Source organism: Nycticebus coucang, chromosome X (assembly GCF_027406575.1).
Source record: "Nycticebus coucang isolate mNycCou1 chromosome X, mNycCou1.pri, whole genome shotgun sequence".
Lineage (NCBI taxonomy): Eukaryota > Metazoa > Chordata > Mammalia > Primates > Lorisidae > Nycticebus > Nycticebus coucang.
Window position 1 is genome coordinate 130,044,271 of NC_069804.1, and position 288,358 is coordinate 130,332,628.

The 288,358-nt window shown below is 38.4% G+C and overlaps 1 protein-coding gene and 1 non-coding gene across 5 annotated transcripts; both read left to right on the plus strand.

Moving 5' to 3' along the window:
* The first annotated feature begins 11,344 nt into the window (after nt 1–11,344).
* On the plus strand, nt 11,345–155,408 carry CHRDL1 (chordin like 1). 4 transcript variants are annotated; one of them, XM_053580764.1, is made up of 12 exons: nt 11,345–11,769; nt 15,252–15,397; nt 41,016–41,128; nt 44,095–44,188; nt 99,438–99,583; nt 100,994–101,087; nt 129,975–130,042; nt 136,546–136,714; nt 141,341–141,550; nt 147,482–147,649; nt 149,932–150,021; nt 153,029–155,408. In XM_053580764.1, the coding sequence occupies exons 1-12, from the start codon at nt 11,618–11,620 to the stop codon at nt 153,157–153,159; spliced, it is 1,581 nt and encodes a 526-aa protein (XP_053436739.1). In that variant the 5' UTR covers nt 11,345–11,617; the 3' UTR covers nt 153,160–155,408. The 4 variants fall into 4 exon arrangements, with proteins under 4 accessions (XP_053436739.1, XP_053436741.1, XP_053436740.1 ...); XM_053580766.1 differs by having other exon boundaries at nt 141,341–141,535; XM_053580765.1 differs by having other exon boundaries at nt 99,441–99,583.
* A 75,282-nt stretch (nt 155,409–230,690) lies between these two features.
* On the plus strand, nt 230,691–230,825 carry LOC128578853 (U11 spliceosomal RNA). Its single transcript, XR_008377956.1, has one exon. It is a non-coding gene; the product is annotated as a U11 spliceosomal RNA (small nuclear RNA).
* The last annotated feature ends 57,533 nt before the right edge of the window (nt 230,826–288,358 follow it).

Below are 288,358 nucleotides of genomic sequence, written 5' to 3' on the forward strand. Positions count from 1 at the left end.
GATATGATTTTTTGAGGGTTTTTTCTTTTCTTTTCCTTTTTCGTCCTTTTTTTTTTTTTTCTTACAATTTCAGGTGGCTTTTATAACTTGAGAAGTTACCAGAAAAAATTTAAAGACAGAGAGTGGAAGGATCCCTGACAAAAACAGAAATTTGAGGCTGCCTGTACAAATGAGCTGCTGTGGAGAACGACCCCCAACTACTAAGTCCTGCAGGCTTTTAGATTAGGCACAACAGCTATGTCTCTGGGACTTGGATTCCAGAATATTCTGTTGCCAGAGAGACACAGGTTGGAAGGGGCCAATGAGTTGAGAGAATGGACACTTGGAATACAGTTTTAAGATCAAAAATTATGAGTGCTTGAAGAAATCTTCTTACATTTTATAGATATGGAAACCGAGTCCCAAAGAGAGCAGGAGATTGGGCTATGATCCATCCAAGGCAGAGATGGGACTAGAGCCCGCAGTTCAAGAATACTCCAAGGTTCTGATGCAGCTTCTTTGGTGGCAAGAATATTATATTTTCTCTAATATGAAAAAGGAGAAAAAAGATTTGGACACTTGGTTATAGGACCAATGTGAGAGTGACTGTTTAGATTTTCAGATTTTCTTGGCAAAACTCCCTGGACGTGCAGACTCTCTGCTAGGTTTTTAAACCATCCAAACACAGAGAAAACTGGAGATGAGTGTTTGACTGTGTCTACATGATGCCTAAACAGACAGCTGATTCAGTCAAAAAATATTATTCATGTTGCTGGTTTGGCAACAAGACCAGTTGGTGGACTGAATCTTTCACTTTTTAACTCTTTGAGAGGTAGTGTGGGATAGAAGAAAAAGCTCCAGACTGGCTGTCAGAAAACCTGGCTTCCAGACCTGGCTGTGCCACTTATCCTCCCTCTCTGGGCCCCAGGTTCTTCCTCTGTAAGTTAATCAGATCTGTATTAAGTTGTTGCTAAGGTTCTTCAGAGTTTTCACCTTCTAGGGTACTATTCTACTCATACTTGGTCATTTTTCCAGTGTAGGATGGGAGAGGATCATGTCCCTGCTTGTGATCTTTGCCATCTGCATATGAGGTCAGCAGTCCCACAGTTCTAGTGTGAGAAGAGATTTTCTGGAAGTGATTCATAGCTTATTTCCATTTCACTCTAACTTGGCTTCCAAATAGGAAGCTCCCTGCTTTCCCCAGTCCCCTCCCTTAGTCTCCTTCTCATAGAGGAGAAAGGGAGTCTGGGATTCAGTTGACAGGAAGAACTCAGCAGAAGTGTCAGGGATCCTGTACTTTGTCTTCAGACCTCATCAAGCTAGTGCCAACCCTTCATCAGCCTACACCTCCCTCCAAGGTCACCTTTGCCTAGGGGCTGGTTAATTGGCCTGTAGGATTTTTAAAAAGAGAGAGCAAGAAAGTAGTGTTAATCGAATGGTGAGTTCCATGTCAGGTGTTGAATCTGACTCTTTCTGGTTGGTTTTGGACTCTCAACCTGTAAATAAGATCTCCTGGCTCATGCTCCTGACCAACGCATTAACTTGATGAAGCTTTTTGAGCAGATTCAAGCCACTGGTGTTCTGGAGCCAACTTTCACCAGTGTGTGAGATACAACTGTACACAGCTTTTCCCAACTTCACACTATGTGACAACACAGTGTTAGTTTGAAATTGGCCATGCTGGAAATATTTACACAAAAGAAGTTGAAAATTGCTACAAATCAGTGTTGTTTTATCTCCCTAGAGTGTCAGTTCTTAAATAGTTATCACTGTATACCTGGGTTCAAACTCAAATGACTCTAGGGAATAGGAAGGTAATGTGAATGAGTAAAACAGGCCTGAAGGTAACAAAAGTGACACAATGAGGGGTTGGGGACTGTGGAAGTTAGCAAGCATATATGATGTCCAAAAGCAGCAGCCCCTACTGCGTTCTAGCCTATGTTACCAGGCAGAGATGTCAGCTCAATGTTGCCAGCAATTCCATTTTTTTCAGAGGTACTATAATCAAAATTTCTTAAATTTTAGATTAATATGAAGGTATAAATGATTAGGTTACATTATTTGCATTTTTAGGTAAAGTTCAAGTTATAGTTGAGCCCTTCACCCAGGGAGTGGGTTGTATACCCTTCCATTGTGCCCATTAGGTGAGAGCTTATCAATCCCCCTCCCTTCTTCCCTCTCCCTTTTTTCTCCTCTACCCTCCCCTTCACTTGAACATACATGTGTTTTTCTCTTGTTGTTTTTCTATTGGTTTCATATTAGTATTGAGTACATTGGATACTTGTTTTTCCATTCTTGTGATACTTTACTAAGAATAATGTGTTTCACTTCCATCCAGGTTTATGCAAAAGATGTAAAGTCTCCATCTTTTTATGGCTGAATAGTATTCCATGGTGTACATATACTACAATTTATGAATCCATTTATGAGTTGATAGGCACTTGGGTTGATTCAACTTCTTGGCAATTGTGAATTGACCCGTGATGAACATTCTAATCAGATGAACCCAGCCACGTATTGCCATCTGATCTTCAAAAAACCAAATAACAGCATACACTGGGGAAAAGAATCCTTATTTAATCAATGGTGTGGGGAGAACTGGTTAGCAATATGTAGAAGACAGAAACAGGACCCACACATCTCACCACCTACAAAAATTAACTCTTGCTGGATAAAAGATTTAAATTTAAGACATGAAACAATAATTTTTTTTTTGCAGTTTTTGGCCAGGGCCGGGTTTGAACCTGCCACCTCTGGTATATGGGGCCGGTGCCCTACTCCTTGAGCCACAGACACCACACGAAACAATAAAAATTTTAAGAAAGTGTGGGAAAAATCTTGACAATATTAGGCTGGCAAAAGATTTTATGAAGAAGACGCCCTTGTCAATTGCTGCAACACCAAACATAAATAAATGGGACATGATCAAGCTCAAAAGCTTCTTCATAGCTAAGGGTACAACAACTAAAGCTAACAGACAATCTTCAGAATGGGAGAAGATATTTGCATGCTATGAATCTGACAAAGGGCTGATAACTACAATCTATAGAGAATTCAAACTAATCAACAAGAAAAGAGCAAACAATCCCATTTATAAGTAGGCAAAAGACATGAACAGAATCTTGTCTGAAGAAGACAGATGAATGGCCAACAAACACATGAAAAAATGCTCATCATCCCTAATCATCAGAGAAATGCACCCTCAGATATCACCCAACCCCAGTGAAAATAGCCCACATCACAAAATCCCAAAGCTCAGATGGTGGTGTGAATGTGGAGAGAAGGGAATACTTTGTACAATGTTGGTGGGATTGCTAACTAATACAGTCTCCATGGAAAGACATATTGAGACCCCTCAAAGAGCCAAAAGTAGACCTTCCATTTGATCCTGCAATCTCATTATTAGGTATCTACCCAGAAGAAAAAAGAATCATTTTACTGTAATCAAGGTTTTTATGTGAAATCTAACAATAATAAAAATTAAAGATCGCTTAGAACCAACTCAAATTTTGGAAAAAAAAAGAAGTTCCTTTTTAGTCCAGGCAAAATATGTGGGCAGGCTCTTCCTGGCTCTTGGGTTAGCAGTTTGCCACCTTTGCTTTATGAAATATCTGGTTTCTGCTCTTCTTCTCTGAGTTATAGCTCTGATGTTGAGCTGCCAGCATCTTTCCTAATCAGAAACAAGTTTTCTTTCCTTGAGAACTAAAAGAACTGGCAATTTGAATCTGAGACTATCCAGGTGGCTTCTTATTATTCTACTCTGGCTTGTGTCTTGTTTTTTAATACATGTGCTGTGAAGCTGGAGAAGACTATCCTAGTCTTAAATCTGCATCTAAGATTTTAAGATAGTCTCCAGGCACCAGGGCAATAGCTAGTTCTTATGCACTGTGTGCGAGGAGAAAGTGATTTTCATCTTGGCATCAGTCTCTTTACTGTTCCTCTTGAAGGCATGTTGGCACTCTACTCTCCAACTTACTCCCTACCTTGAAGAAGAGGGTGGGAAATTGGGCTAATTATTGGTTTTCTCTTCCTGTTTTTATCCCCACTCTCTTCTAAAGACAGGAAAACTGAAGCTTGAACAGAATAAAGGACTTTACTGAATGTAAAATGGCTTTCACATTTGGACTAAATGGATCGAGGCAGGGAGGGGAGAGTGAAGATGAAAACAGTTATTGTGCACCTACTATACACCACTCACTCCATAAACCATAGGCTGTCGAATCTTTCCAGTGACATTATTATCATCTGCTTCTTACATACTATAAGGAAACAGACTCATAATGATTATATGACTTTTCTGTATTCCGACTTAAATATACTCAATTTCAAAGCTTTGTTTGTTTGTATATTACTTCCCTAAGTAATATAATGAGCCAATCATGACTGATAGCCCCAGTATAAGCTAAAAAACAATGGATTGATTTGCTACCTAGCTCTGGGAATAAAGGTGAGTTTATTGGAAGTTCATGGTTGTTCCAGGGAACTATGAGTACTTTGGGTTCCTATATCAAACTATGTATGCAAATACAATTTGGTAAAGCAATTAAATGTTCTCTAGCAATAGCACTTCTAGGAGGCAATTTTTATTTCACCATATTGCATTGTTCTTTTTTGCAATTTTTGGCCCGGACTGTGTTTGAACCCACCACCTCCAGCATATGGGGCTGGTGCCCTACTCCTTTGAGCCACAGGCACTGCCCAATATTGCATTGTTCTATGCATAGCATAACACTTGGAAATGTTACATCTCCAGTTTGTTTTTATGACATCCTTGGTTAACAAGTTTTGTACACTTTTGTAAAACTGCTCAAAAATGTAGTTAAACTATGTGAAACAAATCTTCAGTCAGAAGTGGTTCATTTAATACTCTGCTCATGTGACCTATTAATGGTAATGGTGGGTGAGGCATAGTGTAATTTGGGATAAAGGAGGTCAGCCCCTTTCATATTTTAGAATTTACTATAATCCTGTATATGATGATAAGATATTGATTTTAAAAATAAATATGTTCCCCAAATTTTCTGTAAACCAAATCTTGCTTTTTTAATGGCATTTATTATAAATCTGGAGATATGTGCCATTGGGAAAAGAATCACTTAAAATGCTTAAACAAATATCTCAAAATCACTTAAAAAGAAAATCATTTCAATATAAATACTATTCAGAGATAACACAAAGCACAAATAAAAAATGCCTTGGGCTATTTTTGTTTGCTACAATAATTGAAAGGCGTAAATAGGAAATGACATCTTAACTAAAAATAATATACTGAACAGAAAAGGACCTGTTTTTCTTAACTCCATTTCTAAGAATCTATAACTTGGCTGGGTATGGTGGCTCACACCTGCAATCCTAGCACTCTTGGAGGCTAAGGTGGGAGGATTCCTTGAGCTCAGGAGCTGAAGACCAGCCTAAGCAAGAGCGAGACCTTGTCTCTACTAAAAGTAGAAAAATTAGATGGGCATTGTGGCAGGTGCCTGTAATCCCAGCTACTTGAGAGGCTCAGGCAGGAGGATCGTTTGAACTCAGGAGTTAGAAGTTGCCGTGACCTAAGCTGAGGCCACATCTCTCTAGCCTGGGGCAACAAAGTGAGACTCTGTCTCAAAAAAAAAAAAAAAAAAAAGAATCTTTAACCTATACTATTTCTCTGATTTTCATAAAATTCTAGGACACAGAATTATTTTCACTGGTGTTATCAGTCATGATTGGCAAGGTTATGCTGCAAAAATAAGCAACCTCCAAGTCTCAGAAGCTTAACACACAAAAGTTCATTTATTACTCACAACGGATACCCAAAATGAGTCAGTTCGGGGCTTTGCTCATCTTGGTCACTTAGGAGTTCAGGCTTCATTTCAATACATGCATCTGTTATGCCTGTGGTAGGAGGGAAGAGAAGGGGACAAATCATGCACCCATAGGTGACGCATCACTTTTGTTAAGATTTTATTAACTGAAGCAAATTAGATGACCATGCTCAACTTCAAAAAGAGGGGTAAAATCTTATCTTGAGCCCAAAAGAAGGAAAACTGGAAATATTAGATGACCCACACTAGCGACAACCAAGTCTGTTTTCTAGCAGTTTTTAGAAATGGCTCTCAGGAAGAAAATACATCAAAGGGACAAAAATTCTGTAACAAACAAGAATACATGCAAATAACAATGAGGTTCATCAGAGTATAGCTTAATAGTTCTAAAATGTCTTTAGAACCTTACCTAACAAAAGCAAACATTGTAACCTAGTTGTCTGTACCCTTAAATTAATCTGAAATAAAAATATATATTACTAAACAAATACACATTTAAAAATGAAAAAAATAAAAGGTCTTTAGAGAAAACTGTCAACTTCTATATATTAAACTCCAGATTGGTCTGATTTTCTGTATAAAGAGGTAAATCTGTACTGCAATATATAGAGTGTCCCAAAGTTGCCCCTAATGTCTCCATACATAAGGAAAATGAGAAATTTTAGCTAAAGGTATTTATAAAATAGTCACACAAAATTTTACAAAATATTTACAAAATATAGTAGAATCTCAGCAAGTTGACCAGCCAAGGGACTGTAACAAACTGGTCAACATACAGAGGTGGTCAACATAAGTAAATAGGCCTACTGTACTGATGTGAACATCTGGTGCATGTCCGGTCTATAAGAATTCAGTCAACTTAAGGAGGCCCTCAATGTAGGGAGGTGGTCAACTAAGGAGGTTCTACATGTTTGGCCACCTCATTGTAAAGTTTTATACTGAATATTTTGTAAATAAATGTACATTTAGCTATAATTTCTCATTTTCCCTATGTGTGGTGCCTTTAGGAGCAACTTTTGAGACACCCTATACTTATCAATCATTATGTATGCAGCCATGTTTTGGAAAGTTAATTCAATAACCTGAATTTTCCATGTTCCAGTGGGATAAGAAGCATTTACATTTTGAAAGACTAAAATACATTGCTTTGTATTAACCATTTATAATACTCCCATTTTCACATTTTTAAAAATAAGTATAAATTACTTGCATTTATATTTACTAGCAATGAACACATGGAAACGGAAATGAAACACACAATAACATTTACAATTACTCCAAAGAAAATGAAATGCATAAGTATAAATCTAACAAAATATGTGTAGAAATTATATGCTTAAAACTACAAAATACTGATGAATGAAATCAAGGAAGACCTAAATAAGTGGAGAGACATACTGTTTTCATGGATCAGAAGACTCAACACATTAAAGTTGTCAATTCTCCCCAATTTGGTCTATAGGTTTAATGCAATTTCTATCCAAATCCCAGCAGGATGTTTTTGTAGACATAGACAAATTTATTCTAAAGATTACATGGAAAGGTATGGGACGTAGACCAGCTAAAACAATCTTTAAAAAGAAAAAGAAAATAGGAATAACCACTCCACTTGATATTAATGTCTACTATATGTCTACAATAGTCCATACTGTGTGGTATTGGTGGTGGGAAAGACACATAGATCACTGGGATGGAGAAGCGAGAAATATATACACACAAATATGCCCAACCAATGATTAACCAAGTAGTAAAATCAATTCAGTGGAGGAAGACAGATTTTCCAACAAATAATTCTGGAGTAACTGGACATCTATAGCCAAAAAAGTGAACATCAACTTAAACCCCATATCTTATATAAAAATTCACTGCAATAGATTGTAATTTAAATGTAAAATTATAATACAACACTTATAAAACAAAAGCATAGGAGAAAATGCTCCAGACCTAGAGCTTTGGAAAAGAGATAATGCCAAAACATTATATCTAAAAGGGAAATTTGACAAATTAGACCTCACCAACATTAAAAACTTTTGTTCTGTGAACATTCTTTTTTTTATTATTTTATTTTTTTTAATTAAATCATAGCTGTGTACATTGATATAATCATGGGGCATCATTCACTAGCTTCACAGACCCTTTACCAAGTTTCTGTTCTGTGAACATTCATGGGAAGAGGATGAAAAGACAAGCTATGTTCTGGGATAAAATATTTGTGAAGAAGATATACAGATGTCAAATAAACACATGAAAAGATGGTATATATCATTAATTATTAGGAAAATGCCGATTAAAAACACAATGAGATACCACTATACAACTATTGGAATGGTTAAAATAAAAAATAATGATGTCAACAATGCTAGAAAGGATGTAGAGAAACAATCTCCCATTTCTGGTTAGGAATTTATTCCAGAGAAATGAAAACAAAGAAACCTGTGGACAAATGTTCAAAGCATCTGTATTTGTAATAGCCAAAATCTGGAATCAACCCTTCAATAGATGAATGGTTAAACAAATTGTTATACATCCATACCACGCATATGTGTACTACTCAGCAATAAAAAGGAACGAACTGTTCAGACCTAGAGCAACTTGAATGGGTCACCCGAGAATTATGTGCGTGTGGAGGGAGTGTGGTGGAGCAAATCTCAGAAGGTCCACGCTGTATGAGTCCATGTAACATTCTTAAGTGGCAAAATTATAGAAATGGGGAACAGGTTAGGGGTTTCCAGGGAGTAGGGAGGCAAGGAAGGGAAAAGAGGGGTGTGACTATCAAAGAGTAACAAAGTGAATTTTTGTAGTGACGGCCCTGTTCTGTATCTTGACTGATGGTGGTCCCATGAACCTACACATCAGAAAAAACCACATAGAGGTATACACACAGGCAAATGAGTGCATGTAAAACTTGGTGAAATGAGAGTAAGGTGAATAGATTATATCGATGTCACTATCCTGGTTTTGATATTATACCATAGTTATGCATAATGTTATTAATATTTACCACTGGGAAAAACTGGGTAAAGGATAGTCCAGATCCCTCTGAATAATTTCTTAAAATTGCATGTGAATCTACAATTATTTCAAAATAAAAACTTTTTAAATGCCTCTGAGCAGCAGGGTCATGACTAGGGAAAGGAAATGTTTTCTATATAGTAGTATTTTATTTTTTAAAACTGTATATACACTAACTTGGTAAAAATTAAAATTAAAGAAATTTTAAGATAAAAACTTTTTAAAAAGTGAGTATGAGGTGATGTATGCTCTCATCCTCATTTAATAAAACAGAGAAAATAAGGCATGGAGATAATCATCAGTTAAGTTTGCATAAGAGTTGGGAGAAGTCTAGATTAGGACTCACCCAAATTTGAGTTGCCAATTCAGAAATCAAGACTGGAACTAATATAAGCATTAATGTAAATACTGACATTTACGTTAATGAAGAACCTGTCAGAAAATTCCAGCGCCCCCATATAGAGTTTAAGGCAATATCTCTGCATCAAAGATCCTCAGCAAGTTCAAAGTTCAATAGAATCAATTCAGCAGAACCAATTGACAATAATTTGTTTTAAGTCACTAAGTTTTGTGATGGTTAGGTATGCAGTAATCGAACTACTACTACATCAAGCAAGGGGAGCCAGTGGTTGTAGCCAAATACATGAGCTTTTAAACCAGGCGAATTCATTTATCATAAATGCTAGGATCCATGTTTGCCTTATACTATTCCTTGAAGCCTATTTTCTTGAATCTCTTAAGAGTGTTGAAAGTGATGATGGGGGTTGGGGGAATACACACACAAAGGAAATTGAACAACCAGTCCTTGCACTTGAAGAACTCACAGTCAAGTGAGACAAAACATTGGTGCGTTAAATGGTATGAGAACAGTTATAAGGCAACAAATCAGCAAGTTCAAACCAATATACTACAGCACAAATTGAATGCACGTGGCAGTGTAGGGCTACCCAAGCAGCAGGATGGAGCTACACATTTTGGGCCCTGAAGGCAACATTTCAGTAAGGGCCCCCTTTCCTTTGTTAGCAGTGAAATAAACATCTCCAGCAATGCAGAGGCCAGTTGAATGATATTAACACTACTGAAGAAAAAAAAAAGGACCTTATTTCCAAGGACAATTATTCTTGTTTTAATTTTCTTTTGTTCTCAGTTCCTGATAAGTGGTTTTTTTTGGCAAGCTATAATTTCCCTGAGCATCCATTTCCTTATCAATAGACTGGAGACAGCAACCAGAGGGCAGTGGGTTTAAAGACAGGAGATCTGATTTGGAATCTCAAATTTGTCATTGACTAGTTGTGTGACCTTGGATACATCAATGCTCCCACCCCCACCTCAATTTCCTCCGAGGTGGGGTGGTTAAGCAGAATGTTTCAGAAGGTCCCACCAACTCTGACACTAGAGGCCACAGATAGTTCAGGTTGTTGTGAGGATTTAAAAAGTAATATTAGCCCAGTGCTGGTAGCTCAGCTGCTAGGGTGCCAGCCACTTCCACCTGAGCTGGCTGGTTCGAATCCAGCTGGGGCCTGCCAAACAACAATGACAACTACAACCAAAAAATAGCCGGACATTGTGGCAGGGGCCTGTAGTCCCAGCTACTTGGGAGGCTGAGGCAAAAGAATTGCTTAAGCTCAAGAGTTGGAGGTTGCTGTGAGCTTTGACGCCACAGCACTCTACCCAGGGTGACAGCTTGAGACTCTGTCTCCAAAATAAAATAAAATAAAATAAAGGCAATATTGTTGTATATGAAAGTACTCAGTAAGCCATAAAGTGCTATACAGATGTTCGGAATATCGATATTATCCAGTTCATGTAGAAAAAAACCCTGCAGTTCTCCAAATTTAGGCGCTTAAAATATTGTCTGTCAAGGAAGCCCTTTCCTGGATCTCAGAAGATTCTGATAATCCTTTGTAACTATTGCTCATGGAATAAAAACAAATTTGGAGTACTCTGTCTCAGGCTCACCATGGCATCAGCAGTGCTATTGTGATTTCAAGGTTGGGCTTTTGGCTCATAGTAAGGACTTCGTAAAAACAGTGGCTTTGATGGATCACCCCAAGTTCCCTTCAAGATACTTAACAGTGAGTAGAGGCCCTTTCCATGGGGCTTAGGAAATCTCTTTGTGGGAGAAAGCAGATTTCTAAGCCCCCGCTCCCAGAAACTCCCTCACACACACCACCACCTTCACCTCATCCTTACAGACACCAAAAGCTTTGTCACTTTACTAGCCCCAGTGTGGATCTGGGAACCGACCTGAAATGGTAAGGAACGTGGTAGGGCATAAGTCGCGAGGCCAGCCCAACCTGCATTCCGGGACCAGCTCAGGACTAGACCAGGTGCACCCTCCAGAAAGGCGGTAGCACCAGAGGAGAGGGGTGCGAGCTTCCAGGCAGGGGAGTCGGAGGGTAGCCAGGGTCTCCAGCGCGCGCGCGAGTCTTAGGTGCATCCAGTGTGGAGGGGAGGAGGGGCCGGAGGAGATGTGCGGTCCCTTTAAGACCCCAACGCTGGCCTAGCCAAAGGAGGGGGGTGAAGTGGGGGCGCAGCGTGATGGGAAAGTCGCCGGCAGAGCCTCACACTTTCTCCTGATTTTTAAACTTTCGGGTCGGGGGAGCAGGAATAAAGCCGTTGTGCCGAGGCAGAGAAGGGGTGCGTGCCTGCAGCGGCTGCGTGCTTGCAGACTTCCCGCCAGCGCCGAGCGGCCGGCCTTTCGGGCCAAGTGGGGAGCAGGCAGGCGGGCGGGCAGGTGGCCCCGGGCCGCCGCGCCCGCGCCTTGGCTCTGCCCCCGGGAGCCGAGCGAGCCGCTGTTCCCTCGTGGTCTGAGGGCGGTGATGTTTTTCCTCCCACCCACTTTTGAATCCCCCCCTCCCCCTCGCGCGCACTCTAGCTCTCGCCACAACCTGCGAGCCCCAGACCTTAGAGGAGCGCCCCAGGGAGCTCGGAGCGCGTGCACGCGTGGCAGACGGAGGAGGCCAGTGCCCAGGTCAGTGAGCGGTGCCCGGCGCCCGCTTTCCCCACCTCCCTTTCCAGCCTTTGCACAGGTGGGGTGCTTTCTGTTGGCCGGAGCCACCCACGGAAGACCCCCAAGGCTCCCCAAACGAACTCCTCCTAGACCTGCCAACTCAAAAACTGTTTTGTGGTCCAGCTGCTCGTGGTGGGGATGGAGATGGGGCCCAAGGCGCCTCACCGAGGCAGGCTGGGGGCCTTGGATTCGAACACACGACTCGTCACACCCGCTTGGACTGCGTTTCCCTATGTTCTGGAGCTTGGAGAGGTCACTTGGGTACTCCACGCTGAGGTCCCTCAGGGACTCTGCAGTCCCCTTAATCACTGCATGTGTCTCTGAGCCTGTTTTCTCATTTGCTGAAGTGCCCTAGACCGGTGGCTGATTAAACTGTGCTAAAATTAACGAAACAGGGTGGATGGGTGAGCAGCTTCTCTGTCCTCTGAACATCCCCCTCATTTTCTGGCCCAGACCACTGGGGTCAGAGTTTGAGACGCCAGGCTCAGGAAACAGCGTGGTATTGCCGGAGTACAGGGCCTGGAAAGCCTTTCTTCTAGTCCCTCCTGCCCCTGCCACTAACTCAAGTCATTTGAGTTCTCTGGGCCCCCTGGGTGCCTATTTTGATGGTGGAGTTGTGTGGAATAAAACGGAATGAGAGATAGGAAGGTGTTTTGCAAGCCAAATGCAAGGCATTATTGGTCACTCGAAAGCAGCAATGAGACATTGCCTCTGACAAGAGATACCCTGGGCTAAAAATTGCTATTTTCAGTGGCAACCCGCGACTAGTTAACTGAGCTTTTCTTGTTGGATGGTAGAGTGGGGCCAGGAGTTCAGCTGATAAACAAGGGCCTTAGACTCCAGTGTCTTTCTTATTGTTTGTCAGAAAGAAAATTGCTACCCTAGGGGCTGTCCCACACAATGATAGTGAATGTGAGATTACAAGGTCAGTCAAGCCTCTCTGGAGGATTAAAGAGACACTGTGGGGCGTGAAGAACTGGCTGACATGTGCTCATCCCTTAACTTTCCTTTGGGGCTGTCTCTGGTTCTGTTCAACCTAAGGGACCTGTTCTGAGTGGGCTCCTGACACTTGATGGTTCAGATTGCCTCGCAGTTATAGTTGGGCAAGGAACAGTTGGTTCCTTTGCTGATTCTATAGAGGCACCTTAATAAATACCTTTCTTTTAGTGTCTGATGTATTTCTTGTTTGCTTGTAAGCCTAGTTTACCCTCTTAGTTCACCCCGCTCCCAGTGTTAGATGCAGGGTTTTGTTTGTTGCTTTCTTGGGTTCTGGATCCCCCAAACAAGTCAATGGCAACATTTCTAAGTAACTTGTAAAAGAGCCAGTGCAAGTTCAATGGCACAACAGCTTGTGTGAAGCAGACAGAGAGTTAATGCAGAAATAACTCCAGTTAACTGGGTCAAAGTATAATTTGAAAAATTAAGGACAGTTTGGCTCTTTGCAAGAATAAAAGTCGGCATGTTTGCTGAGCAATGCTTGCTTGTGATTACTGCTGCAGTCCCAACAAATGTTTTGAACCATCTTCTCCTAAAGAAAAAAAAAAAAAAAAGATAAATTGAATGGTGGGGAGACCTGGGGAGGGAACTCTTCTCGGTTCCTAATTCTACACAGAATACAAAGGCAGGACTTCAGGATCTTGTAAATCAAAAGTGAATATTTATAAAGCGATTCGTTTTCTGATGTTCTCCATCACAGCGTGGGAGGCCGCACAGATGACAGGAACACCGAAAGAGATTAATTGCTCTCTAGTCACCAACTTTTCTATTTGCTCATAGCGTTAGTTGAGACCCAAGAAAAGCAAAAAATTCTAAGAGCCATTTTCTTGCCAGCTTGAGTTATGAAGCAATGCTACTGTTCAACAAATCGCCCAACCATTGTAAAAGAAAAACAGCCCTGTTGATTCTTGCATGGGGAGACCTGAAAACGATGGTTTAGAATCACACGTATATGATTGTGATAAATTAGACTTCAGTGGTTAAAAATATTTCTCTTTTGGAGGCTTGGGGGATAAAGTTATTAAAGCAGGCTCAGGAAGAACCTTGCTGAAGTGTGCAGCTGTGTTAAACTATTAATGAAAATGATTTGCTGCAAGGGAACCTGGTAGCCCTTAGGGGACAGCAATGATCTGAGCAATTGAAAGTGGGCCATAAACTCACAAAGGGGACCAAGGCATCAGAACCCAGGTCTAGGAACGTAGTACTAGGAGAGTTTGATAGGTCTTTAAAGAGGAAGAAGGAGATAAGGCAAAGGGTGCTGCAAATCCTGCTTCGCAGCAGAAATTATTCTCTATGATCACTTCTTCTCATTTATATATTCATAATTTGAATCTGTATTTTGAATGATCTGAGCAACTTCATAGCAGTTAAAGAGGAGCTATAGCATCTACTTCAGAGCCCAAAGACATTCAGTTCTCCAAAATGGTCATTTTTGCATCCCCTCAAGTTCTTTTTATACTCAATATTTAAGTTGGACTCTCAGGAAAAAATCGATGAGTTCCTATCCAGGGTTAAACCCAGGCTGAATTTAGTGTTTCTAGAACATTTAAATATTTCTAACTTACCCACTGAAAGAATCTTGCAAACTCTAAAGTCTGTGCCTGGATATGAGCTACAGCAAACTTTCTGTGTTCCAAGGCTCAAAAGACTTAAGATTTCTACCCCTTAGATTGGAAATGCCAATCTCATATTTTAAAGAATTATAGTTGCTTTAATGATCTTTTGCATGGTGGTACAAGGTGAACAAATTGGCTATTTAAATTTGCCTAATTTCCTTTTAAAATGGCCCATTTAAAATTTCCATTTCACAGTGGACTTCAAGGGGAAGATTATGTCTGAACCATTCTAAGCAATACAACCTTTCAGGTGTTTAATTGCATCTGTTTTGCTAATTATATCTTTTCCAACATATGTAAGCAAACTGCACATCTTTATAGATCTTACAGAGGACACAGGAGAAATTCTGATCAATTTGTTCTTCATCCCTGAAGGATTAATGATAATAGTAGTTTTGAAGCTAAGATTAGTTAACTTTCATTTCAGAAATTGCTTAGGTCTCATGCCTATTACTTTTACCTTGTTTTCCAAAATAGCCATTTTGCAAACTCCGTTTCCTTTTTCTTCCAAAGTAAATCTCTTGAGAAATCAACTTTAATTCCCTTAGAAAGGAGGATTTCAAAATTTATTTTTATTTTCCTATGACTTGCCTGTAAGGATTTAACATCAGCATTGGATAGGAATGCGTGCTCATTCACTTGAATTTGCTCCCACAGTCTTTGTAAGACAGGAGAGGCGAGTCCTTTATCTTATGCAGGAAAACAATACTTGCACTCATGTAAATTCCCCTCATTTTTTTTTTCTAGCAAATTAGAAGCCTAAGTATCAATGCTCTTTATTAGTTGTAAAGGATCTTGTGTTAAGACTTTTTTCTGCTTTCTTCCTAACAGCTTGAGTACATCGGGCCTTGAAGGTTTTCAGTTGCCTTTTGCAGTGGCCCACATGAGAAAAAAGTGGAAAATGGGAGGCATGAAATACACTTTTTCCTTGTTGTTCTTTCTTTTCCTAGAAGGAAGCAAAACAGAGCAAGTAAAACGTAAGTGTCTTGTGTTTAAAAAATAATGTACTTTCTTATAACTTCTTTGAAGATGTGGTTATAATCTGTTATAGATCATGATGTAGCCCAAATGTGGCTGTGCCATTATTCTAAGAGAAGAAAGTGAATGTTACTGTTTATGCATGAGTTGATAAAAGAATGAGCGCTCTCAATCGGGCCAACTAAATTTGGGGCTGTTTTTCTGATTATCATATAATTTTCATCTCATAGAATACATGACACATCAGCCTATTTTTTTCCCTTTCCTGTTCTGAACTATGCAAATCTAATTCCATTTTATGAAACTCTAGAAATACCTGACAGATGAGCTGGATTTTTTTCCCCAAATTTCATCAAAGGTTTTTAGTTTATGAAAAGAATGATGTAGAAGAGAAAAAACAAAGAAAAATCAAGGCAGGCTCTGCCTATTCCCTTATGCTGAAAAAGGAAGAAGGAACCTTCACATGAACTGGATTCAGATGAAAAATCCTTTGAGGAAATTGAGATTCCAGGGACTGTTAGCAAATTGGATGCCACTTATTGAAAAGAACATCCCCGCAAAGCCAGGGAATACTTCTAGAAAGTCAGCGATCCGTGTGATGGGCTAACACATTGGAGAAAGCCGGAGAGTGGCAGGAAAGCGGGGGGAGATAATTAACCCTCCTTGCTGCCACATTTGGGAGATTTATGAGTAACCATCAACATCTCTGTTCTTGTTAAGAGATTTTTATAGCCTTTGCACAGGGTAGACCTTACCTTCTTTGAACCACTTTCAACCATCTCTGAGATGGACACTTGCTCTAAAAATGAAGGAAAAGCCCGAGCTCTAGTCCCCCTTTTTGACTGCATCAAAAGAAGCACAAAGTGGAATTGGTCCAAAAGGGGCATTCTCTGCTCCACTGAACTTATTCATGAGAAGGAGCTTTGAAAATATTCTCGGTAGGAGCTGAAGCAGCATCTGAAGCCCCTCACTTAAACATTTATCTCCTTTATCAGTGTAAGTTAAATAAGCCTTGCTGACAAGGAGAACAGCGCCAAGCCTATTCCATCCTTAAGTGTGTTTCTGTCCCACTATGATTTTCATAGTAAACTTAGTCTTCTTCCTGTGACAAATAGTGCTTTTGATTAAGCTTTTAAGCATGAGCGATCTATGGTTATATCTGGTATGATTGGGACACAAAAGACAGGGGATGATCTCAATGAGGAAGCTGGGATCAGCCTCTTCTCTTATATTCCTAAGTGCCTCCTCTTTCCAGTATGTATAATCATCTCTGAACCCTCCTTTTCCAGAAGCCCGCCTTGATTTAAGATTATGTGACGAAAATGTTCATCTGTTCTCAGTTCAGCTCACAAACATCTGGGGTTAAAAGTCCTCCTCTCTCAGAAAGATACTGCCCTTATGGCCTGTTACATGGGGGAAGCTTATAACTCTCAGAAGACCATCTCCACTGAGAAGTCTTCTGCGTTTATAAAGAATGGAAGGATATTGTTTCTGAAACTTAGAGATTAATTGGTAAACCAAACAAAGATGCAACTTAAAAAATATTTATAGGGCCAAAACTACTACTTCCTAAAATTTCCTCTTCACTGTGAATTTGTCCCAAGCCCTTTTGGTATTTAGTTGGTGCCAAAATTATTGTGCAACAGACAGCCTAGGGCCCCAGTTCTGGTCAAGTGTTTCAGGAATATTGTTAGACAATGAGGCTAAACCATGATAATTTTCTGAATGAGCCACTGAGCATCATTCTGTATGGCTCTGCTCAAGCTAAATGTCTTGAAGATGTTTGAAGATGTGTAAAGTCATTTTCACTAGTGGGGAATCCTCAAACCATATGTCCTATGCATGTTGCCTTGGTACATAGGCACACGTGTGCACTCAAACACACTATATGCATGCACAGAGATTTATATTGCAGCTCTTAAGAGTGAGAAGTTAGAAACAGTGGAAATTTCAATCTATGGGGAAATTGTTACATAAATTATCCAAGTAATATAATATCACGCTGCCATTAAAAATACTGTTTATTAGAAATTTGGTAGCCCTGGAAAATGCTTATTTTAACTTTTTAAAATTTTAAAGTTAATATATATACTTGTTACACAAAATAATATGAGAACATCTGAGCTTCAATAAAGAACATGTGCCCCTTGACTCCCATTCCACTTTCCAGGAATAACCATTATCATTGGTTTGCTATGTATTCTTCAAAACTCTTCTTTTTTGTGTTATAATCATACATACATGTCTGTATGGTTTTTTTTTTCTTTTGCAGAAATGGGACATTATATACATTTTTCTGAAACTTGCTTTTTACTCAACAGTGTGTGTAGGACATCCTTCCATGTCAGAACATTGCAATATACCAGTGCCATATTCTTTCTAATCAAATTGCATAAGTGTGTCATGGTTTATTTAACTAATCTCTATTTGTAAACATTCAGGTTACTTTTGGTTTTTGTTATTACAAGTAAGGCATTAATGCCCACCTTTAGGCACTTAAGCAATTATTTGTAAGGAATTGTTAAAGTATATGTTCAGTTTTAATATTGATTAAGTACTGCCAAATTGCCCTTCAAATAAATTATATTAATTTTTACTCCTGCTATCTGTGTATAAGTGCATGTGTAATTCCTTCACCAAGAGCATTATTAATCTTTGTACTTTGGGGCCAGTTTATTTGGGGAATCATCATTCAGTTTTTGTTTTCATTTTTTTTTTTTTTTATTCCTGGAATATCTGTTCCATTACTTTTTAGTTCAGTTGTATTTCTTCAGTGAACTGCCTATTTTTTCATTTCAATTGCTGGTCTTAGTAGTTGGTAAAAGCTTATTTGTTAACCTTCTGTATTTCAAATATTTCTGTTTGCTATTTGTTTTAAAGCTTAAGTTATAGTTCCCATATAGATGTTTTAAAATTTTATGTAATACAATCTGTCATTCATTTCCTATATGGCTTCTGGATTTCTTATTCCTAGAAAGGTCTTTCCCACCCAAATTCTATATTTTCTTCTGGTGCTATCATAATTTGGGCTTTTGCCCAAGGTTCCCTATACCATCTGAAATTTATACTAATGTATGGTATGCCATAGGGAGATAATTTTTTAAATCTCTGGATGGTAGGTTTATAAAATGTCATTTTTATTCACCTTCGTGCTTCTTTCTGTTCCAAGTATTAGCAAGTATTACTTTCACAGTAGGAGAAAAGCTCTTTAAAAGAAAAGGACATATCATTTCCCATATTTTTACTATCTAGTTCTAGAAATTTGGAAAGGTATGGGAGTAGATGAAGAAAAAAGAGAGTTTTGTTTTTAAGAAAGCAACCACTGGGAAAACTTTTAAGTGTACGTGTAATAAATTTTCATATCTCTCCCTGTTGCCTAACACCATTTTACCAAAGGAAGCCAAAGCGTTTGATCTTTTGGGGCTTGTTAGAATATAAACCTCTAAGAGGGTGCTCTGTAGCTTATTTGCTCTTCTATTTGGGACATCAGGGTGGAATTAGGAGGGATGCTATTATGGTCAAAAATGCTCATTCACTTGGTGTAGAAATCTGAAGAGGTCTGGACGAAATACTTCATTCGTGGAAAGTTTTTTTGCAAGGAATGGTTAAGGTGGGTGTTGTCACTTGTTGGTAGTTAATTAGCCATAGTTACAGTTGCTAGCACAAGATGGAAGACAGGCTCAGGAAGCCAGAAAATACTGATACTGCATTGCCGTGGATGAATGAGCCATTTGTTGCTTATATAAAAGTTTGTTACCATCCAGCATCAGCAAGGTTTGAGGTCTTTAGCTGGGAAAAGATCTTTCTGTAACTCCATTATGCTCTGTTGTTAAAGTTGTAGTCAATGGAGCTAGGAAGCTCTTTTGAAGTTCAAAGGAGCGTAACATTCACAGCATAATATTCATGCAAATATGGGACAAATGGGCTGAAGAGTTTGCCCCTTTTGGCAGATCTGACTTAGGTAATGAACTATTGATCAAAGTGAGGTTGAAGAATTGCGTTGTTAAGAATATTCAATTATGTATTTCTAATGGACTGGCCTGTGCCAAGTCTGGCAGAGATTCTGAGAGAGAAAATGTTCATGCATTTCAGGGAGTTCTTTCCTGTTTTATAAGGTGAGTTAACTGGATCTTCAAGGGACTACATTTGCACTCATTTTTCTTCCCAGGACAAATGCTTTCACTATTCAAAAGTGCTTAAGATGGGTCTCTGGACTTCTTAGGAAAGGAACACCACCAAGAAGATTGAAGGGAAGGGGAGATACTTAGAAAGTTTGAGACAAGTGAAGCATGGGCTGTGGAGCCTACCCAGAACCTTTCTGTCTATTGTGAAAATCAGCCAGGAAGGCATTAGTTTTTTTCCCCTAGGGTCTCACTTGGACATTTGAGGTGATTATTGAACAATAGAAAGAAGCGAGCAAAAGAGTACATCTGTTTGTGTCTTACAAGTTTAAGTAGGTAGAAGTAGAAGAAAGGAACAACACCTTAAAATTAGATAGCTTATTTGGGGGAGAGGACAGTGGGTTTTGGGATGGAGGCTCTGGAGGTAGCCTAGGTCCAACTCCCAACTCCGTGACTTAACTTACATACCTTGAAAATGTTACTTAACCCCTCCAGCTTTAGTTTTCTTATTAGTACAATCGGGAAAAATGAGCATTAACATGAAGAATAAATGAGATTGTGTACATCAAGTGCTTTGCATGATGACTGGCACATAGTAAACTTTAAATAACTATTAGTGCAACTCTCTTACAAACCAAATGGTATTATCCCCTTAATTTAATTACATTTAATTAATTAATTTATATTTTTTAAGACGGAGTCTTATTATCTTGCCCTCTGTAGAGTACGGTGGCATCACAGCTCACAGCAACCTCAAACTCTTGGGCTGAAGCGATTCTCTTGCCTCAGCCTCCCAAGTAGCTGGGACTACAGGTGCCTGCCACAATGCCCAGCTATTTTGTTGTTGTTGTTGTTGTTGTCACTGTTTAGCAGGCCTGGGCCAGGTTCGAACCTGTCCTGCCTTGGTGTATGTGGCCGGTGCCCTAACCACTGAGCTAGGGGTGCCGAGACCTATCCCCTTAATTTTAGATGAGAAACTTGAAATCCAATGAGGTCCAGAACTTTGTGCAAAGATAGCAGTCCCAACTAGAGCTTAAACTAAAATCCAGATCTCCAAATTCAGTGTTCTGTTCTCTATACCCATTTACCTCCAGAAATTCTCTGAGGAAGCCAGTTCATTCTCTCTTGAATAGAAGCCCAACTATCATAGCCACTTAATACATCAGAGATGATCCAAGTGAATAAAGAACTTTGTAACCAGAATTCCTAAGAAAGGCAGTATGCTATTTGGGAATTAAAAGACTAAGACTAGGAATAAATTATTCAGTAACCCGAATTAGCTAAGATGAAGTAAAGCAGTGAGAAAGGTTTAAAATATGTGCCTTTATGTCCATGTTTCTTAGATTTCCTTGACTTCTCAGTAGGATTGGAATGTCCTCATAGTTTAATGGAGAGAGGACTATGCTTAAAGCCAAAAGACCTAGTTTTTGGTCAGTTGTTTGCTGTGTGGTATTGGTTGAGTTATTCATGTTCTTTGAAGTAAAAGATTCTCTACTTACAAATTGAAAAGAATTCTTCTTTTCTGGACAGAAAACTAAAGAAAGGACTTAAGAGGTAGGCCAAGGGGAACCAAGGCCCTGCCTGTGTGTATTTGGAGCAAACCACCTGGACTTTACCACTATCACAAGATCTTTGCAAAGATTATTTTATTCATTTAAGATTTATAGCTTATCTGTTTCTAGAAAGATTACAGACTGGAGATGAAAGTATAATGTAAAGATGTTTTTAAAGATGAAATAAAATAGAGGCCATCTGAAGAAAGTAGAAAGAGTAGATGTCTTTCACATCTGGTTTGGTAGATTATAGCATTTTCACTTTAAGTTGGGTTTATGCTTCCTGAAAGGATAAAAAAGAGAAACAATTTTTTTTTTTCTGGTAAGAGAAAATTTGCAGTTTCACCCACAAAGATTATTCCCACCTCTTCCTCACTCAAACAATATTGATCATGAAAGAATGGAATAAAGTACATTCTGGGCAATATAAGGAGACCATCTGTAACTTTGGTTTCATAGAAGAAAGAAGCATTGTCTGTTTGGCATTTCTTTACTGACCCTCTGTAAAGGAAGAGGGCAAACATTAAATTATAATTCAATGAAGTTCTTTCTGTAAGTGCTAAGGAAATGTGGTCCAGGAACTTTATCTTTGAATGATTGAAGTTAATTGGAAGATAGAACATGGAAATGTTAAATAGATATTTAATATGTCTACTAGACTGGGTAGTCAACTATCAAATACCCTAAATAAGCTTTATATTCACATTATTTGTTTATAATTTTAAAATAGAAATTTAAAAGCCTAAATAACACAAAAATCAGCGGTAATCTCAGCATGTATAAATAACCATAGTTAATTTACTTCTACCCTTTTTTCCTAAGATCAATTATAAAAACAGTATTTTACAAAAATAAAACACTGTCTTGTAACTAATGGGATTGGGATTTATTATGTCAGTTCACAATCGGAGTCTCTAAAATGCACCTGTAGTCAAGATATATCCCATGGTGTCTGAAGTGAAAGCTGGGTGGTTGAGATATCAGTTGTAAGGAATGCAAATTTGATTCTGTTCATGAGCCCAACTTGTGTTCTTGACCAAATAGAAAATATTCCTGACCAAACAGGAGGTCTCCTTTAACAAAGACTTGCAGAGTTGAAGTGCTGATTATTTTCTTGAACAATCAAGAAAACAATTTCCTTTTTTGATTTTTGCCCAAAGTCATGTGCCATATGACATGGAAGAGATGATTTTAGTGACAGAAATTATTCAGGTCAGGTGTCACCAGCTTGAAGTCTTTTTGTAAAAGGATCTCCCCATGGCCTTATAGTAAGGACTAATGAGAATACCGTTAACTTCCAGTTATCCATGGTAATGGGAGATAGAAGGATATAATAAAATGAAATTAATGGAAAATCTCCAGTTCTTAGCCAATGGTGTCACCTTTTTGACTGTCAAACCTCGTTGAGCTATGAACGCTTTTCTTCTCATTGAGTTTGCCCACCTGCAGGTAGAAAAGTGGAATTAGCTACAAGGCAAGTAGTGAGAGGGCCATGATATGACTAGAACACTCAATATATATTCAGTTGAATTAATTTGGGACAAATTATCCAGCTAGTAAGAACGAGATAATTAAGTCCTGGATGAAGGAATAAGCTGTATACACAGGATGGAAAATTTGGTGTCTTCCTGACTTTCCTTTTTTGCTTCATTTCCACAGCCTGGAAATGAAGTCTTAAACTCCTGAGGAAATCTGACAGTCTTCAATTCTAGAAACTCAATTTCCAGAGAAATAAGAAATTTTCTACTCCTTAACTATTATCTCTTACCCTTCCTACATTCTGCTTCAAGTTTGATAAATGACAGAAGTCTTTATGTCTTATATTTTTTTTCCACTGTTCTAGTAGCCTTTTTAAGAAATAAACAATGAAAAATGAATTTGTTTACTTGATGTGTCCACTCATATGATGAACAGCAAAGATTCTTCTCTCCCTTTCCACTCACCATATGTGTTATAATAGAATAAATAGTATTTTAATACTGACATGATGATGTCTCTATAGTAATAGCTCTTATCAAAAACAGTTTATAGGAATGTTTTCTTGATTTTGGACCAATGATGAAGTTATTAACCTTTTGACCTAATCTTGGGAGCTGAGTGGTAATGATTGGGCAGAACCTTGATGGCATAGTGGCACATCTCTGTTGTTGCTTATTTATTGTCATCATTGTTCCTGTTAACAAAGGCCCCTAAAGTAGCAAGGGTGCCACCTCTACTTAGGGCCAGCAGAACCATTTGAATAAGAGCTATGATGATGCAGGTTGAAGGTCCATCTCTCCTGTTAGGTGGAATCCCTTTGAGACGAAGGCAGAATTCTGTTAAGGTTACAGTCTTCAGTTCCAAAGTTAGACTACAGAGGTTTGAATCCCAGCTCATGCCTTAATTAGTCATGTCAACTTGGACAAGTTACCAAAGCTCTCTATGCCTTAGATTCTTCATTTGTAAAATAGAGCTGATAATGGGACCTATTTCAGGATGTTGTGAGAAATTAGTGAATTTGTGCGTATGAAACCCTCAGAACAGAGCCGGGCTCACAGAAAGTGCTCCATAAATCTTAGTTGCTGTTGTTATTGTTGTTGCTATTGCTGTTACCACCATTGTCACCTGGCTCATGTTTTTTCAGGACCTGGTTTCCTATCTGCTTCTTACACTTAGCACCTACCTCCTAGCCTTTGAGCCAAATTTGGGGAAGGAAAATTCAGATCACTCAGCTTTTACACTAACAATATTCTTTAGAGGTTGACTGTGGGGGCAATGGAATCTGTTAGTTGAGATCAGTTATTTGGGTTATCTGTGGTTTTCAGGAATAACTGTGAGCTCAGATAAATTGAAGTATCCCATTTAACAGTTTCAGGGAAATAATTTATCTTAAAATATTTTAAAGAAAATATAGTAACTGGTTTAAAAGTGATATGGAAAGAATACCTTCTTTTTGCATAAATATGAACTATCCTTTTGGAAACAGACTTTCCTACAAGTTAGTACTTTTAACAGTTTGGATGAGAGTTTCTTTTATTGTTGTCATTTTTCTTTTCTGTTTGTTTGTTTTTGTTTTTTGAGACAGAGTCTCACTACATGCCCCTGGGTAGAGCGCCATGGCCTCACAGCTCACAGCAACCTCAAACTCTGGGGCTCAAGCGATTCTCTTGCCTCAGCCTCCCAAGTAGCTGAGACTAAAGGCATCTGCTACAATGCCCAGCTATTTTTGTTGTTGTTGTCTATTGTTTAGGAGGCCTGGGCCGGGTTCGAACCTACCAGCCCTAGTGCTTGTGGCCGGCGCCCTAACCACTGAACTATGGGTACCAAGCCTTGGATGAGAGTTTTAAAAATGTGTAAATGCACTTAAAATCCACATTTTTATAGCTTGTTTTATTTTAGTGCTTTTTTTAATCTTTGAGAGGTCCGTATTTTTTATCATCCCATTTCTACTTCACCAAGTAAGAAGGGTTAAGTCATTCAACCATGAAGAACACATAGATGATGACAAAAGCTCATTAGAGTTCATATTTAAAATAGGTAAATATGATGTCAATATCTGTTGAGCTAATCCAAGCAAGAGAAATAACCCAGAACCAAATGCATAATACACAGGTTTTATCTTACTTTGCCATGTGAATTTAAATCTACAAAATAACATCTAGCTTACTTCTATTCTATAATTAATGGCTCCAGTCCCTTATGACTATTTCTTCCAGTTTAATAATGCCATTTGAAGGAGCCAGCTTCATGGATTTTCTTCCAAGTATGTACTCACATTCTTTCTGAAATGTTGAAATAGTTGTATATGTGAAATGTAAATCACTTAAGTGTTTGTCAGTGAAACTATCAGTTGATTATACAGAAATGTTCACTCTCTTTCCAACATAAGGTAGGGAAAGGTAGAGAAGATAGAGAAAGACACATCATTTAGATGCTAGTCTTGAGAAATTCATGAATCTCTTACCAGTTAAAGATGATAGGATTGTTAAAATATTGGAAACATTTCTAACCCTATCCTTGAATATTGTGGAGCAGAAGTTTAATTTGTGTCTGTAACAAGAAAATTGTATTGCTAAGACTTGGCTGAAAAACACAAAGTCTGCCCAAAAAGTATTTTTTATGTTCTTTCGATTGATAAATGGTTTTGAGCACCTACTCTTAGTCTAGAAATATAGATTAATATAACAATCTTAACAATAATGACAATATTATAAAAAGGGAAATAAAATGGTTACTAAAAATGAAGATATATTCAACCTTCTAGGTATAAAAGAAATAAATAATGCTTCCATTTCTCCCACCAAACTGGCAAAGTTTTAAATAATTAAAATATCCCTTTCTAGGCAATAAGACCTACTGTTATCGCTTCAGCCTTTCTTGAAGGCAATTTGGCAGCATAGATCAAGCATTTGAAACATTTGACCTGAGAATTCTGCTTACAAGAATTTATATTGAGAACATAACTAGTGTTACACACAGAGGTTTATATACAAGGACATTTGTCACAGAATTTCTTTTAAATGGAAATAAATGAAAATAACCTAGTATCCCCAAATAGTTCATGGTTATTAAATTATGGTTCAACTGTGTATAGGTATAGAATCATGTCACTAGGCATGAGGTATGGGAAAAGTATTTAATGATACAGCAATGTTCTAATATGTTAATTTTATAATGTAGTTTATAAAATGTATACAATATATGTTGTTAACTTTGTTATAAAACCTTTATACACATAATACATGGAAAAAATATTGGGAAGAGCATTCAGTTTCTAAACTGATACATAAAATTCTTGGAGGCTGATGCTCCCATTGTCACAAGAAAAAAGCTAAATGAATTAAAAATCAGCAATAGATGAGGTAAGATGAGAAATGGAAAAAAAAAGTATACAGATTCAGAAGGAAGAAATAAAACTACCTTTGTTCTTAGACAAGATTGTCTGTATAGAAAACCCCCAAAGAATCATAACAATGGCAAGAAGCAAGGTTGAATGAAATAAGGTTAGTTTACAAAAGACTAATGATTTCCTATATACCAGTAATAAGCAAGTGGAATTTGAAGTAAATAATATAACCTGCAGTGCATCTTACAAGGGTATATGTGAAACTTAGTAAATGTAGAATATAAATGTCTTAACACGATAACTAAGAAAATGCCAGGAAGGCTATGTTAACCAGTGTGATGAAAATGTGTCAAACGGTCTATAAAACCCGTGCATGGTGCCCCATGATCACATTAATGCTATGATTTAATAATAAAATAAATAAATAATATAATACCATTCACATCAGTATTTCCAATAACAAAACACTTAAGTATAAATTTAACAAAATATGTACAAGATCCATATGATGAAAACAATAGAACGCTGATGAAAATAAGATGGAGAGACACACATATTCCATATTCATGGATAGGAATTCAATATTGTCAAGAAGTCGGTTTCCCCCAACTTGATTACTTTAATACAATACCAGAAATAAAATAGCAACTTATTGTGTGGATGTCAACAAATTGACTCTAACATTTACATGGAAAGGCAAAAGACAAAGAATAGACACACAATAATAAGATCGAAGTCAGAGGACTGATACTTCCTAACTTCAAAACTGACAATTAAGCTACAGTAATTAAGACTATGTGATATTGGCAAAATAATAGATACACAGGTCATTAGTATATAATAGAGAGCCCAGAAATAGACCCATACAGACATCATCAACTGGTCTCTGACAAAGGAGCAAAGCAGTCTGATGGAGAAGAGATAGTCTTTTTAACAAATGGTGCCAGAACAAGTGGACATCCACATCCAAAATAAATGAATGAATGAATGAATGAATCTAGGAATAGACATTACACCCTTTACTAAAAGCTGTCCAAAATGGATCACACACCTAAATGTTAAGTATAAAACGGAAACTTTTAGAAGATAATATATGAGAAAATCTAGGTGACCTTGGGTTTGGCATTGATTTTTAATTTTTGTTTTCACGTGATGTTTTGATACAGGTGTGTGATGTAGATTAATCAAGATTAATCCTTTTAATAAAGGGATTTGGGATTTGTTCTTTGAAGTTTGGAATCAGTTGAGGGCCTGCACTTAGGAATCTGGAGGGCACATGTGGTCTTGAGGCTGCAGGTTCCTCACTCCATTTCTTTGTGTCAGAAACATATCAGTTGCACTATTTTAGTTATTTTAAAGTATGCCCTAACTTATTGATTATAGTCACTATGTTGTGCTGTCAAATATCTTTCATTCTGTCTAGTTAACTATATATTTTCACTCATTAACCATCCTCACTTTAGTCCCCATCCCCACTACCCTTCTCAGCCTCTGGTAACCATCATTTTCTGTCTCCATGAGATCAATTATTTTTAATATTTACCTCCCGTATATGAGTGATAACGTGAGATTTGTCTTTTCTGTGCTTGGTTTATTTCACTTAACATAATGTTCTACATTTTGTTGCAAACTTTTCATTTCTTTTTGTGGATATATAATATTCCATTGTATATATGTACTATAATTTCTGTCTCTGTTAATTTATTGACGGACACTTAGGTTGATTTCCAATCTTGGCTATTGTGAATAGTGCTACAATATACATGAGAGTGCAGATATCTTTTTGTTATACTGAATTCCCCTCTTTTGGATATACTCAGCAGTGGGATTGCTGGGTCATATGGTAGTTCTATTTTTAGTTTTTCAAGGAACCTTCATACAGTTCTTCATAGTAGTTGCACTAATTTACATTCCTACCAACAGTGTACAAGGGTTCCTCTTTCTCCACATCCTTGCCAGCATTCAGTATTGGCAATGACTATTTAGATACAACACCAAAGGTGTTATCCATGAAACAAATAATTGATAAACTAGACTACATTAAAATTAAACATTTCTGCTGTGCAAAAGACACTGTCAAAAAAATGAAAGCAACGGACTAGAAAAAATATTTGCAAAGTACATATCTGATAAAGGTCTGTTATCCAGATTATACAAAGAACTCTTAAAACTCAACAATAAGAACAAAACAACCCAATTAAAAATGGGCCAAAGGCATTAACAGACACCTCACCAATGGTAAATAAACATATGAAAAGATGCCATGCATCATATGTCATTGGGAACATTCAAAGTAAAACAATTAGATACTACTACACACCTGTTAGAATCTGTAACACTAACAATACCAAATGCTGGTAAGAATGCCCAAATCTGTAACACTAACAACACCAAATGCTGGTAAGAATGTGGAGCAACAGGAACTCAACTGCTCATTGCTTACAGGAATGCAAAATGGTATAGTCCTTTGGATGACTGGTTATCTGTTACAAAACTAGACATACTTTTATCGTATGAGCCAGCAGTTGCACCCCTTGGTATTAACCCTAAAAAGTTGAAAACTTATGTTCACACTAAAACCTGCACATGGATGTTTATAGCAGCTTTATTTGTAACTTCTAAAATTGGGAAGCAACTAAGATGTCCGTCAGTAGGTGAATAGATAGATAAACTTTGGGTAATCCAGGACACAGAATCTTCTTCAGCACTAAAAAAAATAAGCTATCAAGCCATGAGAAGACATGGAGGAAAAGTGAAATACGTATTACTAAGTGAAAGAGGCTAGGCGTGGTGGCTCATGCCTGTAATCCTAGCACTCTGGGAGGCTGAGGGTGAAGGATCCCTTGGGCTCAGGATTTTGGACAAGACTATGCAAGAACGAGACCCCATCTCTGCTAAAAATAGAAAAATTAGCTGGACATTGTGGCAGGTGCCTGTAGTCCCAGTTGCTCAAGGCTGAGGCAGGAGGATCACTTGAATCCAGGAGTTTAAATTAAGTTTGCTGTGAGCTAGGCTGACACCATGCCATTCTAGCCTGGGTGGCAGAGTGAGACTCTGTCTTAAAAAAAAATAAAAGAAAAGGAAAGGAGGGAGGCAGGCGATCTGAAAAGGCTGCATGCTGTATGATTCCAACTATATGACAGTCTGGAAACAGCAAAACTGTGAAGACAGTAAAAAGATCTGGCAGGGGTTAGGAAAGAGAGAGGAATGACTAGGCAGAACACAAAGGATGTTTAGGGCAGTAGAAGTACTCTTTATGGTACTATAATGGTAGATACATGTCATATATATTTGTCTAAAGCCATAAAATGTACAATACCAAGAACAAGCTCTAATGTAAACTATGGACTTGGCATGATAATGATGTGTCAGTGCAGGTTCTTAAGTGGAAAAAAAGCATGTCTAGTTTTTAACAAATAGCACTCTGGTGGGGGATTTTGATAACTGGGGACACCATGCATTTGTGGTAGCAGAAGGTATATGGGAATCTCTGTACCTTCTTCTCAATATTACTGTGAACCCAAAACAGCTCTAAAAAGCTGTCTTAATAAAGATGGAGAGCTAATTATACAATTATAGAATAATCCCACTACCCCTACAGTTTATGACTGCATCAGATGTCTCTTCAGAAACTATACAAGCAAAGAAAGGATGAAGTAAAATACTTAAGTTGTTGGAAGTTAAAAAAAAAAAAAAAAAAAACTACCAAACTAGATTTCTGTATTCAGGGAATTTATCTTTCAAAAGTACATGAGAAATAGAGACTTTCTCAGACAAACAAAAAGTGAGACAATTTGCCCACCAGTGGACCTACCTTACAGGGTATGTTAACAAAAATTATTTGGGAAGAAGGAAAATGACATAGGTGAGAAATTTGGATCTACAGAAGAGTATTAGAGAAGTAATAAGTCAAGGTAAAATAAAACCTTTTCTTCCTTAATTGATATAATAAAGAACAGTTTATTCAAAATAATAATAGTAATGATATATTAGGTAGTTATAACTTATGGAAAAGTGAGATAAGTGACAACAATGTAATAAGGAGTGGGAGACAGGAATTGGAAACATAATATTAGAAGATACTTATGCTACATATGAAGTGATATAGTGTTATTTAAAAGTGGCCTTAGGACTGGGTATGGTGCCTCATGCCTGTAATCCTAACACTCTGAGAAACTGAGGCAGACTTGTAGTCCCAGCTATTTGGGAGGCTAAGTCTGGAGGATTTCTTGAGCCCAAGACTTTGAGGTTGCCGTGAATTATGACTTCATGGCCAATCTACTCACAGTGACAGAGTGAGACTCTGTCTCTAAATAAATAAATAAATAAATAAATAAATAAAAGTGGACTTAAAGTAGTTATGTTTATTGAAGAATCTAGGGTAGCCATGAAAAAGTTCATTAAAAGAAGTATAATTGATATGCTAAGAGAAGAGCAAAAATGGAATAATACAAAATGTGAAGTTAAAACCAGAGAAGATGAAAAAAGAGTGGAAGACCAAAAATCTAATAAAAAAGGTCAATGAATAGGAAATAGTTGCAAAGTCAATGTTAATTTAACTAATCAATGATCACTTTAAAGGTGAATTCTGTATATAAACCAACTAAAAGAGACTCAGATTGGATTAAAAAAAAAAAACTATAGGTTGTCTACAAGAAATCCATGATATTTTAAAAAATATATATTTTTTAATAAATCTGGTCATGTATATTTAAGGTATACAACATGATGTTAATGAGATACATATATACTAAAATGGTTACTATAGTGAAACAAATTAACGTATCTATTATCTTACCTAGTTACGTACAAGAGCAGCTATAACCAGATTGGTTGAATAATTTGCCCCTGTGAGTCAAATTCCTCAATTGTACTGGATAATATTCTTCAATTGTGATCAACTTCTGCAGGTCAAATTATAAATGAAAAAAATTTTTCAATGATTTTATTTTTGAGAAAATTTTCTTTTCACTTCTAATAGATAAATGTTTAATTAAAGGTACACTCCAGCCTATTATTGTCAGTGCTTCAAACCTACCAGCCATTGACATTTCAGGGCATGATTTGCTATTTATGACTCCTGAATGTTCCTCATATCACCATTCCTTATAATGAATGGTATGAGACCAGGGCAAAGACAGCTATTTGTTAAAATATGTTCACTGCAATTGCCAATTGTCATGGGTCTCCTTTTGAAAGGAATTATTTCCATTAAATTCAGTGTCTCCCTGAAATTGTGAGTTTGTCTTCCATTTTTATGGTCTATAGAAGCCACAAACACTGAAATTTCAGCCCCTTCTATGGTCAATGTCTGCAATTTCTGTCACATTGTATGCCAGCATTACTTTGAACTGTATCAATGTAGGTTGTTGGTCTAGGTCATTGCTTACAAATCAATGAGTTGTATTTTGGAAATAGTGCTTTCAATTCCCTTTTACTGCATATATAGGAACAATATCTTGTTAACTAGCTAGATGTTTTGACTTTTGGTTTTAGTATGGTTTACTTTAAATATCCAGGGACAATTGAATACACATAGAAGACAAATTGTTAAATTGATCTGCTATAATCTACTCATTTAGTAAAAAGTGTGAATAAAATACACTATTATTAATTAGAGTTCTCATGTGATGCATTTGATCTTTAGACTTGTTCATCCTGCACATCTGCTACATTGTATCTTTTGACCTACACCTCTCCATTTCCTCCCCCCCCCAAACCCTTACTCTGGTAACCAGTGTACTATTCTCTATCTCTGTGTATTTTTTTTTTTTTTTTTAGGATATGAAGTCCAAGTTTATTTTATATTACAGAGAGGGAAGAGAATGAGGGTAAGAGAGGAGGAGGAGGAGAGAGAAGAAAGCAGAGAGCAGGGATTGAGAGAGGGGAAGATGAATGGGGAAAGAGAGAAAAGGAGCGAGAGAATGGCATGGAATCCCAAAGAAAGAAAGAAGAATGTCTGCCTGTCTCTGTGTATTTGACCCTTTTTTTAATGCCACATATACGTAGGATCATGTAATATTTTTCTTTCTGTGTCTGGATTATTTTACTTAGCATAATATATACAATGAAATATTTTTCAGCCTTTAAAAAAAGAGGAGTTCCTACCATTTGCTACAGTATGGATGGACTTAGAGGACATTATGCTAAGTGGTAGTTAAATATAAAGACACAGATTAAAAGTAAAAGACAGTAAGAAGATATATTGTCCTAGCACTATTCTAGAGAAAGCTGGAGTTGCTATATTGGTTCTGGACAAAGAAGGATTCAGGGCAAGGAAACTTATCAGGGATAAAGGGGGAATTACATAGTAATAAAGGGATCCATTTTCTAAGAAGACATAACACTCTTTAACGAGTATGTGCCTAGCAAAGCATCAAAATACATGAGGCAAAAACTGATAGAAATGCCAGGAGAGGCTGGGCTTGGTGGATCAGGCCTGTAATCCTAGCACTCTAGGAGGCTGAGGTAGTTGGATTGCTTGAGTTCGTAAGTTCAAGACCAGGCTGAGCAAGAGAAAGACCCTGTCTCAACTAAAAATACAAAAAAAACTAGCCTGGCATTGTGGCGGGCTCCTGTAGTCCCAAGGATCACTTGAACCCAAGAGTTTGAGGTTGCTGTAAGCTAGGCTGACACCATGGTACTCTAGCCTGGGCAATAGAAAGAGACTGAGTCTGGAAAAAAAAACAAGAAAAGGAAAAAAGAAAAGAGAAAAAGTGGAATGCAAGGAGAAACAGACAAACTACTATAGTTGGAGACTTTTATACCCCTCTATTAGTAATTAATAGATCCAGCAGGCAGAAAATCAATAAGGACATAGTTTAGTTTAATTATCAGTCAACTGAGGGACAGAGAGAGGGGGGTGGGGCCTTGTTGTGTGTCACACTTTATGGGGGCAAGACATGATTGCAAGAGAGACTTTACCTAACAATTGCAATCAGTGTAACCTGGCTTATTGTACCCTCAATGAATCCCCAACAATAAAAAGAAATAAAATTAAAAAATAATAATAATTATCAGTCAACTGGATATAATTGACATTTATAGAATACTCTAGTTCTCTGCAACAGAATAAACATTCTTCTAAAGCTCTCAAGGAACAGTTACCAAAATAAACTATATTCTGGGTCATAAAACATACTGTAACAAATGTAAAAGATTGTAAATCATACAAAGTGTGCTCTCATACCATACTAGACTTAAACTAGGCATCAATAACAGAAAGATAGATGTGCAATTCCAAAATATTTGTAAGTATCACGAGTCAAAGAAGCAGTCTCAAGAGAAACTTTAAAATATTTTGCACTACATGAAGATGAAAATACTACTTATCAAACTTTGTGGGATGCAGCAAAAGTGTTGCTCAGAGAGAAATTTATGGCATTGGAATTCATATATATTTTTTCTTTTTTTGCAGTTTTTGGCCAGGCCTGGCTTTGAACCCACCACCTCTGGCATATGGGGCTGGCGCCCTACCCCTTTGAGCCACAGGCACCTCCCAGAATTCATATATTTTTAAAAGAAACATTTAAAATCAATAATCTAGAAGAGCAAATCAAATCCAAAATAAGCAATACAAAGTCAATGTTTTAAAATGAGAGCAGAAATCAGTGAAAGTGAAGCCAGGAAAACAATAGAAAAAAAAAATCCGTGAAACCAGTAAATTGAAAAGTTCAGTAAATTGAAAAGTTCAATAAATTGATAAACTTCTTACTGGGTAAACTAAGAAAAAAGAGAAAGGATGCAAATAAAAACAGAAAGAAAAGCTATCACTACTGATCTCATTGACTTTAAAAGAATAATAAAGTAATGTTACGAACAAGTCTACATCCACAATTTTGAAAACTTAGATGATAAAATGGCCCAACTCCTTGAAAAACACAACTGAACAAAACTCACAAGAATAGATAATCTGAAGAGGCCTATATCTATTAAAGAAATTGTGTCCATAAATAATACTTTCCCAAATACAAAGCACCAGCCCCAGATGGGTTCACTGGTGGATTCTAATAAACATTTAATGAAGAAATTATGCCAATTCTCTACAATCTGTTCTAGGAAATAGAAACATAAGGAATACAGCCTATCTTATTCTATGAAGCCAGTATTACCCTAATACCAAAACCTAACAAAGACATTACATAAGAAAACTACAGACTGTTACGTCTCATGAACATAAATGCAAAAATCTTTAAGGTAATAATAACAAATTGAATCAAACAATTTATGGAAAGAATTATGCACCACAACCAAGTGGAATTTATCCTAGGTATGCAAATCTGTTTCAATTAAGGTAATCCATCGCATCAATAGCCTAAAGAAAGAAGAATTACATGATCATATCAATATATGCAGAAAAGGCATTTGATAAAAGCCAACACTATCCGGAAAATGAGAATAGAGGGGAAATTTCTCAATTTGATAAAGGACATTTGCAAAAAAAAAAAAAAAAAAAACCCTACAAGCTAACTTCATTACTTAAGAGTGAGAAATAGGATACTTTCCCACTAAATCAGGAACAAAGTGCTGTTATTCTGACCAATCCTATTTAATATTGAAAATTTTAACTAATGCAGTAAGATGGGAAATGGAAATAACAGATCTATAAATTAGGAAGGAAAATATAAAACTACTTTTGTTTGCAGATGACATGATTGCCCATGTAGGAAATCTCAATCAACAATGATGACAAAAGACTTCTGATATTAATAAACAATTATTACAAGGTCGAAGGATACAAGGTTAATATACAAAAGTCAATTGCTTTCCTATATACCATCAATGAATGATTAGATTTTTTTAATACTTTTTAATAATTAGATTTTAAATTAACACAATATAATTTACCTTAGCACCAATAAATGAAGCACTTAGATATAAATCTAACAAAATGTGTACAAGATCCACATGAGGAAAACTACAAAACTCTTATGAAAGAAATAAAATGAATAGAAAGATACTTCATGTTTGTGGACAAGAAGATTCAATATTGTCCAGACGTCAATTCTTCACAATTGGATTCAGTGCAGTGACAGTCATAATTCCAGCAAGTTACTTTGTTGAAATCAGCAAACTGACTGTAAAGTTTATGTAAATGGAAAACCAGAATAGCCACCACAATATTGAAGAAGATCAAGGAAGTTGGAGTACTGTTATTACTCAACTTGAAGGCTTGTTGTAAAGCTAAAGTAATGAGGACACTATGGCTTGGTGACAGATTAGACAAATGGATCAATAAAGACCCTAGAAATAGACCAACACAAATATAGTCAATTCATCTTTGACAAAAGGAGCAAAGATAATTAATTGGGAAAAAGATAGTCTTCTCCACAATGATGCTGGAACAATTGGACATCCACATGCAAACAAACAAAAATAGTCTAGATGCTCCCTTAAACCTTTCAAAAAAATAATTCAAAAATAGATTCAAAAGGCTGGAAAGGGTAGTGGTGGGGATGGTTAATGAGTGAAAAACTATAGTTAGCTAGATGAATAATATTAGATAGCACGACAAAGTGACTATGATCCACAGTAAGTGAGGGTACACTTTAAAGTAATTAAAACAGTGGACTTGGAATGTTCCTAACACAAATGATAAATGCCTGAGATGAAAGATACCCCAATAACCCTGAATTAAGTAATTCACATTATATGCTTATATCAAAACATCACATATACCCTATAAAGATATGCAACTATTATGTACCCATAACAATTAAAAATTAAAATTTTAAAATGAAAAAAACCCCAAATGGATCAAAGACCTAACTGTAAAATGCAAAACTATAAAACTTCTATAAGACTACATCGGAGAAAATCTAGGTAACCTTACGTTTTGCAATGAGTTTTTAAAAGCATATTCCATTAAAGCATATTCCATTAAAGAAAAAAATCAATAAATTAGACTTTATTAAAAGTAAAATATTCTGCTCCATGAAAGACACTGTTAAGAAAATGAAAATACAAGCCAAGGATTGTGCATTTGCAATGTACTTACATGATAAAGGATTGTATGCAAAATATATAAAGAACTCTTAAAAATCAACAATAAGAAAATGAACAACCCAGTTAATAAAAAGGCAAAATATTTAAGATACTGCTTGGGAAAGAACATATACATATAGAAAATAAATATTTGAAGAGATGTTCAACATTATACTTCATTAAGAAATAACAAATTAAAATAACCATGTGATACCATCATACACCCCACCCCAACTCCTGGCAGCTACTGATCATTTTACTGTCTCTATAGTTCTGTCTTTTCCAGGATGTCACATTCTTGGCATCATGGGATATACAGCCTTTTAAAACTAGCTTCCTTCACTTAGTAATAGGCATTTAAAGTTCCTCCAAGGCTGGGTGCAGTGGCTTCCGCCTGTAATCCCAGCACTCTGGGAGGCCGAGGCAGGCAGATCCCGTGAGCTCACGAGTTCAAGACCAGCCTGAGCTAGAGCCAAACCCGTCTCTAAAAATAGCTAGGCGTTGTGGCGGGCACCTGTAGTCCCATGTACTTGGGAGGCTGAGGCAAGAGAATCGCTTGAGCCCAAGAGTCTGAGGTTGCTCTGAGCTGTGACGCTACAGCACTCTAACAGGGGTGACAAAGTGAGACTGTCTCAAAATAAATAAATAAATAAATAAATAAATAAGGTTCCTCCAAGACTTTTCATGACTTGACAGTTCATTTATTTTTATCATTGATGTCTGGATGTATAAAACCTTGTTTATTCATTCCCCAATTGAAGAATATCTTGGTAGCTTCCTATTTTCAGCAACTGTGAATAAGGCTTCTATAAATATTTGCGCATGGGTTTTGATGTGGACATAAGCTTTCAACTCATTTGGATAATACCTATGGGTATAGTCCCTATGTGTTATTTAAAGCTATGTTTAATTTTGTAAGAAACTGCCAGACTGCCTTCCAAAGTGACTTTATTATTTTGCATTATCCTAGAAATGAATGAGAATTCCTGTTGGGGTTCTCATCCTTACCAGCATTTAGTGTTGTGAGTGATTTTGGATTTGGGCCATTCTAATTCGTGTATGATGGTATCACATTGTTATTTTGACATCTCTATATCTTCTTTGGTGAAGTGTGTATCCAAACTGTATTCCCATTTTTTTTTTTTTTGAGACAGAGTCTCACTATGCCACCTTGGGTAGAGTGCCATGGGGTCACAGCTCAAAGCAACCTCAAAGTCTTGGGCTTAAACGATTCTCTTGACTCAGCCTCCCAAGTAGCTGGGACTACAGGCACCTGCCACAACACCTGCCTATGTTGCAGTTGTTGTTTAGCAGACACGGGCTGGGCTCGAACCCACCAGCCCCAGTGTATGTGGCCAGCGTCCTAACCATTGAGCAACAGGCGCTGAGCCTGTATTCCCATTTTTTAAATTGAGTTGTTTATTTTCTTATTCTTATGTTTGATTTCTTCACATATTTTAGATAAAAATCTCATATCGAAAATGTAATTCACATTATTGTCTCTCAATCTGTGGCTTTCTTTTTCATTCTCTTGACATTGTCACTCAATGAGAAGTTTTTAATTTCAATGAAGTCCTATTTTACAAAAAATATCCGTATTTCTTTTATGGATTGTGGCATTGGAGTCATATCTAACAATGCCTTGCCTACTAGGTTTTATATTAGAGTATATGATCCATCTTGAGTTGATTTTTATATATAATATAAGATGTGGGTTAAGATTCATTTATTTCACGTTTTACATATGATTGTCCAATTATTTTTGCAGCATTTGTTGAAAATACTATCCTTTCTTTATTGAGGTAAAAATAAAAATCTGTGTTGAAAATCAATTGATCGCATGTGTGGGTCTACTTTTTTTTTATTCTATTGATCTTTTTTGTTTAATATTTTGCCAATACCACATTGTCCTAAAAATTATGGTTTTATATTAAGCGTTCATCGTCTTTTTCAAAATTGTTTTGGCTATTCTAGTTCCTCTGTCTTTCCATATACATTTTTTATTTTGCATTACCAATTTTTATAAAGTATCCTTCTGGCAAATGTATTTGGATTGCACAAAATTTATAAATAACTTTGGGAAGAGTTGGTATCTTAACAATATTGTGTTTTCCAATTCATAAACAAGGTATAAGTCTATTTTTTGTGGCTTGCATTGATTTCTTTAATCAGTGTTTTTATAGTTTTCTGGGCTTAGATCTTGCACATGCTTTGCTTTATACCTTGGTAATTTCATGTTTGGGGCTTATTGTACCCTCAATGAATCCCCAACAATAAAAAAAAAAAAGAAATTTCATGTTTGGGGTATAGCTATTGCAAATGGTATGCTTTCAACTTCCAATTTCCAGTTGTTCATTATATTACAGAATACATAACTGTGATTGTTTTTTTGTGTGTGTTGCTGGCTTATATCCTGCAATCTTGCTGAATTCCCTTACTATTTATAGTAACTTTTTAGCAGATTCTTTGAGATTTTCTATGTAAAATAAAAATAAATATTTATGTATGATTGTCCAAATAAATAAATAAAAAGTTAATAGGGCTTTCATTTATTTTTCTTACCTTATTTCACTGGCTAAGATCTCCAAGAGTGGTGGAGCAGACGTCCTTGCACAGCTCCTGATCTTAGGGGGAAAACATTCAGTTTTTTGCCATTAAGTGATATAGGCTTTTTGTAGATGCCTTTTATCAGATTGAGGGAGTCCTCTTCCCATTTGCTCAGAGTTTTTGTCATGAATAAATGCAGGATGTTTTCACATAATTTTTCTGCACGTGTTGCAATGATTACTTGGTCATTCTCCTCCAGTTTTGTGACATGGTGAATTATATTGATTGAATTATGAATGTGAAATAGCTTTGAATTTTCAGAATAATTCCCATTTGCTCCTAAAAGTATTATCCTTTCTATCCATTGTTGGATTTAATTTGCTAAAATTGTGTTCAGAATTTTTGCATCTATATTAGTTAGAGATATTGGTCTATAGTTTTTTTCTTTCTTTTTTAATTTTTTGTTTTAATTTCAGGTTAATATGAGGGTACAAACAACCAATTCACAGTATTTGAATTTTATAGATAGTCCCTCTTGTAGTTGTGTCCTGTGCCCAAAAGGTGTGCCATACACTCCTATATTGTGCTCATGTAGTTTCTTTTCTTGTAATATCTTTATCTGGTTTTGGTCTCAGTATAATACTTGCATCAAAGAATCAGTTGAGAAGCATTCCTTCCTCTTTAGTTTTCTTGGAAAGGTTTGGTAGAATGTTTGATAGAATATATCAACTCCCTCCTAAGTGCTTCTTGCTGAATCCTACAATGATGTGCTACATTTTCGTTTTCATTTGGTATAAAATACTTTTAATAATTTCCCTTTCGATTTCTTCTTCAACTCACAGACTACTTATATGTTATAAACTTGTTAAAAGTGGTGATCTTATGCTAGGATTGTATATGATGTTTTTTTCTTCCATATAGTTTTAGGTTTTTATTACTGTTTCTTTTGTGTGTTTCTGTATGTTTTTCAGTTTTCTACATTGAGTACACATTACCTTCCTAATAAAATAATCAACAAATACAAAATAATACTCTGTGTTTTATAGCACTTTATAATTTACAAAATGCCTCATTTAATATTCTAATATCTGCTTGAGAAACATAATCCATATATTACAGATGTTGAAAACTCAAGTTGACAGAGTTTGACTTGCTCAGTGTCACATCTAGAGCTAGTTACAACTGAAGCCCAGATTTTTTGTCACCCACTTGACTGCTCTGCAGAAATTGGAAATATTTGAAATGTGAATCGGAATTCACGTTGTGGGTAGTTGGAAAGATTCATAGAGCGTCTGTAAAGAAATAAGTGACATGAGGCTTTTATCTGAATGTAGTTTTCATTTTAATCTCTGGTTACTAGTGAGGCTAAATGTCTTTTCATGTTTATTCTCTGTTCTCATTTCTTCTCTGAATTGCCTCTTCCTGGTCTTAGATTATTTTTTCTATTGGATTGGTTGGTCCTTTACTTACTGATTTGAATGATTAAAAAGTTTCCAGTGTCAATACTTTGTTTATTATATGTTGGAAGTATCATCTTCTGGTCTTTATTCTTTCAGTTTTGATTATCAGGGAAATGTATACTACTGAACTGAGGAAAATTAATGTATTTGCTACAAGAAGAGTATTGATTTATTTTGACCTTATATGATGGCACTCAGTAGATAGAATATATTGGGATTAAAATATAAACTGCTTGGTTTGGAAATTCAATTTACCAGTCATTTGTCAATTGCTTTTTTTTTTTTTTTTTTTTGGCCACATTGTACTAGGGTGACAGATAAGAGAGTAAAGAATAGATGTTGCCTGATTTTGAAGACCCTGATGGAGAAATAAGATATGTACATTAAGTCAGGTAACATGGTGTGTGTTCAAGTGAACTAGGATATAAGATAAGTTGTCACTACCAAAATTTCTATTCCATTAAAGGGGAGTGAATAGTTTAAGTGAATTAGGAGGTGTCCATGCAAGAGGAAGTCTATAAGTTGAGTGGAACAGAGACTTGGTGTAAAAATTTCTTCATATCATTTTATCTCCAACACTTAGTATAGTACCTGACAATCAACGCTCAAATATTTGTTTAATGATTGAATGATTTTTAGCACATGTAGGCAAAGCTATTTGTAGACACCTAATACAATATGTGCAGTCTGTTGCTTCTCAGTCACCATCAAATGCTCGACATTAGTTTGCATTTCCAAAGAAAGGGAACACACACTTATGGGGGGGGGAAGTATACATGTTATGCTCCTTTATCTTACAATTGTAACAGAGTAATAATACTTAAGATTTTGTGCTTCACTGTCAGCCACACCTGGGTTTGAGTCCCATATCAGCTGGTTATGTGACCCTTGATTTTCCTCATCTATAAATTGAGACTAATAGTTGCACCTACTTTATGGGTCATTGTGAGGATTCCGTGAGCAAAGTATGTTAAACACTGCACCCATAGTGGGAGCTCTATAAATAACTCGCTCTGCCTTTTCCATTGATAAGTACTAAAATGGATGAAACATGTGATTACCTTTGAATTTTGTTACTTGGTCCATGTTTTAAAACAGGCATTTTTTTTCCATTTTGTTCCCTACAGACTCAGAGACATATTGTTTGTTTCAAGACAAGAAGTACAGAGTGGGTGAGAGATGGCATCCTTACCTGGAACCTTATGGGTTGGTTTACTGCGTGAACTGCATCTGCTCAGAGGTACAATCTCCCATGGTGTGTGGTCTCCCAGTTTGTTGCTGAGCACGCAGAGGGGCTTTTAGTATCCAGATGGCCAGGGAGCATGGGTGATAAAAGCCTAAAAGAAACTAAGAAGTAGACTGTATGGAAAAATAAACGTCTCCTATCTTTTCTCCTCTGTTGCTTTTTGGCTTGAATTTTATGGGCTGTCTGAGTATTTGCTACACATAGATACTTAGGATAGCCTTAGGCTAATAGATCATAAGTATCTGGAAGATAGCAGAAGAGCTTTCTAGTGGGAGTGAGGGCAGAAGCCAAATACAATACTTCAATTTTAAGACAAAATAGTTCTTGAAAACTATTTTCAAGGCTGATGTTTAGAGAGGAGATTAGGACAGATTATAAACTGGTTCATTGGTAGAGTAGATTTTATACTATCTCAGCCAGTAACTGTAATTAAGACTGAGTTTGTGAAACCTTGGCCTGTACCTGGTGGGGATTAAAGTTCTTCTGGCTTGGCCTTGGCTCCTGTCCAGCCACTTAAAGAAGCTTTGGGGCAAGTTAAACATTATCTTTGCAATAGCTAAAGTCAGTAGTTCCATCTTCTTTTCATGGCGTTGACCCAGGACCTCATCTGGGTATGTGATCCATTTTTCCAAACAAGCCTCTAGCATTATATATTAGCCAGGGTTTCTCAACCTCTGTACTATTGACATTTGGAGGGCAGATAATTTCTTGTGGTGGGGGCTGACCTGTGCCTTGTAGAGTATTTAGCATCATTTCTGGCCTCTACCTGCTGGACAGCAACTCTAGCTGTGACAATCAAAAATGTCTCCAGACATGGCCAAGTTGTCTGGGGAGCAAAATCACCCCTGGTAGAGAAACATTGCACTAGGTCAATTGGGAAGAAAGGCTTTGTATGATGGCTTGAGAATTGAGAATGCTGAACATATCCAAAGAATAGGAGCCTAGCTAGAATAGGAGCAGTCACTTTCAGGCTTCATGCTTTTACCATGTGAACAGAATTTTGGACTTTCAGAATTTTGAGCATGTGCAAATCTAACTAACTTTCAGGATACATCAGTCAGCACTGAGAGGCTATGGAGAATAAGAACAGACCAAATTTCCAGCCCTGCTCTGCCACCTATGAGATTGTACATTGGACAAGTTAACCTCCCTGAGATCATTGAGTTTCTTCTCCTCTTGGGGACAGGTTACAATTATCAGAGGGACTCTACCTAACAAATGCAAACATTGTAACCTAATTCTTTGTACTGTCAAATAAACCTGAAACAGGTTCGGCACCTGTAGCTCAGAGGTTAGGGCGCTGGCCACATACACCGGGGCTAGCGGGTTCGAACCTGGCCCAGGCCTGCCAAACAACAATGACAACTCCAACAAAAAAATAGCCGGGCACTGTGGCAGGTGCCTATCATCCCAGCTACTTGGGAGGCTGAGAGGCAAAAGAATCACTTAAGCTCAAGAGTTTGAGGTTGCTGTGAGCTGTGACACCACGGCATTCTACCAAGGGCGACATAGTGAGACTCTATATGATCCAGTAATCCCACTCTTAAAAAATAAGATAAAATGGGATAATATTATAATATTGCCTATTTCATTGGGTTGTAGTAATGATTAAACTTATAAATTGATTTATACCACTTAAAACAGTACTTGGTCATGTAAACATTCAAGAAATGTTTACTGCTGTTGTTACCATCACCATTGTCTTGATCATTGCAGTTATCATTATCATTATTATTTTTAATCTATTAACTCTAGACCAGAATTTAGTATATAGCATTAAGAAGGATTCAGTTTAAACCACAGCTAGGTGGTTTCTAATGTGCTTCAGTGATCTCACCTCAAGGTGTTACTACCTGGCTCTGAGGAGTGTGACACATAAGGGGCTTCAATGGCATTTCCAAATGCAATACTCCAAAAAGTTACTGTAGAAAGTACATGAGAAAAAAAAAAGGTTGTGATAAGGGGATTCTGATTTAGGTCAAATAAGACTGACTCTTTTAAATGACTAGAACATGTATTAAATAGAGAATTTGGGACTGATCAACTGCCTGCTATGGCCTGATTTTGTCAGATTCTTGACCTGACACGTTGGAGACTGACAGCTAACCATTGTGTGTATGTGTGAGATGAGGCTTTTTGATGTCTGCAGGGCAGTGGAAATGTTAATATGATCCCAATGCCAATAGCTCAAGCAGTAGACGTCTTTTTCTTCATCCTCTTCACTACCCTCTTCCCCTACAACAGCTGACAGATACAAGCAGTTTTTGTTTCAAATGAATTATGGATGAAAAATGTGAATGGAAAATTGATTTCCAGAGTCTTCCTTTGTTCTAGCAATGGTTGTGAGCTGTCAGAGCTAGAGATCTTGTAAATGAGGCAGGGACCCAGTCGCCCCACCCAGGCATACTACCTAATCAGCTCAATTCCAAACTCTAGCCTGGTCTCAGAAGAATTTTGGCTGAAAAAGGAAAGGAGGAGAAGAGTCAATCAGTCTGTGCCAAGGCAGAGTTATATGGAATTCAGAATCCACGTGCTAGAGATGCCTCTTTGCCCAGGGCCGGGCAGCAGCTCAGGGGACCCATGGGCATAATCTCTTCCCTTCATGGCATTGGGGCAGGTGATTATGAAATCAGAGCAAGTTCTTGGAAAAGATATGCAGTTAGAGCTGGGGAATGGTTGAAACACCACAGAACCAGGCCAGAGGAAACCTCCCACAGTTAATGGGAAGCTTTAAAAACTGTAGCAGTAGTGATCCTAGCCTTAGGAAAATATTCCACTAAGCTATCAACCGACCTAGCAGAGGTGCTAGTGATGACAAAAAGAAAGAAATTGTTGATTGCATTCAACTCCTTGAGAATGCATTATTCACTGTCTGGGTGAGTCGCTGCCTGACTGTTTCCTAAACTGCCCTGATCTAGCAACCTTTTAAAGCCTTTTGTTGTTGCCTTTTTGTCTTTTAGAACGGGAATGTGCTTTGCAGCCGAGTCAGATGTCCAAACCTTCATTGTCTCTCTCCCGTGCATATTCCTCATCTGTGCTGTCCTCGCTGTCCAGGTAAACCAGTTCACCTCTTTCTTTCCCAGCTCTGGTTCTCCTTGCTCCCTCTATACTCAACCCAATCCATCTCCTTAATTCCTCCAAAGGGAAACATGTCCAGACGGAGACAACAATAGGACACTTACAGACAGCTCAAACTGCCCCCTAAATACTTTTTATAGCCCAAGAAGGGCACATTCTAGGCTCTAATAAGTTATTGGGTACCCAGTAACAGTTTTTCTTTTTTTTTTTTTTTTTTTTTAATTTGGCCGGGGCTGGGTTTGAACCCACCACCTCCGGCATATGGGACCGGCACCCTACCCGCTGAGCCACAGGCGCCGCCCTAGTAACAGTTTTTCATTGGGCTTTTAATCACTTGAAGGTGGGTGTCAATTGGGGGATGGGACTTGTGGCCCAGAGATTTTCTGCCATAAATAGCCTCTTCCTGCCATGAGCAGCAGGCACCAGGGGAGTTGTAGCATGGCGGCACGTGTCTTATGCAATTAGTGCTGGAATTGCATCCAAGCATAGCGTCTAAATTATGAGGGGCTGTTCGTAAATCAAAGGAGCTGAACCAGTGAGGTTTATGACAGTATAAAGCTGCCTGCCTGCTGAATAGTCACCTCCTCCAGACTGCGCAATTATTATGTACACATTGTTAAGAGCAACTCTAAGGGGTAGCCAGGCAGAGACTTTTTCACAAGGCTGTTAGGACGTCTACTTTCGTGATTTGCAGATAGGGCATTTGTCTGAGGCAGATGACACTTTGTTCACATCTGAATGGGTCAGGTTCCTACACCAAAAGTATGTAAGTGGAGTGATTCAGAGAATGCCTGTGGGCCAGGTAGCAGTCCTAGGAAAAACTACTTGACAGTTTTGGGGCTGCAAAGTTGAATCCTTGTCATCCTATAAGTTTATTCTGTTTCCCTTTAAGATGGAAATTCTTGATCTGGGTTCCTGGTGGGCTTTTAGGTGGTCAGATAGCCCTTTAAAATTGTTTGCAGTTTTCGATGTGACTATGTATATGCGTAAATTCCTTTAGAGAGGATCTTTAGCTTTAATGATATTCCTAAATGGGTATACATGAGCCCTAAAACATGAAGAACAGCCACTCTAGCTGGGGTATAGATGGTGCTTTTTAAATATTTAGGAATTCAGGTGGGCGTGGTGGCTCATGTCTGTAATCCCAGCACTCTGGGAGGCTGAGGCGGGTGGACTGCCTAAGTTCAGGAGTTTAAGACCAACCTGACCAAGAGCAAGACCCCATCTCTAAAAATAGCAAGGTGTGGCGGCAGGTACCTGTACTCTCACCTACTTGGGAGGCTGAGGCAGGAGGATCACTTGAGCCCAAGAGTTTTAGGTTGCTGTGAGCTGTGATGCAATGGCTCTGTACCCCAGGCAACAAAGTGAGACTGTTTAAAAAAAAAAAATATTTAGGAACCTTCTGGAACTGATAAGAGAGAAGTAAAAAGTATCAGGTAAAAAGTGATAGGGATAAGGCTAGTAATGAAGTTCAATGAAAACTCAGTTAAGGCTCAGCGCCCGTAGCTCAGTGGTTAGGGTGCCAGCCACATGTACTAGGGCTGGTGGGTTCGAACCCGGCTTGGGCCTGCTGAACAACAATAACAACAACAAAAATATCTGGGTTTATGGTGGGCACCTGTAGTCCCAGCTACTTGGGAGGCTGAGGCAAGAGAATCGCTTGAACCTTAGAGTTTGAGGTTGCTGTGAGCTGTGACGCTACAGCACTCTACCAAGGGTGACATAGTGAGACTCTGTCTCAAAAAAAAAGAAGAAGAAGAAGGAAAGAAAAGAAAAGAAAAAAAGAGACAAAAACATGGAATGGGCCGGGGCTGGGTGCCAGTAGCCTAGTGGTTAGGGCGCTGGTCATATGCTGCAGGGCTGATGGGTTCGAACCCAGCCTGGGCCTGCTAAACAGCAGTGACAACTACAACCAAAAAATAGCTGGGCATTGTGGCGGGCACCTGTAGTCCCAGCTACTTGGGAGGCTGAGGCAAGAGAATCGCTTGAGCCCAGGAGTTGGAGGTTGCTATGAGCTGTGACACCATAGCACTCTACCGAGGATGACATAGTAAGAAGGCACTGTCTAAAAAAAAAAAGAAAAGAAAACTCAGTTAACTGAAATGTTGTAAGAGTGCAGTGTTGGTTTAGTGGAGAAGAAACCCCCAAAGCTTTTCTGCTACCACCTTTACAATGTGTCCTTCCCTGCATCAGTAAATACACTCTAATGAACACGGTAGATTCTTTTCCAGATAACAAAGGATTGTGCCATCATCACAGGTTTCTAATTCCTAGTATTGGTGCTGGTAATATATATGTCAAGAAGTGACAGATTGACTTGGCATATGACCAAACTAAAACTTGTTTTTTCATTAACAAGTGAAACTTAACTATTTTTGTGTCTGTTGGCTTCTTCTACTTGAACTAGATTGTAAGTTTAAGATTGTATGGTACGGGAGGTGCTCTGGTAAATGGGAGTAACTTTCTTGAGAATAAGCTACTCTATAGATGCTTTTTAAAAACCTGCCAAGTATCCTGTCAGCCTTATAAAGGCTTTTTCTTCCATAAAAATTTGCAGAATTGTTCTAATATCATAGGAACTTATTAAAACTACGACGTAGCAATTATTCTTCTCTGGGAAAGAGGTTGAGGTGTGACCAGACACAGATCATAAGGTAGAAGATCATAGAGTCTGAATGTCACCTACCCCAGCTGCCTAACAAGACACAAATATTGAGAAAAAGGGAAAGTATAAACTAGCAGGTATTTTGATAGCAAAAGAAAGCATTAAAAGAACTGGGGTCATTGGGCAGTGCCTGTGGCTCAAAGGAGTAGGGCACCAGACCCATATACCAGAGATGGTGGGTTCAAACCTGGCCCTGGCCAAAAACTGCCAAAAAAAAAAAAAAAAGAAAAGAATTGGAGTCATAAATACCAGAGGAGAAAAAGTGGAAAGAAATAAATACCACTGTCCTTAAAACTTAAAAAGTTCATTTTTATAGAGTTTGGAAACAAACTAATATTTTCTTTTCCTTCTTGCATTTATAGCTCATTTCTTTGTGAGTTCATTTTTCTTTTTATTAACTATAAAATTTGACAATCTTTTCTGTGGATAGTAGTACTAAATTTCACTAATTTATATATATGAAAATGTCTTTATTTTGCCCTTATTCTTGAGTGAAAGTATGGCTGGGTATAAAATTATAGGTCCACGTTCCTTTTCCCTCAGTAATTTGAAAATTATTACTAAATGGTTTGTTGGCTATTTTTGTTTGTGGTAATGGTTGTAGTTCTCTTTAGGCTCTTTTATTTTTTCCTTTTTCTAGCTTTTAAGATTCTTTTCCTTTTTTGATATACACAATCTTATGTATAGTATGTAATTTATTTTTCTTTAGCCTGTGCGTGATTTTTCATCTGAAGGTCTCAAATTTCTCTTCAAATTTTAGTCATTATTTTTGTGAAAATTACCTCTTCCCTTTCTAACATTTTTCTCATTCTCAAAGATGTCTTTGGCATATGTTATTGCAGCTAATTTATCTTCTATGTATCCTAATGTTGCCTTTCTTTTTCTTTCCTGATGGACACCCCATAATGGTATATTGTTTCTTTCCTTTTTTCTGTTTTTTTTTTTTTCTTTTTGAGACAGAATCTCACTGTTGCCCTCAGTAGAGTGCTGTAGCATCACAGCTCACAGCAACTCCAAACTGATGGGCTTAAGCAATTCTCTTGCCTCAGCCTCCCAAGTAGCTGGGACTACAGGCGCCCACCACAATGCCCAGCTATTTTTTTGTTGCAGTTGTCATTGTTGTTTAGCAGGCCCGGGCTGGGTTCAAACCTGTCAGCCTTCGTGTATGTGGCTGGTGCTGTAACCACTGTGCTACAGGCACAGAGCCAATATTATTTCAATTATGTCTCACAGTTCATGAACTCTTGTCATGCATACTATTTAAGTCATATGTTTAGTTTTGTTTATTTTCAATAACTATATTTTCCCTCTGGTTTTCAAGTTATTTTTTTAAAATATCTACGTGTTGCTAATTTATAATCTCCTATTATTTGGGGGGAATCTTATTTTCTTTTTTACTTCTTTAAAGTATTTAACATTTTATTTAAAGACCATTTGGTATTCTTTATATATATATATTTTTTTTCAGATGCGAACTTTTACCTTCTTTTTTAAAAATTAAATCATAGCTGCAATCATGGGGTACAATGTGCTGGCCTTATGTACAATCTGAACTAGTTTCATCAAACTGGTTAACATAGCCTTCACTGCACCTTCTTAGTTATTGTGTTAAGACATTTATATTCTACACTTAGTAAATTTAACGTGTACCCTTGTAAAATGCACCGTAGGTGTGTTCCCACCAATTACCCTCCCTCTACCCATCCTCCCTCCTCCCCTCCCTCTCCTCTTTCCTGTTTTTCTTGGGCTATAGTTGGTTTATAGCTTGAAAGCTATAAATTGGTTTCATAGTAGGGCTGAGTACATTGGATACTTTTTCTGAACTTTTACCTTCATTGGGTTCGTTGATAGATTTTCTTAGTTCTGAATTTCCTTGGTTTTCTAGCTTTTGATTAAAACTTTGTCATTTATGGGGGTTTCCCCTTTCATGAGCCCTTTTCTTCTGGTGGGATGGTTGTTTTGAGCCTCATAATTCATTTAGCTCTAAACCAGGTCATGTATTAGTGACTCAGTGTGTGCTCCCTCTTGCCTGGATGATCTATTTCTACTTTTGTTTTCTTGTGCAGTACTAGTCCCTGATAATGGTTTTGAACTGGACCTCAGCCACGATTGCCTACCTTAGGCAATCAGTGCATTTTAGTGAAAACACCTGGGTGGGGAGATTTATGTCAGACCCTCTTTTCACACGAGGAGTGTGACCCTAGTCCCCAACACCACACAGGAAACCACTTGCAGGCTATAGTTTCTCCTCAGCTATCTGTTCCCAAACTACCCTGTTTCCCCGAAAATAAGACAGTGTCTTATTTTAAGGTGTGCTCCCAAAGATGCGCTAGGTCTTATTTTCAGAGGACGACTTATCTTTCCTGTAAGTAGGTCTTATTTTCGGAGGATGTCTTATTTTCGGGGAAACAGGGTATCTGTATCTATTCCCAACTTCTGATGGACCATATGGCCTTGGCCTTTATTTTATTTTTTTTTTATTGTTGGGGATTCATTGAGGGTACAATAAGCCAGGTTACATTGATTGCAATTGTTAGGTAAAGTCCCTCTTGCAATCATGTCTTGACCCCATAAGGTGTGACACACACCAAGGCCCCACCCCCCTCCCTCCTTCCCTCTTTCTGCTTCCCCCCCAATAACCATAATTGTCATTAATTGTCCTCAAATCAAAATTGAGTACATAGGATTCATGCTTTTCCATTCTTGTGATGCTTCACTAAGAATAATGTCTTCCACATCCATCCAGGTTAATACGAAGGATGTAAAGTCTCCATTTTTTTTTTTTTTTATTGTTGGGGATTCATTGAGGGTACAATAAGCCAGGGGCCTTGGCCTTTATTTAGTGTTATACCTTCTTCCTCATGTATTCTATTCCACAGAATTTCCTTTTGTTTCTGAGTATGGTTTTGCAGTTTTAACGTTTTATTTATTTTTCTACTTTCACATTACATCTCTTCTTTGTTTGGAAAAGAACAGTGAGTTTTCTCATGTGCTTTCTTTGCCATATTGAGCAAGAATCCAACCACCTATTCTTTCTTTCTGTTAAAGATAAAAGAAGAATAAATGAATTTGACTCATAACAGAGGAAAATGGAGTTTGACAAAAGGAAGAACTTTGGGACACACTGCCAAAAATCCTAGAATAAGTGACTAAGGGGAATTTTAGTCTCTTTACTAAATATTTCTAGAAATAAAAAGGTACTCACCCATCTGAGACAGAGTTGGCACAGTCCTGCTATGATATAAGGCAATGGATGTGATGACTCCTCTGTATTTCTTTCACCCGAATGATTATTAGGCATGAGGAAACTCATGCCTTCAGGGCCACAGTGATGTTTGGTTAAAGGAAGGGGTTGTGGTTTTCTGTCTTAACCCAATGGAAGGCACTGTGATACAAATGTCCTCATTTATAAAGAAAAGATTTAAAGCCAAGATGATGAACGAGCTCAATATCAAAAGGAGAAGATAAGCAAACCATATACCCAAGGTATTGGCTTTACATACTGTCCTATAGAAGTATTGACTTTGGGAAGCGCTCACCTAGGTTGTGATAAACTCAATGGGAGGGTCCTACCAGCCAGGCGTAGTGCTCAGTTTCCACTGAAGGCAACAGAGGAACCATCTCTTCCCATTTGTTTTTGTGTTTCCCACGGCTCTTGCTTTCTAAACTTCTTACCCCTGAAAATCCCACCTGTATTTGAGCTTGTTTTCTGCAGCTCTTGGTAAACCATGGAAATCAGAATACGCAGACCGCTTCTCCAGAATCACGGAGAGAAATCTATACTAATTCTAACACCAAGAGAAAATGAAAATTTTTCATCTGCACTGGCCCAAGTCTTCACAGCAGAGATCAAGGCTGGACGACATACCTTGAAAGAGGCTGGTGCTACATGGAGGCTGAAACGTTCTTAATAGAAAAGTCAAGACGGCAAGGGAGTCATGAAGGTCACTGAATCCTGGTATCTAAGCAGGATTCTGTTGAGTTCCTGACAATTAGAGATTTGTAGGAAAAAAAATCCCCTATCTTCTTTTTTGGGGTATATATTGGTAAGGGGGAGAGAGGGAGAAAAACAATATGACCTCTTTCCTTTTTCTTTGTATATAATTTTGACTTCTTTCCTACACACACACACACACATAATTTTACCACTAAAAGAAGACTTTTAGGAGCCTATGATATTATCTAAGAGTTTTTTTAATGGTCATCCCACTAAGAATTTGTTACTTGGAATTAATAAAATTGGGTTCCTTGGAGGTATTCTAGCATTCCTGGGTTATTAAAGAGCTGTTATAAAATTGCCAAAATAACTGATTTTCTCTGGTTACCAGAGACCTAATCCACAGTGTTTCCTTTCAGCTAGGTGTGAAAAAGTTTGGCTGTGTGATACAGTTTTAATAGGGATGATGACAGTGTGGTTCTGCCAAGGGAGACACCCCACACCCCATTTTTTAAAATTCAAGGTAGATTAAAGAAATGACATTTCCAGTAATGCACTATAATCTGTGTTCCCCTAAGAAGAATGCTGGAAGCACTCTGTCACTTCTCTTGCAACAGTAGTTGGGCTGTGAGTACGCTAGAAAACACAGGCATTTTTGTCATGATACAATATGTACATTCTGAAAGTCCTCACATTCTGCAAAATCATACGTTGTAAAATAGCAGGGCTTAAGAAAAAAAAAAGACAGGATTGGAAAAAATTACTCAAACCATGTGCAGCTTTGTAACCAGTATACTAACAAAACAACTGTACTAACAAAATACCAGCAAAATTTAGAAAGATATCTTACATGTCTAATAAATAAAAGAATATTATAGTAAATATAGATTTAATCTTTTTCAATGGTGACAATTGCTTGCAAAAACATAATGTCAAGAAGGGTTGGGCAACACCTGTGGCTCAAAGGAGTAGGGCGCTGGCCCCATATGCTGGAGGTGGCAGGTTCAAACCGAGCCCCAGCCAAAAAAAAAATGTTGAGGCTTCTGAGTTATAAAAACAACAGAAGATGCACAAAGATTAGGGAAAATCATGTAATAAGCTCTTATAAGACAGAGGATATGGGCAAACTGAGCCAAGAGGAAGAATGCGGGGTGAAAGGGAAGAGGGTAGAGTACTGTATCCTTTCATGGCTTGCTGCTTTTAGTTGAATTAGTGTACTTGGCTTTCAGCTATTGTACTGTAAAATATTAATTTGCTAGGGAAAATCATACATAAACTAATTCAACTTCTGTTTTACACCAAATTCATTTCCTTATTTAGCACTTGCATATAAACAGTTTATTTTTTCTTTTTTTTAGACAGAGTCTCACTTGTTGCCCTGGGTAGAGTGCTGTGGCATCATAGCCCACAGTAACCTTAAACTCTTGGGCTCAAGCGATTCTCTTGCCTCGGCCTCCCCAGTAGCTGGGACTACAGGTACCTGTCACAGTTCCCAGCTATTTTAAGAGACAGTGTCTCGCTCTTGCCCAGGCTAGTCTCGAGCCCATGAGCTCAGGCAATCCACCCGACTCAGCCTCCCAAAGTGCTAGGATGACAGGTGTGAGCCACCGCGTCCAGCCCATATGAACAATTTTGCATTACATAAATCTATACTATGGCAGAAACAGACTGTAAGATAAGGTAGGTATATGGCATTTGGCTTTTGAGGGTTTAGGTAAGCTAAGGGTTGGAAGTCACTTGATCACTCTGAATCTGCTTGTTTAGTTTTTAATCACTGACCTATCGATCTGTACCATTTTTTATTTGTACAAATTTAGGGGGTATGTGTGCAATTTTACCATATGTATTACCTGGAAGTCAAGGCTTTTAGGGCATCCATTGCCCAAATAACATACATTGTACCCATTAAGTAATATCTCGTCATCCTCATCCTCCCCCTATCTCCTCACCCTTTCCAGTCTCCATTTTCCAGCATTCTACTGTCTACATCTATATGTACAAATTCTAGCACTCGCTTAGGAGTGAGAACATGTGACATTAGACTTTTTGTGGCTGGTTTATTTCACTTAAGATAATGACCTCTAGTTCCATCCATGTTGCCACAAAAGATGTGATTTCCTTCTTTTCTTGTGGCTGAGTAGTATTTCCTTGTGTGTGTATATACATATATCTCTCACATTGTCTTTATTCATCTGTTGATGGGCATTTAGGTTGATTCCATACCTTGGCTATTGGGAATAGCGCTGCAACAAGCATCTAAGTGCAGGTATCTTTCTTATATACTGAGTTCCTTTCCTTTGGGTAAGTACTTAGTAGTGAGATTGATGGATTATTTGATAGTTCTGTTTTTAGTTTTTTGAGAAATAGCCATACTGTTTTCCACAGTGACTCTACTAATTTACATCCCCTTTCACAGCATATATGAGTCCCCTTTTTTCCACATCCTTGCCAGCATCTGTTATTTTTTGTCTTTTTAATAATAGCCTTCTGACCGGGGAAAGATAATATCTCATTGTAGTTTTGATTTGCATTTCTCTGATGATTAGTGATGTCGAGCATTTTTCATATACTTGTTCTCCATTTGTATGTCTTCATATAAAAAAAGTATATTCATGTCTTTTGCCCACTTCTTAATGGGGTTATTTGGAGTGTTTTGTCTATTTGATTGGTTTCCTTGTCTGTTCAGGATATTAGTACTCTGTCAGGTGAACAGTTTACAGAGATATCCTCTCCTTCTGCAGGTTGGCTCTTCACTCTGTTGATTATTTCTTTAGCTAAAATAATTGATTTTTGCTGGTTACCAGAGCCCTAATCCACAGAGGGTTTTTTTGGGGGGGTTGTTTTGGGGAGGGGTTAGGTGTAAAGAAGTTTGGCTGTATGATGTGGTTTTAATAGGATAGTGGCAGTATGGTTTTGGCAAGAGAGATAACCCTCTTGCTCCAACCTTATAAATATAAGCAGAAACTTTTTAGCTTAATTAAGTCCCATTCGTCCATTCTTGTTTTTGCTGACTGAGCTTTTATTTTTTTACTTTTACTTTTTATTCATTTTTCTTTTAGACACAGAGTCTCATTTTATCGCCCTCGGTAGAGTGCCATGGCGTCACACAGCTCACAGTAACCTCCAACTTCTGGGCTTAGGTGATTCTCTTGCCTCAGCCTCCTGAGTAGCTGGGACTACTGGTGCCCACCACAACACCCAGCTATTTTTTTGTTGCAGTTTGGCCGGGACCGAGTTTGAACCCGCCACCCTGGGTATATGGGGCCGGCGCCCTACTCACTGAGCCACAGGCGCCACCCTGCTGTCAGAGCTTTTAAAGTCTTAGTTATAAATTCTTTGTCTAGAATTTTCCCAAGGTTTCTTCTAATATTTTTATATTTCCAGACATTACATTTAAGTCTTCAATCCATCTTGAGTTGGTTTTTGTGTATTATGTGAGTTAGGAGTCCAGTTATAGTCTTCTGCATACAGCAATCCAATTTTCCTAGCACCATTTATTGAAGAGAAATGTCCTTTCCCTAATGTATGTTCTTATCAGCTTCCTCAAAGATAGGTTGCCTATAAATATGTGGCATTATTCTGGGTTCTCTATTCTGTTCCATGGATTTATGTGTTTTTTTATACTAATACTGTTTGGGTTACTCTAGGTTTATAATATTATCTTAAGTCAGATAGTCTGATGCCTACCTGAGCTCTTTTTTTGTTCCATGTGAATTTAGGACTATGTTTTCTAATTCTGTGAAAAATAGAGTTGTTATTTTGACAGAGATTGCATTGCATCTGTAGATTGCTTTAAGCCATATGGTCATTTTAATGATATTAATTCTTCTTTTCCATGAACATCGGATGTACTCTCTTTTGTTTAGGCCATCTAAAATTTCTTTCATAGGTGTTTTATAGTTTTCCTTATAGAGATCTTTTACCGTCTTGGCTAAACTTATTCCTGGGGATTTTTTCTGTATAGCTATGGTAAATGGGATTCCCTTCTTGACTTCTCTCTCTGCTATATCATTACTAATGTATAGAAACACTACTGAGTTTGATAGGTTGATTTTTTTTTTTTTTTTTTTGCAGTTTTTGGCCGGGGCTGGGTTTGAACCTGCCACCTCCAGCATATGGGGCTAGCACCCTACTCCTTTGAGCCACAGGTGCCACACAAAATGTTGATTTTTTATTATGCTGAATAGGAGTGGTGTCAGTGGACATCCTTGTCCCAGGCTTTGAACTTTTCCTTATTAAGCATAATGTTAGCTGTGGCTTACCTGCATATTATATTCTCCTTTTACCCAATCACATACTTTTATTAAAAAATGGGGAAGAGGTCTAGGTCTAGGTCCATGGTTGTGTCTGTGTGCCTGCGTCTGTGTCTATGACTTCCACTGTTAAAGTAATAAAGTAGTTAGGCCTTTTATGCTCGCTCCAGTTTTTCCTAGGGCAGAAGTTCAAGAGAGGGATTTATTTATTTTTTATTGTGGTAAAGTGCATATAACACACAATTTATCATTTTTTTATGAGACAGAGTCTGACTTTGTCACCCTTGGTAGAGTGCTCTGGCGTCACAGCTCACAGCAACGTCAAACTCTTGGGCTCTAGTGATTCTCTTGGCTTAGCCTCCCAAGTAGCTAGGGCTACAGATGCCGGCCGCAATGCCGAGCTAGTTTTAGAGATGGGGGTTAGCTCTTGCTCAAGCTAGTCTTGAATTCCTGAGCTCAGGAAATCTACCCGCCTCAGCTTTCCAGAGTGCTAGGATTACAGGTGTAAGCCACCATGCCCAAACCTAAAATTTATCATTTTAAAGTATGCAATTCAGTTGCATTAAGAACTGCAACCAAAAAAAAAAAAAATAGCCGGGCGTTGTGGCAGGCGCCTGTAGTCCCAGCTACTCCGGAGGCTGAGGCAAGAGAATCGCTTAAGCCCAGGAGTTGGAGGTTGCTGTGAGCTGTGTGATGCCATGGCACTCTACCCAGGGCCATAAAGTGAGACTCTGTCTCTACAAAAAAAAAAAAAAAAAGAACATTTATAATATTGGGCAACCATCACCCCTAATGTAGGTTCTGAAAAGGAAATCCTGTACATATACAAAGTCATTCCCTATTTTCCTTTCCCCTCAGCTTCTGATAACTAATGTAATTTATGTCTCTATAGATTCTCCCAATCTGGACATTTTATATAAATGGAATCATACAATTTGTGGCCTTTTGAATCTGATTGTATTCACTTAGCATAAAGTTTTCAAAGGTCATCCATATCGTAACATGTATTAATGCTTCATTCATTTTATGGCTGAATAAACATTTCATCGGGTGGATACACTACTTTTATTTATACATTCATCTGTTGGTGGTCATCTGGGTTATTTTTTGCTTTTGGCTATTGTGAATAATACTGCTATGGACATTAATGTAGAAGTCTTTGTATGACATGTTTTCTTTTAATGTGTATATAATTTTTATTTCAAAATATTAGGGGAGTACAAGTGTTCTGTTACATACACTAATTGTATAATGCTGAAGTCAGTTTAGTGTGTTCATCACCAGAATAGTGTACATTATACACAATAGGTAAGCTTTTATCCCTCACCCACCCTCCCACCTTCTCCCTTTCTTTGTTTCCAATGTCCTTTACCTCAGTTTATGACCATGTGTATACATTGTTTAGCTTCCACTTATTATTGAGAATATATGGTATGTGGTGTTTGTTTTTCCATTCTTGAGATACTTCACTTACAATAATGTTCTCCAGTTCCATCCAAGTTGCTACAAATGACATTAACTAATTTGTTTTTTTATGGCTAAGTAGTAGCCATGGTGTGAGTGTGTACACCATTTTTTCTTTATCCACTCACAATTGATGGGCACTTAGATTGATTCTAGGTCTTGCAATTGTGAATTTTGATGCAATAAACATTTGAGTACAGGTGTCTTTTTGCTATAACGACTTTTTCTCCTTTGGGTGGATACCCAGTAGTGGGATTGCCAGATCAAATGGTAGATCTACTTTTAGTTTTTTGAGGAATCTTCATACTATTTTACATAGAGATTATGTGCACTATCTTACAGGCCTACCAACAGTGTATAAGTGTTCCTTTTTTAACAAATTCATGCCAACATCTCTTGTTTTTCAATTTTAAATAATGCCTATTCCAAAAGGGGTAAGCCGGTATCATATTGTGGTTTTAATTTGCATTTCCCTGATGATTAATGGTATGGAACATTTTTTTTTCATATATCTGTTGGTCATTTGTATATCTTCTTTTGAAAAATCTCTGTTCATGTCTTTTGCTCACTTTTTAACGGGACTGTTTGTTTTTTTCTTGCTGATTTGAGTTCTTTGTAGATTCTGGATATTATTCCTTTGTTGGACACATACTTTGTGAATATTTTCTCCCATTCTCTATGTTGGCTGTTTACTCTGTTTATTATTTCCTTTGCTATGAAGCAACTTTTTAATTTAATTTAGTCCCATTTATTTATTTTTCTTATTGCGATATTTGCCTTTGGGGTCTGAGTTATGAATTCTTTGCCTATGTCTAGCCCAATGTCTAGAAGAGTTTTTCCTACAATTTCTTTCAGAATTTTCATGGTTTTAGATCTTATATTTAGATCTTTAATCCATCTTGAGTTAATTTTTGTATACAGAGAGAGAAAGAGATTCTGTTTCATTCTTCTGCATGTGGCTATCCAATTTTCCCAGCACCATTTATTGAACAGGATATACTTTCCCCAGTGTATATTTCTGTCTACTTTGTCAAACATCAGTTAGTCCTAGTTATATGGCTTCATTTATGAGTTCTTTCCGTGGGGGAAACTTGTGACTTTCTGATTTCAAGATTGTTCATTTTTAAGCACTAAAGGAGGCAAGTGAAGCTTCTCTCTTTGCTGTACCCCTTTTAATAAAAGGGTTTGTTATGTAAAAGTTGTGGTCAGTCAAAAGGCTGCACTTAAGGCCAGGAAGTTCACAAGTATCCTTAGGCCGCAGGCTCCCTACCTCTGTATGATGTTGGTATTTTGATGGGAATTATACTGAATCTGTAAGTCATTTGGGGCAGCATGGACATTTTAATGATATTAATTCTTAAAGTCCACAGGCATAGGATGTTTTTCCATTTGCTTGCGTCATCTATGATTTCTTTCATCAGTGTTTTGTAGTCCTCTTTATAGATATCTTTCACCTCCTTGGTTAAGTATATTCATGAATATTTGATTTTCTTTGCAGTTCTTATGAATGCTGTTGAGCCTCTGTTTTGACTCTCAGCTTGGCTGTTATTGTTATATAAAAATGCTACTGATTTATGTACATTGATTTTGTAACTTGAGAATTTGCTGAATTTATTTATCAATTCCAGGGGTCTCTTGGTGGAGTTGTTGAGGCTTTCTCGATGTTAAGATCATATCATTGGCAAAGAAGGATAATTTGACCCCCTCTTTCCCAATTTGGATACCCTTCATTTCTTTCTCTTGCCTGATTGCTATGACTGGGAATTGCTGTATTATATTGAATAGAAATGTGGGTGACAGTGTACACCCCTATCTTGTTCCAGTTCTTAAGGGGAATGCTTTTACCTTTTCCCATTCAGTATGACTTTGGCTGTGGGTTTGTCATATATAGCTTTTATTATTTTGAGGTATGTTCCTTCTATGCCTGGTTTGTTGAAGGATTCTTTTTTTTTTATCATGAAAGGGTTCTGGATTTTATGGAATGCTTCTTCTTCATCTGTTGAGATGCTCATACAGTCTTTGTTTTTACTTCTGTTTATGTGGGGAATCACGTTTCTTGTTTAACCATCTTTATATCCCTTGGTTGAAACCCCTTTGATCATAGTGAATTATCTCTTTTTTTAGTTTAGCTTTTTTTTTCTTACTTCAGATTAATGTGCGCGTACAAACAATTAGGTTACAATGTTTTCATTTGTTAGGTAGAGTCCCTGTTGTATTCTGCACCCAAGAGGTGTGCCATATCCCCTTACATTGTGCCAATTAAGTGGGAGCACCAATCCCCCTTCCTCCACCCTTGCACTCCCCTTACCCATCCCTCAACTGGAGTAATTGAGTTTTTCCTTTAAGTGCACATGTATTAGATCATCTACTGACTTCATATTAGTATTGAGTACATCAGATACTTGCTTTTCTATTCTTGTGATACTTTACTAAGAAGAATGTGTTTCAGCTCCATCAATGTTAATACAAAAGAACAGTTTGTTAATTCATTCCTGGGTTGATGTGCATTTAGATTGTTTCTACATCTTCATAGTTGTAAACTGAGCTACGATTAAACAGTCTAGTACAAATGTCTTTACAATAAAATGAATTTTTTTCTTCTGGCTAGATGCCTGGTAATGGGATTGTGGGATCAAATGGAAGGTCTATTTTGAGTTCTTTGAGGATTCTCCATACTTCTTTCCATAGAGGCTTTATGAGTTTGCAATCCCTTCTCTCCACAACCACAATCCCTTCTCTCCAAAGCATCTGCAGCTTTGGGACTTTGTGATGTGGGCTATTCTTACTGGGGTTAGGTGATATCTCAGGGTAGTTTTGATTTGTATTTCTCTGATGATTAGGGATGATGAATGTTTTTTCATATCTTTGTTAGCTATTTGTCTGTCTTCCTCAGAGAAGGTTCTATTCATGTCTCTTGCCCAGTGATAGATGGGATTGTTTGCTCTTTTTGTTGCTGTTGTTGATATTTGAGTTCTCCATAGATTCTAGTTATCAACCCTTGTCCGGTTCAGAACATGGAACTATATTTTCCCAATCTGAAGATTGTCTGTTTGCTTTAATTGTTGTCTACTTAGCTGTTCAGAAGATTTTCGGTTTAATTAAGTCCCATTTGTTTAGTTTTGTTATTATTGCAATTGCCACTGAAGTCTTCTTCATAAAATCTTTCCCCAGGCCAACAACTAAAGAGATTTTCCCATGCTTTCTTCTAGGATTTTTGTAGTTTCATCTCTTAGATTTAAATCTTTTATCCATCTAGAGTCAATTTTTGTAAGTGATGAAAGATGCAGGTGTAGTTTCAGTCCTTTACATGTGGTTATCTAGTTCTCTCAGCACCATTTATTGAATAGGGATTATTTTCCCTGCTGGATGCTTCTGTTTGGTTTGCCAAAGATCAGACTATAAGAGACTGGCAGTCAGAGACTGGTTTCATCTCTTGGTTTTATATCCTGTTCCCTATGTCTATGGCTCTATTTTTGTGAATGCCATGCTGTTTTGATTACTGTGGACTAGTAATATGTATAACCTGAAGTGGAGTGATGCCTCTGGCTTTGTTTCTATTCCTAAGAATTGCCACGACTGTAAGGGGTTTTCTCTGGTTCCATACAAAATGAACTATTTTTGCCAGTTCTTCAAAGTATGAAGTTGGTATTTTAATGGAGATTGCATTAAATCTATAGATTTCTTTGGGTAGTACAGACATTTTGACAATGTCGATTCTTCCTAGCCAAGAGGATGGTATGTTCTTCCATTTGTTAATGTTTTCTGCTATTTCTTTTCTGAGAAATGTAACTCTCTTTGTAGACATCCTTCACCTCTTTTGTTAGGTATATTCCTAAGTATTTCATTTTCTTTGAAGCTACTGGGAAGGGTATTATGTCCTTGATGTTCTTCTCAACTTGTCTGTTATTGGTGTATACAAAGGCTATTGATGTGTGGACATTGATTTTATACCCTGAGATGTTACTGTATTTTTTATCACTTCCATGAGTCTTGCAGTTGAGTCTCTGGGGTTTTCTAAGTATAAGATCATCAGCAAAGAGTGAGAGTTTGACCTCCTCTACTCCAGCTTAATATTTTTCTCTTGCCTGATTGCATTGGCTAGAACATCCAGAATCATAGTAGTGGTGATCATGGACATCCTTGTCTGGTTCCAGTTCTAAGTGGAAAAGCTTTTAGTTTTACTTCAGTATGTTATTGGCTTTGGGTTTGTCATAGATAGCTTCAATCAGTTTAAGAAATGTGCCATTGAAGAAATATGCCTATTAAATATTTTTGTTAGAAAAGGATGCTAAATTTTGTCAAATTCTTTTTTTCATCTATTGCGAGGACCATATGGTCTTTGTTTGTGCTTCTATTGATATGGTAAATTACATTTATGAATATGAATTATCTTTCTGATGTGCTGTTATATTTGTTTTGCTAGTATTTTGTTGAGGATTTTATAACTATGTTCATAAGGGATATTGGTCTCTAGTTTTAATTTTTTTGTTGCATCCTTTCCTGGCTTTAGTATCAAGGAGATAATTTTTTCATAGAATATGTTCAAGGCAGGGTTCCCTCCTTCTCAATGTTACGGAACAGTTTCAGTAGAATGGGTGCCAGTTCTTTGTAGGTTTGGTAGAATTTGGCTCTCAATCCATCTGTGCTAGGGCTCATTTTCAATTGTTTTATGTAGATACTTAGAAGTGGAATTTCTGGGTCTCATGCTAATTCTATGTCTAACTTATTAAGGAATCTCTCCCAAATTTTAAGGCTGCCCCATTTTTTTTTGTTGTTGTTTCATTTCTTTGAATATCTGCTGCCTTCCATTCTCAGGGCTACTGCTGATTTGCTGCTATTGCCACTATCCATGTCTGATCTCCATTTATTCTATCATCTCTTCTTTTTTCCCCTGATTTCTTTTTTCACATGTCTCTTGGATTTTATTGAAAAAAGATGAATTTCTTTGAAATAATAACAGCCAATTAGCATATTGTTTTCCTTTAGTAAGGTGACAATAGCTATAGTATTCAAGATGATTAATCAGGGGTCATTTTTTTTTTTTTTTTGCCTACCAAGGATTGGCATATATATATATATATATATATATATATATGCTTCTAGCAGACTAACAAGAACTCACATCCTTTTTAAAAAGCAATTTAAGTTCCCAGAGTTTAACAGAGACAAAGATCACCTTACCTAGAAAGAGGTAAGTTGGGTGACTCTTGCTTGAAGAAGGTTTTAACCCTACATACTCTACAAAGTGTCCAAGGACCAAGGATATGAGAAAATAATGGAAATAAAGCATGGAGGACAGTTAAAGGGGTCTGAAAGAGCAGTCAGCGTGGACATTGCAGTTTTTGGCTAGGGCTGGGTTTGAACCCGCCACCTCTGGCATATGGGGCCAGCGCCCTACTCCTTTGAGCCACAGGCGCCGTCCAGATTGGCATATTTTTTTCAATAACTCTTTCTGGGTCCAAAAGCCTAAAGATTCTGGGATGTAGATCTCTGGATAGCAGAGGTTTTATTATTATTGTTCTTATACTGAGTATTTTGAGGTGTTGTCAAAGGAAATGTTTACTACTGATCACTAACCCCTCCATGTCCATACTGACTGCTCTTTCAGACCTCTTTAACTGTCTTCCATGCTTTATTTCCATTATTTTCTTATATCCTTGGTCCTTGGACACTTTGTAGAGTATGTAGGGTTAAAACCTTCTTCAAGAAAGCGTCACCCAACTTAGCTCTTTGTAGGCAAGGTGATCTTTGTCTCTGTTAAACTCTGGGAACTTAAATTGTTTTTTAAAAAGGATGTGAGTTCTTGTTAGTCTGCTAGAAGCCCTTATGTCATCTAAGAACCAGGCTTTTAGGAACAATATGGATTTCTATCACAGTAGAGCAGAACTCTTAATTTCTATTTCTTTCAATGGACATTAGCCAAATCTAGCTAGTTTCACACAAAGATAAAGAATGTGGATCTTCATTGAGGGATACCTAGAGCCCCCATTTCTCTCAAATAAATCTTCCATTTGCTTTCTCTAGTCAAGAAACTTGCATTATTATAATCACTCTTATGGGTTCAGAGAGTGTTTCCTAACATTTTCCCCAAGGAACAGAATGTTATGAGATGGTAGTAGGGTTTACCAGGGAAAACATTTATACGGTCAAATAAATTTGAATTTCTGAATTAGAGAAAGCTAAACAGGTTTACTTTCAATGCAGGACTTCTCAGAGCCATGTAAGTTTAGAAGGAGTACATTTAAATGTTTTTTTTAATTAACATAATAACTGTACAAACTGATAGGGTACATAATGACATTTTTATACATACAGTGTGCAGAGAGTAATTAGCAAATCTATTACCTCAAACATTTATTATTTCTTTGTGTTGGAAACTTGAAAAATCCTCTTCTCTAACTTTCTGAAACTGTATAATAAATTATTGTGAAGTACAGTCACCCTATAGTGCTACAGTACACTAGAACTTAGTCTTCCCATTTACCTATCCTTTAAACAAGGTCTCCCTGTCCCTCTTCTCTGCTACCCACCCCAGCCTCTACTATCCACTATTCTACTCTCTGCTTCTGTGATATCTACTATTTTAGATCCTACATGAGTGAGAATATGTGGTATTTCTCTCTCTGTGTCTGACTTACTTTGCTTAACATAATATCCTCAAGGCACATCCATGTTGCTGCAAATGAGGGGATTTCATTTGTTTTTACAGGTGAATAGTATTCCATTGTGTATGTGTATGAATGTGTATGTACTATGTATGTATATATACACATATATACAGAAGATGCTGAAAAATGTATACAAGTTTTCAGAAAGGAAAAAAATGGTATTAAAATTGTAATAGTCAAGTCACATTTGACTTCTGCAATTACAGGAGATACAAGATATAATATACAAGATAACAAAGGTTGTTATCGGTATACATTGAGTACTACAATTATTATTGTTTTTTTTGAGACAAAGTCTCACTCTGTTGCCCTGGGTAGAGTGCTGTGGCATCATAGTTCACAACAACCTCAAACTTTTGGGCTTGAGCAATCCTCTTGCCTTAACCTCCCAGGTAGCTGGGACTAAAGGTGTGAGCCACCATGCCTGGCTAGGTTTTCTATTTTTTTAGTAGAGATAGGATCTCACTCTTGCTCAGGCTGCTCTTGAACTCCTGAGCTCAAGCAATCTACCCGCTTTGGCCTCCCAGAGTGCTAGGATTACAGCCATGAGCCACTGTGTCTGGCCAGGTATTATAATTTTAATACAGTTTTTCCTTTTATAATAAAACCATATTTTCCCTTTATAATAAAAACAGCATTTAAATCGTAATACTCAATACATACTGATAACAAAAGATGAATACAAATCACGTTTGAGCACCTCTTGTAATTGCAGAAGTCAAATGTGACTTGACCATTACAATTTTAAGATAATTTTTTCCTTTCTTAAAGCATGTATACAGTTTTTGGCACCCTCTTTGTGTGTATATATACCATATTTTCTCTATCCATTTATCTGTTGATATACACTTGGTTGATGATGTATCTTGGCTAATAGTGCTGCATTAAATGTAGGGATGTAAATATCTCTTCCATATACTTATTTCATTCTTTTGGTATATATATTTAAGAGTGGGATTGCTGGATCATATTGTAGTTCAGTTTGTAGTGTTTTGAGGAACCTCTGTGGTGTTCTTCATAATTGCTATGTTAATTTACATTCTCAGCAACAGTATATAAGAGTTCCCTTTTGCCTGCACCCTTGCTCGCATTTGTTATTTTTGTCATTTTGATAATAGCCATTCTAACTTGAGGGAGATGATGCTTTATCATGGCTTTTATTTGCATTTTCACCATGATTAGTGATGTTGGACATTAGTCATACACTTCTTGGCCATTTGTGTAACAGAGCCATTAATATATTAATGCACCTCATGAATCTACCAGAGAGGTACGTGAGATACACAGTGCCTCTAATTATATGCAGTATAATTACAGTATCTTCTAATTATATGCAGCCATAGGACCCATTTTTTGCAGGCACTTTGCCTGATTAGCATTCCTTGTTACATGTTTTAAGAAGTGTTGCATTTTGCCATTCAATTTCTAGAACTTATTTCTGTTATAGGAATAATTTATTGGTACACGAGTATCTGAGTTGAAGAAATTCATTAGAATAGGATCAGAATAGTGGACCATTTTAGCACAAGACCCTAAACTATTGCTACTCAAACTTTAATGTGTTTAAGGATAACCTTGGGGGATTAGATAAAATGCAGGCTCCCAAGCCCCACACTAAAAAGTTTCATTTAGGTGGGCTGCAGTAGGTATCCTGCATTTTAAGCAGGCAACCCAGTTATTTCTGATGCAGTTGGCCTGAGGACTTCACTACATTAATAGGGCCCAGGGAAGATTTTGAGAAAGGAGGTTAACAGAACTGCCCACAGAGAGCAGTCCTGGGTAAGATCTTGCAGTAGGGGCCTGTGCATCTGCAGCAGGCTGTGGGCAACATGACAACATTGTGTCTCTGATAATGGAGTGCATAGGCACCCTGGAAACATATTTTGCCTGTGTGACATTTCCCCAGGACCAGCCCTGTAGTAACGTGCACAGTGTGCCATCTGGCCTGCCTCCCCAGCTTTCCCAGAACTCCCACCCAAAGCCTCTCTCTTCTGCCATCGTCCACATTCAGAGCCCCTGGCCATCATGTCCAGAAAGCAAGACCCTCCATGGGGAGCTCCCCCCACTACCCCACCCATTGTTCTTGACTTGTTGTTGGCAAGAAATGAATGGCATTTCTCGGAATTAGCCCAGGAATTTCTGCTGATAAACAAATGAAACTCTCAAAGGGAAAAGCAATCAACATAGTTTGAAATAAAATCAGTGTTTTCAGCTTAGTCTGTTTTCAACTTAGTTTGAAATAAGAGTCACATCTAGGGTATTTTAAGCAAAGGATTAGCAAAATGGCCTTTGGTAGGCTTTCATCCTAGTTGCAAGAGTGACCCTTGAACCAGGACCTGCTTTCTACTTAAGTAAGCAGAGGAGGCAATTATTACCTTGATTTTCTGTGACCTGCGATTCTCAGACCTGTCCAGCCATCTGATCAGCCTTGCACACCCACCCCCACTTCCTTACCAAGTTTCCTGACGCCTGAAATTGTCATTACAGCTTCATATTTTTAATAAGTTTTGATTCCTGATAAATTCGTGTACCTTTGAAAGTGGTAACTTAACTCTTACTAATCATTTTAAATTTAATCTGAAGACCAATCATTTTAAATTTAATCAGAATTTGATTGTAGAGAGAAGGGGTGGGGAGGTTGTGTAAGGGGTGGGGCAACCTTGAGGCCTTTAGCTCAGCTGGGTACCTGGAAGAGTTATGGAAGGGGAGGGGAGTTGCAGGAGGAGCCTAGAAAGTCAGGCTTTACCTCCTCCATAGTCCTGCAGAGCACCAATAATATTAAGGATAAGTTCTTTTTTTCATGGCAGAGGACACAGTGGTTTGTAGGACAAGTTGCCAGCTCTCAAGTTTTTCACTTTAGGGTTGTTAATTTAAAATCAGTATGTTCTCAAAGTAACCAAATATCTTTGCTATCTGTTGCCTAGAGCCAAAGGGTTTCACTTCAGGGTTTTGGATGCAAAATAGCTATAACCCCAAAAGTTCGCCAGATTATTTGCAGCCACCAATATAAATAACAGTCTTTATTAGAATAATTTTTGTCTTTTTTATTATTTTTTCTTTTTTTTATTATTAAATCATAGCTGTGTGTCTGATTTTTTCTTTAGAAATTTACACTGTCAGCTATTCCCTAAATGTGATTTTAGAAACTGGCAGACTTAGGGTGTCAGTTATTTAAATCTGTTCCAAAATCCACCTCCTCACAGGACTCTGGTTTTGGCCATCAAAGCAGTCTATTTTATAAATGTCTTGATGTGTTGTCTCTTGTCTTTGCCACATAGTCTCTAAGACCCAGAGAGTGGGAAGTGGTTCAGCAATGTATGTGTGGCTGCTTAAAAAGTGTTTTCTATGGAACGCTTCACAAATTTGCGTGTTACCAAAAGCCCTGACTTAAGCATTATTCAAGACATCCGTGTAACACAAACACTTGTACCCCCTTAATATTTTGAAATTTTAAAAAATTTCTGGAGGGCAATAGGGTGAACAAAAAAAGTGTAAAATGTTTTCCAGGGTTATACTCCCCAAATTGGATTGACATTGAGAAATAGATGTACTGTATCTTTTAAGAAAGGGTTAAATCAAAGTTGTCTGCAGGGGAGGAGGAAGAGGTTGGTTGAATTTTATTTTAGTTGGGGAGAAAGGAAAGATACCAAACTTGGGAGATGATGTTATTTAAAAAAAAGATGAAGATAAATGTCCCTGAAAGCTCCATTTTCTTTTTTTTAACAAATTCATGAAGCTTTGATTTCTCCTTATTCACAAGATTGTGCCCTCTGGGATCAAAGGCCAAATCAGAGTCTATACTCACCATCATACCTTTTACATAGTGAGTGTATTTATTAATTTATTATTTTAATAGGAGAGAAATGGAGGTTGAAAAGGCGAGGGCAAAAAAATGTGGCTTGCTCTCTTCCTTGTTTTCTTTCTTGTTTCTCTTTTCCTTTCTTTTTCCTTCTTTCCTATTTATTCTCTTTTAATTTTTTTTTTTTGAGACAGAGTCTCACTACATTGCCCTCAGTAGAGTGCTGTGCTGTCACAGCTCACAGCAACCTCAAACTCTTAGGCTTAAGCGATTCTCTTGCCTCAGACTCCCAAGCAGCTGGGACTACAGGCACCCACCACATGCCTGGCTATTTTTTGTTACAGTTGTCATTGTTGTTTAGCTGGCCCAGGCTGGGTTCGAAACTGCCAGCCTTAGCGTATGTGGCTGATGCCATAACCACTGTGCTACAGGCGCCGAGCCTCTTAAATTTTTAATTATTTTATCAGGGAAAAATATTCATAATATAAAATTTACCACTTTAACAATTTTGAAGTGTAGATTTCAGTACCGTTAAGTATATTTGCATTGTTGTACAACCATCACTACCATCCATCTCCAGAACATTTTCACCTGCCCCATCTAAAACTCTGTACCCACTAAACGCTAACTCCCCATACCTCCCTCCTTCTCCCCAGCTTCTGGCACCCACCTTTCCACTTTCCTTCTCTATGAGTTTGACTCCCCTAGGTACCTCGTATGAATAGAATCATATAATATTTGTCCTTTTGTGATGGGCTTATTTTGCCTAGCATGAAGTCTTCAAAGTTTATCCATGGCATGGGATGTCTCTTTTTCTTTTAAATGGAAAGAGAGAGGATAAGAAGTTTGAGAAGAGGCTGGTGGTAGAGATGAAGTGAAGTCATGACAGACCAAGTGATCTTAGAAGAATCAAGCACAAATATTAGTTTTAAGAGCACATTTTTCAGAGGATGAGTAATAATAATAGACGTGTCAAACAGTAACTAGCATTAGCTATTGTGTGAGATGCTTGGTTTTGGAAGACATATTCCTTATTAATGTTCCCCAGGAAACTTCGGAGAGTGTCATCTATTAGGCGCTGACTATCCGCAGGTTTTATCATCTGCTTTTGGAGAAAACCATAGGGGTAGAACAGTACCCCTTTTTCCCTTTATCTGGAGAAGTACATTTCCAAAAGGACTTCTGTGATTGCTATCTGAGGGAAATCATCCTGGAAAATATTCAATATAGTTTTATTAGAAAGATTATTAAACAACCTGTGGGTCGTGACCCCTTTGGACTGTATTAAAGGTTCACGGCATTAGGAAGGTTGTGAACCACTGGATTAGAGTATGAAATCTATGAGGCAATGTTGAAGGAAAACTGTAATTACTGAGCCTGGTGGAAGAAAGACCGGGGGGACTTCACCAAGCTTCAAAAACATAAATGGGTCTCAAGCCTAATGTTGAGTAAAAGCTAGACACACACAAATGCACAAACACATGCAACGTGATTCAATGAAAATCAAGTACAAAACTGGCACAAGTAAACAATATTATTTAGGGATGTACATAACTGTGATGACACTATAATGGAAAGCAAGAAAATGATTATCACAATAGTCATCATGGTAGTGATCTGCCATGGACAGGGGAGAGGACTTCTAGTGTGCCGGCAATGCACTCTTCCTTGATCTGCATGGTAGTCACATGTGTGTTTGCTTTGTAATCATCAGTCCAACTGTCTGTTTAATGTATGTTAAGTTACATTTCTCAGTGTAAAAAGTTTTTAAATAGTGTTACATTTTCATTTGGTTGGGGTGATAATGATTGGAGACAAAGGTGACCAGAAGACTTGGAAAGGTTGCAAGTAAGTATAAGATTCTCTATGTGCACATCGTGGTTTGGGGGATATTATTTTTGTCTAGTTGTCTGCATGGTTTTGGTCTTTTGGTGTTTGGTTTGGTTTGGTCTTTTAGGGGGTGGGGAGACAATGCGGAACATTACCAAAACCCGGAGAAGGGTCTGCTCCGTGTCCTCCAGGTGGATCTTCAGAATTAGTTTAAAGGCATTTGGGGCACTTTGGGGCTTTGGTCTCCAAGCTGCAGAGTGCACAGTATCTTGGCATCTGGATGAAGCCATCTGGCTTTAGGCTTATATCGATGACAAGAGGGCCTGTTTGGTTTCCAGAAAGTTATTCAGGACCACCTATGGGAGGAGAGAAGGCTTCAGTCTTATGAGGTATGCATGCCTTCCCCCCAGGTGAGGCTATGTCTTGCTGTCATGGGTGAAGAAGACATGGGGCCAGGAAACTGATAGGATCTAGCCGTGCTCTCCCTCAGTTTGCCACATGGTACTTTCACAGAGCTGATGAACCTCTTTTTAAAATGAAGGTGATAATTCCTATCTTCTCCTAAGGTTTGCATTGACAGTGAACAAGAACGTTGATGTGGGAACTTGTGTTGAAAAATATAGGGAGGTGTGTATAAGCAAAGCAGTACTTAGCAGTGGAAAGAAGAGATTTAAATCTGGGTCCCCAGATTATATCTGTGCATATTGACAATATGGACAAAACCTGACAGTTTGGCATTTTGGTACTTGTTCTCATAGATCCCAATGACAGCAGCCCTCTAACCAGGCGCTGACCATGTGTCTCAGCCTCAGGAAAAAGATATGGGGAGTTTAATGACTGTCACATAGAGAGGCATAAAATAAATGGCATCATCTAAGCCTTTCTATTTCCTTCTGATCAATTTTTCAGAGATTCCATGAGTTAGTGCACTGTATGATAATGCTTACATTCTTAAAGTCAAACGAGCCCTTAGCAGAAACATGGGGTGATGTTCAGAAACAAGGGAAAAAAATCTCTGGACTGCCTTGGAAACTTTAAGGGGATTTTGGAAGGATGGAACCTAGGCCTAACTCCTCTTCCCTTCTAAATGATAAAAACAGAGAGCAGAGTTCTCTGCTCATTCCCGTTGTGTGCTGATCAGGCTGCCTAATTCTTGTTAGCTGGCCTGTACTGCTTTGGTTCCTACTTTCTTACTAACTCATGTTCTGCCTAGAGCCTGTCATCCAGCACCTGTGGCAGGATCACACCCTGACCCTAATGCAGGGGGCCTCTCAGACCGCAGGATCAATGAAAAGAGCCATTGCTGTAGTGCTAATTCCAAACAAGGGATGATCAGCCCCCACCACCAGCCACATTTCTCCTAGGGCTTGGAAATGCCTGGGAACTATTTTAGTTGTTACAGTGATCTGATCAGGTAATGTCATTGGCATTCAGTGGGCAGGAACTAGAGATGCTAAACGTTCCACAATGAGTAAGGAACACAATTCAGTGAAGAAGTGTCCCACAAAAAATTTCAGTGGTGACCCTATTGAGAAACACTGGACAGTGGCCTTACCCAGAAAAGGCTAAGGAAAGGAGTCTCCTAACCAGGAGGTGGTGGTACAAGTCCACTCATTCATTCACTCGCTCACTCATTCATTTTGCAAACATTTAAAAACGTGGGGCTAGGGTCCATGTTGTGGTGATGAGATTTCAGAGTCCCTGTCTCAAGGAGCTCACAGTCTAATGGGGAAGAAAACAGGAATAATGATACCACTAAAATGTGACATGATGAGTACTCTGGTAGAGATGTGGACTGTGCAGGCAGAGAGAAGAGAGAGATAATTACTCTACAAGTGCCAGGAGCCAGGCACAGCCTCAGAGAAGAGTGGATATTTGAGCTTGGTTCTGATAGATAAATGGCATTTTGTTGGATGGGGAAGGGGGATGTGGGAAGGCAAATGCAAAGGCATGTGTGGGACCCATGACCCATCACTACAGTCAGGTGTGGTCTGTGCAAGAGGGAGGAGGCTGGAAAGCTCAGGTAGATGGAGGCCCAGTCTCAAAGGACCTTGTACATCCTGTGGTTAGACATTATTTTTTAGCGCCGAGCCACTGTAAATGTAGGTAGTAGGTAAAGTTTGTCTTTCGTGCTTTGGGGCATCTTTTTGCATCTCTTTATCTCTCCTACAGTCACTCATATCCTCACCTCTCCTCTGGCTGCTCAGCTCTCACATAGGCACTAACAGCTGATGGGACTTTTTCCAGCAGAAAGGTCAATGCTTAGCTTAAGTGCAAGAATTCACTAAAGATAGAATTCCAGATGACAGTGGGAGAGACTCTGGGCAGGGGGCCTGGAAGTACTGAGCACTAAGGAGACAGAGCAGAGGGGCTATGTTCAGTGTGCACACACTAAATGTGAATGGGAGTGTGTGTGAGCATTTGTATGACAGGGTATGTTAGAGTGAGTGCCATTGGGTGTATGAGAGAGAGAGACAGACAGACAGACAGAGAGAGATGGGACAGTAATTGTTCCTACCTCACAGGACTGTTAGGAGGATCAGCTGAATTAAGGTATGTAAGAACTTTAGCACAGTGCCCAGCTAATAGTATGCCCGCAAGCTATTTTGGTATTATTTAACAATCAAAGGCCAGAATTCAGTCTAGGGATAGAGACGAAGATTTTATACTAAGACTTAGCAGCTTTGTCTGGCTAGTTTCAAATGTGTGCCTAGGCCACCTTCTAACATTGAGATAATATAATTTTTCAGCACATTGGTTTATCAGAACGTAGATGTTCCCAAGTGAAGCCATTATTGTCACCATCTCCATTCAGAATACGTGGCAGCTCAAAAGCTGTTGTTTTACAAATGGTGTGGCCTTGCCTTGAGGCCCAGGTCAGCAGGTCTGTCCTCATGTATGGGAACACAAAATAAAAGAATCAGGCACTAGGGCCAGAGCCAGGGAGATGCATTAGAAAGGAATTAACTTGGGAGGGGCTGGATTAAGGAACAAAAGTCTTAGCCGGAGAAGGAAGGAAGGAGCAAAAAAGGGAGGAAAAAAAACTGGGAAGGACAGGATACATAAGATCATCCAAGTGCCCCCAAACTGAACTTACAATGTTTTCTGTGTTCTCTTTGGAAGAGGAGTTGGCTTGTCCAGCATTCAATGGAAACTTGTTGATTGACACTGAGTTGGGCACAAGTTCAATGTGAGTGTGCCTTCAGCTATTTATTTGATTTTTAAAAATTGCACCCTTTGCAGTAAGACTGTTTAGTTTCTACTGGCGCCCTGGGGCAGTGAGTTTAGATTGTTAAAATAGCAGCCATTAGCACTCTCTATGTTATGACACTGTCCTCCCTGACTCCCCCCCCCCTTACAGGAATTGGGCATAAGGTTGTTTGACAGAAGTTTAATTCTTCTCTCCCCACCAAAGGAAAATGAGATTCCTCCTCTGAGTCAGAAGCAGATTTGCCTAGCCCTAATCCTGGAAGCCTCCAAGTCTGCCTACTCCCCTCCCCACGATCCCCACAAACACACACATGTGACTCCCAAGCACACTCACTCTCACATACACTCTCACAAGCTCACACCCACACCCACACCCATCCCACAAGCTGGAGGAACCCTGGGGAGCCCTTGTGCTTGCCTTGCTGTTCTTTGGTTTTGTTTTCCTTTATTTGCTTTGTTTTGATTTGCAATCAGTCTTTGGGATTACATTGGATAATTTTTTCATGTTATTAATAGTGCTGTGGAGGGAGCATGTAAGGACTTTCTCCTCAGTCCTGGCCATGCTTACCTCTCCAAACTAGTAAATACAATGCTGACTTTCTGATCAATCAAACAGGTCTTTGTTAGACTTTGTATACAATACCTTTTGGGCAACTAGCCCAGGAAGTTCTAAAAAATGCATGAATTCTTAGATTATCTAGATTATTCCTAAATCTGCTTAAAAGGGAATTATGGCTTTCCCAAAGGCCCTGGGGAAAGATCAAAGGAACAGAGACAATGGTGAAAGTGTGGAGCCGCTCAGCTCCCTGAACAAGGCAATAATTGTGACCGGAAGCAGAGCCACCCTAGGTCAACACTGGTCACAGCTGAACAGCCACCCTAAGCTCAGGCCTAGGAGGCATGGAAGAGAAGTTCTGTGTTCTCTAGACATTTTTGGTACATGTTGTTTATAAAAGCACTTTCTAATAGAATTTTTTGCAGTGATAGAAAAATTCTGTATCTATGCTCTTCGATATGGTAGCCACTATATAGTTGTTGGACACTTGAAATATGACCCAAGAACTTCATTTTAAAATGTATTGAATTTTTTTTTTTTTTTGAGACAGAGTCTCACTGTGTCACCCTTGGTAGAGTACCATAGCATCACAGCTCACATCAACCTCAAACTCTTAGTCTTAAGCGATTCTCTTGCCTCAGCCTCTAGAGTAGTTGGAACTACAGGCGCCTGTCTCAACACCCAGCTATATTTTTTGTTGTTATTGTTGTCATTGTTGTTTAGCATACCCGGGCTGGGTTTGAACCCACCAGCCCCAGTGTAATGTGGCCAGCGCCCTAACCACTGAGCTATGGGCGCTGAGCCTAAATAATGTATTTCATGTTAGTTTCAGTGCAAATAGACACATGCGCCTAGATCAGCAGTTCTCAACCTGTGGGTCACAGCCCACAGGAACTGTATTAAAGGGCTGGAGCATTAGGAAGGTTGAGAACCACTGGCCTAGAGGCTACTTTCCCATTCCTTGGATACTTTTGTGCTATGTTGAATTTAATTTTGTACCTCTGTCTGTAAGAAATCTGTTCAGTATCCTACAACTAGATCATAAACTTTTTTTTTTTTATTGTTGGGGATTCATTGAGGGTACAAGAAACCAGGTTACACTGATTGCATTTGTTAGGCAAAATCCCTCTTGCAATCCTGTCTTGCCCCCAAAAGGTGTGGCACACACCAAGGCCCCACCTTGCTCCCTCCTTCTTTCTCTCTCTGCTCTCCACTTCCCCCACCCCCACCATGTCCTTAATTGTCATTAATTGTCCTCATATCAAAATTGAAACTTTTTGAGGGAAGGAATTATATATTCTACAAATGCAGAAATTGTACCTTGGAAAGATATTTTGTCTAGTTGCTTCTCCCTACATTTGACAAATAGCAAAACTGAGAAACACTCTGAAACTTCCTGGAAGCCACAGTGTTCACTACCCTGTTTTCCCCGAAAATAAGACAGTGTCTTATTTTAAGGTGTGCTCCCAAAGATGCGCTAGGTCTTATTTTCAGGGGACGTCTTATCTTTCCTGTAAGTAGGTCTTATTTTCGGGGAAACAGGGTAAGTAACATTAGCTGAGCCTGGAACTCAGGTCTCCCTGCTTCCTGGATTGTGCTTCTACCATATCTCCCTTGAAGGTAAGTTCCAAAATAGTAATAAACACCTACTTCCTCTCTAATCTCTTAACTGCTTGTAACTGATACTCATCCCCTGATATTTGGAAATAATTTGGATCCCAAGTCTATATTTATCTTCTCCTGTGCCAAAGCACAAAGTAAGCTCTGGACAAGTGTTTCTGGAGTAGGGTAATTCTATAAGGACTTCCTGTTGTCTGTTATCCTTTAAATATTACTTTTTTAAAATCTTTTTCTGTATCACTGCATTTGAGTCAGCCAGTGTTCATGCTGTCCCAGCCCAGGGAGACAGGGCATTTGTATGTAGCCTGGCCAGGTGTTAGGTATTGACTAGAGCAGTGGTTCTCAACCTTCCTAATGCCGCGTACCTTTAATACAGTCCAAAGGGGTCTTGACCCACAGGTTGAGAACCTCTGGACTAGAGAATCCTGAGTAGCTGCCTGGCAAGCTGATGAAAAGGCTGTAGCACTTTGGGATCTGGGCTCGTCTGTATTCCGATTTCTCTAGACTTGATGCTAACCAAGGACATCAGGCATAACTCCCTCCCTTCTCTACCTTATCACACTAACCTAGAGCTAAACATATCACAGGGAGGACTTGAGGGTGGGGCACACTTTACTGGTCACCTTAGAAAATGAGATAAAACACGCAGTACAAACTAACCTCAGAATCAACTTCTGAAAGGAAAGATAGTTCAACTGGTCAGTTCAGGTAAAGTATCTTTTTGTATCCCCTTCTCCTCTCTCTATTTCCCACTCCAGGCCTTTAACCACAACACAGAGCCACAACACAGAGCCAAACAAAAGTAACTCAGCAATAGCTGAATTGAAGCAAAACCTGTTAACAGCCACCAAATGCTGAGTTTCAGCCAAGCAGCTGGCTTCTCCAGGCAACCCTGCCAAGAACCAGGCAGAGACAAGGAAGGAAATAGCCCGTGTCCCATCTGCAGTGGAATGCCCAGCACGATTGCTGGTACCACCTAATGAAGGAGTGATCTGTACTGAGATAGAAGGCTTCCAGGGACCCGCCCAGGCCTAAAAATCTTAAGCCCAAGTATAGTCATTGGATGCCAAGGACACTGAAGAAAGTCTTTGGAGCATGTAGAACACCAAGCCAATTGGAGTGCCTGCTGGGCCAGCCCAGGATTCCTTGCATTCCAGCCACACCATATACACCCCCATCTCCAAAGGGCAGCCAGTGGCCACAGCAGAGGCCTCACAGGCTGAGACCCTCATCAGAACCTCTAAGAGTCTGCTTCCTCACTTAGGGCCTCCTTCTTGTCCTGCACTGAGGTCAGGGAGGTGGATGAACTGTACCCTCCCAGTTTAGCCTAAGAATCTGACTTGCCATGGACTCTCAGGCAGTGAATCATTTTGAGCAAGCACTTAAGCAACTTTCCACTGAGTCATCCTGAGGACTGTCAGGTTTACTAAGCCTGACGTATATTGTGTGTATCCTTTGTTCAGATCCTGTCCTCATCCTGATACTGGGGAAGAGGGGTTATAAACAATAGAACTTTAACGATGTGCTTGTTGGAAGTTGTCTGTATCAGGGCTCCCTTTGACTCTCTGTTTCCAAAAAAGCCTGAAGCACTAAGAGAAATCTTGCTGGGACCTACACTTGATCTGTGTATGCTTTTGACTACATAGATACCAAGAATATGTATTCTTTAAGTGGCAATATATGTTTGGGGTTTTTTTCCAGACCCTTCATGGGTCTGTTTTCATTTGGCTTCCTCTAGACCAGAGGCCAGCAATATTTTTTCTGTAAAGGGCCCGATAGTAAATATTTGAGCATTTGCAGGTCATGCAGTCTCTGCTGAAATACCTCTTCTGTTGTAATATGAAGGCAGCCATAGACAATATGTACACGAATGGTCACGGCCGTATTCCATTAAAACTTTATTTACAAAAACGAGTCACAGGTCATATTTGGCCTGTTTCTAGATAAAATGGACTAAATCAAATTAGCGGGTGAGATCTAGTTTCAGCTGCTAGAGTGCCTGTGAGCACATTGCAGGAGGGGACCGTTCTCATCCTCAGTTCTCTCTGTATCTCAGAGATACAGAAATTGTAGAAATATTTTTCATCTTTCCCATGTAGAATATCAAAGTTCATTCTTCATCGAATATTGGATACTCTGTAGTAATCAGAATTGGCTAAATTATGATGCAATAATAATTAACAAAGCTCAGGGATTAAAACAGCACAGGTCTGTTGCTTACATTTCATGTCCATCTCAGGTTGCTGCATGTCATTCTCACTAGGGACCCTGGCTGACAGAGCCTTCCTGTTTAGAATTTAGTTCCAGAAGTATGGGAAGTAACCTGTGCCCTATCTCTCAAAGAATTCTGGCCAGAAATGACACAAATTACTTCTGCTCATATATCATTGGCCAGAGCAGGTCACGTGACCATAACTGGACTTCTACGGGACATGCAACACTACCGTGTACCTGCAAGGAGGGGGATTGGAATATCAATGAACAGCATTAAAGGCAACCACACATTCCAAGAACTCCTTTCCAGGTTTATTTTTTGTGTTCTCCCTTGCCAAGCCTTTAGGTTATCTGGTCTAATGATCTCTTTTGCCCAAGTTCCTGCCTGGCTTTCTTCAGCCATGCTGGTCATTGACAACAACACTCAGGGAGGGAGGATTGCTTAGAAACTAAAGCATGGAGACAGCAAACATTCCTTAAAATGCTATGTAGACCAGCCATGAACATGAAGTCAGGCCTCTGAGCCAGGGCCTACATGCCATTGGATCCAAACATTGATTGCCATTGGGCAGCAAGCCTGAGAACAATTGGACCTCCCATGCCTCTGGTTTTCATTTCACTTTGGTTTACTTCTAATGGGAATTTGAATCAGAGAGGGAGTTCTAAGCACATTGACTCTAGGCAGTTCCTGCCCATAGTGCTGGGGACAACACTTGTCAAGATGAAAGAGGAATATAGAAAGTGAAACATAGAAAGTGTAGGTGATATTAATGGACTATTATGGGCTAAAGTGAACCTTTAGCTGATGATTTTGAAAGGGGGGTATATTGCAAATAAATCAGTCAGGATAAGCCAATTGTTTTAACCAATGGGAAAGGATATTTGCATATTTTCAATCAGACAAAAGCTTGATAACTAGGATCTATAGAGAACTCAAATCAATCCACATGAAAAAAGCCAACAATCCCATATATCAATGGGCAAGAGACATGAATAGAACTTTCTCAAATAGTCCATAAGCCAATTTGTGATGTGGGCCAAAATCTCAGTGGTTTAACCTAATGAAGGTGAGGATGGAGGGGCTGTGGAGAGGAAGGGCTCTGTTCCATGCAGTCATTCAGGAACCTAAGACTCTTTTACTTTAGTGGCCACACCTTCCTCTAGGGCTCCGAGTTTGTCACTGGATCCTCCGCATGTGGCCCTTATTTTAGGGAAAAGACAGCAAGAAGGAGAGTTATGCAGGCAGTTTCAAAGGTCAGGTATGCGCATCATTTCTTTTTTTTTTTATTGTTGGGGCTTCATTGAGGGTACAATAAGCCAGGTTACACTGATTGCAATTGTTAGATAAAGTCCCTCTTGCAATCATGTCTTGCCCCCATAAAGTATGACACACACCAAGGCCCCACCCCCTCGCTCCGTCCCTCTTTCTGCTTTTCCTCCCCCCCATAACATTAATTGTCCTCATATCAAAATTGAGTACATAGGATTAATGCTTCTCCATTCTTGTGATGCTTTACTAAGAATAATGTCTTCCACTTCCATCCAGGTTAATACGAAGGATGTAAAGTCTCCATTTTTTTTTTTTTTTTTTTTGTGGAGACAGAGTTTCACTTTATGGCCCTCAGTAGAGTGCTGTGGCGTCACACAGCTCACAGCAACCTCCAACTCCTGGGCTTAGGCTATTCTCCTGCCTCAGCCTCCCGAGTAGCTGGGACTACAGGCGCCCGCCACAACGCCCAGCTATTTTTTTGTTGCAGTTTGGCCGGGGCTGGGTTTGAACCCGGCACCCTCGGCATATGGGGCCGGCGCCCTACTCACTGAGCCACAGGCGCTGCCCCGTCTCCATTTTTTATAATAGCTGAATAGTATTCCATGGTATACATATACCACAGCTTGTTAATCCATTCCTCGGTTGGTGGGCATTTAGGCTGTTTCCACATTTTGGCGATTGTAAATTGAGCTGCAGTAAACAGTCTAGTACAAGTGTCCTTATGATAGAAGGATTTTTTTCCTTCTGGGTAGATGCCCAGTAATGGGATTGCAGGATAAAATGGGAGGTCTAGCTTGAGTGCTTTGAGGTTTCTCCATACTTCCTTCCAGAAAGGTTGTACTAGTTTGCAGTCCCACCAGCAGTGTAAAAGTGTTCTCTTCTCTCCACATCCACGCCAGCATCTGCAGTTTTGAGATTTTGTGATGTGGGCCATTCTCACTGGAGTTAGATGATATCTCAGGGTTGTTTTGATTTGCATTTCTCTAATATATAGAGATGATGACCGTTTTTTCATGTGTTTGTTAGCCATTCGTCTGTCGTCTTTAGAGAAAGTTCTATTCATGTCTCTTGCCCATTGATATATGGGATTGTTGGCTTTTTTCATGTGGATTAATTTGAGTTCTCTATAGGTCCTAGTTATCAAGCTTTTTGTCTGATTGAAAATATGCAAATATCCTTTCCCATTGTGTAGGTTGTCTCTTTGCTTTGGTTATTGTCTCCTTAGCTGTACAGAAGCCACTGCATTCAGTTGACTAGAACTCATTGACATGGCCCCACTCACTTTCAGGTGAGCTCGTGAAATGTAGGATAGCTGGGTAACAGGATGGAGGATAAAGAGGGGTTCGATGAGTGCACAACATTGTGTATACTTTTTAAATAAGCCACTCACCCAGGGAGTGTGCTGCATACCCTTACATTGTGCCATTAGGTGAGAGATTGCCAATCACCCTCTCTCCTTCCATCTATCCTCTCTTTTCTTTCCCCTCCCCCACTTGAATTTAATTGTTTTTTTCTCTCATGGGAGCATATACTTTTTTATCTGTTGGTTTAATATTAGTATTGCATACATTGGATGCTTGCTTTTCCATTCTTGTGATACTTTACTAAGAAGAATGTTCTTCATTTCCATCCAGTTAATACAAAAGATGTAAAGTCTCCATGTTTTATGGCTGAATAGTATCTATGGTATACCTATACCACAGTTTATTAATCCAATCATGAATTGATGGGCATTTGGGTTGATTCCATGTCTTGGCAATTGTGAATTGAGCTGCGATGAACATTCTAGTGCAAATGTCCTTATGAGAAAATGATTTTGTCTCTTCTGGATAGATACCTAGCAATGGGATTCCAGAATCAAATGGAAGGTTTACTTTTGGCTCTTTGAGGATTCTCTATATTTCTTTCCAAAGAGGTTGTATTAGTTTGCAATTCCAGCAGCATTGTAAAAGTGTTCCCTTCTCTTCACATCCATGCCAGCACATGCAGCTTTGAGACTTTTTGATGTGGGCTATTCTTGCTGGGGTTAGGTGATATATCAGGGTGGTTTAGATTTGCATTTCTCTGATGATTAGCGATGATGAGCATTTTATCACGTGTTTGTTGGCCATTCATCTGTCTTCTTCAGACAAGATTCTGTTCATGTCTCTTGCCCACTTATAACTGGGATTGTTTGCTCTTTTCTTATTGATTAATTTGAGTTCTCTGTAGATTGTAGTTATCAGCCCTTTGTCAGATTCGTAACATGCAAATATCTTCTCCCATTATGAAGGTTGTCTGTTTGCTTTAGTTGTTGTGCCCTTAGCTGTGCAGAAGCTTTTGAGCTTGATCATGTCCCATTTATTTATTTTTGGTGTTGCTGCAGTTGTCAAGGGGGTCTTCGTCATAGAATCTTTTCTGAGGCTGATATTGTCAAGAGCTTTTCCCATACTTATTCTTGAATTTTTATCATTTCATGTCTTCCTTTTTTTTTTTTTTTTTCTTTTAGTCAAAGTCTCATTATGTCACCCTTGGTAAAGTGATGTGGTGTCAAAACTCAACAGCAACCTCAAACTCTTGGGCTTAAGCGATTCTCTTGCCTCAGCCTCCCAAGTAGCTGGGACTACAGGCACCTGTCACACTGCCTGGCTACTTTTTGTTGTAGTTATCATTGTTGTTTAGCTGGCCCAGGCTGGGTGTGAACCCACCAGCCTCAGTGTATGTGGCTGGAGCCGTAACCACTGTGCTACGGGCACCAAACTATAGAATTTTTACCATTTCATGTCTTAAATTTAAATCTTTTATTCAAGGAGGTGCCTGTGGCTCAAAGGAGTAGGGCGCCAGCCCCATATACTGGAGATGGTGGGTTCAAACCCGGCTCTGGTCAAAAACTGCAAAAAAAAAAAAAACCAATATTTTATTCAGCTAGAGTCAATTTTTGTAAGTGGTGAGATGTGTGGGTCCAGTTCCAGTCTTCTACATGTGGTTAACCAGTTCTACCAGAACCATTCTTTTCCCCGGTGTATACTTTTGTTTGGTTTATCGAAGTTCAGATGTGGCTGATTTCATCTCTAGGTTCTTTATTCTGTTCCATGGATCTATATATTGGAAATAGATATGTCTATTTTGTACCAGTACCATGCCACTATAGACTTGTAATGTAACCTGAAGTCTGGTAATGAGATGCCTCCAGATTTATTTTTGTTTCTTAGTATTGCATTGGCTATGTAGGGTTCTTTTTTCTGGTTCTTTATGAAATGAAGTACTTTTTTTTTTCAAGTTCTTCAGAGCATGACATTGGTACTTTGATGGGGCTTGCATTAAATCTGTAGGTAACTTTGAGTAGTATGGACGTTTTAACAAGGTTGATTCTTCCCAGCTATGAGCATGGTATGTTCTTCCATTTTTTAACATCTTCTTCTATTTCTTTTCTCAGAGTTTCATAGTTCTCTCTCTAGAGATCCTTCAGGTCTTTTGTTAAGTATATTGTGAAGGGTATTGTGTCTTTTATTTCATTCTCAGCTTGACATTAGTCCTATTGGTTGGTATTTCATATAGCTTGTCCCCAGCTATTTATGGTTAATATCATTGAGGCAGTCAAGGATTTCCTTTTGATCAGTTACCTTATATCAACTCTTTTGTAGTTGGGGCTTTTTGTATTTTTATTTTTAATTACGTCATAATGTCAATATATGACATTTGTTGCGGAAAGAAAAATCTGTGTATGGCTTCTTATTTTATTTAATGCTAGGTTTGAAGATGTATATTTGTCAGAAAGATTTTTCTGTATGTATTATGACTTTCTGAGCAGTTCATTTTACATAGTGTGGTTTTAGAGAACTTTAGGTCAAAGGAAAGCTCAACTCTGGAGGTTTAATCTAAAGCCAAAGGAGTACATCACCCTTCAAGGTCAATTAGTGCTTTGGTATCTAACTCAAAGTTGTTTGTGAGAATGGAGTAAGCCTTTTCAGGTTCCCTTTTTCCCTAGCTGTGTTTTGAATATTTAGGGATAAAGTGGTTTTTGTCCATTATTTCCTCTAGTCCAGAGTTTCTCAGCTATTATAGGGCAAGATAATTATTTGTTACGAGGAGTCATCTTGTGCATTGTAGATGTTTAGGACCTTTCCCGTCCTCTACCCACTAGATGCCAGTAGTACCCTCCTCCATTTGATGACAATACAAAATTTCTCTAGATACTGCCAAATGTCACCTGGGGAAAAATTGCCCCCAGTTGACAACCACCACTATAATTGTATTTTTTTAATTGAATAGATAAACTCAGTCAAAGCTATAGGTGGCAGGAAGCTCAGTTCTAAGATTGCCTGCATTTACACCTCAGTTGGGTGTAGATTAAAGCAGAAAGGAATAAACACTACATGTGTATGTCCAGTACTGGGAGTAAAAAGGCATCTGTATACTAATTAAGCTTTAACAAGCTGACTCATTTCTAGGCTATTATTTTTATTTTATTTTATTTTATTTTTTGTAGAGACAGAGTCCCACTTTATGGCCCTCGGTAGAGTGCCGTGGCCTCACACAGCTCACAGCAACCTCCAATTCCTGGGCTTAAGTGATTCTCTTGCCTCAGCCTCCCGAGTAGCTGGGACTACTCTAGGCTATTATTGAAGAATCTGATTAAGATGAACTCTAGAACCAGAAGCACAAAATTAGCACTTCTCTGACTTGAGTGTGCATGTGAATCACAGGGGATCTTATTGAAGTGAAGACAATGATTCAGTAGGTCTGAGGCTGGGAAGTGAAATTCTGCATTTCCAACTGTCTTTCATTGTCAACTAGCGACATTAATGCTGCTGGTTCCCATACCATGCTTTTTTTTTTAATGATAGTGCAAGTGGCTTTATTCTGAAACATCACATCAGTGCGAAAGTCCATCTTGAAAGTGACAGAGAGATACTTAGTACCTCCAATTAAGTTAAAAGCAGAGCAGAGGGGTTACATTTGATGTGTATTTCTTTTTCTTTCTTTCTTTTTTTTTTTTTTTTTTTTGCGGTTTTTCGCCAGAGCTGGGTTTGAACCCGCCACCTCTGGCATATGGGGCCGGTGCCCCACCCCTTTGAGCCACAGGCCCCACCCTGATGTGTATTTCTTAAATACAGTAGAACTCCATAGTTGACCACCACCCTACCATGCTTTGACTCAAGGGTTGATGTTTCTGAGAAGACACCTAAAAACGTTCTGCAAAGAGAAATGGTAATTTCAACATTATTCCATTGGCCCAGTAACTAGTAAGGTAATCTGCAGTTCTTAAACATTCCCTCCTCCTACTCTCTACAACCTAAGGTGATAGATAGCCTCCCTCCTTTCTGCCCTCATTCCCCACAGCAATTTGAGGCTAATATGAGGTAAGGTAGTCAAGTACTTCCTTTCAATCAGCTAGTTTACATTTTATTTACTTATTTATTTTTGAGACAGAATCTCACTCTATTGCCCTGGGTAGCATGCTGTGCCATCGTAGCTCACAGCAACATCAAAGTCATGGGCTCAAGCAATCCTCTTGCCTCAGTCTCCCAAGTAGCTGGGACTACAGGCACCTGCCTCAAGCCTGGCTAGATTTTCCGTTTTTAGTAGAGATGGGGTCTCACTCTTGCTCAGGCTGGTCTCCCACTCCTGAGCTCAAGTAATTCACCCACCTCGACCTTCTAGAGTGGTAGGATTACAGGTGTGAGCCACTGTGCCCAGCATTACTTTATATTTTTTAAACCTTCTATGTGCTTCTGTGTGTGAGAGAGTTATTTGCTTTTCAGTGGAAATAGATAAATTTAAGAAAATCTATTAGAATGACAGAAACGATTCCATGTAGGTGGCTACTTTATCTTAGCTGGAGTTTCAGATAATGTAACATCCACTTCTCGACCAATTTATTACATTATGTAGCTCCACTTCTGGGGCCACAGATACTGCTTCCAATGCTGGTTTGAGCAGTTCCTAACCTTAGTGTCCTCGTCTGTGATGGGAGATAATGGCAATACCCACCTCAGAGGGTGACTGTAGAGAGAAAGGACCTAAGGAAGGTTAACCTGAAATCCTGAGCACAAAGCCTGTTCAATATAAGTGTGAGTCAGGAAATATTAGTTGTTAATATTATTGATGTGATTACTATAATATTGGTACTGTGACCCTCAAACTCTTTCTGCCTCTAAATTATATGCATATGTCGCTCTCCCATCAGTGACACTTCTCATTATGTGTAGTGATTCTCTATCAGGGACGCAGTGGTGGGTGGAGCTTGAAAGCAGTCCCACTAGAGACTGGTTTGCTTGCTTCCTTTTTGAGAATTACTAGCCTAAAGCAGTAATTGCACCTCATATTGTTCTTCCAGACTTGGTAAATCCAAAGATAGTGATATATTTTATTTACTTGCTTAATCTCTGACCCTTACAATCACCTTTTCCCCTAATAACTTTATTTATTTTTTTTTTTTTTACTTAAAGGGCAATATTTTTATTTATTTATTTATTTTTATTAAATCATAGCTGTGTACATTAATGCGATCATGGGGCATCATACACTGGTTTTATACACAGTTTGACACATTTTCATCACACTGGTTGACAAAGCCTTCCTAGCATTTTCTTAGTTACTGTGTTAAGACAATTATATTCTACATTTACTGAGTTTCACATGTATCCTTGTAAGATGCCCGCAGGTGTAATCCCACCAATCATCCTCCCTCCGCCCATCCTTCCCCCTTCCTCCCCTCCCTCTCCCCTTTCCTCATATTCTTAGGTTATAACTGGGTTATAGCTTTCATACGAAAGCCATAAATCAGTTTCATAGCAGGGCTGAGTACACTGGATACTTTTTCTTTCATTCTTGAGATACTTTACTAAGAAGAATAGTTTCCAGCTCCATCCATGTAAACATGAAAGAGGTAAAGTCTCCATCTTTCTTTAAGGCTGCATAATATTCCATGGTGTACATATACCACAATTTATTAATCCATTCGTGGATCTATGGGCACTTGGGCTTTTTCCATGACTTAGCAATTATGAATTGGGCTGCATCTAGCTGACAGAGGAACCATAGTTTCAAACTGGAAATTTTCATTAATCTTCGACATTTCTTTATGCCTCACACCTCTGTTTTCTGAGGAATTGACACTATCTTATGGTAATCAGTGGTGGAGTTTTTTAGAATTTAGATTTCCTAACACCTTTTCTTCTTCTGTATTGTGTTCTCCGACCTAAATGACTCTCCCTGCAGCGCAGACTTTGGCTTTAGTTCTTAAATGATTTTCCTAGGAGGAGCAACATGATACTTTCTCTTTTCCTCTACTAGTTCCCTGACATGGCAGATGAGCTGCCTCTCTTGGTCTCCAGGAAGAAAGAAGTGGACTGCATTTTCTAACAGCATTCCCGCTGCTCCAGCAGCCTGAAGCCTGGTCTGCCACCACCTTTCCTGCAGCCTCTGCCAGTGGCCTCCAGGGACCAATTTCTGAAGCCTGCTGCTAACAGTTTTCCAAACACTACAAATGTTGGGGGTTAAGTTTTTTCAATTAATCCTCAAGTACAAAATGCCTCTTTTCTTCCATGTAATATGATAGCAGTGGCCTCTTTCCATCACCTCTTGACATGTCCTGCCTCCAACCTTATTGTCTCTCCTCCAGCCATCCCAGAGCAGCCTTTCAAAAATGTAAATTTCATCAAATCACTTCACTGGCTTCTCATCATATGTAGAAAAAATACAAACTCCTGGGCTTGACTTCTTTTATCCACAGGTGTCTGATGTCATTGGGCTTTTGTTGCAAGTGCGGAGCTCTGTGGTTCCAGTTATTAGCACTACACAGTTTTTCATAGGGGAGTGTTTTCTCTTGATTTATGCAGCTTGCTAATGGGGGAGGGGAGAGGATATATATAGAGAGAGAATAGGAGGGGAGGGGAAGGGAGTACAGGAAGTACAATGCAGCCACCTAGGAGAAACATGTGAGTTCCTAGCTGAAGGTTCATTGTGACTAAGGGTAGGAGCAGGATCCCGCATTCAGCACTTACAGTGTCCATGAGATGGCAAATATCCAGATCCTCAAAATATCTAGGTATTAGACGTAGTGCAGGGCAGCACTTCCCAGGAGGTGTTCCTAGGATGTTTATAGATGGTTACTAGGTGAAAATTATTTTAAAAAAATAGTCCAGTAGTTCAGTAAAATCAGAGAAAATTCTGAGTTATCAACAAACAGGTTTCTTTACTATGGAACTTTTGAGATGTTTTAACATGTTGAAAAGGATATTGTGAGCCTTGAACATGATGTTTTCCCAACTTTATTTGAAGCACAGAATTTTGTTTTCATAGAGCATCTTGGGGACTAGTAGTGCTCTGCAGAGCAGACTTGGGAAATGCTGGAGTAGGCAATACAAAGGAATGCTTGACTGAACTCCCCACTGTCTCATCCAGATGCCTTGCATTGTTTCTGTAAATGCTGCTTGAGGGTAGTGACTAATTTGTCTATTTCAAAGGGTCATTGACCTTGAAAAAAAAAAAGCCTGGTTCCTGAAGGATTAGAACTAACCAAGTATTAGTAGAACTCATTCTTAATTTATTTAGGGAGAAAAGGAAGGCGGTGAGTGACACATGTTACCACAAAACCTGTCATTAACAGTTAGGCATCACACACAGTAATTGATATAACATTTTCATTACAACTGCAAGCCCATTTATTACACCTTTTGGTAATTAGAAATTGTTTAAAACATACAGTATGGTAGCCAAGGAATAATGGAGTCCTATGAGATCCACCACAAAAGGGATTCTTTTTATTGGGCTGTATAATCCAAGTTCAGATGAAGGTTTGAGAGTGAGGAATTAGCCTCTGAACATAGGATTTGTGCTTTTTTTCCTTCTTCAATTATTGGACTGGATTTTAGTGGGCTTTTCTAGCCCTCATTTTTTGTGGCTGTAGGTAAAATTAAGAAACTTAAAATTCGAATCCTTGCTTTGGCACGGAATAACAGTGTCCCCTTGGCATCCCTGGGCCTCATTTCCATCTGTCCAAAGTGAAAGCCATTTCCAGTTACCTCTTGGAGATATACTTGGGAATCCCTAGGAGGCTTATGTAATGAGATTGAAATGGTCCATGAGCTGAATAATGGAGCTGATAATAAAGCTGTTCAATAAAGTGGAAGAAGAAATTTTGACAGGAAAGAACATAGAGGCTCCCTCTGAAGATTGGATTATGAGAAGCTTCCACCAGTAAGCACTGTCAGCACACAAAAAGCTGAAAATGAATATGCATAACCCTAGAATCTGGACAGAGGTGCCTGCAGAGATCCAATACTACTTAAGTGAAACCCACAAGTCCCTCACTTTGTATTATAATAGTGACATCACCTCTTTTGGGTCATGGTACACTGAAAATCTGATAGAACCCATGGACCCTTAAACACTCAAAATTGTATAACTCCAGATCACTTTCTAGAGTCATACTTATTACTTTCCAGCTATCTGTGCCTTAAATAAAGAAACGCCTTGCCCCCTGGATGTGCACATTTGTTTTAATATTTTATGGAATTAATAGTAGACTCTCAACGTTGAAGCATATGTCACTATTTGAATATTTGTTCTCCCATTCCATGCTCTGTTACAGTGCTAGAGCCAGCAGGACCCAGAGACATACAAGGCACAGGCCCCCTCTCCTTTGTACTTACAGATCCTTAGAAAGCAGGATCCCTGCTATCAGATGTTAGCCAGTGGGGTACAGACAGACCATTATAGTTGGTGCAAAAAATCGGAGTGTATTTGATGTACCCTGGTGGCTGGGTTGGACATGAGTAAGGAAAGGACAGGCTATGGGCATAGTTGGTTCTAGCATGAGTCAAGGCAGAGTTGGTAAGGAGCACAGTGGGGACAGGGACCAGACTGTCTGAAGTAGAGCATTCCTTAGCCAGGGGATACATCTTTGAGATGTACTCCTTGACCCTGGTTGGGCCATGTTTTGGTGCTGCTCCATACATGGGGCTTCAGCCCTTAGGTCCCCACCCACAGGCAAGTTAGCAATACCATAAGGCTGGAATTGCTACCTAAGAGGCAGCAAATCACAAACTATGGGGAATTTTCTGAGTTGGCAGGACCTGTATGGGATGTAGTAAGCTCTGGACACCGGACTGCCAGAGCAGGCACAATCATAAATCTGTTTTTGCCTTCAGATGGAATTCACTTGATAAATAGGAAATAATCGTAATCAATTGGCTGTGTTGCATATAGCTTCTTTACTCTCTGAGCCTTTTCAAAAAATAGAATTATGTTTGTTCTTACCATGTCCCTATGAAAGCAGATGAAACAATTACCCCCAACTAACACACACATATTCACAAACACAGAAAGTTCTTTAGAAGCTGAAGCCAGACGTGGCAAAGTGACAGCCGTCCTATCATACAGCAAGCCAATAGCACAATCTAGCCAAGAACACATGTGCTCCCCCCTGAAAAAAACAACAACAAATCTATGCCCAGTCTGCCAGCACCCCCTGCTTCACAGAGACATAGCTCCTCCTTGCCCAAACCCTCTCCTCTAGCCATTCTTCTCAGCCATCTGCCTGACAAGATGGCACATTCAGATAGGGTCAGCTACTGACTGATAGCAGCTGAAACATTAATGGAAGTGGGATGAAAAACAGCCCGCAGATGGAGTCCGGATGAGGAGGGGGAGAGCTGGGATTAGACCAGGGTGCGAGCTTTCAGCGCCCTCTTCCACTCTCTTCTTGCCAGCTGGAGCAGCAGATGACTGTTTCCTCTCACTCGGCACCTTATTGGTTGGGACAGAGTGTTGTGTCTGTCTGTTTAGCTGCAGAGTGATTTGCTGAATCTGCTACAAGAATTTCCTGGCCTGGACTTCACTGGGGGTTGGGCCTAAGGTAAGAGTACAGAGGTCACTAGTCTTGCTGAAGATGTGGGCCCACAGAGAGTCTCCAGGAAGATTCCAAGCAGGAAAATCTTCACTCTCATCAGCCCCCTCTTTTTGCTCAGCTGTCTCCCAAGGTGGCTATTCCATGGCAGAGGGGAACTGGGCAAGATTATGACTTGGGATTGCCCCCCTCTACCCAGTTGTGGTTCTCCCTTTCTTTTTCCTTTATCTTTCCCTTTGTTGCCTATGTCCCTGTCACCAGGGTGCAAAGCACCTTGGTTTTGTCTAGGCCTACCCCACTCTGATACTCAGCCATTGTGCCTGCACTGGAGGATGGTTAGCAGTTTTCTTTTGCGGGATTCTTTTTTTTGGTAACAGCTTTATTAATGTGTAATTGATATACTATAAAATCCACCCATTTGAAGTGTACAACTTAGTTGGTTTTAGCGTATTTGCGACCATCACCACTATCTAATTCCAGAATATTTTCATCACCCCCAAAGAAGCCCCATACCTACTAGCCATTCTCCTGTCCTTCCAGCTCCTGGCATTCACCATTCGACTTTCTGTGTCTATGAATTTGCCTATCCTAAACATTTCATATGAGTGGAATCCTGCTGTATGTGGTGTTTTATGAGTGTCTTTTTCCACTTAACAGTGTTTTCAAGGTTTATCCTTGTAACTGAATTATATTTTATTATACGGATATATCAAATTTTGTTTATCCGTTCATCTGTTGATGGGCATTTGGGTTGTTTCTACCTTTTGACTGTTGTGAGTAATGCTACTATAAGGTTTCATGTGCAAGTATCTATTTCAGTCCCTGCTTTCAATACTTTTGGGTATATATCCAGAAGTGGAGTTGTTGGTTAGATGGTAACTCTACAGGATGTCCGAGAGGTCCCCCCTAAAGTCACCATACATAGGGGACATAGAAAATTCTAGCTAAATGTACCTTTGTTTACCAAATATTCATTATGAAATTTTATGAAGAGGTGGCCAGTACATAGAGAATATTTTGTAAATAGTTTGTAATGAATATTAAGAAGCAAAGGTAAATTTATTTATAATTTCCCATTTTCCCTAAGTATGGCAACTTTAGGACACCCTCTATTTAACTGTTTGAGGAATTGCTAGACTGCTTTCCAAAGCAGCTGTAACATTTTACATTTTTACATTTTCACCTGTAATGTTCCAATTTATCCACATGTTATTGCAACGCATGTTATTATTGTCTTTTTATTATAGCCAGCCTTGTGGGTATAAAGTGGTTGAATGAGTTCTGGGTTGTTGCCTCCCACCCCTGAGCCTATCTCTCTATTGGGGGTCTGTCCCAGTCTTCTATACTCATTACTGTGAACATATTAAATCTCTAGGTCCTTTTCTAACTAATGGTTGAACTCAGGGTAACACCAGACATTCTGGCAGAGCAAAGAGCAAGAGAGCTTAGGAAAATGCTGAGCTTGCCACTGTTGGAAACCCCATAAGCAGGGGCAGTCTGGTCTACTGATGGATTTTCCTTCCCTGAAGGAGACCATCAAGTGAAGAAGTAGTTAGATGAGATTTCCTTGAAGAGGTGAGACAAGAGCTGGACCATGAATGGCAGGAGGAAAGAGGATGAGTGAAGGGAGAAATGAAGAGGCATCCTAAACTGAAAAATATAAAATCTTTTCTGAAAAGCAATTCAGATACTAACCCAAAACAAAAATGAAACTCAAACCCATCAGCCATTAATATTGTTTAGAAATTCTGGAAAACATGTTGCAGAAGAGGACACTAGAAATGATGGCTGGAATACAATGGGAGAGTTGACAGAGGAGTTCAATCTTTCCTTCTTTTCTGTGCCCTTAAGAGCCACTCAGAATCACAAATACACTTGTGACCCTTCTTACCCATAAATTCACCTATCTGGGACCCTCCAAACATACAAAGCAGAGTCTATGGTTTTGGTAAATGGCTCTGTCTAGAAAGTGTCTGCTTGGCTAAAGAAATCATACCTCGTGGGCTCCTCACTCCCATTGAGATGGAGGGATAATTGGGCAAAGGATGTTAGCCCAGAGCTGGGGCATAAAAGGATTCTCAGTGAATGTAATGGGTCAGAAGTGACTCTGTAGTTACCACTCAGGATCTAGCAATTTTTGAAAAGTTCTGCAAGCAGTGAAAGACAGTGTTATATTGCATAGGGGTTGAAACACACCTTGTCACTATGTTGCAGATACTGGGAATTCTAAACAGTTCTAGCACATATACTGACCGAAAAGTAAGTGTCCCTGCTACTTTGGAGTTTAGCATGGGCCTTATACAGAGACAGGGTCTGCCAGTGAGGGAGAAGGATGGCCAATGTGAGGACAAGGTAGTCCCACATCTTTTCCCTTACCAGCTTTTTTTCTGTCCTCAATATACCCTATCATTTATATTTATTAGTTACAGAATAAATAGCATTTATTGAGCATTAATATGTACCCAGTACTATGCTGAGCAGATTCTATGTCTTAATTCATTTGATGATCACAATCTGTGAGGAAGGTCCTGTTATCATCCCCATTTTATAGATGGGGAGCTGAGGATCACAGATGCTAAAGATTTGCCCAGTTACTAAGCAATAAATAAAAATAGTGGAGCTTTCATTTGAACCCAAATGGGACACTCTGAAATAAGGCCTTTCCTCCCATAAGGAAACGAGGGCAAAGAGTATTTGAAACTCCCACAAGGAAAAGAGGGCAGAGAGTATTTGTAACTGTTCAGAACTTAGGAATCACATGAAGAAGCTTGAGATGGGGGGATGATGGGGCAAAGGATGTCAGCCCAGAGCTGGAGCATAAAAGGATTCTCAGTGAATATAATGGGTCATTACATTCTCAGTGAGCTTCTTCATGTGAGTCCTAAGTTCTGAAAAGTTTCAAATACTCTTTTCCCTGTACTCTACAGCCTCATTCTGGATAAAACATCAAAGGGTCATGTCACAATGTAAATATCTAGAAGGGGATCCCGTTTTAAAGCATTGACTTCCATTGGCACTTCAATTAATGACTTAGTTAATGGGATTAGTGTGAGGCCTGCTAGCAGGACCTCAGCGTGATGGGTCATAGAAGAGTTAAGCTTTTACAGAAGAGGAGAGTTTAAGGAAGATCTGGAAATCATTGGACTCTGCCCAAGGAAAGCAGATCAAGTCAGGAGGCCCAGGGTAAAAGGAAGTGATGGTGGTTGGAGTGTTGAAAGGAAGAAATCTAAATGGTAGACATCGCTGGCTCAGCCGAGTGACCCATTTGAAGCACTACCTCTGATCTCAGTGAACATTCCAAAGAAAAACTCATTTGAACCCACATGGCCTCAGAGAGTGGACAGTGTTACTTTTTGGAGGGGGCTACAGAATGCAAGATGTGTGGCATCCTTGCTGTCATGCTGTCACTTAGCCTGAGCCAGATACAGCCCCAAGCTGCCCCTCTCTCCATAATAACAGTGCTCTCTCTGTTAGATGGCCACAGTTGGTCTCCCACAAGCACCCTTATTTGTCTGCTTTCTTTTCAGTTGGACCAAGGCCTAAAAGCCAGCGCAAATGTATACAGTTACTTTAAAACTGCTTAAGAAAGCAACGCAACAGCCCCAGTTTGCCCAGATGGAGGTGCTGAATGGTGTCCATAGTAGAAAACACCCCTATTGAAATAAGATTGGGAACACAAAATCATAGCTAGAGTCTGTCCTACTAGTAGGAATAGAGCTGGACTTCTGATGATCAGTATCATGAGATTGATTTTCTATGCTTCAAAGGACCCAAAATGGTTACCTAGTCTAGCCCTTGGCCTTCAAGTAGAATATTTTTCAAACATAATCATCAAATTTAATTTTTGAATGAGAAATACATTTGCATCATTCAAGAATGTGAATGCATATGTGTATGTACATATATGTATGATTGTATGTGTACATATATCTTACCTATGTATATAATAAAAAGGTATGCAGTAGAATTTCAGATTCACCCCTGTCCCACACTCACCCAATTCTTGTCTTCCTCCCACAACGTGTAGTTTCCATTATAACTTTTAGTATTTCTTATGTATCTTTCTAGATTTTCCTTATGAAAATACAAGCAAGCAAATATGAGTATACTCTTTTAGAAATATATTCTCTCTTGCATAAAAAATAGTATATTATGGGCTCAGCACCTATGCACAATGGTTATGGCACCAGCCACATACAATGAGGCTGGTGGGTTCGAGCCCAACCCGGCCAGCTAAAACAACGATGACAACTGTAACAAAAAGATAGCCAGGTGTTGTGGCGGGTGCCTGTAGTACCAGCTACTTGGGAGGCTGAGGCAAGAGAATGGCTTGAGCCCAGGAGTTTGAGGTTGCTGTGAGCTGTGACGCCATGGCACTCTACCGAGGGTGATATAGTGAGACTCTGTCTCAAAAAAAAAAAAAAAGTATATTATGCACATTATTTTATACCTTTTTTATTGTACTCATTTAATATAATATCTTTCCGTATTAGCATGTGGTGAGCTTACACATTCTTTTATATTACTGTATAACATTTCATTATATTACTGAGCCATAACATATTTGGCCAGAGGTCTATTGATAGATGTAGAAATTATTTCCAGTCTTTGGCCATTACAAATAATGCTACAATGAATAACTTTTATATGTTTCACATACGTGCAAGTATATCTATAGAAGTAAATCTTAAAAATAGGACTGCTAGGGTCAATATATGTACATTTTTAAATTGGAAGATAGTGCTGAATTTATCTTCGTAGTGTTTTTTTTTTTTTTTTATATAAGTCCTTCACAACCCTACCAAGAGAGTGTTGTTACTCAAACTTTTGGGTTTTTGCAAATCTGATAAGAAAAAAAAATGGCATCTCAGTGCAGTTTTAATATATATTTCTCTTATGAATAAGAATGAATTATCTTCCTTTGTTGTCTAAGTGCCATTTTTATTTCCATGTCTGCCAATTGTCTATTTATATTCTTTGCCCATTTTTACAGTAGGGTTATTAGTTTTTTCTTTTTCTATATTATGGGCACATAGAATTTTAATCCCCAAATAAATCCCTGAAGGAATTCTATTCCAGTGTTTTAGAATGTCTGTTAGTAGCAAACCCTTTCTTCAAATGAAATCATAAAAACACATTCGCTAATAAAATTGGAGATATTCTGCTGAAGTGGAAATGGGGATGAGATTTCTTTATTCACATCCCTCAGACACATCAAAAAATCCTAAGGCAACACAAACGTAGTTTGAAAATGGCTGCCCTACGTGGCTGGTTGGCCTGTAATTTCAGTCTCTAATAATCCTTTTAGCTAGGATTCCTTTCTAATACCTAACCTGAGTCTTTACTGATATAATTGATACTCCTTCCCACTTGACATTGATTTGTGATGATTTGGCCTGCCTTCCATTATGAACACATGACGTGTTATTTAAATATATCATCATTTAATACCTTTGTGTGCCTACTGCCACAATGACAGCAGGATTCTCCTTGAAGTCAAGGAAATGTCTTATTTACTTCTGTTGCTTTAACCTAGCATCGTGCCAGGTATTGTCAAGGTAGAGTCAAGGACTTAATTAGTACCAGGTATAGTCAAAGCTTCCACAAGTGCTTGTTAAATGAAGAAGGAAACAGTGTCTTAACTCGTGTCTCCACAGCACCTACTGTACACATAACTGCAAAACACATGCCTTTTATTTATTTATTTATTTTTCTTTTAAGAATATTTTCTTTTTTTTTTATTAAATCATAGCTATGTACATTAATGTGATCACGGGGCACCATATACTGGTTTTATAGACCGTTTGACACATTTTCATCACACTGGTTAACATAGCACATGCCTTTTATTTTTTTATTTTTATTTTTTTTGTAGAGACAGAGTCTCACTGTACCACCCTCGGGTAGAGTGCTGTGGCGTCACACGGCTCACAGCAACCTCTAACTCTTGGGCTTACACCATTCTGTTGCCTCAGCCTCCCGAGCAGCTGGGACTACAGGCGCCCACCACAATGCCTGGCTATTTTTTTTTGTTGTTGCAGTTTGGCTGGGTCTGGGCTTGAACCTACCACCCTCGGCATATGGGCGGCGCCTGTGGCTCAAGGAGTAGGGCGCCGGCTCCATATGCTGGAGGTGGTGGGTTCAAACCCAGCCCTGGCCAAAAACTGCAAAAAAAAAAGAGAGCACATGCCTTTTAAATAGTTGTCATCATCCATGGAAATTAGGAAAATCCCTTCAATTGCTTTCTTCTCTGTACCATCTTTCTAGACCAGCATCATCTACTGTTTATTGTGAATGTTGTTATGTACAAAATACTTTGGGCTTTTAAAACTGAATTATCTCTAAACTTCACAGCCATGTAAGGTAGATGGCATATTCATTTTGAAGGTGAGGAAACTGAAGTGCAAAGATACCGAAGTGGCCTTCCCAAGATCACAGAGCAAAGATATGCCAGAGCTGGTGTTCTAATCTCTTTGGGCTGCTTTAACAAAATACCATAAACTGTGTGGCTTATAAACAACAGAAATTTATTTCTCATAGTTCTGGAGGCTGGGAAGTCCAATATCAAGGTACTCCCAGATTTTTTTCTCTGGTGAAAGTCTGCTTTCAGATTTATAGATGACGCCTTCTTACTGTGTCCTCCTAAGGTTGAAGGGGCAAACAAGCTCCCTTAGGCCTCTTCTAACAAGGGCACTAATCCCATTCATGAGGGTTCTGTCCTCATGACATAATCACCTCCGAAAAGCCCCACCTCATAATATCATTGACTTGGGAATTAGGATTTTAATTTATGCATTTTGATGGGATACAAACATTCAGACCCTAGTAAGTGGGCCCCCAGAGAACAATGCTCACCAACCCAGAGACCAAGGTCAATGCTTTTCTCTTGTATTGCTGTGAGATACAGAGCTGAAAAACACTATGTGAAATAGCACTCTTGCCATTCTCTCCTCCCTGGTATTTTTGAGACCTTGGGTAGAGCCCTTTGGACTGTAGTTCTACTTTTTCGGAAGCGTGTGAGTCTCTCTCATCTTACAGGCAATTAACGAGCACATAACTTCTTCTCTCTATCTTTTGTTTTTATCTCCGTATCCTCCATATTCTCCCTCCAACCCAACCCCCATATGGGCTGCAAATGTGCTGGGATTATACCAGTAACATGATAGAGAACCAAAGAAACATTAGAATCAGTCTGAGCCATCAAAATTCAAGTAGGAACCAGAGTAACAGCAGCAATGGCAAAAGAAGCAATGTATGACTGTCTCCTGACATACAAACTAACTTTATGACTAGCCAAGAACTGCCCCACTAAGAAAATGAAAGTTTGAGCTGGGGAGAGTAGGGAAGAGAGTAACCAGTATGAGGACTTGTTCCAAGAGTGGGAAGAAGGGGAGTTTCAGGAGGGAGAAAAGGTATACCAGAGGAGGCAGGATAGGACTGCTTAGTAAGTTAGCCAGTTGTTCTGGAGGGTGAGAAAAAGCCTGTGCTGAAGTTATTCGCACTGAGATGTTAGTAACAGCATGTAGCCTCTTGCAGAAGTCTTGGGATTATAAAATCTGATTGAAAAAAGGCAATTCTTTAACAGAAAGGAATGGACTTTTAATCGTGACATCTCAGTCATCAAAGAGAGAAAAGGTGGTAAGAGATATTTAGGATAAAGGAGTGTTTTCTGAGAACCTCAGAAATCATAGTTCTGCGTACATACTTTTTTTTTTTTATTTTGTAGAGACAGAGTCTCACTTTATCGCCCTCGGTAGAGTGTCGTGGCGTCACACTGCTCACAGCAACCTCCAACTCTGGGGCTTAGGCAATTCTCTTGCCTCAGCCTCCCAAGTAGCTGGGACTACAAGGCGCCCACCACAATGCTCAGCTATTTTTTTGTTGCAATTTGGCCGGGGCCGAGTTTGAACCTGCCACCCTCGGTATATGGGGCCGGCGCCCTACCCACTGAGCCACAGGCGCCACCCCTCCCTACATGCTTTTATAACACCATCCCTCTCCTGGGAAGAAGAAACCATTTCTTTCCCAACAAATAGGTAGTCATATGGCCTAGTGCTTGTCTGTTTACCTATGATGTCCTCCCTCCACTTCTCTTCATAGTGCTGTGTGAGGATTTAACTGGAAACAGGAGAGATAGGGGTGGGGAGGCTAGAAGCCTTGCAGCCAGGTCATTCGTGTTATAGCATACCCCAAGGGGTCCTGGAGCCAGCTTTGCTTTGGATTGATTTTCTGCCAGTACTCAGTCAGAAACACTGAATGTACTCCAAGGATAGTTGGTTAGAAGCCTAGCCACCTTGGAAAATCTGGGAAGGGAAAGGTTAGAGTAGGAGGTGTCTTTTCTTGCTTCTGTGGTTGGGAAGCATGCTGTGTTGGCTCTCCAAAGACTCAAGGGGAAATGTGAGTCTCATAATCCATTCTTAGATAGAAACATGAGGCCCAAAGGGGTAAAGTGCCTTGTACAAGATCAAGGGGAGTCAGTACCTGAGTTGGGATTATGACTCAAGAATCCTGTCCCGAAGTTTTAACACCCACCTGTGACAAAGCACAAATTTGAAGGCAGGAAAACCATCTTGCTGAGTTTGGCTCACCTATTAAATAGTTATGTGAAAGGACTCAAATCTTTGGGGCTATTTATTTTCATAATTCTCTCCCCTATACCATTAGGGATGTAACAAGAATTAAATAAGAATAAATGAGAAGATGTTAAGATAATTTTATTGCGTAAAACTAGTCTTAAGCATGACTATAATTAGTTTCTTTTTCTTTGATTCTATTGTGTCTTTCTTTCTTTCCCTTCCACCCCGTCTCCTGTTGAGTAGAATAATAGACTCCAGTGCCAGGTTACTCAGAAGACTATTATGAGGAAGATTCTCAAGATCTTGCTTGCACTGGAAAATCTCACCCTGCAGTTGCCTTGCTGTTGATCTCTTGGTGGAAGGCCTGGTTCAAAAATCAATCCACATTCCTTACAGGCAAAATAATTCCATTTTTTTTTTTTTTTTGTATTCCAAAGATCTGCCAGGTTCTGTAAGAGCCACGGCAAATATTATTTTGTAGGTCACTGTAGTTTTCCTTCACCATGAAATGCTGAGATTTGGATTAATTAGAGCCCAGGGGGCAAATGGCCCTGCTTCTGTCCTTTCTCTGATGGGTTTTACTCATGTCTGCCAGCTGCAGCTGTCTGGTTGTACACACTTGTGAGCAGGGGCAGGGCCTCTTAGTCCAGACAGAGTCAATTAGTCCGAGGTAAACTCTTTCTAGGAGCAAAGTCATCTTCTTTTTAAAGCAAAATTGAGGGGTCATTAGCAAGTAGTTAACACTCAAGGAATGAGTTACTCAGAAATTGAGGCTAGATCAACTTATATAGTAAACTATAGAATTGGGTTAATTACCTAAATCATCAAAGCTAAAGAAAGTGTGGCATCTATTTCCTAAGTATTTTAGTCCACACATTCTAGAGGGACAATATGAACTTATGTTCTGTTAATATGGGTTTGGGTTTTCAACTCAATGCTCCCTTCCTTATTAGATAGGTTTGAAATGACTGGCACTCTTTTTAATAGTGGCAAGGAGGGAAAATTCTAGACCTCAATTTATATTCTGGTGCTGCTACTTACAAGTTGTATGACCTTGAATGAGTCAATTTCTTAAGTGTTTCTTCATCTGCATAATGGGCATAACCATAATGTCTACCTCAGCATGTTATTAGTAGGAGCCAATGAGATGATGTATATTGTACCTGGCATATAGTTAGGACTCAATAAATGTTATCTATTTTTAGTTACTATGATTATGTGTATTATTGTTAGCCTTCATCATTTTCACTATATCCATGGAATAATTTCATTCTGTTTATTTAAATAATTGTATTGAGATACAATTACCATAAAAATCGATTCATTATAATTTTGACTGATGGAAGGAAAGGGTCATCCAATTCTCTAAGCCTCTTCCTGATGAAACATGTAACTTCCATAATTTCTCTTCTTCCACTATTTCATGGCAGGTACTTTCTAAGCCTTGCTAATATCTACTGTTGATTTTTATTCCCCTTTTCACCAGTTCTCTAACTTTGTGACTTCAGATAAGTCACTTAACCCCAGTGACTTGTTTTCCTCCAATAAAAAATGAAGGTGAATCTACCATACTTGATTCACAGTGTGGCTTTGAGGCTCCACTGTAATATATATGAATCTCCATATAAATGGTTTGCTAGGTTACTATAATTCACAAATATGAGTTCCAATAATATTCAAGTGCCAAACTGTATGTTTCAGGCGTAAGATGCCATGAGAGGTTCAGATCATGGGCTGGAGTTATTAGGGAATGCTTTGTGGAAGAAAGGGGATGTGAACTAAACCTTCAAAATCTGGTAGAACTTTACTTGGTGGGAAAGAGTGGGTGAAGTGGGCAATCTTGGTGGAGGGATTAAAAACAAGCAAAAACTACAGAGGCTGGAACAAGTATACAGGCATACATCAAATGATATAAAATGTGGGAGGGGATAAAGTTACTAGGCTTTTCTGAAGGAGCAGTGGGAAAAGATTAAATAGAAAGAATGTGGACTCTCTCCTTTCAGGCGAGTTAGTATCTTATTTATCCAGGACTATTAGCTCCATGTAGGCAGAGATGTTATCTGTGTTCTCTGATTTCTCTGTAATGCTTACTTAAAGTGCTTGGCACATAGTAGGTGCTCAATGAATGCTCAACCCATGAAAGAATGGATGGATGAGAATATCATTTGCTGTTCTTGTCTGGCCACTTTAATATTATCTAAAATCACTAGCCACCAGAGCAAGGACTTCTACTCCCTCTATGTAGTACAGCCCCATCTGCTGTTGAGATTTATGAAATTCTTTGCAATGATGCCAATACTCAAGGTGGTTTTTCTCCACTCTGTTCCAGAAGACTCCTTACCCCCAGTGAACAATAAGGTGATGAGCAAGTCGTGTGAGTACAATGGGACCACTTACCAACACGGAGAGCTTTTTGTGGCTGAAGGGCTTTTTCAGAACCGGCAACCCAATCAGTGTACCCAATGCAGTTGTTCGGTAAGACCTTACTATCTCCTACCCGAATATGAGAATTTCTCCTGTGCTTGTACTTTTTATTGCACTTAACACTACAAGGTATTTGAGTGAAAGATGAGTTGCATTTAAATCCTAAGCCTCCCTGCCAATCCAAACTCCTTAACCTTCATCAACACAGGGTAGTTGTGTCGAAGAGCTCCGACTCAGTTGTATCCAGTCTTAAAGTTGAAGGATTGCTGAGATGGACAAAGATGAGTGGTTTATCTTGATCTGAACTCATTTTCCTAATAGTTATACCACCAAACCCTTTATCTAAAGGACTCAGCATTAATTGAAGCCTTGTGCAATAGGTGGAAAATCATTGTCACCATCAAGGGCCACTGAATCCAATTCACAGGAAAATGGGGGTATTTGTTGGTTGCCATCTCTGATGTATTCTACTAACCAGTTAGTTCCCAGTGCCTTGTAATGAGAAAACTCTATGAATGCTTGATCATGATGATTTTCAGGGCATTACTTGTCAAAATAACTGTGCTTACCTCATGAATAACATACCAATGATATCTTTACCTAATTGTGCATTCTAGCAAATACATAGAACTAGAAATTAAAATGGATGTTTAAACTCAATCATAAAAGAGTGAAATTAGATGTAGAAACAACTTTTCTGCCTATAAGAGGCACTGAACATTGGATTGCCAAGTTATATAGAATCTTTTCCCTTTGATATTTTTAGCAAAGATGTAATTCTGAGTAGTTGGAGAGCATTTAATCTTGGCCTTGCTTTCCTAATGACCTTTTAGGAACCCTTGTAGGCCCAGAAGATGTACATCTGAGAAGTAAGAAAAAGGTTTAAGGAATAACGTTTGAAAGATATAATTTTAGGAAATGAAGATTATTGGAAAGACAGATATAACCAGCAAGTAAATTTGATCTTCTTCCTTGCCTTGTGCTGGACTGAGGTGTGAAATGCAGATCATCTTGCATAGTTTTAATTACCCTCAGCTAGCTTGTCTCTTTGGTCTGAAAGGGAGACCCTAGTGAATGTTACAGGTTGCAAGTATGACACAAATCCTCATTCCTTTCAACTTTCAACACCCATCTAGGGTGTTATGGGGACCAAGGGGTATAGGGAACAGAGAAGAGAGGAACAAAACTATATTGGGTGATTTGGAGGCCCATGGCACCTTCATGGACGCTTTGAGCTACCTTAGACCAAGATGCCTGACTAGGATTGCCTTAGTCTCTGGTATGGAAGAATTATAAATAGATAAAATGCATAATAAAATGTAGGCAGTACCTAGAACCAACTATGGGAGAGCAGTAGGGAAGGATATGCTGTGTTTTGAGCCCCTGCTCTGCTCAGGTACTGAGAAAAGGCTTTACACTTACCCTGATCCTTCTGACCTTAATTCTATTTCTCCTTGGCAGGAGGGAAATGTGTATTGTGGTCTCAAGACTTGCCCCAAGTTAACCTGTGCATTCCCAGTCTCCGTTCCAGATTCCTGTTGCCGGGTGTGCAGAGGTAGGTGTCCCATATCCTGAGACTCGGGGTGCTGCCATCCTGAGCAACAGAACTTAGAAAAGAGGAAAATACCTGTCCAATGTCCTAGAGAAAGGAGAATTTTTTTGTAGTAGTCCTAGTTTTCAAAGACTCTTTAATCCACAGAAGGAAAAAAAAATAAATACACTGATTTTAAGGGCCACAGCCTAAAAGAAACTGTGCTGGAACACAGCAGGGGAGTAGGGGGAGATGCATGTAATGTGAAAGTGAACGTCTTTATCTCTCCTTCCTTAATCCCTTCTAGCTTGGTCCCTAAATTATTGTATCATAAAACACAGACCATTTTCTTGCATAGCCTTAAAAGGAAGAGTAGACCTTGCAAAACTTTGATCTGACCATTCTGAATACTGTGCAGGGCAAATTTAGGTATTTTTCTTTTTTTTGTCTTTTTTTCTTTATTAAATCATAACTGTATACATTGATATGATCATGGGGCATCATACACTCGCTTCATAAACCATTTGACACATTTTTATCACAGTGGTTAACATAGTCTTTCTGGCGTTATCTCAGTTACTGTGCCAAAACATTTACATTCTACATTTACCAAGTTTCGCAAATACCCCTGTAAGATGCACCACAGGTGTGATCCCACCGATCCCCCTCCCTCTACCCACCCCCCCCTTCCCACTTCCCCCTATTGTTAAGTTGTAGCTGGGTTATAGCTTTCATGTGAGAGTCCCAAATTAGTTTCATAGTAGGGCTGTGTACATTGGGTACTTTTTCTTCCATTCTTGGGATACTTTACTAAGAAGAATATGTTCCAGCTCCACCCATGTAAACATGAAAGAGGTAAAGTCTCCATCTTTCTTTAAGGCTGCATAGTATTCCATGGTGTACATATACCACAATTTATTAATCCATTCGTGGATCGATGGGCACTTGGGCTTTTTCCATGACTTAGCTATTATGAATTGGGCTGCAATAAACATTCTGGTACAAATATCTTTGTTATGTTGTGATTTTTGGTCTTCTGGGTATATGCCCAGCAGAGGAATTACAGGATTGAATGGCAGATCTATTTTTAGATCTCTGAGTGTTCTCCATATATCTTTCCAAAAGGAATGTATTAATTTGCATTCCCACCAGCAGTGCAGAAGTGTTCCCTTTTCTCCGCATCCACGCCAACATCTCTGGTCTTGAGATTTTGTGATATAGGCTAGTCTCATTGGAGTTAGATGATATCTCAAAGTAGTTTTGATTTGCATTTCTCTGATGATTAAAGATGATGAGCATTTTTTCATATGTCTGAAGGCCTTGCGCCTGTCTTCTTCAGAGAAGTTTCTCTTCAAATCCCTTGCCCAGCCTGCGATGGGATCCCTTGTTTTTTTCTTGCTGATGCGTTTGAGTTCTCTGTGGATTCTGGTTATTAAACCTTTGTCAGAGATATACCCTGCAAATATCTTCTCCCATTCTGAGGGCTGTCTGCTTGCTCTGCTTACTGTGTTCTTAGCTGTGCAGAAGCTTTTTAGTTTGATCAAGTCCCAGTAGTGTATTTTTGAAGCTGCTTCAGTTGCCCGGGGGGTTCTCTTCATGAAATACTCACCCAGACCAATTTCTTCAAGGGTTTTCCCTGCATTCTCCTCTAGTATTTTTATAGTTTCATGTTTTAAGTTTAAATCTTTAATCCAATGAGAGTCTATCTTAGTTAATGGTGAAAGGTGTGGGTCCAATTTCAGTCTTCTGCAGGTTGCCAGCCAGTTCACCCAGAACCATTTGTTAAATAGGGAATCTTTTCCCCACTGAATGTTTTTAATTGGTTTGTCAAAAATCAAATAGCGGTAAGTAGCTGGATTCATCTCTTGGTTCTCTATTCTGTTCCATATATCTACTTCTCTGTTTTTGTGCCAATACCATGCTGTTTTGATCACTATCGATTTGTAGTAAAGTCTGAGGTCTGGTAGTGTGATTCCTCCTGTTTTGTTTTTATTTCTGAGTAATGTCTTGGCTATTCGACGTTTTTTCTGATTCCATATAAAACGAAGTAATGTTTTTTCAAGATCTTTAAAATATGACAGTGGAGCTTTAATAGGGAGTGCGTTGAAATTATATATTGCTTTGGGTAGTATGGACATTTTGATAATGTTGATTCTTCCTAGCCATGAGCATGGTATGTTTTTCCATTTGTTAACATTTTCAGCTATTTCTTTTCTTAGAGTTTCATAGTTCTCTTTATAGAGATCTTTCACGTCTTTTGTTAGGTAAATTCCCAAATATTTCATCTTCTTTGGCACTACTGTGAATGGGATAGAGTCCTTAACTGCTTTTTCAATTTGACTGTTGTTGGTGTATATAAAGGCTACCGATTTATGAATGTTGATTTTGTAACCTGAGACGCTGCTGTATTCCTTGATCACTTCTAGGAGTTTTGTAGTAGAGTCCCTAGTATTTTCCAGATACACAATCATATCATCTGCGAAGAGCGAGAGTTTGATCTCTTCTGACCCTATATGGATACCCTTGATCGCCTTTTCTTCCCTAATTGCGGTGGCTAAAACTTCCATTACAATGTTGAAAAGCAATGGAGACAATGGGCAGCCTTGTCTGGTTCCTGATCTGAGTGGAAATGATTCCAATTTAACTCCATTCACTATGATATTGGCTGTGGGTTTGCTGTAGATAGCCTCTATCAGTTTAAGAAAAGTCCCTTCTAGACCAATTTTCTTGAGTGTTCTGATCATGAAGGGATGCTGGATATTATCAAAAGCTTTTTCTGCATCAATTGAGAGAATCATATGGTCTTTGTTTTTTAATTTGTTTATGTGCTGAATTACATTTATAGATTTACGTATATTGAACCAGCCTTGAGACCCTGGGATAAAACCAACTTGGTCATGATGTATAATTTGTTTGATGTGTTGCTGGATTCTGTTTGTTAGGATCTTGTTGAATATTTTTGCATCTATATTCATTAGTGATATTGGTCTATAATTTTCTTTTCTTGTTGGGTCTTTTCCTGGTTTGGGGATCAGGGTGATGTTTGCCTCATAGAACGTGTTGGGTAGTCTTCCTTCTTTTTCTACATTTTGGAACAGGTTGAGTAATATAGGTACTAATTCCTCTTTAAAGGTTTGGTAGAATTCTGACGTGAAACCATCTGGTCCCGGGCTTTTCTTTTTAGGGAGGTTTTGTATAGTTGATGCTATTTCTGAACTTGATATGGGTCTATTCAACATTTCCACTTGATTCTGGTTAAGTCTTGGAAGGTGGCGCGCTTCCAAGTATCGGTCTATTTCCTTCAGATTTTCATATTTCTGAGAATAAAGTTTCTTGTAATATTCATTAAGGATTTTTTGGATTTCTGATGAGTCTGTGGTTATTTCGTCTTTGTTGTTTCTGATTGATGATATTAGAGATTTTACTCTTTTTTTCCTGATTAGGTTGGCCAGAGGTTTATCTATTTTATTGACCTTTTCAAAAAACCAGCTTTTTGATTTATTGATCTGTTGTATTATTCTTTTGTTTTCAATTTCATTTAATTCTGCTCTAATTTTGGTTATTTCTTTTCTTCTACTGGGTTTGGGGTTGGAATGTTCTTCCTTTTCCAGTTGCGTGAGATGTCCCATTAAGTTGTTAACTTCCTCTCTTTCCGTTCTCTTGAGGAAGGCTTGCAGTGCTATAAATTTCCCTCTTAGAACTGCCTTTGCAGTGTCCCAGAGGTTCTGATAGTTTGTGTCTTCATTGTCGTTTTGTTCCAAAAAATTGGCGATTTCTTTCTTAATCTCATCTCTGACCCAGCTATCATTCATCATAAGGTTATTTAACTTCCATGTTTTTGTATGGGTATGCAGATTCCTGTTGTTACTCAATTCAAGTTTTATTCCATGATGGTCCGAGAAGATGCATGGAATAATTTCTATTCCTTTAAATTTACTGAGGTTAGACTTGTGACCTAAAATGTGGTCAATTTTGGAGTAAGTTCCGTGGGCTGATGAGAAGTGTGTGTATTCAGTTTTGTTGGGATGAAATGTTCTGTAGATGTCTGCTAAATCTAAATTTTGGATGGTTAGGTTTAAATCTAAGATATCTTTGCTCAGCTTCTTTCTGGAGGATCGATCCAACACTGCCAAGGGAGTGTTGAAATCTCCGACGATTATGGAGCTGGAGGAAATCAAGTTACTCATGTCTGTTAGAGTTTCTCTTATAAATTGAGGTGCATTCTGGTTGGGTGCATAGATATTAATAATTGAGATCTCATCATATTGAGTATTACCCTTAACAAATATGAAGTGACCATTCTTGTCCTTCCTTACTTTTGATGGTTTAAAGCCTACTGTATCTGCAAATAAAATTGCAACACCTGCTTTTTTCTGATTACCATTTGCCTGAAATATGGATGACCATCCTTTCACCCTGAGTCTGTATTTGTCTTTTAAGTTGAGATGTGACTCTTGTATGCAACAAATATCTGGCTTGAGTTTTTGTATCCAGTCAGCTAACCTATGTCTCTTTAGAGGACAGTTTAAGCCATTCACATTGATTGAGAGTATTGATAAGTCTGGTGGAATTTTGGGTATCGAGTTTTTCAAAGGTCCAGTGGACATTTTTAATCCTTTCGCCAGTGTGGAAGTTGGAGTTTGACCCGAAGTTTCTCAGTGAGTTTACTTTTGTGGTATAGGATTGGGTTGGTCATTGTGGAGGATAGGTCTGAGAACATCCTGAAGAGCTGGTTTACTTATGGCAAATTTTTTCAACATATGAATGTCATTGAAGTATTTAATTTCTCCACCATAGATGAAACTCAGTTTAGCTGGATACAAGATCCTGGGTTGAAAGTTTTTTTGCTTTAGGAGATTAAAAGTTGATGACCAGCCTCTTCTGGCTTGAAAAGTTTCAGCAGAGAGATCTGCAGTTATTCTAATATTCTTACCTTTGTACGTTATAGTTCTTTTGCCGGGCTGCTTTGAGAATCTTCTCTTTCTTGTTAACTTTAGTGAAGCTAATTATGATATGTCTGGGGGATGACTTATTGGGGTTGAATCGTGCTGGGGTTCTGAAGCTGTCTGCTATCTGAATTTCAGATTCTCTAGACATGTCTGGAAAATTTTCTTTCATAATTTCATGCAGAAGGGCCTCTGTGCCCTTGGAGGCGACTTCATCATTCTCAGAAATTCCTATAATCCTTATGTTGCTTTTTTTCGAATTATCTGAGAGTTCTCTGAGTGAGTGATCCGTTTTTGCTCTCCATTTCTCTTCCTCTTTGAGAGATTGGGAGCGTTCGAAGACTTTATCTTCAATGTCAGAAATCCTTTCTTCTGCTTGCTCCATTCTGTTACTGAGGGATTCTACTGTATTTTTCATATCTTTGAGGGCTGTAAGTTCTTGCTTCAGTGTGTCTAAGTCTTTGGTGGTTTTGTCTTTAAATTCGTTAAATTCTTGAGACAATTTTTGAATTTTTCCTCGAATTCCTAATTCCATTTTATTAATCTTGTCTGCAATCCAAATTCTGAATTCTATTTCTGACATCTCAGCCAGTTGTTTATAAATGGGATCTTCAATCACATCTGCCGTATCTTTTCTTGGGGGGGTTGATCTATTCTGGTTATTCATGTTATCAGAGTTTTTCCGCTGATTCCGCCCCATGGTTATTTTACTCCCTTTGGTTTTTCCCCTGGGGTTTTATCGAGGCCCCGTACAGTGTTGTGGCCTGAGAAACTGGGGCCCTGTCTGGTGTGGTGGAGCAAAGTGGTTCTGTCTTGCTTTCAGCTGGTTTCTGTTCGATCCTATTGCAACTTCTACTCTGGCTTGAAGTCTCAGCTTTTGTTTGCGTCCTTGTGATCACAGCTTGCCTCAGCGGTGTTGATGTGCGTTCTTCAACCTTCTCTCTTGGTGAGGCTCAAGTCCACCAGGACACCAACTAAATTCCTGTCCCTTAACTCTCCTTCTGGACGGGAGCCTCTGTTGAAAGCTGGCTTCAGTCTGCCATCTTGTCTCCCTCCAAATTTAGGTATTTTTAAAAACACCACAGTACAATGGTGACAGACTCTCTAAAAGCAAAACAGAGAGCATCGTCTTTTCAAATTATATCCAAAATGGAATCGCCATCTTCTCAAACAGTCTTCATCTTTGGATTGCTTTTCTCCCTGCCTCTAGGTTCCTGGGATCAGACTTAATTGCTTTTAATTCCTCCTTTGTTGCCTTTGCTCAAATTACCAAATCTGTCAGCAGTCTTCCATGTGTCTCCCTTCTCCCACTTACCCACTGGCAGTATCTTAATGTTGTCTTCTTTTCTTCCATTGAGTCAACATATTAGTTGAGCGTCTACTGTATGGTCAGCATTGTGCTAGAAGTTGCACATATATTGGTACATACAGGACATTTTTAGACCACATGACATCTTTATGTGAATTACAAAATGATTCCCTAACTTAAGATACTTCATTGCCATTTTCCAGAAAATTGTTGTGAATGCACCCCTTAGATCTGGCATCCTTGTGTAATATACAACTGACACGACCATATATATGGCAGCAAATACATGTTCTTTGCTATTAAAGAACTCACATTCTACTGAAAAAGACAGTAATCAATGAACAAACAGATGCTGAAATACAAACACTGTAATTCCGAAGCAGAAAATATACAAAAGACTGAGATAGAACATAAGTGGTTTATATAGGTTGAGTAGCCAGGAAGGCCTCTCTAAGGAGGTAACATGTAAGGTCAGCCTTGAAAGATGAAATTGTGCCATCCGTGTAATGACACTGGGGAAGAGTGTGTTTTCTAGGCAGAGAGAAGAGAAAGTTCAAAAGGCTCTAGGCAGGGAAGGATGGGGAACCTGTACACTTCTGAATTAAAGACTGTTCCTTTTTAAGTACCAAAAGAGGCAAGAAAAGATTCACCTTTCCCTTCTGCACCAATAAAAGGATTTGTTCCATGAAATTTGGATTTAGTCAAGAATCCAGAAGGCCACATATGGCCCCCAAGCTTCAGGTTCCCCACCCTTGAAAGTATTCAAGGAGCCTAAAGACCAGTGTGTCTGAAATACAATGATTGTGGTTGAAACGGTCATGAGATAACACTGGAGAGGTGAATGGAAGTAAGACCACCATGCCAGCAATGAAGGCCGTGGGTAGAAGTGTGGATTTCAGTTTGTATTGAGAGGCCATTAGAGCATTGTGAACAAGAACAAGACATGGTCCAATTAATGTCTTATAAGATCTCACTGGCCCTTGTTTCCCAACTAGTCTGGAGGGAGGTGGTAGGGTGATTGGAGAGAAGACCAGAAAGAGGCTTGATATAGCAGCCTCCCTAGTGTGAGAGGACAGGTGCTTGGGCTGGGGACAGTGCAGAAGAGTGTTTCAAATTGGTCTTTGGAGTCAAACTGCCTTGGTTCTAATCTCACCCCTGCTAATTTATGGCTGCCTGACCTTACTCAACCGTTGTAATAATCTTTAAAGTGAGGATAATGTTAGCTCCTGCCTCCAGAATGGTTGTGAGGCTTAAATGAGAAAAAGACCTAGCACAATGTCTTACATATATTGGGGGCTCAATAATGAAAAGTGGACAAATTTGAAATTCAAGCCCAAATTCAAATGTGAGAGGCGGAGCAAGATGGCAGCCGAGTAACAGCTTCCTTGCATCTGGGCACCGTGAGTCTGGGGATATAAGACTCCAGGCATCTCTGGCTGGTGGGATCTGCCTATCATCACCCCTGAGAGGATACAGGGAGTCAGCAAGAGACTTCTGGACCCCAAGAGGAGGACTAAAACAGTGGAAAACCGGCAAGTGGTCGCATGTGTTCAATCCGTCTAAACCCGCCCGCAACTGTAAGTTCAGTAGCAGCGAGACTGCAAACCAGAAAGGCCTTACCTGTGAACTGTTTTGGTGTCTTTGGACTTGGCACTCAGCTGAACTGCCTTGGGGAGAGCCTGAGTGGGAGTGCGGAGAACTTTAGCCTTTGTCTAGGGCCCCAGTCTGAGCTGCTGAGCCAGACGGAGCTAATAGTGTTTGGCTCTGGGTCACAGGCAGACATTGTGAGCGATCTGCCCCGGTAAGCTCCGCCCTCAGGGTCGCAGAGCTGGAATTGGGTGGGAGCTGGTAACCCAGCAACCAAGTAGCCTAAGGGCGGGGTCTGAGCCGCCTTGCAGCCCTAACCCTGGGGGGGCAGAGGGAGACACAGGGTAAGTGGATAGCCACTTCAGCAGTGATTCCAGTGACAAGCACTTCCCTGAGAAAGCTTCTGCTCAGTAAGTGAACAAGTTAAAAGTGCCTTTTAAGTGGGCTGAAGAGAGATTTAGGGTGTCTACCTGCTGGGGTTTGAGAAACTAGCAGCCTCCAGTCGTATCAGAACTGTGATTAACATCTCATACCCCAGAAGACCACGTGTTGCCCAGACAATATTCAATAACATATACATACTGCTTTGTTTTTGGTTGTGTTTTTTTTTTTTTTTTTTTTTTTGGTTTGGTTGTTTTTTTTGTTTATTTGGATGTTGTGGATTGTTGTTTTGTTTTTTAAGTTCAACCTTTTCCATACAGATCCTTTTTCTTTCTCAATTTTTCTAGTTTAATTATAATTTCCCATTGCTGCCTATTTCAATAATTAGAACTTCATTTTTGTTAGCGTTTCTACCGCTATTATTTGGTTTTTCCAGCAAATTTTATCCCGTAAAGTTTTCTGTTTGCTTGTTTTGGTTTGATTTATAGCATTTTTGTCTTTCCTCTCTACTTGGTGGAGGTGGGGTACTGTGTCTGATCAGGTTAGCAAAGAGCTGCTGACCTCAAGGGAACCACCCAACTGGGCACCCCCAGAAGGTGGTTTTTTTTTTTAAGGTTGTATCAAAGTACCCTACTGTACACCTATATTGCTCTGTCTCCCTCTTTCTGCGCCTCTCTTCTTTTTGTCAATATTCCCTTTACCCACCCCCTCTCCTTTCTCTATTTTTCTTTTTTTTTTCCTTATCACTCGGTCCTCCTTTCTTTCATCCCTTTTTTGCTCTTAAACCTTCTCACCCTTCTGGTCCTGTAACCCTTAGTCCACACGCACGAGAACTTAAAGAGAAAGAGGAAGTGAAAGGAAAATTAGGGCAAGGAAACAGATAAAAGAAATCACCCATGAGGAAGAATCAGCAGAAAACTCCAGGCACCATGAAGAACCAGTCCAGAACAACACCGCCAAGGGACCATGAGGTAGCTACTGCAGAGGATTCCACCTATACAGAAATGTTAGGAATGACAGAAAGGGAATTTAGAATACATATGTTGAAAACAATGAAAGAAATGATGGAAACAATGAAGGAAACTGCTAATAAAGTGGAAAATAACCAAAAGGAAATCCAAACACAGAATCAAATCAGAGATGAACAATATGAAGAATATAAAAAGGATATAGCAGAGCTGAAGGAAATGAAACAGTCAATCAGGGAACTTAAAGATGCAATGGAAAGTATCAGCAACAGGTTAGACCATGCAGAAGAAAGAATTTCAGAGGTAGAAGACAAAGTTCTTGAGATAACTCAGATAGTAAAAGAGGCAGAAAAGAAGAGAGAGAAAGCAGAACGTTCACTGTCAGAATTATGGGACTTTATGAAGCGTTCCAACATACGAGTTATAGGAATTCCAGAAGGGGAAGAAGAATGCCCCAGAGGAATGGAAGCCATACTAGAGAATATTATAAAAGAAAATTTCCCAAATATCACCAAAGATTCTGACACACTGCTTTCAGAGGGCTATTGGACCACAGGTCGCCTCAACTCTAACCGAGCTTCTCCAAGACACATTGTGATGAACCTGTCCAAAGTCAAGACAAAAGAAAAGATTCTGCTAGCTGCCAGGAGTAAGCGCCAGTTGACCTACAGGGGCAAATCCATCAGAATGACTGCAGACTTCTCTAATGAAACTTTCCAAGCAAGAAGACAATGGTCATCTACCTTTAATCTACTTAAACAGAACAATTTCCAGCCCAGAATTCTGTACCCTGCTAAGCTAAGCTTAAAAATTGATGGAGAAATCAAATCATTTACGGATATACAAACATTGAGGAAATTCACCACAACAAGACCAGCTCTACAGGAAATACTTCAACCTGTTCTGCACACTGAGCACGACAATGGATCAGCACCAAAGTAAGAACTCAGAAATTAAAGGACAGAACCAAACCTCCCCACTGATGCAAAAGATAAAACTAAGCAATGGACTCTCACAAAATAAGACGAATAGAATACTACCACACTTATCAATTATCTCAATAAATGTTAATGGCTTGAATTCCCCACTGAAGAGACATAGATTGGTTGACTGGATTAAAAAACACAAGCCATCCATTTGCTGTCTGCAAGAAACACACCTGGCTTCAAAAGACAAATTAAAGCTCCGAGTCCAGGGTTGGAAGACAATTTTTCAGGCAAATGGAATTCAGAAGAAAAGAGGAGTTGCAATCTTATTTTCAGATACATGTGGATTTAAAGCAACTAAAGTCAAAAAAGACAAAGATGGTCACTTTATATTGGTCACGGGAAAAATACAACAAGAAGACATTTCAATTCTAAATATCTATGCACCCAATTTAAATGCTCCCAGATTCTTGAAACAGACCTTACTCAGTCTGAGCAATATGATATCTGATAATACCGTAATAACAGGGGATCTTAACACTCCTCTTACAGAGCTGGACAGATCCTCTAAACAGAAATTAAACAAGGATATAAGAGACTTAAATGAGACCCTAGAACAACTGTTCTTGATAGACGCATATAGAATACTCCATCCCAAAGATAAAGAATATACATTCTTCTCATCACCCCATGGAACATTCTCCAAAATTGATCATATCCTGGGACACAAAACAAATATCAACAGAATCAAAAGAATTGAAATTTTACCTTGTATCTTCTCAGACCATAAGGCACTAAAGGTGGAACTCAACTCTAACAAAAATGCTCGAGTCCACCCAAAGGCATGGAAACTAAACAATCTTCTGTTGAATAACAGATGGGTGCAGGAAGAAATAAAACAGGAAATCATTAACTTCCTTGAGCATAACAACAATGAAGACACAAGCTACCAAAACCTGTGGGATACTGCAAAAGCAGTTTTGAGAGGAAAATTCATCGCTTTAGATGCCTACATTCGAAAAACAGAAAGAGAGCACATCGACAATCTCACAAGAGATCTTATGGAATTGGAAAAAGAAGAACAATCTAAGCCTAAACTCAGTAGAAGAAAAGAAATATCCAAAATCAAATCAGAGATCAATGAAATTGAAAACAAAAGAATCATTCAGAAAATTAATGAAACAAGGAGTTGGTTTTTTGAAAAAATAAATAAAATAGATACACCATTGGCCAGACTAACGAGGAATAGAAAAGTAAAATCTCTAGTAACCTCAATCAGAAATGATAAAGGGGAAATAACAACTGATCCCACAGAGATACAAGAGATCATCTCTGAATACTACCAGAAACTCTATGCCCAGAAATTTGACAATGTGAAAGAAATGGATCAATATTTGGAATCACACCCTCTCCCTAGACTCAGCCAGGAAGAAATAGAGCTCCTGAACAGACCAATTTCAAGCACTGAGATCAAAGAAACAATAAAAAATCTTCCAACCAAAAAATGCCCTGGTCCAGATGGCTTCACTCCAGAATTCTATCAAACCTTCAAGGAAGAGCTTATTCCTGTACTGCAGAAATTATTCCAAAAAATTGAGGAAGAAGGAATCTTCCCCAACATATTCCATGAAGCAAACATCACCCTGATACCAAAACCAGGAAAAGACCCAAACAAAAAGGAGAATTTCAGACCAATCTCAGTCATGAACATAGACGCGAAAATTCTCAACAAAATCCTAGCCAATAGATTACAGCTTATCATCAAAAAAGTCATTCATCATGGTCAAGTAGGCTTCATCCCAGGGATGCAAGGCTGGTTTAACATACGCAAGTCTATAAACGTTATCCACCATATTAACAGAGGCAAAAATAAAGATCACATGATCCTCTCAATAGATGCAGAAAAAGCATTTGATAAAATCCAGCATCCTTTTCTAATTAGAACACTGAAGAGTATAGGCATAGGTGGCACATTTCTAAAACTGATTGAAGCTATCTATGACAAACCCACAGCCAATATTTTACTGAATGGAGTAAAACTGAAAGCTTTTCCTCTTAGAACTGGAACCACACAAGGTTGTCCTCTGTCACCTTTACTATTCAACGTAGTGCTGGAAGTTGTAGCCAATACAATTAGGCAAGACAAGGAAATAAAGGGAATCCAAATGGGAGCAGAGGAGGTCAAACTCTCCCTCTTTGCTGACGACATGATCTTATACTTAGAGAATCCCAAAGACTCAACCACAAGACTCCTAGAAGTCATCAAAAAATACAGTAACGTTTCAGGATATAAAATCAATGTCCACAAGTCAGTAGCCTTTGTGTACACCAATAACAGTCAAGATGAGAAGCTAATTAAGGACACAACTCCCTTCACCATAGTCTCAAGAAAATGAAGTACGTAGGAATATACCTAACTATAGAGGTGAAGGACCTCTATAAAGAAAACTATGAAATCCTCAGAAAGGAAATAGCAGAGGATATTAACAAATGGAAGAACATACCATGCTCATGGATGGGAAGAATCAACATTGTTAAAATGTCTATACTTCCCAAAGCAATCTACCTATTCAATGCCATTCCTATCAAAATACCAACATCGTACTTTCAAGATTTGGAAAAAATGATTCTGCGTTTTGTATGGAACCAGAAAAAACCCCGTATAGCTAAGGCAGTTCTCTGTAACAAAAATAAAGCTGGGGGCATCAGCATACCAGATTTTAGTCTGTACTACAAAGCCATAGTGCTCAAGACAGCATGGTACTGGCACAAAAACAGAGACATAGACACTTGGAATCGAATTCAAAACCTGGAAATGAAACTAACATTTTACAACCACCTAATCTTTGATAAACCAAACAAGAACATACCTTGGGGGAAAGACTCCCTATTCAATAAATGGTGTTGGGAGAACTGGATGTCTACATGTAAAAGACTGAAACTGGACCCACACCTTTCCCCACTCACAAAAATTGATTCAAGATGGATAAAGGACTTAAACTTAAGGCATGAAACAATAAAAATCCTCCAAGAAAGCATAGGAAAAACACTGGAAGATATTGGCCTGGGGAATGACTTCATGAAGAAGACTGCCATGGCAATTGCAACAACAACAAAAATAAACAAATGGGACTTCATTAAACTGAAAAGCTTCTGTACAGCTAAGGAGACAATAACCAAAGCAAAGAGACAACCTACACAATGGGAAAGGATATTTGCATATTTTCAATCAGACAAAAAGCTTGATAACTAGGATCTATAGAGAACTCAAATTAATCCACATGAAAAAAGCCAACAATCCTTTATATCAATGGGCAAGAGACATGAATAGAACTTTCTCTAAAGAGGACAGACGAATGGCTAACAAACACATGAAAAAATGTTCATCATCTCTATATATTAGAGAAATGCAAATCAAAACAACCCTGAGATATCATCTAACCCCAGTGAGAATGGCCCACATCACAAAATCTCAAAACTGCAGATGCTGGCGTGGATGTGGAGAGAAGGGAACACTTTTACACTGCTGGTGGGACTGCAAACTAGTACAACCTTTCTGGAAGGAAGTATGGAGAAACCTCAAAGCACTCAACCTAGACCTCCCATTTGATCCTGCAATCCCATTACTGGGCATCTACCCAGAAGGAAAGAAATCCTTTTATCATAAGGACACTTGTACTAGACTGTTTATTGCAGCTCAATTTACAATCGCCAAAATGTGGAAACAGCCTAAATGCCCACCAACCCAGGAATGGATTAACAAGCTGTGGTATATGTATACCATGGAATAGTATTCAGCCATTAAAAAAAATGGAGACTTTACATCCTTTGTATTAACCTGGATGGATGTGGAAGACATTATTCTTAGTAAAGCATCACAAGAATGGAGAAGCATGAATCCTATGTACTCAATTTTGATATGAGGACAATTAATGACAAGTATTGTTATGGGGGAGAACAGAAAGAGGGAGGGAGGGAGGTGGGTGGGGCCTTGGTGTATGTCACACTTTATGGGGGCAAGACATGATTGCAAGAGGGACTTTACCTAACAATTGCAATCAGTGTAACCTGGCTTATTGTACCCTCAATGAATCCCCAACAATAAAAAAAAAAAAACTGGAAAAAAAAATTCAAATGTGAATTTCTGTCCGAAATATTTTCACAGACACACACAAAAATAATATTTAATACTTTAATAATATTTAGCTACCTGGCATCCCTTGACCAAGTCAAGTTGACACACAAAATTAACCATCACAGAAGACATTTGTTCAGCATCTGAAGAAATTAAAAAAAAAAAAAAGATATTCATGCCCATATCACAACATCCGAAGACCAGAGATGTTGGCGCGGATGTGGAGAACAGGGAACAATTCTACACTACTGATGGGAATGCAAATTAATACATTCCTTTTGGAAAGATGTTTGGAGAACACTTAGAGATCTAAAAACAGATCTGCCATTCAATCCTATAATTCCTCTACTAGGTATATACCCAGAAGACCAAAAATCACATCATAACAAAGATATCTGTACCAGAATGTTTATTGCAGCCCAATTCATAATTGCTAAGTCATGGAAAAAGCCCAAGTGCCCATAGATCCACGAATGGATTAATAAATTGTGGTATATGTACACCATGGAATATTATGCAGCCTTAAAGAAAGATGGAGACTTTACCTCTTTCATGTTTACATGGATGGAGCTGGAACATATTCTTCTTAGTAAAGTATCTCAAGAATGGAAGAAAAAGTATCCAATATACTCAGCCCTACTATGAAACTAATTTATGGTTTTCATATGAAAGCTATAACCCAGTTATAACCTAAGAATATGGGAAAGGGGGAGAGGGAGGGGAAGGAGGTGGGGTGATGGGCAGAGGGAGGGTGATTGGTGGGACCACACTACGGTGCATCTTACAAGGGTACATGTGAAACTTAGTAAATGTAGAATATAAATGTCTTAACACAATAACTAAGAAAATGCCAGGAAGGCTATGTTAACCAGTGTGATGAAAATATGTCAAATGGTCTATAAAACCAGTGTTTGGTGCCCCATGATCGCATTAATGTACACAGCTATGATTTAATAATAAATAATTTTTTTAAAAAAAAGAATTTTTTTCTAAGGTCAGGTAGCTAGTGAGTTGAGGAGCTAAGATTTAAGTCCTGTCTGCCTACCTCTAGACTACAGACTCTTAACATTGACACTCTGCCACTAGAAGGGGTGACTTCCTGCTGCCAAGAGAATACATGTCAACCCCCTGACTCTAACAGGGAAGCTTTCCATGCTCTAGCCTCAATTTACCTTTGTGTGCCTACATTCTCCCATTCATACACCTCAGGTTCCGTTTACATTTTTCCTGTGCTCTCTTACCTTTGTACCTTTGTTCTCTCTTCTCCCTCTCAGTGTTTCTCAGACTTTAATATGCTTCAGTATCACCTAAAGAACATGTTGAAATATCCAGATCCCTGGACCACACCTGCAGGAGTTCTGATTTAGCAGCTTTGGGATGGGGCTGAGAAATCTGCATGTAAACAGAGCACGTCTCTTATTCTGATGCAGAATAGTGGTCTATGGACCACCACCTCTAGAAACCATTCTCGAGACCATGCAGATGACTGGGGACAACCTGGAGTGATGTTTTTACATCTGAGTTTAGTGTGCACTTCAATTGAACCTGTTGAAAATGTCTGAAACCCAAGGGAACCAGTAGAAAAGTCACCAATTTCAGTTTCTGATTGGTCAGACTATCTAATTCCAACCAGATGGCACCCAAGTTTGAGGTACATTAATAGGAGATATTTTATAAGGAACTGGGAGGAAAAGGAGACAACGTGGCTACCTAAACTGTACTGGACAATCCTTTTCCTCCATCTCTGCCTGTGGAAGTCCTACCAGTCCTTCAAGGTCTAGCTCAAATGCAGCTGCCTCAGATGCTAACTAACACCGGCCATCCTCAGCTTATATTTTGATAAATACTAGCTTAAAGCCCCTTTGTCTCCTCTCTACCTTCTTTACCTCCATCCCTAATTTCTCCACCCCTAAATCCTGCTTATCTCTCAAAGGCCAGCCTAAATGCCACCTCCTCTATGAAATGTTTTTTGATCTGCCAAGCTGGAAGTAAACTTGCCTCCCCTCTAGGACCCCTTGGCATTTAACCTGTGATTCTCCAGGAGCATCTATCACCTTGCCGCTTTTTGTTTTTTATTATTTAGATCCATGTCTTATTGCCCCTACCAATGCATAAGCTCCTTAAGGCAGAAACTCCTTCTGGTTTGTCTTTATTTCCCCCACTGTGCTAGGCACAGAGTGGATGCTGTTTGAATGAATGCATGCTAGATTGGAAGGATTATTAGAAACTTAGTCATGATTTGAATTAGATGCTATTAAAATAGGATATGATGGCTGCATTTTTCTCCCTTGAATTACTGATTGACTGGGGTGGATGTTACTGACTGTACCTTGATTCACGGTGGCTAGGAAGTTACTTGGTGTCATACCTTATCTCCAAGTTGTTTTTGCCCTTGTGTCCCAGTTTAGCATATTATAATTAATACTGCCTTTTGAAGGACTGACCTTATGCTTCCTACCAGCATATGTTCATCCCTTTTAATATGCTATTTGTATCAGCTCTTGTAGCTCAATATGGATTTAGTTACAGCTTAATTTAATTTATGCTTCAATAGGACCCTGGATCTTCCCATACGTCCTTCTAACAGTGTATGTGTAAATATCTATACCACAGTGTAGCTATTATGTTTCATTCAGGGAAGATGGATATTCTGTTTCTCACCTCCTTTCATATATTTACCCCAATTAATTGGAGTCTGCCCAAAAGGAAGAAGGTCCATACTGAGCAGAGGTGTACACATGTGGTTGCTAATATAACCAGCTGGTCAATATACTCCAGATGTTAGGCTGAGATTATTTTGTTTGGGGAAAAGGACATGTTAAATCTAAATCGAAGAACAATTGATGAAAGAAAGGAAAGGAATCCACAAAAAACACATAACTGCAACCAAGAGCAATACAGTATAGTGCAAAGTAGATAGGCTCTGAAGCCAGAAGGTCATAGATTTGACATTGCAGGACTACCACTTGCTAGTGCTGTTACCATGAACAAGCTTCCTGACCACTCAGAACCTTAGTTTTCTCAGCTGTCAAAATGGATATTATAATGTCTACCACCCATGAAATGGTCATAAAGGTTAACTGAGATGGCATATAGTATGTGGAGAGGGCATAATACATAATTATTTCCTAATAAATGATAATTTTTATATTTTATATAATAATTACTATGTTACCCTGGAGTTGAGTTGCATCTTCTCCTCTATCTCTGATAGCTTTTCCTTTGTATTTATTTATTTGTATTTGTATCATTTTTATCTCCATAGACAGAACTTTATTTTTATCCCAGGTAACAGAACCTGGAACTATTTTCTCTACAGTTCTCTTGTCACAAATTAAATTTTTCTTTTTTCATGTCCTCAGAAGCAAAAGAGAAAAGCAAATTAATACTCATCATATCTTGTCCCTTCAAATACTTGACAATTCATTAATTCTTTCTTTGCAATGTCTTCTCTGTCCTAAATACACCATTTTCTTTCATCTTTCCTTATAAAGACTAAATTCTATGCTTTTATAAAAATTGTTGCTTTTTCTGTACCCCCAATTTCTTTATATATTTTAGTCATATATAATGTGGTTGAAATTCCTTTGAAGTTCTAATTTTTAAAGCATCTAGTTTTAAATCTGTGGAAATTATATTTTAAGAAATGTGTATGTATTCTATGAGCTTATTATTCATACAGCAGGGACCCCAGATGTTTCTCCCCTATCCTAGCCACCCTAACTTCAGGCCAAATACTGAAAAAGAAATAACCTTTTGAGTGATGAATGTGCAAACCTTTATGTAAAGAGCCTCACTACACTGTCACCAGACACTAATGTGTGCCTTTCTTCCTGGGTCAGACAACAATCCTAGTTAGGGACTGAATCTCAGCACCCCGCACCCCTCAGTTGTTTAGACATTTCTTTGAGGCTAGGACAGTCGGGAGAGTATTGGCTTGATGTGTATCATTGCTGGCACTTCACCAAATCTCATCAAAACCTGGAAGGATATTACAACCACTGGAACCTTAAGGGAAACTTTATCAGAAGAAAAAAATCTCTTCAGAGATTGTGCCACTGCTACACTGGGCAGATAGGCCTCAAACCCAGACCCACACTCAGCTTCCCTCCACCACTTATCATTTCTGCTTCCTGTCTCCTTCCTATCTTGCCAAAGCAAGAAAGAAGGCTATGTACTTGGACTCTAGACAAGGGAGAGGTATTTGGGGATAGATTATTGGCTGTATTGAAAGCCAAGTATGTTTTTGGTAGATGGTGTATATATGTAGCACTTACTATGTGCCAGGCAATATTCTAAGCACTTAGGTGTGCAATAGTTCATTTGATCTTCTACATATGAATACTCCATTATACAGATGAGGAAACTGAGGCAGAGAAGTTACATGACTTGACAGAGAATAGTAGGTAGTAAGTGGCAGAGCTAGAATTTGAACCTAATCAGTCTGGCTCCATAGTCTTAAGTTCTTAACCCCCATACTACCTATTGGGATCCATTCATATGAGTGTGACAAGAGCCTCTTATAATGCAAGGGAATAAAGGGTGATAGGTGACATGGATGGCACATCAGGATAGGCAGATACTCCCTAAGAGAGTCACCACATTGCCCGTCTTTCCTCGTCAAGGCCTGAACTTATTCACTCCCACCCAAAGGGGACCCCCTTCATTCCATCCTTCTTTCTCTCTAAGCTGAAAGAGTTATTTCATTCAGCAGACATTCCTTAAGCAATCACTAAGTACCTGGCACTATGCTAGTGCTGGAGACACAATGGTGAACCAAACAAACAGGGAATCGCCTGCATGGAGTGTTAGTGGGGAAGACAGATGTTTACCATATAATGATTTAAAAAAAATACAAAATTGCAACCGTGCCACATGTCCCAAAGGAAAGGTGTTATAAAAGCCAGTAAGTGGGGGCGGGGGGGTTTGACCTAGTCAGGGAGGTAAAGGAACACTTCCCAGGACTGTCTCTGCAGCCACAACTCACATCCCATTCTTCCTTGCTTTCTGCACTCTAGGTGAGGGAAGATTGGCTCAAAAGATAGGGAGATAACTCGTGGTTGTCCTATAGTCCCAGGGTCCTCAACTTCTGATCTCACCATGAAACCAGCCTCTCCCCAAGGCTGCAGGAATCTCTATAATGTTCTTTGTACATTGAGTATGCTGCATATTACCCTAATCTAGTTTTCTTCTTCAGAAACTACTTTATCATCTTTGCCAGTAGCTACCACTCCTTACCATATTACCTGATCTAAATTCTTCAGCTTGTTTTTGAAGTCCTTCTGCAAAACAATGTGATCCTTCCTTATTCTACTACCCAGCTTCATTTCTCTGACACCAGTAGACATACATTTTCCTTTAGGGTGGTTGATCTAGTCATCTTACAACATGCCATGTTTCTTTCTACCTTCTCTCCTGTTATGTGCCTTTCTTAATCCCTTACTCCATACAAGCTTAGAATAGCTCCCCTCCTTTTTTCTACCTGTTAGGGTCCTATGCATCTTTCAAGAGCTCAGCTGAAGTTGCACCTCTGCTAAAAGTTTTGCCTCATTGCGCTAATCCTCTTTGATCTCCTTCCTTGACCACCTTAAGGGCTTAGTCTTACTCATAGAGTTTAGCATTTAAAAATATTTTCTCATATCATTCATTATTTTGTGTGTCTTGGCTTCCCAAGTGAGAAACTGTGTAATAAAAGGAATATCTTTTCTTCTTCCCTTGATTCCCCTAGCATAGTATGAAGTGTATGTCATGCTGATAGATTTATCGAAAACAAAGAGACCCACAGTCCTAAAAAACTCTTGACAGTGTTCCAAGTGTAGACCTGGTAGGAGGCAGGAGAATTGATGCAGCTCACAATTTGTTCAACCCAAGCCCATCCATCCAACACATCCTGATGAGAAAACTGAAAGTCTCTTTTTATGAAATTAAGATATTTGGAGGAGGGAGGGTATTTGGCGAGATCCAACCTAATGGGCATAATGCAATGATACACTTCTAAACTTTTAAGAATAGAATATAAATTTTTTTACCACAACAAATAAGTAAGCAAGGAGATGGTTATGCCAATCAGTTAGATGTAAGCATTCCACATTGTATAGCAAACCAGCACATTGTACCCCATAAATGCATTAATGTACACAGTTATGATTTAATGAAGAATTAAAAAAAAAAAGAAATTGAGATATTTCTCTCCTAACTCCTTCAAGGTAACTAAACCTGGAAGTAACTGTTTAAAAAGTACTTTTTCAGTGTTTGAGACATTTTATTAAAAACTCTTGATATCTCTTTCCAAAAAAAGCAGCAAAATTGTACCTCAGATGCCATCTTGGCTGGAATCCAGAGATGTTAGGGGAAGTCGTTTGTGAGATGCTTCATTTTTTTTTTAAACATTACAAAAATTCTACCCAATTTTTTTAGTTTTTGAAATCAAAGAAAACTGGAGAGAAAATAACAGCAACTCCAAATATAGATCCTCACAAATCAGTCGCAAGTTGTTTTTGTTTTGGCCCACATTTTCTGCGGAAACACCACCATCTCCTGGTCATGATGATAGGAAGGAAACATTGTTAATGAGAAACACTACTTAAAAAAGTAAAAATTCATCTTGCATAACTGAAACCTTATGCCCATTGATTAGCAACTCCCTGTTTCCCTCTCTGAGGTGAATAATTCTAGGGATCAGCTGTACAACATTGTGCCTATAACTAACAATGCAGTATTGTACACTTAAAGTTTGTTAAGAGGGTAAATCTCATGTTAAGTATTCTTACCACAATAAAATAAAATTGTAAAGAACTAATGCAATAATTTTTGAGTTAGTTTGTTCCCACCTGAACTTCACATTATAATCAGCCCTCCATATTTGTGGGTTCTCCATTCATGGATTAAACCAACCACAGATCAAAAATAATCATGAAAAAATTAAAAATAACAATACACAAAAATACAGATTTTAAAAGCCAATATAGTATAATGACTATATCGTACAGTGTTTATACCAGATTAGGTATTATAAGTAATCTAGAGGTGATTTTTAAAGTATATGGGAGGATGTATGTAGATTATATGCAAATACTATGCCATTTTATAACAGAGACTTAAGCACTCATGGATTTTGGTATCCAGAGGGGGTCCTGAACTCAATGCCCCATGGATACTGAGGGATGACGGTATATTGAAATACTCTGATCTTGGGCGGCGCCTGTGGCTCAGTGAGTAGGGCGCCGGCCCCATATACCGAGGGTGGCGGGTTCAAACCCAGCCCCGGCCAAACTGCAACCAAAAAATAGCCGGGCGTTGTGGCGGGCGCCTGTAGTCCCAGCTGCTCGGGAAGCTGAGGCAAGAGAATCGCGTAAGCCCAAGACTTAGAGGTTGCTGTGAGCTGTGTGACGCCACGGCACTCTACCAAGGGCGGTACAGTGAGACTCTGTCTCTACAAAAAAATTAAAAAAAAAAAAAAAGAAATACTCTGATCTTTATAGACTGACCACTATTAATAATCTTTTTCAAAAGTAAATCATTTATGTTCATGAGCATGTGACCATTTTTCATACCTGCCTACCTCTCCTCTTCATCTAAATCCCGACTGGAACCTTTCCCCCTTTGTGGAAACTTTCCAGGTTGTTTTTGCTCTCTCTGTATCCTTTACGCTCAGAATTCATCTCCACATGCTTGCTGACTGTCCCAGGACCCCACCCCTCTGAGGTCATCATGTTTCTTCTTGGCATGTTTTTTATGTCTAGAATATTTCTTCCTGGACAGAAAGTTCTTCAGACAGTGAATGGGAGAGCATTGACTTTCATATTGAGCTTAACAAATTAATAGCAATGATTCCTAATTGGCCATCTGGGATATCCTGTCAAGGTCAATAATGCCCCATTCTGTTTGTGGGCTTGCAGGTCTTTGTGTGTGTATATATATGAGTCTGGTTCTACAATAAAAATAAGGAATTCCCAGTGAAGCATTTCAGAGCAATTATTTCTTCATGGGTGGTTAAAGCCACTCTTCCATCAGCCTTATTCTTTCTAATTTCTTCAAGGAATGCCATTGCTGCCTAGAAACACCATTGGATGTGCCCATTGCTCACATTAAAATAGTATTTATGAGCTTAGACTCTAGCATTTATAGAAATCAATCTGGTTTGTTGACTAATTATGCAAACAGAGGAAAAACATGAGAAAGGGGAGCAATGTCAAGCAGAGGAATCATATTTGAATATTTACTGTATAAGAACTTACAAAGTCCGTGTCTCTAAGCCCAGGCATAGTGAACAGACACAATCATTCAGTTGAATCAAGCAAAGACCTAGTATGACTACATCCACTTTCCACTTGGCTTTATCTATTAAAACCATATTCATGTCCCCCAATCCCACCATGTAACCCAGTGCCCTTTGGATAGTCCAGGAAACCAAAGCGGTATTCATGGAAAGAAGAAGGACCTTACAACTGTAGGCTTCTCATTTCTAGGTTGACCAGACAGTAAACATGAGTAGATCACTGGCTTTCCCTTCTCTGTCCTGCTTTTTATTTTTAGTTCATGGATGTGGTAGCACAGGAATTTGTGTACTTGGATTTTTTTTTTTTTTTTGAGACAGAGTCTCACTATGTCGCCCTTGATAGAGTGCCGTAGTGTCATAGCTCACAGCAACCTCAAACTCTTGGGCTTAAGCAATTCTCTTGCCTCAGCTTCCCAAGTAGATGGGACTACAGGTGCCTGCGGCAATGCCCAGCTATTTTATTGTTGCAGTTGTCATTGTTGTTTAGCTGGCTTGGGCTGGGCTCGAACCTGTCAGCCTCGGTGCATGTGGCTGGCACCGTAATCACTGTGCTATGGGCGCCAAATCTGTGTACTTGGATTTTTAACACTTCGCTTTATAACTGCCGCCCAATGAAGCAGATATCAGTTCTTTTAAATCTTGTTTTAGCCAAGAGAGAAAGGGGATTTTAATTAAGATGCAGATTCTTTTGCTATAAAGATGAAAATAGAGGACTAACATACTCATGAGAGAATTTAAGTCAGTTTAGAAGGTATGAGCTGAAGAATCTCTGTAGCTATTCTTTTTATATCTCCAGGACCCTGTCTTCTGATGATTCCCTTTGCTCAATATGCAAGTATATATTTTTTCTTTGCTAGGGTTATTTTTTTTTGGGGGGGGTCGTTTGTTTAATTCAAATTCTTTCTTCTGTTAAATACCTAGAACACTTGTGGGAGTCCTTTAAGCTTGGTTAACCCCACATGTAAGATATTCTTGAGTGGATAAAGAAAAAGATGGAGTGGAAGGATGGGAAGAAAGAGGAGGGAGAATAACAAGTAACATTGACCCATCACTTACTGTGTTCCAGGCACTGATTTAAGCACTTTGTATATGTTACTTCATTTCATCTCTACAGCTGTGTGAGGGAGACATTATTGTCACATTTTAGCAATAAGGAAAATGAAACACTGAGAGGTTAATTTATTTGCCCAAAGTCACACAGGTAGGAAAGGGCCAGGGCCAGGATTTGGACCCAGGCTATCTAGGTCCAATCTATTATCTTACCCATTAGACTGAATTGCCTCTCAACGTGGTGAAGCAAAGCAAGTTTGGGAACTCTTATCTCTGAAACTGCTGGCAGGAACAGCCTTTGTGATGCCTCTGTTCCCAGGGGCCATATATGGTAACAGTCCAGCAGATGCTTTGTTACAACTCTGGGAAGCGAAGACCTCATTTCTAACCAGGAACTTGAACCTGTTTAGCCACATCTCCATTGAAAGAATAGAGTATGGGTCATGCACCATCCAGCTGACAGTTCTTTATTCTTTCTCTTCTGATTCTCTCTTGCAAACACATGCACTCTCACAATGCACTTTTTAAAAAGTACATATTTCTGATTTTTCTGGATACATGCTTTTCTATTCTTTAGATTGGCTTGCTACTGTTGGCAGGACGTTACTCATGCTCTGTGTTTTAGTATTTCTCAAGCACATAATTTTGTTTAAAATGCTAAGAGCTTATATTGACAATCCAAACAATAAAGTGCTTTATGTGACAATAAAGTATTTTTTTAAAATATGACTGTACACTTTGCAAGAATGGAAGACTTCTTGTAGAACCATATACCATTATTGGAAGCTCAAAGCTCTGTCAAAGCAGATTCCCTATTTCAGTGGTAATTAACGCTTCCCTCAATTTCAGCCTACTTGCTCCCTCCCAGCAGAATTTGTAGAATTAGAGGCCCCTTAAGGCAGCGGTTCTCAACCTGTGGGTCGCAACCCCTTTGTAACAATGAAAATACATCCTGCATGTCAGATATTTACATTAGGATTCATAACAGTAGCAAAATTACAGTTATGAAGTAGCAGTGAAAATAATTTTATGATTGGGGGTCACCACACCATGAGGAACTGTATTAAAGGGTCGCGGCATTAGGAGGCATTGGGAAGGTTGAGAACCACTGCCTTAAGGTCATCTGCTTCTACCTGCTCCTTAGTCTCCAGCATGGTTACAGAGTACTGGCAATAAGGGCTCCACCATGGAATCCGGCACATGGTAAGTGGAGATTTCACTATGGGTTTCTTCCTCCCTGCTCTCTTCCACTTGCCCTGATTCTGCCACTTTCAACATGTTCCTCTGAAAATACAGAGATCACTTCCCCTGTCTCAGGGATTCATTTCATTTCCATTTGCCTTATGATTAGATCGACTGTATAATTTACAGTCCTAACCGAGGTACCCTTGAAAGTGAAGGGACAATCTAAACAATTATGGCTGCCAGAAAAAATAGGTAATAAAAGGTAATTAAAAAAAACTAGGTTGGCTGCGATAAATGGGTCCTGTGGTCACCCTACTTAGGATGCCTTGTGCGTTTCAGAAGCGACCACATGCTGATAAAGTTTTGCTGTTGGTGGCTTATCTTCATGGGTGTCTTAGAATCTCCTTGTAGGTTTCATCCTTTTGAGAGGACAGGGTTTACTTTCCTGACCTGCTAAAGCCAACCAGAGATTAATGGAAGCCACGGGAGTTATAAACAGTCTGAATTTCAGCCTAGCTTTTGACCATTTTTCAAATACTTGTTCTCCATTTCTCCCATTACCAGAAAGCCAAGCCATTCCAGCTCCATAGGGTACCACTCAGAGTATAATTGAGGTTTGAATAAACAACACATGTGGCTTTTAAGATTAAATGAATATTGTTTGACATACAGTACACTAGAGTTGTTTTTCATTTTGGTTTAAAAAATTGGTTAAAATTACATCTTGTTGCTTCTCGGAATTAACTAGAATCCATCTGTCTCCATTAGAATCACTGTTTTTTACAAAAACCTTGGCTGAATGAAAGAGGCTCCATCTCACTCAAGATAATTTGTCCAGTGAATCGGGTGGGGGGAAGCAAAAAAACAGTTTTTTGTTTTTTTTTTAGGGTATTGGTGCTTACTTTTTCCAAGATATAATATCTAAGGCTGTAAACAGACATACTTATTGTCAGCTATCCAGACAGATCATACCTAGGCCTAGAGAACCACTTACAGCCATAGAAAATATCAGCATCTAAGAAGATAATTCTGATTTAAATATGGTTTAAATTAAATAGAATAACTAAATGTTGAAACCTTTAGCAGCTACATAATAGAATACTGAACCTTTAAGAATGCCATTTTGCTGACTTTGAAAGCTTGAAGGCAACAGAAATATTAGCAGTTCTGTGTGTGTGTAATAAACTATACATTTACATATAATTTATATACTGTATATATATAGCGCACACACACACATACATAGATGTGTGTATGTATTTATATACAGGTTAAGTATACCATCTGAAGTGCTAGGGACCAAAAGTATTTCAGATTTCAGTTTTTTTCAGATTTTGGAATATTTGCACTATACTTAACTGGTTGAGCATGTCTCATCTGAAAATGAGCATTTCCTCAATTGAAACATCATGTTGGCACTCAAAAAATTTTGGATTTTGGAGCATTTCGGATTGGGGATACTCAATCTGTGCTCTCTCCCCCCATATATATAAATAGTAAAGTAATTTAAATTGCACATGAACTTTATGTCCACCCTGTATATAATGTGTGTGTGCATGTGTGCGTGTATCTATATATATGCAATGACTTTACTAGGTTTTAATGAGGTGAAATAGTTCAAATTTAGGTTCACATGCCTGTCTGCAAGAGCTCAAGTTTCCAAATACAGATTGCAACATATTAATCTAAATTTGTGTTACTGGGTTAATCTGCTCCCATGCTTGATACTGACTTGCCGCATTGCTTTGCCATCTTACCTCTCTGATCATTTGTAATAGGGACTGTATGCTTCTATGATGCTTTAAAATTCTGACTGGAATATAAGTACTCTTTAATTTAAGAGCCCTTTAAAAACTCTAGGGTCTAAATGCAATAAGTTGAACTTCTCAGAAGGCCATACTGAGTAAACATTTCATGTCAATACCAATCATTAAATCTACATTTAAAAAGAACATTTGATGAAGGGAGCTAGTCTATTATTTTTCTTTCGTAATTTGTTTTCTCTCTTTGGATGACTTAGATTAGGCTTGAAACCACATCCTATTGCTTTTACATTTTGTTTTGCCGTTTGATGATGACTCTTATCTGCTTTCTAGTCTTCTCTCTGGTCCCATATTTTATCTGGCTCAGACCCACTACTGCCTGCTACAATGGGACAAGTAAATCTAAGTTCATCCCCACTCAGTCACTCTAAATGACAGTCTCATTCCCCAGTTCTCTAGGTTTGTAACCTGAGAGTCACTGTATACTGTGTTCTCCTTTGCCTGCCTCCTTCATCGTCAAATCTTACTTCAGGGTCCTAACATTTTCTTTGCATTTGCGGCATTCTGATTCATTCTTTCTCTATTACTGTGCAGATGCTTATAGCCTATCAAGTATTACTAAAGTGGCTTCCTGATTGGCCTGTTTGATTCCAGTTGCTCCCCAACAAGTCTATACTCCACTGCCAGGATAGCTTCCGCAAATACCGTTCTTACCATAGAACCCCTACATAAAAATTGGTAATAGGATCAAATGTGAATTCTTCAGCCTTTCTATGAAGTCCATGCAGCAATTATTTACCACCTCTATTTACCTCAACAACCCACCCCACTCTCTCCTTCCCTCCCAGATGATGCTACTACTGCTGGTCCAGGGAGCACATTGGAGAAGCAGTGATCTAGGAAATACAGAGGTAGTCTAAGATGTGCTCTTTCACTTCAACGGATTTACAGTCTCTCCAGAGAGATAAGGCTGGTCCAGGAAATATTTAAGAGCACTATATATTGTGCATTGTTTTATAATTCATTCAACAAATATTGAATGAGTACTAACTACGTCCCCCCACACTGTTCTAGGTGCTGGAGTTACATCAATGAACATGGTAGACAAAAATCCTTGCTATCATGGGAATTTTCATAGGGGAAAAAAGGCAATAAACGAAATAAAATACCATAAGATGTAAAATAACAATAAGTGCTAAGAAGGTGCTAAGAAGGAAGGAAAATCAAGAGGGGAGATAAAAAAAATATCAGAAGGGGGGTGGCGCCTGTGGCTCAGTGAGTAGGGTGCCAGCCCCATATACCGAGGGTGGTGGGTTCGAACCCGGCCCCGGCCAAACGGCAACAAGAAAAATAGCCGGGCGTTGTGGCAGGCGCCTGTAGTCCCAGTTACTCGGGAGGCTGAGGCAAGAGAATTGCCTAAGCCCAAAAGCTAGAGGTTGCTCTGTCTCTAAAAAAAAAATCAGAAGGGGTTTGGAAGTTGAGATACAGTCATCAGAGAAAGCCTCTTAGTTCCATCTTTTGACAAGTGTTTATTGTAACTGCTATCATCAGGCACTGTTATAGATGATGATGATTCAGCCATGAGTAACACAAATAATGAACCCTGCCCTTACAGAATGGACACACTTACTTGGGAGCCAGTGTTTTGGAGCTTTTGGTGTTAAGTGTGACAAACTCACTATTTGACTGTAAATGGCTACTTCTTTCTGAGCCTTGGTTTTCCCATCTATTGTCCAGCTCTGTCAGTTAGACAGTTGTGATTGAAGTCTTCTACATTTTTAAGGCTTCAGGATGCTAAGTCCTTTATGCAGTCAGCAACGGTAAAGGGTTCTCCATCCAAAGAATGGGTCACACAGACCCGTAGAAATGTGAGTCAGGCAAAAATACAGGGGAGCATCTTAGATATTTGCTATGTAAACACTCTAATCATGGCAAATTTTACCTTAACTTTTAGATCATGTCATAACTTCTCAGAGATATAATGGTGAATTTCACAAATTATACAGACCAAATTCTTAAATCTCATTGTCTAGGGGTAGTTTAAATACAAGTTAAGTATGTGCAAAATACTTATCCATCATGGGAATAAAATAAGTAAAAGTGACAATGATATCTTTATTAAGGTGGAAAGTGATTATTTTGACAATTCTGGATAATCTTGCTAAATAGTCTATTTAGAAAGTGGCAACTTATTTCAGAGCTGTTTTGAAAAATGAGGCACACCCAGAGAAATCTTTGAGTATCATTTTTTTTGAAGGCGGCCACAGAACTAAAATGGCTTGAGAACTTTGGGATCATAGTACCAAAAATGCTAGGTCACAAGGGTGATAGTTTTTCCTTCTGTGTATGTGTGATTCTTTCCTTATTTCTTTTTAATAAACAGGGGATGGAGAACTGTCATGGGAACATTCTGATGGTGATATCTTCCGGCAACCTGCCAACAGAGAAGCAGTAAGTGTGAATAGCTCAAATAATTCAACACTTCAAGAACATTAGGCCAAGCCTGCCTCTCCCCATGGCTACTATCCCAGCAAATCCAAAAAAGGGCCGGTTTCTAACATCAGTTTTTTCCCCTTTCTCAGAAATTTGAATGACTTCATCACCAGCCTATAACCTTTTAAGTGCACTGTATAACTAGTAACTGGCCAGGACATGTACACAAAGAAACCATAGCCCCAGCTGTTCATTTAGATCAGAAGTTGGTACCTTTTCAGGGTGACTTGCCATATCTTTATGTCCTCTGTTAGTAAGGTAGATCATTATACCCCTTATCTTAAATGATGAGGACCCTCTGTGGGGTTGTAAGGTAAGCCCACACCACCACTTTTAGTGGGTGCTTTGGACATATTCACATAAATCCTTCCCCAAGCCTTAAAATCCCAGACACATAGTTGTGAGAGAAGATAGCAGTTCCAATTTTCCTCCCTTCACCCTGTGACATCTCACTTATGTTCTCAGCACATGCCTCACAAGTAGGCATGTCTCTTTGTGTAGCAATAGCATCTTCTGTCCATTTTTATTTTGAAGCAATTAACAAAATAGAATACCCCTCTAAAAAACACAAACCTAAGAAGAATTATGCTTTAAACTTCTTAAAATCTGAAAAGGAAATATTATAATTCAAAAAAACTATCATATTAAAAGACTGATAAAAGTGTACAAAATATACAGCGGTGATCATTGCACACAAATACACGTTCATCCCACCCTTGTACAAAAAAAGGTGTACAGGCACATTCATTGCAGCATCGTTTTCATAAGAGCAAGGCAAATTGAGACCACCTAAATGCCCGTCAGTAGGGCCTTGGTTAAAGATACCCTATCTGTAGGTTATTGTGCCCTTGTTAAAAAGAATGTGGTACATCTAAATGTAGTAAGGTGGCTAGAACGCCAAGACATATTAATTAACAAAACAAAGTGCAGGATAAGATTTTATGTCATTTCCTTATGCAAAAATTTTACATGAATGTATATAAATGCATATAAAAAGATCTGGAAGGTCACATTCCAGCACATTAATAGTGATAATTCAGAGGGCTGCAAGTGAGCAGAAGGAAATATAGACTTTGACTTTGACTTTATGTCTTCCATATTATTTCCTGTTTTTCCATAAGCATCAATTAGTTTTGTAATAAATATAAATTATTCTCTAAAACCGCAGGAATTAGTGCTCAGCAAGCATTGGATATGAGGCAAGAGTCTAGGGAATTACAGGTTTGGCCTGAAGATACTGAGGGTGTGAGGAAGGTGTTGATGGGCGATGCAATAGAATGACTGATACAAAACTGTTTCCAAAATTTGGTGAGTTATCTCAATTGATTGTTCACAGTCAGCTACAGATTGAACTCCTTGTTCTTCTATTCTTTTCTTCATTGTCATGATTGCACTTAACTAATCTGAGAAAGTAAAGAACGATAAACTTTACAGTGTTGCTGCGGTTGGGCTTCCTGGTCATCATACAGGCCACTTCTGACTTTTATATCCCCAGCTTGCTAACACCTAAACAAATAAACAAACAAACAAAAAAAGGCAGTGAAATGGAATAATTTCTATTTGCTTTACTCTAGCAGTATGGTTTTCTGGACACTGTTCTTTCTAAATGAATGGAGAAAAAAATGAAGGATGGGTGGAGAACAGTACTCTGGATATCTCAGAAAAGCAATATCCTGCAAGAGAGGGTAGGCTGCTCAGTTTCCTGGTTAATACAGACCAGAGGAAAGATTTCTCCATCCAGCTCTATCTACTTTATAGGAAGTGAGATTCCTTCCAGATCCTGACAGGAGATGATGTCAGTCTTAGTTGTCTGTGTTGTGAGTTTCCTCTTTTTCTCAGCCCCAATTTTTTTATTATGGTAGGAAGTTGAGAATGGCTTAATTAGTGGCTGTCAACCAGATGTCATTCTGGTCCAAATTGAGGGCTCAATCACCTCACACTATATACCTAGCCTCCTAAGAAGCCCCACAGTATGCACTGTGGCCACCTCAGCCATCTTGCTGGTAATGCTATTAATTAGCCTTTCTTCTTGACTTTTTTATGGTGCCCCCAATTACATCCCTTGTCTTTCAACTTCATTGTTCTTCCTAAGCTGCTAGTGAAAGGGCTGGACTTAATCCAGTACTTCCTGTAGCAAAAGAGGTCAGATGCAAAATGCAAGGCCTTGAAATAGTTATTGATTTTCAAAGGAGTTTAAGACCTATCTTTAGAAACAAACATTTAGGCCTAGTCGACCAAAACAGCCAGATGGTTCCACTTTATTATAAATATTTTCCTTTGTTATAAAAGGATAGATACTGTGGAATATGATTTGAATAATAAATAGCATCAGTAGTAATGGAAAAATATATACCTGACACATAGTAGGCACCCAATAAATATGTGTTGAACAAATGGGTGTATGGAAGATGGAGTGAAATGTGTGTGGTGTGGGGGGTGGCAAGGGGCCTTTTCATTAATTTTAATTCACAGGTATTTGTCTCATATCGGACAGAAATTCTAGCCTAATATGAGAAGACAGTAGAATCCTCCTGAAGATCCTTTGCAGGCCCACCTTCCTACGTGGGGAGGGGAAAAAAAGAAGCCTTAATAACACATTTCCTATCCAGTAGATTGTTCTTTCTGTAAACTTATTTATAGGGAACCATCAAAACCTCAGTTCAACAGAAACTCAGCCGATTGGTTTACTTTGCCAAACGGTCTGAAAACCATCAGTTTACCAAGTTTTACGAAGTACACAGGAAGGGGAGCCAGTGGTTCAAATATGATTTCTTTGTAAAAACCCAAAACAGCTTTTGTTTGATTTCCAGGTCATAATTTCACATGAATTGGTGTTTGTGCCATGAAGCCGGGAGTGCGTGGGGGTATGTCTGTGTGCATGTGTGTGTGATGTGTTATGTGAGGAGGGAGAAGTGGGCACAGGGTGGAAAGCCAAAACATGAAAGACAGCATAATTTTAGTTTGGACAACAGCCAAACTCTGATTTTTGCCCCCAGTATATTACATTGAAATCAACCATTAGAAAAGCTAAAGAGTTTAGGACAGAAGCAACATGAAACAGACAAAAATCAGTCTTTTGTTCACTTAGAAAAATGGTTGGGGAAGGAAACTGGCCTAAGTGTCTTTCAGCCAGGGACAGTTCCAGGTTAGTAGTGACTAAGGCACAATGTTGTCATGACTGTGTACATTACAGAATACATTCTGAAGACACTTTTTAAATTAAACATTTTATTCTGAGATTGCTGTAGATTCACTTGTGATTGTAGGAGGTAATATAAGAGATCCTCTGTGACTTTGCCTAGTTTCCCCCAAGATGGTAACATCTTGCACATCTATAATACAATAAATATCACAACCATGAAAACCCTTTTAAGGCCTTTTCTGGATTCTAATGTTTTCCTGTCTCTGCCAATAAAACCCTTGTGTCTTAGACCATAGAACAAGTAAGGAAGAAATTCCTGGGGAGCCTCTACAATGGTGGGGATTTTCTAACACCAGAAAAGAACTGTTTTAGAGGCACTTCACAAGCCTAAAATGTTTTCAGTCTTTCAAGTAAGTAAATAAAGAAAAAACATGAAGAAAAATAAAACAAAGCAAACCTATATTGTTATTTCTAACTGGTTTTTGACCTGCTGTCTCAAGCAGCCAATTTGCAGCTGGTTTTTAAGATAAGCTCTGATTTCACTTACAATTCCGGGGTGTTAATGCTTTTTTTCCCCTTTCCTTTAAGTGACACAGTCAGAATGGCCCCTGGTAAACCTTTTTTCTTTAGTTTGAGGGGGTGACTCTGAAAGAGCCATTACCCTTAAATAAAAATCACATACCATCCCCTCCACTCCAGGCTTCAAAACAGAAAGTCCTTTATGCCAGTGATTCTCAACCTTGGCTTCAAATTAGAGCCTCTGGAAGGATATATAAAAATCCTGATGCTCAGGCTGTCCCCCAGACAGATTACTTAAGAATCCCTAGGAGTGGGACCCAGGCATCAGGATTTTTTCACATCTCCCTAGGTGATTCTGGTGTGCAATCAAGGTGGAGAACCAGTGGCATATGCACTTGGGAACACTCCCTGAAAGAACTTGTATATCTGAAAGAACTACTCTTTGAAGAAGCTTTTAGTCAAATTTGTGTGGACCACTGTTTTGACCCGACATTTTCTCCTCCACTTTCTCCTCCTGACCTTCATCCTTCTTCTGTTCTTCATCCCCCTACTTCCACCCTCCCATCATCTCCAAAATTTCAACCTTCATTGTCATCCTGAATAAATCCCCTCTTCTCCTGACCTCAATTTCTCTGTCTGTAAAATGAAAACTTCAAAAGATGAGGTTCTTGGCGTCGGTGGGGGCAAACGGTCTATGATAGGGCCTCTCTGATCAAAATCTCTGAGATTTGGGGGTTTTACCTTGAATCATTTTCCTACCCTTGTCATGTATGTAGGGTCTGAGTCCCTGGTGCTAAAGAATAGCCTTTCATTTTGTGCTCACCATCATGAGTCAGAGCACTTCCTGTACTTGCAGCTTATTCTGGGTCAGTGATCTCCCCTCTCTGATTCTGTGCCCGGCTAACACTTTCCTTTTAGCATCAGGGAAGCACCAGTCAGACTATATTTTCTGTGCTCCTTTGGCAAAAATTTGCAAACTCCAAAAAGGATAGAACAATCTGTAATGGCCTTGGTGGAATCTGAGTGATGATAGTAGAAAAAGACATATGAACCATTATGGGCATAAGTAATATTTGCACCGAGAATCCTGTTCATGTGCATGATAAGAAATTGATGCAAATTATTATTTGTGTCAATTTTTATAGCAATGCACCAGCATGGGCTCTTCTTAGAGATAATAATGTTCTCTTTCAGAAGTCTAAAAAAGGTCCTCTTACTCCAGCTCCTGTTCACTCTCCCTTTCTCCTATCAGTGCCCCGTTCCTGCCAGGAAAGCAATAATACTTCCCAAAGCTAAATTTGCAACATGTGTGTCTATAGCACATAACTTTAATCAATGTTTTATGAGATGGTTGCATCAGAGGACCCCATAACTATCCTCCCAAGGTTTCCCATTATTTATATTACTAAATATAAAGTTCTTCCATTTTAATTGCCAAAAAAGATTTTTTATTGGGTTCTCCTCCTTCACCCCTAACAATTGCCAATTGCCCCCAAAACACAATTAATGTTACTTGGCTTTAAGCTGTAATGTTCCACTCTTCATTCATTCTATCCTCCTCTACCCGCAAACTTCCTCAGATCCTGGGAGAGGCTCTAGTACAGCGGTTCTCAACCTGTGGGTCGTGACCCACAGGAACTGTATTAAAGGGCCGTGGCATTAGGAAGGTTGAGAACCACTGCTCTAGTAGCTCAATAGTGAGCATATCATGTATCTTGAACCCTTGTTGAAAGAGCAATGATTGGATTATCTGTACTATAAGACTCTTAGCTTTCCTTAGGGAGCATAATTTCATTCATTCAACAAGTAGTTAATGAGTACCTTATAAATGCTAGGCACTGATCTAGGCATTAGAGAAATACCAGTGAACAAAACAAAGTCCTTGTTTCTGTGGGGCTTATATTCTAATATTGTCATATGCTGTCAAATATTCTATTTACAAAACGTCTAGGGTATCTGTTCTGTGCTGTGTGATCCTGTGCCATTGCCTGTGTTTTGAGTCTCTATACATTTTATCAAGACTATACTTAACTCTCACTTTTTCCTCCTATCTGGTTCACTCTACAGATGATCAGCGTTCAGTGCTTTGAAATACAGCTCTGATTACATTATTTCCCTACTTAAAAAAAAAAAAAAACCCTCAAAACCTCTACATCCTCACCTCTATTGCTTACCAAATAAAGTCTTTGCCCCTTAGCCTGTCATCTTAAGTCCTCCATGATCTGGCTCCCACCCATTTTTGGAAAGTTATCCTTCAGCTTTTTCCTTTTATGGACTCTGTGTTCTCTCTTACACCTTCTCAACTTGGAAACCTCTGCCTGGACTATTCCACACAAACTCTGCCTATAAAAAGTCTACCCACCCTTTGTGGCCCAAGTTACAAACCCTCCCTAACTGGAAACTCTCTTTTCCTCCCGAGTTGCGCAGCACTTTTTACTTCCCTGTGGTCTCTATTACACTCTGCCTTGTGTTGCAAACTACTGTCTTAATTTTTAAACCCCACTATGAGAGTCTTTGGAGCAGGAAGAACACTTTAGCCTTTTCAGTTGTTTTCTCCTTCAGAAGTTTGTCTATGAATCTAGTCTCACCTTTTAGAAAAAGATAGAAAAACCTCAGCATCGTTCCAGTATTGCTTTTACATGATCACATCCCTGCTTCTGTTGGTATAGCCTGCAGCTAAGATCAGAGCTCATCACTGTTAATTTAAAATCGTCAAATGTCTTCCCAGTATATATAACTGAACCTCTGCCATCTCACTGGTGGATTTCTTCGACTGAATTTATTCTGGTTATTTTTACAGAGACATTCTTACCATCGCTCTCACTATGATCCTCCCCCAAGCCGACAGGCTGGAGGTCTGCCCCGCTTTCCTGGGGCCAGAAGTCACCGGGGAGCTCTTATGGATTCCCAGCAAGCATCGGGGACCATTGTGCAAATTGTCATTAATAACAAACACAAGCATGGACAAGGTAAGGGACATCCTCCCTTTATGCACTTCCACATTTTGGTTTCATCGGCCCCGGTCTTAAGAAGGCTGGAGCTAAGACAAGACTCTTTCTCTGACAAAAATCACACATTCAGACATGGCTTGCTCACTTTCAAGTCCGCAAAATGAGTATGGACACTTAGGGCTTCCCTAAATGCAGCCAAAAGAACATAGTTAAGGCAGGCCCCTTTGCTTGTGAAGCAGGCTCTAGAATTTTCTCACTTGACCCCGAAGGTTGGAGGCTGTTTCGGAAAATTTCTTTTCTTTTTTTTTTTTTTTATATGTCACCCTCAGTAGAGTGCCATGGCGTCACAACTCACAGCAACCTCAAACTCTTGGGCTCAAGCGATTCTCTTGCCTCAGCCTCCTGAGTAGCTGGGACTATAGGCGCCTGTCACAACGCCTGGCTATTTTTTTGTTGTAGTTGTGACTGTCGTCTTTTTAGCAGGCCCAGGCCAGGTTCGAACCCGCAGCCCCAGTGTATGTGGCCGGCGCCCTAACCACTGAACTACGGGGACTGAGCCTGGGGAAATTTCTTGAGAATTTAACAGAATGAGAGGTTATTCATTTTTTCGTAGGCCTCCAATATTCAAAGGCACTCAGTGCCAAAGACTTCTGAAACTCTTTTCTATACCTTAGAAATAGCAGTTCTCTAAGAAGAATATGTTCCAGCTCCATCCATGTAAACATGAAAGAGGTAAAGTCTCCATCTTTCTTTAAGGCTGGATAATATTCCATGGTGTACATATACCACATTTTATTAATCCATTCATGGATTGATGGGCACTTGGGCTTTTTCCATGACTTAGCAATTATGAATTGGGCTGCAATAAACATTCTGGTACAAGAATATGGGGAAGGGGGAAAGGGAGGAGGGGGAGGGAGGAGGTGGGCGGAGGGAGGGTGATTGGTGGGATTACACCTACGGTGCATCTTACAAGGGTACATGTGAAACTTAGTAAATGTAGAATATAAATGTCTTAACACAATAACTAAGAAAATGCCAGGAAGTCTATGTTAACCAGTGTGATGAAAATGTGTCAAACGGTCTATAAAACCAGTGTATGGTGCCCCATGACCACATTAGTGTACACAGCTATGATTTAATAAAAAAAAAATAGAAATAGCAGTTCTCACACTTCAGTGTACCCCAAATTCTCCTGGGGCTCTAGTGAAAATTATACAGTAGAACCTCCATACTTGACCACCTCTTACATTAACTACTCCCTTAAGTTGATATAACTTTCATAGACCAGACATGCACCACATGTACATGTCAGTACACTAGGCCTAGTTCCTTAGGTTGACCACCTCTGTATGTTGACCAGTTTGTCACAGTCCCTTGGGTGGTCAACTTACAGAGGTTCTACTATATATTCCTGGCCCTACACTCAGAAGTTCTGGTTCAATGAATACCATAGGAGATTACCCTTAAAAATGAGTAATCCAGTGAAAAATCCAGAAACCACCTGGCTGAGCATCAGGAAGAATGATCAGGTTAACACTGACATGTAGGCCACCCAGCCAACTGATTAGCTGCAGCAGGCACCTGCGGACATCCATGGTCCTCATTTCTTTTTGCATGTAATTCTCTGGCTTCCACCCCCCTAGTAGCAGGGATGGGGGGAAGAGAAATTCAACTAAACAATTGACTGCTTGTTACTTTTTTAGGCGTCCTGTCAACCAGCTTATAGAAGCAAGAGCTCAGCTGGTTCCTTTTTATGAAACCACAAACATGTTTTGTTTCCTTTAAAGGGAAAACAAATCAAAGGCAGTTCTCTGAATGGGTTAAAAGCAATCAATTATTAAACCAAATGATTGAATAACATGAGTGAAAAACAATCCGTTACAAAGAACTCCTACCATAAATCTCAACAAAGGTAGTGAAACCAAAGCTAGTTGATCACATCTGTTACTAGTTAGATGTAAATTTCAGATTACAGATAAAAAAATAAATGCTTTTGAAACTTACAGGCTTAAAAGACCATCCAAAATAAAACTTTTAATAAAAAATGGTGGTGTATTAGAAGAATTGGAAATATTTACTATCTATCTGTGTTTGATTTGAAATTTATTATTTTTAAGTTCCAAAGCATTCTGATACAAGTTTATGAAATGAGGAGGAGGAGTTAGGTAAAGATGCAGTTTGATTTTCAATCCTAAATTGCCTCCAATAGATTCCATTTGCTCTGAAAGTATTTCAAAGCTGTTTTTAAAAAGTGTGGGGAAATAGACTTTGAAAATCCTAAATCCCATAATTTCCACAAGGCCTCTTTATTTTTAGGGCAGAGGCTCATCCCTTGATTTTCTCCTTGTCCTACAAAACGTGCAGCTGGTTTATATTTATTTATTCATTTGCCCCCATTGATTTGGATGCAACGGTCCACTTTTGACCCCTCTACTATAGTTCACTCAAGAATCACTTGTCCCCACTTCCAACTCCTAACTCCCTAGACAGATGATTCAAAATCATCTTGGGAATTTTTTGGTGGGGAGAAGGCTGTGTTTCTCTCTATAGAGTTGACCTCACCGTGTTCCCCTGCAGCATGTGGGCTCTCACCCAGTCTGGACTCTTCCATTATTCCATATGTTTAGGAGAGAGAGAACCTAGATAGATAGATGGATGGATAGATAGATAGATAGATAGATAGATAGATAGATAGATAGATAGATAGATCCATCATTGGGAATGTTGTCTGCCCTGCATGTCAGCATGGCTCACCGTTTTCTTTAGCTTGCCTGCTAATGATGGGGTCCTCTGAGATACATCTACTTGGTTCTGTGTTACAATCAAAGAGGAGAAGTGGTAGGACTCCACCATTTTGAACTTGAATCCAGCCTAAATGTCCTTTAGGCAGACAGTGGACTCACTTGATCACATTGTTTAGAAGGGAATGTCACTGTCTGAGGAAAGGAGAGAAGAGATGCGGATGGGGAGAGAATGACCTATCTGGCCTGTTTTGTATGATCCTTTTAACAGCCGTGAGCTTCAAGTCTCTATTCTATTGCACTGCAAAGTAAGAATGGGAGCTTCTTTGGTTTGGGTTCTTAGAAATCTTTACATGGATTGACCCATTAGAGTGCCCAGTATTCTAGCAGCCCTTGCAAAGGATAGGAAAGGGCAGCCAGCAATCATCCATATTTTTTAATGTGACCCAGTGGACTTGATGAAAAAGAAATAGCCCAATGATTCATCCTTCCGAGGCCGTTGTCTTGCAGCCAAATCTCTCAGTTCCTAGGAACGCCCCAAATGGGCCTATTTCTCCCTGTCCCCGAGCCCCGCCTGAAGTGATACAACTCACCCTAGAGATGTTGTTGATTGGGATGCCGACAGGTCTTTCTGGGTGTGATGAGGTGATGGGAATAATGAGAAACACACCCAGTCCCAGTCATGGCTTGAAATCTCCAAGATGTCCCTGCATTCTTAAAAAGGAAAAGAAGTTATTCTCAGACTCCCCATTGGCAGCCCTGTACAGTTCCAATCCTGGAGCCTAGCTCCATGCCTTACAGAAGGAGCTGGATATGTTTTGGGTTAATTTGCACACAAGGATGTTCCTGTGGCTCCTTCCCTTTATAGGGCACTCTGCCTTTAGTCCAAATGCTTGGCTCTTTCAAAGCCCCTCAGAAAACATGGAGCCAGTGACTTCACTTCCTTCTCAACAAATGTCAGACTGCCAAAGGATATCAATGGAGAAGACAGTGATGAGTTGTAGCCAAATCTCTACAGCCTGTATGCAGGAGGAGACTGAGGAAATTGCCTGAAGATAAGAGGCATATAAGGCTGTCCGTTCACAAATTACCCGGGAGGCATTGGTCCTTTCCTTCTTAATCTCATTCTTAGTACCTTCCTTCCCACACCAGGGAGTAAATCAGCACCACCAAGTTCCATACCCATGTTTGTGGATGATACTCTCATGGCATTGAACATTCTGAATGGATTTGCTTCAGGATCTGGAAGAGAACCAGGTGTAGTGGCTTGAGCCAGGCATAGTGGCTCACTCCTATAATCCTAGCACTTTGGAAGGCTGAGACGGGTGGATTGCTCGAACTCAGGAGTTCGAGACCAGTCTAAGCAAGAGGGAGACCCCGACTCTACTAAAAATAGAAAAACTATCAGGATCTGGAAGAAACTCACACTTTGGGAAGAACAATAGGTTTTGCATCTAGACTCCCTGGAAAGCAAATCTCTCTAGGAAATTTTCATGCCTGGTAGCACTTCAACTTGGACCATACAAATCTTTCAAGGAACTACAGATGTTAACACTACATTCTACTAGAGATTTCTTATCAGATGCCCAGGACAGATAGAACTCTGCTTTCATGTGTTTGTTCATTTCTCCATTTTAAAAACTATTTGTGAAGTGCTGATACATATCAGGCTATTGTGAGTATCCAGAGGCCTCTGCTAAAGAACCTGGGGAGCTGCTGACAGTAGAATGTGGGCCAAGCAGTTTTGTGGCCACAGAGACTGCTCTATAAATGTATCTCCATGGCCATGACAAGAACAAGGGATACTTGATATATTAAGGAGTTCAAGGCTTGGATTTTGAGCATAAGGACACATTTTAGCTCCATAACTTTCAGTTTCCATTTCTTTGTTCTCTTCCAGTGTGTGTTTCCAATGGAAAGACCTATTCCCATGGCGAGTCCTGGCACCCAAATCTCCGGGCATTTGGCATTGTGGAGTGTGTGTTGTGCACTTGTAATGTCACCAAGCAAGAGTGTAAGAAAATCCACTGCCCCAATCGATACCCATGCAAATATCCTCAAAAAATAGATGGAAAGTGCTGCAAGGTGTGTCCAGGTAAAAAGGCAAAAGGTGCGTTGGTTGGAGGTTCTGCCTTTGGTTGTCTAAAATCCTCACATAAGTCCTTCTTTAAGCATCAGAAACATAATCTATCATGTAATTATAGAGATAATACTTCTAATAATGATGAACTTCGTTCTCTCTTCTTTTGAAAGACTGAAAAGATGGTTGCTTGGAAGAAATTTACTGCTCAGAAATATACTGGGGATTTGCTTACATCTACTGATACTTCCATGAGCCCTAACTGCCAAACATGTCTCTGCTTTTCTAAATAGTAGAAAATTTACTTTATCATAATTATTAGGAAGAATAGTAGCACCTTTCATTTACATTACAATTTAACTCATCAAAGCACAATCACATCCATTACCCTTTGAGACAGGATGAGAGTTACAGTGGAAGGAGACTGGGTGCTGGTCTAAATCTAAGTTGTTATATGACCTGAGAAATGTGTGATATCCATTCTGGGCCTCATCAGCCTTATTTGTACAATAAAGTGTGGAACATTTGATCTCTAAGCTCTCTTCTACACTAAAATCCTGTAATTATAATGTTAGTTCTCTTTTGAAGATAAGAAAACTGAAATGCATAAAGTGACTTGCCCAGAGTTGTGCAACTAATTGATGATAAAATCAAGGCCTAGAACCCTGATCGTTTCCAGCTTACTCTCTTTTCTAGATCAATACAAAATGTTAAGTGATTTAAAAAGTCAAATTATTTAAATGGTGGTTTTAGAACATGAGCTACAGAAAAATACAGTCCATAGCTTTGGAGTCAACAGAGTATATTTATTCAGCATTTTCACATAGACCTGTAGTTCCCAAATGTATCTGCACATAGGGATCCCCAAAGAGTGTCTAGAACTACATGTGTCTCATCCCCAAAGATTATGATTTAATTAATTTGAGGTGTGGCCTAGGCTTTGGAGAGTTTAGAATATCCCCAGATGATACTAATGGGCAGAAAAGTTTGGGAACCACTACTATAGGCCCAGGGTGTTTATGGTCTTGCTACACCAAGTGTGATTCATGGACCAGCAGCACCTAGAGCAGTGGTTCTCAACCTTCCTAATGCCATGACCCTTTAATACAGTTCCTGTGGGTTGCGACCCACAGGTTGAGAACCACTGAGAACTACTTGAAAGTGCTGACTCTTCGGCCACCACCCCCAAACTTCTGCATCAGAGTCTGCATTTTAACAAGATCCACAGGTGACTCTAATGGACATTAAAGTTTGAGAAATGCTAATTTGTTGTACAAAGAAAATCTTCCTCAGTGTGACAACCCCATCTTCCAGAATAAGCAGAGGGCAAGGGTGTGGATAGGAAGGACAGAAGCCATCTGATATGGAGTTGAGAAATAGGGCATTAAAATTATGAGGAAATATATTAATTATAGGTATGGAGAGAACATGTTCTAAGGGTTATGTGGATGTTGGGGTTACACAGGTGTGATGACCGATTATAATTTCCAAATCTATAATCTCACCAAATCTCTTAGTGTCACTTAGTGGCAGTTCCACCAACACAGTATTCTCTCTCTTTTTTTTTCGAGACAGAGTCTCACTGTGTCACCCTCAATAGAGTGCCATGGCGTCACAGCTCACAGCAACCTCAAACTCTTGGGCTTAAGTGATCCTCAGCCTCCCAAGTAGCTGAGACTACAGGCACCCGCCACAATGCCCAGCTATTTGTTGTTGTTGTTGTTGTAGTTGTCATTATTGTTTAGCAGGCCCAGGCCGGGTTCACACCCACCAGCCCAGGTGTATGTGGCCAGCGCACTAACCACTTAGCTATGGGGGCCGAGCCAACACAGTATTCTCTTTTGCCAAGGGTCTAATGCCTACAGTTTTAAAAGTAGTGCAACAAGGGCGGCGCCTGTGGCTCAAAGGAGGAGGGAACTGGCTCCATATGCCAGAGGTGGTGGGTTCAAACCCAGCCCCGGACAAAAACTGCAAAAAAAAACAAAAAACAAACAAAAAAAAGGTAGTGCAACAAGATCATTTCAGACAAAAACTAATAGTTCCCTAAACTATCCTTTCTAATTTGATTCTTAGACCTTCAGACCAAATCCCATTTCCTTATGTGCTTTGCTTTTTATTGATGCAGGTGATTTAAATAAAAAGTAAAAGAATCAAAAAACTTGTGAGAGTAGGCCACACAACAGGGATTGCTTTTTAAATAATTGCCCTATCAGGCTGGTAATGTTTATTAAAACATTTGCCTAAATAATTACACTTTTAGAAATCCTAAGTAATCAGAAGTACTCATAAAGATATACAAACAAGAATTTTTGCTACAATATTGTTTATAATAGTGAAAAATAGAAAACAATCTGAAAATCCATCAATATGAGAATGGTTAAATAAATTCTGGCTTATTTGTACTGTGAGGTATTAATATAACCATTAAAAATCATTGTAGGTCAAGTTTTAATGGCACAGAAAGATATTCGCAATATATTTGTTAAGTAAGAAGAGCAAATTAAAAAATGTATATTATGGCTCAGCGCCTATAGTTCAGTGGTTAGGGCACCGGCCACATACACCAATGCTGATGGGTTTGAACCCAGTCCGGGCCTGCTAAACAACAATAACAACAACAACAACAACAAATAGCCAGGCATTGTGGTGGGCACCTGTAACCCCAGTCACTTGGGAGACTGAGGCAAGAGAATCACTTAAGCCCAAGAGTTCGAAGTTGTGAGCTGTAACACCATGGCAGTCTACCCAGGGTGACACCTTGAGACTCTGTCTTAAAAAAAAAAAGTATGTTATGATCTCACTTTTTGTGTTAAAAAAGAAAACACATGTATATGCTAAGACTGAAAAAAAAATGAAAGGGCATATGACAGAATATTAACAGTGACCATATTTGGGGGACTGAATTATAGGTAATTTTCATGTTCCTCTGTTTATTTCTATTTTCTAAATTTTCCGTAGATAACATATTAATTTTGTAAGTAGAAAAAATAATAAAAGATATCATTTAGAAAACTGCCCTTCAGCTTCCCAGTTGGCAATATGTTAAAAGAGTCTGATTGACTGAACCCGTTTCTCTGGAAAAGCTGCTTTATCTACTTCCTTGCCCTGCTCCAGTGTGGAGAAATAGATTTACTGAGCAATATGGAAGGAGAGTTTCTGTCCTATTCTGTGTATCTGTCTCTTGATGGGCCAGACATGGGTTTCTACATGTTGAACCACTCCTTGTAGTCACATTGCCTAAGAGGCATTATCCACATAGCCCAGGGCACTTGCTCCAGGTACTCAGCAATGTGCACAGCATCAAGAGGTATGTACTCATTCATTCATTCAATCTGAAAATATGTGTTAAATACCTACAGTGTGCAAGACATTGTTATAGACCCTGAGGACATAGAGATGAACAAGACAGACAGAGGCTACTTGTTGGCATAGTCTTAACATTTTAGTGGAGAAGAAAGACAGTGAACCCAAATCAATAAGGTAATTTTAGATTGTGATGGATACTGTGAAGCAAAACCAAACAGTATTAAGAGATAGTGTGTGGGGGGGGGGGCGGTGACAGCAAGAAGCCCCTTCAAAAGAATGATCAGGGAAAGTTTCTGTAAAGAAGCGAACTTGAGTAACATCCTGAGTGATGTCAAGGGGTGAGAAATGGGAATGATCATGATATCCCTGACCTCTTAAAATAATAACACATGACACAGAGAAAAAGGAACAAGTGAGGGAGGAGGGAAGAAGATGGAAGCAAAAAACAAAAGTAAAATTAGTTGTGTTGTGTTGTAAATAAAATGAACTAATAATCCAGCCAAAAGTGGCATTGTAACAAATGATTGTAGGCTTATACAAAATAAAGGCTTTGAATTTTACCTCTCTTGTGCTAGTAGAAGCTGGCTTTGTCTTGCCTATCAGTGGCTACCTACAGGGTTGGATAAGACTTCTACTTCCTGAAGGTTCCTCAACTCACCTCTCACACCCATTATACTATCCCAATACCTGGAATTCCCATAATTACACACTCTTTGGGGTTATGGCATAAAAGCCCCTGTTAAGACTTAAAAGTATCCTGGGCTTGGATAATACATCTTCATCTGTCATCACCACTTCCATAGTAATGGTTTCTCAATGTCTTGATTCTGGAGAGCTCAGAACAGGAGCATTCTCATGGAAAGTGCAAATGGCCAGAAATGACTTCAAGCATGGCATCCTTCCCCAAAAGAAAATGAGAGTAGGTGAAAGTGGATTAGAAAGCACCATGAGGTGGAGAGTATGGAAAGTGGAGGGTATTGCCAAGTAGGTAGTTCTAAAGGCTAACTTTTCTTTCCTTAGTATTTTCAAGCGCCAGCCAGGGTTGTGTTAGTAATAGGTTTTGTTGTTTGTAGAACCCTCTTATGCAGTAAATTAAGCTCTTGGAGGGGATGGTGGTGGTGGAGCAGGATGACTCTTCAGGCTCTGGGAAACCTTTTAGCATATTATAGGTACTGCCGGTGGCAGCATGGATTTCATAAATTGATTATAGCTGTAACCAATATTAAGCTGGTGAGCAGAGTTTAACAAATGAACTCAGCTCTCATCCTAAAGGTGATAATCCAATACATAGAATTCCCTATACACTCAGTGACCTCCCTTCCTCCACCCATTTGAAAAGTGCTAGCACCGCAACCTCATAATTACCTAACATCACCAAAAAGACTGGCCCACAGAATAATTAAATAGCTAAAGGGAAGGACAAAAGGCGAAAGGAAGCTTAATTCTGGGATAATCCACAAATTGAGTAATCCAATCTGGAATCATCAAGAGAAGATGAGTTTTGTTCACCACAGTGCCAAATGGAGATGGGGTCTGGAAAGCTAATCAGGTCACCAAGAGATGTACAATAGCAATTTGATTACAACTTCTATTCCAAATTGTGTCTAATTGGCTAACAGCAAGTCTCCCTAATTAGAGTCATAGATCCAAAGCGCTTAACACTCTACGATTTCATCCACAGCAATTCAAAATTCTTACAGATGGCTTCTGCACATAGTCAAAGTTTTCAGGGTATCCAAGTCTTCTCTTTGTTGTTCCTAATTTAAGTGTGCACTTTAAATACACAGTTGAACAGGGTACTGATTACGAGGCCAGCAAAGAAACTTAACTCACTGATAACCAAACCAGGAGAAACTTTTTTTGGTAGACAGCTAAGGAAAGGGGAAGCTGGAGTGGAATGGGGAGTGTTAGGGAGCTGGTACCTTTGTGCCTGGAAGCTGAAATTCAGTGGTTTAGTTTACACATTAAATGATCCATAGTTGAGGGATTTGACCAGTTTTTTGTGTCTCCCAACTGTTCATTTGGCATTGCATTCAAATGACTAATCTGACATCTAGGTTTTGGCACTGGTGTTGATCCAGCATTATCGTTCCCCTTACAAACAAATCGAAGAGCATTCAGAAATGTCAAGCCAATTTGGATAGATCCTTTGGGCAAGTATATGCACATAGATGAGTGTCATGAATGTTTTAAATGATGTCAGGAAAGTTAACTAAGGCCCTTTGTCAGCCCATTCTCTGAGACCTCTCTTGGCAACATTGGGTTGGACAGAACATGATACTAACCCAGTATGGAAAATTCTGTGTTCCCTTAAGTGCCTAAGAAATTTGTACTTGGCTACATTTTTCCTTCTCATGAAAGTCCACTTCTCAGTGACAGTGCTTGGGGGCCAATGTTCCACAGGATTGTGGATTCTGTCAAGGTATGGACTTAAGTCAAAGGTTATATACTCCTTTGTGACTTGGTGGTGGTTTTAGGGGCAATCTAAGCTAGGCTAATGAAATAGGAGTGGAATTTCTGTCTCCGAAAGAATGTTCTTGTTAACTGTCCACTTTTGGTAGTGTGAGATGTTATAAACAGTGAGATTGACAGATGCACAAGTTTACTTCTGGTTTTAGAAATCATGACAAAACTCTACTTGCTTCCTGATTCCAGAAGAACTTCCAGGCCAAAGCTTTGACAACAAAGGCTACTTTTGCGGAGAAGAAACAATGCCTGTGTATGAGTCTGTGTTCATGGAGGATGGAGAAACTACCAGAAAAATAGCACTGGAGACTGAGAGACCACCTCAGGTAGAGGTCCATGTATGGACCATTCGAAAGGGTGAGCAAGACAACATTCATTTCTTGTCATTGTAAGGGGGGGCACAGAGAAAAAAGGTAAGACTCATCTTAATTTTGCTTCAACCAGTTCCTCTGGGTCAGAGTTTTTCTGATTACTTAAAAACTGACACATGTCCAACACAGTTGGCATCGTGGCCTACACATTTACCATGGCCTGTGCTAAAGATTAAGTATTGACTCCTAGGCTTTCCAAGGGTGTCTTTCTCATTTCACATAAAGTTGGAGAAGTGATTCTCAACCTGGCTACACATTAGAGTCATCAGGGAGAGGTTTTGGTTTAAAAAAAAAAATACGAAATATCTTGGCCCTGCCCTCAGAGATTCTGATTAGTTGGTTTGAGGTGGGGCCTAGGCATCAGTGTTTTTTCTTAAAGCTCCATAGGTGATTCTAATGTGCAGCCAGAATTGCAAACTACCAAACTCTAGTCTACCATTCTTTCCAGTAAAGCTCAACAAACATGAAAACCCATTCATTCAGTGCCAAGCCGAGTCCCTAGAATCATGCTGTATATTCTAAGGTAAGGCAAATTTAAACCATCATCCCTGCCCTCAAGAAGATTACAGTAGTCTCACTGAAGGAACCACCCCAGTCATGATGTCCAGCTCCTTTTCTGATTAGTCACAGTGACCACCACAGTCACATTCTGTTTGTTGTGATCTTACAGCTATTCTAACTATTTGGCAGGTTCATGATTAGTCTGGTTAGGTTTTCTAGGAATCCAAATGTAGAGGTACTATTTCAATTGGAAAATATTACACATCTTTTTGCTGCTGGCTCCCACATCAGGCTCAAGAGTGCACAAACTTTAGTATGCTTCAGCATCATGCAAGGAGCTGGTTTAAAATATAGATAACTGGCCCCATCCCAGAGATGCAAATTCAGTAGACCTTGGCTATGATCTGAACATTTGCATGTTTAACAAATAGGCACATGATTTTAATGCAGGTGGCACTATGGGTGATACTTCAAGAAACACTATTCTAGTACTTATAGGGCTTTTTTTCCCTCTCCCCTTTCATGACAGCCTTTCTTTCACTAAAGAATGAGTTCCTCCCTCCTGCTTAAAAAAGATGCTTGAACATACATATATTTCTTACCCATGTTTATTTTTTGCCCTATACCTAGGAGTGTTTATTTTGCATTTCCAACTCCCCTAGATCATCCCTAATTGGTTGCCAACTACGCACAGGTCTGTTGGCTTCCCCAGCAGTGAGCCCACTATCCAGCATCCCACATCTCTCACCCCACAGAGGAGTGTAGATGGTTTTCCATTTGCTAGTGTAGCATCCAAATATCCATTTGTTCACAGTGCTGGGTTATCAAGGTCTGTGCTTGGTGGACAGAGAAAAACTCAGGCTGTATCTACTTTGCCCCATCTAAATAGATCACTTAAGGATTATGTAAGTGGGCTACAACACAATGCTCCTTACTATGTGGGTCACTATGGAAGTTTTGAGACAGACTATGTTGTGGTCCATTATACAGTCAACAGCATCCTTTCTGATTCACCCATGCAAGTTTCAACCTGCTCAGCTTATAGGTATTGCTGGAAGGGCTTCACTTGCTTTTGTCCATGTAGATTTTATGTTTCTTGATTTTTGTGTATATCAAAACTTTCATAATGACCCACGTACAAGACAGCTTTCAGTGATTTACCTTTTATTGTGATAAAAGTTGTTTAGCCAAAGTTGAGACTGGGGGCCACTCTATTTTAACTCTCCCCAGTTTTAAAAAGGGAAGGCTAAAGGAGCTATGAATATTTCTCAAAGAAAAATATGCTTTTCAGTGAGTTCAGGAGCAGGAGTGGCTTCTCCGTTTACACAGACAACCTGCCTGCAGTCCTGCTGCCAGCTGTCATTTCTTAGCCAGGAGGGCAGTCCAGTGGTTGAGCAGGGACATAGTCTACCCTGATTTGGGGCAAGGTTAGAATTTCTAGTACAGTCTTTGGCTGTGGAAGCTCCAACCAGCGCCCATGCTTGACTCCATGTGGCTTTCCCTAGAAGGGGGCGATCCCCCAGTGAGCAACACTATCTTCCTTATCTTCAACTCCTGGAGAAGCCAAGGGGAAGCCAGTGAGCCAAGGAAACAACTGGAGTCAGAACCCTCGAGTCATCCAAGTTCCCGGTTAAGCACATTACACAGCCCAGCTCGATACTCTTAAGCCCTAGTAATGAGATGATATGCTCAGTCCAAGCAGAAAAAAGGGTTGGTGTCTCCAAATACAGTGTTTGACCACCTGCCCCATTTTTTGCTCGCTCCCAGGCATTCTTCAGCACTTTCATATTGAGAAGATCTCCAAGAGGATGTTTGAGGAGCTTCATCACTTCAAGCTGGTGACCAGGACAACCCTGAGTAAGTGGTTACTCCTTCCTGGCAAACACATCCAGTTTTCAACATAGCACAGCCATTAACTGATGTCCCTCTGCATTCTCGGTGAACATTAGCAACATTCAGTGTCACCATTAGAGGATGTTCTGTCTCTCCTCCGGGTGACTTAGTGAATGGGCCGTTGGAATGAAGTTGATCTGAAAAGCTTGGACGTTTGAATACAAACCCAGATGTATTCTGAGCATAAGCTGCCTCAAGTCAAGGCTTCCTGAATGTCTTTAACGAAACTGCTAAGCTCAGAGTCTCAAGACAGTTGGAGAGGTTCACAAGATTCCCCATTGGGTATATTTGTGGAGACTTACATCTGGAAGGCTATGTCCTCTGGTAGTGGGTATGAGAGACCGAGAGAAAATGAATGCCTGTCAATTCCCATGTTGTATCAGAGCTCTTTGACTCTTTGGGAACCAGCCCTGGGTGGTAATGTTTCTTTAAAACATTCAGGCACTTAAAAATACTTGCAGCTCTCTCACTTTCTACACTAGGTGGAGCCTGGGGACTAGATACTAGGCACGGGGCCTGGGGAGCACTTGTAGTGGAAGAAAAGGCACACAATTTCTATCCACAGGGAATTCTAATGGGCGAGACAGAACATGAAAATGTCTTCAGTATGAATTAGTATAGTTCTGAGGAGTTAAATACCTAAGTGCTCAGGGGAATCTGCAAAGAACAATGAGATGAGAGCCAGGTGGGCTTAGTCGGGGGAAGGCTTGGGGAGGAGGTGTGTTTTGAAAGAGAAGGGCGTGACTGGGCAACAGGTCAGGAAATCAGGCCAGGAAGAGGGTGTAGCCTAAGAGAAGACTCAGACAGGAGCAAACAAGAAATGTGGGTGGGGGTGAGGAATGATCACAAAGGCCATAGAGGGTGCACTAAAAGATGAGAAGAGTTCGGAGGTTGGAAGTAGTCAGAGGACCTGGAAGAACCCAGTAAAAAGGTCAGATGTAAAAGGCAAGTAGCACTGGTAGTTGGTGCAAATTTACCAACGGTCATGATGTCAAATCATACTTTGGAAAGATATCTCTGGGCTATCGGATGGATTCAGTAAGCACCTACTTTCATAAAACCAGATTATGAGGAGCCCAATTCACTATGCTAAGATGTTAGACTTGATCTCCAAGCCAGAGAATCCCAGTGGCGGATTTTAAGCAAGTGATCAGTACATTCAGATCTGTTTTTAAGAAAGTGGTTCTTGCTGTGTGGAGCAAAAAGTAGACTATTAGTGAAAGAGCTGGTGATAGTCTGAAATGGAAAGTGATTATAGTATATTAAATCATTGGGATGGGGGAAGAGAGGTCCCTGTGAGACATTTCTGTGGTTAAATCAACAAGATCAGTATCAAAGAGAGAAATGAGTTTGGAATGACTCCAATATTAACAACTTTATAGACCGGGCGAATACTAATGCCAGTGAGGAAAACTGAAGAGTAAGTGGTATTGAAAAGAAAAGAAAGAAAGAAAAGGACTTTCATTTGGAACATGTTTAGATTAAGAGGCTTAGGGGCCCTCTGAGCAGAGTTATCCAATAGGTAATTGCAAAGAGAGTTGATCAGGATCAATTGTTTCTCTTCTGCAAGACAGGGAGAAAATAAATTGGACAGTATGAGAACTCAAATGGAGGAGCTGGGAGTCCTCACATGTGAGTGAGGAACTGAGGAGGCAGAGTCTAGGATCCCAGGATCAATTACATGATGTTTGAAGTGACATCTTTTAGTTCATACTGTGACCAAGGTACTGTGCTAGGCTCCAGGGGACTTGAAAGAAGATTTTGATGTACTCTGTGCCCATAGCAAGATTGGGGTTGTATAATGGAGTAGATGGAGTGTGTGTCTCAAACTATGTGCAGATGAAGGAACTGGGTCATGATATCCTACAGGGTCACCTGGAAACAAAGAAGAACAAGCCTGACTCCTCCATATAATGTGCCCACCAGAGCCTGGCACATGATAGGGATTCAGTCAAAACTGGTTCCTTGCCCAACCCCTCTTCTTTTCCATTCTACCTTTCCACTGAGTCAGAGAGAACAGGAAAAAGGGAAGAATCCAAGGGGATAGGGGGCAGAGAAATCCAGTCCATAGGGAAGGGTTTTTTTGTATTTTCATATTTTTCATATTTTCATATGGTTAGGGAAAGAGAAGAGGTTCAAAACCTCTTTTGTTAGATTAAAAGGAGTTTGCTCACCTTGTACTAGGAGTTCTCTGGGTTACAGCACCATGAGCACAGGAATAAAAGGAAGACTGAGGAGGGTATGCAGAGTGGAGACAACAGGAAAGGGAAGTAGTGCAGCCAAGTTCACCTAAACTGGAAAGGGATCCCTTAGGGTATATGAGAGTGGAACACTATAAGGAGCCATAGGAGTGGACTTAGGGGTAAAAAGGGAGTGTAAGGACAACATGTGGACCTAGGAGAAAGCAGAGGTGAGAAGTTTTAACAAAGGGTGGCAGGAATAGAGAAGAGTGGTAAATAATCAAGTAGTCCAGACCAATATTTGGGGCCCCTAAGAGCGAGCAAAGCTCCAGTAATGCAGTAGGTACTGTTTTTCAAAATGCTATTTTTTATGTATCAATGTACAAATTTATGATTTAATAAAAAATAATTTTAAAAATTCCCCTTTTTGATCTGGTATCAAATAAGCCACCCAAACAGCTAACAAACAGCTAGTGGAGCATTTTACAGATGCTAAATGTACTGTCAAAATTCTCAGAATAATACTTAGGTTTTACTCCTGAGGAGGCAATCATGTGTTAGTCCTGGGATTCTGTGTTAGTCCTGGGATTCTTACAAATGCTTCATGTTGAAATGAAAACTTTGTGGCCCATTTTACGTATCTGCTCCCAGAAAAGTGTTTTGGAGACTGTTTTTTCAGCTGCCCTGGTGGGTCCATGAGTAGGTGGTAAGGATGGGGTCTACTGGGTCTATTTCTATTTTGCTCTGCTCTCTTTTTACACTCTCTTCTGGCCACTCTGTTTGCCTTTTAGGCCAGTGGAAGATATTCACCGAAGGAGAAGCTCAAATCAGCCAGATGTGTTCAAGTCGTGTGTGCAGAACAGAGCTTGAAGATTTGGTCAAGGTTTTGTACCTGGAGAGATCTGAAAAGGGCCACTGTTAAGTGAGACAGACAGTACTGGATAGGGTAAAGCAAAAAAAAAAAAAAAAATTCAAGCTGCAGCTGGACTGCAGGCTTAGTTTGCTTAAGTCAATAGTGCCCTAAAACCCCAAACTCAAATGCAGTCAGTTATTCATGCCATGCACAGCATAACTTGCTCATTTATGGGGAGTGGTGTGTCAGCCCTTGAGCATCTCCTCCAAAAAGAGTAGAAGAGTCTTGAATTCTTTGCAGGAGGGAGATGGATAGAACCCCATAACACTGCTCTCTAGTTTCTTGGAGAATCACATTTCTTTACAGGTTAAAGACAAACAAAACCCTAGGGTTTCTATTTAGAAAGTTATTCAAACAAAAGAAAGAGAAGGGAATTGCTTAGTAGGAGTTCTGGAATATAGAACAATTATTTGTATGAAATTATACTCTTTGGATTTTAGAATGTCTTGTGTTTTAGAAAACAATTGACTCCCCATCCTCATACACGCACCTACACATGCACAACCACATGCGCATTAAACTACAGCCTCCATTCTGAGGCAGAGCTTGCTGAGACCCTACTGCACTTTCCCTCTCTTGGCTCCCAAGTAAGTAGCTTGGAGGGTGTTGGTGCCCCAGAGAATAGATAAAGAATGTGAGTAGAGGCTCTTCCCTTAGGTCTCTAATGTAGCTATTGACATCACCAACTGGAGTGGTAAGGTGAAGAGTAAGAACATCATTTAATGGCTTTATTCACTTATAAATATTCACTGATAATAACTTATCCCTGATGATACCAATTCTCTTTTCTCCCTAAACCTGTTGGGCCTCCAGAAAGAAGTGAGAATTAAGTAAAATCTTCAGAAACTGAATCCAGAAAGACAAAGTAAGTGTTGAAAAAAAGAGTTGATAGAGGTAAAAAAAAAAAAAAGGCCATCTTTTTGTTTTCCCATCAAAAAAAATTCATCAATTAATAGATCAATACTCACAAATTTTCTTAAGGCCACAGTTGTCTAGCCAGAAAAGTAAGGTTAAATGATTCAATTGTGGAAGCTCCTTAAAAGGGCATTTTTCCTTCTTCTCCACTTATAGGAGTGTCTCAGTCCTCACTAGCTTCTGCAGTGTGTTAAGAAAGTGATTCTTCTTCTTAGGGAGCTAGGAAGTCTGATAAATATCTTTCCGAAACCTTTCTACCATCCTTGCCGTGTCCATCGAACGTGAATTTTAATCAAGGATTCTGGAGAAGGCTGCTCCTAAAATGTCTACTTGCAGCCCAATAGCAGAGCATAAATGATCTATTCTGAGGTCTGGCTTTAGACATCATCTTTGTGGGAAACTTCACAGCAAAGACATCAAGTCTATCTTCTAGATTTGTCGTTCCTTCTGAGGGACATGAATGAACTCTAGTAAGTACTTAGAGGTATTAAGGACCCAGAAATCCCATATTTCCTGCTCCAGGACCATAAGTGAGAGAACTTTTTATTCCTTAGAGTGTTTGACACCAATAGGGAAAAATGTAAAAGGTCCAGTCTTTATGGCAACCTGGTGTAAAGGAGTTGGTTCTCATAAAAGCACACACGGGCCTTGTGGTCAGGATTTCATAAGCTAGGCCACTCACCAGGCCACCACACACAGTCTAGGAAGAGGGAGATAGGACATGCTGGGCAGAGCGTTATTGTGTGTGCAAAGGGGGAGGGTTAAGCAGCTGCTGCCTGCCTCCCAGAGGTGGCAGTATTTCCATGATGTGGAGACCCATAACTGGACTCTGAAGCAAGGCAGTGATTCCCCTTCTTGATGATTCACCCCAAAGCCTTCCCACCCAGGTGTTCTCTGAAAGCTCAGCCTTAAGGGAACACCCAGAGAGCTTCCCTAGATAGACTCCTGCCCTAGGGTGCTGGGACACACCTTTCCAAAGTACTGCAGGAAGCAGGAGCCAGGGAGCTGTGTTCAGTCAGCATAAAAACCTTCCAGTGTTTGGTGTGTAGGGAGTAGGACATAGGGAAAAGAGGCCAAGCTGCCTGTAGTTAGTAGAGAAGAATGGACGTGGTTCTTCTTGTGTATTTATTTGTATCATAAACACTTGGAACAACAAAAACCATAAGCACCATTTAGCAGTTGTAGCCATCTTCTAGTTAACTCATGTAAACAAGTAAGAGTAACCTAACAGTATTACCCTTTCACTCTTCTCACAGGACATGTACCTCAATATGGTACTTATTTATGTAGTCACTGTATTTCTGGATTTTTAAATTAATAAAAAAGTTAATTTTGAAAAATCATCTGCAGTCATGTTGCATAAGTGATTGACTCTCTGGTCTGTATTAACCTCGGACTGGGTAACATGTGATGCGTGGGCCTGGTGGTTTCACACTAACCTTGACGTGCTTCTCACACTGTAGCATAGTAGTTAAGAGTGTCAACTTTGCAGTCAGACTACCTGGATTTTTCAGCACAGCTCTGCACTTCCAACTGTGTTCGTCAGTCTCCCCGACTATAAAATCGGATACTAGGGGTACCATTTTCCTTTGCCTGAAATCTTGCAGTGAGGTTTAATTTAGTCAATACATGTAAACTAATTAGAACAGTGTCTGATGAGTATTAATTTATGAATAGTGAGAGTTTGTTTGTGACCATGGACGTTCCAGAATGGCAGAGCACTGAAATTGGCCATTGATTTCTGGCTTCCCTTTACGTCAAAATATTTGAGATAGTGAGTACAGAAGGCTGCTGACTTAAGATTCAAGGGGGCCTCAGTTTGGGTCTGCTGCTCACAATCTTTTAGACAACAATTTGTGTGGGGATCAGAATAAGATTTTTGTTACATGTGTTAATCCAAACTAAATTCCCTTAGAACTCCCATAGCAGCTAAATGTGTGTTGTCATAGAAGCCAAAACATGAAAGTGCTTCAAGAGAGTAGTCAAATCTGTCAAGTCCAGCTGAGATGTCAAATAATATAAAAACAGAAAAGCATACCGGGGTGTTAGCAACACAGAAGAAGAAAAGGATTGGGGGAGTGATTGGAAAAGAGGCCAGATTGGGGAGGGGTATGAGAAATGAGTGTGGAGATGAGGAATTAGACAGTAGCTGAAGACTAGTCTTTGGAGAAGCCCTTATCCAGGCAAACGAGAGATACAGTGAAGGGAGTAGCTGGAGGAGGATATGAAGTAAGTCTTTTTGTCTTAATGAGAGCCATTTAGCCATATCTGGATAATGGAGGGAGGGATCCTATAAAAAGGAAAAGATTAATGATAGTGAGGAAAGGGGGGATCACCCTATGGTGTGAGGTTTATGAAAAGCTGTGCCTCCATGTTGTGCTCCTGGAACTCTGAATTCTTGACCCACACTTGGGATGGAAGTTTGGACTTTGGTTGACAACCCCTTTGGTTGAGGTGAACCTAGTTCCCCTTGTTTCTTATTTGTTTGGCCCCACTTTATATCTAGCATATTTTCTTCTGGGATGGTGAGCTATAAACCCCAATATCGCTCCACTTCCAGCAAAGGAACTACAAATAACTCAAATCAGACAGCTTGGGCTTCCATCTTGTTGCACTCTTCCCTTTCTCTGATCAACCACATCCAAATTTCACCCAGTCTTGTCAAACTGGTCTCCCAAATGTAAGCAGTGTTTTTAGGCTTTTGTTCTCACATCTCCTTGCAGGACCTTTCCCTCCCTATAATTTCTACCCTCCTGGCTGACAGTGGTTCACAGAAAGCATCCCAGATCATCTTATATGGGCCCGAGGAGAAGTCCTATCTGGTATCACATGTTACCCACCCTTTTAATTCTTTCTTGCTTTGATCCTTGAAGATCAAAGGTGTCAGAATATGTCACCCCCCAAAATACCACTTTTGCATAAGAATTATTTTGAGCTGAAGGCGATCAACAGATGTGGGGAGTTCTCTGCCATCGCCTTATCTACCTAAAACCAGGACATAAATTTCCCTTAAGGATGGTGCCCTACACACACACCAGGGAGAAAAGAGTGACTCATATAATTGAAGATGGGAAGTCAACACCAAAATGAGTTTGCATAAACAGACCTACTAAAATAGCCTGTATCTTCCATTAGTTCTCCCATATGATTTCTAATCACTTTACCAGATTTTACTACCCTTTGAAGCCCAAACCCTCTTTTCTTTGTTAAAAGGGCGTATAAGCCCCAAGTCCAACCACTTTTTTGAGTTTCACTTCCTTTTTTGTGAACTTCTGTGCACATCAACATTAATAAAAATTGTGTGTCGTTTCTCCTCTTAATCTTTCATTAATATAATTTACAGGCCCCCAATTACTGAACCCAGGAGGGTAGAGGAAAAGTTTTTCCTGCCCAATATCCACCCATATGATAAGCTCTGCTAGAAAAAAAAAATACTAAACCACTGTCTCCATCACCACACATCTGACACTGCTGCCAGCTGTGCTATTCCTGGTGAGGCTGCTTCTGGAATCCTCAGTATTCTCCCATAGCACTGGATCCTATGTGCTAGTGGAGAGGATGCCCTCCTCCCTCCCCACCTGTGATGTTACATTTTGTCACCTTATATTAAACCAGTTAACACATAAGTCTTGAGTATATATTTCGTGCACCAAAGCAGATCTTTTCTTTTCTTTCTTTCTTTTTTTTTTTTGACAGTCTCACTGTGTTGCCCTCGGTAGAGTGCCATGGTGTCACAGCTCACAGCAACCTCAAATTCCCAGGTCCAAGTGATTCTTTTGCCTCAGCCTCCCAAGTAGCTGGGACTATAGGCACCCGCCACAATGCCCGGCTATTTTTTGTTGTAGTTGTCATTGTTGTTTTTTTGGTTCCAACCTGCCTGTCCTGGTGTATGTGGCTGGCACCCTAACCACTGACCTATGGGTGCCGAGCCACCAAAGAAGATCTTGTGCCCCGAAGGCTTATGGAGTTTTTCATGAAAAAAGTACTTCAGTTTCCACCTTCAGCCCTCTTCTTATGACTTAATCTCCAGGATGTAGAGTCTGTGCCTCTGAGACAAGAATAAGACTGTCCTCTGAGTTCCTCTCCCCTTTGGGACACAACTACCATTTCCATTACCTACCAAAATGCTCTTACAAATTGACTTCCAGCAGCCTACCCCTTTAGCCTACCAAACATGTCCAGACATATTTGAAACCTCCAAGTGGGAAAGTTGGCTCCTTGAATACAAAACTCCAGCCATAGCACACAGTCCCCCCAATATTTTCTACACCTTCACAACTCTGTGTCTTTATACATGTTTTTCCCACCACAACGATATTTTTCCCTCTTCAGTAATGGGCAAACTCCTACTCATCCTTCAAGACCCAAGCCAAACATCACCACTGATGTGGAGCCCTTCCTGCTGTCTCCTACTTTGCCACCATTTTTCCTTTCCCTCATGTACTGTATCCTCCAACCATGGCAGGCAACACCGTGTTCCTGGAACTTACCATGTTCCTAGTACTTCTGTGTGCTTTCACATACAGCTCTTTTTGCCTGGAACGTTTAGCCCCTGATGTCTCTACTTAAAATACACATTGCTCATCTTGAGACCTTGTCCACCTCCTTCAGGCACAGTTGGTTATTCTCTCCCCTGTGCTTCCAGGAAATCACAACCAATGTACTTATTCTGTGCTAGCCATAGTAGTTAGTAATCAATTGACATTTAGATTTTCTTATTTAATCCTCACTACAGCCTTGTGTAGTAGGTAACATTATTGACCCTATTTGATGAAGGCACTGAGGACATTCGCCTTTCACATGCTACTATATGTAAAAATGTGAGTGAAGTGTTTGTTCATCCAGTTTCCCTGATGAGGTTGAAGAGTCCTGATAAGACAAGGGACACTGTGCCCAGGACTTCCAGCCATTCAGTAAATATTCGCCAAATGAAAAGTCCATCTGGTGAAATTCTTTCTCCAGTTGGGAAAGCGGGTAGTTCAGGGAAACGTGCAGAGGCTGGGCAGTCCTTCAGGAGATTTTTCTCTGTACCCTACACTAAGGAAGACTAATAAAATCTGGGTTAATAAGTACAAATGAAAAAGAGCTTGTTTGTTTTGAAAAATGAGTTGCCAAGTCTTTTAAAATAACTGATAAACATTAAATGTACACAGAGTTTTTTAAAGGCTTGAAGCAAGATGTCTCTGCATTTGTGGCGTGAGCCTCACAGTAATACTCAGCTGTGAAGGATTCTTGCTAAGACTTCAATACCATAGATTGTATCTGTCTTTCTACATATGCTATCTGCATTATAGTGTAATATTTGTAAAAGCTATAATACATATAATACTTACATATTTCTGTATCTCTGTGTGTGTGTGTTTGTGTGTATGTGTAAATAATTAGGCACCAGGATGGTGTGTATGGGACCTTCACAAAATGGCCCATCCAAGAGACCCAAGGCCTAGCTTCAAGTTAATGTAGACAAAAGAAGTTCTGAAGTTTCTCCACGTATAAGCAGCCCCAATCTAGGAATAAAGTATTGGCCAAAAGTTTGGAATTCAGCACGTATTTTCTTATAGAAACATCATTACATTTGATGCTCAGATCCCCAGGCCAGTTCACACAAGCCTCTTGAACCCTGTATATAGCCAAGTTATATATAATACTAATTAGTACCTGCTTAAGTTCTGTCCTGGGGGTAGGGGCAGGTGGTGAGGAGAGGAATGAACAGGGAGTTTCCTCTTACTTTTCTGGGTGGGATGGATGGGAGGGAGGAAAGGTGCAGGCTCTAGGCAAAAATCTCAAAGAAGACAAAGTTTGTACTTGACAGCCTCGCACCGTCTCATCACGTGCTCTCTGTCATGTCGTTCTGCCCTTCAGATCCAGCTATCCTACCAACCTTGCTCCACAAAGAACCTCAGGCACTGCCATTAACCATCTCACTCAACAATCAAAACCTGAAGCCCTGCAAGGTGCCTGTCTGGCATTAGGAAGGAAGCAATTTTGGGGAAGTGAATAATGGTTGCTTAACTCTCAGATACCTTTTCACTTTTAAAGACTTTATTATTCTTTATTACTCTCACAATGAATTCCCCGATTACAGATTGACAGGCAGAGATCTAACACGATCTGGTGGTGGAAGTAACAGAAGGGAGTTTTGGGGGGTTAAAGGGGATGAGATGGGGGGATGGGAGAAGGAGCAGCACCAGATAAGCCAGCTATACTTACATTTCCTAAGTATCTTCAATCTCCGCCTTCACCCCTTATAAACAACACTAGTGTTTTTCCTGTTCGTCTGGCTTTTTCCTTCTTTCACTTCTGAACCTGCTGCTCCTCTAAAGTGCCCAGGATCGGGTTTGTTTATTGTGGGAAGTGGCAGCTTCCATGGCAGCAGAGGCCCTGGTGAGGAGGGAGGGGCTGCTTGTCTACACGTGTTCCTGGGAACTGGCTGGGTGATTGTCCACTGGCGCTCACCTGGGCCCTGGCAGGCACGCTGTAGGAGGGAGCAGCTCAGCAAGTTATTCGGAAGGTCAGGAATGTATCCTGTGAGGAGCCGGTCTTCATCTCGAGGTAAACAGGGGAAAAGGAAATACTACTGAAGGGCTTTGGACATTTTCAGTCCTGCAGTGAAGCTGTTCACTTCTGTACAAGGAATCACCAAAATTAATTATAAAATAAGAAGTCTGGGTGGCGCCTGTGGCTCAAAGGGGTAGGGCGCTGGCCCCATATGCCAGAGGTGGCGGGTTCAAACCCAGCCCCGGCCAAAAACTGCAAAAAAAAAAAAAAAAAGAAGTCTGGGGCCCAACTTAGTGAAGAGTCTACTCCAATCAGGAAATTCAGGGGAAGACAGTTAATATATGCAAAAATTCATCTTTCTTTATCTCTCTGTTTCCTACAACTCAATATCAGTTTCCTTATCTGTAAAATGGGGATAGGAATAATCTCTACTTCATAGGGTTCTTGTGAGATTTAAATGAGATAACGTAAAGTGCTCATGATAGTGGCTGGCCCATCACAGTAACACAGTAAATGCCCTTTAAAAAGAATCAGGTGACTTGGGAGGCTGAGGCAAGAGAATCGCCTAAGCCTAGGAGTTGGAGGTTGCTGTGAGCTGTGTGACGCCACGGCACTCTACCAAGGGTGATAAAGTGAGACTCTGTCTCTACAAAAAAAAAAAAAAAAAAAAAAAGAATCAGGTGAACCATTTGTTCTTGAACTCTAGTAGTGCAATGAAAAAAGTAAGCATCCTTGGCTTATGTTAATTTAAGGCAGAATGTAGAACCTGAACATGGCTTTGAGGGAAGTAACAACCCAGGATGGCCAACAAGGAGAAGCCTTTTTGGGGTCCTGGTATAGAAAAGGAGAGGCGACCATCCCCACAAAACTTCAGCCAGAAATTAGTAAGAGGAAGAACCTGACTTTAGTACCAAGGAGGAGAGGAAAAATCTACCTACTGGAAATGTGAGTTGTGGTTGTTACATTTTAATTTAAAAATGTAATCATATGGGCAGCACCTGTGGCTCAAGGAGTAGGATGCCGGCCCCATATACTGGGGGTGGCGGGTTTAAGCCCGGCCCTGGCCAAAACTGCAAAAAAAAAAAAAAAAAAGTAATCATATGATGACCGGTGGGGAAACCTGGTTAAACACTAAAAAAATGGTCTGGAGGGTTTTGTGACCGTAACTTAAATGAAAGCCCACAATATGACATGTGGCGTGCCTATTTCCAATGCCCATTTACTTATAGGCTGTAGTAACAGGAAGGCTCGTGTTCAATGATCAGCTATTTATGGAATACTTGCAGTGGGCTAGGTACTATACTTAGCTCTGAGATTCCAACAGTGGACAAGATAAATGCAGTATCTGCCTACAAAGAGGTTACAGTCTACCAGGGAATACAGACAGGAAATGAGCAATTACAAGTGTGATGGGCAGGATGAAAAGGCAAGTCCAAGGTACTATGGCAGTGTAGGTCATGGAGACTTGTCCTCATTATGGAGAGGCAAGGAAGATTTTCCAGAGGAGATAACAATGAAGGCGAGACTTAAACAAGAGTAAGGAGTTGGGGTTCCATACCATTTTTTTTAAAAACAGTGTTTCACTGCTATAAAAGAGTTTTAAAAATCATTAGACTAAAGCATTGATTCTTTAGGTGACTCCTGTTAGAATAAAGGTGCCCTTGATAGGGAGAAGTGGGTACTCACCATAAACTTCCCCTATAAAGAAATTCCACCAAGGAAAATACAGAGTAGACTTCTAAGAGACTAGAACATAAGACAGGGAAATTTTGATGGAGGGCAAGGTTATAAATCTGAAGTATTATCCGAAAAGTCAGACTTATGCATGGCTCTCCAGAGGGAACAAGTAACCACTTAGGGCACTGGAGTGGTGACAGTGGTATACCAAAGTGAGAAGTATTTTATCAGTGATGCTGTTTAGAATTACCAGCACATAGTGATAATATAAGTCTGACCAATATTTAGTCGGTTTCAATATTGTTTTAAAATTTGTTACTAACAGTGCACCTGCTTAATGACTGCACCATGTCACTTATTACCCTACCCCTCAACCCCATAGGCCCAGTAGGTGGCAGTGACACAGAGGTTGGAGAAAGGCAAACAAAGCTTTCAGCCCAGTTCACCAGAGCCCTTTGTTCTACAATGCTAAGAAAATCAGCCTTCTGGAGTTAACTGTTGAGATATGGCCACTTCTCAAGCAGCTGAAGCCATCATTGTACACGTGCTGTGTTAGTGCAGGGGAATGTAGCCACTTATGGCCTTGAGGTCATGACAGGCAGAGAGGATAATTGAGGCAATCAGCTGGTTGCCAAGCGGTGGAAAACCCCCTTCTGCAAAGACTGGCTGATTGTTTTCTCAAATAGTCCTTTAGCTTTGGCTAGTGGAGACCCAGACTGACTAAGATTACTCTCCTGGATCTGAAACAAAGGCATAATCACATGGGGTAGGATTGGAAAGGACCAGATATTAACCCCAAGCCACAGGCAGGGGGACGCCTGAAGCAAGACAACATGCTTGAGAAGGCTCTGATGCAATGCAATGGGAAAGGAGGAGGATGTTTGGGTGAAAGGAAAAGGTCAACGTGCATTTGAAGCCAGAATTGTGGCCTATGGGATGCCCTGAAGTTTCAGAAACTGAGGACAAGGTCCAAGAATATTGAGACATTCTGGCAACTTTGGAGAGGGAACCCCTCCAGAAAAACACAGTCAACTCGAGCTGATCAAATGGCTTTGGATAGAAAGTAGGATTCTGGGTTAGATAAAATGGGGAAAGTTTGCAAGCAAGTATAGGGGAAGGAGGTTCTAGGAAGGAACAAAGGGAAAGGTGAACCTCAAAAGAACGTCTAAGGTAGTCTTCTCAAAACTGCAGTCTGCTGAAGTTTTGGGGTAGCCATAACTATCTCCTTGCCTTTTCCCTCAAACCAAAAAGTAGACAAATTTTGTCTTAGTCATATATTTAGCTGCCTACTTCTGCCTTTTAGCCCCCATCCCTGGTGTTCAGCATCCTCTTGTTTCCCCTTGAGTGTTTTCCAACCCTGGTAGAAGCTGAGAAACATTTTGGATTTGGCTCTTTGGAGTGGCACCAAGCAAACTATGAGCTATTTGTCAAAGTTGGACCACTATCATAAATGCAAACACAGTTTCCCAAAGCACACATGGCACCCTGAAGGTTGATTTCTCTAACCCACTACCAAGAATGTCCACACATTTTTTCTCTCCCCCACATTGGAAGAAAAAGCATTGTATTGGGCCACACATTAAATACACAAACACTAATGAAAGCTGATTAGTAAAAAGAAAAAAAGTCCATGCATACTTTTCATGATATCTGACACTACAGATAAGCAAAAAAAGTCTTCACAAAATCAGCATGTGACCTGTGGGCTACAGGTTGGACATTCCTGCCTATGCCTTCTTGAGTCATTTTTGATCCTCACTGTGCTTTTAGGATGTAATTGTCAATGCCCGTCCCTGAAGCAAGCCAATTAAGACTAAAATATGTTAATGACTGCTAATAAGTTGATGCCCAAGTAAAAAACTTGTATCCTATGAAGAAGGGACTTTATTTAATTCAGTGGTTCTGAAACATCTTGAGTCCACATGACTTCTCTTATCAATCAAAACTTTATCTGATTATCCCATGAAAATAGTCCTCCTTCTAGTATCTGCAGACTGAGAAAATACATGTACAATGTAAAAAGTTACCAGAAATTCAGCCTCATGTGTAGATTTTGTGCTTTATTAATCTCATCAGCATTCACGTGTGCTTGAGAAATAGTAGTAAATATATGTAATAACATATATTTATTCTGAATAAAAACAGCACCTTGTTCACAGGCAGATTTGCATGTCCCTCACACAACTGTCTCCCCAGAGGGACATGACCTCAGATTAAGAATCACTGTTGGAAGCAGAAGAAATGATTGGAACAAGAACTTCAGTGTCTTTGAAAGTTTTACTGAAGATGCTTTGGTGTCAAGAGGGTAGGGTGGAGCCTCTTCCATGTTCCTCACAGATGTATTTTCCGTAGGAAGGTCTGGACAGGGCTAATAAATAGCTGACAAAAGAAATGCGAATAAATGTTCATATTTTAGGGAGCCGCCCTAAATGTTCATGTGGATGACTTCCACAGAGACAAATGCTGGAAAAAGCTGGTGGAATATTCAAGGTTTGACTTTTGGGAGCAGAAATTGCCAAACAATATGCCATTCATCAAGGTTTGACTAATCTCACAAATATGAAAGAATCAATTTCCCCAAACAGAACTAATGGAAAAGAGCTACATAACTCTATGAATATTAAAACCCACTTAATCATACACTTTAAAGAAATGAAATGGTGTGTAAATTATATCTCAATTAAAATGTTATTAAAAAAATCAATGAGTATCATCAGGAGCATTGAGTTCAATACAGTTGCTATATTAAGTTCCCCATATCCAAACCCATATCTCAGTCCTTCATGCCTCCAACATATAGTGCCTATGAATTTATGCTGTCCTCAGATCCACAGGAGACTGACTCCTATTGATATTGTCTGTCTGACTTCATATATTCTGAGAGGAGATGGTGATGAAAACACATCAGGTAGTGAAATGGAGTGGAGTGGTAAAAACACCAACACTGAAATCAGGCAGCCTAGTTCCCTATCCTTGCTGTATGACTTTGGATAATTTATTTCATCTCTCTGAGCCTCATCTTACTGTTTTATCGTATTCCTTGCTCCTGCTTCCCAACATTACTTTGAGCAATAATGAGCTAATAGACACGAAATCCTTAGCATGATACCTAGCTGATTAAAACAATTCAAGGCCATTTGATAGATAATGTACAATTGTTATTTGGTAAATAATGATAGCTGGCAAAGAAGTTTGAGACAATGAAATCTATTTACTCCCCTTCACTCTCCCTAACAGATTAGAATAAAACAAGGGCTTAGATAAAATTCTGCCTCACTAATAAATTGTGGTATATGTACACCATGGAATATTATGCAGCCTTAAAGAAATAGGGAGACTTTACCTCTTTCATGTTTACATGGATGGAGCTGGAACATATTCTTCTTAGTAAAGTATCTCAAGAATGGAAGAAAAAGTATCTAATGTACTCAGCCCTACTATGAAACTAATTTATGGCTATCATGTGAAAGCTATAACCCAGTTATAACCTAAGAATAGAAGGAAGGGAGAGAGGGTGGGAAGGGAAGGGAGAGGATGGGCGGAGGGAGGGTGATTGGTGGGATTACACCTGTGGTGCATCTTACAAGGGTACATGTGAAACTTAGTAAATGTAGAATATAAATGTCTTAACACAATAACTAAGAAAATGCCAGGAAGGCTATGTTAACCAGTGTGATGAAAATGTGTCAAACGGTCTATAAAACCAGTGTATGGTGCCCCATGATCGCATTAATGTACACAGGTATGATTTAATAATAAAAAAATTCTGCCTCACACAGATATATTCATTAACAAATTAGGCGCAATCCATCATAGAACCTGTTCCATCAGCTTAATGAAGACCTAGATCTTTATATTTTTAATTGTTTTGAGAACAATCTATGAAAGACACAGCAGCTATCCTCTAGTTGGCATCATACAGTTAGAAGTCCTCCTAAACTAATGGCTGAACACACAGGACCCATTCTGGATCAGGTCATTCATATCATCTTGGGAAGAACAGGGTACAGGATTTAGTGGATTCTTATACTCTGATCATGCAAAGATAGGGAGTGTCTTCAATTTAGCTAATCCATATATATATATAATATATATAATTTCTAATTTTACAAACAAGAGCCCATTTCTAACATTTATCATAATAATGTAACTCTAGTTTTATCAATAAAAAAGATATGACATGCAAACTGCTAGTTAGGAAAATGTCAGTTCTTAAATGAGATACCAGTAGCAGAGGGAATGATATTAGCCAACAACAGGGTATAATTCTTTTTAATTATCTCTGACCACCCTGGGCTATACATTCTTAAATATATATCAGTTTTTTATTTGAATTGAAGGTCCATTTTGCCTAAGTTGCTAAATCATGGGCATAGAGTTTTGTGGTATTTCTTTATTTTCTTTTTCATAACTGTTGGTTCTGTAGTAATGTCCCCTCTTCCATTACTGATATTGATAATGTATGTCTTCTCTCTTTTTCTGCTGGTCAGTTATGCCAGAAGTTTGTCAATTTTATTCATCTTTTCCTTTTTTTTTTTTTTTTTTTTAGAGACAGAGTCTCACGTTGTTGCCCTCAGTATAGTGCCATGGTGTCACAGCTCACAGCAACCACCAGCTCTTGGGCTTAGGCAATTCTCTTGCCTCAGCCTCCCGAGTAGCTGGGACTACAGGTGCTCACCACAATGCCCAACTATTTTTTTGTTGCAGTTTGGCAGGGACCATGTTCGAACCTACCACTCTCAGTATATGGGGCTGGTGCCCTACTCACTGAGCCACAGGTACCACCCTTTATTGATCTTTTCAAGGAACCAGTTTTTGGTTTCATTGATTTTTCTCTTTTTTTGTTTTTAGTTTCATTGATTTCTGCTCTTATTTTTTATCATCTCTTTCATCTTTCTTTGGATTTAATTTGTTCTTTATTTTCTAGTTTCTCAAAGTGGAAGCTTAGAACACTGATTTGAGACCTTACTTATTTCCCATTTAAACATTAAACACTATAGATCTCCATCTTAGCACTGCTTTAATTGCATCCTACAGATATATCAGGTTGTGTCATTGTTTTATTCAGTTCAGAATATTGTTTTTAATTTCCCTGGAAACTATTCTTTGATCCATAGCTTATGTAGAAGTGCTTTCTTTCATTTCTTAGTATTTGAAGATTTTCTAGGTATCTTTGTTATTGGATTTTAGTTTAATTCTATTAATATCCTTATATGATATCTATGCTTTAAAATTTCTAAAGTTTTGTTTTATGGCCCAGAATATGCCTTCTCTTGGTACATGCTCCACACACACTGAATGTGTACTCTTCTATTGTTGGGTGAAAAGTTTTACAAATGATAGTTATATCAACTTGTTAGTAGTGTTGTTCTAGTCTTCTATATCCTTATTGATTTTCTGTATACTTGTTTTCTTAGTTACTGAGAGAAGTATTGAAGTTTCAAACAATAATTGTGTAATTATATATTTATCCTTATTTCAATTTTTGCTCAAGTATATGAAGTTCTATTGTTAAATGCACACATGTTTATAATTATTATACCTTCAAGGAAAATTAACTCCCTTTATAATTATGGAATGCCTCTCAGTATCTCTGAGAATATTCCTTGATCTGAAGTCTAATTTACCTGACATCAATATAGCTATTCCAGATTTCTTTTGATTGTTATGTTCATGGTATATTATCTTCCATCTTTTTACTTTTAAACCATCCATGTTTTATATTTAAAGTGGGTTTCATCTTGTGTTTTTATACCATCTAACAATCTATCTTGTTTTGAAAGTAAAAATTATATACATTTATAACATGCAATGTGTTTATTTAAATATATGTGTACATTGTTAAATGAATAAATCAAGTCATTTAAAATATCCATCATCTTGCATACTTATTTTTTATAGTGAAAACATTTAAGATCTACTCTATGAACAGTTTTCAATTGTACAATACATTATTATTAACTATAGTCTCATGATTAACTATAGTCACATGCTATACATCAGATATCCAGAACTTATTCACTCTGTCTAACTGAAACTTTGCACTGTTGGGCCATTATCTCCCCTTTTCTGCTCCCTCCAACCACCCAACCCCAACATTCTAGTCCCTGCTTCTATGAGTTTAACCTTTTTATATTCCACATATAAGTGAGATCATGCAATTATTTGTCTTTCTGTGCTTGGTTTATTTCATTTAGGCTAATGTCATCCACGTGTCACAAATAATAGGATTTCTTCTTTTTTGGACCTTTTTTATTTAAGTTATATTTCAACAAGTGCCTACAATTTTTCAACATAGTATGATTCAAACTTCCCATTTCAGTCCTATTGACAATCCAAAGACAAGTTCAATGGTACAAATATTGCAGATGTTCAATATGGCAATAAACATCAAAAATAAGAATGTTCAATATAATTCTCAGCAGTTTTGTTTTCCTATCTTTTTTTATTTTTAAATATTAAGGGGGTACAAATGCCTTTTCTGCATCCATTAAGAGGATGAATCATATGGTCTTTGTTTTGACTTCTGCTTATATGGTGAATTATATTTATAAATTTGCATACACAGAATCAGCCTTGCATCCCTGGGATGAACCACTTGGTTATGATGAATTTTTTTAAGGTGTAGCTGAATTCTGGTTGCTAAGATTTTATTGAATATTTTTGCTTCTATATTCATTAAAGATATTGGTCTGTCATTTTCTTTTTTCGTTGTACCCTTTCCTGGTTTTGTTATCAGGGTGATGTTTGCTTCATAGAAAGAGTTGGGCAAGCTTCCATCCTTTTCAATGTTTTGGAATAGATTCTGCAATATAGGTAAAAGCTTTTCTTTGAAGGTTTGATATAATTCCATAGTGAAACAAACCATCTTGTCCAGAAACTTTTTTTGTTGGAAGACTTTTTATTGTTCTTTCAATTTTGGAGCTTAATATTGGTATGTTCAAGAATTCAGTTTCTGTCTAGTTGAGTCTAGGTAGGTAGCATAATTCCTGGAATATGTCCATTTCCACCACATTTTTAAATTTCTTGGCATAGAGATTTTTATAATATTCAGTGATGATATTTTGCATTTCAGTGATATCTGCTGTCATTTCCCCTTTTTTGTTTCTGATTGAGCTTATTAGAGATCTTACTTTTTGTTTCTGGTTAATCTGGTCAATGGTTTGTCAATCTTGTTTACCTTTTGAACGGTTCTTTTGTTCTCAATTTCATTTAGTTTGGCTCTAATTTTTGTTATTTCTTTTTTTCTTTTGTGTTTGGAATTGGATTGCTCTTCTTCTTCCAATTCCCTGAGATGATTCATTAGATAGTTGATTTGTGTTCTTTCAGATTTCTGGATGTGAGCATTTAATGCAATGAATTTCCCTCTCAGGACTGATTTTTGCAGTATCCCATAGGTTTCGGTAGCTTGTGGCCTCATTGTCATTTCATTCAAGGAATCTATTGATTCTGTTTTTATCTCCTCCTTGACCTGGCTATCACTCAGCAATAAGTTGTTTAGTTTCCATGACTTTGTGTGGGGAATGAGTGTTTCTGTTGGGATTGATTTCTACTTTTAAACTATTGTGGTCTATAAGGATACATGGTAAAATTTCTATTGTAAACAATTTATTGAAGTTCAATTTGTGACCTAAGATATGGCTGATCTTGGAGAATGATCTGGTGAGAAGAATGTATTGGGATGAAATGTTCCATAGATAGATGTTAAGCCTATTTGTTCTAGAGATGTGTTTAAGTCCATCACTTTTTTGTTAGTTTCTACTTGGAGGATCTGTCCAGTTCTGTCAGTGGAGTCTTGAAGTCCCTAGATACTATGGTGTTGTTGTTTATCATATTGTTCAGATAAAGTAGAGAAGGAAAGATAAGTTTATTAATTTTCTCAAGGGGTAGAATGGCAGACTTCTGTCTCAAAAATACCAGCATTCCCCCCTTTGAACAGAATCAGAGCTTTCAAAAGTTCTGATTAAGCCCATAATCCCATATGCAGTTAAGATGATCTTTTGAACTCCTCTCTTAAGCTATATCTTGTGGCACAAAGAACAAAAGACATTCCGCTGCCCCTCCCAACCACTGGCTGAGGCAGGCATTTGGAAGTTAGCAGAGGGTGGTTTGTGAGTTTTAAGGAAAGAAGCCATATCTATAAAATAAAAGTGCAAGGTGAAGCAGCAAGTGTTGATGTAGAAGCTGTAGAAAGTTTTCCAGAAGATATAGCTAATAATTGAAGAAGGTGGTTACACAAAACAACATATTTTCAATGTAGATGAAACAGCCTTCTATTGAAAGAAGATACCATCTAAGACTTCCATACCCAGAGAGAAGTCTATGTCTGGCTTCAAAGCATCAAAGGACAATATGACTCTCCTGTTAAGAGTTAATGCAGCTGATGATGTTAATTTTTTTTTTTTATTAAATCATAGCTGTGCACATTGATATAGTCATGGGGCATCATTCACTAGCTTCACAGACCATTTACCAAGTTTCACATATACCCTTGTAAGATGCACTGCTGGTGTAATCCCACCAATCCCCTTCCCTCTACCCACCTCCCCTCTCCCTCCCTTCCCCCTATTCTTAGGTTGTAACTGGGTTATAGCTTTCATGTGAAAACCCTAAATTAGTTTCATAGTAGGGCTGAGTATATTGGGTACTTTTTCTTCCATTCTTGAGATACTTTACTAAGGAGAATATGTTCCAGCTCCATCCATGTAAACATGAAAGAGGTAAAGTCTCAATTTTTCTTTAAGGCTGCCTAATATTCCATGGTGTACATATACCAGAATTTATTAATCCATTCGTGGATCTATGGGCACTTGGGCTTTTTCCATGACTTAGCAATTATGAATTGGGCTGCAATAAACATTCTGGTACAAATATCTTTGTTATGATGTGATTTTTGGTCTTCTGGGTATATGCCCAGTAGAGGGATTACAGGATTGAATGGCAGATCTATTTTTAGATCTCTAAGTGTTCTCCATATCTCTTTCCAAATGTTAATTTGAAGTCATTGCTAATTTACCAATCCCAAAATATTAGACCCTTTAAGAAATATGCTGAATATACTCTGATTGGGCAATATAAATGGAAAAACAAAGCCTGGATGGCAGCACATCTGTTTACAGCACAATTAACAGAACTTTTTGAGCCCACTGTTGGGACCTACTGCTTAGGAAAAAAGATTTCTTTAAAAATATTACTACTGGAAAGGTGCTGTGGTTCATGCCTGTAATCTTAGCACTCTGGGAGGCTGAGGTGGTTGGATTGCCTGAGCTCATGGGTTCAAGTCCAGCCTGAGCCAGAGTGAGACCCTGTCTCTAAAAATAGCCAGGCATTGTGGCAGGCACCTGTAGTCCCAGCTACTCAGGAGGCTGAGGCAAGACAATCACTTGAGCCCAAGAGTTTGAGGTTGCTATGAGCTATGACACAATGGCTCTCTACCGAGGGTGACAAGTGAGACTCTGTCTCAAAAAAATAATAATAATAAAATAAAATAATATTCTTTAAAAAAATAAAGATATTACTACTCATTGACAATGCACCTAGTCACCCAAGAGCTCTGATGGAGAAGCACAAAAATATTAATGTTTTTGCATGCCTGTTTGAACAATAATCATTCTGCAGCTCATGGATCAAGGAATCATTTTGACATTCAAGTCTTATTATTTAAGAAATATGCATGGTAAGGCCATCATAGATAGTGATTCCTCTGATAGATCTAGATGAATTAAACTGAAAATTTCTGGACAGAATTTTCCATCTCCATTCTAGATCCCATTAGGAATATTCATGATTCATGAGAGGAGGTCAAATCAACATTAACAGACATTTGGAAGAATTCAGTAAAAACTATCATGGATGACTTTAAGGGGTTCAAGAGTTCAGTAGAGATTTCACAGTAGTATGATCTATATGCAAAAGACTTAATAAAAATAAGTAAATAAATAAATAAATAAAAAGACTTCAGTAGAGAAAGTAACTGCAGATATGGTAGAAATTACAAGAGAACTAGATTAGAAGTGGAGCCTGAAGATGTCACTGAATCATGGCAATTGGTACAATTTGAACAAATGAGGAGTTGCTGTTTATGGATGAGCAAAGAAAGTGGTTTACTGAGATGGAGTCTACTCCTTGTAAAGATGCTAGGAATATTGTTGAAATAATGATGAAACATTTAGAATATTATATATACTTAGCTAATATAGCAGTTGGAGAAAATGAGAGGATTGATACCAATTTTCAAAGTTATACGGTGGGTAAAATGCTATCAAACAGCATTGCATGCTACAGAGAAATATTTCATGATAAGAAGAGTCGATCAATTCAGAAAACTTCACTGTTGTCTCATTTTAAGAAATTGCCACAGTTACCACAACCTTCAGCAACCACAATCTTGATCAGTCAGCAATTATTAACATCAAGGCAAGACTCTCCACCAGCAAAAAGATTACAATTTACTGAAGGCTCACATGATTGTTAGCACATTTTAGCAATGAGGTATTTAATTAAGTTATGTATCTGCTTTAAGATACTACAATATGGTGTAAACATAACTTTTATATATAAACTAGAAAGTCAATAATAAAAGACTTGCTTTATTGTGATACTTGCTTTATTGCATTAGTCTGGAAGCAAGTCTGTAAAATATCTCAGGTACACATGTATTATATTTATATACATCAAAACCTCCATCAGATAGTGTTATCATTTTTGTTCTAAAGCATTATAACAGATGTGTAAAACTAAAGAGAAGAATAATAGTCTATTATCTTTACCCAGATAGTTGCCATTGCTGTTATTCTTCCTTGAAACTTGAATATCATGGTTGCTCTCTGGCATCATGTCCTATTCACCTCAAGATTTTATCTTTTGTTTTCAGAAATATGTCTATGATTTGTCTATGCATGATTTTGTTTTTGTACATAGAGTCCACTGAACTTTTTAGATTTTTCACAAAATTGGGAATATTGTTGGCTATTATGTTATCAAATATTTTTCACTTTTTATTTATTAAATCATAGCTGTGTACATTAATGCAATCATGGGGTACAATGTGCTGGTTTTATATACAATTTGAAATATTTTCATCAAACTGGTTAACATAGCCTTCACAGCATTTTCTTAGTTACTGTGTTAAGACATTTATATTCTACACCCAGTAAATTTCATATGTACCCTTGTAAGATGTACTGTAGGTATGGTCCCACCAATTACCCTCCCTCCACCCATCCTCCCCCATTCCCTCTGTTCCCTCTCCCCTTCTGCTTGGGCTATAATTGGGTCATAGCTTTCATAAGAAAGCTATAAATTGTTTTCATAGTAGGGCTGAGTACATTGGATACTTTTTCTTCCATTTTTGAGATACTTTGCTAAGAATATGTTCCAGCTCCATCCATGTAAACATGAAAGAGGCAAAGTCTCCATCTTTCTTTAAGGCTGCATAATATTCCATGGTGTACAAATGCCACCATTTATTAATCCATTCGTGGGTTGATGGGCACTTGGTCTTCTTCCATGACTTAGCAATTATGAATTGGGCTGCAATAAACATTCTGGTACAAATATCTTTGTTATAATGTGATTTTTGGTCTTCTGGATATATACCTAGTAGAGGAATGGTAGGATAGAATGGCAGATCTATTTTTAGATGTCTAAGTTTTCTCCAAACATCTTTCCAAAAGGAACGTATTAGTTTGCATTCCCACCAGCAGTGCAGAACTGTTCCCTTTTCTCCACATGCCAACATCTCTGGTTTTGGGATTTTGTGATGTGAGCTAATCTTACTGGAGTTAGATGATATCTCAAGGTAGTTTTGATTTGCATTTCTCTGATGATTAAGGATGATGAGCATTTTTTCATATGTCTGTAGGCCACGTGCCTGTCTTCTTCAGAGAAGTTTCTCTTTAAGTCCCTTGCCCAGCCTGAGGTGGGACCACTTGTTCTTTCCTTGCTAGTACGTTTGAGTTCTCCATGGATTCTGGTTATTAAACCTTTGTTGGAGACATAATCTGCAAATATTTTCTCCCATTCTGAGGTCTGTCTGCTTGCTTTACTTACTGTGTTCTTGGCTGTGCAGAAGCTTTTTAGTTTGATCAGGTCCCAGTAGTCTATTTTTGAAGCTGCTTCAATTGCCCAGGGGGTCCTGCTCATAAAATATTTGCCCAGACCAATTTCTTCAAGAGTTTTCCCTGTACTTTCTTCTAGTATTTTTATAGTTTCATGTCTTAAGTGTAAATCTTTAGTCCAGTGGGAGTCTGTCTTAATTAATGGTGAAAGGTGTGGGTCCAGTTTCAGTCTTCTACAGGTCGCCAGCCAGTTCACTCAGCACCATTTGTTAAATAGGGAGTCTTTTCCCCACTGAATGTTTTTAATTGGCTTGTCAAAGATCAACTCTTTTCCATTCACAGTAGTGCCAAAGAAGATGAACTATTTGGGAGTTTACCTAACAAAGGACGTGAAAGATCTCTATAAAGAGAACTATGAAACTCTGAGAAAAGAAATAGCTGAAGATGTTAACAAATGGAAAAACATACCATGCTCATGGCTGGGAAGAATCAACATTGTTAAAATGTCCATACTACTCAAAGCAATGTACAATTTTAATGCATGCCTATTAAAGCTCCACTGTCATACTTTAAAGATCTCAAAAAAACAATAATTTGTTTTATATGGAATCAGAAAAAACCTCAAATAGCCAAGACACTATTCAGAAATAAAAACAAATTAGGAGGAATCATGCTACCAGACCTGAGACTATACTATAAATTGATAGTGGTCAAAATAGCATGGTACTGGCACAAAAACAGAGGTAGATGTATGGAACAGAATAGAGAACCAAGAGCTGAACCCAGCTACTTACCATTATTTGATCTTTTCATTTGTTTTTATTTCATGTTAATGTAAGGATACAAAGTTTATATTATATTTTTGCATTTATTAAGTGAAGTTCAAGTTGTAGTTGAGCCCTTCACCCAGGAAGTATGCTGTCCACCCTTCCATTGTGCCCATTAGGTGATAGCTTACCAATCCTCCTCCCTCTTCCCATTTTCCCCTTTCACTTCTCCCCCAAACCCACCTCCACTTGATTTTTACAGTATTTCTCTAGCGTGGATAAGTAGTTGTTAATCAATTGTTTTCATATTAGTACTGAGTACATTGGATAATTGATTTTCCATTCCAATGATACTTTACTAAGAAGAATGTTTTTCAACTCCATCCAGGTAAATACAAAAGATATAAAGTCTCCATCTTTTCTTATGACTAAATAGTATTCCATGGTATACATATACCATAGTTTATTAATCCATTCATGGGTTGATGGGCACTTGAATTTATTCCATGACTAGGTGATTATGCATTAAGCTGAAATGAATATTCTAGTGCAAATGTCCTTATGGTAAAATGATTTTTTCCTACTGGGTAGATACCTAGTAATGGGATTGTAGGATCAAATGGTAGGTTTACTTTTACCCCCATGGGGATTCTCCACACTACTTTCCATAGAAGCTGTATTAGTTTGAAATCCCACCAACAGTGTCAAAGTGTTCCTGCTCTCCACATCCATGCCAGCATCTGAAGTTTTGGGACTTGTGAGGTGGGCTAATCTCACTGGGATTATGTGATATCTCAGGGTAGTTTGGACCTGCATTTTTCTGATGATTAGGGATGAAGAGAATTTTTTTATGTGTTTGTCAACCATTTGTTTGTCTTCTTCAGAGAAGGTTCTATTCATGTCTCTTGTCCATTTCTAAATAGGATTATTTGCTGTTTTTTGTTGATTAGTTTAAGTTCTCTGTAGATTCTAGTTATCAACCCTTTGTCAGATTATAAGCATGCAAATATCTTCTCCCACTCTGAACATTGTCTGTTTGCTTTAGTTGTTGTACCCTTACCTGTGCAGAATATTTTAGCTTGATATTATTCCATTTATTTATTTTTGGTGTTGCTGCAATCTTCTTCAGTCTTCATAAAATCTTTTCCCAGGCTGGTATTGTCAAGAGTTTTTCCCATTGTTTCTTCTAGAATTTATATCATTTCACATCTTAAATTTAAATCTTTTATCCAGTGAGAGCCAATTTTTCTAAGTGGTGAGAGGTGTCTGTCAAATTTCAGTCTTCTACATGTGGCTAACCAACTCTCCCAGGATCATTTATTAGATAGGGATTCTTTTCCCCAATGTATGCTTTTGTATGGCTTATCAAAGATCAGATAGCAATATGTGGCTGGGTTAATCTCTAGGTTCTCTCTTCTGTTCCATAGATCTACATCTCTATTTTTGTGCCTGTAGCACATTGTTTAGATTACTGTAGACTTGTAGTATAACCTGAAGTCTGGTAACATGATGCCTCCAGATTTGTTTTTATTTCTTAGAATTACATTGGCAACCAGGTTTTTCTCTGGTTCCATATGAACAGAAGTACTATTTTTTCAAGTTCTTCAATTAGTGTGACATTAATACTTTGATGGGGATTGCATTAAATCTATAGATCACCTTGGGTAGTATAGACATTTTAACAATGTTGATTCTTCCTAGGCATAAGCATGGTATATTCTTCCATTTGTTAATGTCTTCTGCTATTTCTTTTCTCAGGGTTTCAAAGTTATTTCTGTAGAGATCCTTCATGTCTTTTGTTTATTTAAATATATTCCCCTGTTTTCATTTTCACTGAAGCTACTGTGAAGGGTATTGTGTCTTTGATTTGATTCTCAGCTTGACTGTTGTTGGCATATATGATGGTTACTGATTTGTGCATATTGATTTTCTATTCCAAGATGTTACTGTATTCTTTGATCACTTCCAGGAGCCTTGTAGTTAAGTCTTTGGGGTTTTCTAAGTACAAGGTCATATAATCAGCAAAGAGAAAGAATTTGACCTCTTCTGTCCTATTTGAATACCTTGATTTCCTTTTATTGCCTGATTGCATTGGTTAGAACTTCCAGCGCTATGTTGAATAGCAATGGCTAGAGTGAACATCCTTGTCTGGTTCCAGTTCTAAGTGGAGAAGATTTCAGTTTTACTCCATTCAGTATGATATAGGCTGTAGGTTTGTGGTAGATTATCTCTATCAGTTTAAGAAATGTCCCATCTATGCTTATTTTCTTAAGTGTTCTTATTAGACAAAGTTGGTGAATTTTGTCCAATGCTTTTTCTGCATCTATTGAGAGGATCATATGGTCTTTGTTTTTGCTTCCATTTATGTGGTGAATTACATTTATGGATTTATGTATGTTGAACAAACCTTGCCTCCCTGGGATGAAGCCCACCTATCATGGCATATAATTATTTTAATGCATAGCTGTTTTCTGTTTTTTAGGATTTCATAGAACATTTTTGCATCAATATTTATTAATGATATTGATCTACAGTTTTCCGTTTTCTTGGGTCCTTTCCTGATTGTGGTATCAGGATGATATTTGCTTCCTAGAACATGTTGGGGAGGGTTCCTTCCTTCTTTATGTCTTGGAATAGGTTCTGCAATGTACATATGAGCCTCTCCTTCTAAGTTTGGTGGAATTCTGGTCTAAAACTACATGGTCCAGATCTCTTCTTTTTTGGAAGAGTTTTATTGTTGTTGCAATTTCCGTATTTGATATTGGTCTGTTCAAAATTTCTGATTTTTTTCCAGTTAATTCCAGGTATTGGTCCATTTTCTCCACTTTTTCAAATTTATGAAAATTCAGTTTTTTGTAGTAATCAGTGATCATCTTTTGTATTGCTATGGTATCTGTTATTTCCTCTTTTTAAAAAGTTTCTGACTGAGGTTGTTAGAGATCTTACTTTTCTACTTCTATTTTATCTGGCCAAGAATTTATTGCTTTTATTAATCTTTTCAAAGAACCAACTTTTGCATTCACTGACCTTCTAAGTGTTTCTTATGTTCTCAATTTCATATAATTCTGATCTAATTTTAGTTTTTCTTTTCTTCTGCCAGGTATGGAATTGGATTATTCTTCTCTTTCAAGCTTCTTGAGATGGTTCATTAGGTTGTTGATTTGTGCTCTTTCTGTTTTTTTGATGTGGGTGTTTAATGCAATAAACTTCCCTCGTAGGACTGCCTTTACAGTATTCCACAGGTTTTAATAGTTTGTGACTTCATTATCATTTGTTTGAGAAATTTAATGACATACTTGTTTGTCTCTCCTTGACATAACCGTTGTTCAGCATAACGTTCTTTAGTTTGCATGACTTTGTGTGGGGATGAAAATTTTTGTTGGAGTTGAATTCTACTTTTATTCCATTTTGATTCAAAATGTCCAATTTACATTCTCTTAAATTTTTCAAGATTTGATTTTGCCCTAAAATATGATCAATTTTGGAGGATGATCCATGGCTGATGAGAATGTATACTCAATTTTATTGGGATGGAATATTCCCAATGTTTGTTAAACCCATTTGTTCTAAATTCGTATTTAATTCCACTCTGTTTTTTGTTTAGTTCTTGTTTAGAGAATCTGTCTAATTCTGTGAGAGAGATGTTGAAGCTCTTAGTTCTTATGGTACTACCAGATATCATATTGTTCAGATCAGTTAAGGTTTATTTTATATGTCTGGGAGCATTTAAATTGGGTGCATAGATATTTAGGATTGAAATATCTTCTTGTTATATTATTCCTTTGAACAGTATATAGTGTCCATCTTCATTGTTATTTTTAAATAAAATTAAATACAATTGTATCTACAAATAAGATTGCAACCCCTGCTTTCTTCTGATTTTCATTTACTGGAAATATTGTTTTCCAACCCTTCATCCTGATTCTTGTTTTGTTCTTAGAGATTAGATGTATTTCTTGAAGATAACATATCATTGTCTTGTGCTTTTTTATCCAGACAGCCATCTTGTGCCTCTTCAATGGGGAATTCAAGGCATTTACATTTACTGAGAGAATTAATAAGTATGTTGGAATTCTGTTTGTCTTATTTTGTTGCTTAATGTTACCCTCTGCACCATTCTGAAAGCTAGAATTTGTACTTTAGTTTCTAGGTGACTGTATAGCAGTCCATTGTTATGGTCTGTGCTAAGAATAGGTCTGAGTACTTCCTGCAGAGCTGTTCTGTTGTGGTGAATTTCCTCAATGTTTGTCCATAAAAAGATTTGATTTCTCCATCAAATAAGAAACTTCGTTTAGCAGGATCCAGAATCCAGGGCTGATAATTGTTTTGTTTAAGAAGATAAAAGATAGATGACCACCTTATTTTGGCTTGAAAAGTTTCATTTGAAAAGTCTGCTGTTACACTGATATTTTCCCCCTTGTAGGTAAGGAAATGCTTATGCCTGTCTGCTTGCAGAATTTTCTCTTTCATTTTGACTTTGGCTAAGTTAATTACAATGCTTTGTTTGAATTGCATCATGCTGGGGTTCTGAAACTACTATCTGAATTTCTGGATCTCTCACAATGCTTGAGAAATTCTTCACCATGATGTCCTGAAGTAGAGATTCCATGTTTTTAGGATTCTCTTCTCCTTCAGGAATCCCTGTGATCCCTATGTTTTTGCATTTGGTGTAGTCCCATATATGTCTCACAGATTGTTCTGCATTTACTCTCTTCTTTTCTGCCTCTTTGGATGATTGGGTTAGTTCAAAGGTCTTGTCTTTCATTTCTGAGATTCATTTTTGTCATGTTCTACTCTATCGGTGAGACTCTCTACCTTGTTTTAAAACTCTGTAAATGCCTCTTTCAGTTCATTAAGTTCTGCCATATCTTTCCTAATTATGTCCTGATCCTTGGTGATATTGTCTTTCATTTCACTAATTTTCTGAGACAGTTTTCAAACTTCTTTTTCCATCCTCTCTTCAATTTCATTAATCTTATTTTCCATCCATATTATGAATTCTATATCTTTCATTTCAACAATTTCTCTATGGATGGTATTTTTAGCTGTATCTCCCTTTTCCTATTTCCAAGGTTCTTCTGCTAGTTCCTCCTCATGTGTATTTTCAGTTTATTTATATATTTATTAACTTTTAAGCTAGAATGTTAGGTTGTCCCTAAATTCTTATTGAGAGATAATCTAGTTGCAGTTCCTTAGGCAACACTCAGGAGATCTGTTGGGAAACTAAAACTTTTGGGCTGAAATCAGATCCAGAGGCTCCAGGATGTGGAGTTTTCCATTCCTTTTCACCACTGACTGTTCAAATGAGCTGTTGCTTATACCTATGACCCTCCCTTCACACAGCCTCCCAAAGCTCCCTTTGGGGGCTGCTACGTGTAAGGGTCCCTAAGAACTGGCCTTGCTTTCTCCAAATTGGGTGGGGTGGGGATAGGGGCAGGATCTCCAGGTGATACTCCTAGGCCAGAAGTATCTCCTGGGTAGCATGCTGAACTGTTTGGGCAAAAGCACTGGTCTCACCCTCAAACAAATTTGGAGAGCTGTGATTTTTGCCAATGTCTTGGCTGCAACAGATTTGAAATGCTTGCAGCTTTCTCCTGTGGTTGGGGATGGGGAGTATATGGCTTGCTGAACTATTCCAGCCAAAGATCCAGCCCCACACTCAAACAAATTCAAAACGCCACAGTTTTTACCAATGTCCCAGCTGCAAGAGATTTGAAATGCTGCATCTTTCACCTGTGGTTGGGGGATAGTAATGTGCAATTTGCTGAACTGCTCCAGCCCATGTTCCAGCCCCACATACAAACAAATTTAAAAAGCTGTAGTCTTTGTCAAGGTCCCATCTGCAACAGATTCACAATGCCACAGCTTTGGCTGTGGTTGGACAGAGAGCTCTGTGGTTTCCTGTATGCTTCCTGGGATTTCCCAGAGTGGGGTCACTTGAGGTGAGGCCCACCCTTCTCCAAATCAGCAGGACAGGAGCTGGGATGAACCTTCAGGAAGGGCCTGCTGGGCACAGATGCCAGACAGAGCCACTCCAGAAGGTCAGGAAAGATCTCCCATTGCAGAAGAGAGACTTAGGAGAGACCTTACCTCACCAAAGGTAGTGTCATTAAGCCATAATTTCCTCCCACAGCAGGGGGTGGACCTCACTCAGTTCACTGGTCCTAATAATGCAAGAGGTCCCTCAGAGTTCCTACTGGACATGTGGCAGGGGGCAGACTGTCTCCCCTTTTTCCTGTGGCCAGCTAAGGATCCTGCCAGTTGTCAGTGACAGAGAAAGTGGCTCCTATAACCCTTGCTTCCTCAGTTGCTATGGGGGCTATATAGTATCCAAAGCTCCTTCACCTTTCTGGTACCTGGGTATGGGGCAGCCCCTCTAACTCTCTGGACCAGGTAGCACTTTGACTTGCCTGCATGCTGAGAAGCAGACCTGTGCAGGGGGATGTCTGTTGGGCAACCAAGAAAGAGAGAGATGGGCTGTGGCAACAAGGTGGCTGAACCCAAAATTACTCACTATTCTGTCAGAGAAGGATATTCTTAGGTATGGGAAAACTGGGACTATTTGTCTTTTGTGGCATTCTCCCATGGGGTGACAGATCCTGTATTTTGTTGCTCATGGAGAGCCACCTGAATGAGAGAGGAATCCTTCTTTCCCTTCTCTTTGGCTCTAGACTCCTCCAGTCTGGTCTGCACTATAGCTGTCCTCTGTTTTCTTTCTTCTTTCTCACCTCTGTCCTTGCAATTTGTCTCAGTGGGGTTGCTGAGCATCTTAATTTCTTCTCCTTGTGATCCACCCCCCAATTTTAAGTACTTTGAGTTTGCTTCAGTCCAATTGTCCTCCTTCTAGAAAAGAGCTTCTAATGAAAGCCCCATCTGAGGGGCTTACCATCTTGCTCCCTCTCCACTGTATTTTTCTACCCATTTTTAACTCTCTTTCTAGGAATCCAATTCCATTTATGGTAGACTTCAAGGTAGTGTCCTACAGGTTCCTGTAAGTGTGTAGAGTTTTCTTAATCTTATTTCTCTGTGTCTCTGTTGGATAACTTTTATTACTCTGTCTTCAAGCTTACAGTTTCCTTCCTCTGTCATTTCAATTCTGCTAATAAGCCTATGAGGTAAATTTTTATTTTATATGTGGTACTTTTTTATTTTGAATTTCTATTTTCCCTTTTAAAAAATAACTTTTTATTTCTCTGATGATACATGCTATAATTTCATTGATCAGAAGCATATTTTTCTTCACTTCATTGAGCATAGTTGTAATATTCCTTTATATTCCTTGTCAACTGTCTTGGTCCATTTGGGCTATTCGGACAAAATAACATAAATTGGGTAGCTTATAAAGTACAGAAATATATTTCACTCAAGTCTGGAGTCTAGGAGTCTAGAAAGTCCAAGATTAAAGTTCTAGGAGATTCAGTATCTGATGTGGGCCTGTTTTCTGTTCATAGATAGCATCTTTGTGCTGTGTACTCACATGAAGGAATGAACAAACAAGCTCTCAGAGGTCTCATTTACAGGACTGCTAATCCCATTCATGAAGGTTCTGCCCTCATAACCTTATCACCTCCCAAAGGGCCTACTTTCCGATATCATCACATTGGGGATCATGTTTCAACATATGAATCTGGGGGGCGGGGGTGCAAACATTCAGACCATGGCATCCACTAATTCCAACATCATAGTCATCTCTTGGCTGTATTCCATTGTTGTCTTTTTTCTTGAAACAGGATCACAGTTTCCTCTTTCTTCATATATTAAGCAATTTTCTATTACAAAGTTGACATTACAAATGCTAGGTCATGGAGGCTCTGAAATTCTCATGCTTTCCCCTGAAAAATATTGATAGTTTTGTTTTAGCAGTAAATTAACTTGATTGTACTCAAACTGCCAACCCTGATTTTTTTATCTGGGCTGCTTTTCATCCATCTACCTGGTTCAGGAGTTAGCCATACACTTGAGAAAATTTTGAGAGGACTTATCTCTGGGTATGTCCTTTCTAGAATTCTTCCCTCACTTTCCAGTGGCTTTGGTTGTCAAGAGCACCATCTTCTCATTCTTCAAGTCAGGAAGACTGCTGTTAGCTGTCTCACACAATCCCAATTTTGACTTACCCTCAAGCTAAAAGGAGTGAAAAATAGTAATCTTCCTCCCCACTTTCCATTTTTCCAAGTGTCTGTGTTTTTCCTCACTCACTATGCATTTATGTCATGTTTTCTTGTGTTTAATATTTTTGTCTAGAGTAGGTGATGGCAAAATATTTCTGTAAGGGGCCAGAAATATATTTTCAGCTCTGTGGGCCATACACTCTGTCATAACTACTCAATCCTGCCATTATAACATGAAAACAGAAATAGACATATATACGTGAGTAGGTATAAGCTCTATTTGCAAAGACAGGTGACAAATTTGGCCTATGGGCCACAGTTTCCCAAACTTTAGTCTATTATTTTCAAGAGGATTGAATCTGATAGAGGTGTATTTGGCTATACCAGTAGTTGAAACTTCTCTATAAAATACTTTGTTTTAGTAATTTATTTTAGGACACTTCTACATTAATTGGATAAATTGAAATTAATCAAATTTAAAGTAGATGAAATACAGAACAATGCAAATCAAGACCACCCTGAGATATTACCTAACCCCACCGAGAATAGCCCACATCACAAAATCCCCAAACTGCAGATTCTGGCATGGATGTGGAGAGAAGAGAACATTTTTGCATTGCTGGTGGGATTGCAAACTAATACAACCTCTATGGAAAGAAGTATGGAGAATTCTCAAACAACTAAAAGGAGACCTTTCATTTGATTCTTTAATCCCATTACTAGGTATCTACCCAGAAGAAAAACAATCATTTTACCACAAGGACATTTGCACTAGAATGTTTATGGAAGCTCAATTCACAATCCCCAAGACATGGAAGCAACCCAAGTACCTATCAACCCATGAATGGATTAAAAAACTATGGTATATGTATATCATGGAGTACTATTCAGCTATAAAAAGATGAAAACTTTACATCTTTTGTATTTACCTGGATGGAGTTGAAGAACATTCTTAGTAAAGCATCATAAGGCTGAAAAAAGTATCCAATATACATATACTCTGTACAAATATGAAACCAATATATACACAACTACAAGACCACAGGAAAGAAAAACAAAAGCATAGCATGGGGGGAGGAAGAGGAGAGAGATGGGAGAGGGAGAGGGGAGGGGGAAGAAGGTGGGTGATTCGTGGGTTTTCACCTAATGTGCACAACTTGAGCGTGTTCAGCACACCCCCTGAGTGAAGGGCTCAACTAGAACTTGAGTTTCACCTTAGAAACAAAAACAATGTAACCAACATTTGTACCCTCAAATTAATCTGAAATTTAAAAAAAGAAATAAAAAAGTAGATGAATAGGAAAAGACACCTAAATAAATGTCAAAAAATCACATATGGGATTATAATCATCTTTTCATATATGAAGTATAAATTTGATAGATATGAGTTAGGTCAATATGTGATTATGAGGTTATTTTCGTAGGTTTCTTGACTTGGAGTTATAAAGGACAAGATTCATCAGTTCATTCAATGAATGTTTATTGATTGTGTAACGTGTATTAAGCATTGTACTAGATACTGGGAGTATGTGTAGAATGGTAAGAAAAATAGCATAGCATAATGGTTGAGAGAATGGAATCTGGAATCAGACTCCTTCAGTTTGATCCCTGGATTTATTAGGGATCACTTATTAGGTTTGTGATCCTAGGAAACTTACTCTGCCTCTCTGAGTCTCAGTTTCCTCCATATTTATGACAATAATAATGCCTTGTGTAGTCATTGTGAGGAATTACATGAAGTATTACTTGTAAACTACTGAAAAATTACCTGACACATTGCAAAACTGACATAAGTGCTCATTGAACAATAGTTTCTTGTTATTCTTATGGCATGTATTAGTATTTATTCTAAATTCCTAATAATGCCAGCAGTAGGTAGAAGGTGCTTATTAGTTAAAATGTGGCTGAGAATAAAATTATACTTTTAAAAATTTACTTTCAAAGAGTTTTTTAAATTCTATTCCTCATTGATAGTCATTGAATTTCTAAACAGCCCAGCTTGATATAATATAGAAAAGCTTTCAACCATCATTGAGAATAATGTGTACTTCAGCAAATAATGGTTTGTGCTAAAGACATTAAACAATAAAGTCTTAAACCATCTCTGCCTCCAAGGAACTTAAAGTCTAGTGGGATATACTAGCTTTAATTTTTATAAAACACATAAGCAAATGTAGAATCCAAGTGTGGTCAGTGCTACAAAAGAGATTAACATGGAACTATGAGAGTTCACATTACAAGAATTTGACAAGGGAAGCCTTCTCTAAGCAAGTGATATTTGAGCTGAGGATAAGTAAGAGTATATTATGCAAAAAAAAAGTTTTCTGAAGAAGCATGAAGGGAAACACAATATTTTCTGTCTCAGCTATATATTTATTTATTTATTTTATTGAGACAGAGTCTCACTTTGTCACCCTCAATAGAGTGCTATGACGTCAAAGCTCACAACAACCTCAAACTCCTGGGCTTAAGCAATTCTTTTGCCTCAGCCTCCCTAGTAGCTGGAACTATAGGTGCCCACCACAATGCCCGGATATTTTTTTGTTTGTTTAGTAGGCCCAGGCCCACCATCCCTGGAGCATGTGGCCAGTATCCTAACCACTGAGCTAGGGGCACCCAGCCTATATATTCTTGTAAATGAGGACATGGCCCAAGTCTCAAATTTCTGTGTTCTCCATCATGCCAGAAAAACATGGGATGACCCCATGAGAAGTGTCCTGGACAAGTCTAGTGATGTTTATAGCAAGCAAGAGCTGCCATTCTGGAGGCCCAGCCTCTTCCTGCCTGGCTACCTCAGATCTAGGACAATCCTCACAAAACAACCATACAAAAATGCTTGAGGATGCTATGTTCTGTTGAGATGGCAAGGCCACTGAAGGGAAGCAGCAGTTTGGATGATGAATGCTACTCTCTCTGTTAGCATTTTGGCTGCTATATTGTTTCAAAGGCATTTACTCCACAAACTTAGCCTTGGGAGTCAAGGGAGCTGTGCTGAGAAGAGGACATTGTGGGCTGAGACTCTTCGTGCTCCCTTGTGGTATTTTATTCTGAAACCCACAATCCTCTGGAGGGGCATTCTTTACAAACCAATGTCTTTATTTCATCACATGTGGCTGACGGATCAGGATCATCAACCACCTGCAACAATTTTATTTCCAGAGTTCTTTCTCTTGTCAACTATGTATCAGGAAACAAATGTACAAAAATGGATATCTTTTTTCCTCTTTCAAAATAGGAGCAGCTGACATCACTTGCAGTGTGGAACTGCTGAAAACCTTGAATAATCCATTTTAGGGCACTTTCTGGGGAAACATTTCTAACCAGTGTGGAGATATGTACCAATCCAACCCACCTATTTTACGTAGTACTTCGCTATATTTTAAAAGGTTTCTTGTTCATTTGTAAGAAACCAGACAAAAATAAATAACAATAACATATCAGTTAGGATAGAATCTTTGCTTGCAATTCCCTGAAAACATGCCCAAAATTAACATAAAAAATAAGCAAAAAAGGAATCTATTGGTCAATGCAACTATAGTAGCTATATAGTTAAGGGGAAAACCTACTTCTGGATGAGCTTTGTTCTGCTTACTCAGTCTCTTCTCTTTCTGTATTTGTCAGCTCTACTTCCTAACTCCATTCTGAGTTTGAATCTCTATTCTTGGCTTAAAGAGGGACTTGGTTGCTACCTAAAGGGCTATCCTACCCCTATTCATGTCAAACAAAACCATGTTTCCCAGAATTCCCACCCAAAGTCTTTTTTTTTTTTTTGGTAGAGACAGAGTCTCACTGTACCGCCCTCGGGTAGAGTGCCATCACATGGCTCACAGCAACCTCTAACTCTTGGGCTTATGCGATTCTCCTGCCTCAGCCTCCCGAGTAGCTGGGACTACAGGCGCCCGCCACAGCGCCCGGCTATTTTTTTTGTTGCACTTTGGCCGGGGCTGGGTTTGAACCCACCACCCTCGGCATATGGGGCCGGCGCCCTACTCACTGAGCCACAGGCGCCGCCCCTGAAGTTTTAAGATTCACTCTAGTTTGAGCATCTTGAGCCATATGCACACCCCAAACTAATCTCTGTGACTAGGAGATGAAATGATCACCTGGCTAATACTAGTCTATGTGTTCCATGAGTCAATTGCCTGAAAACTTTATATATCCCCCTAATGGGAATCAGGTTTTTTGGGAAGGGAGAAAATGGAAATGCATGGTAGGAAGGCAAAGAGCAAATGTTCACTCTATGCAACAATTATTGTTGTGAATATTAGATAATGTGTTTTAACTTTAAACTTATGTAAACCCTTTCACATTCATTACCACACTAGAGCCTTGCAATAACCCCGGCAGGTGACCAAGACTATAAGTATTGTGCCCATTTTATACATAAGAAAACTGAAGCCCAGATGAGTCAAGTAAATTGAATAAGGATGCACTTTGCATAGTGTTAGAGACATTTGACTTTCAGGTTGTAGAAATCTAGATTCTCTAAACACCACGTCCATGTATTGGGTTGTGTTCATGTTATCTTCCTTTATTAAGTCCATTACCTACTCCCATTCCCCTCCTTTCTTCTATCCTCAGAGCCTTCCTAATATATTTAACATGTAGATTATGTTGTTTGGATGTGTCATTTCAAATTGTGTATTATTGTTTTATACACATATATTCGTAATCTACGTATGTAATACTATGTTATATATCCTATCTATTTCTTAGTTTTTTATTCAACATCATGTTTTTAGATTAATCTATGTTGCTGTGTGCATATTTAATCTGTTACTTCTAATTATTGCATAATACTACATGGCACACATCTATCACATTTTACCTCTCCATTGTCTTAGTCAAAGGTTCCCACTGGAATTCTGCTCTCCCACCACCACAAGTAAATTTTTCATGAACATCTTCATACACATTCCCCTATGGTGTTACATAAGGATTTCCCTGGATAAATGCACTCAAAAGCAGAATTGTTGGGTCATAGGATATGTGTATGTTTCATGTGACTAAGTTACATGACCCTCAAGCCAATGTAGCCTTCCTTGGCCACTCTTTCTTCAATTTCAACTTCCATGTAACATGCCAAATTCCCCTTTCCTGCCTTAATTTCTCTCATTAGCATTTACAACATCTATGAAATTATATAGTTTATTTTTATCTTTATTATATCATTATGTATCCTTATTATTTGTCTACTGTATGGATTTTTGTCTGTTTTGTTTGATGCTTATATCCCAAGCACTTAAAACGGTACATAGCATATGGATGTTGTTTGATAAATATTCATTGAGTTAATAGAGTAGTGCCAAATTATTCTCCAGCATAACTGAAACAGCTCATATCATGCAGAACATAAAGGTCCTATGTCCCCAAATCCTCAACAACACTTAGCATTATCAGCTTTTTATTTTTTGCCAGTCTGAGAGCTGCTTAGTTACATTTGCATTTCTCTAATTACTAATTAGTTTAAGCATGTCTTCATAGATTTCATTTTTCCAAGTGTTGCTCTTGTCAGTGAGCACTTTGTTGCTAAAGAGGCAAATTGAGTAGTAATAGAGATGCCCAAACAAATGTTCTGAGATGTACATCTACATTGCTAGACAAAAGCAAGCACAGTCAAGATGTCTAATGTCCAATTTGAAAAGAAAATTCTGAAATCAAAGGCTGCAAGAGTTCAAAACATCAATTCCAACTTTACCTCCCAAATCATGTACCTCTGGCTGCTTAAAACTCCTTAGACTAAAAACTTGTTGAAGATAAAGTCTAAATCCCAGCGTTTTCTTCACTTATTGAACATAAAACTGTCTGAATAGCCATTCTTTTCCTCATTAACCCTTTGTTAACACACCCAAGGAAATATGTGTCCCAGAATTAGCTCATAAATGAAATTCAAATTTCAAATGCCGTATCCTCCCCTTCAAGGGTTATTATAGATCCTCTTAGCCCACAGTGGGGAGCAGGTTCCAGCTTCATCTCCTTCTCTTGCCCAGGAAATTTCATGTGTCAAATGAACAAAAGCTCAGGACCAAGGAGATGAAGTTCTGAGCATTCATTCATTCCACTTTTATTGAGGCACCTACATACAGTGTGCCAGAAAGCACTCTAGGCACTGGGGGCACAGTCATTGACATCAGTCAATTCCAGTCTTGGCAGTAAAGAGACTCATTGTATAAGCAATTCTATTCAGAAACTGTAATAAGTTTTATGCCAGAAGGAAGCACAGGGTGCTTGGAAGCACCATGGAAGACTCCTGACCTGGTCTGAGAAGGGAGGAACAGGAGTAGATGAGATAGGAAGAAAGGTTTTCATAGGCATAGTGCTTAAATTGAAATAGAAGATCAAATAGAAACTTGGCAGAAGGATTGGGGAAGGGGAATGGAAAAGATAGCCTATTCAAAAAAATTTATAGGTAGCTCACCATGGCTCAAATTGAGAGCAGAAAAATGTGGTACTTATGCTGTGCTTTTTGCTGAGTATTTCAGTACTTTCCACCCCATTATTCTGAGCCCTAATAAGATTGCACTTCCTGGCTCCCCTAGAGTCCATGAATGGCCAATGAATTGTGAGCAGAAATAATGCAAGTCATTTTCAGTTTGAGCATATAATTACCAGAGGAAGAGCCATGAGTATCTTCCCTCTGCTATGATGTTAGGCAATGCTCCAGATGGTGGAGACCCCATCAGCCTTTGTCCCAGAATGAAAGGAGGTGGAATAAAACCTCGTGCTGCCTAGCAGTAGACAAGCAGCATGAGTGAGAAAGAAACTTTTTGTTATTTTATAACACTAAGATTTGGGGTTAGTTTGTTACTGCAGCATAACCTAGCCTATACTAACTAATGCAGAGCAGAGGAGTAGCAGGAATGAGGAATGGAATGAGAGAGGTAAGCAAGGGCCTAATCATCATTAGTTTCTTAGGCCTTGCTAAGAAGCTTTATCCTGTGTGATTAGTGGTTTTTAAACCTTTCTTTGCAGAACCTTGGTGCCTCAGGGAAACTGGGAGATACAAAATATTCAAGGATCCAGGTCTCCAACCCTCACTTCGATAGGAACACATCTGCTTTTATTTGGTATCTATACAGAGGTTAAAAGTCACACTGAGCACCTCTTATAATTTCAGAAGTCAAACATGACCTGAGTATTACAAATTTAATATTTTTTTCCTTTCTTAAAATGTGTATACATTTTTTGGCACCCTCTATGTGTATATATGTATAGATACATAGATACATTATATATATATATAATATGCATATACATATATATATACTACATATATAAAACACACATATACTTGTATACACATGTATACACATATACAGCCATGTACTGCATAACATTTTGGTCAGTGATGGATAGCAGGTATGACAGTGGTCCCATAAGATTACAATGGAGCTGAAAAATTCCTATCACTTAATGACGTTGTAACTATTGTAATGTCATAGCACAATGCATTAGTCACGTTGGTGGTGACACTGGTGTAAAACTATAGTGATTATAATTATGTACAATACATAATACTTAATGATAATAAACAATCATGTTACTGGATTAGGTTTCCACTGTACTATACTTTTATTGTTATATTAGAGTGTACGCCTTCCAATTAAAAAAAATAAGACACAAATACATTAGTCTATGCCTACCCAGGGTCAGGATGATCAATATCACTATCACTATCTTCCACCTCCACATCTTGTCCCACTAGAAGGTTGTCAGGGGACAATAACATGCATGGAGCTGTCATCCTATGATAACAATTTCTTCTTCTAGACTACTTTCTGAAGGACCTGCCTCAGGTCTTAGTTTTTAAACAAAATTTTTAAAAAGTAAAAAAGAAAAATTAAAAAATAGAAAATAGAGAAAACCTTATAGAATAAGAATATAAAGAGAGAAAATACTTTGTACAGCTGTATAGTGTGTTTGTGTTTAAAGGTGTTATTACAAGAGTAAAAGTTAAAATAATTTAAAAGTTCATAAAGTTTAAAAGTTACAGTAAGCTAAAGTTAATTTATCATTGAAGAAAAAATATTTTTAATTCTCTGTACCCTCAAATTAACCTGAAGCAATAAAAAATAATAATAAATCAAATAAAAAAGAAAAAAGAAAAAAAAATTAGTTTTATGTAGCCTAAGTGTACAGGAATTATAAAATCTTCAGCAGTGCGTGCTAGGCCTTCATATTCACTTCCCACTCATTCACTGACTCACCCAGAGGAATTGCTTCTCCTGAAAGCTCCATTTGTGGTAAGTATCCAATAGAGGTATATCAACTTTTATGTTTTATATTTTTCCTTTTTAATGTTTAGATACACAAATACTTATCATTGTGTTACAATTGCCTACAGTATTCGGTACAGTAACATGCTATGCAGTTATATGTCGTAGGAGCAAAAGGACATACCATACAGCATAGGTGTGTAGCACCTAGGTTCACATAAGTACACTCTATGATGTTTACACGACAAAGAAATTACCTAACAATGCACTTCTCAGAACATATCCCAGCTGTTAAGCAATGTGACTATATTATAGTGTGTATATACATATGTACTCAGATATATGTCTTTTAAAAATATTTATTTTTATAAAAAGTCTTTACTACTAAACAACTTTACTACCAATGAAACATAATCAGACTTGATTTCAGAAAGATCCCTCTGGATATTTTATGAAAATGGATTGTAAAGTGACAAGACTAGAGGCAAGATCACTTGGGAAGCTACTGCTAATCCAGATGAGAGAATTTGGTAGATTGGACTAGAGATTTGGAAGAGATAGATATGAATGAATTAAAAAAAAAAAGGATTTAGGGCATAGAGTTGGCAACAGATTGACTATGGAAACTGAAAGAGAAAGGAGGGCATCCTTGATGACTCCAAAGTTTCTGCCATGGACAAAATGTTGGTGCTGTTCACTAAGATGGGGAGCACTAGAGGAGAAGTGAGTTGGGAGGAGTCAAAGTGGTCAGTATTGGACACCTTGATTGCCACCTAGCTGTGAGACAACCACATAGGGAAGGCTATCAGGATAGAATCAGTGTTCCAGAAGTCTCTGTTCTTCCACTTAATAGCTATGAGAACTTGGGCAAGCCATTTGGAAAACTAGAACCTCAGGTTCCTCTTCTGTAAAATGGAGTAACAAAATAATCCTTTATTGGTGTTGTTGGATTTATGAAATGTAAAAATTTATATGAAAAGGTACTTTGTAAATTCCAAAATTTCACACAAGTGGTAATAATGAATATTTTCATGGGGGAATGAAATGGATATGGGGAGGAAGGGAGTTTGCCAGGGACATTCAGAAATTCTTTGGCCTGCAGGATTCTGATTCATGGTGGCATCACCAGGGACATTCCAATCACTGAGAAACGTATCCCCACAGAGAAATTCTTTCCAGTGGCTTGGTGTCATGGCAATTTAGCTGACATAGCTAGAGCTGGAATTGGAGGAAGGCTACTTAATCCTGGACAGTGGGGAATTGGGATGAGGCCCGTGCAAATGTGATAGGCTGGGAAACATTTTTGCAGACAGAAAACATTTTTTGAAGATTTTTATTGTGGTAAAATATACATAATACAAACTATCATTTTAACCATTTTTAAATGTACAATTCAGTGGCATTAAGTATTGATGATTATTGTGCAATCATCATTACCATCCATCTCCAGAACATTTTCATCATACCAGACATAATCTCTGTACCCATAAAACAATAACACTCCACTTCCCTCCACTCCCAACCCCTGTCAACCACTATTATACTTTCTGTCACGATGAATTTGACTACTCTAGGTACCGCTTATAAATGGAATAATACACTAGCTGTTCTTTTGTGTCTGGTTTATTCACTCAGCATAATGTTTTTGTGGGTTTTTTGCTGGTTTTGGCCAGGGCTGGGTTTGAACCCGCCACCTCCGGCATATGGGGCCAGCACCCTACTCCTTTGAGCCACAGGTGCTGCTCAGCAAGCATAATGTTTGTTTTTAAGGTTCATCCACGTTGTAGCATGTATCAGAATCCCATTCCTCTTTGATGTTGACTAATATTCCAGTCTTTATCTAAACCAATTGATGAACGTTTGGGTCGTTTTCTCCTTTTGGCCATTATGAATAATGTTGCTATGAATGATGATGTACAGATACTTTTTTAAGTCTCTGCTTTTATTAATTTACTTTTTTTGCTTTAAAATGCCAATTTTAATATAAAGACATTTACAAATATAGGAAATATTTTCTATTGTAGTGAATACTTGTACTTTAGGTTGGTATAGCTGCATCTAAAACAGTAATCTGCAGTGAAGCACATAACCAAACACCTTGAGCCGAGAATAAAAGGAACAAAGAGAAATAACCATTTCCTGTTCCTCATGTTTCCATGCAAAGGCACTTCCGTTAGTGCAATGGTTCTCAAAGTTTATATCTCAGGACACGTTTATAATTTTAAGTATTACTGAGGACAAAAAAAGAACTTTTGTTTATATGAGTTATATGTGCTATATAAGGAGCTAAAAATTTTTTTTAAAGATTTACCTAACATTCAATTAAGTAAAAATAATAAACTTACATGTCACTATAAATAACATAATTGTGTGAAAAATAACTATGTTTTTCATATAAAATCAGTAAGATGAAATGCGCTGTTGCATATTTTTATAAATCTCTTTCATGTGGGACAATGAAAGGCAACAAGATCTAAAAATAATACAAATAAAAAGTATTTTTTTTATTTTACACATATATTTGCCATTTCTGGGACTATATCATTTTGTGACAGATTTAAATTTTAACTTATAATAATTTCTTTTACCTGAAGGACTTCCTTAAACATTTGTTTTGTAGTCTTACTCTGGGGATGGATCATCTTAGCTTCTGTTTGTGTTTACCTTTATTCTTATTTATCATTGTTTTTCTTATCTTTTTATGAATTCTTTTTGTGGTTGTTGCTATATGACATTGAATAGAACTTCTCTATTCAGTTTATGGAAGATTTTACTTGGACTGTACCTAACAAATTCAAACTACATAAGCTAATCATATGTGCCCTTATATTAACTTGGAAAAAAAAGTCTTTGCTTTTTAATTCTTTTAGTCATATGCCTGGAAATGGAATTGCTCAATAATATAATTCTATGTTTAATTTTCTCTTTTGAAAAAGCACTATACTGTTTTCATTAGTAGCTGAATCATTTTATATTTCCATCAACAGTGCACAAGTGTTCCAGTTTCTCCATATCCTTGCCATCACTTGTTATTTTCTGGGGGTTTTCATTCATTTCTTTGTTTCAATAATAATAATAATAATCTATGTGAGATAGTACTTAACTGTAGTTTTGATTTGATTTGTATTACCCTACTGATTACTGATGTTGACCATCTTTTTATGCGTTTATCTGTGTATCTTCTTTGGAGAAATGTCAATTCAAATGCGTTGCTTATTTTTAAATTGGATTGCTTGGGGATTTTTTTGGTTGTTAAGTTGTAAGAGTTTTTTACATTTTCTAAATACTAACCCCTTATTAGTATACAATTTGCAAACATTTTCTCTCATTCCATGGGTTTCCTTTTCACTCTGTTAATAGTGTTTGATTCACAATTTTACTTTTAAACAGAGTCTCACTCTGTCATGCTGGGTACAGGTCATGATGTCATCATAGCTCACAGAAATGTCAAACTCTTGAGCTCAAGTGATCCTCTTGCCTCACTCTCCCAAGTAGTGTGACTACAGGCTTGTACCACCATGCCCAGCTAGTTTTTCTACGTTTAGTAGACATGAGGTCTACCTCTTGCTCAGGCTGGTCTTAAACTCCTGAGATCAAGCAATCCACCTGTCTCAGCCTCCTAGAGTGCTAGAATTACAGGCATGAGCCACGGTGCCTGGCCTCACAAATTTTTTTAATTTTGGTAAGTCCCATTTATTTTTCTTTTGTTGCCTGTGATTTTGATGTTATATCCAAGAAATCATTGCCAAATCCAATGTCACAAAAACTTTCCTGTATGTTTTCTGCTAAGAGTTGTATAGTTTAAGTCTTAGATCCATTTTAAGTTAATTTTTTTATAGTGTAAAATAAAGCTCCATTTTCATTCTTTCACATATAGATATCCAGTTTTCTAGGCACCATTTGTTTTAGTTTTAGTTTTTTTTTTTTGTTTTTTTTATGAGACAATCTCACTATGTCACCCTTGGTAGAGTGCAGTGGCATCACAGCTCACAGCAACCGCAAACTCTTGGGCTTAAGCGATTCTGTAGCTGGGACTACAGGCACCCACCACAATGCCCAGCTATTTTGTTGTTGTTGTTATTGTTGTTGTTATTATTGTTTAGCAGGCCTGGGGTGGGTTCAAACCCACCAGCCCCAGTGCATGTGGCCAAAGCTATGGGTGCCGAGCCCCAGACACCATTTGTTAAAGAGACTGCGCTTTCCCCATTGAATGGTCTTGGAACTCAAGTCAAAAATCATTTGACCCTGTGGGTTTATTTCTGGTCTACCTATTCTATTTCATTGGCCTATATATCTGTCTTTATGCCAGTGCCATATTATTCTGATTACTCTAGCTTTGTAGTAAGTTTTGAAATTGGAAAGTGTGAGTCTTCTTTGTTCTTCTCTTTTAAGATTGTTTTGGCTATCCATGGTTCCTTGAGATTGCATATGAATTTTAGAATGGGTTTTTCTGTTTCTGCAAAATTGTTATTGAGATTATATTGAATCTGTAGAATGTCTGAGAGAAGGCATTTTCAAGTCATTTCAAAGGTGACTTTGCACAGTTAAACCAACCTTTATGTTTCATTTGTTCCTTGAAAAATTACAGTCAGGAGTGAAGAATTTAGGAGAGGCAAGGATGATAATAATGATAAATATCTGGAGAACAATGTTTTGGATGAGGAGTTAGAGGTCTTTTTTTTTTTTATTTTTTGAGACAGAGTCTCACTCTGTCACCCCAGCTAGAGTGCCATGGTGTCATAGCTCACAGCAACCTCAAACTCCTGGGCTCAAGAGATCCTATTTCCTCAGCCTCCTGAGTAGCTGGGACTACAGGCTTCCACCACAATGCCCAGCTAGTTTTTCATATTTTTAGTAGAGATGGGGTCTCACTCTTGCTCAGGCTAGTCTTGAACTCCTAAGCTCAGGTAATACACCCACCTTGGCCTCCCAGAGTGCTAGGATTACAGGAGTAAGCCACCAAATCAGAGGTCTTGGTGTCTACAATATGGTTATGGGCACATCCTGTGTCCTTTTGCAAGTCATTTCCAGGTACTATGCCTTGGTTTCTATCTGCCCTGAGACTCAAAGGGCTTTTGAGATACACCAAAATGACCTAATTTAGAGCTATAGAACTATCCAAAAAGACTTCACAGGGAGGCTTTATTTATTTATTTATTTTTGAGACAGAGACTCAAGCTGTCGCCCTGGGTAGAGTGCTGTGGCATCACAGCTCACAGCAACCTCAAATTCCTAGGCTCAAGCAATTCTGTTGCCTCAGCCTCCCAAGTAGCTGGGACTACAGGTGCCCACCACAACACCTGGCTAGTTTTTGATTGTAGTTGTCATTGTTGTTTGGCAGGCCTGGACTGGATTTGAACCCGCCAGCTCTGCTGTATGTGGCTGGCACCTTAGCCGCTTGAGTTACAATCACCGAGCCCACAGGGAGGCTTTATTAATGGCACACAGCTGTTGCTAAATCAATCATTCTATTTAATCAAACCCAAAAGAAATAAAATGACCATATGTTTATGGACATGATAGATATATCTTCTGTATCTAATGAAATCATCTACAGGTCTAGAGGACTATCAGAAAGAATAGTTTAGAAGGATGTGAAGAACTTTGGAAAATGTGTGCTCCTCCAAGTCTAACTCACATATTCAAACTGCATTTACCTGGATGAGCCATTTCCCCTGTCTGTATTACTGTTTATTAACTATAAACATTTATTTCTATTTTTTTCTCTTGAGACAGAGTTTTACTTTGTCACCCTGGGTAGAGTGACATGCCATCATAGTTCACAGCAACCTCAAACTCCTAAGTTCAAGTGATCCTCTTGCCTCAGCCTCCCAAGTACCTGGGACTACAGGCACCAGCCACAATGCCAGGCTATTTTTAGAGATGAGGTCTCACTCTTGATCAAGCTGGTCTCAACCTCATGAGCTCAAGCAATCCACCTGCCTCAGCCTGTGAGAGTGCTAGGATTATAGCCATGAGCCACCATGCCTGGCCTACACTATGAACATTTAAAACATGAACTTAAAGCCAAGTAGAGCCAGAAAGCAGATGATACTCCCCTCCCAATATCAGCCAATTGTAGACCTTACTTACAGTCTGGAAAAAGAGGCAATACTTACAACAAAAGAGCATTTCCTTTCTTTATAACCTATAAGGCCTTATCTGTTCAGCTCCCACATTAGTTATCTCAAAATGTACTGGCTGCAAACAATAAGCATTAACTACCTTGAAAGATCTTTTTAGCAATAATGATTTTTATTCCTCGGGACTAGGTATTCCAGAACTACTTAATTGGGTGATTCTGGTTCAGATGCTTTCATAAGGCTATAATCAAGGTGTCAGTAGGGATGCAGTCATTTGAAGGCCCAACTGGGGAAGGATGTGATACCCCATTCAGTCATCTGACTGTTAGCAGACTTCAGAAAATTTGCTTCCAAGCTCATTCACTTGTGCCTCTTCATAGAGTTGCCTCATAAATAGCAGTGGCTTACCCCAGAGCAAGTCATCTAAAAGAGAGCTCAAAATGGAAGCCACAGTCTTTTTATAACCTAATCTCAGAAGTAATATATGCATTACTCTTGCCATATTCAATTTGTTAGAAGTGAATTATTAAGTCTGGGATACAGAGGGAAGAACTACACAAGAATTCAAATCCTAAGAGGTAGAGATCATTGTGGGGTCATCTCATCGACTAACAGCCACATTTCACCCTGTCCTACATCACTGTTACCTTATTTTGGGCCTCATTAATCTCATTGCTCTATGAAGTCCAGACATAAGCTTCTTCAGAGTTCTCATACTCGTCATGTGTCCCCACTATCACAGGTCCTCTATTCAAGTTGTTTTCTCTGCCTGGAATACTCTTCCTTTCTTCTTCATTTACTTAATGCCTGCTTATCTTTCATGGTAAACGGTCTGTGAAGCTAGTGAATGATGCCCCATGATTATATCAATGTACACAGCTATGTAATAATAATAATAATAATAAAAAGAATTACTTTCTTAGCCCCTCTCTTTAATTTATCAAAGAAATGTGTCCTTTGGGTATGGTTAATGAGCATCTGTCTTCATCAGTAAACAACTTGAAGGTAGGAACCATGTCTGTTTGTCTTTACTACTAAACTCTTAGTACCTAGCAGTATTCCTGACGTATTGTAGGTGCTTAATAAATATTTGTTGAGTGAACTAATGAGTAAACAAATGAAATACCATCCTCTGCATGACATGAAAACAAGGGTTCCAAATCTCTCCCAAAATAATTATATGCAAAAGGGAATGCCTATGGCACCCTGACTTTGTGATATAATTGTCAACCAACAGGTTTCAAAGTTTAGACCTTTACTTGAGATGTCCACATGCTTGGAGGTGACCTTATATTGACCTTGAGAATGGAGCTGCCATGCCTATCTCTAATTGACATAAAATTCTTATTTTGGGAGGGAAGCAACACTTTAATTCTCAACAAAGGGAGGGATAGAGCAGGTTGTACAATCACTATCGCCAAAAAGTTTATTTTAATAGCACCAAATAGAAATATTTTACCCATCTAGGTTTGCCCCAGTCTGGAAACAGGAAAATGGTCAGCATGGCACCTTGATGATCATCTATCCTATGATTCTAAGATATCAGCTTCCTGAACCAATCTCAGCAAGTAGTGGTGATGAGGTTGGCACTAAAAGACCTTGGTGAGAGACACACACAGTGCCACTGGAATATCTCCTGAACATAGCATCTGCATTTGAAATTAACCATTCCTGAAGGGCAAGGTCAGCTCTGAGGTGGAAAAGATGGGGCATACTCTTTGTGCCCATCTGACCTATTCATTCTCCCAGGAGCCTTTTAAAGGAATGAAATGGTAAAAAGGCCCACTTACCCCAGCATAATTATTCAGACTGATAAGAGGAACAAAGAGACCACTGTCTCAGTGGAGTTGGCAACCAAGGGGTGGGGAGGTTTTGAGCTGGATTTGCTACAGCATCCTAGGGATGCTAAAAGATTGGATCATTAAGAGTTTATGACCTCATGGAGCTATTTTAAGCCTGTTTCATCCCTCAGTGCTGGCCTCAACTTCAAGCTGCCACAGATTCTTTTATCCACACAAATTGCTCCTAGGATGAGGTTCCAGGGGAAAGAATTAGTTGTACCTAATGAGCTGCCTTCCAGCATTTCTGTCACTGTCCTTGTCACCACACTGCTCAAATATTCTGAGGAAGATGGGTCATGGTCACATGGAGAGAGAGAGAGAGAGAGAGAGAGAGAGAGAGAGAGACTTTCTTCCTTTGAGTAAAGCAGAGTGTACCAAAGAAGAAAACTGAGTCCTAATCTCCCTTCTTTAAGAGAAGGAAAATGGAGAAGGAGGAAGATTAGACACCCCCAAAGGTCTAAAACAGGGGTCCTCAAATTATGGCCCATGGGCCACATGTGGCCCACTGAGGACATTTATCCGGCCTGCCGGGTGTTTTTGCCACAGCTACCTGTCCTGCTTAGCAGCCGACTCTCCCAGGTCGCAGTGCACATGTGTGGAATGTGCGCCAACTCTCTGACTCTGCTCCTTCTCTCTGTCTCTCCCCACCCCTTCTTCTCTCTGTCTCTCCCCGCCAGGTGTTTTTCCCATCCTGCTTAGCAGCCCACTCATCCTGGCCCGCAGTGCACATGTGTGGAATGTGCCCCACACTCTCCAACTCCCCTCATACTCTCCGACTCCCTTCCTTCTCTCTGTCCCTTGACTCCTCCTCTCAGTCTCTGGTGTAATCGGAGGAGTCACCAGGTTGCCTGTGCAGAGCCTCCTGCTGCCTAAGGACCGAGATAAGAACAAGTTAGGATTTTTTTTTTTTTTGAAGTTAGGAGGTCTATTTTTTTTTTTTTTTTTGCAGTTAGTAGGGCCTTTTTTTGCTGTTAAGGGGGGGCCTTTATTTTCTGAAGTTATGAGGTCTTTTTTTGCAGGTGGAGGCACATTTTTTTGAAGTTAGAAGAGCCTTTTTTTTGAATTTAGGAGAGCCCTCTTTTTAAGTTGGTTAGTTGGTTGGGGGTGGTTTCTAGGGGGGTTGCATCATGGTGATAACGCAAATAGTCAGCACTCAGTGCTAATGCAAATTGTCACTGCTCAGAGGTAATGCAAATGGTTAGAGCTCAGAGGTAATGCAAATAGTCAGTGCTCAGTGGTAATGACAATTGTAAGTGCTCAGTGTTGATGCAAATTGTCAGCAGTCAGTGTTAATGCAAATGGTCAGTGCTCAGTGTTATTGCATTGGGGCCCCAAACTGGTAATCTGCCTAGGGCCCCATGGGAACTTAATCCAGCTCTGCAGACAGCTGAGGAGTAGGAAACCCAATTTAATCGACAGTAATTGCATTTATATTCTGATTGCTATTCAGTTGTGTATGATGTTGTATGTTGTGTGCTGTGTAAGCCCTGGTTCACACTGTTGCAATCTGAGTAATGCAAGTTCAGCCATATGCTTGTATGGCTGAACTCACATTAGATTCGGAAGAAAAAAGGCATACGTGCCTTCTTTTATCCTGCAGTGGAATCTGATCGCATGGGTCTTCTCACCCATGCAATCAGATTCCCGTGCGAGTTCACAGATCGCAATGTGGTTCACATAGGGTAGTGTGAACTGGAAAGGTGGTGGAGGAACTGGCTCTGTAAATGTGCCTGTTCCCCCATCGCACCAGTGTGAGCCTGAGGTAAAAGTGAAGTTCCACCATATGGGCACTGGCGAGGCTGAAATGATGTGGACTGGCAAGGCTGCATTGATGGACACTGATAAGACTGCATTGATGGGCACTGATCAGACTGCATTGATGGGCAGTGCAGTCTATATGTCTCTGTGTGGGCAAAGTTATTGCTAGTATATTGTTTTTGGAGTGCTGTATATATATTTGGTATTTTACTAATAGCAATTTGGAATCCCTAGGAAACAATGATATCAAGAAAGAGAAAAATTGACTCAGAGTGTAGGATATTCAAAGAACAGTGGACTTATGATTACTTTTTCATGCAATACAGGGAAAGAGCTGTCTGTTTGATGTGCCAGAATATAGTGTCTGTGTTCAAAGAATACAACTTGCGTCGACACTATCAAACTCAACATAAAGATAAGTATGATTGTTTGGTCGGAGAAGTGAGAAAAGATAAAATATTAAAACTGAAATATACATTGACAACTCAGCAAAATACTTTTGTAAAGCAGAAACAGCTAAATACTTCATCACTGCAAGCAAATTTTCAAGTTGCCAAGCTAATAGAGTGCACTGGCAGACCATTCGTGGAGGGAGAATTTGTTAAAGAATGCCTTCTTTCTGTTGCCAAAGAGACGTGTCCAGAGAAGGCCAATTTATTTAGTACAGTGAGTCTTTCAGGACCTACAATTACATGAAGGATTGAAGAAATGGGAGGCAATTTGCATCAGCATTTGCAAAACTCTGCAAAAAAACTTTCCTATTTTTCCTTGGCACTCAATGAAAGTAATGATGTTCGTGATTCTGCACAACTTCTAATTTTTGTTCATGGGACAAAGGACTATTTTGAAGTCACAGAAGAGCTTGCTGTACTACAAAGCATCAAAGTAACAACTACAGGAGAGGATATCTATGAAAAGATATTTTCATATCACAATTTGCTAAACTGTGAATGGTTTGGAGCTGGACTGGGCTAAACTAGCCAGTGTGACAACTGAGGTGCTCCTAGCATGGTGGGGTCTAAGAAAGGAGTAATTGCTCACATTAACCAAGAGATGGACAAACATAACCATTCTCATCCAATAGTCATACACTGCTTCATCCACCAGCAAGCGCTGTGTAGTAAATCACTGAAATGGGGCTCTGTTATGAAAACTGTGGTATCTTGTGTTAACTTCATTACAGGTAATGCACTAAACCACAGACAATTTCAGGAATTTCTGTCTGAGCTAAATGTTGCCTGTGAAGATGTTCTGTACCACACAGAAGTCCATTGGCTGAGTCAAGGGAGAGTTTTGAAACATTTCTATGACTTACTTCCACAGATTACAGCTTTTCTGCTTTCAAAAAACAAAGAAGTACCAGAGCTCAAAGATGCAAGGTGGAAATGGCACCTTGTCTTTCTGACAGATGTAACAGAGCTACTCAACAGTTTCAATGTGTAACTTCAAGGAAAGGAGAAGCTCATCTGTGATATGCAATCACATGTGAAAGCATTTGAAGTAAAATTAGCCTTCCTCATCAAACAAATGAAGGAGGAAAATTTCTGCCATGTCCCCACAACTAAAAATCTGTTAGTGGAAAATCCATTAGTTGTATTCCCAAATAAAGCATGTGGATTCACTGGAAAAGTTGCAAAAGGAGTTCCAATTTAGGTTTAAAGAGCTTCATCTCCATGAACAGGGCATACAGCTTTTCCATAACCCATTTCCTATTGACATTGAAAATGTGGATACAATTTACAAATGGAACTGGATGAACTGCAGAATTGTGACTCTCTGAAAGACGCATTCAAGTCAAGCAGCCTTCCTAATTTCTATGAATCTCTCCCCTCTGGGACGTATCCTAATCTCAGGAACCATGCACTCAAAATGGCAACCATCTTTGGCAGCACTTATGTCTGTGAACAGACTTTTTCCAGAATGAAACATCTGAAATCTCCAACCAGATTTAGACTAACTGATGCACACTTGGATCACTTGTTACAACTAGCAGAGACAAATATGGAACTGGACATTGACCATCTCATTAGCCAAGAGCAGGCCCATAGTTCCCATTGAAATACTGCTGTTTGTTGATTTAACTTTACTTGTTCTTCATTTTAAGTATTGTATTTGTTCCCATTTTGTTTTTTTACTTCAAAATAAGATATGTGCAGTGTGCATAGGAATTTGTTCATAGTTTTTTTTTTAAACTATAGTCTGGCTCTCCAACAGTCTGAGGGACAGTTTGAGGACTCCTGGTCTGAATGGTCATTCCAGACAAAGCAAAGAAAATTATCAAATTTTACTGGAGGTATCAAATGCCAAAGGACCACCATGCCTAAGAGACCTGAAGTCCTGAGTTTTCTTATTGGATGTGCTCTTTCTGAGGTGGGTAGCACAAGGAGCTATCTTATAAAAGGTATAGTAATAATGTTACTGAGTGTTTCCAGCAGTTGTCAAGGCCCATTAAACCCCCATTAAAGGCGGCACCTGTGCCTCAAAGGAGTAGGGCACCGGCCCCATATACCGGAGATGGTGTTTTCAAACCTGGCCCCAGCCAAAAACTGCAAGAAAAACAAACAAACAAACATTAAAGATTGGTTCCCAGTTACTCATTTAACAAATATTTTTGAATGCCTAATATATGCCAGGAGCTATCCCAGGCTAGTTGAGTATAACAGTGAACAAAGCAGAATAACATCTCTACACTCATCGAGATGATATATTAATGGGTGGGGTGTGCTTTAAAGAAAACTGAAGCAAAGCTAAGAAGGATAGGAAGTACCAACCTTGGTGGCAGAGATTCCCAGTTTTAGATAGGTCAGGGAAAATAACATGGAGAAGTTTACATTTGAGCAGAGACTTGAAGTTAGGGAAGGAAGAAGCCACATGAATATTGTGAGATTGTTCCAGGCAAAGAAGAGTTCATGTGGTAAGGCCTGGTATGGTTGAAAAACAGCTAGGAGGCTAGTGTGGTTGAAATGATCTAAGTGGAGAAGACTGGTAGAAGTTGAGATTGAAGAAGTAACAGGAAGTCAGGTGGTATAGTGCCTTATAAACTAAGGATTTGAATTTTATTAGGTTTTTGGTAAAGGAGTAACATAATCTCACTTATGTTTTAAAAGGACCATTCTGGCTGCTACTTAGAGGATAGACCATAAGGAAGACCATTAAGAGGAAATTACAGTAATCCAAGCAGGAGGCAGGAGAGTATGGTGATTTGAGCCTGTGAGATAATAGTGGAGTGATGAGAAATTCTGATATATATAGAATTTGATATACAAATTATGATATACATGGAAAGTAGGGCTGATTGAATTTGCTAACAGATTTTGATGTGTATGATGCAAAGAAAGAAAGAAGTCAATAAGTTATTAAAGCTTACTCCTCTAGTCTAAATAAAACTTTGTCCCCTTTGATCGGCATCCCCCCCTTTCCCTATCTCTCACCTCCCAGAGTCTGGTAACCACCTTTATACTCTCTGTTTCTATGAGATTGACTTTTTAGCTTCAACATATTAGTGAGACTGTACAGTGTTTGTGTTTTTGTGCCTGGCTTACTTCACTTAGTATAATGTCCTCCAGGTTTATCCATATTGTTGCAAAATTTCCTTCTTTTATAGGACTGTATAGTATTCTATTGTATGCACTATGTGCCACATTTTATTTATTCATTCATCTGCTGGCAGACACTTAGATGTCTTCCATATCTTGCATATTGAATGATTATTAAAGGGTATAAACATCAATTAGATAGGAAGAATAATTTTATTTTTTTCTTTAAAATATATTTACAGCATGGTGAATATAGTAAATAATAATATATTGTACATTTTGAAATCTCTAAGAGTAAATTTTAAGTGTTCTCACCACAGAAAATGATAAGTATTTGAAGTGATAGGTATATTAATTAGCTTGATTTAATTATTTCACATTGTATCCATAAATTATAAAATCACTTTGTAACCAATAAATACATACAATTATAATTAACCAGTTTACAATTTAAAAAACAAAAATTAAAGGAAAGAAAGTTAGAAGTCATAAATGACTTGCAAGACTTTTGGCCTAAGCAATTGAATGAGCCAATGGCTGGCAACTGAGGTGATAAAGACAAAGAGAGGAGTAACTTTGAGAGGTATGGGAACATCAGAGTCTGGTAATTAATTAATGGTTTGGGGTTTGCACAAGTCTGGAGACACTAAAAGACAAGGTAGTAGTGGTGGCTACATTGGATGGGTCTTGGAAGAAAATGGGTTAGAATAACCTCAGCATGTCTGCAAATATTGCTTGCTGGTGGTAGATTGATTAAATGGATTGACTTGGTCCTGTGCTTTCCTCTGCCTCTTTCTTCTCCTGCCTGGACCCCAGTGCCTCCACTGCCCCCACACAGCATTGTCCTGCTGATCAGTTCCTCATGCTCTAGCCCAGGAATTAATGAACTTTCTGAAATGAAACAGATTATAAATATTTTAGTCATTGTAGGCCAGTTGATGTCTCTCACAACTACTCAACTTTGTTGTGGTAATGCAAAAGCAATCATAGGCAACACATAAATGAATGAGTGTGGATAGATTCCAGTAAAACTCTGTTTTTAAAAGCAGACTGTGACCTGATTTAACCCTTGGACCATAGTTTGTCATCCCCTATTCCAGAACTGTGATGAGCTGCCCATCAAAAGACAAGCCTCACATGACCACCCAACCACGTGACACACTTACAATCTAATCTGAAGATGAAATATTAGAAAGGAACCTCTGGGTAGCTATCCCTCAAATTTGGCTGGATATTAATGATTTTGTGGCAGAACCAAAGGTCCCATTGTCATTATTTTATTCTCTAAAGTGAATAATCCAAGTTAGAATTCAAAAAACATCTTTTCATTTCCAATAAAGGGGAAAGAGTATCTCATAAACATTTAAATTTTTCCTGAGAGGACACTCATTTTAAAAAAGAAGTTGCTGTGGCCACTGCTTTAGAATTACCTCTGACCTTCCCAGGCCAACCAACAGGTCCTCAGTCCTACACCTTTGGTATCTGGCAGGGAATGTCTAAACCAGTTATAAGGTATTAATGGCTCCCACATCCTATAAAGTTCACAGTCCAAAGCTCCCTTTTCAGGGTGTAGCACTAAATGGCCTGCCCTTTCTGGGGTCAACACAAGTTTGTTGATCTGTATAAATTCCAGTTCTGAATGTGAGGAGCAGCTCAGTTCACATGAGTGACCATTGGAACTTGGCAGACCTCTGTAGATGGCCTGCTACAATGAGAAAACTTGGATAATGATTTTAATGTATGAAAAATATTAGGTATATCTAAATGTAGAGAAAGGTATAATAATCCCTTATGAATCTACCACCCAGTTTAATAAATAAAATATGGTAGACAGAGTCAAAACCTTTTTTATACCCCTCCCTGATTTCATTTTCCTCTCTTTTATCCCAGAGCAAACCTCTATTTTAAAGATGGTTGTGATCTTTTTTTTCTGTATTTTTACTACAAATAAAATGTATACATACGAAGATATCCTCATACAATATACAATACTGCTTTGCATTTTGTCATCCTTTGTATCAAGGATATATGGGTAATAAGTGTAAGTATGTTTTCAAGTTGGATCTGCAATTGATAAATGTATTTCAGGTTTATTTATATGCACTGTTTTAGTCTTCCATTATAAGAATGCACCTCATTTTATTTATCCATTCTTGCATGGATGATTTCTTGGGCTGATTCCAATTTTGCACTATTTCAAACAATACTGAAATGTACATTGTGGTTCAATATCCTGGTGCCATATGTGAGAAGGTGAATGCTCTTTATTTGACAAGTTCCTCAACCAACGTTCATTGAACCTCCACTGTACATAAGAGTGGCACATGTCAGAAGACAAAGTCCCCTCCTAGAGGGCCTAGCGACCCCCAAAATGGATGGTCTTCAAAATTCTCTTATTTCATTGCTGTTGGTCAAACACTTTTTTTTTTTTTATTGTAGGTTAATATAAGGGTACTTATGACTAGGTTACATAAATTCCTTTTGTAAGGTTAAAGTCCATGTGTCCTTCACCCAGAGAGTGTTCCATATACCTGTGCAATGTACCCATTGGGTGGTAACTTTACCCCTTCCCTCTTTTCCCTCATTTGAATTTAATTTAGTTTTTCTCTCATGTGAACATATAGTTGTTAATCCATGACATTCAAATTGGTACTGAGTACATGTGATATTTCTTTTTCCATTCTTATGATACTTTGCTTAGGAGAACATTCTCCAAAGCTGTCCAGGTTGTTAAAAAAGATACAAAAATCTCCATCTTTTTTATAGCTGAATAGTATTACATGGTATACATATACCACAATTTATTAATCCATTCATGTGTGTTCAATTGTCACATCTTTGCAATTGTGTATTGTGCTGCTATGAACATAAGAGTACAACTGTCTTTATGGTAAAATGTCCTTTTATCTTTCTGATAGATAACTAGTAATGGGATTGCAGGATCAAATGGAGGGTCTACTTTTAGTTCTTTGAAGACTCTGTATTTCTTTCCATGGAGACTGAACTAGACTGTAGTCCCACAAACAGTGTATGAGTGATCTCTTCCCTCCACAGCCACACCAGCATCTGTTGCTTTGGGAGTTTGCGATGTGGGCTATTCTCCCTGGGGTTAGGTGATATCACAAACTAGTTTTGATTTGCATTTCTCTGATGAATAGAAACAATGAGCATTTTTCATATGTTTATTAGTCATTTGTCTGCCCTCATGAGAAAAGTTTCTGTTCATGTCTCTTGCCCAATTTTTAACAGAGGTGTTTGCTCTTTTCTTGTTTATTTTCTTGAGCTCATTGTAGATTCTAGTCATTATCCCTTTGTGAGATTTGTAGTATGCAAATATATTCTCAGATTCTGAAGGTTGTCTGATTGTTTGTTGATTATGAACTTAGCTGTGCAGAAACTTTTTAATATGATCAGGTCCCGTATATTTGGGGTTTTTTGTAATTGCCAGTGGGGTCTGCCTCATTAATTCTTTTCCTAGGCTGATAAGATTAAGAATTTTCCCCACACTTTCTTCTAGGGTTTTTAAAGCTTCGTATCTTAGAATTAAATCTTTTATCTATTGTGAGTTAATTTTTATAAGTGGTGAGAGGTATGGGTCCAGTGTGTGGATAAGTGGTGAGAAGTGTGGCCAGTTTTTTACATGTGGCTAACCAATTCTCATAGCACAATTTATTGAATAAGAGTTCTTTTCCTCAGTGAATTACTTTGTTTGCTTTGGGAAAGATCATATGGCCACATAAGGGTTTCATCTCTAGATTCTCTGTTCCATTTCTTAGATCTATGATTCTATTTTCATGCCAGTATCATACTGTTTTGATACTATGGACTTGTAGTATAACCTGAACTCTGGTAAAGTGACGCCACCAGATTTGTTCTTATTTTGTAGAGTTGCATTGGCTATTCAGGGTTTTTTTCTGGTTTCATACAAAATGTAGAACTATTTTATCAATATCTTCAAAGTATGATATTGGTAGTTTAATGGGGATTGCATTAAAATTATAGATTGCTTTGGGACATATAGATATTTTTACAATGTTGATTCTTCTAAGCCATGAGCTGGATACTATATAATGATTAAAGGAACACTATAACAAGAAGATATTTCTTTTTTATTCAAAATTAAATAAATATGAGGGTACAAAAGTTTAAGTTACATTGTTTTTGATTTGAGGTAAAGTTCAATTTGTAGTTGAGCCCTTCATCCAGGGGTTGTGCTGAAAACCCTCACATTGTGGACATTAGGTGAGAACCCCTCCTTTCTCCAGCTGATCACCTTCCCTCCTCAGCCCTCCCCTGTTCTTCCCTCCCCCTTGTTAGAATATATTTATGTTTAACCATTTATGTGGCGGTGCAGTTGTTTATATATTGGTTTCACATTAGTATTGAGTACATTGGACACTTTTCTTTTCCATTCTTGAGATACTTTACTAAGAAGAATGTGTTTCAACTCCATCCAGGTTAATACAACACATGTAAAGTCACCATCTTTTCTTACAGCTGAATAGTATTCCATAGTATACTTATACCACAACTTGTTAATCCATTCCTGAGTTGATGGGCATTTAGTTTGTTTCCACATCTTAGCAATTGTAAACTGACCTGCTATAAACAGTCTAGTGCAAATGTCCTTATGGTAAAATAATTTTTTTCCTTCTAGGTGGTGGGATTGTGGGGTCAAATGGGAGGTCTAATTTGAGCTTTTTGAGACACTCCATACTTTTTTTTTTCTTCAAGAAGGCCGTATTAGGTTGCAGTTCCCCAACAGTGTAAAAAGGTCCCTATCTCTCCACACCCATGCCAGCATCTGCCACTTTGGGACTTTCTGAGGTCAGCTATTCTTACTGGGGTTAAGTGATATCTCAGGGTGGTTTTTATTTTCATTTCTCTGATGACAAGGAACAATGAGCATTTTTTCATACGTTTTTTAGCCATTTATCTGTCTTCATCAGAAGGTTCTGTTCATATCTCTTCCCAGTGATAGATGGGATTGTTTCTCCTTTTGTGTTCTTGTTGTTGTTGATTAATTTGAGCTCTTTGTAGATTCTAGTTATCAATCCTTTGTCATATTCATGCCCTGCAAATATCATTTCTCATTCTGAAGATTGTCTTTTACCTTTAATTACTGTCTCCTTAGCTATGCTGAAGCTTTTCAGTTTAATTAAGTCCCATTTGTTTATTTTTGTTGTTGAGATTGCTGCTAAGGTCTTCTTTTTTTGTTCCTCTATATTAAGTCATATACACATAGATTATGAATACATTTATGCATTTGTGGGATAAAATGTGTTGATTTTTTTATACCATTTAGAGTGCTTACATCAAACTAATCAACATAGCTTTTGCCTCATTTACTTAAATATTATGTTAAGACAATTATGTTCTAGTCTTGATAGATTTGACTTGCACCTTTGCAATATGCTCCATAGGTGTGGTCCCCCTATTTACTGTTCCTCTATCAAACCTCTCCCCTCCCCTCCCATACCTCTCCACTTCTCTACTTCATCCTTGGCTATAGTTGTGATCTATTTTCATAAGAAAATGTGAGTAATTATAAATAGGTTTCATAAAAGTACTGAGTACATTGGATACTTTTTCTGCCATTCTTGAGAAACTTTACTAAGAAGAATATGTTCCAGCTCCATCTAAGTAAACATAAAAGAGGTAAAATCTTCATCTTTTTTAAGGCTACATAATATTCCATGGTATACATATACTACATTTATTAATCCATTTATGGGTCAATGGGCACATGGGCTTTTTCCATGACTTAGAAATTATGAGTTGGGCTGCAACAAAATTTCTGGTGCAAATATCTTTGTTATAAAGTGATTTTTGGTCTTCTGGATATATACCTAGTAGAGGAATTGAAGGATCAAATGGAAGGTCTATTTTTAGATCCCTAAGTGATCTCCAAACATCTTTCCAAAAGGAATGTATTAGTTTGCATTCCCACCAGCAGTGTAGAAGTGTTCCCTTTTCTCCACATCCATGCCAACATCTCTGCTTTTGGGATTTTGTGATGATAGCTAATCTTATTGGAGTAAGATGATATCTCAAAGTGGTTTTGATTTGCATTTCTCTGATGATTAAAGATGATGAGCATTTTTTCCTGCCTTTGTAGACCATGTGCCTCTCTTATTCAGAGAAGCTTCTGTTCAATCCTCTTGCCCACAATGAAATGGGATCACTTTTTCTTTTCTTATTAATATCTTTGAGTTCTTTGTGGATTCTGGTTATCAAACCTTTGTCAGAAACATAACCTGCAAATATCCTCTCCCATTCTGAGGGCTGTCTACTTACTTTATTTACTATATTCTTGGCAGTGCAGAAGCTTTTTAGTTTGATCAGATCACAGTAAGGTATTTTTGGTATTGCTTCAATTGCCCAGGGGGTCCTCCTCATAATGTATTCTCCCAGGCCAATTTCTTCAAGTGTTTTCCCTGCATTCTCTTCAATAATCTTTATAGTTTCATGTCTTACATTTAAGTCTTTTATCATGTTTACATGGATGAAGCTGGAACATTTTCTTCTTAGTAAAGTATCTCATGAATGGAAGAAAACATTTCCAATGTACTCAGCCCTACTATGAAACTAATTTATGGCTTTCATATGAAAGCTATAACCCAGTTATAACCTAAGAATATGGGGAAGGGGGAGAGGAAGAGGGGAGGATGGATTGACTTACATTAAGTCAATCTTTGTTAGAGGTAAAAGGTGTGGGTCCAGTTTCAGACTTCCACAATTTGCCAGCCAATTCACCCAGCACCATTTGTTTTTGTTGTTGTTTTTTTTTTGTTTTTTTGGCCATGGCTGGGTTTGAACCCACCACCTCTGGCATATGGGACCGGCACCCTACCCCTTTGAGCCACAGGCGCCGCCCACCATTTGTTAAATAGGAAATCTTTCCCCCAATTTATTAATATTAAATCATAGCTGTGTACATTAATGCAATCATGGGGCACCATACACAGTTTTATAAACAGTTTGACACGTTTTCATCATACTGTTTAACATTGCCTTCTTGGCATTTTCTTAGTTATTGTGTTAAGACAATTATATTCTACATTTACTAAGTTTCACATGTACCCTTGTAAGATGCACCGCAGGTGTAATCCCACCAATCACCCTCCCTTTACCCATCCTCCCCTCTTCCTCTCCTCCTTCCCCATATTCTTAGGTTATAACTGGGTTATAGCTTTCATGTGAAAGCCATAAATTAGTTTCATAGTAGGGCTGAGTACATTGGATATGTTTTCTTCCATTCATGAGATACTTTACTAAGAAGAAAATGTTCCAGCTTCATCCATGTAAACATGAAAGAGGTAAAGTCTCCATCTTTCTTTAAGGCTGCATAATATTCCATGGTGTACATATACCACAAATTATTATTTAATTGTTGTGCAACCTCAGCTGCTCTGTTCCAGCAGCACTCTTATCCTACCTCCCAACTCAGTGCAGGAGTTCACGCTTCACAAATCTTTCCACTCTGCTCCCATGTTCTCCTGCAAACTGGTGACTGCAATCAGCTGTGGGGGAGGGTGCTGTCTGCCGCCAGCTTTAGCTGCTGCCGGCAGCCATGGCTGCAGCGTACAGAGACCTTATCCTCAGTTTTTGTGGCTCAGAGTCTCACTTTTGAATCTGGACTTCTGAGTCCAGCCACCCGCCAGTTTGCCGCACAGCTTAAACTGCCAGCCCACTCAAATATTCCCCACCAGAAATGGTCCGATCTATTTAATCACTCCTGTTGTTCTGGAGAAAGGTGTCCGCCATTTCAGATAATTCAAAGTGTCTGTTTCCCAGGCGGGATCCCTTCCCTTCAATTTTCTATTGGGTTGCTTACCTCCTTGTGGTTCTGAGTGGCTCCCCTTTCAGGTGCCACACTTGGCTCAGGAATAAATTTTGTCAATTGGGTTTTGCCAGGAATTGCAAGCTGCTGTCTTCCATGAGGGAGGGGCCTGCTGGCCAGCACACCCAAGCAGAGAAATCTCTACAACAGAGTCCGTGGTTTTAAATTACACCTCATATACAGCAATCTGCCAATTCGCTGCACGTCTCCAGCTGTCTGTCTACACCAATAATCCAGGCAGGGAAAAGGTCCAGACCCCTCTTCCTCTCACCTGATGACTTGGGAGAGGTGGGCTACATGTCCGTTCCATCTGCCATCATGCTCCGCCTTCCCCCTAATTTATATTTTGATAGGATTATCAAGGATCAAATGATGATAAGTGTCCGGGTTTGTCTCTTGGTTCTCAGTTCTGTTCCATACATCTACCTCTCTGTTTTTTTGCCATTACCATGCTGTTTTGATCACGATTGATTTATAGTATAGTTTGAAGTCTGGTAGCATGATTCCTCCTAATTTGTTTTTATTTCTGAGTAATATCTTGGCTATTCAAGTTTTTTCTGTTTCCATATAAAATGAAGTACTATTTTTTCGAGTTCTTTAAAGTATGACAATGGTGCTTTATTAGAGATTGCATTAAATCTGTAGATTGCTTTAGGTAGCATGGACATTTTAACAATGTTGATTCTTCCCAGCCGTGAGCATGGTATGTTTTTCCATTTGTGAACATCTTCAGCTATTTCTTTTCTCAGAGTTTTATAGAGATCTTTCACATCCTTTGTTAGGTACACTCCAAGATATTTCATCTTCTTTGGCACTACTATAAAAGGAATAGAGTCCTTGACTGTTTTTTCAGCTATCCTATTGTTGGTATATATAAAGGCTACTGATGTGTGAGTATTCATTTTGTATCCTGAGACGTTGCTGTATTCCTTGATCACCTCTAAGAGTTTTGTAGTTGAGTCCCTGGGGTTATCCAGGTATACAATCATATCATCTGTGAAGAGTGAAAGTTTGATCTCCTCTGACCCTATATGGATACCCTTCATCACCTTCTCTTGCCTGATTGCAATGGCTAAGACTTCCATTACAATGTACGATAGCAGTTCAGACAAGGGGAAACCTTGACTGGTTCCTGATCTGAGTGGAAATGATTTCAATTTAACTTCATTCAATATGACATTGGCTGTGGGTTTGCTGTAGATGGCTTCTATCAGTTTAAGAAACATCCCTTCTATACATATTTTCTTAAGTATTCTGATCATGAAAGGATGCTGGATATTATCAAAAGCTTTTTCTGCATCAGTTGAGAGAATCATATGGTCTTTGTTTTTTATTGTATTTATGTGATGTATTATATTTATAGATTTATGTATATTAAACCAGCCTTGAGACCCTGGGATAAAACCCAGTTTGTTTGATGTGTTGCTGGATTCTTTGCTAGGATCTTATTGAATATTTTTTCATCAGTATTGATTCGAGATATTGGTCTATAATTTTCTTTTATTGTTGGGTCTTTCCCTGGTTTGGGGATCAAGGTGATGTTTGCTTCATAGAATGTGTTGTGAAGTATTCCTTCAATTCTTATGTTTTGGAAAAGGTTAAGTAATATAGGTACTAGTTCCTCTTTAAAGGTTTGGTAGAATTCTGATGTGAAGCCATCTGCTCCCAGACTTTTCTTTTTGGGGAGATTTTGTATACTTGATGCTATTTCCGAACTTGATATAGGGCTACTCAACATTTCCACTTGATTCTGGGTAAGTCTTGGAAGATGGTGTGCTTCCAAGTATTATAAATTTCCTTCAGCTTTTCATATTTCTGAGAATAAAGTTTCTTGTAATATTCATGAAGGATTTTTGAATTTCTGAGGAGTCTATTGTTTCATCTTTGCCTCTTCTGATTGATGAAATTTGAGATTTTACTCTTATTTGTGGTTAGGTTAGCCAAAGGTTTATCTATTTTATTGACCTTTTCAAAAAACCAACGTTTTGATTCATTGATCTGTTGTATAATTTTTTTGTTTTCAATTTCATTTAATTCAGCTCTAATTTTGGTTATTTGTTTTCTTCTGCTGGGTTTGAGGTTGGAATGTTTTTCCTTTTCCAGTTGCTTGAGATGTCCCATTAAGTTGTTCACTTCCTCTCTTTCCATTCTCTTGATGAAGGCTTGCAGTGCTATAAATTTCCCTCTTAGGACTGCCTTTGCGGTATCCCAGTGGTTCTGGTAGTTGTGTCTTCATTATTGTTTTGTTCCAAAAATTTGGTAATTTCCTTCTTAATCTCATCTATGATCCAGCTATCATTCAGCATAAGGTTATTTAGTTTCCATGTTTTTGTATAGTGTACAGTTTTCTGTTGTTAATGAGTTCAACTTTTATTCCATGATGGTCTGAGAAGATACAAGGTATAATTTCTATTCTTTTAAATTTGCAGGGGTTAGACTTGTGACCTAAGATGTGATCAGTTTTGGAGGATGTTCCATGGGCTAATGAGAAGAATGTGTATTCAGTTTTGTTAGGATGAAATGTTCTGTAGATATCTGTTAAATCCAGTTGTTGAATGGTTAAGTTTAAGTCTAAAATTTATTTGCTGAGTTTCTTTTTGGAGGATCTATCCAACACTGCCAAAGGGGGTTTAAAATCCCTGACTGTTATAGTGCTGGAGAATATCAAGTTGCTCACGTCTGTTAGGGTCTCTCTTATAAATTGAGGAGCATTCTGGTCAGGTGCATAAATGTTAAATATTGAAATCTCATCATGTTGAGTGTTACCCTTAACAAATATGAAGTGACTTTCTTTATCTTTCATTACTTTTGTTGCTTTAAAGCCTATTGTATCTGTGAATAAAATTGCAACACCGGCTTTTTTCTTTTTTCCATTTGCCTGAATTATAGATGTCCATCCCTTCACCATGAATCTACATTTATCTTTTAATGTAAGATGAGATTCTTGTATGCAACAGATATCTGGCCTGTATTTTTGTATCCAGTCAGCCAACCTGTGCCTCTTTAGAGGACAATTTAATCCATTAACTTTAATTGAGAGTAGTGATAAGCCTGTGGAAGTTGGGATTTGATCAAAAGTTTCTGAGTGAGTTTACTTTGGTGGTAGAGCATTGTGCTGGTCATTGTGGATAATAGGTCTGAAATATCCTGCAGAGCTGGGTCAGTTATGGCAAATTTCTTCAACATGTGAATGTCATTAAAGTATTTAATTTCTCCATCATAAATGAAACTCAGTTTAGCTGGATACAGGATCCTGGGTGGAAAATTGTTTTGTTTTAGGAGGTTGAAGTTCAATGACCGTCCTCTTCTTGCTTGAAAAGTTTCAGAAAAGAGATTTGCAGTCATTCTAATATTCTTCCCCTTGTAAGTTGTGGTTTTCTTATGCCTGGCTGCTTGCAGAATTTTCTCCTTCATATTAACTTTGGTGAAGTTAATTATAATGTATCTTGGAGATTCTTTATTTGGATTGTGTCTTGCTGGGTTTCTGAAACTGTCTACTATCTGAATTTCAATGTCTCTTGCCATGTATGGGAAGTTCTCGTTGATTATCTCTTGGAGTAGAGCATCTGAACCTTTTGGAAAAACCTTGTCACCTTCAGTAATTCTTATGAGGCAAATGTTTGCTTTTTTGGAGTTGTTCCACAGCTCTGAGAGAATGATCTATTTTTTCTCCCCACTTCTCTTCCTCTTTGAGCATTTGGGAGCGTTCAAAAGCTTTGACTTCAATGTCAGAAATCCTTTCTTCTGCCTGCTCCATTATGTTACTGAGGGATTCTACTGTATTTCTCATATCTTGGAGGGCTGCATATTCTTTTCTCAATGTGTCAAATCTTTGGTGATTTTGTCTTCAAATTTATTGAATTCTTGAGACAACTCTTGAATTATTCCTAGAATTTCTAAGTCCAACTTTACTTCCATTCTGTTAATCTTATTTGCCATCCAAATTCTAAACTCAATTTCTGACATCTCAGACATTTGTTTATGAATGGGATCTTTTGGTGTTTCCTCTTTTTCGTTCCTTGGGGGAGTTGATCTACTCTGATTATTCATGTTGCCAGAGTTTTTCCACTGATTCTGACCCATGATTATTTTTCACCATTTGGCTAGATGAGCAGGTAAGATGAAATTGGATTGGGAGCTCCTGGGATTGTGATTAACAAGCCCTTTGCCAAGGAGCTGGGACTGGTGACTGCAGCTTTTCCCCTATAGCTTTGCAAAGGACCCATACAGTACTACAACCTGAGACTCTGGTGACCTGCTTGCTGTGGTCAGTATGTGACTCTGTCTTATATTCATCTGGTCTCTGTCTAATCCTAGTGAATCAGTGACTCTGGGTTGAAGTCTCAGCTGTGGGGAAATACAAGCAACTAAGACACCCCACCTCACCCCCAGGCAACAACTAGAAGAGGATAATCAAAAATTTCCCCTAAAACACAACCAGGGTACCACCTTGGAGGGTCCTCAGGTGATTGGCCCAGGTCAAGAGTTCCAAACCAATTGACCCAATCAGCAGCAAATCTCGAGTGGGAGAGTTCAAAAGGTCTCCAGCAACTCCATAACAGGAGTCTGCTGACAGCTCATGTGTGGCTCGCTCTGGTGCTCTAGAGTCAGAGAGGCCCACCCGGCAAATTAGTCTGTGAAGTTTGGCCTCCTTCCCCACCTTGCACCTCCTTCAAACCCAGTCACCGGTAATCCCACAGGGCTGTGAGCCAGTTCTCTCCAATGAGTAAATGTGCCAGGGGTTTGCATCTGCCAGAGACACAGGGATAGCAATGTTTCCTCGGCCAAGTTGCCACACTCTGCCACCAGCCAGCATGGGGAGCTGAAGCCTGACTACCTCAGGTGCTCAATGGAAGCTGGGGAGTATCAGTCATTTCCAGCCCTACCCCAGACTGATGCTGCTGCCATTTATATTCTCATGGAATTTGCATTCCTGTCCCATCTGTGTTCCATGGCGAGCCATGTGCATTTTGAGTTCAGAGAAGCTGTGACTCAGCCCCACCCTATGTTGCCATCACTGCACCAATTCTCACGGAGCTGGCATCTCTGTCTCAGCTGCACTTTATGTTGGGCCAGGTGCAATTAGAGCTCACAAAGGGCTCTCGGTTCCTGCTCCACCCTGGGCTGATACCGCTGCCACTCTTGTCCCGGCTATGCTCCACTGTGGGCCAGGTGCCTCTTTGGCTTACAAAAGTAGCAATTTTGACCCACCCTGCCCCTCTTTGCATGCGTATTCTACTCTAATTCCCCACCATGCCCCACCAAGGCAGGTACCACCTCAGGCATACACTTTGCTCACGGGGCCTGAGTTTCGGTCACAGATCTGCTCCACCTGTGGAGGCCTCTGGAGTAGAGGCCCAGCTCCCTCTGGCTGCTAAGAGATATGGAAAGTATGTTTTCAGAATATCACCAGGGGTATGAACCCTATTGTTCCCTCCACCACCATGCTCTGCCATGGGGCACCGTTTCCCCCTGTCCTGTTTGGCTCCCTCTCTCCACAGTCCCTGCTTTATGCCCGTGCCACTGATTCAGCACAGACTTGTAGCAGCCCACACCTTTCCCTTACCTCTTGAGAAATTGCCCAAGAATCTGGACTCTGTGAGGGACAGGCTTTTAGACCTCAGGGTAGGAGTGGAGGGGAGTGCTGGGAGTTCAGAATTGTGGGTAGAGCATATGTTCAGTTATATGCCTGGTGTAAGAATGCTGAGGCATATAAGTGGGTCCTCTCTGGGGACAGAAATCCGGTTTTTAGTGGCTCTGTCCCATGGGATGAGATAAGAAGTGATCTGAACTGTGCTCACTTGTTTGTAGAAAGTACCTGAAGTCTTCTTCATAAACTCTTTCCCCAGTCCAACATCATCAAGAGTTTTTCCCACACTTTCTTCTAAGATTTTGATTGTTTCATGTCTTAAATTTAAATCTTTTATCCATCTTGAGGATGAAATGTGTCAGTTCAGTTTTGGTCTTTTACATATAGATATCTAGTTCTCTCAGAACCATTTGTTGAATAGGGATTCTTCTCTCCACTGTATGTTTCTATTTGGTTTATCAAAGATCAGATGGAAACTAGAAACTGGTTTCATCTCTTAGTTTTCTATTCTGTTCCTTATGTTTATGTCTCTAATTTTTTGCCAATACTATGGATTGCTGTGGACTTGTAATATAGCCTGAAATCTGGTAGAGTGATGCCTCTGGCTTTGTTTTTATTACTAAGAATAGTTTTTGGCTATACAGGGCTTTTTGTAGTTCCATACAAAATGAAGTACTATTTTTTCCATTTCTTTAAATTATGATGTTGGAATTTTAAGAGTGATTGCATTGAATCTGTATATTGCTTTGTGTAGAATAGATATTTTGACAACGTTTATTCTTTCCAGCCAAAAACATGGTATATTCTATTTGTTAATATCTTTTTAAATTTCTTTACTTAGGGTTTCATAATTTTCTTTGAAGAGATCCTTCACCTCTTTTGTTAGATATATTTCTAAGTATTTCATTTTCTTTGAAGCTATAGTGCAGGGAATTATGTACTTAATCTCCTTCTCAGCTTGGCTGTTATGCACATATACAAAGGCTACTGATTTGTGGACATTGATTTTATACCTGAGACAATACTGTTTTTCTTGATCCCTTCCAGGAATCTTATGGTTGAGAATCTGGAGTTTTGTAAGTATAAGATCATACCATCAGCAAAAAGCAAGAGTTTGACCTCTTCTGCCTCCATTTTGATACTCTTTATACCAAAGAAGCCTTGGCTTAATTGCATTGGTTAGAACTTCCAGAGTATGTTGAACAGTATTGGTGATAGTGGATATCCTTGTCTGGTTCCAGTTCCTAGTGGAAAAGCTTTCAGTTTTACTCCATTTAGTATGATCTTAGCTGTGTGTTTGTTATAGATGGCTTCAATCAGCTTAAGAAATGTGCCACCTATGCCTGTTTTCTTAAGTGTTCTTGTTAGAAGAGGATGCTGAATTTTATCAAATGATTTTTCTGCATCTTTTGAGAGGGTCATATGGTCTTTGATTTTGCTTTTATTAATATGGTGAATTACATTTATAGATTTGTGTATGTTAAACCACACTTGCATCCCTGGGATGAAGCCTACTTGATAATGATGTATAATTTTTTTTTTAATGTGTAGCTGTGATCCATTGCCTAAGATTTTATTGAGTATTTTTTCATCAATATTCCTTAGTGAAATTGGTCTGTAGTTCTCCTTTTTAGGTAGGTCCTTGCCTGGTTTTGGTATCAGAGGGATGTTTGCTTCATACAATATGTTGGGGAAGGTTTCTTTCTTCTTGATGTTTTGGAATAGATTCTGCAGCATACATACAAGTTCATATTTGAAGTTGTGATAGAATTCTGATGTGCAGCCATGTGGTCCAGGGCTTTTCTTGTTGGAAGATTTTTTTATTCTTTCTTCAATTTTGGTGCTTGATATTGCTCAGTTCAAGAGATCTATTTCTTCCTGGTTAAGTGTAGGGAGATGGTATGATTCCAGCTATTGGTCCATTTCTTCTGCATTGTCAAATTTCTGTACAAAGATTTTCTTGTAGTTGTCAAGAAATTTTATCTCAGTGGTATCTGTTGTTATTTTCCCTTTTTCATTCTTCTTGAGATTATTACAGATTTTACTTGTGTTTCTAATTAATCTGGCCAGAAGTTTATTGATTTTATTTATCTTTTCAAAGAAACATCTTTTTGTTTCATTGAATTTTCTGAATGAGTTTTTGTTTTCAATTTCATTTATTTCTGATTTAATTTGGTTACTTATTTTCTTCTTCTGGGTTCAGGATTATATTGCTCTTCCTTTTCTATTTCCTTAAGATGATTCATTAGATCGTTGATGTGCTCTCTTTTTGTTTTTTGGATGTAAGCATCTAATGTGACAATTTTCCCTCTTAGGACTGCTTTTGCATAATCCCAGATTTTGTTAACTTGTAGCTTCATCATTGTTATGTTTGTAGAATTTAATAATTTCCTCTTTTATCTCTTCCTTGACCCAAATGTCATTCAGCATAAGGTTGTTTATTATTCATGCTTTTGTGTTGGGGTGAAAATTTTTATTGAAATTGAGTTCCACCTTTATTGTCTTGTGGTTTGAGAAGATACAAGATATTATTTCAATTCCGTTATTTTGGTTGAGGTTTGATTTTTGACCTAGTATATGATCTATTTTGGAGTACGTTCCATGCACTGATGAGAATAACATATATTCCTTAGCTTTGTGATGGTGTATTCTGTATATGTCTATTCATCCCATTGGTTCTAGGGTTGCATTTAAGTCCCTTATATCTTTGTTTAGTTTCTATTTAAATGATTTTTCCAGTTGGACCAGAGGGGTGTTCAAGTCCCCAGCTATTATGATGTTACAGGACATCATATTGCTCACACCAATTAAGGTCTGTTTCATAAATCTAGGAGAATTTAAGTGTAGCACACAAATATATAGAACTTAAATGTCCTCTTGTTGCATTGTTCCCTTGACCAAAATGAAATGACCATCTTCGTCTTTCTTTAGTTGCTCACAAGACACTTATATCTGAAAATAGGATTACAACCCCTCCTTTGTTCTGATTTCCAGTTACTTATTGGTTCCATCCCTTTACCCTAAGACTTATTTTGTCCTTGAAGGTTATGTGTATTTCCTGGAGACAGCATATGGATGGCTTGTGCTTTTTTTTTTTATCAAATGTGCCACTTCAATGGAAAATTTAAGCCATTCAAATTTATTGTGAGAATTGATAAGTGTGGCTGAGTTCTATTCATCTTATTTTGTGAACATCCATTGCTTAATTTTGTACTTTGTGCCATTGTAGAAGCTGGGCTTTTTAAAATGTTTTAGTTATTTACTTTTTTGGTGGTCTATTGTTATGGTCAGTGTGGAGAATAAGTATTTTCTGTAGAGCTAGTCTTATTGTGGTGAATTTCCTCAGTATTTGCATGTTAGTAAAAGATTTGATTACTCTGTCGATTTTGATGCTTAGTATAGCAGGATACAGTATCCTTGGCTGATAATTATTTTTTTAAGAATGTTAAAGGTAGATGATGATTCACTTCAGGCTTGAAAAGTTTCACTGAGAAGTCTGCTTCTACCCTGATGAATCTGCCCCTATAGGTGCAGAATTTTCTATTTTGTCTTGACTTTGGACAGTCCTTTTACAATATATGTTGGAGATCCTCTATTTGTGTTGAGATGACCTAGGGCTCAATATCCCTCTAAATGAGTATTCCAGAATCTTTAATGAAACTTAGGAAATTTGCATTTATGATATCCTCCAGTAGGGCTTCCATCCCTTTGAAATGTTCTTCTTCCCCTTCAGGAATACATATAATTTATATGCTCAGACACTTCATAAAATCCCGTAATTCTCTGAAGATATGTTCTCCGTTCTCTCTCTCCTTTTCTGTCTCTTTAACTACCTGTGTTAGCTCAAGAGCTTTATCCTCTAGCTCTGAGATTCTTTCTTCTCCATTGATACTTTCTAATGTATCTTACTGATACTTTCTAATGCATCTTTAAATTCCATAATTGACTCTTTTATGTCCTTAATCTCTGCCATATTCTTTCTATATTCTTCATATCTTTCATCCATTTTTTGTTCTATTTTCCACTTTTTCATCAATTCCCTTTATTGTTTTTGCCATCCATATTTTAAATTCCTTTTCTGTCCTTTCCATTAATTATTTATAAGTGAAATCCTCTGTGGTAGCTACCTCATAATCCCTTGGGGGAGTTGCTCTGTTTTATTTCTTCATGTTTACAGACTTTAATCTGTTGTTTCCTCCACATGTGTGCTTTCTTCTTGTTCCCTTCCTTCCCCTACTTTTTATTTCTCACTATATGCCTCACTTTAAATTACTTTGTCTCAGAGCTTAAGTGTTGAAGTGGCCTTTTGTATAAGGCCAAAAGGGAGATAAGGGAAAAGAGTGAGAAGAGAGAAAAAAAAAGAAAAAGAAAAAGATGAAGAGATAAAAAGAAAGGGGAGAGAAAGGAAAGAACTGAAAAAAAGGAGAGACATAAGACAGTAACAGAGAAAGAGAGCTACAGGAGAAATGTTGATGTTCAGCAAGCTGCTCTAACCACATCCACAGCTCTAGGATTTTGAGGGCCAAGCTGGGTGGGTTCTTCAAATTCAGGATCTCATTACCAGCCTTGGAAAAAGAAAGACCTCCCTCCATGCAAAATATGGAAAGAAATCAGCAGTATGTAACAGTAGAGATATAACAATACCTTCTTCCAAAAGGCCAAAGATAGAAGGATTCCCAAGACTGTGAGCTTGTGGCCTCCTTGAGACAGACTAATTCTGTAAACCCCAAGCCAGACAAATTCTGTGATCCCCAGTCCTTGGAGAAAAGAAAAAAATACTAATAAAAAAATACTAACTATATATTATAAAAATTAAAAATGTAATTGTATAAGATAAGGAAGAAAAAAAGGGATATCTTAGCTGTTATATGATAAATTTGTGTGAGAAAAATGAAAAAAGTAGAAAAATTTCTAACAGAAAAGGGATAAGGGAGAGAAATAAAAAAGAAATATAGAAGGGGCTTAAAACTGTAGCAAAAAATTGAGGAACCCTTGCTATGGCAAAAAGTAAAAGTGAAACAATAAAAATACAACCAAACCAAAAAAACTAAACAAACAAACAAAAAAACAACCAAAGAGAAAAAAGAAAAGAAAAACCCATGGAAGAAAATTTAAAGAAGCAAAAAATATAACACAATATATATGTATGTAAGTGTGTGTCTGTGTATGTATTCATATATGTATATATATTGCCTGGACACTAGATGGCATTGTGGTGTCAGGAGATGAACACTCGCTGGATTTTCTGTATATGATTGGAGTCAGCAGCCACTCTCTAGGTGCAAAAGATACCAGATCTTGTCTTCCTGACTTCTTTGCCCTCAATCTGTTCCTGTTGGCTTCATCTCCATTCAGTCCTGGGGTCTCAAACCTCTCTCCAGACTTCCCAGGAGGCCTGTCATCAGACACTGTCTCCTGACAACAAAGCAGCCCTCCCAGGGTTTGGGGGGCCATTCAGCTCACCCAAAGGATGGCCACTCAAGCTCAGTAGGCACACCAGAGCCAGCTGTACACTAGAACCCCACAGATTGTTCCTCCCACACACACGATCTTCCCACAATAGTGGCACCCCAGCAGCCATCAAGCCAATGGGAGAATCACTCCACCCAGCATCAAACCCCAATCACTGGACGCTGTTCAAGTCTACTTGCTGCTGCAGTGAGCAGCCCAGTCCAAAATCAAAATACTACAGGACAGCCCTTTCCCATCTCCAGCCCTCCACAGGAGAGCTGGCTGACTGGCTGTTCTCTGCCCAAACCAAGCACCTGCCTTTACATCTGCTTTCCTCAGCTCCAGACATCCTTGTTGGCTCCTATATTCTCCTGCTGCTTCACTGTGCCCGTGAAGTAGTGATGTTTCTGTGCAGATTCACCCAGCCAGATGTGGCTGACATCCACTTTCTCTTATCTCACCATGAGTAGCCATCAAGATATCTCTAGTCTGCTATCTTCCTCCACAGCCCCCCTTTACCTTTTCTTATAGAAGAATTGTATACCATGGTATACATATGCCACAATTTGTTAATCCATTCACGCGCTGATGGGCATTTAGGTTGTGTCCACAACTTCGCAATTGTGAATTGAGCTGCAATATTCATTCTAGTGCAAATGTTCTTATGGAAAAAATGATTTTTGTTTTTCTGGGTAGAAACCCAGCAATGGAACTGTGGATCAAATGGAAGGTCAACATTTAGTTATTTGAGAATTCCTCATACTTTTCTCCATAAAGATTGTATTAATTTATAATCTCAGCAGCAATGTAGAAATGTTCACTTCTCTCTATGTCCATGCCAGCATCTGCAGATTTGGGACTGTAATGTGGGCTAATCTCACTGGAGTGAGGCAGTGTCTCAAGGTGGTTTTGATTTGCATTTCTCTGGTGATGAGAGATGATGTATGTATTTCTGGGCATTCATCTGTCATCTTAATAGAAATTTCTGTTCAAGTCTCTTGCCCACTTATAAATGGGGTCACTTGTTTTTTTCTTTTGATTAATTTGAGTTCCCTTTAGATTCCAATTATCAGCCTTTTGTCAGATTCATAGCATGCAAATATCTTCTCCCATTATGAAGGCTGTCTGTTTGCTTTAGTTGTGGTACCCTTAGCTGTGCCGAATCTTTTTAGCTTGATCATGTCTCATGTATTTATTTATGGTGTTGCTCCAATTGCCAAGAGGGTTTTCTTTACAAAATTTTTCCCAGGTCAATTTTGTCAAGTGCTTTCCCTACACTTTTTTCTAGAATTTTTATTGTTTTGTGTCTGAAATTTAAATCTTTTATCTAGGGACAATTTTGTCAGTGGTGCATGGTGGTGCAAGTTCAGTTTCAGTTTTCTACATGTGGCTAACTCATTCTCAGAACCATTTATTAAATAGGGATTCTTTTCTCCAGTGCATGTTTTTGTTTGATCAAAGATCAGATGATAATATGTGACTGGGTTCATCTCTAGGTTCTCTATTCTATTCCATAGGTCTATATCACTATTTTTGTGCCAGTACCATGCTTGCTTTTTTGTTTTTTATCATGATAGACTTGTAGTACAACCTGAAGTGTGGTAACATGATGCCTCCATATTTGTTTTTATTTCTAAGAATTTTATTGGTCATTCAAGGTTTTTTTCTGGTTTCAAATGAAATGAAGTACTATGTTTTTATGTTCTTCAAAGTATGACATTGGTACTTCCATGGGGATTCCATTTAATCTTTAGATATTTTTGGTATTATGGACATTTTAATGATATTGCTTCTTCCCAGCCATGAGCATGGTATATTCTTCCATTTGTTAATGTCTTTTGCTATTTCTTTTCACAGAGATTCATATTTCTCTTTACAGGGATTACCTTCACATCCTTTGTTAGATATATTCCCAGATATTTCATCTTCTTTGAACCTACTGTAATGGATAAAAGTCTCTGATTTTATTCTCAACTTGACTGTTACCAGTATATATTAAGGCTACTGATTTGTGGGTATTGATTTTTATCCTTTAATGCTACATTATTTCTTGATCACTTTTAAGAGCTTTTCAGTCAAGTCCCTATGGTTTTCCATGTATAAGATCATGTCATCTGCAAAGGAGGTCATTTACCTCCTTGAATACCACTTCATCTCCTCTTGCCTGAGTGCAAAGGTTAGGACCTCCAGCACTATGTTGAATGGTGATGGTGATAGTGAAAATTCTTGTCTAGTTCCAGTTCTGACTGGAAATGCTTTCAGTTTTAATCCATTCAATATGATATTGGCTGTAGGTTTGTTGTAGATGACCTCCATCAGTTTAAGAAATGTCCTGCCTAAGCCTACTTTCTTAAGTATTCTTGTCTAAAAAGGATGCTGAATATTGTCAAAAGCCTTATTTGCATCAAATGAGAGAATTATGTGGTCTTTGTTTTTCACTTTATTTATATGGTGAATTACATTTATAAATTTATGTATGTTAAATCAGCCTCACATTCCTGGGATAAAAAAAAAAACTTTATCATGATGTATAATTTTTTAATGTTTTGCTATATTCTTTTTTTTCTTTTTTTTATTAAATCATAGCTGTGTACATTGATATGTGTTTTGCTATATTCTGTTTGCTACAATCTCATTGAATATGCTTGCATTATATTCATTAATGATATTGGCATTCTTTTCTTGTTGGGTTCTTTCCTGGTTTTGGAATCAGGGTTATATTTGCTTCATAGAACATATTGGGGAGGATTCCTTCCTTCTCTATGTTTTGGAATAGGTTATACAATATAGGTACTAGTTCTTCTTTGATGCTTTGGTAGAATTCTGATGTAAAACCATCTGAATCATGGCTTTTCTTTTTTGGAAGATTTTGTATTGGTAATGCAATTTCAGTGCTTTATATAGATCTATTCAAAATTTATAATTCTTTCTGGTTGAGTTTAGCAACGTAGTGTGTTTCCAGGTATTGGTCCATTTCCTCTACATACTCAAATTTCTGAGCATAATGTTTTTTTGTAGTAATCACTAAGGATCTTTTCTATTTCTGTGGTATCTGTTGTTATTTCTCTTTTTCCTTTTCTGATTGAAGTTATTAAATACCTTAGTTTTTATTTCTAGTTAATCTGTCTAAGGGTTTATCAATTTTATTAATCTTTTCAAAGAACTGACTTTTTGTTTCACTTATCTTTTGAATGATTCTTGTGTTCTCAATTATATTTAATTCTGCTCTAAGTTTGGTTATTTCTTTTCTTCTGCTAGTTTTGGGGTTGGATTATTCTTACTTTTCCAGTTGCTTGAGATGGCCCATTAGTTGTTGATTTGCTCTCTTTCTGTTTTCTTAATGAAGGCATCTACTGCTATAAATGTCCCTCTTAGGACTTTGATAGCTTGTTGCTTCAATATTGTTTTGTTCAATAAATCTAATGATTTCCTTCTTAATCTCATCTTGCACCAACTTATTGTTCAGCATAAAGTTATTTATTTTCTGTGACTTCAGTGGTTATGAAGATTTCTGTTGTTGTTGAGTTCAATGTTTATTCCATGATTGTCTGTGAACATACAAGGAATAATGTCTATTCTTTTTAATTTGTTGAGATTGGATCAGAACACCTTAGATTGATCACCTAAGTTGTGATCAATTCTAGAGCATGATCCATGGGCTGATGAGAAGAATGTGTATTTAGTTTTGTTAGAATGAGATGTTCTGTATGTCTGTTAAATCCATTTGTTCTAGAATAATATTTCTTTGTTTAGTGTCTTCTTGGAGTATCTGTCCAGTACTGTCAAAAGGGTATAAAAATCTCCAACTATTATCATGCAGGAAGATATCATATTATTCAGAACACTTAGGTCTTTTTTCATGTGTAGAGGAGTACTTAGGTTGGGTGCATAAATGTTAACTATTGAAATCTCTTCATGTTGTATGTTTCCCTTGACCATGTAGTGCCCATTCTTGCCTTTCTTGCTTTTGTTGGTCAAAATACAATTGTCTCTGCAAATAAGATTGCAACCTCTGCTTTTTTCCTCATTTCCATTTGCCTAGATCATTGTTTTCCATCCCTTTACTCTGTTTTATTCTTAGAGATTTGGTATGTTTCTTTGAGACAGCAGATATTGGGCTTGCATTTTTTTATCCAGTCAGCTGGCCTATACCACTTTAGAGGGGAATTCAAGCCATTCACATTTATTAAGAAACTTGATAGGTATGGTGGAGTTTTGGTTATTTCTTTTTTCAGAGGTCCAAAGCTTACTTTTATCCCTTGCACCATTGTGGAAGCTAGGCTTTATTCTTCAAGTTCAGGGTGTATTTACTTTGGTCATGGACCATCACCTTGGTCATTATGAAGAATAGGTCTGAGTACTTCCTGTTGAGCTGGTCTAGTTTTGGCAAATTTCCTCAACATTTGTATGTCAATAAAATATTAGGTTTCTCCATCACAAATGAAATTCAGTTTAGCAGGATATAGGATCCTAGGCTGAAAAATTAATTTGTTAAAGAAGGTAAAAGGCTTATGACCATCCTCTTCTAGCATGAACAATTTCAGCTGAAATATCTGTGGTCATTCTAATGTATTTCCCTTTGTGGGTAAGACTTTTCTTACATCTGGCTGCTTGCAGTATTTTCTCCTTCATGTTGACTTTGGCAAAGTTAATTACAAATGTGTCTAGGACAGTGGTTCTCAACCTGTGGATTGCGACCACTTTGTAACAATGAAAATACATAGCGGCATTAGGAAGGTTGAGAACCACTGGTCTAGGAGATGTTTTGTTTGGATTAAGTCATACTGGAGTTCTGAAACTATCTACTATATGAATTTCTGTATCTCTCACTATGCTTGGGAAATTCTCCACCACAATATCATGAAGTAGAGCATCAGTGCTTTTATGACCATTTTCTTGTGCTTCAGGAACCCCTATACTTCAGATGTTTGATCTTTTGGAATAATCTCATAACTCTCTCAGGGAATATTTTGTTTTTGTTTTCCTTTTTCCTGCCTCTTTGAATGATTGGGATAGTTCAAACTTCCTGTCTTAAATTTCTGAAATTCCTTCTTCTCCATATTCTAGTCCATTACTGAGGATCTCTACTGTGTTTAAAAGATTCTTTAATGCTTCTCTCAATTCCTGCTGTATCTTTCCTCATTATGTCCATAGCCTTGGTGACTTTGTCTTTAAATTCACTAATTTCTGAAGACTTTTGAAGTATTTTTTTTATTTCTATTTCCATCTTCTCCTCAATTCTGATCACAATATTTGCCATCCATATTCTGCATTCAATTTCTGAGATTTCAGCAATTTCTCTATGGATGGTTTTTCCTGCTGTGTCTCCCTTGTAATATCTTTGGGGAATTGATATCCTTTGATTTTTCATGTTGCTAGAATTCTTCTGTTCACTCCTCCATGAGTATTTTTATCTTTTTTTATATTAATTATACTTTTTTACTTGAAAGGTTGTCCTTGAATAGTTTTTAGAGTTAATCTAATTGGGGACTCTTAGAAAGCAACTAAAACTGTGGGGTGAGATCGAATCTGGAGGCCCAATAACCAAAGCTAACCACCCCTTTGCCAATGAGGTAGAGCTTATGCTTTTGGTCCTTCATCTACAGCCTTGTGAAGCTCCCCGTCAGGGCTGCAGTGAGAGACCTTGAGGGATGGCTTGCTTAAATAGCACAACCTTATTCTGTCCTGGTGTCAGCCTGTTCTCCACCCAGTTTAAAGTAGGTGCAATATTTTGCTGTAGCCTCTATTGCACAAAGATGTGAACACCTGTGGCCCTCCCCTTCTGGGGACAGCTTGAGGAGGGGAATCCATGGAAAGACCCACTATTCCAGCCCCTCATTGCACCAAACTCATCCCCCCCATGCCGCAAACAAACTCAAATATGTGGGGAACCCACTGACTCAGCCAGCAGCAGGTAGAGAACAAGAATCCTTAGACAGTTCTGACTGAGAGTTCCAATTGAACTTGCTCAGGCAGCACAAGCAACACCCACACAAATAAGTTCAGAGAAGTCACAGTCATTCCCTTCCCACCCCCAGAGTCCTGGCTGTGGACTAGATAAAAAGCAGCTGTCACCATGGCTGAGGAAGGTTCTTGTTCCTGTACATTTCCAGTGCCGATCACCTGGTTCTAGGCCTCTATCTCTCTCTAAGTTGCAAGGAGGGAAGCGAGGGTCACCAGGAGTTTCCAGGCACAGACACCAGGCATAGGCTCTCCAGAGGGCTTGGGAAAGGTCTTCCCTTGCCAGAGTGAGAGCCAGCAGGAATATATTTCGATCGTAAATATTTATGCATCCCTACATAATCACTCTCAGATTTATAAAACCAACCCTACTTGGTCTGAACAGTATGATAACTAACAACACCATAATAGCAGGCCACTTCAACACCCCACTGATAGAACTGGACAAATCTTCCAAGCAGTAACTAAACAAATAAATTATGTATTTAAACACCACTCTAGTACAAATGGGCTTAACATATATCCAGAACATTTCACCATAGTACTACTGAATATACATCTTTATCATCAGCTCATGGATCATTCTCTAAGATTGATTATATCCTAGAACACAAACCATGACTCAACAAATTTTAAAAAATATATGAATTATACTTTCTATCTTTACAGACCAACAGAATAAAAGTGGAAGTCAATAACCAACAGAATCATTCCGTCACAATGCCATGGAAACTAAATAGCCTATAGCTGAAAGATAGCTGAGTTAAAGAGAAGATAAAGAAGGAAATTATTAGATTCCTTTAACAAAATTATAATGAAGGCACAAGTTATCAAAATATATGGAATACCACAAAAGCAATCCTAATAGGGAAATTTATCACACTAAATGCCCACATTCAGAAAGCAGAAAGAGTGCAAGTCAACAATTCAATGACTCATCTCAAGGAACTGGAAGAGGAAGAGCTATTCAATCACAAACCAAGCAGAAAAGAAATAACCAAAATCAGATCACAACTAAATGGAACTGAGAACAAAAAAGCCATTTAGAAAATTAATGACACAAAAAGTTGGTTCTTTGAAAAGATAAATAAAATTGGTAAACTTTTGGTCAGATTAACCAAAAACAGAAAAGCAAGGTGTCTAATAAGCTCAATCAGAAACAAAATAAGGGAAATAAAAGCAGATACCAGAAATACAAAAGATCATCACTGAATACTACAAAAAAACTATGCCAAAAAAAAAGGGCTTCTGTTGTGAGTGGACACATGTTGGGCAACTCAACTGCTCTTTGTGCGGAATCAACATCAAGAGATTTTGGAAGCATCATTTTTTAGTACCTGGGGAGCTGGTGATCATTGGTCTCAGTGCCCATGGTGGGGAAAATACTCTATGCCCAGGAATTTGAAAATGTGGAGGAAATGGACAAATTCCTAGAATCATGGTACCTCCCTAGACTCAACCAAGAAGAAATAGAGCTCTTGAACAGACCAAAAAACCACTGAAAACGAAACAACAATAAAAAAGCTTCCAAAAAAACTAAAAAAAAAAAGTCTCAGGTCAGATGATTTCACACAAGAATTACACAAAAACTTCAAAGAAGAGATTGTACCTATATTGCAGAATCTATTCCAAAACACTGAGAAGGAAATAATCCTTCCCAAATCCTTCTATGAAGCAACTATCACCCTGATAATTAAATGGGAAAGGACATAACAAAACAAGAAAACTTCAGACAGATATCATTAATGAATATTGATTCAAAAATACTAAAAAAAAAAAAAAAAAAAAAAAAAAACCTTAGCAACCAGAATTCAGCTACATGTCAAAAAGTAATACATCATTACCAGGTTGGCTTCATCCCATCCCAGGGATACAAGGCTGGTCCAGATTTACAAATCTATAAACAAAATTCACTGTATAAACATAAGTAAAAACAAAGCCCATATGATCCACTCAATAGATGCAGAAAAAAACATTTGACAAAATTCAGTATCCTTTTTCTCAGGATATAAAATCAATGTACACATATCAGTAAGTAGCCTTCACATATTCAAACAACAGTCAAGTGAGAAGCAACTCAAAGATATAGTACTCTTCACAGCAGCACCAAAGAAAATTAAATACCTTGGAACATATTTAACAAAGGATTTGAAGGATGTCTACAAAGAAAACTATGAAATGCTGAGTAATGAAGTGGCAGAGAATGTTAACAGATGGAAGAATATATAATGCTCATGGCTTGGAAGAGACATTCTTTTTACCTAAACCAAATGACCAAGCCAGGAGAAGCTGAAGAGATAAGGTCAAGTTTACCTTTGCTCTTGATTCTTAGTTCAGCATCTTGATTTCTGTGAGTCAAAGCAAAATATTCTTGTTTGGCCACAGACTCTTCTTGCCTTGCCTTATGGATTTTCATGCATCAGTGATAGAGGGAGGTTTAAGTTGTCAATGACAATCATGTTGCAATGTCATTTCATCAAGTATCAGATGTGGCATGAGACTATCTGATGGTGGAATCAAAACCAGGCTGTTTTACAGTGCAAAGGCAGAGGTAACCAAATAACTAGCCAACCACTGAATTTCCAAGTTGTTCTTCAAGTGTTTCCTGCTGTTGCTGCTGTTGTAAAGCTGAAGAAAAGAACATCCTATGTTTATGTGTCTTTACTGAAGAGGACTCATGCTATAAGTCAGCAAGAAACCATTACTTGTAAGGCAGGTCTAGTGGTAATGATTTCCTCAGCCTTTGTATGGGAAGTTATTTATTTATTTATTTATTTATTCATGTCGGAAAGGTTGCTTTGCTGAATAGAATATTTGTGGCAGACAGTTTTTTTTTTTCCTCCACCCAGCACTTTGAATATATTATCCCTTTCTCTTTTGGCTTGCAAGATTTCTGCTGAGAAATCTGCTGATAGTCTAATGGAGATTACCTTATATAGGATTTGGCACTTTTCTTTTTCAGACTTTAAAATTCTTTTTTTGTCTTTGAACTATTGAAAGTTTGATTGTAATGTGCCTCCAAGAAAATCTTTTTGAGTTAAATTTAGTTGAGGAATTTAAGCTTTCTGAATCTGAATATTTATATTTCTCCCCATACTTGAGAAGCTTTCAACTATTATTTTGTTAAATAGGTTTTCTGTGCTTTTCTCTCTCTTTCCTTCTTTTCTATTTTTACAGTGTGAATATTTGTTTACTTAATGGTATCCCATAAGTCCTGTAGGCTTTTTTAAAGTGTTTTTCTTTTTTTCTCCCCGACTTCCCCCCCACTGAGTTATTTTGATAGACCTTCCTTCAAAGTCAGAAACTCTTTCTTCTGCTTGATCTAGTCCGTTGTTGAAGCTCTCAATTATATACATTTTTTTACTTCATTCTTGAGTCCTTCACTTACAAGGTTTCTGTTTGGTTCTTTTTTATGATATTGCTCTCTGTTGAATTTCTTATTCAGATAATAAATTGTTTCCTCATTTCATTGAATGTTTGTATGGCTTCTCTTGTATTGTTTGTTTGACTTTCCATAAGATTGTTATTTTGAATTCCTTTTCATGTGTTTCATAAATGTTCTTTACTTTAGGGTCTGTTATTAAAAAAAAAAAAAAGAAACTCGACAGTTTGGACGTTAATGTGCACTGACCTTTTTTCCTCAGAATATTTCCCAAAGATTTTCTTTTCTCACTATTCACATTTTCCCCCTTTATAGAGTTTTCCTTAGACACTGTCAATTGTTTGCATATGCCAGAAACAGAAAAATAATTTTGAAACATCAGTGTATATTATCATTTAAATCAATTTATAAGGGAAGTTCTTTCTACCATTTTGCTCCCCATTATTCATTATATCCATTATCTCAATAGTCTCTGATGCCACTCACCATCCTTAAGCACCCAAGGAACCAGTGTGACTCTCCCAATGGCAGTCTTGCTTTCTTGCTAGTCTGACAAAACTATAGTTTAAATTCTTACAGACACATGTACTTTCTTAGATTAAATCCTTTACTGCTACTACATAATTTCTCTGTGAACTCCCTTTAGGAATGTAGCCTGAAGCTTAGTTGGGAGTCCTGAGTTACTTTAATGACTCTCATGCCCCATTCCACTCATAAAATTTGTCTCCCCCTACACATTCTAGTGCTTTGTATGGAAAAATATGAGTAAAATAAAATAATGTTAGGCTTTTTTCCATGTGATACTAAATCAGAGTGCTAATTACATTAGGAAAATTCAGAAATTTTAAAATTATCACATAGTCATAAAAAACAACACAGTCAAACAGATTTCTTTGCATTGTGGTAAATAGCAAGTACAAAATAGAAGCTGGTGGATGGACTCACTTTAAGTTTTTTAAATATATTTATTTATTTTAACATGTATTAGAAAAAATACAGCTATAATGTTATATCAAGCCCATTATTTCAGAAATAATAGGCTTAGGATTAAGCTACATTTTTATGTGACCAACATTGTATATATTTATATTTGTAACATGATGTTTTGATATAGAATGGCCTAATCAAGCTAATCAGCATATGATCACATACTTATTTTTGTGATAAGAACACTTAAAATCTACTCTCAGCAATTTTGAAATATATAATGCATTGTTATTAATTATAATCACCATGTCATACAATGGATCTCTTGAGAGACTACTTTGTTAAATAAGTAATTTGATGAAAAATATTAAGAGAATAATAGGATAGGTGGTTTATGGATGTAGCAAAAAATAGTGAAGATTGTATGCCAATGAATGATATTTGGAAAATACTGATGTAAATATTTCTGTTTCCTTCCTAGCACACTGAATAAATGGCCTCGGGGCTCAAAAACCCATTTGTATATTATTTGGAAATATTTATAAACAACTTAAAATTTTTAACTAAAGAAAATGAAACTAAAAACAATGTAAACACTCAAAAATTTATAGATGCCAAATTTTAACACATTGAAGACCAACAAGTGCATTAATTTGTGATGTTCAGTAGGTTCATTTTTGTGCAGAACTGAAATTTTACTTGTCATTCAGTTTAATCCAAGAATATGCCATAATTCCACAGTACGTTATTAAATGAGGGAATCAAAACCCTCACCATTTGCAAACATTCATCAATGGGGACCAGAATATTCTTACCAAAACAAATTAAGAAATGAATGGATAAACTGTGTAACTCACAATTTGAAATATTTGCGCTTATTGAAACAGTCATGTTTATTAATTTTATAAGTAAATACATATTTGGGTTATTAAATACATTTGATAAGCAAACTACTGCTTTTATCTGATTTATGTAGTAAGGTATTGTGTTGAACTTTATTTGAAAAGGGGGTTTCAACATTGTACAGTTTTGAAAAACATTGGTGGAGATAAAGCAGCCAGTTGGATTACTAAAATTTGTACTAACATGATGCATTTGGATTTTATGTAGAAAGAAGGAGATTTACACTTAATAAATAAGAGTTAATATTTATTTAATATATCTTATATTGGTTGGAATCAGTGAGACTGTGTTGCAGTAACAAATACATCTAAAATCTCTGTTGTGAACCACAAAGATTTACTTCTCAGTCATGCTATATGTCTCTCATGGCTTGGTTGAGCCTCTGTTCTATACTATCTTCCCTCCAAGATGCAGACTAGTAGATCTACCTCTATCTGAAACATGTCACTTACCTAGTACAGGAGAAAAGCAATATGAAAACAACATACTGACCCTTAAAGCCTTTGCCTGAATACAACACAGTCAATTTTTGCTCATATTTTATTGGTCAAACCTAGTCACATGACCAAGCCTGCATTCAGTAAGGCAGAAAGATATGTAACCCTACCATAAGAGGGGCCAGGTGCATTGGTTCCCGCCTGTGGTCTTACCACTCTGGGAGGCTGTGGTGGGTGGATCACTTGATCTCAAGAGTCCAAAACCAGCCTGAAGATGAGACACTATCTCTACTGAAAGTAGAAAATCAGCCAGGCATGGTGGCAGGCACCTGTTGTCCCAGCTACTTGGGATACTGAGGCAGGAATATTGTTGAGTCCAGAAGTTTGAGGTTGATGTGAGATATGACACTATGGCACTCAGGGTGACAGAATGAGACTGTCTCAACAAAAAAAGAAAGAGAGAGGAAGGAAGGAAAGAAGGCAGGCAGGCTGCATGAAGGGGTACAGAATATAGGTAAACAATTCTACAGTCGACCATACTTATTATGTTCCAGCCCCTCTTCATTTATGACTTACAACAACCGGATAAGGTAGTTACTATAACTACCCCAATCTAGAGGTGAATACATGGAGGCTTAGAGAGTTTAAATGACCTGCTGAAGTTCACACAGCTGAGTAGTGGCCAAGATGGGATTTGAACCCAGCCAGTATGACTTTAGAGCCTGTGCTCTTAACCACCATGCCATAGTACTTAGGTTGAGTTTCCTACCAAAGTAGCAGATATTGTTCTTCAACCTTAGCCCAATGTGGGTATTTTTAAATAGGTTCTAAAATTATACTGAAGGCTATGATTCCACAGGAGTTTATGGTATAATTTTGTAGTGTACTTAATATATTAATGCATGAATCCCACAAAGACAACAATTTCAGCCATCTTCAAACATAAAAATCAAACACATTCAAAATATGGATAGTTCATTCCAGCTCAGTGCTTTTCTACCAGAAAGATACCTCTGTGTATTTGTAAAGATTACTGCCAGCCTTAGAATTAATCGCAGAATGTACTCTGGTGTTCTGCTGTCGGATAGAAATAAACCATCAAAGGCAGAGAGTCACCTAAGCCCACTTTCAGGGTGTTCCCTAATGTATATTCAAGTAAAAAAGGGACCCTGAAGCAAAGAGGCTTGCTGGGCTGACTCTGTCTAAGGCAGGCCTTAGGGTTAGAGGTTCCCTATTCTTGGGACCAGTATCACTAATATTGCAGCCTCTGAGTGGAGCCAGGACTCGAGTTTCTGTATAGACATGATGTCCCTGAGGAACAAAGTCAATCAGGAAACAAATCACTAACTGGGCTGGAATTTCATCAGTGCAGAAAGCAGCTGGAGTTATAAAATTAAGGACCCTTAACAAATGGAAGAAATAAATTTCTGGCCACAATCTGATCAAATTCACAGGTTGAAGTCTAGAAACAAATTTCTATAGATAGACTCCATGGCTTTAGTAGCAATCTCTGGACCTGTCCTACCTCATTTCCTAATACTCATGTCTTTGCCTGGAACATTTATAAGCTTTTAAGCATGTAAGTGAGTAGAGAAAAATCTGTTTTTAATATAGGATTGCAGAATGTTCCAGTTGAGCATACCTGTTCTTTAACTCATTCTGTCCTCATAACAACCCCATGAGGAAGATGTTCATATTATCGTGATTTTATAAATGAGGAGACTAAAACTTACAAAAATGCAGTAACTTGTCCATGTTCCAAGAAGGCAAAGACTGTGTCTGTGTCCCTGTATTTCCAGCATCTCACAAAATTTCCTGAGTTGATGCGCAGGAAATAGTAAAATGAATGAATGAATGAACAAGCAAGCTATTGATTCCTCTCACACTACACTCAAGCCACTAGCCCTCACCTCTGTTACATCCTCACTCATCTTATCCCTCACCATTCAGACTGGGCTGTCATTCACTATCTGACCTTTTTCAAGGCTTGGGGTGGTGTAGCAGTGGAAGGAAGATGATGGATTATCAAATGAAATTCAAGTTTTTTTCCTCCCACATTTGTCTTTAAGAGCAAACAAAGTAATGCAATGCTGGAGAAGGCAACTCTTGGGGAAAATGTTTTCCCACCACATGCCTCATCTGTTTCCAAACACAGTCTCCACAGGCCCCATATATTTTTTCTAATGCAATTTGCACTCCCTATTTAAACAAGGCAGTCTAAAAAAGGGCACCATTCTGTATTAAAGATTCTGGTCTTGATTTGCAGCCATCAATGGAATTAACCACATTTTGGCCTTGGAGAGGTCGCATTCCTGATTCTCTCTGCCATCTCACTCATAAAGGCAGAGAAGGGGAGCAGAGTGCCAGGGAGAAGGCATCAGTTTGGCATCTGTGGCATAACCACTCAGGGAAATTCCATTCTCTGCAAGATCCACATCTCTTTCCTGTAGGTCCTGTGGCTGAGGGCCGCAACTAGGGACAGAGATCATGCATCTACTCTTCCTTTATCCCCTTCCCCTCTGTCCATCAAGGGCCAAAAGATGCTGATGCCCAGACATTCAAGGGTACAGGGACTCTGTCCTCTAAAATATCCTTCCCTGAAGATTTTAAGGATTAGAGAAACTCTTCATTGTTGGGATGAAATCTTGACCACATAAGGTCTTCCTTTGCCATTCCAAGAAAGTGACTATGAGAGGTTGAGCTTAGAACCACTGTCATTGCCAGGGTCTTCCAGTAGGCCAGGGGTTTTTAAACATTTCTCAGCTATGAAACATTTTCTAAAAATGAAACTCAATATATAAAACAGACAAAAAGTCTGTACAAAATAGAAGAGATAACCTAGACATCTAACAGTTTTGCCTCCCTTTACTAACTAGCCTCTTTGAACTCTCCATGAACCCAAGGAGGTGAAGAACACAATTCAAAGGGCGCTGCCCTTGATTGTAAGAACTAAAATGTAGAATTGTGAACCACACATGGCTTACTGGCCTCTGTATCCCAGCTCTATATCCAAAGCCTGGAACATAGGAGGAACATTAGTCATGTATTAGGTGAATAGTCAGTGCTAGAGATTTGTGACAGTTGCTGTTCATTACATGATTTGTTCTCCTGTGATGTGAGGAGTGTGTGTGTGTGTGCACGGAGGGGAAGAGGGGTTAACAGCTGAGAGTTGGAGTACACTTGAGCTGAGATGAGTGGCCAGGTCTTTAATGGGGAGCTTTCAACAACTGGAACATGAAGAGGAGCTGAAAGGAGGAGATTTACAGGCAAAGCTGGGTCATGTGCTCATTCACTTGTTGAACAGATCGAATGGCTGCCATGTGGCAAGCTAGGTCCTAAGGTGACTAAAACACAGTCCCTGCTCTCAAGGGGCTTATGGTCTAGTGCAGGAGACATATTTAAACAAAGCAGTGCCAATAAATAATGTACTGGCCATAATCATTTTTAACCCATTGAACTGATGTATTTTTTCATTCCAGAAGTTGTGATGACCTGGGTTTCATGGAAACTGCAGGTTTCTACTTTTCAGTGAGTGGTGAAGTCAGTAAATAACAAGTCATTGCTTAGCTTTGTCTGTCAGATTATGTTTTGCATTTTTACTCTATAGATGAGTTTGCTTTTTTTTTTTTTAAATACATGGAATCCAAAGTTAAAGTACCCAGAGGACAAGGTTCATCTTAATTTTCACTAATTTCTCACGAAAAATTTGCATTTGTGTTTATTATGAAGGTAGATAATAAACCACCATAGTGATGACTTTGTCATCAATAGAAATGAGACATTTTTCTTTCAAATTATATTGCTATAGCTATCTCTAAATGTTATTTACCCTCATCATTACTTCAAAATTATTCTGATTACTAGACCTGCCACTAGATCTTTTTTTTTTTTATTAAATCATAGCTGTGTACATTAATGCGATCATGGGGCACCATGCACTGGTTTTATAGACTGTTTGACACATTTTCATCACAATGGTTAACATAGCCTTCCTGGCATTTTCTTAGTTATTGTGTTAAGATATTTATATTCTACATTTACTAAGTTTCACATGTACCCTTGTAAGATGCACTGCAGGTGTAATCCCACCAATCACCCTCCCTCCACCCCCCTCCACCCTTGCTCCCCTTCCTTTCCCCCTTCCCCCTATTCTTAGGTTATAACTGGGTTATAGCTTTCATGTGAAAGCCATAGATTAGTTTCATAGTAGGGCTGAGTACATTGGATACTTTTTCTTCCATTCTTGAGATACTTTACTAAGAAGAATATGTTCCAGCTCCATCCATGTAAACATGAAAGAGGTAAAGTCTCCATCTTTCTTTAAGGCTGTATAATATTCCATGGTGTACATACACCACAGTTTATTAATCCATTCGTGGGTTGATGGACACTTGGGCTTCTTCCATGACTTAGCAATTATGAATTGGGCTGCAATAAACATTCTGGTGCAAATATCTTTGTTATGATGTGATTTTTGGTCTTCTGGGTATATGCCTCTGCCACTAGATCTTATCATTTAAAACATTAATAAAGCACAGATATTATTCTATTATGAATTTGTTTTATATTTTAATAACTGCATTTCAATATAATTGGTTTTCCTTACAACCTGATGTCTGAGAAGGGGTCCATAGATACTATAAGACTATTAAACCTGGGGGCTACCAGGTTACAAAAAATGGCTAAGGGTGAGATTTTATCAAGGAAGAAAAGAATTTTCAAATGTCAAAGCTTCCTTTATATATTCAAAGCAAAGCATCCCTGAGTCTGGGATGTAAAGGCAGTTCCCACCTGCCTGGGGAACAAAGAGCACTTCTGGGATTGGGGATGTAGAACTGTGGAAGAAAGAAGAGAAGGAAGGGGGCAGGTAGATACATACTAGAGGGGCCTGGTGGAAACCATATAATCAGTAATGCATGTTCCTCACCTAGAACAGACTTGGAATACGTAAAGCCTCCTTGGAAAAGACCCATATTCACCTTGGTGTTAGAGCAATCTGGCATCCAGGTAGTAAAACAGCAATAGAGAAGGCAGGTATCTAAGTGCATGATTCTATAGCTTGGAGCTTGTCTGAGTTTACCTGGTTTCTCTTCTTTTCTTCTTATAGTTGGTTTGTGCCCATGCTCCCCAAAGCAGAGATGATCTCCTGCTTTACTCCTCCTAGCCTCTTAGCTAATACTTTGCCCAAATGACAACCAGGGTTTGTCCTCTCCTGGGGCAGGTTTTTAGATCATATGGTCTCATGGTTTTAAATTTTTAATCTGTGAAAGCTGGAGCTCCTCCAGATCCTTCAGTCCCACTACTGGGTGAAATGAGGGTAAGGAGAATGAGTAGAGAAGTTAGCTCCATAGGCCGGGAGTTTCAGTTGCTGATCTTTGTTTCTGCTATAGGTCCTCCTGATGTGTCTCTTGATTTTTTATGTGGGCTGTGGAATGGTTCCCACTGCTTGCCTGAGTGTAGTCCTCTCTCCTGCTAAAGTCAGGGGAGCCTTTCTGCCCTAAGTCTCAGCAAATTCTGGAAATAGACATTAGATAACTGCTTATAATGCATTTCAACCCTAGAATTATCTCTGATCATGCTTTAATCTCTTCCATTCAGCTATCTGCTCAAATGTCACCTCCTCAGAGAAGCCTTCCCTGACCACCCTATCTATAGGAGCACTCCCATACCCAGCTTTGTTTACTTCACCTCATTTATACTGCCTGACTTTATGTATTTATTGCCTCTCTCCCCACTAAAATGTAAGCTCTATCTCACCACTGCCATTTCCTGTACAACCTAAACCATTGCCTGAGACGTAATGGATACTCAGTAAATGTTTGTTCAGGGAATGGATGGATGGACAAATGTATGCATCCAACTCACACTTAAGCACAATCTTATTCATTAGATGTGTGAGGCTTCTCTTTTTACAGGAGGACATAAAACATGAGATTGTACATGCTCTGAAACATGGTAGTGGCTCAATAACTAACTGAATGAAACACAGGGGTGGTTATGGGGAGAAAGGCTTGGCTTAGACTTACAACTTTTGCTATTTGTGAGAGCCTTGTGGATTCCTACCCCAGGAAGGTAGACTATCAAAACCAGAATCATTTAAATAGCACTAGACCCCTTTTAATATTACAAATATGGGGTTCACATTTTTTAATTACTTACAAATTTTAAAAATTATACAGGGAAAATGTGCAAAAGATTGTTTCCATGATAGAAACTACAAAAGGGGTATGAGCTCTTTGTTTATCAAAAGATCTGCATGTACTGTGATGGCTCCAGGTGGCCCTGGACTGACAGTCCCTAGGGGCACCTCTCACTTGATAATTCTGTGATTTTAAGCCCCTTCACAGCCCATGGCATGTGATCCTGCTATACAACATCTCTTTCCTAAGGAGTGCCTCTCACGAAAGAAAATGCTGCACAAATTGTTTTCCCGCTGTAAAAAGAAAAAAAAAAAAGAAAGGAAAAAAAAAGCCATGGAAATTACTAAACCACAACTGAGTTTCAGTCAAAGCAATCTTGAATGAGCATTAACAAGAGGGTGCCATGAAACAAAGGCACATTTTCCCTCTCCTTCCCTCCGCTGAGCTGATCACATTCCATTTTTCAAAACAATGGCAGCTATCCAGCTGCATTTAATTTATGCAAATCCACAGCAGTTCATAGGTGGAACTGACACAGCAAGGGGCCCACAGAAGGCAGACCTTGATGTTCTCATTGAGATTCTGCCCCATGGCTGTGGGGAATGTAAACTACCTTGTATACAATCTGGGCTGCATCTCCTGTTGCCAGGTGAGAGAGATCAGATACTCACAGGCTTTGACTTTTTAAAATGACTATGTAAAATTACACAAATAATACCTGCTTGTTGAGAAAAAAATGAGTATAAATAAACCAGGAGGTCATAAAAATGACCCCCAATTCAAGGACAGTTACTGCTAATATATCGATATTCCAACCAGACCTTTCTTCAAGCATGTCTACACACATTTTTCAAACTGGAAATTATTGTGTGCTTTTTTTTTTTCACTCAGCAATATGCTGTAAAGATTCTTTCTTGTGAAAACACATCAGTCCACATTATCAAGGATGGTTTCTAGTATTTCACCATATAAACAATTACAGTGGACATATTTGTGATCGAATATGTCATTATTTATTTAGTATAATTATTAATTATCTAAAAGGGGATTGCAAGGCCAAAGAATATGTGCATTATAAGATTTATGTTATTATTTCTCTCTGAAAATGTTTGATGTTATCATACAATAATTATTATTATTATAATTACATGAGCAGCACTTATTGAGAGCTTACTATACACCAGACACTGTTCTATGCATTTTATACTTATTATCCACTTAATCCTCACCATAATTCTATATGACAGGTACTATGATGCCCATTTTACAGATGGGGAAGCTGAGGTAGAGATGTTAAGTAACTTGATTAAAAGTTACATAACTAACAAGTGGCAGAGTCCAAAAGAGAACTCAGAGAACCAGTAGCCTGTGACTTTAACCACCACACCACTTCTGTGAATTTGATAAAGCAAGGAATTGACCTTAAGCTTTTAAGTCTAGCCCACAGCCTAAGATATAGGTATTTCCCAGAGTTTTCCAAATTTGTCTGCTTCCTGACATCCATTATCTTTCATTCAGCAAGGTAGATGCCTTATCCAAAGAATCTGTCACTCATTTCTTAGCCTAAAAGGACAAAATTCCAAATATAAAACTTTTAGTTTTTTTTTTTTTTTTTTAAACAAAGATCCCATTGAAAATCATTCTGGTGGAAATCCAGTGCTTCTGCTTTGGCATCAGTGACAACTACTGATGACAATCTAGTGGAAATGATTATTATTTGCACATCTCTCTTTCTTACCCAAAAATCCTGCATGGCAATGAGTCTCGTGGAAATCTCACAGCTAATTTTGCCCTTACTTTCTCATCGCGAATGTTCACAAGCAGGTGTCATGGGAAGTTCATTAGTGTTAAAGCGACCCTATTTGCTGTAGCTTTTACTCCTAAGGGTGGTGACTGTTTATAGGTACTATTTTTCCTACTTTTACCACTGAAGCTCTTTGAGCTTCAGCTCTGTTCATAAGATTAGAGGTACTAAGCATTATTGACCTGGATTTGTCTCTTGGTTTCACCAGTACAAGCCATGTGACCTAGAGTAACTTACTCAGACTCTCCATGGTTTATTTACTTCATTTATAAGATAAAGATGATAAAATGACACACAATTCTTTGGTATTTTGTAAGATAAAATAAGAAAATGTGCGTAAAACAGAATGTGAGTTATTATCATTAGAGTCAGTGTTGCCTATTTGTGAAGAGCATAGACTTTGGAATTGAACTTCCAGATTTGAATCTTGGCCATGACGCTTTTTAAGTGTGTGAACTTGGGTGATTTACTTATTCTCTTTATGCCTCAGTTTTCTCATCTGAAATATGAGGTACCTATGTCATAGGCAGTGTTTATATATATGTATGAAGATTCAGTGAGTTAACTTATGTAAAGTGCTTAGAAGAGTGTCTGACATATAGTAAGTATTGGCTAGTAATGTTGTTGTTGGTATTATTATTATTGTATTAATGCACTGCAAGGCCTACTTAAAGAGACTTACATATGTTGGTGAGGAGATAGAGAAACAGAAGGCTTTATATATTGCTGATGTGGTGTAAGGTGGTATAACCACTGTAGGAAAACAATTTGCTGGTTCTTCAATAAGTTAGGCGTAGATTTACCATAGGACACAGCAATTTCATTCTTAGATACTGGTGAGCTCTCACCTAATGTGCACAGTGTAAGGGTATACACCACACCCCTTGGTGGTGAAGGGCTCAACTACAACTTGAACTTTACCTTAGAAATGAAAACAATGTAACCTAATCATTAGTACCCTCATAATAATCTGAAATAAAAAATTACAAATTAAACAATGGCATTAAGATAATTGAAAGGGAATGTCCAAACAATAATTTGTATAAATGTTTATAGTAGCATTATTCACAGTAGGTAGAAACACTCAGAAGTTCAAGACCAGCCTGAGCAAGAGTGAGGCCCCATCTCTGTTAAAAATAGGAAAACTAGCTGGGTGTCATGGCAGGTGCCTATAGTCCCAGCTACTCAGAAGTCTGAGGCAAGAGGAGCACTTGAGCCCAAGAGACATAGCTCTCTGTGAGCTATGATGGCAGAGCACTCTTCCTAGGGCAACAGAGTGAGACTCTGTCTCAAAACAAACAAAGAACAATAGATGCAAACAACCCAAATGTCCACCAACTGATGAATGAATAAATCAAATCTAGCATATTCACATAATGACATTTTCTTTGGCCATAAAAAGGAATGCGTACTGATCATGCTACAACACGGATAAACCTTGAAGACAATATGCTAAGTAAAAGAAGGCAGTCACAAAGGAGCATATGCTTATGATTCCATTTATGTGAAACGTCCAGAATAGGCAAATCCATGGAGACAGAAAGTAGATTAGTGGTTTCCTGGGTCTGGAGCAGGGAGGGAGGGAGAGCAGAAACAGGGCATGACTGTTAATGTTTATGCGGTTTCCTTTTGGAGGTAATGAAAATGTTCTAAAATTAGATTGTGGTGATGGTTGCACAACTCTGTGAATATACAAAAACCACATTGGCTTATATGTTCAAAATGAGTGAATTTAATGGTATGTACTTTATATCTCAGTAAAATTGTTCTTTAGAGACTTACATAAAAAAGGATTAAGGTCCCCTCATACCACTTTGCCAGCAGTTTTGGTCAAGTGTAATGGAATATTTTTGTGGTCCTGACAAGATGATGATCAGATCAACGATCAGTCCTTCTCCTGAGCAGTGCTAACCAGATTGCATCATGGCCCTCTAGAATCTTTGTTATCAGTCATCTATTTTGAGTCTTAGTGCAGCTATGGGGATGCACTTGCCCTGTGGTCTACTATTTTCAGGGTAATTTTCCACTGTAAATGAAACATGATGGACAGCAAAAACCTCATCTATTTTATTTTCCATTGTATCCACAGTGTCTGTCAGGCATGTAGTAGGTGCTCAATAAATATATGATGAAAGAATAAATCGATGAAGAATAAGCAGGCAGCATTAGTTGTGGAAAGATTTTATAACAAAGAGGACTTGGATTTGAATCTCATCTCCATTACTTACTAGAAAAGCAACATCTAGCCAATTGTTCAAATTCTCTTGAGTTCACCTTCTTATGAAATGGGGACACAGAACCTTTTTCACAGGCAGTAAGTTTTAACTAAGGTAATATATGCTATGTGATAACTCAATAAATGTTTGTTTCCTTCTCTTTCTTCCCTCAAGTCCTGATGTGGCAGTAAACATAACCACTGACACTTTCCTAAGAGCAAACTTGATGTCATGTGATATCAACCTTAAATGTGGAAGCTGGCAGTGAAATTTGAGCCCATAAAATGCCAGATTTGGGAGGGCTCTTAGTAAGAGGTCAGCTACTCCAAGAACTATATTTGATAGAGAATTCTCAAATGCCACAACATTAGTGGGCCATTTGGAGACTGTGGCTTAATAAAAATGAGTGGGCAAAGAAATAGCTGGCAAGGTGGATGGCAGACATCTGGGGGACCATTAATGAGAAATTCCAGGAGTGATTCATTGTCCTCACCCTTCAAAATGTCCCCTATAATATCTGACAGCTTAATCACCATGTGCGTATTTATACAGGGTGAGGCAAAGGTCACTGTACGAGAGAGAACCACTAGAGGAACAGGTGTTGATCTTTAACCTTCTAAATATATTAGTCAAAGCAGAATGTCTATAGCAGGAAAAAAACAATCTATATATACAGGATCCTGTTTACATTTCAGTTTTAAGGATCAAATTTTAGTTTCTTCATTAAATTTTGGTTTTTCATATGAAAGAACTATCTGAATTTGGTTATTGGTATCTGGTGAGTGGTGGTATGCAAATAAAATAGGTAAATAATGTCTTCATTTAATAAGCCCCTGAATTAAAAACCAAATTGTTAGCTAATGGAGAAAATAAGTGGCTTGTTTAGAAAGTAAATAAAGGATAATTAATTTGCTAACTTGTTTTTCCATAGTTGATAACGTCAAGTGTGACAGCTATGCCTATTTTTATGGTATAGAGAAAGTGTATGTTATAGATCGTATCTCTTTATAAAATGTGCAGAATCATCAAGGATGATATTGGAAACATAAGAGAGAAAATAACACTGGGAGGCAGTAGAGCCTAGTGGTTAAGAGCAAACACTTGGTTTGCAGTCAAGATCAAAGCCTACGCTGATATAAAAACTAATCCAACAGCCCATTGAAACAAACGCACACAGAGTTTTGAAAAGGGATGGCGGCCGAGTAACAGCTTCCCTGCAACTGGGAACAGCGAGTCTGGGGAGACAAGAATCCAGGCATCTCTAGCCGGTGGGATCTGCCTATAATCATCCTTTTGAGGATACAGGGAGCCAGCAAGGGACTTCTGGACCCCAAGAGGAGGACAAAAACAGTGGAAAACTGGCAAGTGGTTGCGTGTGTTCGATCGACCTAATCACACTGGCAACCGTAAGTACAAGCAGTGGTGAGACTGCAAACCGGAAAGGCCTTACCTGTGAACTGTTTCAGTGTTCTTGGACTTTGCACTCAGTTGAACTGCCTTGGGGAGAGCTTGAGCAGGAGTGTGGAGAACTTTGGGCATTGTCTGGGGCCCCAGACTGAGCCACTGAGCTGGGAGCAGGAAGCCATTGTGAAAGAACTGCCCCGGCAAGCTCCACCCTCAGGGTCTCAGAGCAAGGATTGGGTGGGTCAAAGTAACCTACTGACTGAGCAGCCTAAAGGCGGGGACTGAGCTGCCTTACAGCCTTAATCCTTAGGGGCAGAGTGAGACGGTTTTGGCACACTAGAGCCTTGGGCTGTTGCCCTGCATAGAGTGCCGTGACGTCACAGCTCATAGCAACCTCAAACCCCTAGGCTTGGTGCCACCCAGACCTCCGTAAGAGCTGTGCAGCTGGTGACCCGCACACACTGGGCCTCCACATTCCCTGACCAGGAACTGCAGAAGCCACGCAACCCTGCGTCCTCCCTCCTGTGTCCTCCCAGCTTCCACACTAGCCTGTTCATCTGGACAGGGACTCTGGTAGCTGCATGCCCTTTGGAGCCCTCCCTGCCTCTGTGAAGAGCTCTTCTCCTGGCCAGAGACTGCTGGAGCCTTGGGCTCTCTGTGCCAAAGTCACTGGGCGCCTGGCACTCCCAGAACTGTGCGTACCACACCCAGCCCTGTTGCTGGATCCGGGTGTGTCACAAACCGTAGCTGCTTCCACAACCGGAACTCCCTAGCTAGTGTAGCCCCAGAGGAACTACACAGGGTCACTCCCTACAAAGGTCCAGCAACAATAGAATGATCCCACTGGGGTCTACTCTTGGAGAGACACCTCCCCAACTCTGAGGACAGCAAGAGGCAATGGTGAAAAACAATCATGAGGCAAAATCAACAGAAAAACTCTGGCAATATGAATAATCAGAGTAGATCAACTCCCCCAAGGATCAATGGGGCAGAAACAGCACAAGACCCCATGCACAAACAAATAGCTGAGATGTCAGAAATTGAATTCAGGATCTGGATAGCAAATAAGATTGAATTAGAATTCCAAAAGTTATCTCAAGAATTCAATGGATTCAAAGACCAAATGACCAAAGATTACGACACATTGAGACAAGAAGTTGCATCCCTCAAAGATCTGAGAAACACAGTAGAATCCCTCAGTAACAGAATGGAGCAAGCAGAAGAAAGGATTTCTGACATTGAAGACAAAGCTTCCGAATGCTCCCAAACTCTCAAAGAAGAAGAGAAATGGAGAGCAAAAACAGACCACTCTCTCAGAGAGCTCTCGGATAATTTGAAGAAAACCAATATTCGTCTAATACGGATCCCTGAAAGTGATGAAGTGGCTTCACAAGGCACAGAGTCTCTTCTCCATGAGATTATGAAGGAGAACTTTCCAGACATGCCAAGAAATTCCAAAATTCAGATAGCAGACAGTTTCAGAACTCCAGCACGACTCAACCCAAATAAGACATCCCCCAGAAACATCGTAATCAATTTCACTAAAGTTAATATGAAGGAGAAAATTCTGAAAGCTGCCAGATGAAAGAAAACCATTACCTACAAAGGGAAGAATATCAGAATAACTGCAGATCTCTCTGCTGAAAACTTTCAAACTAGAAGAGGATAGTCATCGACTTTTAATCTCCTAAAACAAAATAACTTTCAACCCAGGATCCTGTACCCAGCTAAACTGAGCTTCGTTTATGACGGAGAAATTGAATACTTCAACGACATTCACATGTTGAAGAAATTTGCCACAACTAAACCAGCTCTCCAGGACATTCTTAGACCTATCCTCCATAAAGACCAGCATAATTCTCCACAAAAGTAAACCCACCACAAAAGTAAACCCACCCAAAAATTTTTTGATCAAATTCCAACTTCCACAGTCACAAACGGATTATAAATGTCCACCGGTCTCTCGAAAGGCTTATCAATACTCTCAGTTAATGTGAATGGTTTAAATTGTCCTCTACAGAGGCATAGGTTAGTGGACTGGATACAAAAACTCAAGCCAGATTATCTGCTGCATCCAAGAATCACATCTTACATTAAAAGACAGATATAGACTCAAGGTGAAGGGATGGTCATCTATATTCCAGGCAAATGGAAAGCAGAAAAAAGCAGGAATTGCAATCTTGTTCGCAGATGCAATAGGCTTTAAACCAACCAAAATAGTTAAGGATAAGGATGGACACTTCATATTTGTTAAAGGTAATACTCAATATGATGAGATCTCAATCATCAATATTTATGCACCCAACCACAACGCAATTCAATTTATAAGAGAAACTGTAACAGACATGAGCAACTCAATTTCCTCCACTTCAATAGTAGTTGGAGATTTTAACACCCCTTTAGCAGTGCTGGATAGATCCTCCAAAAAGAAGCTAAGCAAAGAAATTTTAGATTTAAACTCAACCATTCAACATCTGGACTTAACAGACATCTACAGAACATTTCATCCCAACAAAACTGAATACACATTCTTCTCATCAGCCCATGGAACATACTCCAAAATCGACCACATCCTATGCCACAAATCTAACCTCAGCAAATTTAAAAAAATAGAAATTATTCCTTGCATCTTCTCAGACCATCATGGAATAAAAGTTGAACTCAATAACAACAGGAACCTGCATACCCATACAAAAACATGGAAGCTAAACACCCTTATGCTGAAGGATACATGGGTTATAGACGAGATTATGAAGGAAATCACCATATTTTTAGAACAAAACAACAATCAAGACACGAATTACCAGAATCTCTGGGATACTGCAAAGGCTGTCCTAAGAGGGAAATTTATAGCACTGCAAGCCTTCCTCAAGAAAACGGAAAGAGAGGAAGTCAACAACTTAATGGAACATCTCAAGCAACTGGAGAAAGATGAACACTTCAACCCCAAACCCAGCAGAAGAAAAGAAATACCCAAAATCAGAGCAGAATTAAATGAAATTGAAAACAAAAGAATTATACAACAGATCAATAAATCCAAAAGCTGTTTTTTTGATAAGATCAATAAAATAGATAAACCTTTGGCCAACCTAACCAGGAAAAAAAGAGTAAAATCTCTAATTTCATCAATCAGGAATGGTAATGATGAAATAACAACAGACCCCTCAGAAATCAAAAAAATCCTTAACGAATACTACAAGAAACTCTACTCTCACACATATGAAAATCTGAAAGAAATTGACCAATACCTGGAAGCATGCCACCTACCAAGACTTAGCCAGAACAAAGTGGAAATGTTGAACAGGCCTATATCAAGTTCTGAAATAGCATCAACTATACAAAATCTTCCTAAAAAGAAAAGCCCAGGACCAGATGGCTTTACGTCAGAATTCTACCAAACATTTAAAGAAGAACTAGTACCTATACTACTAAACCTCTTCCAAAATATAGAAAAAGAAGGAATATTACCCAGCACATTCTACGAAGCAAACATCACCTTGATTCCCAAACCAGGGAAAGACCCAACAAGAAAAGAAAATTATAGACCAATATCACTAATGAATATAGATGCTAAAATACTCAATAAGATCCTAACAAACAGAATGGAACAACACATCAAGAAAATTACACACCATGACCAAGTCGGATTTATCCCAGGGTCTCAAGGCTGGTTCAATATATGTAAATCTATAAATGTAATTCAACACATAAACAAACTTAAAAATAAAGACCATATGATTCTTTCAATTGATGCAGAAAAAGCTTTTGATAGTATCCAACATCCCTTCATGATCAGAGCACTTAAGAAAATTCGTATAGAAGGGACTTTTTTTTTTTTTTTTTTTTGTAGAGACAGAGTTTCACTTGCCGTGGCGTCACACAGCTCACAGCAACCTCCAACTCCTGGGCTTAGGCGATTCTCCTGCCTCAGCCTCCCGAGTAGCTGGGACTACAGGTGAGAAGGGACATTTCTTAAACTAATAGAGGCCATCTACAGCAAACCCACAGCCAATATCGTATTGAATGGAGTTAAATTGAAATCATTTCCACTTAGATCAGCAGGAACCAGGCAAGGTTGCCCATTGTCTCCATTGCTCTTTAACATTGTAATGGAAGTTTTAGCCATTGCAATTAGGGAAGAAAAGGCGATCAAGGGTATCCACATAGGGTCAGAAGGGATCAAACTCTCACTCTTCGCAGATGATATGATCGTATATCTGGAAAACACTAGGGATTCTACTACAAAACTTTTAGAAGTGATCAAGGAATATAGCAATGTCTCAGGCTACAAAATCAACACCCATAAATCTGTAGCCTTTATATATACCAACAATAACCAAGCCGAACAAACAGTCAAGGACTCTATTCCTTTCACAGTAGTGCCAAAGAAGATGAAATATTTGGGAGTATACGTAACAAAGGACGTGAAAGATCTCTACAAAGAGAACTATGAAACTCTAAGAAAAGAAATAGCCGAAGATGTTAACAGATGGAAAACATACCATGCTCATGGCTGGGAAGAATCAACATTGTTAAAATGTCCATACTGCCCAAAGCAATATATAATTTTAATGCAATTCCTATTAAAGCTCCATTGTCATACTTTAAAGATCTTGAAAAAATAATACTTCATTTTATATGGAATCAGAAAAAAATTCGAATAGCCAAAACATTACTGAGCAATAAAAAAAAAGCAGGAGGAATCATGCTACCAGACCTGAGACTGTACTATAAATCCATAGTGATCAAAAAAGCATGGTACTGCACAGAAGCAGAGAAGTAGATGTCTGGAACAGAATAGAGAACCAAGAGATGGATCCAGCCACTTACCGTTATTTGATCTTTGACAAGCCAATTAAAAACATTCAGTGGGGAAAAGAATCCCTATTTAACAAATGGTGCTGGGTGAACTGGCTGGCAACTTGTAGAAGATTGAAACTGGACCCACACCTTTCACCATTAACTAAGATAGACTCTCACTGGATCAAAGATTTAAACTTAAGAAATGAAACTATAAAAATACTTGAAGAAAGTGCAGGGAAAACTCTTGAATGAATCGGCCTGGGTGAATATTTTATGAGGAGGACTCCCCAGGCAATTGAAGCAGTATCAAAAATACACTACTGGGACCTGATCAAACTAAAAAGCTTCTGCACAGCCAAGAACATAGTGAGTAAAGCAAGCAGACAGCCCTCAGAATGGGAGAAAATATTTGCAGGTTATACCTCCGATAAAGGTCTAATAACCAGAATCCATAGAGAACTTGAACGTATTAACAAGAAAAGAACACGTGACCCCATCTGAGGGTGGGCAAGGGACTTTAAGAGAAACTTCTCTAAAGAAGACCAATGCAAGATCTACAAACACATGAAAAAAAGCTCATCATCCTTAGTCATCAGAGAAATGCAAATCAAAACTACTCTGAGATATCACCTAACCCCAGTAAGAGTAGCCCACATAACAAAATCCCAAAACCAGAGATGTTGGCGTGGATGTGGAGGAAAGGGCACACTTCTACACTGCTGGTGGGAATGCCCACTAATACGTTCCTTCTGGAAGGATGTTTGGAGAATACTTAGAGACCTAAAAATAGACCTGCCATTCGATCCTATAATTCCTTTGCTAGGTTTATACCCAGAAGACCAAAAGTCACAATATAACCAAGACATCTGTACCAGAATGTTTATTGCAGCCCAATTCATAATTGCTAAGTCATGGAAGAAGCCCAAATGCCCATCGACCCACGAATGGACTAGCAAATTGTGGTACATGTATACCATGGAATACTATGCAGCCTTAAAGAAATATGGAGACTTTACCTCTTTCATGTTTACATGGATGGAGCTGGAACATTCTTCTTAGCAAAGTATCTCAGGAATGGAAGAAAAAGTATCCAATGTACTCAGCCCTACTATGAAGCTAAATTATAGCTTTCACATGAAGTCTATAACCCAACTATAGCACAAGACTATGGGGAAAGGGCCAAGGAAGGGGAAGGGAGGGGGGAGGTTTTGGTGGAGGGAGGGTAATAGGTGGGGCCACATCTCTGGTGCATCTTAGAATGGGTACAGGCGATTGCACTAATGTACACAGCTATGATTTAACAATAAAAAAAAAGAAACACACGCACACAAACGCACACACCACAAACTCCTACCTCCCAGATATATAAAAATGGCTAATATTTAAACTATAGGTGTACAGTTGAGCTTAAAAGCAAGAAAGGAACTTTCCACATGCTAAAAACAAAATATTTCCAATGGTAATTTGAATTTTAAGACCTGCAGCTCAAAGAGATGAGTAGAACAGATACGTTCTTAAGGTCTGGAATTTTAATGCTTAATGGAATATAGGAGACAGGCTTGTAAGTTCTACGTATGGCAGAGAGTTAGTACCAGCATACCTGGGGAAAAGTGGTAAGGATGGAAAGGATGTCTCCTTTGGGAAAAGAATCTAATCACTGGCCTGAGGATAGCCGTTATATTGTTCCTGTTCCAAGTCATGGGTAGAAAAAATCAACCTGAAACACCGAAGCCCCTAGATAACATGAAATAAAATGAAAACAAAAATAGCAAAGAAAAAACATGGTAACCAGAAAGCACCGACTAATATGTCAGTAGTCACCATAAATGTAAATGGATTAAAAATACTTTTTTGAATACAGAAACAATTAGATATGAAAATGTCCAGCAATCTGTTGTTCACAAGAAACATACCTAAAATATGATGACACAGAGAGGTTAAATGAAAAAAGGGGGGATAGAAAAATATATACCAGAGTAAATGGAATTTTTAAAAAAGCATTAAATCAAAGAGACACACCACTTAATTAATGAAAAAATCTACCCACTAAAAAAATAATTTGTATGCATCTGAAAGTATAGATTTAAAATATATGTAGTGAAAGCAGAAATAAAATGAGAAATAACCAAATCCATAATCACAGTGAGACATTTTAACACAGTTGTTTCAAGAACTACTAGGTCAAGTAGACAAAAGGTACTAGGGACATATGAGGCTTGAATAAAACAATAAAATGAAGCTAATAAATAGAAACATAAAAATAATGATCAATCTGATAAAGCAATACTATTATATGATTCCAATTATATGACATTTTCTTTTTTTATTAAATCATAGCTGTGTACATTAATGTGATCATGGGGCACCAACACTAGTTTTATAGACCGTTTGACACATTTTCATCACACTGGTTAACATAGCCTTCCTGGCGTTTTCTTAGTTATTGTGCTAAGACATTTACATTCCACATTTACTAAGTTTCACAAATACCCTTGTAAGATTCACCACAGGTGTAATCCCACCAATCACCCTCCCTCCACCCTCTCCCCCCTCCCTCCCCTCCCTTTCCCCCTTCCCCCTATTCTTAGGTGGTATCTGGGTTATAGCTTTCATGTGAAAACCCTAAATTAGTTTCATAGTAGGACTGAGTACATTGGATACTATAAAAGATCTGTTCTTACCAGAAGCTAGAGGTGAATGATGGATAAATTACTGATACATAGGGCATTTTTAAGTCAGTAGAAATATTCAGTATGATAGTGTAATTATGGATACTTGCCTTATACATTTTTTAAAACCCACAGAACCTGAAACACTAAGAATATAGTGTTTTTATAGTTACTTTTGAGTACTTTCCACTCAATTTTGCTGTTAACCTAAAACTGATTTAAAAAATAAAATCTATATTTAAAAAACACATTGCATTTACCACCTGAAGAGTAAGTATTATTTTCAAGTACACATGGAAAATTTGTAAAAATTGAACGCATTCTAGCCTACAAAAATATAAATATCATAACTCATTCTTCAACCGTGATGCAACAAAGAGAAAATGAATAACCAAAAGAAGCCCTCTTGAAAAGCCATAAACTTTGAAATTACAAATATGCATTTCTAAATTTTACATATGTTAAGGAATAAAGCTCAGTGAAAATTATCAAATATTTAGAATTGATTGATGAAAGAAGTACTGCATATCAGAAGTTAAATCAGTGGTATGTTACAGCCAGTTTGTACCAGCTCCTGGGAGTGGGCTTTTAAATATTCAGGAATTTGCAAGGCAATTGTTAAATGACTTGAAATCAGCCACAAAGAGAACATTACATTATGGAAATCTGCAAATGCGGGGTGGCGCCTGTGGCTTAAGGAGTAGGGTGCCGGTCCCATATGCCGGAGGTGGTGGGTTCAAACCCAGCCCTGGCCAAAAACCACAAAAAAAAAAAAAAAAAATCTGCAAATACTACAAATCATACTTTCTTTTCTCTTATTGTCATTTTCTCTTTTTCTTTTCTTTCCTCTTTTGTTTGGAGAGTCTATTTACCAGTACACCACTGGCTAAAGTGATAATTAGAAGGAAATATAAAAGTAAAAATACATGTATGAAAAAGGAAAAACACAAAATTAATAAACTAAGCTTTCAACTTAAGAAGGTAGAATAATAAGGGAATAAAGCAGTGGTGTGCTAGTAATTATTTAACAATTAGATCTCTGAATGTAGTCTACCGCAAATGTTGGTTGATGTTTTCATTTATGTTAATGAGTAAGATATAGTGAAATAACAAAGACTTACGTTTTTTAACTTCACTCACTTGCCAGTGATATGAGTGACTTCTTTGCTGCCTCTGACAATAGCATTAAACACCAGAAGAATATTTCCTAATTTTTTTTGTTATTCAAAATGCAATAGCTACAGTTTTAAGTTGAATCTGCATTTTTAATATTCCCTTTGTCACATTAAATCTAGAGAACTACCAAAACCAAGCTTTGATTTATAGCACTTATAGATTTCTGTGATTTAAGTACTCTAACCCTGGCAAATTTTAATGCATTAGTAGCATACCATTATATAGCATTTCCCATTTCCTCCATTCAGATATAATAGATGTTAATAACTTCAAGAGCATAAACAATAGTAAAACATAGTAAAATAATTAAGGAGTGACAGGTTTTAAATACTTATTGATTTCTTTTATTATTGTTGGGGATTCATTGAGGGTACAAAGAATCAGGTTACACTGATTGCATTTGTTAGGTAAAGTCCCTGTAATTGTGTCCTGTCCCCAAGAGGTGTGTCACACCATGACCCCCAACCACCCTCCCTCTTTCCCTCTCTTTACACCTCCCTTCCCCTAACCCCCACGGTGTACTAGGTCATCACTTGTCCTCATATCAGAATTGAAGTACATAGGATTCTTGCTTCTCCATTCTCGTGATGCTTTACTAAGAACAATGTTTTAATATAATTTATTTAATTGTAATTTTATATACTTTAATTTTAATATGATTTTTTTGACAACCAGATGGCAATTTCCTGAAAATGCAGCAATTGACTTTCATTAGCTGATATGAGTTGGCTCTAACACACTGCTGGTAAACCCAAGAATACAGATGGAAAGAAATAATAAAAATGAAAGCATAAGTTAATAGAAAAATAGACAAACTATAGACGTGATGACCTAAACTAAAAACTGATACTTTGAAGTGGTTAATACAATAAGCAAATATTTGGCAAGACCAATGAAGAAAAAAGAAAATGTATAAATAAATAACATGTGAAATATAAAATGAGACAAATACATATAAAATGGAGAGTTTTAAATTATTAGAGAGTACCATATATGTTTATGCTAATGATTAGAAGGAATGAATAATTTTCTAGAAAAATTTATCAAAATTGACTCAAGAAGAAATAAAAATATGAACATGCTAATGATCATTAAAGAAAATTAATTTATAAATGAAAATATCACTTCAACAAAGGACCTTCCCAGGTAGTTTCTGTAGGTCAATTTTACCAAACCCTCAAAGAACTCATAATGTAATCATTTGCATACTGTTCTACAGAATAGAAAAAGGTGGGGAAATACCCATCTTATTTTATTCACTGGTATAACCTTGATACTAAAACTGAACAAAAAGAGAATAAGTGAAGTACAGGTTGGTGTCACTTATGAACCAAGATGAAAAACAAAATCTTAAATAAAATTTAAATAAAACTGACATCAGACTTATCAGTGAAAAGACACAACAGTAACTATAATAAACAAGTTTATCTAGGAATACGAGGGTGATTTACCATTAGGAAAGATTTCCAAGTCACTGTATTCCTAGATTCACTGAGCATTGGCCATTGCGATTGCCATGTTGGACAGATATCTTCACTAGAGCAGATTAGTGTGCCTTAGGGTACATAGTCTGGTGGTCATGGATTTAGAAAATGTGTTCTTTTCTATTCCATTCAGAAAAGGGTATAAGAAACAGATTGTATTCACAGGGAATAGAAAAAAATAAACACAATATTGCCCCAGGTCCATTTTAACTGCACTGCTTTCTGCTGTAAAGCCTAAAGAGATTTGGACAATCTGCACATTTCAAGACATCACATAAGATTCGTTACATTGTTGACATTATGCTCACTGAGCAGAATGAGCAAAGAGGAGACTTAATATACAGAGGGCTTCGCAAGATACATATGTACTGCACATGGTGAAAAATAAATACTACAAAGATTTAGTGACCTGCCAATTTGTTAAAATTTGTAGAGGTCCAATAGTCAGACACATGCCAAGAATATCCATTCCATAGCAAAAGAACGCTTGCAGCATCTTGCATCCCTTATTACAAAAAAGGGGACACAATAACTAATAGGTCTCTTTGGGTTCTAGAGTCAACACATTCCACAGTGACCCACATACTGGGTGACAGATACTACTGTCAGTTTTGAGTATAAATAGGAGAAAAATAGGGGTCTGCAACAGGTCAAGGTTATGGTATTACATATGATGAAGCATATTTGAAAGACCCTATGGTATGAAGGTGCCAGTGGTGGGGAAAAAAAAAGTGATGTTAAATGAATGGCAAACTCCAGGAAAACAATGCAGGTCTCCGAGGTTCTGAAGCAAAACCATGCCATCTGCAGTGGAACATTGCATACCTTTTGAGAAACACCCTTGGCATGTTGCTGGGCCCCAATAGAATTGGTAAACTTAACTATGGGATATCAAGTGATAATGTATCCAGAACTGTTTATTATGAGATGAATTTGCCATATTCACCAAGTTATAAAGTCGATCAGGCCCAGCGGTAGTCTATCAAAAGATAGAAATTATACTCCAGAATTGAGGTCAAACAGAGTACACCAGTAAGCTGAAGGAGCTAGCAGACTAGACTCCTTAAGTTAACCACTAGGGTTGCACTAGCACTCCTCCTTCAGCTTGAACCTATGGCTATATGAGGTATAGATAATCTATAGATTCCTAAATAAAAAATAGATTAAAACATGTACAATATTTCTGAGCAGAATCTTCTAAAACTGTACTGAAGAACATTAAAAGGTCTAAATAAATTGAGAGATATATGATGACAGTTCTCTTAAGGCTCATCTGTAAATGTAAATCAATGTTAAACAAAATTTCAATAGTGTTTTTTGTTACAACTTGACAAATTGATTTTAAAATTTTTATAGAAGAATAGACGTCAAAAAATAGCAAAGAAAATTCTAGGTCAAAGAAGAACTTGCCTATCATATAGTATGGATTTTAATAAAACCAAAATAATTAAAATGCCCTTGTCAAACATCAATTGGCCATAAATGTATGGGTTTATTTCTGGACTTTACTTCATTGGTTCATAGATGTATTCTTATGCCACTACCACATTGTTTTGCTTATTTTAGCTTTATAGTAAGTTTAAAATTGGGGAGGTGTACATCTCCAACTTTGTTCTACTTTTTCAGGATTATTTCAACTATTTGAGACAACTTAAAATTCCACTTGAATTTGAGGATTGGCCTTCATTTCTGCAAAAAAAAAAAGGCACTTGGACTTTTGGTAGGGATTGTATCGAATATCTAAATAGCTTTGGGTAGTATTGATAGCTTAAGTCTTCCTATCCATGAACATGGAATGTCTTTCCATTTATTTAGGTCTTGTGTAATTTAATTCAACAATATTTTGTAATTTGAAATGTGCAAGTTTTTCACATCCTTGGTTATACTCATATCTAGGTACTTTATTTTTGATAGAAGTATAAAATAAATTGCTTTTCTAAAATTCATCTTCAGATTTTTCATTGTGAGTGCTCAGAAATACAACTGATTTTGTGTACTGAGTTTGTCACCTGCAAATTTTCTAAATTCTTTTTATTACTTCTAACTTTTTTGTAAATTATTTAGAATGTTTTTAATGAGACAAAATCTTACTAAAAATGCCCAGGTTAGAGTGCCATGGAATCATAGCTCATAGAAACCTCAAACTCCTGGGCTCAAGTAATCCTCTTGCCTCAGCCTCCTGAGTAGCTGGGACTACAGGCACTTCCCACAACGTCCATCTAGGTTTTCTATTTTTAGTAGAGACAGGCTCTTGCTCTTGCTCAGGCTGGTCTCAAACACCTAAGCTAAAAAAAAAAAAATTCCACCCACCTTGGCCTCCCAGAGTACTAGGATTAAAAGTGTGAGCCACCATGCCTGGCCTAGAATGCTTTTATATTTCAGATTATATCATCTTCAAATAAAGATAATTTTACTTATTTTTTTCTAATTTGAATACATTTTATTTCTATTTCTTGTCTAATGTATCTGGCTAGAACTTCCAGTACGTTGTTGAATAAAAATAGTGAAAACAATTATCCTTGTCTTGTGCCTTAGGATAAAAGCTTTTATTCTTTCAATATTGAATATGATATTATCTGTGCAATTTTTTTAATGCCCTACATTAGCTTGAGGAAATTTCTTTCCTTTTCTAGATTTTCCATGTTTTTAACATGAAAGTTCATTGGATTTTGTCAAGTGCTTTTTCTGAATCAATTGAGATGATCAAATATGATTTTCCCCCTTAATTCTATGAATATGATGTATTACATTGATTGTTTTGTATATTAAACCACCCTTACATTCCTGAAATAAATCCCATTTGTTTGTGATGAATAATCCTCTTCATATAATGCTGGATTTGGTTTGCTACTGTTTTCTTGTGCATTTTTGCTTCTATATTCATACAATATATTGTCTAAAATAATGTTACTATCTTGTGATTTCTTTATCTGACATTGTTACCAAGGTAATGCTGACCTCTTATAATGAGTTGGTTAGTGTTCCTTCTTCTGTTTTTTGGAAGGATTTGAGAATGATTATTCTTAATTATTCCAAAACAGTATGACACTGGTATAAAACTTGACACACAGATCGATGGAACAGAATAGAGAACCCAGAAGTAAAGCCACATACTTACAGCCAACTGATCTTTGAGAATGTTGACAAAAACATACACTAGTGAAAGGATAGCCTTTTTAATGGTACTGGGAAAATTGGATTATAATATGTAGAAGAATGAAACTAAACCCCTATCTCTCACTTTATAGAAATGAACTCAAGGTGGATTAAAGACATGAATGTAAGACTTCAAACCATAAAAATAGTAGAAGAAGACCTAGGGAAAACTTCTGGACATTGGTCTAGGCAAATAATTCATGACCAAGACCTTAAAAGCACAGGCAACAAAAACAAAAATAAACAAGTGTGACTCAATTAAACTATAAAGCTTCTATGAAGCCAAATAAATACTCAATAGTGTAAACAGATAACCTGCAGAATGGGAGAAAACATTTGCAAACTGTACATTCAACAGGGGACTATTATCCAGAATTTACAAAGAACTCAGCTCAGTAACAACAAAAAGGACAAAAATTAACCCCATTACAAAGTTAGCTAAGGAGATAACAAGCATGTGAAAAAATATTCAACATCACCATTCATAAGAGAAATGCAAATTAAAACCACAGTGAGGTATCATTTTCCACAAATCACATTTATTATTAAAAGGATTAAAAATTTGCTGATATTGGAGAGGATGAAGAGAAAAGGAAATACATGCTGTTGGCAAGAATGTAAATTAGTGCAACTTCTGCAGAAAGCAGTATGGAGATTTCTCAAAGAACTAAGCATAGAACTACTGTATACAGTAGATACCCAAAAATGAGATTGTTGGACAGAAATAAACCTAAGTTTCCATCAAGAGATTTGATTGAAATATTGGATGACTAAATACACAATGAAGTACTATTTATTTTTTTTCCTTTTTTTTTTTATTAAATCATAACTGTATACATTGATATGATCATGGGGCATCATACACTCGCTTCATAAACCATTTGACACATTTTTATCACAGTGGTTAACATAGCCTTTCTGGCGTTATCTCAGTTACTGTGCCAAAACATTTACATTCCACATTTACCAAGTTTCGCAAATACCCCTGTAAGATGCACCACAGGTGTGATCCCACCGATCCCCCTCCCTCTACCCACCCTGAAGTACTATTTAGATGTAAAAAAGAATAAAATCATATCTTAATGATATTAGAACTGAAGGTCATTATATTAAGTGAAACAACTCAAACACAGAATGGAAAATATTGCATGTTCTCACTTAAAGCAGAAATTAAACAATGTGTTCACATGGAGGCAGAGTGTGGAATGGTGGACGATGGAGACTCAGGGATAAGGAGGAGTAGTGGAGGAGGATGATAAGAGATTGATTGCTTGGTAGGTACAGCGTATCTTGCTTCAGTGATGTATGCGCTGAAGGCTCTGACTCCACCCCAATGCAATATATCAATGTAACAAAATTGCACTTGTACTCCATGAATATATACAAATAAAAAAATTAACAGAAAAAATTTCAGTAGAATTCACCAGTGACACTATTTGGTTCTAGGCTTTTCTTTTTGAGAGGATTTTGATTACTGACACAATATCTTTACTTGTCATATGTCTAATTAGATTTTATGTTTTATCTTGAGCCATTTTGGGTTTCTGTATCTCTAGAAATTTACCCTTTTCATCTAGGCTATCTAATTTGCTGGCATATGAATTGTTCATAATTCTCTTATAACCCTTTTATTTTTATAAGACATGCAGTAATGTCCCCAGTTTCATTTCTGATTTTAGTAATTTGAGTCTTCTCTTTTGTTTCTTGGTGATTCAAGCTAAAGTTTTGTCAATTTTGTTAATATTTTCAAAAAATTTTTTGTTTTGTTGATTCTCCCTATTGCATTTCTATTCTCAATTTTGTTTATCTCTCTTTAATCTTTTTTATGTTTTTCCTTCTGCTAGATTTGGGATTAGTTTGTTCATTTTCTAGTTTTTCAAAGATGTAAATTAGGATATTGATTTGGGATCGATCTTCACTTTTTAATGTAGGCATGTATAGATATGAATTTCCTGTACACTGCTTTTGCCACATCACCTTAGTTTTTGGTATGTTTTATTTTAACTTTTATTCATCTCAACATACTTTCTAATTTCATTTGTAATTCCTCTTTGCTTGAAAATGTATTGTTAAATTCCCTCATATCTGTGATTTTTTCAGTTTTTCTATTGTTTTTGATTTCCAATTTTATTCAGTTGAGATCAGAGTAGGTACTTTATGTGATTTAAATTATTTTTAATTTGTTAAAACTTGTTTTGTGGCCTAAAAAAGATAGTGTATCCTAAAGAAGATTTCATGTGCACTAGAGAAAAATACCTATTCTGCTGCTGGTGGATAGAGTATTCTAGATATGTCTGTTAAGTCTAATTGGTTTATAGTGTTATCAAGAGTTTTATTTCTTTAATGATCTTTTATCTAGCTGTATCTGATATTGAAGGTGGGGTAATAAATTCTCCAGCGTTTATTGTAGAACTATTTCTTAGTTCTGATTTGCTAGGTTTTTCTTTTTATGTTTTAGGGGTATTTTGCTAGGTATACATATGTTAATAACTGTTATATTTTCTTGATGAATTGATTCTATTTTCAATAGAAAGTGACCTCAATTGTGTCTTGTAACAATATTTGTCTTAAAATCTGTCTTCTCTGATATTAGTATTATTACCCCAGCACCTTTTGATCAATATTTGCATGGAATATGTTTTCTAACCTTTCATTTTCAATTCGTATCTTTAGATATGAAGCAGCTCTTGTAGACAATGTACAATTGGAAATTTTCTCCTTAATATGTTCTATAAGTGACTGTCTTTTAATTGGAGAGTTTAATCTATTCATGTCTAAAGTAATTACTAAAATGGGGGAGGAGGCAAGATAGCCAGCTGGAGCCAGCTTTCCACAGAGGTTCCCACCCAGAAGAAGAGTTAAAGGACAGAAGTTTATCAAGTAAGCTGATGGTTTGGAGATGAACCAAGAGAAAAGATTGAAGAGCACACATCACCCCTGCTGAGGCAAGCTACAACCCCAAGGAAACAAACAATAGCTGAGACTTCAGCCCAGAGTTACTGATTCACTAGAATTGGACAGAGACTAGCTGAATATAAGACAGAGCCATGTAGCCCCAACACACCAAGCAGGTCCCCAGTGTCTCAGGCTGTAGTACTGCATGGGTCTTTTGTAAAGCTGTAGGGGAAAAGCTGCAATCACCAGTCCCAGCTCTTGGGCAAAGGGCTGGTTAATCACTACTCCAGGAGCCCCCAATCAAATTTCACCTTACCTGCAACTCTAGTCAAATGGTGAAAAATAATCATGGGGCATAATCAGTGGAAAAACTCTGGTAACATGAATAACCAGAGTAGATTAATCCCCCCAAGGAAAGATATGGCAGATGTAACTGAAGATCTCATTCATAAATAGATGACCAAAATGTCAGAAATAGAATTCAGAAATTGGATGGAAAACAAGATTAATAGAATGGAAGAAAAGTTGGAATTAGAAATTCGAGGAGCAATTCAAAAGTTGTAATTAGAAATTCGGGGAGCTATTGAAAAGTTGTCTCAAGAATTCAACGAATTGAAAGACAAAACCACAAAAGATTTTGACACATTGAAGCAAGAATTTGCAGCCCCAACAAATCTGAAAAATACAGTAAAATCCCTCAATAACTGAGTAGAGCAAGCAGAAGAAAGGATTTCTGACATTGAAGACAAAGCTTTGAATGCTCCCAAACTCTCAAAGAGGAAGAGAAATTCTCTCAGAGAGTTCTGAAATAATTTGAAAAATGCTAATATCCGCCTTATTGGAATCCCTGAAAGCAATGAAGTGGCTTCGCAAGGCACAGAGGAACTTCTCTATGAAATTATGAAAGAGATTTTTCCAGACATGCCAATAGATTCTGAAATTCAGATAGCAGACAGTTTCAGAACCCAAGCACAACGCAACCCAAATAAGACATCCCCCAGGCACAACATAATTAACTTCACTAAAGGTAATATGAAGGAGAAAATTCTGAATGCAGCCAGATGGAAGAAAACCATAACCTACAAAGGGAAGAATATTAGAATGACTGCAGATCTCTCTGAAACCTTTCAAGCCAGAAGAAGACTTTTAATCTCCTAAAACAAAACAACTTTCAACCCAGGATCCTGTATCAAGCTAAACTGAGTTTCATTTATGATGGAGAAAATAAATACTTTAATGACATTCATATGTTGAAGAAATTCACCATAACCAAACCAGCTCTTCAGGATATTCTCAAACCTATCCTCCATAATGACCAGCACAATCCTCTACCACAAAAATAAACTCACTCAGAAACTTTTGATCAAACTCCAACTGCCACAGTGGCGAAAAGATTAAAAATGTCCACTGGACTTTTGAAAAACTCGATACACAAAATTTTACCAGACTTATCAATATTCTCCATTAACGACAATGGCTTAAAAAGAGGCACAGGTTGGATGACTGGATACAGAAACTCAGGCCAGATATATGCTGCATACAAGAATCTCATCTTATCTTAAAACATAAATATAGACTCAGGGTAAAAGGATGGTCATACATATTTCAGGACAATGGAAATGAAAAAGAAAGCAGGTTTTGCGATTTTATTTGCAGCTACAATAGGCTTTAAACCAACAAAAGTAAGAAGGATAAGAATGCTCACTTCATATTTGTTAAGGGTAATACTCAATATGATGAGATTTCAATTAGTAATATTTATGCACCCTACCAGATTGCACTTCAATTTATAAGAGAAACTCTAATAGACATGAGCAACCTGATTTCCTCCAGCTCCATAATAGTCAGAGATTTTAACATTCCTTTGGCAGTGTTGTATAGATCCTCCAATAAGAAGCTGAGCAAAGAAATTTTAGATTTAAACTTAACAATCCAACATTAGTATTTAACAGACATCTACAGAACATTTCTTCCCCAAAAAACTGAATACACATACTTCTCATCAGCCCATGGAACATACTACAAAATCGATCACATCTTAGGTCATAAGTCTAACATCAGTAAATTTAAAGGAATAGAAATTATTCCTTGCATCTTCTCGGACCACCATGGAATAAAAGTTGAACTCAGTAACAACAGAAATCTGCATATTCATACAAAAACATGGAAGTTAAATAACCTTATGATGAATGATAGCTGGGTCAGAGATGAGATTAAGAAGGAAATTGCCAAATTTTTGGAACAAAAGGACAAGGAAGACACCAATTTTCAGAACCTCTGGGATACCACAAAGGCAGTCTTAAGAGGGAAATTTATAGCACTGCAAGCCTTCCTCAAGAGAACGGAAAGAGAGAAAGTTAACAACTTAATGGGACATCTCAAGTAACTAGAAAGGAATAACATTCCAACCCAAAACCCAGTAGAAGAAAAGAAATAACCAAAATTAGAGCAGAATTAAGTGAAATTGAAAACAAAAGAATTACACAACAGATCAATAAATCAAAAAGTTGATTTTTTGAAAAGGTCATTAAAATAGATAAACCTTTGGTTAATCTAACCATGAATAAAAAAGTAACAATCTCTAATTTCATCAATCTGAAATGACAAAGACAAAATAACAACAGACTCTTCAGAAATTCAAAAAATCCTTAATGAATATTACAAGAAACTTTATTCTCAGAAATATGAAAATCTGAAAGAAATTGACCAATACTTGGAAGCACATCACCTTCCAAGACTTAGCCAAAATCAAGTAGAAATGTTGAACAAGCCTATATCAAGTTCTGAAATAGCATTAACCATACAAAATCTCCCTAAAAAGAAAAGCCCAGGACCACATGGCTTCACGTCAGAATTCTACCAAACCTTTAAAGAGGAACTAGTACCTATATTACTCAACCTGTTCCAAAATATAGAAAAAGAAGGAAGACTACCTAACACGTTCTATGAAGCAAACATCACCCTGATCCCCAAACCAGGAAAAGACCCAACAAGAAAAGAAAATTATAGACCAATATCACTAATGAATGCAGATGCAAAAATATTCAACAAGATCCTAACAAACAGAATCCAGCAACACATTCAACAAATTATACATCATGACCAAGTCGGTTTTAATCTCAGGGTCTGAAGGCTGGGTCAATATACATAAATCTATAAATATAATTCAGCACATAAACAAATTAAAAACAAAAACCATATGATTCTCTCAATGGATGAACAAAAAGCTTTTGATAATATACAGCATCCCTTCATGATCAGAACACTTAAGATAATTGGTATAGAAGGGACATTTCTTAAAATAATAGAGGCCATCTACAGCAAACCCACAGCAAATATCTTATTGAATGGAGTTAAATTGAAATAATGTCCACTCAGATCAGGAGCCAGGAAAGGTTGCCCATTGTCTCCACTGTTCTTTAACTTTCTTTTTTTTTTTTTTTTTTGCTCTTTAACTTTCTAATGGAAGTTTTAGCCATCACAATTAGGGAAGAAAAGGTGATCAAGGGTATCCATATAGGGTCAAAAGAGATGAAACTTTCACTCTTCGCAGATGACATGATTCCATATCTGTAAAACACCAGGAATTCTACTACAAAACTCTGAGAAGTAATCAAGGAATACAGCCGCATCTCAGGTTACAAAATCAACATTCATAAATCAGTAGCCTTTATATATACCAATAATAGTCAAGCTGTAAAAACAGTCAAAGACTCTATTCCATTCACAGTAGTGCCAAAGAAGATGAAATATATGGGAGATTATCTAACAAAGGATGTGAAAGATCTCTATAAAGAGAACTATGAAACTCTAAGAAAAGAAATAGCTGAAAATGTTAACAAATGGAAAAACATACCATGCTCATGGCTGAGAAGAATCAACATTGTTAAAATGTTCATTCTACCCAAAGCTGTATACAATTTTACTGCAATCCCTGTTAAAGCTCCACCATCACACTTTAAAGATCTTGAAAAAATAATACTTCGTTTTATATGGAATCAGGAAAAAAACTTGAATAGCCAAGACATTACTCAGAAAGAAAAACAAAGCAGGAGGAATCACGTTACCAGACCTCAGACTATACTACAAATCGATAGTGATCAAAACAGCATGGTACTGGCACAAAAACAGAGAGGTAGATGTATTGAACAGAATAAAGAACCGAGAGAAGAACCCAGCTACTTACCGTTGTTTGATCTTTGACAAGCCAATTAAAAACATTCAGTGGGGAAATGATTCCCTATTTAACAAATGGTCCTGCGTGAACTGGCTGGTAACCTGTAGAGACTGAAACTGGACCCACACCTTTCACCATTAGGCAAGATAGACTCTCACTGGATTAAAGATTTAAACTTAACACATGAAACTATGAAAATACTAGAACAGGTCTCAGGATGATGGTGTCTGAGTAACAGCTTCCCTGCAACAGGGCACGGTGAGTCTCAGGATATGAGACTCCAGGCATCTCTGGCTTGTGGCATCTGCCTATAATCATCCCTTTGAGGATACAGGGAGTCAGCAAGGGACTTCTTGACCCCAAGAAGATGACAAAAACAGTGGAAAACTGGCAAGCGTTTGCGTGTGTTCGATCGACCTAATCCTGCTGGTAGCCGAAAGTACAAGCAGCAGTGACACTGCAAACCGGAAAGGCCTTACCTGTAAACTGTTTTGGTGTTTTTGGACTGGGCGCTCAGTTGAACTGCCTTGGGAAGAGCTTGAACAGGAATGTGGAGAACTTTGGGAATTATCTAGGGCCCCAGACTGAGACCCTGAGCCAGACGGAGCTAATAGTGTTCAGCTGTGGGCTGCAGGGAGCCATTGTGAGAGTACTGCCCCAACAAGCTCCACCCTCGGGGTCGCAGAGCAAGGATCAGGCGGGAGCTAGTATCCTAGCAACTGAGCAGCCTAAAGGCAGGGACTAAGCTGCCTTACAGCCTTCACCCTCAGGGTCAGAGTGAGACCGGTTTTGGCACACTGGAGCCTCGGGCTGTTGCCCTGCATAGAGTGCCCGTGTCACAGCTCATAGCAACCTCACACTCCTGGGCTTGGCACCACCCAGACTTACATAAGAGGTGCTCTGTGATCCGTGCCTGTGACCCGCGCCTGCCGGGCCTCTGCCTGCCCTGACCAGGAACTGCGGGAGCCGCGCAACCCTGCGTCCTCCCTTCTGTACCCTCCCTGCCTCCACACCCACCTGTTCATCTGGACAGGGACTCTGGTAGCAATGTGCCCTCCAGAGCCCTCCCTGCCTCTGCACAGAGCCCTTCTTTTGAACAGAGACTGCTGGAGCCTTGGGCTCTCTGTGCCAAAGTCACTGGGCGCCAGGCACTCCCAGAACTGTACACACCACTTCCCGTCCTGTTGCTGGATCCAAGTGTGTCACACTCTGGAGCTGCTTACACAACCAGAAATCCCTGGGGGGGGAGCCCCAGAGGAACTACACAGGGTCACTCCCTACAAAGATCCAGCAACAATAGAGTGATCCCACTGGGGTCTAATCTTGGAGAGACACCTCCCCAGCTCTGAGGTCAGACAGAGGCAACGGTTAAAAACAATCATGAGGCGAAATCAACAGAAAAACTCTGGCAATATAAATAATCAGAGTAGATCAACTCCCCCAAGGATCAATGGGGCAGACACAGCACAAGATCCCATGCACAAACAAATAGCAGAGATGTCAGAAATCAAATTCAGAATCTGGATACCAAATAAGATTGAATTAGAATTCTAAGCAGTAACCCAAAAGATATCTCAAGAATTCAATGAATTCAAAGACCAAATGACCAAAGATTTTGACACATTGAGACAAGAAGTTGCAGCCCTCAAAGATCTGAGAAACACAGTAGAATCCCTTGGTAACAGAATGGAGCAAGCAGAAGGAAGGGTTTCTGACATTGAAGACAAAGCTTTCAAACACTCCCAAACTCTCAAAGAGGAAGAGAAATGGAGGGCAAAAATAAATCACTCTCTCAGAGAGCTCTGGAATAATTCAAAGAAAACCAATATTCATCTTATAGGGATCCCTGAAGCAACGAAGTGGCTTCCAAGGCACAGAGTCTCTTCTCCATGAGATTACGAAGGAGAACTTTCCAGACATGCCTAGAGATCCTGAAATTCAGATATCAGACAGTTTCAGAACTCCAGCATGACTCATCCCAAATAAGACATCCTCCAGACACATCATAATCAATTTCACTAAAGTTAATATGAAGGAGAAAATTCTGAAAGCTGCCAGAGAAAAGAAAACCATCACCTACAAGGGGAAGAATATTAGAATAACTGTAGATTTCTCTGCTGAAACCTTTCAAACTAGAAGCAGATGGTCATTGACTTTTAATCTGCTAAAACAAAATAACTTTTGGGCGGCGCCTGTGGCTCAGTCGGTAAGGCGCCAGCCCCATATACGGAGGGTGGCGGGTTCAAACCCAGCCCCGGCTGAACTGCAAACCAAAAAATAGCTGGGCGTTGTGGCGGGTGCCTGTAGTCCCAGCTACTCGAAAGGCTGAGGCAAGAGAATAGATCGCTTCAGCCCAGGAGTTGGAGGTTGCTGTGAGCTGTGTGATGCCATGGCACTCTACCGAGGGCCATAAAGTGAGACTCTGTCTCTACAAAAAAAAAAAATAATAATAATAATAATAATAATAACTTTCAACCCAGGATCCTGTACCCAGCTAAACTGAGTTTCATTTATGACCGAGAAATAAAATACTTTAACAACATTCACATGTTGAAGAAACTTGCCATATCTAAACCACCTCTCCAGGATATTCTCAGGCCTATTCTCCATAAAGACCAGAGTAATCCTCCAAAACAAAAGTAAATCCACGCAGAAAATTTTCATCAAATTCCAACTTCCACAGTCACAAAAAGATTAAAAATGTCCACCGGACTCTCAAAAGGCTTATTAATATTTTCAATTAATATGAAATTGACCTCTAAAGAGGCACAGGTTGGCGGACTAGATACAAAAACTCAAGCCAGACATCTGCTGCATACAAGAATAGAATCTTACATTAAAAAACAAATATAGACTCTAGGTGAAGGGCTGGTCATCTATACTCCAGGCAAATGGAAAGCAGAAAAAAGCAGGCATTGCAATCATATTGGCAGACGCAATAGGCTTTAAACCAACCAAAATAAGGAAGGATAAGGATGGACACTTCATATTTGTTAAAGGTAATACTCAATATGATGAGATTTCAATTATTAATATTTATGCACCCAACCAGAACACACCTCAATTTATAAGAGAAACTCTAACAGACATGAGCAACTCGATTTCCTCCACTTCCATAGTAGTTGGAGATTTTAACACCCCTTTAGCAGTGCTGGATAGATCCTCCAAAAAGAAGCTAAGCAAAGAAATTTTAGATTTAAACTCAACCATTCAACATGTGGACTCAACAGACATCTACAGAATATTTCATCCCAATAAAACTGAATACACATTCTTCTCATCAGCCCACGAAACATACTCCAAAATCGACCACATCCTAGGCCACAAATCTAACCTAAGCAAATTTAAAAATATAGAAATTATTCCTTGCATCTTCTCAGACCATCATGGAATAAAAGTTGAACTCAATAACAATAGGAACCTGCATAACCATACAAAAACATGGAAGCTAAACAACATTATGCGGAAGGATACATGGGTTATAGATGAGATTAAGAAGGAAATTACCAAATTTTTAGAACAAAACAACAATCAAGACACGAATTACCAGAAGCTCTGGGATACTGCAAAGGCAGTCCTAAGAGGGAAATTTATAGCACTGAGAGCCTTCCTCAAGAAAAAGGAAAGAGAGGAAGTTAATAACTTAATGGGACACCTCAAGCAACTGGAGAAGGAAGAACACTCCAACCCCAAAACCCGCAGAAGAAAAGAAATAACCAAAATCAGAGCAGAATTAAATGAAATTGAAAAAAAAAGCATTATACAACAGATCAATAAATCCAAAAGTTGATTTTTTGAAAAGATCAATAGAATAGATAAACCTTTGGCCAACCTAACCAGGAAAAAAAGAATGAAATCTCTAATTTCATCAATCAGAAATGGTAATGATGAAATAACAACAGACCCCTCAGAAATCAAAAAAAATCCTTAATGAATACTACAAGAAACTTTATTCTCAGAAATATGAAAATCTGAAAGAAATTGACCAATACCTGGAAGTACACCACCTACCAAGACTTAGCCACAATGAAGTGGAAATGTTGAACAGGCCTATATCAAGTTCTGAATAGCATCAACTATACAAAACCTCCCTAAAAAGAAAAGCGCAGGACCAGATGGCTTTATGTCAGAATTCTACCAAACCTTTAAAGAAGAACTAGTACCTATATTACTAAACCTCTTCCAAAATATAAAAAAGGAAGGAATATTACCCAAGACATTCTATGAAGCAAACATCACCTTGAACCCCAAACCTGGGAAAGACCCAACAAGAAAAGAAAATTATATACCAATATCACTAATGAATATTGATGCTAAAATACTCAATAAGATCCTAACAAACAGAATCCAACAACACATCAAAGAAATTATACACCATGACCAAGTCGGATTTATCCTAGGCTCTCAATGCTGGTTCAATATACGTAAATCTATAAATGTAATTCAACACATAAACAAACTAAAAAATAAGGACCATATGATTTTTTCAATTGATGCAGAAAAATCTCTTGATAATATCCAGCATCCCTTCATGATCAGAACACTTAAGAAAATTGGTATAGAAGGGACATTTCCTAACCTTATAGAGGCCATCTACAGCAAACCCACAGCCAATATCGTATTGAATGGAGTTAAATTGAAATCACTTCCACTTAGATCAGGAACCAGGCAAGGTTGCCCATTGTCTTCATTGCTCTTTAACATTGTAATGGAAGTTTTAGCCATTGCAATTAGGGAAGAAAAGGCGATCAAGGGTAACCAGATAGGGTCAGAAGAGATCAAACTTTCACTCTTTGCAGATGATATGATCATGTATCTGGAAAACACTAGGGATTCTACTACAAAAATTTTAGAAGTGATCAAGGAATACAGCAATGTCTCAGGCTACAAAATCAACACCCATAAATCTGTAGCCTTTATATATACGAACAATAGCCAAGGCGAAAAAACAGTCAGGTACTCTATTCCTTTCACAGTAGTGCCAAAGAAGATGAAATATTTGGGAGTATACATAACAAAGGACATGAAAGATCTCTACAAAGAGAACTATGAAACTTTAAGAAAAGAAATACCTGAAGATGTTAACAAATGGAAAACATACCATGCTCATGGCTGGGAAGAATCAACATTGTTAAAATGTCCATACTACCCAAAGCAATATACAATTTTAATGCAATTCCTATTAAAGCTCCATTGTTATATTTTGAAGATCTTGAAAAAATAATACTTCGTTTTATATGGAATCAGAAAAAACCTCGAATAGCCAAAACATTACTCAGCAATAAAAACACAGCAGGAGGAATCACACTACCAGATCTGAGACTGTACTATAAATTGATAGTGGTCAAAACAGCATGGTATTGGCACAAAAACAGAGAAGTAGATGTCTGGAACAGAATTGAGAACCAGGAAATGAATTCAGCTACTTACCATTATTTAATCTTTGACAAGCCAATTAAAAACATTCAGTGGGAAAAAGATTCCCTATTTTACAAATGGTGCTGGGTGAACTGGCAGGCAACCTGTAGAAGATTGAAACTGGACCCACACCTTTCACCATTAACTAAGATAGACTCACACTGGATAAAAGATTTAAACTTAAGAAATGGAACTATAAAAATACTTGAAGAAAGTGCAGGGAAAACTCTTGAAGGAATCGGCCTGGGTGAATATTTTATGAGGAGGACTCCCCAGGCAATTGAAGCAGTATCAAAAATACATTACTGGGACCTGATCAAACTAAAAGGCTTCTGCACAGCCAAGAACATAGTAAGTAAAGCAAGCAGACAGCCTTCAGAATGGGAAAAAATATTTGCAGGTTATACCTCCGATAAAGGTCTAATAACCGGAATCCACAGAGAACTCAAACGTATTAGCAAGAAAAGAACATGTGACCCCATCTGAGGGTGGGCAAGGGACTTGAAGAGAAACTTCTCTAAAGAATACAGATGCACCATCTACAAATACATGAAAAAAAGCTCATCATCCTTAATCATCAGAGAAGTGCAAATCCAAACTACTTTGAGATATCATCTAACTACAGTAAGATTAGCCCATATCACAAAATCCCAAGACCAGAGATGTTGGCATAGATGTGGAGAAAAGGGAACACTTCTATACTGCTGGTGGGAATGCAATTTAATACATTCCTTTTGGAAAGATGTTTGGAGAACACTTAGAGATCTAAAAATAGACCTGACATTCGATCCTATAATTCCTCTACTAGGTATATACCCAGAAGACCAAGAATCACATTATAACAAAGATATTTGTACCAGAATGTTTATTGCAGCCCAATTCATATTTGCTAAGTCATGGGAAAAGCCCAAATGCCCATTGATCCACGAAATGGATTAATAAATTGTGGTTTATGTACACCATGGAATGTTATGCAGCCTTAAAGAAAGATGGAGACTTTACCTCTTTCATGTTTACATGGATAGAGCTGGAACGTACTCTTCTTAGTAAAGTATCTCAAGAATGGAAGAAAATGTATCCAATGTACTCAGCCCTACTATGAAACTAATTTATGGCTTTCATATGAAAGCTATAATCCAGTTGTAACCTAAGAATATGGGGAAGGGGGAGGGGGGAGGATGGGTGAAGGGAGGGTGATTGGTTGGATTACACCTATGGTGCATCTTACAAGGGTACATATGAAACTTACTAAGAGTAGAATATAAATGTCTTAATGCAATAACTAAGAAAATGGAAGGCTTGTTAACCTTTGTGATGAAAATATGTCAAATGGTATATAAAACCAGTGTATGATCGCATTAATGTACACAGCTATGATTTCATTAAAAAAAAGATTGAAAAAAATAAAAAAGAAACCTAAGGGGGGAAAATATGCATATCTATATATACATACACAGTTGTATATATATGTATATATATACATTTATATATAATTATACAATATATATCTATAGCCTGGACACCAGTTGGTGTTCCACGAAGAGAGAAAAGAAAGGTAAAAGATACATAATGCACCAGATTGTTCATTGCAGCTCAATTTATAATTGCCAAGTCATCGAAGAAGACCAAGTGCCCATCGACCCATGAATGGATTAATAAATGATAGTATATGTATACCATGGAATACTATGCAGCCTTTAAAAAAGATGAAAACTTTACCTCTTTTATGTTTACATGGATGGAACTGGAACATATTCTTCTTAGTAAAGTATCTCAAGAATGGAAGAAAGGTATCCAATGTGCTCAGGACTTTTATGAAAACTATTTATAATTATTTACACTTTCTTATGAAAGATAGATCACAACTATAGCCCAGGATGAAGGAGAGAAATGGAGAGGGAAGGGAGGGGAAGAGGGAGGTTTGATAGGGAGAGGGTAAATGGGGGGACCACACCTGTGGAACATATTGCAAGGTTGCAAGTCAAATCTATTAAGTATAGAACATAAATGTATTAACACAATAATCAAGTAAAAGAGCCAAAAGCTATATTAATTAGTTTGATGTTAGCACTCCAAATTGTATAAAAAATCAACACATTGTACCCCACAAATGCATAAACATATTCATGATCTATGTATATGTGACTTAATAAAAGGAAAAAAGAAATAAGATATATAATGCAATATATTGCCTGAACACCAGGTGGTGCACTTTGGTTAGGAGATGTAAAACATGCAAGTTGATTCTACTATATTAAGATGGGGCCCCAAAGCCACTATCTAATTGCTGAGGAGACCCAGTCCTGTCTTCCTGATTTATTGGCCTTCAATGTGGACTTGGTCTCTTCACTAACATTCAGTCCTCACTGGGTTGGGCACCAGAAGCTCTTGCCCGACATTTTAGGAGAAGCACCTCAACCTTCCAAACAGTGCTCCTTGGCCACAAAATGGCATTCCTGGGGTGCAAGAGCCATCCAACTCTTCCCGAGGGTGGCTGCCTGAGCTCAGCAGGAGCATCAGAGCCAGCAACATACTAGAATCCTGCAGACTGTTCCTCCTGGATGGCTCTCCCACAATGGTGGTACCCTGATAGCAGCCAAACTGATAAGAATTCTACCATGCTCAGTGGTTTAATCTCAGCTGCCAGGCACCATTCAATCTCACTCACTTGCTTGAGCCCTCCAAAGGCAGCTCTGGTGAGCACCCAAGTCCAAAACACTCTGTAGGACAGGTTTTCTCTGTCACTAGCCCTCCATTGGAGAGCCAGCCAGCCTCTGCCTGCACCCAGGTACTCACATTCTGTGTCAGTCTTCCACTGTTCCTGGCCTCCTTATTGGCTCCTGGAGTCCCGTGCTGTTTCACTGTGCCCCTGGAGTGATGTTTCTGGGCAGGACACCCTAGCTAGAGGTGGCTGGAGGTGCTCTCTCCCTGGTCTGACTGTGAGTGGCTTCCAAGATGTCTCTAGTTCACCATCTTGCTCCACCTCCATATTCTGTCCTTTTTTTTTAAGATTAATATTAGGATAGATATGATTAGGTTACATTGTGTTTGTTAGGTAAAGTTCAAGTTGTAGGTGAGCGCTTCACCCAGGGAGTGTTGTATAACCTTATGTTGTGCACATTAGGTGAGAGCTTACCAATCTCCCTCCTACCTCTCCTCTCCTGCTTCCTTCCTCCCCCCTCTGCCTCTACTTGAATTTAATTTTCTTTTTCTCTCATGTGGGGTGCAGTTGTTTATCTATTGGTTTCATACTAGTATTGAGTACATTGGATACTTGCTTTTCCATTGTTGTGATACTTTACTAAGAAGAATGTGCTTCACCTCCATCCAGGTAAATACAAAAGATGGAAAGTCTCCAACATTTTTATGGTAAAATAGTATTCCATGGCATATATATACCATAGTTTTTTAATCCATTCATGAGTTGATGGGCATTTAGGTTTATTCCACGTATTGGTGATTGTGAATTGAGCTATGATGAACATTCTAGTACAAATGTCTTTATGTTAAAATAATTTCTTTTTCCTTCTAGGTAGATACCTAATAATAGGATTGTGGGATCAAATGGTAAGTGTGTTTTGAGTTCTTTGAGGATTCTCCACACTTCTTTCCAAAGAGGCTGTATTAGATTGCAATTCCCACCAACAGTGTAAGTGTTCCCATCTTTCTACAACCATGACAGCATCTGTAGCTTTGGGACTTTGTGATTTGGGCTATTCTTACTGGATTTAGATGATGTTTCAGGATGGCTTTGATTTGCATTTTTCTGATGAATAAGACCTATGAGCTTTTGTTCATGTATTTGTTGGCCATTTGTCTGTCTTCCTCAGAGAAGGTTCTATTCATGTCGCCTGCTCTCACTTCCTGCCTGCTTGGATACTGGAGGTCAGACAAAGGCATGAGGCCTTTCATGAGCAGGCGTCCAGCCCTGCATTTATGAATGGCCTTCTTCATTCATCATGTAGCATTTTAAAATATTCTTTTACTCCCATGTATCTCCTCTCCCAGCCTTCTTGTTTTGTCTACTGCTTGCACAGACTATTCTCCCTTCCCCAGGATACTACATGTAATACTTTTTCTTGTATATTCTTTCAACAAATGCCACCCAAGAAGCTGTCCCAGCCCTGGGAATGCTCTGAGTTGGCAAAACAAAGGTTAACCCTTCTACTATTCTTTTTTTTTTTTTTTTTTTTTTTTTTTTTTTTGGTTTTTGGCTGGGGCTGGGTTTGAACCCGCCACCTCCGGCACATGGGACCGGCGCCCTACTCCTTGAGCCACAGGCACCGCCCCCCTTCTACTATTCTTTGAGGAAGCTTCCAATTGTGTCATAACAATGACAATTCTTTTTCTTTCTTTCTTTCTTTTTTTTTTTTTTTGTGAAGACAGAGTGTCACTTTGTTGCCCTTGGTAGAGTACTGTGGCATCATAGCTCACAGCAAACTTAAACTCTTGGGCTGAAGCAATCCTTTTGCCCCAGCCTCCTGAGTAGCTGGGACTACAGGCGCCTGCCACAATGCCCAGCTATTTTTTGTTGCAGTTTGGTCAGGGCTGGGTTCGAACCAGCCACCCTCCGTGTATGGGGCCAGTGCCCTACCCACTGAGCCACAGGCACTGCCCACAAAATGACAATTCTTTAAGCAATAATGTCTGTATTGCCCCTCTGGCACTAGTGACCTATACCAAGAGTGTGGGCTGCCATCTTCATGGCTGTCAGCAAACTCCAGAGTGAGGGATGGTTGGCAGGCAATGTAAAATGTCACAGCACTTTCTTACCACAGTGGAGCAGGTTTTTTTATTAAGTTCTCCCCTGATTGTTGTAAGTTTTTGACTAGATTCTGGAATTCTGAAAATTTTATTCTGATAGCTTTTGCCAGATTATCTTGGAAAAGACAGAGTCCTGGAAATCCCTCTTGTACCATTTCTGGATGATTTGATCTACACAAAAAATTTGAAACCCACAAAATAATATTAAATATTATTTATGGGTACATGAATTTGTAGTAAACATATAAAATTAAAGCATAAGAATATACACCAAAATTATGATAGTGGTTACGTTTGGAAGGGGAGAAGATTAGAAATGACAAGAAGTAGAAAAGGAAAGTCAACTTTTTCTGTAATATTTTGCTTAATATAAATATGTAGAACTGAAGTAAGTATGACACAAAGTTGTTGCATTTGTAAATTCTGCATGGTATATCATAAGTGTTATGCTACTCTACTCACTTTTCTGAAGCTTTCAATCATTTCCTGTTTCCAAAAAAAAAAAAATACAGGCTCACTAAGTAAAAATAAGACAGGCACAGAAATACAAAAATTCATATTCTCACCCATATGTGGAAACTACAATCATTCTCATAGAAACAAAGAGTGAAATGGTGGTTACTAGGGGCTGGGGGATGGAGTATGAGGACATGTTAGTCAATGGGTACAAAGTTACAGTTGGATAAGAGAAATAAATGTTAAGTATTTGAGGTGATGGATGTGTTAATGACGCTGATTTAATTATTTCACACTGTATACATATAGCATCACTGCATACTCCATAATTTTTATATTATTGTAATTTGGCAAATTAAATTAATTTTTAAAATAATAAAGTATAAAAAACTTTAAAAATTAAAAATAAATGCTCAAAAGAATGGAAAGGAAAACCACAGACTGAGAGAAAATATTTGAAAAAGATATATCTGATAAAATCCAAAATATACAAGAACTCATAAAACCCACCAGTAAGAAAACAACAATCTGATTAAAATTGAGCAAAAGGCCTGAACAGATACCTCACCAAAGAAGACATACAGGTGGAGAATAAGCACATGAAAAGATTCATAACATCAAATGTCACTAAGGAATTGCAAATTAAAACAACAATGACATATCACTGTACACATATAATTAATAGAACAGCCAGAATCCACAACACTGACTATTTTGAGTAACATAGTCAGTTACTCATCCTCAACACTGAGGATGTTGAGTAACAGGAATTCTCATTCATTACTGGCATAAAGCAAAATGATACAACGACTTTGGAAGACAGTTTGATCATTTCTCACAAAACCAAATATACTTTTACCATACAATCCAGCAATTGCTCTACTTGATATGTATCCAAAGGAGTTGGAAACTTATATCCACCTGAAACTGTGCACATGAATGTTTATAGCAGATTTACTCATAATTTCCAAAATCTAAAAGCAACCAGGATGTCCTTCAGTAGGTGAATGGATAAACAAACTGACAATGAAATATTATTCAATTCTAAAAATAAATGAGTTCTCAAACCATGAAAAGACATGGGAATCTTTTTTGCAGGATTTATTCTTGAACAATTCGCAAGGCCAATGTCTCTTTCATATTTTTACATTTAATTTTCATTGTTAACTGAAAATAATAATATATATTTATGGTGTACAACATGATGTTTTGTATGTATATGTTGTGGAATGGTTTTATCAAGCTAATTAACATATCTATCACAACAGATAATTTTTTTTTATTAAATCATAGCTGTGTACATTAATGCAATCATGAGCACCACACACTGGTTTTATATACCATTTGACATATTTTCATTACACTGGTTAACATAGCCTTCCTGGCATTTTCTCAGTTATTGTGTTAAGACATTTATATTCTACATTTAGTAAGTTTCACATGTACCCTTGTAAGATGCACTGTAGGTGTAATCACACCAATCACCCTCCCTCCTCCCCTCTTCCCCCCTCCGTTCCCCTCCCTTCCCCTGTCCCCATATTCTTAGGTTATAACTGGGTTATAGCTTTCATATGAAAGCCATAAATTAGTTTCATAATAGGGCTGAGTACATTGGATACTTTTTCTTCCATTTTTTTAGATCTTTTTTATTAATATTAAATCATAGCTGTGTAATTTAATGCAATCATGGGGCATCATACACTGGTTTTATAAACAGTTTGACACATTTTCATCACACTGGTTAACATAGCCTTCCTGGCATTTTCTTAGTTATTGTATTAAGACAATTATATTCTACATTTACTAAGTTTCACATGTAACCTTGTAAGATGCACCGCAGGTGTAATCCCACCAATCACCCTCCCTCTGCCCATCCTCCCTCCTCCTCTCCTCCCTCTCCCCCTTCCCCCTATTCTTAGGTTATAACTGACTTATAGCTTTCATATGAAAGCCATAAATTAGTTTCATAGTAGGGCTGAGTACATTGGATACTTTTTCTTCCATTCTTGAGATACTTTACAAAGAAGAATATGTTCCAGCTCCATCTATGTAAACATGAAAGAGGTAAAGTCTCCATCTTTTTTAAGGCTGCATAATATTCCATGGTGTACATATACCACAATTTATTAATCCATTCGTGGATCGATGGGCACTTGGGCTTTTTCCATGACTTAGCAATTATGAATTGGGCTGCAATAAACATTCTGGTACAAATATCTTTGTTATAATGTGATTTTTGGTCTTCTGGGTATATACCTAGTAGAGGAAATATAGGATTGAATGGAAGATCTACTTTTAGATCTCTAAGTGTTCTCCAAACATCTTTCCAAAAGGAACGTATTAGTGTGCATTCCCACCAGCAGTGTAGAAGTGTTCCCTTTTCTCCACATCCACGCCAACATCTCTGATCTTAGGATTTTGTGATATGGGCTAATCTTACTGGAGTTAGATGGTATCTCAAGTAGTTTTGATTTGCATCTCTCTGATGATTAAAGATGATGAGCATTTTTTCATATGTCTGTAGGCCATGCGCCTGTCTTCTTCAGAGAAGTTTCTCTTCAAGTCCCTTGCCCAGCCTGCTATGGGATCACTTGTTGTTTTTTTGCTTATATGCTTGAGTTCTCTGTGGATTCTGGTTATTTAACCTTTGTAGGAGACATAACCTGCAAATATCTTCTCCCATTCTGAGGGCTGTCTGCTTGCTTTACTTACTGTGTTCTTAGCTGTGCAGAAGCATTTTAGTTTGATCAGGTCCCAGTAGTGTATTTTGGGTGTTGCTTCAATTGCCCGGGAGGTCCTCCTCATAAAATATTCACCCAGACAGATCTCTTCAAGAGTTTTCCCTGCACTTTCTTCAAGTATTTTCATAGTTTTGTCTTAAGTTTAAATCTCTCATCCAGTAAGAGTCTATCTTGGTTAATGGTGAAAGGTGTGGGTCCAGTTTCAGTCTTCTACAGGTTACCAGCCAGTTCACCCAGCACCATTTGTTAAATAGGGAATCTTTTCCCTACTGAATGTTTTTAATTGGCTTGTCAAAGATCAAATAACAGTAAGTAGCTGGGTTCATCTCTTGGTTCTCTATTCTGTTCAATACATCTACCTCTCTGTTTTTGTGCCAGTATCATGGTGTTTTGAACACTATTGATTTGTAGTATAGTCTGAGATTTGTAGTATAGTCTGAGTATAGCGTGATTCCTTCTGCTTTGTTTTTATTTCTGAGTAATATCTTGGCTATTCGAGGTTTTTTCTGATTCCATATAAAACGAAGTATCATTTTTTCAAGATCTTTAAAGTATGACAGTGGAGCTTTAATAGGGATTGCATTGAAATTATATATTGCTTTGGGTAGTATGGACATTTTAACAATGTTGATTCTTCCCAGCGATGAGCATGGTATGTTTTTCCATTTGTTAACATTTTTAGCTATTTCTTTACTTAGAGTTTCAAAGTTCTCTTTATAGAGATCTTTCATGTCCTTTGTTGGATAAACTCCCAAATATTTCACCTTCTTTGGCACTACTGTGAATGGAATACAGTCCTTGACTGTTTTTCCAGCTTGACTATTGTTGGTATATATAAAAGCTACTAATTTATGGATGTGGATTTTGTAACCTGAGATGCTGCTGTATTCCTTGATCAATTCTAAGAGTTTTGTAGTAGATTCCCTGGTCTTTTTCAGATATACAATCATATCATCTGCAAAGAGCAAAAGTTTGATCTCTTCTGAACCTATATGGATACCCTTGATCGCCTTTTCTTCCCTAACTGCGATGGCTAAAATTTCCATTACAATGTTAAAGAGTAGTGGAGACAATAGGCAACCTTGCCTGGTTCCTGATCTGAGTGGAAATTATCTCAATTTAACTCCATTCAATAGGATATTGGCTGTGGGTTTGCTGTAGATGGCCTCTATCAGTTTAAGAAATGTCCCTTCTATATCAGTTTTCTTCAGTGTTCTGATCATGAAGGGATGCTAGATATTATCAAAAGCTTTTTCTGCATTGATTGAGAGAATCATATGGTCTTTGTTTTTTAATTTGTTTATGTGCTGAATTATATTTATAGATTTACATATGTTGAACCAGCCTTGAGACCCTGGGATAAAACCGACTTGGTCATGATGTATAATTTATTTGATGTGTTGCTGGATTCTATTTGTTTGGATCTTGTTGAATATTTTTGCATTTATATTCATTAGTGATATTGGTCTCTAATTTTCGTTTCTTTTTGGGTCTTTTCCTGGTTTGGGGATCAGAGTGATGTTTGCTTCGTAGAATGTGTTGGGTAGCCTGCCTTCTTTTTCTATACTTTGAAACAGGTTGAATAATATAGGTACTAGTTCCTCTTTAAAGGTTTGGTAGAATTCTGATGTGCAGCCATGTGGTCCCGGGCTTTTATTTTTAGGGAGATTTTGTATGGTTGGTGCTATTTTAGAACTTGATATTGGCCTGTTCAACATATTCCCTTGATTTTGGCTAGTCTTGGAAGATGACTTGATTCTAAGTATTAGTCAATTTCCTTCAGATTTTCATATTTCTGAGAATAAAGGTTCTTGTTTCATTAAGAAACTTTCTCATATTTCTGAGAATAAAGTTTCTTGTTTCATTCATTAGGGATTTTTTTAATTTCTGAGGAGTCTTTTGTTATTTCATCTTTGTCATTTCTGATTGATGAAATTAGAGATTTTTACAATTTTAGTCCTGGTTAGATATCCAAAGGTTTATCTATTTTATTGACCTTTTCATAAAACCAACTTTTTGATTTATTGATATATGGTATAATTCTTTTGTTTTCAATTTCATTTAATTCTGCTCTAATTTTGGTTATTTCTCTCTTCTACTGGGTTTGGGGTTGGAATGTTCTTCCTGTTCTAGTTGCTTGAGATGTCCCATTAAGTTGTAAACTTCCTCTCTTTCCGTTCTCTTGAGGAAGGCTTCCAGTGCTATAAATTTCCCTCTTAGGGCTGCCTTTGCAGTATCCTAGAGGTTCTGATAATTTGTGTCTTCATTGTCGTTTTGTTCCAAAAATTTGGCAATTTCCTTCTTAATCTCATCTATGACCCAGCTATCATTCAGCATAAGGTTATTTAACTTCCATGTTTTTGTATGAGTATGCAGATTTCTGTTGTTACTGAGTTCAAATTTTATTCTCTGGTGGTCCGAGAAGATGCAAGGAATAATTTCTATTCCTTTAAATTTACTGAGGTTAGACTTGTGACCTAAGATGTGATCGATTTTGGAGTATGTTCCATGGGCTGATGAGACGTATGTTTATTCAGTTTTGTTGGGATGAAATGTTCTGTAGATGTCTGTTAAATCATAATGTTGGATGGTTAGGTTTAAAAATAAGATTTCTTTGCCCCGCTTCTTCTTGGAGGATCTATGCAACACTGCCAAAGGAGTGTTAAAATCTCCAACTATAATGGAGTTAGAGGAAATCAAGTTGCTCATGTCTGTTAGAGTTTCTCTTATAAATTGAGGTGCATTCTGGTTGGGTGCATAAACATTAATAATTGAAATCTCATCATATTGAGTATTACCCTTAACAAATATGAAGTGACCATTCTTATCCTTCCTTACTTTTGTTGGTTTAAAGCCTATTGTATCTTCAAATAGAATTGCAACACTTGCTTTTTTCTGATTACCATTTGCCTAAAATATGGACGACCATCCTTTCACCCTGAGTCTACATTTATCTTTTAAGGTAAGATGAGATTCTTGTGTGCAGCAAATATCTGCCCCAAGTTTTTGTATCCAGTCAGCCAACCTGTGCCTCTTTAGAGGACAGTTTAAGCCATTCACATTAATGGAGACTATTAATAAATTGGGTAAAATTTTGGGTATCGAGTTTTTTGAAAGTTTTATGGACAGTCTGATCAGGTTAGCAAAGAGCTGCTGACCTCAAGGGAACCACGCAACTGGGCACCCCCAGAAGGTGGGGTTTTTTAAGGTTGTGTCAAAGTACCCTACTGTACACCTATATTGCCCTGTCTCCCTCTTTCTGTGCCTCTCTTCTTTTTGTCAATATTCCTTATACCCACCCCCTCTCCTTTCTCTATCTTTCTTTTTTTCTTATCACTCGGTCCTCCTTTCTTTCATGCCCTTTTTTTGCTCTTCAACCTTCTCACCCTTCTGGTCCTGTAACCCTTACTCCACAGGCACAAGAACTTAAAGAGCAAGAGGAAGTGAAAGGAAAATTAGGGCAAGGAAACAGATAAAAGAAACCACTCATGAGGAAGAATCAGCAGAAAACTCCAGGCAACATGAAGAACCAGTCTAGAACAACCCCACCAAGGGACCATGAGGTAGCTACTGCAGAGGATTCCACCAGTATAGAAATGTTAGGAATGACAGAAAGGGAATTTAGAATACACATGTTGAAAACAATGAAAGAAATGATGGAAACAATGAAGGAAATTGCTAATAAAGTGGAAAATAACCAAAAGGAAATCCAAAAACAGAATCAAATAAGAGATGAACGATATGAAGAAAATAAAAAGGATATAGCAGAGCTGAAGGAACTGAAACAGTCAATTAGGGAACTTAAAGATACAATGGAAAGTATCAGCAACAGGTTAGACCATGCAAAAGAAAGAATTTCAGAGGTAGAAGACAAAGTTCTTGAGATAACTCAGACAGTAAAAGAGGCAGAAAAGAAGAGAGAAAAAGCAGAACATTCACTGTCAGAATTATGGGACTTTATGAAGCGCTCCAACATACGAGTTATAGGAATTCCAAAAGGGGAAGAAGAATGCCCCAGAGGAATGGAAGCCACACTAGAGAATATTATAAAAGAAAATTTCCCAAATATCACCAAAGAGTCTGACACACTGCTTTCAGAGGGATATCGGACCCCGGGTCGCCTCAACTCTAACCAAGCTTCTCCAAGACACATTGTGATGAACCTGTCCAAAGTCAAGACAAAAGAAAAGATTCTGCAAGCTGCCAGGAGTAAGCGCCAGTTGACCTACAGGGGCAAATCCATCAGAGTGACCGCAGACTTCTCTAATGAAACTTTCCAAGCAAGAAGACAATGGTCATCTACCTTTAATCTACTTAAACAGAACAATTTTCAGCCCAGAATTCTGTACCCTGCTAAGCTAAGCTTCAAAATTGACGGAGAAATCAAATCATTTACAGATATACAAACATTGAGGAAATTCACCACAACAAGACCAGCTCTACAGGAAATATTTCAACCTGTTCTGCACACTGACCACCACAATGGATCAGCAGCAAAGTAAGAACTCAGAAATCAAAGGACAGAACCTAACCTCCACACTGATGCAAAAGACAAAACTAAGCAATGGACTCTCACAAAATAAGACGAATAGAATATTACCACACTTATCAATAATCTCAATAAATGTTAATGGCTTGAAATCCAGACTGAAGAGACATAGATTGGCTGACTGGATTAAAAAACATAAGCCATCCATTTGCTGTCTGCAAGAAACACACCTGGCTTCAAAAGACAAATTAAAGCTCCGAGTCAAGGGTTGGAAGACAATTTTTCAGGCAAATGGAATTCAGAAGAAAAGAGGAGTTGCAATCTTATTTTCAGATACATGTGGATTTAAAGCACCTAAAGTCTAAAAAGACAAAGATGGTCACTTTATATTGGTCAAGGGAAAACTACAACAAGAAGACATTTCAATTCTAAATATTTATGCACCCAATTTAAATGCTCCCAGATTCTTGAAGTAGACCTTACTCAGTCTGAGCAATATGATATCTGATAATACCATCATAACAGGGGACTTTAACACACCCCTTACAGAGCTGGACAGATCCTCTAAACAGAAATTGAACAAAGATGTAAGAGATTTAAATGAGACCCTAGAACAACTATGCTTGATAGACGCATATAGAACACTCCACCCCAAAGATAAAGAATATACATTCTTCTCATCACCCCATGGAACATTCTCCAAAATTGATCATATCCTGGGACACAAAACAAATATCAACAGAATCAAAAGAATTGAAATTTTACCTTGTATCTTTTCAGACCATAAGGCACTAAAGGTGGAACTCAACTCTAACAAAAATGCTCAAGCCCACCCAAAGGCATGGAAAGTAAACAATCGTCTGTTGAATAACAGATGGGTGAAGGAAGAAATAAAACAGGAAATCATTAACTTCCTTGAGCATAACAACAATGAAGACACAAGCTACCAAAACCTGTGGGATACTGCAAAAGCAGTTTTGAGAGGAAAATTCATCGCTTTAGATGCCTACATTCAAAAAACAGAAAGAGAGCACATAAATAATCTCACAAGAGATCTTATGGAATTGGAAAAAGAAGAACAATCTAAGCCTAAACTCAGTAGAAGAAAAGAAATATCCAAAATCAAATCAGAGATCAATGAAATTGAAAATAAAAGAATCATTCAGAAAATTAATGAAACAAGGAGTTGGTTTTTTGAAAAAATAAATAAAATAGATAAACCATTGGCCAGACTAATGAGAAATAGAAAAGTAAAATCTCTAATAACCTCAATCAGAAACGATAAAGGGGAAATAACAACTGATCCCACAGAGATACAAGAGATCATCTCTGAATACTACCAGAAACTCTATGCCCAGAAATTTGACAATGTGAAGGAAATGGATCAATATTTGGAATCACACCCTCTCCCTAGACTTAGCCAGGATGAAATAGACCTTCTGAACAGACGAATTTCAAGCAATGAAATCAAAGAAACAATAAAAAAGCTTCCAACCAAAAAATGCCCTGGTCCAGATGGCTTCACTCCAGAATTCTATCAAACCTTCAAGGAAGAGCTTATTCCTGTACTGCAGAAATTATTCCAAAAAACTGAGGAAGAAGGAATCTTCCCCAACACATTCTATGAAGCAAACATCACCCTGATACCAAAACCAGGAAAAGACCCAAACAAAAAGGAGAATTTCAGACCAATCTCACTCATGAGCATAGACGCAAAAATCCTCAACAAAATCCTAGCCAATACATTACAGCTTATCATCAAAAAAGTCATTCATCATGATCAAGTAGGCTTCATCCCAGGGATGCAAGGCTGGTTTAACATACGCAAGTCTATAAACGTTATCCACCATATTAACAGAGGCAAAAATAAAGATCACATGATCCTCTCAATAGATGCAGAAAAAGCATTTGATAAAATCCAGCATCCTTTTCTAATTGGAACTCTGAAGAGTATAGGCATAGGTGGCACATTTCTAAAACTGATTGAAGCTATCTATGACAAACCCACAGCCAATATTTTACTGAATGGAGTAAAACTGAAAGCTTTTCCTCTTAGAACTGGAACCAGACAAGGTTGTCCGCTGTCACCTTTACTATTCAACGTAGTGCTGGAAGTTCTAGCCAATATAATTAGGCAAGACAAGGAAATAAAGGGAATCCAAATGGGAGCAGAGGAGGTCAAACTCTCCCTCTTTGCTGACGACATGATCTTATACTTAGAGAACCCCAAAGACTCAACCACAAGACTCCTAGAAGTCATCAAAAAATACAGTAATGTTTCACGGTATAAAATCAATGTCCACAAGTCAGTAGCCTTTGTATACACCAATAACAGTCAAGATGAGAAGCTAATTAAGGACACAACTCCCTTCACCATAGTTTCAAAGAAAATGAAATACCTAGGAATATACCTAACGAAGGAGGTGAAGGACCTCTATAAAGAAAACTATGAAATCCTCAGAAAGGAAATAGCAGAGGATATTAACAAATGGAAGAACATACCATGCTCATGGATGGGAAGAATCAACATTGTTAAAATGTCTATACTTCCCAAAGCTATCTACCTATTCAATGCCATTCCTATCAAAATATCAACATCGTACTTTCAAGATTTGGAAGAAATGATTCTGCGTTTTGTATGGAACCGGAAAAAACCCCATATAGCTAAGGCAGTTCTTAGTAACAAAAATAAAGCTGGGGGCATCAGCATACCAGATTTTAGTCTGTACTACAAAGCCATAGTGCTCAAGACATTATGGTACTGGCACAAAAACAGAGACATAGACACTTGGAATCAAATTGAACACCAAGAAATGAAACTAACATCTTACAACCACCTAATCTTTGATAAACCAAACAAGAACTTACCTTGGGGGAAAGACTCCCTATTCCATAAATGGTGTTGGGAGAACTGGATGTCTACATGTAAAAGACTGAAACTGGACCCACACCTTTCCCCACTCACAAAAATTGATTCAAGATGGATAAAGGACTTAAATTTAAGGCATGAAACAATAAAAATCCTCAAAGAAAGCATAGGAAAAACACTGGAAGATATTGGCCTGGGGAAAGACTTCATGAAGAAGACTGCCATGGCAATTGCAATAACAACAAAAATAAACAAATGGAACTTCATTAAACTGAAAAGCTTCTGTACAGCTAAGGAGACAATAACCAAAGCAAAGAGACAACCTACACAATGGGAAAGGATATTTGCATATTTTCAATCAGACAAAAGCTTGATAACCAGGATCTATAGAGAACTCAAATTAATCCACATGAAAAAAGCCAACAATGCCTTATATCAATGGGCAAGAGACATGAATTGAACTTTCTCTAAAGATGACAGACGAATGGCTAACAAACACATTAAAAAATGTTCATCATCTCTATATATTAGAGAAATGCAAATCAAAACAACCCTGAGATATCATCTAACCCCAGTGAGAATGGCCCACATCACA

What these genes read in the sequence shown, in the direction of transcription:
- CHRDL1 (XM_053580764.1), top strand. Translation starts at nt 11,618, where the DNA reads ATGTTTTTCCTCCCACCCACTTTTGAATCCCCCCCTCCCCCTCGCGCG. An exon ending in GTGCTGTCCTCGCTGTCCAG is followed by an intron (nt 44,189 to 99,437) that starts GTAAACCAGTTC and finishes ACTCTGTTCCAG; the next exon opens with AAGACTCCTTACCCCCAGTG. An exon ending in CAAACACAAGCATGGACAAG is followed by an intron (nt 136,715 to 141,340) that starts GTAAGGGACATC and finishes GTTCTCTTCCAG; the next exon opens with TGTGTGTTTCCAATGGAAAG.